A 288358-nucleotide genomic window follows, 5' to 3' on the forward strand; every position below is an offset into this window, starting at 1 on the left:
CCCCAACATTATGATTTTTATCTATAAGTTTAGTTTATGCTTATAGTTTTTTATTTTTGCATACATTCACACATAGAAAATATTCTGGTACATAGTAAAGTCATATATAAACAAATATACATATATTGACAGTGTTATGCCTTAAATGTTTTTACTGTTGGGTCATGTGATCTAAAAGTTTGGAGACAAATTTTTTTTTAAAATATGTATTTCTTAGGTGTAGATGGACTCAACACAATGCCTTTATTTTTATGTGGTGCTGAGGATCGAACCCAGGGCCTCACATGCCAGGCAAGCACTCTACTGCTGAGCCACAATCCCAGCCCTGAGACAAAAAATTTTAAAGATGACTTACTTATTAACTGAAGACTGGAGGCAGGTTGTCAGATAGTAATTAAAAAGCAGCCAGTTCAGTGGTTTCTCCAACGACTCTGAGCAAGCAAAAGTATTCCAACCAACTGAAAAAGTGGCAGCTGCCATCAAAGGAGTTTTGGGCCCAATTTTCCCCAGGTAATTTAGAAGCAGCATTCTAAAATGAGGAGAAACAGGAAACTTGGTGACAAATTTTTATATCTGTCAAAATGCCTAATTTCTTTTTTTAAAACTTTTTTTTTAGTTGTAGATGGATACAATACCTTTATTTATTCATTTATCTTTATGTGGTGCTGAGGATCTAACCCAGTGCCTCACACATGCTAGGCAAGCACTCTAACCCTGAGCTACAACCCCAGCCCAAGATATGTCATTTCCAAGCGTAAACGTCATACTAATTATAGAGGAGAAAAATATAAACCAGTGTTTACATAAGCAAATATCTCTGTTCTTTCTTCACTTCATACACATATGTGTAATGCAGTTAAATATACTGTGGATGGGACACATACAATTATTTCTGTATCTGTTTCCTTCTATGAAGTAAAGCATGAGAACGCAAGAGAAATCCACACAGGGAGTCAATCTCAAATGTGACTGCACATTGGAATCACCTGGGGAGTTTGTAAAACTACCTCTGATGTCCAGGTGGTACCCCAGAGATTGTAAATTGGTCTGGGTGGCCATCCTAGTTGCTGAGACACCCATGTCCCCTACAGCAAGGCTCTAGAGGATTCTCCAGTCTAGAGTTAGACTTTCTGAGTTGTGGCAGAGCAACCGGCGCCTAAAGTAACTTATTTTCTCTTCCTACTCCTTCCTGCTATCTGTGCTTATCTCCAGTCCCATGTTTTCCTTTTATTTGATCAGTTTTCCTAATTCTATACTGGTAAGAAGGACAAGAACTGAATTTAATCTAATAATCTCAAAAATCTAAGCTTAACACTGTCAACTAAAAGAAAGGATGATGTACTAAATTCCATTTCTCTATTTTCTGTACTTAATATTTATTTATTAATTTTTTCAATTGCTCAGGTTATAAAACAGGAAAAATAAGGAGAAATATTCTTCTTCACTCTTTTCCCCTCACCCCAACTGAAGAATGACTTTCAGGGTGAATGTGATGAAATTTTAGAAGGAAAGTGGACATGTTGCTTTAGAAAATTAATTTAATATTTAATATTTAATGATGAAATAGTCTTCTTCACTCTTTTCCCCCCACCTCAACCGAAGAATGACTTTCAGGGCGAATGTGATGAAATTTTAGAAGGAAAGTGGACATGTTGCTTTAGAAAATTAATTTAATATTTAATATTTAAAATTTAATATTCCTCTATTAGCTGGATATAGCATTGTGGTTCACTAAGCCATATAAAGGGTCGTGCTTCCATTCCTGCAAAGGGATTTTTCTAAGGTTCTAGTTTTGGTGGTCCTACTTGTTCGGTTGAAGGTCAGATATTGCTAGGAGGCTTTAAATATATAAACAGCAAGGGCTGGAAGGGAGTAGAAAGACCCAGGAAGAGACATGACCAAACATGTTCGGGTAATCCGTGGTTATTACTCAGGAGCAAAATAATGCCAAGATGTTACCCTCCAAAAGGTTCTTTTACTTTGATAGAAACAAACAACCAACCATTTACTTACCCCATTACCAAAAGAAAAAAGAAAAAAACTACAAGGAAGAAAAAAGAGAGTGAGAAGGAGAAAGAACCCATGGATTAAGAGATTTAAGAGACATACCAATCCCAAGATGTGGGTGAACTTTATCTGGTTCCTGTATCAAATAAACTATAAAATCAAATAAATAAACAGACATTGTAAAAAATATGAGCAATGACTGAGTATTTGATAATACATTAATTTCGTTTAGGTAGGATAAGAATTTTTTTTAAAAAAGAGAGAATCCGCTTTTTAGAGACAACATTAGAAATATTTATGTATTTACTTTTTAAAAATGTTTTTGTGCACCATTCCTGGAGACACTGTGGTTAATGCTTGGGTTAGACAGAGCCAGCCCCTATTCCATCTCCCTGCTCCAAAAATCCATTTACTGTATCATTCTTGGATAGAGGATGTATGAGATTGTAAACTGATGAGAACATAAACTACACAAGAAATTATCCAAGTAAAATATTTATTTCTTAATTTTTGTGGTGCTGGGTATTGAACCCAGGGCCTCCTTCCTGCATACTAAGCAGACACTCTGCCACTGAGTTATATCCCTAGACTCAACTGAAATATGAATAAATGATGTCTGAGATATAGTTAACAATTAGGAGACTTGGGAAGGAGTGGGGAAGGAGAATCCTACTGATGAAACACGAGTATCTGTGGGCTGATAATTAATTGAAGCTGGGTGATGAGTTTATGGGGTGTATTTTTGTCTCCTGTATATATTTGGAATGGCTATACATTTTTAAAGCGTATTTACCATCTCAATGGGAGACTAGAATCTGAGTCTAAAGTAGCAAGGGGTCCCTGACTTGACTCAGCTATAGCTCAAAGCCTACATCTGGCCCCAGGCATCACAGGCTTGGGGATTACCGAGTCCATGGGGGCACTGGGCCTGAGAATCTTCCTCAGACTATGCTTTTGTCAGCTGCATGTCTAAAAGAAAAATGTGTCAAGCTTTAAAACACATCCCCAAGTGTTGTAAGGCCAGTTGGGACTGTGTCACAGTGCTAGGCAACTAGAAAGGATGCTTCTTTCAAGTAATTTACAAGACATTAATATTCAACCAGCTGTAAAGGCTAACGGTCAAGTTCTGCCTTCAAGCACTGAGGCTTCAGTGTGGCATGAATAGGCATTTCCCAGGAGCTTCTGAATAAAGAATGTGGGCCTGTTTATATAAGGTCTGGCCTTAAAAAAAAAAGAAAGAAAAAAAGAAAAAAGTAAGAAAAAGAAAGAAAGTCAAGAATGTATGATTAAGGGGGAAAAGTTCAGCTCTCACCCTGTCCTTTAGGCTTCACATTATGTGGGGGGAAGGAAAGAGAAACTAAATTCTGTCTGTTAAGGAAAATGAAGAAATTCTGCCTTTTTTCTGCATTGATTCAGATTTCTTCCTTTAGTAGGTCAGGGCAGACCTTCCATGCTAATGTAACAGATGTATTCTTGCCTTCTTAGTTTTATGTTTATCAGAATCTAAAAGGCTCTGGTTAAAGCCTATTTTTCAGAGTCTGTCATTAATAAAGGCTGTTAACTTTCAAGCATACATACTCCTAAGATGTTGTGAAAACTGAAATGACAGATAAATCAATTACAAAATGAAGAAAAAGCATTTTTTTAAAAAAATTTCAAGAGTTAACTGATTTAAAAAAGTACCTTTGGGGCTGGGGGAGTATAGCTTAGCGGTAGAATGCTTGCCTAGCATGCATGAGGCCCTGATCCCCAGCATTAGAAGGTAGTTTTTGGACACTGATGTAAGGAATCTAAAACAATAAAAAGCTAGATAAAAAAATTTTGAATTTCCTTAAGCTCTCTCTCACTAGAACAAAAACACATAAATAATTAGTAGAAATAAGCCTAAATATTAAACATGGCAAATAAAAATTCCAAATAAGCTCTAATGTAATGACAAATAGCACGAACCATTATAATAAAGCAGCAGCTGGAATTAGGGGATTAACAACAAAATTTCAGTTTCTAGGAGAACATTCCACATTAGGCCTATTTTCCCAGCAACAAAACAAAACAAAACAAAATGCCACCTATGAAAAAAATAATTTGGAAGGCCACTTGAGAATTTCTGTGACTGGAGTGATGCACATTGTGGAGATCAGGCTCTGCTGAGTTACTACACGGTGTACAGAACAGCAGTTTTCAGACTGTGCCTAAACCTTTGTGACTCCATTTTATAAAGCAGTAGTTTGTCATAAGCTACTCCATTTTGAGTTTAAGTGCTGAAGTGGAACAACACCACACTTTGTTTGTGCAAAAAAACCACCACTGTCTGCCTGGCACAATCATAAGATACAAACTGGTAAATAAATGCTAATATGAATGACCACCGGTGAATGTATCAAATTGACTAGAAGCACAGGGATGCATGGGTGTATCGAACTCATACTGGAAAAGCCAGGCCCACAACTTCGTCAAACACATAAACCACCAAGTGACGCAACCCCCTCACCTGAGACCCATAAAAGGAGGAGCACCCCGAGACTGCGCTCAGCAGAAACTTGACCCGATCGCTGGTCACTCAACATGGGCCTTGCCCAGGAAAATCACCACAGCCTTCCACCTCTGAGTCTCTGTCCCCAGGCTTTAGCAGAATGCAGTTTCTCCTGCCCTCGATGACCATGCAAGCCCCACTCCAAGCCAAGATCTCAAGCCGACACACCACACTGACAATGTGAAACTACTGATGTCCAAACCTTGGCCTAGAATAAATTCCTGTGCTTTGACAGTTCTGTGCCCTGAACTGTCAGTTCTTTGGCTGATTCAGTAATCTTATCTGATCACCTACAGTAATTCTTTGCATTCATATCAGCTTTCTGCTTTTCCTCTCAATTCAGCCTTCTAAACCCCTGTGGCTGCCCTAACTCTTTCTTAGCCTATCTGAAACATATATATATATATGTGTGTATATGTATATATATATATATATACATATACATATATACATATACACACACACCCCCGTGTAAAGTGTGATGTATGACTTGAGTATTACAGATACTAGGAATTAAGGTTGGAATAAAAGAACCTGTGATTGTCCAGCTTATGTCTACCAGGTAACAGACAAGTGTTTAGCAACACTGATAGAAGTGGTATAGCCTGTGAATGTATTATTATTCCATAAATACTGACATTGTGGAAAGACACAATGTGTTTGATCTATGTTTATGACATAGCATGCTCACAGCAAATATCATGCTGCAGGTTCAGCTTCCCCAGTATTCAAGGAGGATGCAGCCACAGCAATGGTGGAGAAGCATGGAGACCAGAAGGCCAATGGGGTAGCAATGTGACACAAATCAGCTTTGTGGGGTTCAGATTCACAAAAGCGGGACTGCCCTGAGGAAAGACTGGTACCCTTTGATCATAGAGATTAACAGTCAAGGAAAATATTAAACTTCACCCAAATTAATTCCTTCCTTCCTTCAAACATGTGATAAGATATGATAAAAAACACTTATGTTAGCATGTCTAGGAGGTAGCTAATAAGAACACTTCCCTCTTAGGTATTTTAGAAAGGGAAAACCTTACCCTCCCATTGAAACCCCAGCTGCCAGAAAAGGAGCAGAAGGGTACAGGCTGTGGACATGGTGAATAACTGTCTCCAAGTCTTCAGTGTTAGCACAACAGTAAGTCCTTGGCGTCTGCAAGCAGTGACAAGTAGAGCAAAAAAATTAAAATGTGAGGTTAATGATTTGTATAAAGTAGAAGTGTTAAAAAATGAGCAAGAAGTCATCAGTATGAAAAAAAATCTTTGCACATTCTCTTAATAATAGTTTAACTTTTCATTTTCTATCTTGCAGTACATATATGTGCCATTTGGAGTGACTGTGAACTGGGTTGGTACTAACAAAAAGACTTTGGACATGCAAGAAGACTTGACGCATATGGAACAAAACCATTACAAACACCTTCTGTTAAACACATACAATTTACTACACTCAAATGTGTCTCTACGTTAAGAAGAAGAGTCAATATAAGAAGAAAAAGTAGAATTATGGATTTTTTTTTTTTTTTTTGTGTGTGTGTGTGTGTGTGGCGGGGATGGTACTATGGATAGAACCCAGGGGCACTTTACCACTGAGCTATCTCTCCAGACCTTTTTATTTTTTTAAATTTATTTATTTATTCTAATTTGTTATGCATGACATTAGAATGCATTTCATTTCATAGTACACATATAGAACACAATGTTTCATGTCTCTGGTTGTACACAAAGTAGAGTCACACCATTCGTGTCTTCATATATGTACTTAGGGTAATGATGTCCATCTCATTCCACTGTCTTTCCTACTTCCATGCTCCCTCCCTCTCCTTTTTCCTATCTAAAGTCAGACCTTTTTATTATTTTATTTTGAGACAGGGTCTAAGTGGCTGAGGCTGTCCTCACAATCCTCCTCCCTCAGCCTTGCTGGGGTTTACAGGTACCTGAAACTGTATGGCAAGGGTAGAATTATTTTTTAGAGAAAAAAAATTTTATATTGTCCCCAAAGCCAAAATAATTAGTTTTTAGAAAATACACAAGTAAGTAAAAAGGCTTTCTTTTTTTAAAAAAATTTTTTAGTTGTAGATGGACATAATACCTTTGTTTTATTTATTTATTTTTTTAATGTGGCGCTGAGGATCAAACCCAGTGCCTCACACATGCTAGGCGAGTGCTCTACCACTGAGCCACAACCTCAGCCCCAGTAAAAAGGCTTTCTAATAGTGCCAACAAGTACTAAATTGTGGCACTACTTTCTCCACCCTGAGTGTTATCTGCCAAAGAGAGAGTAAAGTTCCTGGGACTGCCTTTCCTCCAGATAAGGCAATAATATACAGTCTGACTTACCAAGTAAATATTTTCTTTTATAACAGTATTTATACATAGCCCCAACTGTGCTACACTGCAACAGACACTTAAAAATGTTAAGCTATGTAAAGCTGATTATGCCTAATACATAATGCATCAAAACAAATGGTTTTCATGTGAAATTCTTCAATAAGGGCTTTGTTTATAGCAGGAAAGCTTCACAAATGCTTCGCTTGAGGTCTGGGAGGAGGGAACAATCACCTACATTGAATATATGTGTGGGTATGTGAATAAAATATCTATATGAGAAAAATAACCTGAAATGTAATGACAAGAAGATGAATCTGATAGCATTATTCATTACTAATAAAAACACTGAAATCAGTTATCCTCACCACTCCAACTTTAATATTCCTATAAGCCATAATCATACTAAGAAGATTATACATCACCTACTGTTCAACCACTAATGTGTAGTTGGAGAAAATTACAATTTTCAGCAATCCATCCAATTAACCTCATCCCTGATACACTACCTATTATATACTGCCATCTTTTCAATATGCAAATATGGAATGCTCCAAAAGACAAATATTAACCTAACTGTAACACTTACTGAATAATTAAATTTGTATCTACAAAAAAGTAAAGAAGATGCTATTATATCTATTTTAGAAGTGAGGAAACTGAATTAAGAAGTTAATGACTCCTGTAACTTATTTTTTCTTTTTAGGTACCAAGGGATCAAACTCAGGGGCACTTAACCACTGACACACATCTCCAGCCCTTTTTTATTTTATTTTTTAGTTTTGAGACTGGGTCTCGTTAAGTCCTTAGGGCCTCACTAAGTTGCTAAAGTTGGCTTTGAACTTTCGATCTTCCTGCCTCAGCCTCCCAAGCTGCTGGGATTATAGGTGTGAGACACTGTGCCCAGCACTCCTGTAACATTTTAACAGTAAGTGATTAAATTGAGATAGAAAAGAAAAAGAAAAGAAACAACAATCAAAATAAAACAAACAAAAAAACCCTTTGTGATTAAATGAACTTGAGGGGTACAAATTCAGTAAAAACAAACAACAACAAAAAAACCTAAAATAAAACAATACCTTCCACAATGTTCATTTGTAATGACTGCAGAATTTATCATGATAATTTTAGGTGAAGGAATCATTCTTAGTATTTTTTTTTGTACATGTCTATTGACACTGAATAGCCTTAAAGTTTCTGAATTTTTTATGAACATATACAGGCTGTAAGTAAAGTATGTGTGTATGTCTGGGATTGTGCGTGCGCGCACACACACACACACACACACAGAGTATAAGAAAAATAGACTATGGAAAATTGGGATCACAGAGTCTTAGTGCCAGAATGGACAACAGATGTCATCTGCTTCCTTATTTACATACAAGGAAAATCAGGTCCAGCAAGTTTGAATAATTTGCCAAAGGTCACAAGTTAGCAAAGTCTAGATTATATTGCAATAAGCAAACTAGTTCTTATAAAGTACCATGGTTCCATGAGATATATATCAAATAAATTAATACCTGGAATTCTTGGACATAGGTGCTTGTTTTTCTGTAAACACTTGCTCCAAATAGATAACATTAAGATCAAAATGGATAATACTAGGGCTGGGATTGTAGCTCAGTGGTAGAGTGCTTGCCTAGCATGAGTGAGGCACTGGGTTTGATTCTCATCGCCACATACAAATAAATAAAATAAAGGCCCATCAATTTAAAAAAAAAAGGATAATACTGCCAATGAAGTAGTGTGGCCTCCTGCCACTGGCTTTACACTAGATAAAGCAATACACAGTCTGATTTCTCAATTAAATCTTTTCTTTTACAATAGCATATCATAAGGCTCAAGTGTGTACACTGTAATATATGCCTTTTCCCCCAAAATTTTTAAAAATAATTTTATTTTATTTATGTACTTTTTTAATGTGATGCTGAGGCTCAAACCCAGTGCCTCCCATGTGCCAGGCAAGCACTCTACCAATGAGCCACAATTCCAGCCCTCCAAATATTTTTTAAGCTGTAGGTGGATATAATACCTTTATTTTATTCATTTTTATGTGGTGCTGAGGCTAGAACCCAGTGCCTCACACGTGCTAGGCAAGCACTCTACTACTAAGCCGTAATGCCAGCCCATTTTTTTGTTGTTGTTGTTGTTTTTTTTTTTTTCTTTTTGGCACTGGTGACTGAACCCAGGGGTGCTAACACTGAGGTATATACCTAACCCGGTTTATTTTTTATTTTGAGACAGAATCTTGCTAATTTGCTGAGGCTGGCCTCAAGTTGTAATCCTCCTGTCTCGCCTCTCAAGTCATACTGAGATTACAAATGGGTCGCTACCACACCAGGCTCACAATATACTGTTAACATAAGCTAACCTGATTATGTCTCAACACAGAATGACCCACCACTATGGATCAAAAGTTACCAGAACTGGAAATGCAGCAAACCTAGAACCTTTCCACATAGACTTTCTTTTGCCTGCTCCTCCTGGCATCTTAGATGGCTCCAGCCTATTGGTTCCTACTGTCGCTGGCTGTCCATTCCTCACCCAGTTCCTGTCATTCTTCCTACAACCCCAAATGTGGGCATCCATTCTTAGGTTTGCAACTGCTTACCCTCTAGTCAATACCTAATTCTTTTTTTTTTTTTTAAAGAGAGAGTGAGAGGAGAGAGAGAGAGAGAGAGAGAGAGAGAGAGAGAGAGAGAGAGAGAGAGATTTTTAATATTTATTTTTTAGTTCTCGGCAGACACAACATCTTTGTTGGTATGTGGTGCTGAGGATCGAACCCAGGCCGCACGCATGCCAGGCAAGCGCGCTACCGCTTGAGCCACATCCCCAGCCCCTCAATACCTAATTCTTGAAGGTGTTATCCACCTCTACAGCTTCATCAATGACTTCTATGCAATGATCAAACCAAATCTCCACTCTCACTTTTGTCACAAACTCCAGATCCAAATTTCCAAGTTCTAGCAGGCAGCTAGAACTTCTGGCTCTTGTAATGTTCCACTAGTACTTCAAATGCAAAATGTCCAAAAATAAACCCCCTTCTCTTCATGAAAATTCCCATTACTCCTAAGTGCCCATTTTCCATAGGTGACATCTAGATTTTCATAGTTAAAACTGTAGGTGACATTGCCCTCTCCCCAAGTGGTTGATAAAGGGTCAAGTCCTGCAGGTTCTTCTTCCTCAGGACCTCTTGCAGGACACACAGGAAATTCCTCTTTTCCACTATACTAATGTCTAGTAAACTGGGTTCTGTCAAAAGGGCACTTGAGGCAAGGGTGTAAGTGTGAGCAGCTTCATTTGGAAGGTGATGCCAACAAGTTTCTGCAGGGATATGATGAAATGAGTCAGAAAAGGTAAGATGCCAATAAAGGAAATGTTATCAAGCAGTTTATGGCTATAGGCAACTAAAACTCAATTCCCTTGAGATACTCTGGGAGGGGCTGGGGTTGTAGCTCAGCGGTAGAGCGCTGGCCTAGCACGTGTGAAGCCCTGGGTTCGATCCTCAGCACCACATAAAAATAAATAAATAACATAAAGGTATTGTGTCCAACTACAACTAAAAAATAAATATTAAAAGAGAGAGAGAGAGAGAGAGATACTCTGGGACAATTTGTTGAATGAGACCTAAAATGATTCCAATAAGGAACCGGGGTTGTGGCTCAGTGGTAGAGTGCTTGCCTAGCATGTGTGAGGCACTGGGTTCGACTCTTAGCACCACATAAAAATAAATGAACAAAATAAAAGGCCCATCAATGGCTAAAAAATAAAAAAATGATCCCAACAAGATGGCAAGGGAGGGCTGGGGATATAGCTCCGCTGGTAGAGTGCTTGCCTTGCATGCACAAAGCCCTGAGTTCAATGGGGAGAACCATCCCTCCCCACTGTTGAGAGCCACAGCCAAAGGGGCCCCAGCAAACTTCCAGCTGCCGGCTGATGATTGGTTCACAGCAGCACCAGCAACATCTAGCTGATTGGCTCCTCTGCGGTGATGTTCATTGGGATGTTTCCCTGCCCTTTCAGACCACGGAGCTGCTCATTGGGGGACTTCTTTGGCTCCGCCCATGCGACCCAGCCAATCGGCCTCAAGAACAGGAGGATTGTGGGAGGTGGTGAGGCTTGTGTGGGTGAGAGGCTTGTGGGAAGCCGTGGTGGCAGTTGGGCTCTGAGGGTTTTTTACTGAGGAGCTGTTTTGTTTGGTGTTTGTAGTTCTAAAAATAAAGTTAGTTTCTTTTGACAAGTGGCTCCTGAATTGTGCCCAGCCAGACTGCGGCACCCCACCACCAAAAAAAAGATGGCAAGGGAGTTGGGTTATTTATTCACCAATTCCCTTCAGTATCTGGCTGAAAGCTGCTCCTGGAGGAATTTGATTCCCTGGAACTTCTGGTCTACCCTTGAAACAGGCCTAGGTGGCTCTAGTAGCTAAGGAAACCCCTCAAAGACAGGCAGGTGCTTGCAGTTGGGAGCCCTTAGCAAAGGAATGGTAAGTGCCAAGAAGATAAGGTGTGGCACTGACAGTCTCTGCTACAAGGCCTTTTTACCTCTCACCTAGAATGTAGCAATGACCTGGTAATTGGGTGACAACTAGCATTTCCTCATAGTCACCCATATTTCTATATCCAGTGCACTCTTGGATTAAACTTCTTAAAGGGCACTTCCAGTTCTAGTAATGCAATCTTTTTGCTTCACTGGCTTTCCACTGCCAATGGAATTAAGTATAAACTCCTCAGCTGAGTGTTTGAGGCCTCTACCATAGGATGCTAAGTATTCTTTCCAGCTCTGCATTTTACTATATCTCTACGTGTCCAGATTCAGGTCAATGGGGCACTGCTGTTTTCTTGCTGGCCAGGAAGCTTAATATCTTTGCCACCTGTGTAAACTTCATATGCCAGGTGTCACATACTGTCAACTTTGACTATTGAAACTCTGACTTGAACAAATGCCAGACAACAGGTCAGACATGATCCTGTCGCCTTATAGCTTTTTCCTACTTCTGCCCCTAATTGCCTAGTATTCCATGGGAGTCTATTACTTCCCTATTCACTTCTATCTCTGACAGTCAAACTGAACACTTGGGGCTGGAGATGTGGCTCAAGTGGTGGCACACTCGCTTGGCATGCGTGTGGCCCGGGTTCGATCCTCAGCACCACATACAAACAAAGATGTTGTGTCCACCGAAAACTAAAAAATAAATATTAAAATTCTCTATCTATCTCTCTATCTCTCTCCCTCTCTCTTTAAAAAAAAAAAAAACTGAACACTTGTCAAACACTTCAACACTGGTCAAACTAAACTCAGACAAACAGTACTGCAAGGGAGAAGTCCTGATCATTATGTTTCATATGCAGAACTAGGCCCTTATGTTATACAATCTCTTGCTAGTTGATGGGCTCCAATGGGAATATCACTGGCCTTCTTTTCTTCATGGATCATGAGCCTAGCCGGGCACAGTGGTGCACACCTGTCACCCTAGCAACTCAGGATATTGAGGCAGGAGGATCACAAGTTCAAAGCCAGCATCACCAATTTAGTGAAGCCCAAAGCAATTTAGTGAGACCCTTTCTCAAAATAAAAAACAAAAAGGGCTGGGGATGTGGTTCAGTGGTTATATGCCCCGCTGGGTTCAATCTGGTAAAATGGGTAAAATGCTCCTGGGTTCGAAGAAGAAGAAGGAGAAGGAGAAGGAGAAGGAGAAGGAGAAGGAGAAGGAGAGGGAGGAGGAGGGGGTGGGGGAGGGGGAGGGGGAGGGGGAGGGGAGGAGGAGGAGGAGGAGGAGAAGGAGAACAAAAGAAACAAACAGGACTTAAAGAAAAAACTTGGGTCCTACTAAAAAATAATTCACTATAATTAGAAGCTCTTTAGACCAAAGACTAGTTAATTCTCAGTTACTAGGACTACTAACACAACTAGCAACTATCTTATTGTGGTAATTTCTGTCTTTTGCCATGCTCCCAGGACAGAGGTAAATTAAACCACACCTAATCAGAAAAGGGATAAAGGAAGACCTGGCAAGATTCAGCTGGGTGGTAAAACTTCTAGGGTAAAATGAGGATGGGAAAGGTACTTTGGAAAAAAAAATAAGAGAAAATCTAAAAGGCAGGACACCTTCTAGCAGATGTTTGGGCATAAATTTTCTATAAATTAGTCAAGTGTGGTATTGTACACTTGTAATCCCAGACTTGGGTGACTGAGGCAGGAGGATATCAAGTTCAAGGCCAATCTCAGCAACATATTAAGACCCTGCTTCAAAATGAAAATTTTGAGGACTGGGATGTAGCTGAGTGGTAAAGCAATCCTGGGTTAAATCCCCAGTACCAAATAAATAAAATGAAAAGAAATAAATATTTTATAAAATAGTTTGAATAATTTGATAGTAATTACAAACCAAAATTGTTCTGTTTAGTTTGTTCAACTGCAGCTATGGTCAGAGAACAAGAATAATCACAAACTGTTTAATGGTTTTTAGAGGTTAATTTTTTAAAAAAGTATTGATGGGAATAATGAAGTATAAATAATTCTATGTAATAAGAAAATAATAATGTATGCACTTTGTATTTATCTGTGGTCTATATCTAATTTTCCTTCTTAATCAAGTAAAGGCTTCTAAAAAACAAAATCTGACTTGAAAAAAATATTTCTTATCCTAGGTTTAGATGACCTGTTTCAGAATTTTAAAATTTTTTACTAAAAAAGTTATTTTTTTGGTATTGACAATATTATTATTCTGAGTAATACTCTGACAAAATGCTCTCAATATTCTTATTTGCTGTTTCTTTTGGGATATTATTGATATTTTACCCACTTTGTGTGTATATATATATATATATATATATATATATATATATCATTAATTATCCCTCCAAAATGAAAAAAAAATTTTTTTTTTGGTCTAGAAACAAATTTTAAAATTCACCCTGTTAATCAGGTAGACTGACTCTCCCTAGCTATTCTGGGAGATTAATTTGCTAATCTGCAGTAGAGGACATAACTCAGAATCCTTCTCTTTCTCAGGGGTAGAGTTATCACACATCCTAAATCAGATAGCCTAAATCAGGCTCTGAAGGATTTCAGTTTTCGGGCTAGGGATGTGGCTCAAGCGGTAGCACGCTTGCCTGGCATGCGTGCGGCCCAGGTTCAATCCTCAGCACCACATACAAACAAAGATGTTGTGTCCGCTGATAACTAAAAAAGATAAATATATATATTTTAAAAATTAAAAAAAAATTTCAGTTTTCTGTCTAGTAAAAGGAAAACATAAAAAGACATGTGTCTTTTTAAAAACCATTTAAATTTCATGTGTATTTCATTGTACAAGTCTGATAATCATCAGGACTTTAGGATATTTCATCTTATAGTCTTCTGTCAAGTATTTAAAAATCTGTACTCAAATATTTCATGGCACTATTTAATGAACTCTGTAAACTGAGTGTACATGCCTGTAAGTCCAAAACTAAGGAGGCCAAGGCAGGAGGATCACAAATTTGAGGCCAGCTTTGGCAACTTAGTGAGATCCTGTCCTCAAAATAAAAATGAAAATGGGCTAGGGTGTAGCTCGGTAGTAAAGCACCTGTGGATTAAATCCCTAGTACCCTCCCGTAGACATACACAGAGAACCCTGCAATTCTTGTGTGAATATGGGTTCCCAAAAAGGAATAATGTTTTTATTATAGGACTAATTTTACTCTGTAGTTGATTTGGGGGGGGGGTACTGGGGATTGAACCTAGGTGTGCTTAACCACTGAGCTCCATACCTATCCCTTTTTATTTTGAGATGGGTCTCACTGAGTTGCTTAAGGCCTTACTAAATTGCTGAGGCTAGCTTTGAACTTGTGATCCTCCTGCCTCAGCCTCTCGAGCCGCTGGGATTACAGGCGTGCACCACCATACCTTGCCTCTATAATTGATCTCTACAGTGTGATTTGTTTTGGGTTCATTCTACCCAACTCCTGTCCAGTATCTAGTGAACTGTCCAAATTGTCCCCAGGACAATTGATCTTATTTTTGGGTATGAGTTCATCAAATAGGGAGTTGCAGAAAAGAAAAAGTACATGCCCATAAGGAAATCAGCAACTTTAACGCACAATCATTTTGACTAGTCATTGACAGACATATAAAATGACCAAGTGTATACATTTGTCTGAGAGCTTGTTAATTTTTAAGAAAATAACTAACCACAAAACAAAGGGATCCAAGGGCTATCCTGGTCAACTTGGGCCAAGATGGCCTGTGTGCCACTTTCCTGTTTAATGTTTCAGTTGGCTCTGGCCAATGCTTACACAGTCATGCCGCACAAGCTGCACCACAACATGAACCAGTTCAATAGACAGATGACAGTCCTTTTCAGTTCAGATCACTCAGAGGCAAGTCTCATGTTCTTCCACAGCTGCACTGGGAGCCTGACAAAGCTCACCTGATTCAGGGACGACTCACCACCTCACAGGGATTTTTATCCTTCTGCACATGACCTTCACTGGAGAGTGTTAAAAAAAAATATTACAGAGGAAGGGGTTCATGATTTGGTAATTTTCCAAGTTCCCCAGAGGATTCTAATGTGCAGACAAGGCTGAGAACCAATGCTCGAAGAGTATAGAGTGAGAGCTGAGCCAAGAGAGGAAGGAAACTGCAGTGACAAGAATGATAAAAACCTATCTAGAGTGACTTGGGAGAAGGTAAATCAGCTCATGGGCAGGGGTCTGAATCCCTGGGATTTCTTGCAGTATTTGGAGGAGTGCTCCCAGACATCGAGGACCTGGCACATACAATAAATAGTAGTGAGCTAAGAAATTATTATTATATCTATTATATCTATTTAGTATTATATTTTAACACTTCAATTGTATGTGTGTATGTGCGCGCGCGTGTTACTAAGGATTGAACCTAGGACCTTGTGCATGCTAGGCAAGTGCTTGACTACTGAGCTACATCCCTAGTCCTATTTATTAATTCATTTGGTACTGGGGATTGAAATGAGGCGTGCTCAACCACTGAGCAATATTCATAACATTTTTTTTTAATTTTTAAAATTTTGAGACAGGGTTTCACTAAGCTTCTGAGGGTCTTGCTAAATTAACCAAGGCTGATCTCTAACTTGTGACCCTCCTGCCTCAGCTTCCTGAGTAGCTGGGATTACAGGTATTCATGCCCACTTTAAAATTCTTTAATTATTTAAGCTTTCTCCCACAACACTAGGAATTGAACCCAGGGTGTTGTGTATGCTAGGCAAGCTCTCTACCACAGCTACACCCTCAGCCTCTTTTTATTTTGAGATAAGATCTCCCAAAATTGCTAAGGCTGGCCTTAAACTTGCCATCCCCGTCTTGGCCTACCAGTCTCTGAGATTACAGGCCTGTGCCACTGTGTCCTGAGGCTCCGGCTTCATCATGCCATAAAGGAAGTTTCTTAATCCTTTTTGAAAACTCAGGAGGGGGAAGAGCTTTAAATCCCTCCTAACACCCTCCATGGAAAAGCCAAATAGGCAAGGATCAGATTGCTTCAGATCTGAATCCTTAACTACCCAAAGTGTGTGAAGCTGAAGAGAAAACTCTCTCTGAAAACATTCCTTACATCCCCCTCAGTATTCAGTCCCACTTGACTGAAAGCCAGTACCACCGAAAGGTCTAGATACCACATTGGACAGTCTGAGTTCCTGCTCTACAGCCATTGATCAGTTTTCCTGGTCTCAGATTAGTCACCCAACTTCCCCAGAGGTGTCCTTCATCTGTCAATTAAGTTTCTGGGACAGAGAACCTCTGAAGTAAAGCCATTCAAAGGGCCAGCACAGGATGAGATAAGGGGTTGGCCTTAGGAGTGTGAATTAGAATTTGCTTCAGCTAACAGGAAAACAGAAGTCAGTTTACTTAAACAGTGTGCAGGGAGTTGTTTTACATTATTATCATCATTTTTTTTAAATTAACAATTCACTGGGGCTGGGGATGTGGCTCAAGCGGTAGCGCGCTCGCCTGGCATGCGTGCGGCCCAGGTTCGATCCTCAGCACCACATACCAACAAAGATGTTGTGTCCACCGAGAACTAAAAAATAAATATTAAAAATTTTCTCTCTCTCTCTCCCCTCTCTCACTCTCTCTTTAAAAAAAAAAAAAAAAAAAAAAATTCACTGAAAAATATTTTAGCCAGGTGGCGCATGCCTGTAATTGCAGTGGCTCAGGAGGGGGAGGCAGGAGGATTAAGAGTTTCAAAGCCAGCCTCAGCAATTTAGCAAGGCCCTAAGCAATTTAGTGAGACCCTGTCTCAAAATAAAAAATAAAAGGGCTGGTGCTTGTAATCCCAGCGACTTGGGAGCCTGAGGCAGCAAGATTGCAAGTTCAAGGCCAGCCTGGGCAATTTAGCAAGACCCTGTATCAAAATTAAAAAATTAAAAAGGGCTGGCGATATTATTCAGTGGTAAGTCACCCCTGGGTTTGATCTCCAGTATCACACACATGCACACAAAATAATACATAGAAGGGTCGTCCATCCATGTTATAGCATGTATCAGCACTTCATTCTTTTTCTAAATTTATTTTTATTTTTGGGTACCAGAAATTGAACTCAGAGGAGTTTAACCATTAAACCACATCCCAGCTCTTTTTTTTTCCCCAAACATTTTTTTTTTAGTTGTAGATGGATATCACATCCCTCTTTTATTTATTTTTTTTATGTTGTGCTGAGGATGGAAACCAGTGCCTCACACATGTGAGGCAAATGCTCAACCACTGAGCTACAACCCCAGCCCCCATCCTAGCCCTTTTTATTTTTTATTTTAAAACAGGTCTAAGGTGCTTAGAGTCTTGTTAAGTTGCTGAATCTGGCTTTGAACTTGCGATCCTCCTACCTCAGCCTCCTGAAGTGCTGAAATTACAGATGTGTGCCACCATGCACACCCAGCCTTCATTCCTTTCTGATGAGGACTAATATTCCATGATATGGATATATCCCATTTTATCTATGTCTTCATCCATTATGGATATCTGGGTTGTTTCTACCTTCTGGCTATTATGAATAATACTGTTAAAAATACTTGTGTTCAAGTTTTTGTGAGAACATATCTTTTCATGTCTCTTCCAGTGATGTTTAACTTTGTAGGAACTGCCAAACCTGTTTCCAAAGTGGTGAGGAGACTTTTCTTGCTGGCCCTAGACACATAAAAGTATGTATGACCCGGTAACAACAACAAAAAAAACCAAGGGGCTCATAGGCAGTTTTCAACAAACTCAATTTTGACTAAATTCTTTGTAAATTATCATTCCTAGGCTAAATTCAGAAAGTAATTAGTAATATAAGGAAGTTTGTGGATAAGTTGGATTCTTGGATTCCTATCCTTGAAAACCATCCTACAAGGACAGAAGAAAAGATTCCCATCTACTCCAAGGGCCCCAAGAACCCTGCAGAAATGTGAGGTTCCATGTACTGAGCCTGGGCTGTCTGTTTCCTACAGCAAACAGATGCAGGGAGGTGAGGCACAGGCTTCTTATTTCCTAGTGAGAAAGGCCTCAACCCTCAGTGACTCATTAATGAGGACAAAATGGTACTGGAAATTTTCTGCTTCCTCAGTCGTCTGCAGGAGCCATGATAATCCTTATAAATTCTAAGTATATCTCTGACATATTTCAGCAAAGCCTTTACTCTTGCATTTGTCTATTCCTAGGGAAACTGCTTACCCCAAATTCCATTTCACTCTTGCTAGTTCTTTTGGGTTAATTTCAGTTAGGGACAGTTTCTTCCTGTTTGATATTTGCTGATTCACCTTTTGTTCTTTTTTATGCCTACCTAAGATCTTTCTTACTCTGGGTCTGAGCCAGATTAAATCCTTTCTGGAACAAGAAGAGGTATAAATAAACTTAAGAATTTCTCTAGTCTGAAAGAGTAATTATTCATAGCTGTGAGACAGAAAGAAGAATTACCAAGGAATCTGTCAAAGTGAGCTCTAATAATCAATACTGGCATCTTGTTTTTGTGAACCAATTTAAGACAGAATTAAAGACATTGAATGACCAAAATATAATTTTAACTATATCCTTTTAGAACAACTACTTTAACAAAGAAATTTAAGAGAGAAAATTCATTATAATTAAGTATATGGGGCTGGGGATGTGGCTCAAGCGGTAGTGCGCTCGCCTGGCATGCGTGCGGCCTGGGTTCGATCCTCAGCACCACATACCAACAAAGATGTTGTGTCCGCCGAGAACTAAAAAATAAATATTGAAAATTCTCTCTCTCTCTCTCTCTTTAAAAAAAAATAATTAAGTATATGCTTCTTATACACTGATGAACTAATGAGTTAATACAATAGCAATTATGCCTTAGAGATAAAAAGCTTTATTTTACAAGATATTTTTAGACGTGTTATGCTGTGTGAACTTCAAACATCCTTGTGAAATGGCACGTGTATATTATCATCATTTTCAGGTTAAAAAAAGAGACACAGAGAGGTTATTTAACTTGTACTCTATCACTTAGCTGGATAGTGATGAGAACAGAATTTGAACTTGGGGCTTCTTAGAGTTATATCCCCCAGACCTTTTTCATTTTGAGACAGGGTCTTGCTCCTTCTGCCTCAGCCTTCTGAGTAACAGGGATCACAGGCATTTGCCACCACATTCAGCTATTTGTTGTTTTCTAAGATTCTATCCATAGACCTCTTCCCTTTAACTCTACAAACCCTCCTCAAGCAATCTCAGCCACTCCTAGCCCCAACATGTATCTGCTCACTGAATGTCCCAATCTCCATTTACACCCTTCATCTCTCTCCTGGGAGTCAGTGCATGTATCCAAATGTTTACTAGAAAATTCCACCTGGATAATCTAAAAGCACCCTAACTATCTGCTTTGGTTTTAATGTGTCTCCCAAAAGTTCTTCCAAATTTGTGTTTAGAGGTGGGGCCTTTAGAAAGTAATTTAGATTAGATGAGGTCATAGGTGAAGGACCCTCACGATGGCATTAATGGTTTGATGAGCAGAGAAAGAGAGACCTGAGTTGGCACACTTGCTGTGTCTCACCATGCAATGATCACTGCCATGTTATGATGCAGACAGGAGGCCTTCACCAGATGCCAAGCAGATGCTGGCACCATGCTCTTGGATTTCCCAACCTTCAGAACAGTGAGCCAAATAAATTTCTGTTCTTTATGAATTACTTCATCTCAGGTATTTTGTTATGGCAGAGGAGAACAGAATAACACAACATCTAAAAGAGAATTTATCTTTATCACATCAAGATCTTTTAAACTCTCTTAACTTTTCTATTTCAGCAAATATTAGCACCTTTTATCCACTAGCCAATCTGAAAATGTTACCCTTGACACCCCTCTTTTCACTTCCCACAAGACAATTAATAACTGTTCTTTTGATCTCACAAATTCATTCATTTCTGTTCTCTCCTCTTTATTCCTTCTATGTCTATTTTCAAACTCCAAACTCTAGGTAGGTCTGTAGTGACTGATTCTCATGGTCTTCCAGCCTCCAGCCCCTTCCCCCACATTCTCTTTTCTACACATCACTGCCATAGTTCTTCTAAAACATGAACATGATCAAATTAGGCCCCTGCTTCCAAGTGGCATTGGTTCAATACTGTTTCTTAGGATTCTACACATGATTTTTCAAAATCTGACTCTACTCTTATAGAATAAGTCCTGTTACTTCCTGAACAGTAAAAGGGAGTTTAGCATAATGGTCAAGAACACAAGTACAGGGGCTGGGGATGTGGCTCAAGCGGTAGCGCGCTTGCCTGGCATGCGTGTGGCCCAGGTTCGTCGATCCTCAGCACCACATTCAAACAAAGATGTTGTGTCCACCAATGACTAAAAAATAAATATTAAAAAATTCTCTCTCTCTCTTAAAAAAAAAAAAAAAAAAAAAAAAAAAAAGAACACAAGTACAGCCCGGGCCTTCCATCCCAAACTTGGCTGCTCTGTTAGGTGGTATGTTCTCCAGGCAGTCTCCGGGACCCCTGCGACCCCTGCTGGGACTCCCACGCCAGGCTTTGTTTCTTCAGGCAGTGAGATCTTCTAGCAGCACCTTAGTGGACGAGTTGGAGTCCTCATTTGAGGCTTGCTTTGCTTCTCTCCTGGGTCAGGATTATGTCAATGGCACCGATCAGGAAGAAATTCAAACCAGTATTGATCAGTATATCCAGAAGTTTCTGGATATTGCAAGACAGACAGAATGCTTTTTTTTTTTTTTCCCTACAAAAAAGACTGCAGTTGTCTGTCCAGAAACCAGAGCAAGTTACCAAAACAGGACATCTCAGAACTAAGGAATGAGTTGCAGAAGAAAGATGCACTGGTGCAGAAGCACTTAACACAGCTGAGGCATAGGCAACAGGTGCTGGAGGACATCAATGTGCAGCACAAAAAGCCCCACAAAGTCCCCCAGGGCTCCTTGGCCTAGCTGAAGCAGGTGTCTGTCAATATCCCTGCATCTCTGAAGCATACCTGAGAGAGGTCTGGCCTACAAGGTAGCCTTCTGCAGATAGTTCCTCTAGACCTCTCTGTGTGGACATGGCATTTTAGAAGAACTATTTGCCAGAGAATGAGTTGGTGTTCATTTTATTTCCACCTAAAAATTTCCCCAATTTTTATGAGCTGTTCATTACTTGAGTACTTTCTAAAATGTTTGGTAAACAAAGTGAGGTTTTGTTTTGTTTGTTTTGTCTGTAGCAAAGTTTAGACTATTAGTTTGCCACAGATTTTTTTCTTGATTTTTTGCTTGTTTTTAAAATTTTATATATGTGTGTGTGTGTGTGTGTGTGTGTGTGTGTGTGTGTGTATATACATATATATATATATATATATATATATATATAATTTTCCCCCAGTTGTTAATTTGTTATGATCTGAAGGGGAAAACTAAAGTACTCCTAGAATCGGGGGAGAAGGAATTTGGTTTTAGGCTTTTTACGATTACTACAAATCCATGGTAGTAGAGAAAAATATGTAAATTTGCTGTCTCAAGACTTTGAACTACCTCAAGAAGAGGAATCTAATGCAATGTTGTTTTCCTTAATATTTTTTTAGTTGTAGTTAGACACAATACCTTTATTTCATTTATTTATTTTTATGGGGTGCTGAGGATCAAACCCAGCACCTAACACATGCTAGGCAAGCGCTCTACTATTGAGCCACGACCCCAGCCCTAATGCAACATTTGTAAGGCTTTCATAGCAGTACAGAGTGCAGATATTTTGTAAATAATGTCAGAAAAAAAAAGGTTTAAAGTATGCTAGGTTAGCATAGTAATATTATGGTAGATCCTTAAGTTGATGCTGCCTTTTGTTTGGGTGAGTGTATGTGTTGTGCGGTGTGTGCTGTATTACGAGCACAACATGCTGGAGGCCTGGCAGTAATGAACCAGTGTGAGGAACAGAGCAGACCCAGTCTCCCTAGCGTGACAGCTGGGACACAAGTGATGGACAAGGGGGTCAAAGCTTGGTCTGATTCTTTTTCTTTTGAGTTTTGTTTGCTTGTGTTTTTGTTTTACTTTTTGGAGAAAAGGCAGTTTACATGAAGGACGGTTCTTGCTCAATGGATTTGATTCCAAGAACCTAGAGCCTTGGGGTGGAGGGTGACCTACAGAGTGATCCTCGGCTCCTTCACCTCCACAGAGAACATGGGGATCCTCTGTGGAGAAGGTATTTTGCCCTCTTGTCAGAAGAGGTTTTCTTTTCTGTTTTATGCAACTCTTAGATTATATCCCTTCGGCCAGTACAAACACTCCTCTGTCTTCTTAATAGTCAGTATGTCTGTGGCTGTGTCTCAGTTCATTTTGTCCTTTCCAACCCTGGAGATCCCTCCCCATGCGCCTTGATATCCACTCATGTTCCTGGTGTGGCCTGGATGTCACCTGGTCCACAAAGTGCCCACTCTATTCCAGGGCACAGGACTTTTATTCCTTCCATTGTCTTGTGGGGTAGTGAATGGTACCTTTTTCTGTGCCCCTTGCTGCATTGTATGCTCATGGGAAATAAGCATTACTCCCCTGGGATATACAGGAACATGCATTTTGTACTTCTTTTGTATATACATATTACTCATTTTGTTTGTGAGGATGACACTTGGCTTGTGGACCTACGACCTGTGATGACTAGCCTGAGGCCAGCATATCTCCCCTTGGTTGGATTGTATAGGTCAAAATTTAAAAGTTATTTTTTACTTTTAAATGAGATGATCAGGTTAAAACCCTTATGAATAAAAAGCTCTGATTGGCAGCTTTAAGTTTCTTAATTAAAAATCTAAATAAATGCCCAGTGTTGATGGCACACACCTGTAATCCCAGTGGCTCGGGAGGCTGAGGAAGGATTGTGAGTTCAAAGCCAGCCTCAGCAAAAGCCAGGTGCTAAGCAACTCAATGAGACCCTGTCTCTAAATAAAATACAAAAGAGGACTGGGGATGTGGCTCAGTGGTTGAATGCCCCTGAGTTCAATCCCTGGTATCCCCGCACACACACCCCCTAAAATAAACTAAGTTCGAGGCAGTCTTTCAATGATAAAAGTATTTACATGTGGGTCTGAGTCCTGACTCTACCAGTTCTTGGCTGGGGCAAGTTCTTAACCTTCCTGACTTTCTTTTTCTTCACCTGGAAAATATGAATGATGATGGCTATACTTACCTAAATCACTGAGATGCTTCTATTGCTGAATATTAAGGACGAAAAAAATAACTGCTACATTCTAAAGACTCAGTGAATATTAGATAAAATTATCATTATCCAGCTATAAGTTAAGGAGTTGATCCAACATGTGACATTTTTTTCTTCAGGCAGTTGTTTATACCTTCCCTTTGTGTTCTGTAGTCTTAATAAATCTTCCTATAGTTACACTTGGCATTGAATCACACACATTTTGTGTACTTGACTCCTGCAACTGAAGGGTGGGCTCCTAAGGATTAGAGTTATGTCTCGATGTGAATACAACTCACCCACCTGCTTTGCAGAGTGCCTGATTTAATAGGTATACCCTACAGTTTTGCTGAATGAACAGATAACCTTACTTTATGGACCTAATAGACTCTGCTTGTAGCACATTATTTCAGTGAGAGCCTCAGACCACGTCTTCCCCCTACACAAGCACATACAATAATACATAGCAAGCCAGGCACAGTGGTGCACACCTGTAATCCCAGCAACTAGGGGGGCTGAGACAGGAAGATTGCACAGCCAAGGCCAGCCTCAGCAACTTAGTGAGGCCCTAAGCAACTTAGTGAGACCCTGTCTCAAAAAATAAAAAGGTTGGAGGGGCTGGGGTTGTAGTTCAGTGGTGGAGCGCTTGCCTAGTATGTCTGAGGTACTGAGTTTGAGCCTCAGCACCACATTAAAATAATAATAATAATAATAATAATAATAATAATAATAATAATAATAATAATAAAGTAAAATTATTTTTAAAAAGGATTGGAGATGTAGCCCAGGGGTTAAACATCTCTACAACCACTCCTCAGTACCAAAAACAAACAAACAAATATATAAATAAAAATACACAGCAGACAGGAGTTGCCCAAAATGATTTCCATGGTCCAAGACCACAGTGACAAATTCAGATCTTTTCCTTTAGAGTGCTGCCTGTGTCTACAAGATTCCTAAAGAGCCTGACTAAGTGAGGAAATGTGAAGTTTGACATCAAACTATTAATTAGGAGGCACTGAATAAGACCAGAAATGCTTTACATCTTTTGCTTTTGAATCATATTGATCTCATTTTCCTCCAGGGCCTAAGTCACTGTAAAGCGAAGTATAAGAGCTCTTTCTTTCCAGGTTCTCATAAAGTGCTGACATTTGTAACATGACTATAAATTTTTATGTCCAGCATGACTAAATTATTTATAGTCTTAATATCATTCTGTATCAATGACACAAAACTCTTTCAATTCTGATAGAGTTACCTTTGACCTGCTGAAGTAGTAAGGAACTAAAGGACAAAAAGCTGTAACAAAAGTTCAGCAAGTGTAATGCACAGGTTAAACATTAGATAGTGTGGTGATTTTTTCTTTCTTTCTTTTTAAATATTTATTTTATTTTTTTTTAGTTAGACACAACACCTTTATTTTGTTTATTTATTTTTATGTGGTGCTGAGGATCGAACCAGGGCCTCACAGGTGCTAGGCGAGCATTCTACTGCTGAGCCACAACTCCAGCCCTCTTTCTTTCTTCCTATCTTTTTGTTGTTGTTGTTGTTGGCAGGGGCAGGCACTGAAGATTTAACCCAGGGGTGCTTTACCACTGAGCTATAACCCCAACCATTTTTTTTTGTTTGTTTGTTTTCTATTTTGAGTCAGGGTCTCACTGAGTTGCTTAGGCCTTGCTAAGTTACTGAGGCTGATCTATAACTTATGATCCTCCTGCCTCAGCCTCCCAAGCTGCTAGAATTGCAGATGTGTGCCACCTTATAGGAGTGCACCAATACACCTAGCTAGAGTGATGATTTCCTAAGAGGTGGGAGAAAACCTATCCTGGAAAAAACTAGGAGTTAGAAGGGGGAAAGACCTGATTTAAATAAAAAGGTTTAAATAATGTGGTCTCTAAGAAAAAAAATATGGCTGGCAAATAGGCATATACCATATAATCAATCTCTTTCATGACAAAAATAATCTTTTTCATTAGTGGAAAAAAAGTATCACTGTACTAGTTAATTTGTTTTGTACTGGTTATTTGTTTTTGTGGTGCTGGGAATCTAACTCAGGACTTCATATGTGCTAGGTGAGCATTCTACCACTGAGCAATAACCCTAGCTGGCACTGGGATTTTTATTTTTTTGGTTTTCAGTACTAGGGATTTGAGCACTTCGCTGAGCTACATCCTCAGCCCTTATAATTTATTATTCTCAGACAAAGCCTCACTAAGTTGCTGAGGCTGGCCTTGAACTTGTGATTCTCCTGACTTCAACTTCCCCAAGTTGCTGTATTGCATGCATGGACCACCATGCCCAGCCTGTACTGGTTTATTTTTTGAAGAATATATTTGCATTAAAAATGATGTAGATAGGGCTGGGGATGTGGCTCAAGTGGTAGCGCGCTCGCCTGGCATGCGTGCGGCCCGGGTTCGATCCTCAGCTCCACATACAAAAAAAAAAAAAAAACAAACAAAAAAAGATGTTGTGTCCGCCGAGAACTAAAATATATTAAAACTCACTCTCTCTCTCTTTCTCTCTCTCTCATCTCTCTCTTTAAAAAAAAAAAAAACTTTAAAAAATGATGTAGATAAATATCACTGATCTTAGAATATAGTAAATACAAAGTTGTTATAAAAATAGAATTTCAAGCTGGATGAGGAGGTGCAGCTTGTAAGTCCAGCTCCTCAGGAGGCTAAGGCAGGAGGATGACAAATTCAAGGCCAGCCTGGTCAATTTAGCAAGACTGTCTCAAAACAAAAAACCAAACCAACAACAACAAAAAAGAAGGGATAGGGAGTGGTAGAGTGCCCCTGAGTTCAATACCAAGTACCACAAAATAACCGAATAAATAAAAATTTTAAAAAATACAAATTTGGGGCTGGGGTTGTGGCTCAGTGGTAGAGCACTTGCCTACTATGTGTGAGGCAGTGGGTTCGATCCTCATCACCACATAAAAATAAATAAAATAGAATTATAAAAAATAGAAATTTATTTACAAAAACATAAATAGATTACATATGTATATACATATATATGATCTGAATGAACACAGACCAAGAAGATTTTTCTGGCTGGATAATTATGGGTCTTGGATCTTGTAAATTTCCCTTTTTTGTTTGTTTGTTTCTTACCTATATTTTTCTACTATGCACTTATACTATTTAAGCAAAAAAAAAATGTTTTAAATATAAAATAACATGCTTTTCACCATAAATCTATAAATGATCATTTAAAAAATTAAGACATCATTTAAATTTACTTACCAAGAGATTCTCTCCTGCTACTCCTCTGTTGTTAAAAACCACACATCTAAAAATCAGGAAAGTAATTCTGTTACTTCTATACATGAACCTTATGATAATGTTCAACAACTTCATCTCAATGGTCTAAAGACAATTCCAGTTCTTCCAATTCAACATATATGTTCAAATTAGGAAGCTTTATATTGAAGTGATATTAATTTTTTCTACCAAAAAAGCAGAAAATTTAGAACTTCTCTCTATGCGTATGTATAGGCCTTAGATAAGAATTATTAAAACAATTCTAAAAACAAGTAGAATTTAAGTGTTATTGCTTCAAATATGTCCTCTACCCACTATATTTGTAACGTTATTAAGAATCTATTTATATTCTAAGAAACAGCTCCTGTTCCCTCAAGGCTCAGAAAATACGTAGGCTGGAATTTTACATGAGATGAAAACAGGTAGAACTGCAAGGAGTCTGACACCTGATTGGGGGGATGGGGCCCCCTGTTGTACTACAGACTCTATTATGCCAGTTGAACTGGGGGATTAGAGAAGATCTTATATTTTTCCAATGATTCTGTTTGCATCTCCTGGATAAATGGGTGATGTAAAGGGCCTGGATCAATGTTGGCCCAAAGCAAGTACTCAATGAAAGCTATCTATCCATAGCAATGGTAGCCACAGTGTCATGGTAACTTTTTTAAAAAGTTACCCCCATATTTAACTGTAACCCAGATACATAGGTATTTGCCCTTCTTGGACTGAGTCCTGACTTGTGTCTTTATAGATTCTCATTGACTTAGTGAGTCTATATTCATGTCAATTAAAATTCATTTTGTTTTCAGCTATTTACTTATCCAAATCAATCAAGGCCATTTAAAAGATTCAAATTCTCTTCTTTCAGAGTGCCACTGCTCCTTGTGCAGGTTCTGAGCACCTATGAGCTAAATGCCCTACAGAACATGTGCTCTCCTCTCAGGGAGTTGATTTCAAGGCACACTATGTCCGTTCAATGTGGTGTTCAGGGGAAATGTACTGTGCAAAGCAATTATTTCTTGCATCTGAAAATGCATACAGAAAATTATTACTAGGTCTAACTAAGAGAAATGTTTAAAAGTCTTAGAAATCTGATTTGAGAAAAAATTAGAAATACTACATTTTTTTTTTTACTGATCTAAGAGAAATCTTAAACACACCATAAATACATGCAGAAGTTAAAGTAGGGTCAATTACTCCTTTATCTTTTCTTGCTAAAAAGAATGGCAAGACAGACTAGATATAAATAATATTTAAGTTGGCCGCTTTTCTTCACTTGTGTAAGCACCTAAGTCACACAGGAATTAGTGTTAAAGACAACTGTTGACCTTGAACTGTGAAGCTCCTTGTCATTCAGGTAAGAATTTCTTTTAGAGTGTAAACATTAAGTAAGTATTAAAATGGCTTCTGGAGCAAGATGTCATCATGTGACTGCCACTGAGAGAGGGCAACAGAGGTAGTGAGGGGAAAGAAAAATATGAAATGCAAGCTCATGAAAAAGAAGTCTATGGGCTGGAGTTGTGGCTCAGTGGCAGAGCACTTGCTTAGCATTTGTGAGGCACTGGGTTTGATTCTCAGCACCACATATAACTAGATGAATAAAATAAAGGTCCATCAACAACAACAACAAAAAAAAAAATATTAAAAAAAAAAAGCCTATTTGTCTGGGATTTTCTTCCAAAATTTAGCCTGGGGTATCTGTACTTTCCCTCAGGCAACTTTGGAAACTGGATCATAGCTCTGGTATCTCTTGCTAGAGGAACTCAAATGACCTTTCCCCACATCTTTGTTCTTGACAATGTTCAAAAATCAGCAGCGGTCATCATTATCCACTTTTAGTCTGGGACATGTGGCAGAACCAAGCAGCCATGAAGAATGGAAGAATAAGGGATGCCAATCTGTCCCTTCCTCAGAAACAAGAGCTGGTTGTGAGGCTACTCAGGGTGGACAAGCCTCTGTTAACTTGCCTAACAACTTTCCAACTTTTACAGTTTATCCCAAATGCTTTTAAAATGTGTGTGCATGAGGAAATCAGTTTGTAAAATTTGTTTTTCCTTCATATTTTAATGATTTAAATTTTATTCTCAAAAAAAGGAAAATAGAAATAAAGAGAAGAAATGACAAATAAAGAATAAATCTGACATAAAAACCTTTCTGGCACAACCAGCACCTTGGTTTAGATATGGTTTGAGTATATCCTCCAAGGGTTCATCTGTTGAAACTTAATCCCCTTAGAAGGCATTAGGAGGGTAGAAATTTAATCCATCTATGATGCTTGAAAGTGGAGTCTTTGGGAGGTAATTAGGATTAGATAAATCCATCAGACTGCAGTCCCCATAATTGATTTTGGTAGTTTTATAAGAAGAGGGAGGGAGACCAGGACACATGTGCATGCACTCTCTATCTCTTGCCATATGATAATCTGTATCAGCTCAGGACTTTGCCAGCAAGAAGACCATCACCAGTTGCAGTCCCCTGACCTTGGACCTCTAGAACTGTAAGTCAAAATAAGCCTCTTTTCTCTATAAATATCCAGCCTCAGGTATTTCATTACAGTAATGCAAAATGGTATAATATACCAAGAAAACAGATGAGTCTCTTTATTGAAGGTTTAAAAAAAAAGGTAGAAAGCACAATGATGTGGTGGTGCATACCTACAATGCCAGCTACTCAGGAAGTTGAAGCAGAAGAATTGTGAATCTGAGGGCAGCCTGGGCAACTTAGCAAGACCTTGTCTCAAAATAAAATAAAAAAGGGCAGGAGGCCTGGGCTGTAGCTCAGCAGTAGCACACTTGTCTGGCATGTGTGAGGCACTGGGTTCGATTCTCAGCACCACATATAAATAAATAAATAGAGGAAGGAAGGAAGGAAGGAAGGAAGGAAGGAAGGAAGGAAGGAAGGAAGGAAGGAAGGTCTATCAACAACTTAAAAATATTAAAAAAAAGGGCAGGGGATGTAGCTCAAAGGTAGAGAGCTTGTCAAGCATGTGTGAGGCCCTAGGTTGGACCTCTAGTACCAAAAAACAAACAAACAAACAAACAAAGGCAGAGAGCTACCTCCTTATAACACAGGGTTTCACTCAGTCTTTCGCACTGTAGATATTTAAGATCAAATAATTCTTTATGGTAGGGCTATTCTGTGCACTATATGATGCTCAGTAGTATTCTAGCCTCTACCAACTGGAAGCTAAAATGTCTCCCAAGCATGACAATCAAAAAAATATATCCAAGGCTGGTAGTGAAGCTTAGTGGCAGAATGCCTGCCTAGCACTCATGAGGTTCTTGGTTTGATCCCCAGCAATGAAAAACAAATCAAAATCAACAACTCCCACCAACTCCCAAAAGTTTCCAGATGTTGCAAGATGTTCCCTGGGCAAGAGTATCTTCTGGTTGAGAAACACTGTTCCTGTCAAATGAAATAGAGAGCCTTGAGTCTGTTCAGTCTACCTGAACACATATGGACTTTCCTACCACATACTTAGGAGCAAACTGGGTTTGGACACCAAGAAAAGGCAGTGAGAAGTTCTCAAGAATACAGGACTTCTCCAGGTCTCCTTCCCAAATCTGTAACATTAAGGAATTTTATCAGATAATCTTAAATATATCCCACTTCTAAGATTCAGAAATAATAATAATAATAATAATAATAATTAGTAAGGGGTGGAGTGATAATCAGTAAGGGGTGGAGTGATAAGAACATTTAGGGATTAACTATTCATACTACTCTAATTTCAGCTATAATAAAAACAGATAAAGTTCATTACTTTTAACTACATGTCAGATCACATTCTAAGCACTTCCTGTGAATATTAATATTGGAGTGTCTCATTCATTCATGGGAAACTTCACTAAAAAGAATGTTTCCTAAACAAAAGATGGAGTTATAGCTTGTAACAGAGAAACAAAATAATAATATAAAGTTCCTAGCCTTAAGGAGAGTGCCATCTGGATAGACTGAAAAGCTATAGCCATATTTTCAGTGGAGTGACTACAATAAAAATGGAATCATGGGGCTGGGGTTAAGCGCTTGCCTACCATGTGTGGGGCACTGGGTTCATTCACCAGCACCACATAAAAATAAAATAAAGCTATTGTGTCCACCTACAATTAAAAAATAAATGGTTAAAAAGATGGAATCATAAGGCAGCATTAAATTCAATGTCCAATGAGTGGAATATATAATAAAGCCCTGGGGTGGGGTTGTAGCTCAGTGGTAGAGCGCTTGCCTAGTATGTGTGAGGCACTGAGTTCAATTCTCAGCATTCAATATAAATAAATTTTTTAAAAAGTCCATTGACAACTAAAATGTGTGTGTGTGTGTGTGTGTGTGTGTGTGTGTGTGTGTAAAGACCCATGAGGTCAGGATAGGCTGAGGTGATTAGGAAAGTTTTATGGAAAAAGTAGATAACTCTCATGCTGAGAAACGAAAAATGTAAAGATTGTAGTAGAAGAAAATTAGGACTAATATGAATGGAGCAATGTGAACAAGATATAAAGAATATATAAAATGTTCTCAGGATAAAAAAAAGATATTTGTTGAAATATGGCTATATACAGAATAACAATAGAAAACAAGAATGGAAAAATAGATTAGGAGGTTTCTAAATGCAAGGTTAGGACATGACTAGGAGGTTCTGCTTTCAGGAAGGTCAGGGTAGATCCTATCAGGTCAACCCTTCCATAGAATAATAACTATATATTCCAAACAAAATATCAAGACAACAGAGAATGAAAACAGAAGTTAAAAAAAAAACAGGCAGAAAACACAAGTTAACACTAGAAAGTAGAAACTGACATTGGGTGGGATTTCATATTTTTACAGGTTTTTATTTTTGTTTTGGCTAAGAAGAGGCAGTAGTTGGTATTTTTCAATGATAGATTAAAAAAAAACCCACCCCAATGGGAATGTTCAATCTTACAGGTTTGAAGAATTAGACCACAAAGTTTGGAGTAACTATAATAATTAGACCATGAGGGATACCTTAGAAAGTAACACAGAGGAAGAGTCCTAAATTATGGATAAAAAAACTGGGCCACATCTCTGATTAATCCTTCATTTATATCTGTATCTACATCTATTTCAATATTTATATATGAGGCAGAAATTAGGTGAAATTTAATGTCTGGTTATCACAGATATGGCAGAGTTTGAAGCTTGAATTTAGCCGTATTTTCTTTCTTTAACAATCTACTTATTTTCTTTAAAGAGGATTTTTTAAACCTTTATTTTATTTTTATGTGGTGCTGAGGATCAAACCCAGTGCCTCACACATGCTAGGTGAGCACTCTACCACTGAGCCACAACCCCACCCCACCCCACCCTGCCATATTTTCTTCCTTATTAAAAAAAAAAAAAGAGGGGCTGGGGATGTGGCTCAAGCGGTAGCGCGCTTGCCTGGCATGCGTGCGGCCCGGGTTCGATCCTCAGCACCACATACCAACAAAGATGTTGTGTCTGCCAAGAACTAAAAAATAAATATTTAAAATTCTCTCTCAAAAAAAAAAAAAAAAAGAAACTAAGAAAAATCAATCCTCTTTTGAAAAATATTGCACAATTCGGAGTCTCTACAATGGATAATTCAAACTGTTCACAACACTATTCAAAATTAATAGACCATGAAGGAACAGGAAACATGACCTATACTTCAACAGATAAGATAACTGACCCTAAGATGATCCAGATGCTAGAATTGGCAGATGAGTATTTAAAGCAGCTATTATACCAAAGCTCAAGGACATAAAGGCGTAAAAAATGTTTGTAAAGAATTTGAAAACTTCCAGGTATGGTGATACATACCTATAATCCCAGTGACTTGGGAGGCTGAGAGGGGATGATTGCAAGTTCAAGGGCAGCCTCAGCAACTTAGTGGGGACTTCAGCAACTTAGCAAGACCCTATCTCAAAATGAAATAAACAAGGCTGGGGATGCAGCTCAGTATTAGATCAGTTTGTCTAGCATGTGCGAGCCACTGGATTCAGTCCTCACCATTGAAAGAAAAAAAAAAAAAGAACCCTGGTGATCTATGTAACAATATCAAAAGATATTGTAACTGTGGTTCCTAAAGGAGAGGACAGGAAGAATGGGGAAAAGTATTTAAGAAAAAAAACAAAAACTCCAATTCCAAATCTGATATAAAAAGACATGAACTCAGATTAAAAGGAGGGTAACAGAGAAACAAACAAAAAATTAATAAACAAAACCCTCCAGAAAACAAATAATAAAATGATATACTTTAAATCTACCATATCAATAACTATACTAAATGTAAAAGGACTAAAAATTCTAACTAAAAACTAGAGACTTTCAGACTGAATAAAAAAGAAAGTTCAAAATATATATCTACAACCCATACACTTTAAGTATAAAACGAGATATTTTGAAAGTTACAATATGAAAAAAGACATCATAGCAAAAGAAGGCTGGAGTGGCTACAATAATATCAGATAAAATATACTTCATAACCAGAGATTAAGGACAAATAATAATGATACAAGACTTAATTCACATTAAGACTAAGAATCAGGGCTGGGGTTGTGGCTCAGTGGTAGAGCGCTTGCCTAGTGTGTATGAGGTACTAGGTTTGATTCTCTGCACCACATATAAATAAATAAAATACAGGTCCATTGACAACTAAAAAATATTTTTAAAAAAGATCAAGAATCATAATCATGTGTGTAATGTATGACAGAGTTTCCATATACAAGAAGCAAAAATTTACAGAAATAAGTGGGGAAATAGAAAATTCACAATCATATTGGTTTTAATGCTTTATATCAGTGAAACATTAAAATGTAAACTATATAACTAATAACAAAGTATTAATTTAATTTATATTTATTGAACACTACAATCAGCAATATCAGAAAAATTATTCAAGAAATTGTAATTCCTGGGGATGTGGCTCCATGGTAGAGGGTTCAATCCCCAGCACCAAACATACAAAAAAATTATAATTCCTGAACATTGCCAAACTTATTACATCATAAAAATAGTAAAAGGAAGGATTAGGGATGTAGCTCAGGGGTAAAGCATGTGCTTAGCATGCATGAAGCCATGAATTCAATCCCCAGAACCAAGAAAAAAAAGTAGTAAAATAAATTACCATAGTCCAAGTAAGTTTTTCTAGAGTATAAAGCTTTAGAAATCAAACACAAGCCCAGCATAGTGGCACACACCAGTAATACCAGAAACTCAGGAGGCTAAGGCAGGAAGATCACAAGTTCTGGGCTAGCCTCAGCAATCTAGCAAGGCCTTAAGCAACTTAGTGAGATCCTGTCTCAAAATTTAGAAAAACAGGGCTGGGGTTGTGGCTTAGTGGTAGAGCGCTTGCCTAGCAGATGTGAGGTACTGGGGTACTGGGTTCGATTCCCAGCACCACATATAAACAAATCAAATAAAGGTCCATTCACAACTAAAAATATTTTCAAATTAATAAAAAAGTAAGTAGGGGATTTGGGGATGTGGCTCACTGGTTAAGTGCCCCTGGGTTCAGTTCCTAGTCCCCCCCCCCCACAAACGACATGAAAATTATACATATTAGGTGGTATAGTGTGATAATTTGATGCATGTATACAATATGTAATCATCAATTAGGCTAATCAGAATTTCTATCTCCTTAAACATTTATCATTTCTTTGTGTTAGGAACCCTAGAACTCTTTTCTTCTAGTTCTTTATAAAATACACAGTGAGGGCTGGGGTTGTGGCTTAGTGGCAGAGCACTTGTCTCGCATGCGTGAGGCACTGGGTTCGATCCTCAGCACCACATAAAAATAAATAAAGATATTGTGTTCATCAACAATTAAAAATTATTAAAAAATAAAATACACAATGAATTGTGGACAATATTCACCCTAATGTGCTATAGAATATTAGAACTTATTCCTCCTATCTAACCTTATCTTCGTATCTATTATTCAATTCCCCCCATCCAAAGCTAAATTTAATTGTAGCAAACCAAAGTAGCAATTCTGGTTATCTTTTGCTGATCAAAAGTTCTAAGTGACACTATGAATTTAAAAACCAGAACAGCAAGTCAGCAAGTTAATGTTTAATGAAATCAGCAAATAAATTTTTCGTTCACACAAAAAAATTAATGAATGCTGATTATTTTTAGGCATATTTCAAAACCAGTTGGCCAGAGGGGGAAAAAAGAGTCAAAATTATCCTTAATGTCAGGAAGGTGAAAAACTTATATACAACTAGCATCAAGAATTCTCTTTAAGCCAGGTGTGATGGCGCACACTTATAATCCCAGAGGCTTGGGAGGCTGAAGCAGGAGAATCACGAGTTCAAAGCCTGCTTCAGTAACCATGAGGCACTAAGTAACTCAAATAAAATACAAATAAGGGCTGAGGATGTGGCTCAGTAGTTGAGTGCTCCAGAGTTCAATCCCCTGTACCCCCACCAAAATAAAAAAATTCTCTTTAAACCAGGTGAGGTAGCATATACCTGTAATCCCAGCAGTTTGGGAGGTAGAGGCAGGATCTCAAATTCAAAGCCAGCCTCGGTAAAAGCCAGGTGCTAAACAACTCAGTGAGACTGTCTCTAAATGAAATGTCAAAAAGGGCTAGGTACATGGCTCAGTAGTTAAGTGTCCCTGGGTTTAATCCCTAGTATCAAAAAAAAAAAAAAAAAAGAATTCTCTTTAAGAGGCTGGAGTTATAAGCTCAGTGATAGGGCATTTTCCTAGCATCAGGAAATCTTTTCCAGCCTAGCATGGTGGCATACACCTGTAATCCCAGCAGTTTAGGAGGCTGAGGAAGGAGTTCAAAGCCAGCCTCAGCAACTCAGCAAGACCCTGTCTCTAATTAAAATATAAAAGAGGGGCTGGGGATGTGGTTGAGTCGCCTGGTACAAAAAAAAAAAAAATTCTTTCAGTGCTCTTTTATATTGGAATCTTACCCTCCTATTCCCTTGTCATCTCTGACACTAAAGTTATGGAGCTTCTTTCTGAGGGTCTCAAATTCTATCTTACTCATTTGCATTCTATTCCATGTCTCTGATATTTTTCATAGATTCTGTCAACTAAATACCAAGTTGAATTAGCTCTATGTTTCATGTTCCCAGTGTTCATAACTAACATAAGTCACAAGTCACTGCTGGAAACTTTATTACCAGAGACAAGTATCACAGGATGATGTAGATTCCAGCAGCCACTGTTAGTAAGGTATTTCCTTCCTGCTTCCTGGACTACCCATTGCCTGGCCAGGCACACTGACGTTATTGTCTCTGCACCTTCTTGGAATGCTTTCTTCCTGGTAAATAGGGCCTACACAGTAAGCACCTCATTTCTCTCTGAGACTAGAACAGAATAGTGAGGCTCTTCCATAAGCCAAACAATGGCCCTGATTCACTCTTAGATTTCATAGCCAACACTTTTTAATTGTTTAATTGTTCGTTATGGGCCAGGTGCCAGTTAATATCCTTTATATACATTACAAGCAATCCTCACAATACTAGGAGGTGTAAGATATTGTTACAAAGGAGAAAAGTGGGGTGCAGAGTGGTTAAATAATCTGTTTGTGGGGCTGGGGTCGTGGCTCAGCAGTAGAGCACTCTCCTGGCAATTGCAAGGCCCTGAGTTCAAATCCCCAGAACCACATAAAAATAAATAAATAAAGGCATTGTGTAAAACTATAACTGAAAATAATATTTTTAATAAAATCTGTCCCTGGACATACAAGTTATTTGACGGGAAGACTAGATATTAGAATAAAAAGAATAAATTACTTAAAACATTTAACAAAAATATGATTTAAGAACACTTCAACACCAAGAAATACATTTGATTAATGCCCTAAGCAGACAATGGCAATTTTATCCTATTCAAAAACTTGTAAAGACAAATGAAAAAATGGATACAATTTCATGTGCTAAATTCAGAGCAGAGCCCAGGCAGATCTGACTTAAGAATCCTCTTAACCACCTCACTGTGCTGCCCCATGCACTCTGAGCTAGTAACATTCAAGTCTTTTTCCAAGAAAGATGGGAGTTCTGAACACAGAGTACCCTTATGGGCATACCAACACTGATAAAAAGAGCTTTGTCCCTGAAAGTGTGTTCAATGAGGTATCGTTTTGTAGTAGAATATCTAATGAGTTCTCTAGAGAATGGGACCACTTGTCAGAATCCATCATAACTTTCCCCAGAATATCATTAAATAGGCTAAACTCTTTGGTGTTTTTTAATATGCATTAACTAACATAGCTAGTCTTGTGAATAATCAATTGACAACCTTATTCCAAACTTTAAAAAAAAACAAATTGTTTTAACAACAAAAATGAATTACTGAGCTAAAAAATATCCTCTGGTGTTAATTCACAATCATTTCTTGTTTAGGATACTGCTGTCAGATTGGAAGGAGGCAGTGGGGACCCTTTTTTTTTTTTTTTTCGGTACTGAGGGTTGAACCCAGGGGGACTTAAACACTGAGCCACATTCCCAGCCCTTTTTTTATATTCTTTTTAGAGAAAGGGTCTCGCTGAGTTGCTTAGGGCCTCGCTAAATTGCCGAGGCTGGCTTTGAACTCAAAATTCTCCTGCCTCAGCCTCTCCAGCCACTGAGAATAGAACTCACACTTTTTTCACTGCCTCATTTTTCTTTGTTTAACCCCCTTCATTTTGCCTCCTTCAAAGTCTACAGATGACCCCTAAGGCACCTCTAAAGCTACAAGAAGAGCTAAACATCATAGATAGTCATATATTTATGGCTGCTGCTTCTCCTAAATAAAAAATTTCTCAGGCCCAAACCCCAAACTTGAAGGTAAATGAACATTTAAAAGATTTTAAAGCAGCCAGGCTGGAGTTGCAGCTCAGTGGTTGAATACTTGCCTAGCATGCCTGAGAACCTGGGTTTGATCCCCAGCACTGGCCAAAAAAAAAAAAAAAAAAAAAAAAAAAAAAAGCAGTCAAATTTTTACATTTGAACCACTTTTAAAATCATGTCCCACTTTAAAATCTCAAAAATATAAAGGATGGACAATGGCATCCTTGCTACCAGTAAGTGTGATTTGCAGTGAAAACCAAAAAGACTTTGAACCTGCCAAATCATATAAAGCCAGTGCTCTTTCTAAGTAGCAAAACAAACAACCAACACCCCCCCCCCAAAAAAATCAACTGGCATGAGAATAAGAAATTTCTTGAAACACAAGTCTGCAATGTTTACAATGTTGAAAACCCCAGAATGATCCTTTTCCCTCTTCTAACAACTCCTCCTCTGCCAGACTTATCAAATGTTCTCCTTGCCCTTCCAGCTATATCTGACCTACTCCATCTCTCCACAAAATGTCCCTCTTGGTTCTGATATTCCAGAATCCTACATTCAACTCTCTGACCGCTCAGGGGGAGAGGCTGCTAATCATCTTCCCCTTCTTCCTCAGTATCAGATGTCCAAAATAAAATTTAATTTTTAAGCTTCCCTTGCAGTTAAGAGCAGACCAATGAGAAACAAGCAAAAGTGGTGTGCACAATTGCTGGATTTTTCTTTTTCTTTTGCAGTGCTAGGAATCAAACCCAGGACCTCACATATGCTAGGCAAACCTCTATCACTCAGCTACACCTCCCCACCAGCCCCTTGGGTATGCATCTTTAAAGAAAGATGGCACTTTTGGGGTATCATTTTAATTGCTTTCTTGGGTCCTGGAATGCACTATAACTAGAGTCGAAGCAACATGATAAGAGCCTGGATTCCTGGCAGGGTAGAACACCAGGAAAGCTGTGGTCCACCGTCTTGGATTTTTTTCATGAGAAAGAAATAAATCTGTGTCTCTTTTAAACATTGTTATTTTGTTTTCTGTCACATGCAGCCAATCCTGGTCCTTTCTAATGCATGCTTCCCTACTTCTGGACTCTGTTACTTCAACTAGACTACATGCTCTTTGGGAATATAGATTCTGATACTGTACTTTACAGTCCCAAAATACTTAATGACTGACCTAGATTTCAATGATCCTATTTTTATGTAATTCTGGATGAGACATTCTTTTAATATTAGCTGGGGGTGGAATATAATATTACACGAATAAAAAGGTCAAGGTAAAAGATGATATAGATGTTGTTGTTTACTTTTTTCTCCTAGCTTTTGTTTTAGTATTGAAGACAAATTCAGAGAATGGGAAAACGATTTAAGAAAATGGAATATTATCCAGGAACATAAAATAATACCTATGAAGCTATGTTTCTGCATGGAATTGCTTACTTGTTTTGAGACAGATTTTCACTTATGTTGCAGAGGCTGGTTTTGAACTACTGGGCTCAAGCAATCCTCCTGCCTCCTACTGAGCAGCAGGAGGAACAAGACTACAAGAGTTCATCACCATGCCTGTCTTGCAGATTTTTTAAAAAAGAAATCTAGAAAATATAGATAAGATTTCAACAACTTTTTCAGCTGCACAGGTGTAAATCATTAGAGCAAACTATCTTTTCTCCTGTCCTCTGGGTTTCCATGAGGAGGGTTTCTCTCTAAATATTCCCTTGGCCTTCTGCTTTCTTTATGTTACTCACCCTCCAAGAGGTGGATGACTTAAGTGATTGATGAAATTTGGAAAAATTTGTCTGGTTCAGCACTTTTCTCCTCTCAGGGTTGGGTATGTGCCAGAGAGATGTTCTGCAATCTCCCCGAGGATGGTCAATAAAAGCAGGCCAAATATTCCCTATCCAATTCTATTTACCTTTGACTTACTTTGGAACACCTTTGTTCACACATATCTTACAAGAACTTTAGCCTACTTTCCATCCCATCAATCATTAACTTTGAATTAGTGAAACTTAACAGAAAAATATTTTGTTTTCATTCGTTTTCATAAATTGTTTAGCATCAGCAACAAACTCTTCTGTTTCATTTGTCCATATGGTGAGAATGAGATTCTAATGTCTAACTCATCTCTCACCAGTGAAGCACCAACAATTTCCTGGTGGAAATTCCTAATGGGATTCCTAATGAAATTCACAACCCTTTCTAAACACTCAATTTTAGACCAGATAATAACTGGGGCCAGAAGGCCAAGTGTACCCCTTACTACAGCGATAGTCATACTGTTGAAGAAAAGTCTCTGTATAATAGACGTAACAACACCCAAGCATTCCTGCAAGCAAACTAGACATTTATATTCCCCAAGGTGTATTGGCTTGCACTTGCTCTTCTGAATTATAAAACATTTTTCTACTCGGATCAGGGAATAGAGGACAAGAAGGAAGATTTAAATATTTTCTAAAGACTCACTTTGCACAAGGCACTGCACCATGTACTTTATACATTCCAACTGAAGTAGGTGAGAAAATTGTGATGTGCCAAGTTTTGTTTATCTATCTATCTATCTATCTATCTATCTATCTATCTATCTATTTATTTGGTAAGGGGGGATTGAAACCAGGGGCACTTTACCACTGAGCCGGATCCCCAGCCCTTTACTAAGTTGCTCAGACTGGCTTTGATATTGCAATCCTCCTGCCTCAGCCTCCCAAATTGCTGGGATTACCAATGTACTTCACCCTGCCTGGATGTGAAGTTCAATTATATTGCCCAGGGTCACTCAATAAGTGACAGCTCCAAGATGTCAATTCAGGCCTGATTCCAAAGCCCACATACATGCTGCCATATTGGACAGCCTTCTATACACCCTGTTCCCTGCCAGATCCCCGGCTACAGTATTGATGACTTAGTAACATTTTGTCTCCTAAGGACTCAACTCAGCCTTGTACTAAACTTTCAGATCTATTTTTCACCTCAGTGGTCTTTGAAACTACTTGTTTTTTTTTTTTTTTTTTTTTGTGGTAGACTACAAAAATATCTTGTAGCTCTTTTTTGAAGGGATAGGGGTTACTGGGGATTGAACCTAGGGGCACTTCACCTCTGAGCTACGCTACCATTCCTTTTTTACTTTTTATTTGTGAGATAGGGTGTCTTACCAAGTTTCTGAGGCTGGCCTTGCACTTGAGATTCTCCTGCCTCAGCCTCCTGAGTTGCAGGAATTACAGTTGTGTACTGCCATTCCCAGCTATTTTGTGGCTCTTCCTTGTCAAGAGCAGGAGTCTATTTCCCTTCTCTGGGATGAATATCTGATTTGCTTTGACCAGTAAAATATGGCAGAAGCAATACTGTGGAAATTCTCAGTCTGGGCCTCAAGAAGCCTTGTAGCTTCTACTTTTGGCTCTTGGAATCCTCTGCCACCAAATGAACAAGCTCAGGATGAGCCCAATGGTGAATGAGACCACACAGAGTTGAGAAGAGTCATCTCAGCTGAAGGGCCCCAAGCACAAAGTTGTCCTGCCAGTTGACCATAAACACACAAATCATCCAGGCCAAGACCTGAAGACCTACCCAGCTAGACTCAGCCCAATTTACCGACTCACAGAATTGTGAGCAGAATGGTTGTTGTGTTAAGCCATTAAATTTTGGGTTGACTTGTTATACGGCAATGCTAACTGATACAGCCTCTCTGAACCTAGATTCAGAGACTCTCTGAAGTTAAAAATAAATGAGCATAAGTTCAGAGGCCATTGAAAAGTTTACTGACAACGGCTTATTCATCTATTCTGCACCCTACAAATCCAAATCTTATTCATTGTTAGCACCCTTTAAACTCAAATGGGTTACGTTTTCAAGCAGCTAATGATTAATTGGTCCAGGCTTCCCTATCATGTATTCCTGGAGGCAGGAAAAAACATTTCATAACTCTTTGTATTTCTTCATGGTACCTAGCACAAAGCCCTGTTGTTGTTGTTATTATTATTATACAGGGACTAAACTCAGAGGTGCTTAACCACTAAGCCATATCCTTAGCTCTTTTTATATTTTATTTAGAGACAGGCTCTCCCTAAATTGCTTATAGCCTTGCTAAATTGCTGAGACTGGCTTTGAACTGATCACTTGCTGATGATCCTTAGCCTCCCAAGCCACTAGGATTACAGGCGTGTGCAACCACACCTGGTCACAAAGCCCTCTATCATATATCCTCAATAACTTTTCAGAATCAATAGAGAGACAATTTTAATCTTGAGGGAATTTAGAACTTTACTACTGCTTTGAGGCATAGTGTAGAGGTAGACCTGGGAATAAAATTTGGCAACTTTTTACAAGTGATGGACAAAAACCATATATACTGGCAACACCAGGTGTTATGAAACTTAGTCCTTGAGTTTCAATTACATTATTTGTTTGTTTCTTGGTCTTGGGGATCGACCTCAGGCCTTACTCATGCTAAGTATGCACTCCACCACTGAGCTATATCCCCAGCCCCTTAACTACACTGCTTTGTTTTTGTGGTACTGGGGATTGAACCTAGGGCACTCTACCACTGAGCTACATCCCCAATTTTTTTTATTTTTTATTTTGAGGCAGGGTCTTGCTAAATTATTCAGGTTGGCCTCCAACTCACAATTGTCCTGTCTCAATCTCCTGGGTAGCTGGGATTATAGGCGTGTGCCACCATGCCTGGCCGGATTACATTGTTTTTAAAAGCAGTTTCTAAGTCTTGGGAGACAGTTCAGGCAAACTGTAGAATCAGCAATTTAAATATGTACAAAAAGGCTTTAAGGTCTTCTGTACTTTCTGAGCATGACTAAGTTTTAGCAAAAAAAAAAAAAAAAAAAAAAGTAAGCATGCCTGATATCTAACTGGATGGTGCTTAAACAAGGAATAATGAATTTCTGCTACTGTTCAGAAAATTTGTGGAACACCATAATTCTGGAACACTATATCATAGTTTTGGAATGTCACTTCATAGACTAAATAGGCTTTATCTGTAAAAGATCAGAGTTAACTTGTCAAAATTGAATTCACCACTGTAGTACTTCGTCCTTCACATCAAATTGTTTTTAGTAACATAAACATAACATCAGTTATTCACAAAACAAATGTTCCAAGTTCAACGAGAGATATAACTCTACTTTAAATGCCAATGAAAGAGTGTTCCATTATAATAATTATCATCAGCTAAAAAAGACTGAGGTACCAAAAAACCAGTATCTTTTACAATGACCTTGCTTTAAGATCCTAGAGCTCAGGGCTGGAAGTATATAGAGTGGTAGAGTGCTTACTTAGCACGTAGGAGGCCCTGAATTCAATCCCCGGTATCAATAAACCTGAAACTTAAAAGATGCTAAGTCACTTGCAAAAAATTAAATTGTACCTGGTGACTGAGTTGAATAATGGTTACTCAAAAATGCTGTGGCGTCAACTGGACATTAGCCATGTTCATCTACAAATTTAGGTGGACAAAAGAGATATGGATCACCAATGGAAAAATAAGGAAGACCTACAGATGATTCTGAATATTTTTTACACTTGGGATCTTAGCCAGAGAGACTAAAATTAGTGAATAGAAGGTCCAAATACAGAGTGTGACAGGAACTACTGCATAGTCTCTGGAATTTGTAACTATTGTTGTCCACAACACTCCCTCCATTTGATTCTACTATTTCTCAGATCTTGGGGAGGGGAAGGGTGTTCTCTCTCTCTCTCTTTTAATATTTTCTTAGTTGTAGATGGACACAATACCTTTATTTTATTTGTTTTTATTTTTATGTGATGCTGGGGATCGAACCCAGTGCCTCATGCATGCTAAGCAGGCGCTCTACCACTGAGCCATAACCCCTGGGAGGGGGTGTTCTCTTAATTCTCAGGTGATTCTAACTTCATTCCTTCATTCAACCTAAGTGTGCTGAGCACCTACTATGCCAAGTCCCATTTCTTAGGAGATGATTCAGCTATACATTTTCCCCAAAAAAGGGACAAAAGGAAGCAAAAAATAATAATTGTAACTTAGAGGATTGCTTAATCCATGCAAAAAACAATACATATTTCTGAAACACACATGCAGATATATTTGTAGCTCATTTAGGATGAATTCAGTGAAAAGTGGAAAAAGGTCTTTTACTGGTACCTGTATCCCAATTCTTCACTGAGATGGATCATATGAAGGATATAGGATTCCTTGCTTGTTCCAGTGAGGCCAGGTAACAATAAGATAGTAGGTCTGGTACTGCCATCCGAATAATACACACTGTTATCATTATCAAACCAATCCAATGAAATCTGACCTCCATCAGCAGTTTTAATAAGTTCACTGAAAGGAGCAATTCAAAAGACACTACTCATCAAGTGTTTCCAGTTCTTTTTTAATTTTAGTGTCTTAATGCTATAAATGTACACCGTTATTTGGTCATCACAAAATGACTTTTTTTTCAGCAGTCACATGCACACACACCTATATATGATTTCCTTTCATCACAAAGATGTTATAAAGATTAATACCATAATGTACTTCTACCAGCTCAAGAAAAACTTTGTCTATAAAAATGAACTTGAAAGCACTTCAAATATTTATCTTAATCATTTCCTCATTACTCTAAAATACCTAGCATTTAACCCCTATTTGATTGAGGTCACTCAGATTAACTCAACAGGGAATTCTAAATAAGAAAAATGCTCATCTGATCACTGCTCTAGCTCTTTTGACTCAATAAATCTCCCCACAGAGCATACTACAAATTTGCTTCTTAAACAATTTAAAGTACTTTTCACGTAGTAACAATGAACTTAATAGAATTTTCCCAAATAGTAAAAATTTCAAGCAACAAAAGTAACTCCAGACTAGATGACTCAGGGAAATTAATAGTAGGCACTATTTAAATCCCAGGTTAATGATATTTTCTGGATCATACCTTTAACACCTCAGGGATATTATCACCAAGAACCCATTTTGCTTGTCAACATGAAGACCTTTTACCCTAAAGCAGTCCAGCACACAAACCTGAAATAATTGGCATCTTTCTCACCCCAGTATGTTATGTCAGTATGTTACACATCAATGAGTTGGTGCATATATCATCAAAGGGTCTAAGTCTTCAGGGACCGAGGCACGACAAACTGGAAAACACTAACCCCCAAATACTTCTCTCATTCAGAAATAAGCTATTTGTGTTAGGGCACAACAGCGGGGTGGGAGGGGGAGCAATAAAACAATAATTTCCCACAGCTGGAAGTAGGATGGAAGATATCCCTTCTATTTTCCTTCTTTCTGTCTTATATACTTAGTAAACCTGAGATTCTACTAAGAACTGGAAAACTAAGAGTATGCAAAACAGAAACAAACAAACAACAACAAGCAAAAAAAAAAAAAAAAAGATTTTAGGAAAATGACTGAAAACGGACATTTACTTACTTCCTGTACTGCACCGGCGGCTTGGAAGTGATGAAAGGTCTGAGCAGTGTTTGTCCTCGACTCTCCCAGCACCAGACCGTAGGGTAATACGTTTCTGTCACCACTGGACAGTGGTTCTGCAGGAAGCGGTTGAAACTCTCCCCTCCCGTCACTAACTGGGGTTTCTAAAGGGAAAGACAAATTAATGAAGGGATCCGGCACAAACCAAAGTTTCTGCCAACCCCAAACAAGAAACCAGCAAGCCTTGTGTCCCTCGCACGCGCAACCCCTCCGATTACATTTCCTGGAAGACTGATGCAAAGAATCCACAGTCACAAGAGTGATTTACCAAATCACTGGGGGAAAGTCAAGAGTTAAGGTAAGGGAGTCATTCTCCAAAGTGCTACAACATGCGGAGCAGCATTGGGTAGCGCCAGCGCTTCGAGGTCAGCAGGGTCGGGGCTGATGTCCGAGGACCCCCCTCCTCGGTCCCCAGCTTCAGGCAGGCGGTCAGGGGCTGGCCAGCTTTCCCGCGCGCGTCCAAAGGGCTCCATCAGAAGCCGGGGCAAGGGCAACCACTCGGGAGCAGCACGCTCGCTCGTCCCCGGGGCTGTCCACCCTCCGCTGTCCTAGCGGCCCTGCGCCAGGCGCCCGCGCCGCCCCCGGCTCACCTTGGCAATGCTGCTTAGGTAGTAGCAGGCATACGCGACGCTGAAGCCCAGGATCAGGGATAAACCCACCCCCGAACCGAAAAATCCAACCCGGATTTGGTGCTCCAGGTAGAGGGAGAGCTCCCGGGAGAGCATCCGCAGGTCCATAGCTAAGCGCTGCATGGCCCGGGGAGCGCGGTGCGCCGCTCCTGCGGCGGGAGGAGAGCCAGTCCGCGAGCCGGCGAAAGCCGGTGCCGCTCCGCCGGCGCCCTGGACAAGAGCGTCTCCAGCGGAGGGAGCGCGGCTTCCGCCAACGGGCGCGGCAGAGTGGCCCTGGGAGGCGTCGCCAGGCCCACCGGATGCCGCCGGCTCCGCCCCGGCCTCCCCGAGCCGCCCCCGCCGCCAGCCACTCAGGAACCTTCCAGAGGCGCGGTTCCCAGCCCAGCCCAAGGGCGGGCAGACCGGGGTCTCCCGGCTGAGTCGCTGGCAGCCGGGGCAGCCCCTAGAATGGGGAGAGCGCACGTGAGCCTACTTGCGAGAAAGAAACGGGCTGGCCGCGTTGCTTCAGGTCGGGGGCGGGCACCTGCCCCGGTGACCTTGACCGATGCCGCGCGGGTCTCGGTAAACTAGCGGTTTGCTTTGAACGGGAAGCGTGCAGAAGAGGAGACTGCCCTAGGTAGTGAAGGAAGCCTACATCCGCAGGAGTTAGGTTGCCCTCGAAGACTGTCAAAAGGGAGAAGAAAAAAAAAAAAAAAACACCAATCCTACGAACATTCACCAGGGAGGACGCTCACACTTGACTTTAAATCTCTCTTGTCACTCTTTTTAATAGCTAAATGACTTAAATGAGAAGTGGTTCTTGAACATAAGTGAAAAGGTCAAAAATAGGAAGTAGGATTCAATAATGTCAAAAGCTTATTTGTGGTTCCTTAATGCTTTGCATTTAGAGATGTATGGAAATTCACACCGATTACCTAATGTGCAGACAGGAAACTGAAGTAGGTACTCCTACGGCTAATTTATGGCAAGGCGACAAAGGTCAGAGAATATTTAAAGGCATATGAAAGTGTTCTAAGATTTAACAATCTGTCATTATGAACTCCTCCCTTTCAGAAGTGACAAAGGTGGTGAGATTTCAACAGGCAAATTAAAGAAGGTAAGGGATAGACTATGAAAAATATCACAGAATTGTCAAATAGTTCCTGAGGCTGGCCTGGAACTTGGGAATCCTGCCTCAGCCTCCTGAGTAGCTGGGATTACAAGTCAGCACCCACCAGGCCATGATTGGCATCATGGCGTATAGAAAGTATGCAGACCTGGGAGTCAAAAACAACTCTAGGTTCAATACATATACATAAAATGTAGTGATCAGCTCAGGTTAATTGGCATATCTCTTATCTCAGACGCTTGTCATTTCTTTGTGTACATTCAAAATTGTGTCTAGTATTTCCGAAATATTCAATTGTCAACCATAGTTAGAATAGTAGATTAATGATACACCTTAGTACAGGGAAATAACATGAGCTAGCTAACATTGGCTTTGATTGTTGCCAGTACCCAGGATAATTTAATTATTTCACTGAGCCTATTTTTTTCTTTCTTAAACCTGTAAAATATTAATTTCTACTTTATAGAGTTACTGAGATGACTAAACAAAATAATGTGTGTATTAGTAATTCTCACTCCTTGACTCATGCCTGAGCACACACACCTAACACAAGTGCCACCACACTGGTTGCCATCCCTGACACTTTACATGCAACATTCTTTATATTGCCTGCACTTGATTTCTGCTCTGTGCACCTGATTTCTGCTCTACCTACCAATAAATGCATATTTCTTAAGTTTAAAGTAAAAAAAATCATAAAATTGTCTTGGTTCTGGCTGCTATAACAAAATACTAGACACTGCATGGCTCAAACAGACATTTATTTCTCATTCTTCTAGAGGCTAGAAGTCTGACATTAGGGCACCAGCATGATCCGATTCTCAGGAGAGTCCTCTTGCCTTGCAGATGGCTTCCTTCTCCTTACCATGATGAAGAGAGGAAGTTCTGGTGTCTTTTCCTCTTTATAGGGGCACTAATCCCCCCAGCATAGGGGCTGCATTCCCATGAGCTCATCTAAACTCAATTAACCTGCCAAGGACCTACCTTATAAAACCATCATGTTGGGAGTTAGGACTTCAATATATTAATTTGGGAAGGGGCACAAACATTCCATAGCAATATTTCATAGGCATCATGGTGTGTTGAAAGTGTGCTGACCTGTGCTGACCTGGGAATTAAAAACAATTCCTGACTCATTCACCAAACTTTGGAAAACCATCTACCTTCTTGGGGTCTCAGTTTCTTGTCTATAAGATAAGATGGATGAGATGGAAGATGTCTTTTTTTTTTTTCCTGTTAGAACATTCATAGTCTTAAGACAAAAACTATGACTCCCAAATTATAGATGAAAAAATGAGAACTCAGAGAGTTTCATTCACTCACTCAACTAGTTTCTTTTTAGGTGCTTACAGGGCACTGAGGATCCAATGATGAATAAGATTTTTAGGTGAGTGATAACAGAGGAGTCTGTCATGCAACCAGCGCTGGCTTCATGAAAGAAGGTTCAGGTCATAAGTAATTACTAGGGAGTTTTAAATTAAAGAAACAAGACTCTCATTACCTTTAATACCAGCTCCAAGATGGCTTCTCCTAGCTCCCACCTCCAGCTACCTAATGTGGTGGCAAGATTTAGAGAAGAGACTAGCGAGAGAGAGAACACGCCAGGGAGTGGGCTTTTATTGGGGAACAAAAACTTCCAGGGAAAATTCCATCCAATGAAGGTTAGGGAGTGCAGCATCCTAAGGTCAGGGGCGATGATTGGGTCTTCTGGGCAGTGGCCAGGCACGCCTCTGCACAGACAAGCCCTCAGACCTGGGAAAGGGTGGGGAAAGCTCTAACACAGCTTGTCTAAGGACCTCTCACCCAGCCAGAGAGGTAACTCAAATCACGGGGGAGGATGCCCTCCCACAGAGGAGTAAGCACTTAAATTGAATTAAATGTAATGATTGGAGCTAGGCACCTTAGTGTATGCTTGTAATCCCAGTGGCTCGGGAGGCTGAGACAGGACGATTGCAAGTTTGAGGCCAGCCTCAGCAACTTAGTGAGCCCTAAGCAACTTAGCAAGACCCTGTCTCAAAATAGAAAATCTAAAGATTTGCAATAGTAGCACAGGGGTCTTAGTAACAAGCACCAAAAACCAATTGGGGGCATAAGTAGAAAATAAAATTTATTATAATGGCATTTGGTAGCTGATGGAATCTCTAGAGGGTCCAGAGAACCAGGCTTGGAAGTTAAGAACAATGCCTTAAAAAGTTGTGGACCTGGTCTTATGATGACAATACTCCTGCCTCTTCTGGGCTCCACTCCGTGGTTTTTGGCATCCACACTAGTTACACTAGGCCCTGGACTCTGCTCTGAATCCCTTATATTTATGTTTCTGTTTCTTGCTAAAATGGGTTTCCCTGTGACATCTGCCTCCTTGATTCACATGTGCTTATTCAGTGTGTTGTGTGAGCCAGGTGCAGTGGAGCCTTCCTGTAATTCCAGTGACTCTGGAGACTGAGGCTGGAGGATTGCAAATTCAAGGCAGCCTCAGCAACAAGCCCCTGAGCAACTTAGTGAGACCTGTCTCAAAAAAAATAAAATAAAATAAAAAGGGCTGGGGATGTGGCTCAGTGGTAAAGCACCCCTTGATTAAATCCTCAGTACCCCCCCCAAATTGTATCAAGTTACTATTAATATAGTATTTGCAAAAAATAGTAAACAGAACTTTATTAGTTACTATTGTTTCAAAATTGAAAGCTAAACTAGGCATATGCTTGTAATTCTAGCACTCTGGAGGTTGAAGCAGGAGGATTGAAAGTTCAAGGTCAGCCTTAGCAATTTAGTGAGGCCCTGTCTCAAAAAAAAAAAAAAAAAAAAAGTAGTTTAGGGCTAAAGTGCTCATTGGTTTAATCCCCAGTATCAAAAGAAAAAAAAAAAAAAAGATTGAAAGCTAAGCCACGAAAAGAATCTTAGCTTTAATCTTATAAACCTTTAAGGAATGTGTCCATTTATTGGCTAGGTGTTGCAACAAGATCTGCGCTGGTAAGGGTTCATTAGTGTAATTCTCATGAGCACACTAAACAAAATATATTGTAAGTAATAAGATAGATTAAAGTCTAATACTAGCCACCTATGTGATTTCACTTTCCTAGTAATCCCACAAACATTGTTTTTTGATTATAGAGGAAATTCATGAAGTATCTGGAGATTTTTGTTTATTTATTTTTGATGCTAGGGATTAAATCCTCCTGCTAAGCATGTACTCTCCCAGTGAGCTACATCCCCAGCCTTTGGAGAAACAATTTAAGAGAAGTAAAAACAGAGCTATGATGTAGAATTGTATGTAGCTATGGCCTTGCCCAGGGTAGCAGGATGCTAATAGAACATTCCTTTTTATTCTGGAAAAGATGAATACAGCCCATATCCATGCACAAAGAAGCCAGGTGCCAAAAACTGGGAATCTACACAGCTCTCTGGGGTAAGAAATATCTGAGCTGAGCCATCACAGTGGCACAGGCCATAATTTCAGCTATTCAGGAGGCTGATGCAGGAGGATTATGCGTTTGAGGTCAGCTTGGACAACTTAGCAAGCTCTTTTCTAAAATAAAATTTAAAAAGGCTGGCTATGCAATTTAGTGGAGAATACTTGCCTAGCATGTGCAAGACCCTGGGTCAATTCCCAGTACCACCAAAAGAAAAAAAAAATCATACCATTTCTAACATAGCTTTTTGAAACATGCACTTTGGGGAAATGGGATGCCATGAGAAGTCCTACTACTTTGAGATCATCATGCTGTGGGGAGCCCAAGCTCATCCCAGGGAGAGACTGCATATATTAAGAGAAATACCTGGTCAGCTCCCAGATGTTCCTGCTAACCCAGATGAAGTACCAGACATGTGAGTAAGGAATCCTTCATGGGCCAGGCATGGTGGCACATACCTATAATCCCAATGACTCAGGAAGCTGAGGCAAAAGATTGCAAGTTAGAGGCCAGCTTCAGCAATGTAGCGAGGAGGCCCTAAACAACTGAGAGGGACCCTGTCTCAAAATTAAACAAATTAAAAAGGACTGGGGAAGTAGCTCATTGGTCTCGCCTCTGGGTTCAAACCCCAGTACAAAAAAAAGAAAAGAAAAGCCTCTTGCATGTCCAGTCCAGCCCAAGTTGTAGATGACTGTGACCCTAGATGTCATCTGACTGCAACTGTACAAGGGACTCAAACAAGAACTGCTTGAGTTACCCAGCCAACCTATAAAACTCAGGGGTAATCATGCGATCATGCGTTATTTAAGTCACTAAATTTTGGATGGCTTCTTAGGCATCAATAGTCAACTAAAACTAGGGCCAATTATCTTGGTTAAGGTACTAGTAAGACAGTTCATCTAGTCATCTTCCTTGGTGTTAGTAAACACAAAACTATATGGAATTATGAATCAGTAATTGATTTTTATTAATTAACCCTCAATATTTAATATAATATTAAATATTATATTAATAATATAAATAATATTTAATATAAATATTAAATATTTATATTAAATATTTAAAGCAGACCCTTTAATACAGATAGTTTGAGAAGTTCTGACTTATAATTTCTCATTTCTTTAAAAAATATTTTATTAGTTGTTAATGGCCCTTTATTTATTTATTTATTTATTTATAATTTTTTTAAAAATTTATTTTTTAGTTCTCGGCGGACACAACATCTTTGTTGGTATGTGGTGCTGAGGATCGAACCCGGGCCGCACGCATGCCAGGCGAGCGCGCTACCGCTTAAGCCACATCCCCAGCCCCTTTATTTACTTTTTTATATGTTGCTGAGAATCAAACCCAGTGCCTCACACATGCTAGGCAAGCACTCTACCACTGAGCCATAACTCCAGCCCCTATAATTTCTCATTTCTAATAGATCTCCATTGATATTTTTGTCACTAATGAAGGGTTCAGAGGGAAAACTTCAGGACTATCTCAAATTAAGAATTTATCTTTACACCATTTATAATAGCAGCCCAAATATTATATTTTTCAGAATAAACAGGTCTTTTTTTTTTTTTTTTACAGTATTGGAGATTGAACCCAGGGGTACTCTACCACTGAGCTACATCTCCATCCCTTTTTATTTTTGAGACAGGGTCTTGATAAATTGTTGAGGTTGGCCTTGAACTTGTGATCCTTCTGCCTCAGCCTCCCAAGTCACTGGGATTGCAGATATGTACCACCACACCCAGCATAATAAAACATTTTCTTTCTTTTTTTTTCTAAAGAGAGAGAGAGAGAATTTTTTAATATTTATTTTTTAGTTTTCGGCGGACACAACATCTTTGTTTGTATGTGGTGCTAAGGATCGAACCCGGGCCGCACGCATACCAGGTGAGCGCGCTACTGCTTGAGCCACATCCCCAGCCCAATAAAACATTTTCTTAAAAATAAGGATTTATAGTAGAGAGTGCTCACCTAACACATGTGAGACCCCTGGGTTCAACCCCCAATACTGCACAATAAATTTTAAGATAAATAATTTTAATACAAAGATTTGTAAATTTTGGAGAAAAATTCATTCACTTTTGGAAGATAGCAGGGCACCTATTCATTAGTCTGAGAAGTACTAAGTAAAGGGAAAGAAGCCAGCATTTTTCTGTCTTGTATCAAGCTTTCCTGTGACAGCCATAATCTTAGGATAACCAAATAGCCCTGAGAGAATTCTAGCTAAAAAAATGAAGAAAAAAATAGAAGAAACAGAGTATCATTATTTTTTCAGCCTTTAATAATCAAATTCCTAGACCATAAAAGCAGATAGGAAAATTGATTATGAATGGACCAGGTTGACAATACCATGCTGTTTTTGTCACGATTGCTCTGTAGTATAGTTTAAGGTCTGGAATAGTGATGCCACCTGCTTCACTCTTCTTGCTAAGGATTGCTTTGGCTATTCTGGGTCTCTCATATTTTCAGATGAATTTCATGATAGTTTTTTCTATTTCTATGAGGAATGTCATTGTGATTTTGATTGGAATTGCATTGAATATGTACAATGCTTTTGGTAGTATGGTCATTTTGACAATATTAATTCTGCCTATCCAAGAAACAGGTAGCTCTTTTCATGTTCTAAGGTCTCCTTTAATTTTTTTCTTTAACATTCTGTAGTTTTCATTGTAGAGGTCTTTCACCGTTTCTCTAAGGTTTTGTCACTGATGTACAGAAATGCCTTTGATTTATGGGTGTTGATTTTATATCCAGCTACTTTGCTGAATTCATTTATTAGTTCTAGGATATTTCTGGTGGAATGTTTTGGGTCTTCTAGGTATAGAATCATATTGTCTGCAAATAGTGATAATTTGAGTTCTTCTTTTCCTACCCATATCCCTTTAGTTTCTTTCATCTGTCTGATTGCTCTGGCTAGGACAGTTCTCTTGATCAACTTAAATACCAAAAATTCATGATAGTTAGGTGCAGTGCTTGTAATCCTAGCAGCTCAGGAGACTCAGGCAGGAGGATCTCAAGTTCAAAGGCAGCCTCAGCAAGGCGAGGCGCTAAGCAACTCATTGAGACCTTGTCTCTAAATAAAATACAAAAAAGGGTTTGGGGATGTGGCTTAGAGGTTGAGTTTCCCTGAGTTCAATCCCCAGTACCCCTCCTCCACTAAAAAAATCATAGTCATCCAACTAAGTGTAGTGACACACTCCTATAATCCCAACAATTTGGGAGGCTGAGACAGGAAAATTGTGAGCGCAAGGCCAGCCTCAGCAATTTAGCAAGATCCTCTCAGCAAAGTAGTGAGACCCTGTCACAAAATAAAACATAAAAATGACTGGGGGGCTGGGGATGTGGCTCAAGCGGTAGCGCGCTCGCCTGGCATGCGTGCGGCCCGGGTTGGATCCTCAGCACCACATACCAACAAAGATGTTGTGTCCGCCGAGAACTAAAAAATAAATATTAAAAATTATCTCTCTCTCTCTCTCACTCTCTCTCCTATATCACTCTCTCTTAAAAAAAAAAATGACTGGGAATGTAGCTCAGTGGTAAAGTGCTCCTGGGTTCAATCCTCAGTACCAAAAAAATTTTTTAAAAGAAAAAAGTCATCCAGAAATTAAGTGAACTCCAAGGTGATTAAAATAGGAAATATACATCATAACCTATGTTTGGATTTCATTCCTGAAAAACAAACAAAAAAACTCTGCCAAAAAAAAGTGCTCAAGTCTCTAGATCACATTACCATTTTATAGAAATATTTGAGACAGAGAAATATGTTCAACAACACTCAGAGATGTGATTAGAAAATTCCAGAATAGGGGAAATTCCATGAGTCAAACAATCTGGTTTATTCAATATATTATTTTCAAAGGATTAAAAAAAAAAAAGAGGGAAGAAAAACCCATAAATTGAGAGACCAGTCAACACATTGTGACTCATGTTTGGATTCTGATTCAACACACCAATCTTAAAAAAAAAAAAAAAATGACAATTAGCTGGGCACGGTGGTACATGCCTATAATCCCTGCAGTTCAGGAGGCTGAGTCAGGATTGTGAGTTCAAAGTCAGCCTCAGCAACAGTGAGGTGCTAAGCAACTCAGTGAGACCCTGTCTCTTATAAACTACAAAATTGGGCTGGGGATATGGCTCAGAGGTTGAGTGCCCCTGAGTTTAATCCCTGTTCCCCCGCTACCACCAGAAAAACTGACTTGAGAAAATAAGGAAAATGTGAAGATGGATTGGATATTTGGGATAATATCGTGTAATACTATCATGTTTATGCTTTTTTTTTTAAAGAGTACTTACCTTTTAGAGGGATTATTATAGATTCACTAATGAAATTATCCCTGAGATATGCTTCAAAATAATCCAGTGGGCAGTGGGTGTGGGTTGAGATAAAACAAGACTGTTTCAGCTAAGTGACAGGCACATTTGTTGTACTAGTCTCTGTACATTTGTCTAAGTTACAAATACTGTGTAAGGAACAGCAATGTAGTTCAATGGTAGAGCTCCATGTGTGAGACATTGAGTTCAATCCTCACCCCCACAAATCATGTAATAAAAGAAAAATCTTGGGATGGGGTTGTGGCTCAGCGGTGGGGCGCTTGCCTAGCACACGTGAGGCCCTGGATTCAATCCTCAGCACCACTATAAATAAAATAAAGATATTATGTCTACCTACAATTAAAAAAAACTATATATATATATATATATATATATATATATATATATATATATATATATTAAAAAAAGAAGAAAAAGCTTAAAAATGATTTTACTCATAGTTTCTTTGTGACTGGGATGAGATCCAATAGAATTTTGGGGAAAAGAGAAATGTCTGTGCCAAGGGAAATTTCTTAGGGAAAATGTAAAGCTGTGAAGGGAGAAACTCAGAAATCTGGAGAAGTAACTATGAGTGTATGCCAGTAATCATTGTCCAGTGGACTTTATAATGAAACTGTAGGGTGCTACGCCCTGATTTTGATCCCCAGCACACACACACACACACACACACACACACACACACACACAAAGTGTACATTGTGGGTGGGGCTGGAATTTTTTTTTTTTTTAATTATTTGGTACTGGAAATTGAGCCCAGGGTGCTTTACCACTGGACTATATTCCTAGCCCTTTTTATTTTTTATTTTGATACGGTGTCTTGCTAAGTTCCTGAGGGTCTAAATGGCTGAGGCTGGCCTCAAACTTGTGATCCCCTTGCCTCAGCTTTCCAAGTCACTGGAATTATAGGAATGCACCCCAGTGTACTCAGCTAGAGTATAACTGTTTGTTTTTTCTTGTAATTTTTTAAATTGTCAATAGACCTTTATTTTATTTATTTATATGTGGGTACTGAGAATCAAACCCAGGGCCTCACATGTGCTACCACTGAGCCATAACCCCAACCCTAAAGTATAACTTTTGTTTCTGTTTTTGTTTTTGTGTGTGTGTGTTTGTGTTGCTAGGGATTGAACTCAGGGCCTTATGCATGCAAGGCAAGCACTCTACCACTGAGCCACAACCCCAGACCTAGAGTAAAACTGTTTTTAAAAATATGTTTTAAATAGCTTTTAACCTTGGAATAATTTTAAGTTTATAGAAAATCTGCAAAGATAATACAGAGTTCACCCCTCACCCTCTTATCCTCATTAATATCTTTTTTTTAAAAAAATATTTTTTATAACTTTATTTTACTTATTTATTTAGTTTTTAATGTGGTGCTGAGGATTGAACACCCAGGGCCTCACACGTGTTAGGCAAGCGCTCTACCATTGACCCACAGTTCCCAACCCCAAGTGTGTTACTTTTGATGATTATCAGTTTATCGGTGTGTTCCTTTTTTTTTAAGAATTTTTTTAATATTTATTTTTTAGTTTTCAGCAGACACAACATCTTTGTATGTGGTGCTGAGGATCGAACCGGGGTCGCACGCATGCCAGGCGAGCGCGCTACGTCTTGAGCCACATCCCAGCCCCCTCATTAATATCTTATATTACTATGGTATATTTGTCAAAACTAAGAAGCTAATATTGGCCCATTAATTATTAACTAAACTCCAGATTTGTTTGGATTTCACTAGTTTTTCTATTCATGTCCTCTTTTGATCTTAGGATCCGATCCAGGGTGTCACCTTCCATTTAGAGTAATTTTTCCCTAGTCTCCATGGGTTTGTGACAGTTTCGCTGTCTTCCCTTATTTTTTATAACTTTACACGCTTGAGGAGAACTGGTCAGGTATCCTGTAGAGTGCTTCTCAATTTGGATTTGTCTGATGTTTTTTGTCATGACTTGAGAGGTTATGGGTTTTTGTGAAGAGTACCATAAAGATGAAGTACCCTTCTTATCATGTCATATTAGGGGATACATATTAGCCACATGGTATCACTGGTGATGTTATCCTTCAAAAGTGTTCGCCAGGCTTCTCTACAGCAAAGTTATTATTTGGAAGAATCACAGTCTAGCTCACTTTCCTGAGGAAGGTAGCAGAAATCATATATCACCTCCTAGTGGAGGGAGTGCCTAAATATATTATTTGTAATTTGTAAGAAATGTATTGTGTCCCTACATATTTACTAAATCATTTATTTATATCAATATGAACATGTGTATATTTACTTTATAGTTGGATTATAGTCCAAAACTATATTATTTTATTTCTCAAACTCTTCCAGCTTTGGCCATCAGAAGCTCTTTCATGTTGGTTCCTGGCCCCTTTGACATACCCTCGTCCTTTATTTCTTTGAGTACTTCCTTAGTTTTTGGTATTACAGGTCTCTAGGTTTGTTTTGTATTTCCCCTGTCCTGGGTCTAGAAGTAGTCCTTTCTCTAGAAGCCCTATTCCTTTAATGAGAGATGGCATTAGAAACCAAGATCTGAGGGCTGGGGATGTGGCTCAAGCGGTAGCATGCTAGCCTGGCATGCGTGCAGCCCAGGTTCGATCCTCAGCACCACATACAAACAAAGATGTTGGGTCTGCCGAAAACTAAAAAATAAATATTAAAAATTCTCTCTCTCTCTCTCTCTTAAAAAAAAAAAGAAACCAAGATCTGAGCCAGGTGTGGTGACACATGCTGGTAATCCCAGTGACTGGGGAGCCTGAGGCAGGGGAATTACAAGTTCAAATCCAGCCTCAGCAACTTAACAAGGTTCTAAGCAACTTAGTGAGTCCCTGTGTCAAAAAAATAAAATCCATTATTATCCTATGTGCAAACATGATTACATGACATATAACTCTACATCATGTACAACTGAAAAATGAGAATTATACTTAATTTATGTATGATGTGTCAAAACATATTCTACTGGGGCTGGGTTTGTGGCTCAGTGGTAGAGTGCTTGCCTAGCATCTGTGAGGCACTGGCTTCAATTCTCAGCACCACATATGAATAAATAAATTAAATAAAGGTCTATCAACAACTAAAACATATTTAAAAATGCATTCTACTGTCATGTATAACTAATTAGAACAAATAAAAATATATTTAAAAAGCCAACAATAAATAAATAAATGTAAAAAGGACTTTGGATGTGCCTAATGGTTAAGCACCCCTGGGTTCAATTCCCAGTACCAAATGGATAAAAAAAAAAAAAAAAAGCAAGTCTGAGCACAGGGTATATCCATTGCAGTTAGGGTATCACTGCTGTTAGGCTCTTTCAGTCAACAGAGTTAAGTAACATATGTACATATACTAACTCATGAACATATTCATATCTACAATTATTTCTGTAATTTTCTATCTGTGTATAAATAGTAAGTTAAACTTGAATCCATAGTATAACCCTTTTGTGTGGATTCCTGATTGTTTATAGGAGGAATTAGCAATATTTGAGTTTTTTTAACTTTAATTTTGAATGAAGAAAAATTCTACCTGCAATAGGACACATTCTATATCTTCACCCTCCTCATATCTAGGGCAAATCAGCAGCAGAAATCAGGCAGAGGACAGAGTGGTTTATAGGGAGAATTACAGAAATAGAAATCACAAGGCATTAGCCCAATCCCAAAAAACCAAAGGCTGAGTGTTTTCTCTGATAAGCGGATGCTAATCCATAGTGGGAGTGTGGGTAGGGAAGAATAAAGGAATTTTGGATTGTGCAGAGGGGAGTGAGGGGCTGTGGAGATGGGAAGGACGGTGGAATGAGATGGACATTATTATCCTATATTCATATATGATTACACTACTGGAGTGACTCTGCACCATGTATAGCCAGAGGAATAAGAAGTTGTGCTCCATTTGTGTACAATGTGTCTAAAAGCATTCTACTGTCATGTATAACTAATTAGAACAAATAAAAAATTGTATCAGAAAAAAAACAGAAATCACAAGAAATATAATTAATGACCAAAATAAATTTGGGTAACATTCAATTAAAAATATATTGTAGTTCCAGCTGGGTGTGGTGGCACATGACTGTAATACCAGCAACTTGGGATGCTGAGGCAGGAGGATCACAAGTTTAAAGTCAGCCTCAGCAACTTAGTGAGATCCTGTCTCCAGATAAAAAACTTAAATAAATAAATAAGAGGATCGGGATGTGGCTTAGTGGTTAAGCTCCCTGGGTTCAATCTCTGATCTCTCTCACTACCAAATGAAGGCAAAAAGAAGTCATGTTAGAATGAAGTAATGCACACGGAAGTCCCCCTGAGGAGGCGTAGGAAAGAAGCAAGTTGAATTCCTTAAGGCTTATGGAGTGGTCAATGGCAGATGAGTTTGTGGCCCCAGTCCCCACTCCCTATTCTCAATTTGTATAGTTAGACTCATCCCTGGAGTCTTGAGTAGAAATCTGCTTACAGCTTCCATCAACATCAATTTGTGTTTGTTAGATTCAGGGTATGGGAGTCAAGTCGTATCCATAATAGGGAGATAAATTATCCCTGCTTCCTCCAAGGTAACTGGAGTCATTTGGGAATATCTTCCTGTGAAAGGGATTAATTTACAGATGATAGCCCAATTGGAGGAACATAAAGCTAATGCTGCTTCTTTCTGTTTCTCTAGGAGAAAACCAAAGACATATTTTGTGTAAGATAGACAGGAAGGAAGGGAGAAAGGAAAAAATGATTACATTAGATTCTCAATGCAATGACTGTGAGATCAAAATTATCTTAATAGTACTGCAGTATAATTCTTTTATTTCTTCTTCATGCAGTGATGTAGCTTTCTGATCATACATAGTTGGAAAGAGATATTTTGGGCCACCTTGACATCTGTGAAAACACCCTGTCTTGCTAATTCCTAAATAGCTTGTTTACAAGTAAATGGAACCATAGTAGACAAGTGTGGAGTGGTCATGTGAAACACTGCCAGGATGTGCTGCAATCAGTTCTTAAAAGAAGCCACTCATTTAAGATGGGGAAAAAAAAATAGGAAAGAGAATAGTTGCTTGTGGTCATGTACTTCCAAACACACTTGATATGTATACAGTGTGACAGATAGGGTATGTTCTTTGAAAAGGAAGAGGACAATGAGACCCCAAATGCAGGTGAAGATGATGTCCTTTCTTATCCAAAGCTCACAAACTGTGGTACGAAGAATTCTAAGATGCACCCCCCCACACACATACACCAAGTTTCATCCCCTGATGTACACAACGCCCTGAGTGTGGGCAGTCTATGTGAATATAATGAGCTGTCACTCCTATGGTTGTATTTCGGGGAGGGGTGCCAGGGATTGAACTCGGAGGCATTGTGGGAAGCCACTCCTGAGCTATTTAGCATCTTCACTCAGCCTTGAGCCAAGGAGATTTTGGTCTGGCATTGAACACTCTTTTGTGGCCCCTCCCACTTAATGGATTACACAATGCATGTGACTTCAGTCTTTGCTGGGCTAGGAAGGCAGCTCTTGTAGCTCCGGAATTGGGCATGACCCATTGGGCCTGGACTGCCCACCTCCTACCTTATTTAGTAGAAGAACATTCTATGGAATACCTTTGAAGTTTCTCCCATATATAATAAAGCAAACGTGGGTTAGCTCTCTCTTTCTAGTGTGAAAGCTGGACCCCTAAGGTGGTAGAGCCCTCCTGCCCTGCTTTTCAAAATTACTTCCGTGTCGTGTGGTCATTTCATTGCCTTCTTTTTCTTAGCCTTATTTGGCGGCTAGTTCACTTCACGCAGAGGAACCCCAAATTCCATTGCTCACACAGGACATGGGTGAGAGGGCATTCAACCAGTGATCCACATCTCCAGCTTATTTTGTATTTTATTTAGAGGCAGGATCTCACTGAATTGCTTAGTGCCTTGCTTTTGCTGAGGCTGGCTTTGAACTTGAGATCCTCCTGCCTCAGCCTCCTAAATCCCTGGGATTAGGTGTGCCCCACTGCGCCTGGCTGATTGTATTATTTTACATGGCAAAGGTAAAGGGATTTTTGCAGATGTAATTATGGTCTCTGATCAGTAGACTCTGAGTTACTAAAAGGGAGACTATCTTGGGCAGACCTTATCTCATCAGGTGAACCTTTTAAAAGATTATCCAGAGATCAGAGATAGAAGTCAGAGACTTTGTTTTGTTTTGTTTTTTGATCTGTGGGCCTTGCAAAAATCTAGCTGCCACAAGTTCTACAATGGCAAGAAAAGGATTTTCTGAACAACCACAAGCTCTGAACCTCACACTAGACTACAGTCATGGCCAACCCCTTGACTGAAGCTTTGTGAGATCCTGAGCAGAGGACCCTGCTAAGCTGTTTTTGAAGTCCCAACCCATAGAGACTGAGCCATAACAAACAGTGTTATTTTAAGTCACCATGTTTGTGGTAGTCTGTTAGGAAGAAAAAAAAAACCATCAATATGACCGTCATTCCATTTCCATTCTCTGGTACCTTCATGTATCTGCCTGTCTACTTATCTTTCTCTCTACCTACCCTGGCTTGCTCTTATCAGTAATTAAACAAATTCGAGTCTACCCTATCTTAAAATCTAACCCTAATCACAAGTCTGCTTGTAGTTACTGGTCTATTTGGCCTCCATGTCAAAGCCAAATACCTTTAAAGAGTGGTATGGCAGATAGATATTGCATACAGTTTACACACGGGGCTTAATCAAGATAGGGGCCCTTTATTTTTCTTTCATGTGACAAAAAGTCTGAAGGCAAGTTGTAACAGCAGCTTAAAAAATGCCTTCAGTGTCCCAGGCTGCTGCTTTCTGCTGTGTCATGTGGGGCTCCTGTGAATGTTTTTATGACTTTCCCAGTCATTTCAACTGTTTTTAAGCTGGGTATAAGGCACAAAAGGACAGGGGGAAGAAGAGACTATTTCCCTTTTAAGAAGAAATCTCTGTCTTCTCATTATACAGAATTAAGTCTCGTGGCCACACCACCTCCGTAGGACTTTGACAAAGATAGTTTTTAATAGGAAAGTGGATTCCTTCAACAAAATTAGGGCTTGGTTAGGGAGGGAGATGGCGTCTTACTCCGTATGGACTGCTCTAACAAAATGCCCAAGTCTGGGTAGTTTATAAACAGTAGAAATTTACTCATGTTGTCTGGAAAGTCCAACATGAAGATGCCAATAGATTCATGTCTGATGAAAGACTTGGCAAGATACAAAAGGGCTCCCTCAAACCTCCCTTCTAAGGGCATCAGTTCCATTCATGAGGGTGAAATCCTCATCACCTTATCACCTAAAGGGCCCACCTCTTAGTGCTCTCACTGGGGATTAAGTTTCAATTTGTAAATATTTCAGAAACAAATATTCTGACCATAGCAGTCTATACCCTCACAGGGCACCAAACCCACTAGTATCTTGATCTTGGACTTCCCAGCCTCCAGAACTGTGAGAAATATATTACTGTTGTTTATAAGTTATCAGTGTCATAAAGCTTCATTACAGCCTGTTTGATCTGATGTTTGCCTTGACATCCACAATGAACACTAGTGTGGTGTTGTCTTCAATCTTCTTCGTGGCCAGCTCAGTGGTTAGGGGGAACTTGATGATGGCATAATAGTCAAGATTGTTTCTGCTGGGGGCGTTTTTCCGAGGATATGTGGGCTGCCTTTGGAGCTGCTGTGTCTTGGGCCACCAGAAGTTAGATGACACGTGGATCTTCTTTCTGTGTGTGTGTGTGAACGTTTTTCAACACTGCCTTCTTGGCCTTCAAAGCTTTTGCAGTGGCTGCAACTTCAGGAGGGGGCAGGAGCTTCCTTCTTAGCTTTTGGTGCCATCTTGGTGAAAAAAGCCCATCCACTCTTCAATCTTTTATTATAGTCTGATTTGTGTCACCATAAGGGCTTCTGAAATCATTCTTTCCAAGGTCTCCAGGGACTTCTCTAGCCTATGTCCTCTAGATCTGTTTTGGTTGTCATCTTTTCCTTTCTTCACCTCACATTTCTTTTCCAAGCTTCCAAAACATATTTTTAAAAATACTGGCAGCCAGGCAAAATGGTGTGTGACAACGATAATTCCCAGCTCCTTGGGAACTGGAGGCAGGAGGAATGCTTGAACCCAGGCGTTTGAGGCCAGCCTGGGCAACATAGTGAGACTCCTGTCTCTTAAAACAAATAAACAGGGTGTGGAAGTGCATGTTTGTAATTCTAGCTACTTGAGAGGTTGAGGCAAGAGAACTGTAAGTTCAAGGTCACCCTGACCAACGTAGCCAGAATCTGCCTCAAAATAAAATAAAAAGAGCCAGGGATGTAATTCAGTGGTACATACAACACTTGCCTAAGATGTTGCAAGATACTGGATTCAATTTCCAGTTTAACAAAAAACAAAACAATAAGACAAACAGAAGTCCAAGTCCAGTACAATTTTTTTTTTTAAATTTCAAGATTGGTTAAAAGTTGAATTTTCTCCTCTCCCTCTAGCTTCACCTCGTGAACTGGAAACCTATTGCAGAAAAGATAGCTTAGAGTTCTTGATATTCCATGTAGTGCCTCTATTCCACATCTATCATTCACCAGGCTACTTCTGACTCTTCATGGCTTGAAATGAGGGAGAGAGGAGAGATTAGGAAGCAACAGAATTTTATTTGACTGGTCTTTATCTAGCTTGATTTATTTTGACCATAGTGTATCTAAAGTTGACTGTCTTCTGGACCCTTTTAAGAACTTTTGGGGGGCTGGGGTTGTGGCTCAATGGCAGAGTACTTGCCTAGCACCTGTGGGGCACTAGGTCAAGCCTCAGCACCACATAACAAATAATATAAAGACATTCTGTTCATCTACAACTACAAAAAAAAAAGAACTTTTTGGAAACCTCCTCCACCCACTAATGTTATATTTCATGCAGGCGAGTGCATATCCTTGTCTGGTCATGTTAGTGTACTCTTTGATCTTGATTATTGCCAAAGTGTTTCTAAAGAGGTTTCCTTCCTCCTCAAGCTGCAGTCCTGTGCAGGATCTAAGGCAATAGCTTCTTCCTCTCTCTTTCCCAAGCTCTACTTTTGTTCTCTTTCCTATCTGCCATTTGATTCATGGAAACTTTTAAGAGTGTACCTGCTTCACTCAAAGTTTTGCTGCCATAGGCTGCTTCAGTCAGCACATTGCTCTTTGTATATTTCAGGCATGAGTCACCTGATTTATCCATTGGTTTTCCTAAATTGTGAAAGTCCATATATCTCAGTCTATAAGCTCTTTAAGTGACCTCTCTCTGACCCCGGGATCAGGGGAAATCATCCCTACCTTTTTCTCCTCCTTTCTTATGGGAGTATGCTGTGCCTCAAAGCAAACTCTCCCTACAGAAATCCTCTGATTTTTAACTCTCTGTCTTGTTCCCCCAGTCTTCACTTACCTACAGATCATCCAAGGGTCCTGGCATATTCTTGTTTACCTCCTTGCAAATCTTGCTGTGGTGGACTCAGTTTGGAATGTGGGGGTGGTATTTGTCTTGGCGCATTTGCAAAAACGAAACAGAAATCGTATCATTTTATCATTAAGATACAATAAGTAGTGTGATGTACATCTTCTTCCCCAGTTTCATAAAATTTCAGTAAAACATCCATTTCTTGTCAAGGGTTTCCATCTCTCTCTTTTTGGTACTGGGGATTGGACCATGAGCCACTTAACCACTGAGCCAATGCCCAGCCATTTTTATTTTGAAACCGTTTAAGTTGCTTAGGGCCTTGCTAAGTTGCTGAGGCTGGCCTTGAGCTTGTAATTCTCCTGCTTCAGCCTCCTCACTAGGTTAAGGGGTGTGCCAACCATGCTGGCTTTCATCTATTCTGAAAGAGAGGAAGATACACAGAGTGTGGTCTTTTTTTTTTTTTTCAATAATGTATTCCTCTAAAAAGTATATAAAAGTATATAGCTCTCATCCACAAGGTATATATGAATGGTATTTAAAATGGAGGATTTTTATTATTTTTTAAAGAGTTTTTTAAAAAAAATATCTTTCATTTTTATTTATTTTTTAATGTGGTGCTGAGGATCAAACCCAGGGCCTCAGGCATTCGAGGCAAGACTGTACCACTGAGCCACACCCTGGCACCTTATTGTTTCTTTCTATCAAAGTCTTTTAGTGTACTGTACTAGTGCTATACTGTAGTTTTTTTTTAAATGAACTTCACATATTTTTGTATTCTTTCAAATTATTTGCTATATATAAAAGAAGCTCACCGCAAAATGCTTGAAGGACAAAAGAAAACAAAAGAAATTCAGAACTTCCCAGAAATGTACAGCTTTTACATTTAAAAAGATTCTGAAATATGCATACAAGCATGCTGGACAATCCCAGCCTTCTCCCCTTCCCACTGTCCCTTTTTAGTTCAAACTTTGGTAAGAGTTCTGATTTTTGCAGAATTTCCCAAAAAAATGAAATAAAATAACTTATCATTGAGTGTGGTCTTCATGTGAATGTGGGTCAACTTATAGTTAGATTATCATATCTGGTGCCATAATGACCAGAATATTCAAACTAATATGTATTATCTGTCAACAACCTGGACCAAATGCCACCTTACAAATGAGCCCAATGTGTGCATTCTTTTTTAAAAAATATTTTTTAGTTGTAGATGGACACAAAAACATTTATTTTATTTATCTATTTTTATGTGGTGCTGAGGATCAAACCCAGTGCCTTACACATGCTAAGCAAGTGCTCTACCACTAAGCCACAACCCCAGCCCTGATGTGTGCATTCTTAACAAAGATGCCAAATTGTTGGACTTGTGGTATGAGAGAGGATATCAACCTGGCAAGAGCTGTGATGGTCCTTGGAGTATTTCCTTGAAGTAAACTGTAAGACGAGTGAAGATCAGCATTAGACGTTGGTGAGGGTGTGGTGAAATAGAAATCCAAACAAATTATATAGAAGAAAATCTTTAAAAATATCTTATGAAGTCCCATGCTAGGTGTGCATAATCCAGCCCTAAAGGATGCAGTTTCTTTAGAAAAATATAGTGTTTCTTGGGAGGGGAGAGGAAGAGTGTGGCAGCCCCTACCATACCTCACCAGCTAAGATTCCATAGAGAGTGAATGGTTGTCCTGGGCCTGGCAACCAAGTGAGGATAAGACTACTTATCTATGATACTTGCTGTCATAAACCAGAGAAATCTTTGGAGAATATAGAACCAGAAAGATTTGAATTGTATTACAATATTCTAGTGAAATGTTGTAAGTATGGTAGATCCTGGGGGTAGAGAAGTAACTGAGATGAAGAGAAAGTTTGTACAATTTGGCACTAGGAATTCTAATTGGACTCACTGCCAGTTCACATTTTTTTTTTTTCCGTGATGGAATGCTTGAGAGCACTCAGAAGGATACCTGGTAACCTAAGGAGTCCCTGGAATTTTTGTTGAGTGATCACATGTCAACAGAAGAGAGAAACTCTGCAGTCTGGGAAACAAAACAAATCTACAATGTCATGAGATCTTCACCATCTCTCAAGTTCTTGCTGTTGGTAAATCTAATTTAGGAGGGAAAAGGAAAAGAAGTACTATTTTCTGAGCGAGACCTGAAGTACTAGTATAAATTTATTGGGATGATAAAGTATGCTACATCTCCCAAAGAAACAGATCCTCATAGGTAAGAAGTGTGTGTGTGTGTGTGTGTGTGTGTGTGTGTGTGTGTATACATACATACATAGCACCACTGGAGCCTGTCAGAGATTATTACATGCCCCAAAATATGATTAATTTCTGACAAGTTTGGACACAGAAATGTTTGCTATGACTTTCTCAAGTACCAAACTTTGGTTTTTTTGCAAAATGAGCCAAGAACCAGTATACGTGTAAGTAGTATTCATTCCTTTGTGTTATACATGAGGCAACTGCAGATCAGGTGTTGGCTGAAGGTTACAGAGTTAATAAGCCTCAGTTCTGAGTTAGAACTAAAGTCTCCTGACTTTAATGCTTATTTTATTCACCCACATTGCTTTTATTCAAATGGCTGACACTATCTACAGATGGTTCCCTCTGTTTCAGAATCCAAACATTTCAATGTATGTTTTTTTTTTTTTGTATTAAGGATTGAAAACAGAGGTACTTTTACATTGAGCTACATTGTCAGTCCTTGTTATTTTTAAGACAGGGTCTTTCTAAATTGTTGAGGGTCTTGTTCAGTTGCTGAGGGTGATCTTGAACTTGTGATCCTCCTGCCTCATCTTCCCAGAGTCGCTGGGTTTACAGGCATGTGCCACCATGTCTGGCTTGGTTTAGGTTTTGCATGATGTGTCCTGACATAATCAATAGTATCCATTTATTTTTACTTTTTTATTTTTTGAGTACTGGGGATTGAACTCAGGGACATTCAACCACTGAACTACGTCTCCAGCCCTGTTTTGTATTTTCTTTAGAAACAGGGTTTCACCGAGGCTTTTGCTGAGGCTGGCTTTGAACTTGTGATCCTTCTGCCTCAGCCTCCCGAGCTGCTGGGATTACAGGTATGTACCACCGCACCTGGCTCATTAGTATCCATCTTCTAAAAGCGTGCTTTTCTTGAACGTTTTTAGAAATTCTGCTTTCTTTGGCACTGAAATTCTTGCTTCCACACTAAGACCAAATGCTTCTTGGAAAGCTGATATCATCCAACTTAAGAGTGGATGTGAAATTCAGTCTTACTGTGTCTTCAGAGTTTGATTCATGGATAACTATGTAACCCATTCAGAGTCAATGTATCATAAGAAACCTGTGTGGAGATTGTTGGGAAAGAAGAATTTTCTTTCTGCTGAAATTTATTTTTTCTTTTCTTTTGTCTTTCTTTTTTAAAAATATTTTTAGTTGTAGATGGACACAATGCCTTTATTTTATTTTTATATGGTGCTGAGGATTGAACCCAGTGTCTTCCACATGCAAGGTGAGCGCTCTACCACTGAGCTATAACCCCAGCCCATTCTGCTGAAATTTCTAGCAATAAAGAAGAATGAACATAGGCACTTGATTCCACTTGGTGACTATATTAGAAGGCAAGGGCAATCCCCAGCAGTGGGGAAAGAAAAGGATAATTATTCTCTCATATGGGTTTAGAAGCCAAGAAAAGCAGGAAAGTACCAAGATTGATTAACCCTTCAATGCATGATATCATCCAAGATCCATAATCCCTTCCGTGTAAAATCTGGGGCCTATTTTGAGATTCAGAATGAAGACATCTGAGTAGACTCTGATAAATCTGGAAAATGTGAACTCCTCATCCCTCCAAAAGTCTCCTTCCTTCCTTCCTTCCCTCATTCTCTCCTTCTTACCCTACTAACTTTTTTGAAATAGTTTAAAACTTACAATAAGTTGCAAAAATGGTAGAGCGCTCTTAGGTACCTTTTGCCCAGTTCCATCCAATGATAACTTATAACACCAAAGTTCCTGGTAAAAACAAGGAAACTGACATTGGTATAATTATGATTACTCGGGTACCTTATTCAGATTTTCCCAGTTTTCATATGCACATCTTTATTTTTTTTTTTTGGTGTGTGTATGCTTATAGTTCTATGAAATTTAATCATGTGTTTTTAGCATATGTATTTTATCATAATAACTCTTACCACAATCAGAATATAGAACTGTCCCATTACCACAAAGAAACTCCCCTGTGTTGCCCCTTATTAGTCATCCTTCCCTCAACTCTCACCCCTGGCAACCACTGATATGTTCTCTATCACTGTAATTTTGTCATTTCGAGCATGTTATGTACGTGGAAGCATACACTATATAACTGTTTGAGAAAACACCCTTGAAATCTGTCCAAGTTGTTGCAAGCATTAAATTTGCTGTTTTTTCTTTTTCTTTTTTTTTTTTAAGAGAGAGAGAGAGAGAGAGAGAGAGAGAGAGAGAATTATAATATTTATTTTTTAGCTCTCGGCGGACACAACATCTTTCTTTGTATGTGGTGCTGAGGATCGAACCCGGGCCACACGCATGCCAGGCGAGCGCGCTACCGCTTGAGCCACATCCCCAGCCCTTGCTGTTTTTTCTTTGAGTTTATTTTTTTTTATTATCAAGTAATATTTAATTTCACTAGGCTTTCTTTGTCAACCAAAATACCCCCTTTTCTCAATGTCTGAGGGGACTAGCCTCTCATTATTTAAAAACCCCTGTAGTGATCTCATCTGAAGCAGTTTCTTGTCTGACTTGGGAGAAAATAGTTTGTAAACCAGAAACATAACAACAACAGTAACAATAAAAACACAGTCCTGTGCTACATAACAATGCTGTGGTCAATGACACAGAGCATATATGATGGTGGTTACATCGTATAGCCTAGGAGTGAAGTAGGCCAACACTATCTAGGTTTGTATAAGTACACTCTATGATGTTTGCACAAAGATAAAATAGCCTAACAGTGTATTCCTCAGCCTGTCAAATGACACATGACTACTGTATTGCAAAATTTTGCAAATTGATACTATCAGAGACCTGAGAGTACGTATGGAAATGAATTCTAGAAGTGCCAGGCAGAAAAGAAGAGCATTTAACAATGGACTCAGCTGAACTGATCCACATGAAAGCACTTAATAGTTTTCAAATAAGATGTGTAGCCCAAGAAGTAGGTTAGTTGACTGAAAACTGGACTAAAATGGTCAGCTTTTGGTTACTGTGACCAAAATACCTGGCAAGAACAATTTTGAGGAGAGAATGTTTATTTGCGGATCACAGTTTCACAGGTTCAGTCCATGGTTGGCTAATCTATTGTTCTAGGTTCAAGGTGAGGCAGAACATCTTGATGGAAGAGCGTGGCGGTGGAAAGCTGCTCAGGTCATGGCAGCTAGGAAACAGAGCGAGCAAGGAGCCAGTCACCACTCCATTCCATCAAATAGATTATTTCACTGATTAGATCACAGCTCTCATTACCCAATCATTTCACCTTGGAGCATTCCTGCATCACCTAACATGAGCTTTTCAGGGGACACCTCAAATCCAAACCATCACACTTGCTTTCAGTAGGTTGAGCTGCCAAAACTTCCTTAGTATAATTTAAAAAAATTTCACAGTGCTAGAAATCAAACCAACTACCTTCTGCATTTGAGGCAAGCACTGTACCTCTGAGCTACACCCTCAGATCTTTCCTGATATAATTTCAAGGAGAAAATCCATAAGCTTAGGAAGCAGGAAAAGTTGTCCTTGAGGATAATCTTCTTATTAAGAAATTGAGAGCTGCAATTACCAATTTCTTCTTCCTTTCTTTCTTGTATTGGGGATTGAACTCAGGGGGGCTTTGCCATTGAGCTAAACCCCCAGTCCACTTTTATTTTTCAGGAGAGTCTTGCTGAGTTGCTTAGGTAGGCCTCCAACTTGGGATCTTCCTGCCTCTGTCTCCTGAATTGCTAGAATTACAGGCATGTGCCGATGTGCCCAATTTGCCAGTATCTTTCTTTTTTTCCCCCTCTTTCCACATTTTAAACATTGATGCCTTATAGTTGTATAGAATGATGGGATTCCTTGTTACACATTTGTAAATGCACACAATATAACAATATAATTTGACCAATATCATTCCCCAGCACTCCTTCCCTCTCTCCCTGTCTCCTACTCCCTGATCCTTTTCCTCTAGTGATATCCCTTTGATTTGCATGAGCTCCCAACTCCCTACCTTTCTTTTCCTTCTTCCTCTCTAGATTCTTCTTGAGAGAAAACATACAATGCTTGACCTTCTGAGTTTGGCTTATTTTACTTAACATAATAGTCTCTAGTGCCAGCCATTTTCCTGAAAATGACATAATTTCATGGTTCTTTCTGGTTGAATAAAACTCCATTGTGCATATATATCACACTTTTTTTTTTAATTTTATTTTTTAAAGAGAGAGTGAGGGGGGGGGAGAGAGAGAGAGTGAGAGAGAGAATTTTTAATATTTATTTTTTAGTTCTGGGCGGACACAACATCTTTGTTGGTATGTGGTGCTGAGGATCGAACCCGGGCCGCACGCATGCCAGGCCAGCGCGCTACCGCTTGAGCCACATCCCCAGCCCTATATCACACTTTTTTAAATCCATTCATCTGTTTATGGGCATTTAGACTCATTCCAAGTTTGATTATTATGAACTGTGCCACTATAAACATGGGTATGCATTATCACTATAGTATGATGATTTTAATTCTTTAAGATAAATACAGAGGAGTGGTATAGTTGGGTCCTATGGTGGTTCCTGTCTAGTCTTTTGAGAACCCTGCATACTGATTTCCATAGTGGTTATACTAATTTACAGTCCCACCGATAGTGTAAAAGTGATCCTTTTTGTCCACATCCTCTCCAGCATTTATTGTAATCTTAATAACCGCCATTCTGACTGGTGTGAGATGAAATCTCGGTATAGTTTTGATTTGTTAATGATGTTGAACATTTTTTTCATATATTTGTTGGTATTTGTATTTCTTGAGAATTGTCTATTTAATTCATTTGCCCATTTATTAATCGGGTTATTTGTCTGTTTTGGTGTGAATTTTTTTGACTTCTTTATATATTCTAGATATTAGTCCTCTATCAGAAAAGTAGCTAAGATTTTCTCCCATTCTGTAGGTTCTCTCTTTAACATTCCTAATTGTTTCTTTTGCTGTGCAAGAGCTTTTAAATTTATTTTTCTTTTTTAGTTGTCAGTGGACCTTTATTTATTTATATGCAGTACTAAGAATCAAACTCAATGCCTCACACATGCTAGGCAAGTACCATTGAGCCACAATCCCAGTACCAGTGCAGAAGCTTTTTAATTTGATGCTATCCAATTTATTAACTCTTTAGCCAGTATCTTCCAAAACCTCATTGGTGGCTTTCATATGCTGGCTAGGAATGATGGTGGGGGATTTCACTATTGCAGACTATTGAAATGTTTTCCTTGATTTCAATCCAGGCTAACAGAGGCCAAGTATCAGTATGCAACTGTGAAATACAAAGTAAATGCAATTATAAAAGAGAACTATATGGTAAGAATGGCAATCAGAATGTTTTAATTCACATAGTTCTTTAGTGTTAGCTATTAATTACAATGTGTTAAACAGAAGGAAATCTTAGTTTTTGGTTTATGCAATTTAAAAAACTCTAATTCTGTTAAGCAGAGACCTGACTCCTCACAGTGAGAAGATATGACCTTTAATCCTGTGTCAGTATGTGAGCCTTTCCATAGATCCTCAGGAGGAAAGACCCAGTAACACAGCCAAAAAATTATGGTATAATTCTTCCTCCCACTTTGTTTCTCTCAAAAAGTGATCAGAAGCATTTTTTTTTTTTCCAGAGTGAATGGGCACTAGGGAAAGGGGAAGTTTTCATTTTAGGAATCACTACACAGTAGTCATGAATATACTAATCTCTAGTGACCAGAAAGCTACTGGAGTTCACTAGTAAGAGAGATAGGTTATGGAAGTCACATGGTTAGCCCAGTTTTGGCTCTAGTACATTATAGTGATTACAAGGAATCAACTAGTGGTTACTTCTCTAGTTTATTTTTGTCTGTGCCACTCCCCTGTCTCCCAAACTGCAACTTTGGGCTGAAGTGATTCTTCTGACTCCACCTCACAAATAGCTGGAACTACAGGTGACTTCTCCAGTTACTGAATGCAGAGTTGGAATGATGGACATATTTATAAACTGGAATAATATGCATACTGGATTCCTGACCCATGAAGAGGGACATTATAATAAAGATCACCTAGGAGCCTTGTAGCTACCCTTTCTACCAGAAAGCAAGCCAAAAGCAATAATAGCACATACTTGGGTGAATTCAAAGACTTGAAAAATGCAGGCATACTGATTTCTATCACATTTCTATTTAACTTGCCTAAACCTGCAAAGAAAGATGGGCTCTGTGTATTAGTGTAAGTTTATTTATTTATTTATTTGGGGTGGGATATCACCATGTTGCCCAGGCTGGACTCAAACTCACAATTCTTTGGCCTTTTCAGCTTCCTGAGTAGCTGGGATTACAGGTGAGGGAACCACAGCTGGCTCTTATATTACTGTAAATTTAATCAGGTGGTGATTCAATTCCAGCTGTTCTTCTAGATGTGGCCTCTTTACTGGAGCAAATCTATATATTCTTGTGGCTATTGTAAATGTAGATTTGAAAATACTTTCTCAGTTATCACTTGACAGGTTATCACAAGCATATTGCTTTCATTGAGCAGAGACAGGAGCATATAGCTTCAAGGTCTTTCCTCAGAGTCTATTGCTATGTCAAGTCTATTGCTTTCTGTCATTATCTGGTTTGCAGGGACTTTGACTGTCTTATCATCTCTTGGATTGTCACATTGGTCCATTATAGTGATGTCCTCTATTAATTTGATTTTGTGAGCCAAAGAGTAAGGCCTATGCACTTTAGGGAGAGCAATCTGCTTTACCTAGTCTACCAATTCAAATGTTAATCTCATGCAAAAACACTCCCACAGACCCCAAGAACAGTGAACAATTGTTATAGCTCTAGTCAAGGTGACACCTAAAATTAACCACAACTCTTTGCAATCCACTGGAGGCTGAGATTTTAAGTCCCTCAGGAATAAAGATTTGGATCACTCACCAGTTATGGGGACTCTGATCATTTGATGTACTAGCAGAAGGAAAAGGGAATATGGGCTGTGTAGTGGAAGGAGGCAGATATTTCAACTATGGCCTTATGAGTAATAATAGAAATAAGGACAGTGACAGCTATGCTTACTTTCTTCTGTTCTTTATTGTATTAGTTTCCTTAGGGCTGCTATAACAAATTACCATCCATATGTAGTAATCTCATAGATGCAGGAATTGCAGGTTTGATGGCAGATTAAAACAACAGAAATTTATACTTTTACAATTCTGGAGGATAGAAATCTGAAATTAAGGTGTCACTAGGTCTATGTTCTCTCTTTGAAGTGTTAGGGGAAGAATTCTTCTTTGACTTTCCCTATTTTCTCATGATTGTTGGCAATCCTTGGCAATATCTTATCTGATACCTGTCATTCCAATCTCTGCCTCTGTCATCACATGGCCTTCTTCCTGGTGTGTCTGTGTCCAAATCTCCTTTTCCCAATGATTAGGGGACTAATCATTGGGTTTAAGGACCACTCTATTCCAATATGATCTCATCTTAACTCATTTCATCTACAGATATTTCCAGTAGAGGCATTCCACACTACTAGCTGCTTGGGAGGCTGAGGCAAGAGGATCCCAAGTTCAAGGTCAGCCCCAGGCTTAATGAGGTCCTAAGCAACTTAGCAAAACCCTGTCTCAAAATAAAACATAAAAAGGGCTACGGATGTTGCTCAGTGGCTAAATTATCCTGGGTTCGTTCCCTTGTACCAAAACCGCGTGCTCGCCTGGCATGCGAGGGGCATTGGGTTCGATCCTCAGCACAAAATAAAAATAAAATAAAGATGTTGTGTCCACCGAAAGCTAAAAAATAAATAAATAAATATTTTAAAAATTCTCTCTTTAAAAAAAAACAAAAAACCTATTTCCAGATAAGTCACATTTACAGGTACTGGGTGTTAGGACTTCAACACATCTTTTGGGAGGGACATGATTCAATTTGAAACACTTGTTACATATATAAAACCAATTACTTTCCTTCTCTTTTCTCCTATTTATATATGGAGTGTTGGTGGTTGTTTGACACCTCTCTTTTTTCTCAGTCTTGCCAATCTTTGTTGATGGTGTTAATTTTACAATATAGGTTACATAATATCCAGGTAGGATTGTGGCTGAACTGGAAGAGGAATTTGTATCTCCTAGATAGGACATGGTAGTGGATATGACTTTGTGCCTTCTTTTTTTGAGGGAAGGAGGGTGAAGCTATATTTAAGTGGAATAACTGCATTTTGCTAAGCACTTGGGTGATGTTATTATTTCCATCTTATATGTAAGTTTAGGTATGTTAGAAAATGGTGAAAATGGTGATGAAACCTTGAAAGAGTAGACTCTTCTTATATGTGAGAGACTGAATAAAGGATTTATTTATTTTTTTCCTGCTTCTGATAGAGCTTTGGCAGCTTCTGGTTCCTATACGGGCAGGACAGTTCCAGCAGCAGAAGCATCAGGGCATGCCCTGCACTCATGCAGCTCTGACTTTGAAAGTGGTAGGTCACTTTGGGCTCTAAGTCTCTGAAAAAATGTATGATCAAAACATTTGGAGAAGGCCAGACACAGTTGGTTAGGGCCTCCCAGAGGCTCAGAAGGCTGATGTAGGAAGATTGCAAGCTCAAAGCCAGCCTCAGCAAAAGAGAGGTGCTAAGCAACTCAGTGAGACCTTGTCTCTAAATAAAATACAAAATAGGGCTGGGGATGCGGCTCAGTGGTCAAGTGCCCCTGAGTTCAATCCCTAGTTACCCCCTCTCCCACAGTTCAATCCCTGGTTACCCTCTTCCCCACAGTTCAATCCCTGGTATCCCCCAAAAATAAAAATTTGAGACTTTTGTCAAACTGGTCCATTTAAAAGGCCTTGAAATAGTCTCAGCAACACAAGGATTAGAAATTCACAAGACATTTATCAAGGGGATGGATAGATAAGAGAGTTGTTAAACTAGCATACAGTGAGAAATAGGTCTAGCATTAGATGTTATAATTTTAGCTATTCACTTTTTCTGTATTCTTGAACAAGTTACTTAATCAGTACTAGCCTCATTTTCTTCATCTCAAATGTGGGGACTGGGATACTTTGAGGTTTTCATACTTGTGTCAATGGTACTTCAGAGAGTTTCCTTTTTTCCTATTACAAAGTTTATTTAACAAAAAGTTTAATATAAAAATGTACATGACCTGATTTTTATGTCATAGTTAAACAGGACCTTTGGAGAGGGGATATAGATTTCTCTGCTGAATAGTCATTATTTATACTCCTTCCAAGGTTTCTAACATGATGATGCTATTTCCTCATATTACCAACATTCCAATACTGTCTTGTTGCCCACTAGTTGTCATCTCTACATATTCATCTATCACAAGATTCATAAAGGGGTCAAATCCCTGCAATATTCCTTGGACATGTCTGCCAGCATTTAATTTCAATGATAACTTCTTGTCCATAATTTTTTTTTTTTTTTTTAGCTAGGAGGGTTAACTTTGCTCATGTGTCTACTTGGCAGGCTCAGAGATGCTTTAAAATGGTGTTGGTGGTCTCCTTCAGACTTCTGAGGTAGAATTTTTCACTCTGGAGGTTTTGAGGAGATCCTTCGAGCCCTGCAAAGGCAGGCAGAAGGGAGGACTGCGTGTGAGTGGGCTCCAGCCTTCCCATCTTCCTTTATTTGGACTATGGCTACTGGTATAGTTCAAATGTATGGGGAAGGATCAAAGGCTTTGGCTAGGGAAAGAGAAAGGGAGGATGAAAGCAAGTAAGCAAGGAACCATTGGTTTAAATCCCATATTAGGATTCCTTTTCAGTTTAAGGAATTACAGATCTTCATTTAAGGGAAAATGAAATTCTGGTATTAAAAACAAAAACCCTGGGGTCTGGAGTGTAGCTTAGCAGTAGAGCTGTGCTTAGCATGCATGAGGCCCTGGGTTCAATGCACTCAGTGCTCCCCTCAAGGCCCTATTTAGTATTAGATTATGTCATAGTCAATGTAAAACTCCTGGGTAAGTCAAACACAATTAAATATGGAGAAAGCCATTATTGTTATATTTGATGTACAATGTAAGACACTATTAAATATCTGACATCTCAGCTGGCTTTTCCTTCAATGAACTTACATTACAAAGTCAACCAAAGTATAACTCTTAACAGTGGCCATATTTTATTTAAAATTTTTTTTTTGAAAAATCAGTTTAGGGGTCAGGGTTGTGGCTCAGTGGTACAGCACTTGCCTAGCATGAGTGAGGCACTAGGTTCGATCCTCGGCACCACATAAAAATAAACAAATAAAATAAATGTATTGTGTCCATCTACAACTAAAAAAAATTAAAAAAAATCAATTTGGTAATTTAAATGATCAATTTAGCTGGTTGGCAAGGAAAGAAGGAAACCAGACAAGATACCAAAGACAGTAGGAAGAGTTGGTCAAGCAGAAATACTTAAGAGCACCCTTGGCTAAATACAGTTGAATAGCTCTAGCAATAAACACACATTTAAAATTTCCAGAGTGAAACTATTTTGAAACACAAATTAGAAATTTGGATCCTCTATTCCAAGCAAACATTTTTATTGCTTAATCTATATAATTAGCTTGATTTGGCATTTGGGACCCATAATTAGTATTTCCTGGTAGTTTTATTAACATGAAAAAATTAAGACCATTTCATTTATTTCACTACATAATAATTCACTGAGTCCATTTTACACCCTCTTTTGCATCCTCGTTTGCCCTGCTGGAGCTTTCCTCCTCCCTTGCATGCTGGGCTTTATTTAAGACAGTGGTCTTACACCATACACACCATAATCTCATTTAAGTAACAGCACCAGCAACCACTCTCAGGGTCATCTTCCTTTCAAGGTTGTATTTTGCCACTGGGGATGGATTATGTCATTACTATTTTAATTTGGGCTATAATCTCTCTTATTCCTGCCCTTATTCAAAAAGAAAACCAAACATTTATTTTTATTTTTTGGTACTGGAAATTGAACCCAGGAATGCTTTACTTCAGAGCTACATCCCCAGTTCCTTTCTTTCTTTCTGGTGCTGGTGATTGGACCCGGGAGCCCTTGACCACTGATTTACATCCCCAGCCCTTTTTTCGCATTTTATTTAGATACAGAGAGACAGAGAATCGCTAAGTTGCTTAAGGCTTCGCTAAATTGCTGAGTCTGGCTTTGATCTTCCTGCATCCGGAGCCTCCTGAATTACAGGTGTGAGCCACCATTTTTTATTTTGACACAGGGTCTTGCTAAGTTGTCGAGAATCTCGCTAAATTGCCAAGGCTAGCATCGAACTTGAGATTCTCCCGCCTCAGGAGTTGCTGGGATTGCAGGTGAGGGCCAATGAGCCCCGTAGGGGAACAGTTACTAATAGGCAAAGTTTGGAGTCTACTTTTTATCTTGACTCTACATAAAGACAAGGCACATTTTCCAAAAGGCTTTTATACTAGCTCATAATAGTCCACGCCATTGAAGTTCATAAATAATCATCCACTCTGGTTTGAAATGCTTTCAATTTACACAAACAAAACTACGGTCGCTTTTAATCTGTGCTATAATCTCTCTTATTCCAGTCCTCATTCAAAAAGAAAACTAAAACAATATGGAATCCCAAATTCACTTAGTGCGCCTAAGAACACTAGAATTTACAGACTGATCTCACCACCTATGCAGGTTCAGCGCCAGGGTGGTATCCCCATCCTCACTTCCTGCAGCCCCCACCTCTAGGATGGCTCCGCCCCTTCCCTCTTAACCAATGGGGCTCGCCGCATCACGGGGAGTCAACTCCAGCAACCCGCCCCTTCACCACTCCAGGCTGGAGCTGGGCTTTCGACCCCTTTTTACCAGACCTTGCGCATGCGCATTCTCATTGGACCGAGAAGAGCCGCTTAGAGATCAGTTTTCGTCGCTTTTCTTTCCCCAATCTCGCGACTCTCCTAAACCCTTCCCACCCTTTTATTGCTGAGGATCCCCTTCCCAGTTACTCAGAGAAGGTGCTGCTCAGGCCTTGAGTGCGGCAGTACCCGGATGTGGAGCCGCTCTCGCCCAGCGGGGACTCTGTGGCGGGGCGGAGCGCGGCGGCGTGCGCGGGGGCAGAGAGAAGGGGGCCCCTGGGCCCGGGTGCTCGCCGGACGCCGGGAGGTACCACCGCTGCCTACGGGGGAGGAGGCGGCGCCGGTGCTCGGGCGCCCACCCCGGAGCGAGGGGTCGGGGGAGAGTAAAGGCCAGCATTTCGGCTTGCCCCCCGCCGCCCTCGCCGTCCCCTCCGGGCGAGCCTCCCCCGGCCCTCTGCGCTCCCCGCGCTCCCGGCCGGGGGAGAGCGAGGTTTCCTGGCGGCCGTCGCTGTAGCCCGGCCGGGGAGCCCGGAGGAAGCGGGAGAGTCCCGGCCCACGGCCCCCTCCCCTCTGCCCGCTCGCCGCCGCCGCCGCCGCCTCCGACCCACAGCGGGCCGGACTCCAGTCCGAGCGGGGGGCGCGGCGGCGACGGCTGGGCAGCGGCTGTGGACTCCGTGGGGACCGCGCCGCCGCCCCCGTGAGTTATTCCCACGCCCCCCGGGGCTCGCTGCCGCCCCCGCCGGCGCCGAGAGTCCGGCCCGGGCCCAACTCACTCACGGGCCCTCCGGCGGCGGCGGCGGCAGCGGCGGAGCCCACCGCCCGTGTCCCGATGAGTAACTCCCGCAATAACCGGGTGATGGTGGAAGGGGTCGGGGCCCGGGTAGTGCGCGGCCCAGATTGGAAGTGGGGGAAGCAGGACGGCGGAGAGGGCCATGTGGGCACCGTCCGGAGCTTCGAGAGTCCCGAGGAGGTGGTGGTGGTGTGGGACAACGGCACCGCCGCCAACTACCGCTGCTCTGGGGCCTACGACCTGCGCATCCTGGACAGCGCGCCCACCGGTAAGTCACTGCCACCTGGCTGGGTCTGCGCGCTTTAGGGAGGGGACTCTGCTGCGTTGGGCTTCGGGGCCGCCTCGCGTGCAGTGCCCGGCTGGAGTGAACAGAAAGGGGAGGGCCACATGGAATTTTAGATTCTGTGCCGGGTACACAAAAACTTGCAGAAACGACCTCCTTCTTCCCAAGGGAATTAATGGCAGTTCCATTACCTGGATGCTTTCCGGCCTGCAAGACACAAAGCACTGAGAATACAACAGACACAGTTCCCCTCCCCTCCTCCTCCTCCTGTAGGCACGGGGTTTGGAGAGGCCTGTCTAATAAGCCATTGAAATTAATCAGCCATCAAGTGATAACTGCCTGAAAGGGAGGCTTGCCTTGCCATATGGTGCTTAGTTGCCAAGGGGCCGTTCATGCTTCCAGTTTGCGGTGATAGCTTTTTTTTTTGTTGTTGTTGCCTACTGTGACACCGTGACTTGGAGTTCAGTCGTCGAATGATTGCTATTTAGAACTCTCTGAAATTATTTTTTATCTAAATTGTTTAATTTTATATGTTTCTATCAATAGAGGAAAAAATAGTGTGAGCTCTTGTCCCACTTGTTTGGAAACACCTAATTTTTTTTTTTTTTTTTTTGGAAACACTTGATTTCTTAGTTTGTTAGCATTCTGTCTCAGTAGGGTGATGTCACGTTCCTACCCATTCAGTTGTTGTTCTTGATTCACTACATTATAGGGCTCTTGTTATAGACTCTAATTTTTTAAAATATGATAAACTGAAGGCTTGCTTTTATTCTGAAGTATCCCTGTGTTCAGTCCCCAGTATTAGCCCTCCCCAAAAAACCCCAAAACACAATACCCCAAAACATGCCCTGAACTACAGTTACCCTTTTTGATATCCTGCTTTATTTAATCTAATTCATTTTCACAGATTTATCCTAGGTAATTGTATTCAGTAGAAAATTTTAAATTGGATACTTTTCAGAATTTCTAAACGAGATGCTTCTAAGATATTATAATTGAATTTGACAAAGCCTAACAAAATTATTTATTTATTTATTTATTTATTTTATATGGTGCTGGGGATTGAACCCAGAGCCTTACACATTCTAGGTAAGCATTTTACCACTGAGCTATATCCCCATCCCCACTTGACAAATCTTGAAATGTACTCATAGTTTTTGCTAGCATCAATAAAAAAGAAATTAACAACAAGCCAATTCAGTTTTTGCACAAGTAATTTATAAAATTGTGTTTGTTAAACAGTTTTTTATTCACCACAAAGGGATCTATGTGCATGACCAAAATAATTGTTTTCTGTTTGTTTATTCTTACAGAATATGCCATGCATTGTAAGCATAGATATGAATATACTGAAAATATAAATCTATTCCCCCTTTTAAGTATAAATGGTATTAAACTATTTTATTCTTGACCTTTGTTTTTTCACGTAGTACTTTATTGATAATTGTGCCATGTTAGCATCTTTTGTGGCTGCATAGTATTCCAGTGACTGGATGCAGAAATTTGTTTAATCAGTACTTTATTTATAGGCATTTATATTAGGTCTTCTTACTTACAATGATGCCCTGAATAAAATCCTTGTATATGTATCTTTGCATATGTGCTAAGTACTTCAGAAGTGGAATTGTTGCATCAAAGCATGCACATATTTAAACATTTTGATAGATGTTGACTAATTTCATTGTGAAAACATTTTACGCTTTACACTCCCAGCAACATATGCCTGTTCTGCTCACTTAAATTTTGCATGCTAGCTCATGCTGAAGCCTGACCACAAGTCAATAATTAGGAGGAATTCTTGGGATCAGTAATTGTAGATTTTGGGGAAATTTGAATATCTTTCTAAGGTAAATGTAAAGTTTAACAGACCCTGAACAGGGCACAATACCTGTGATCCCAGCTGAAGCAGGATTGCAAGTTTGAAGCGAGTCTCAGAAACTTAGGCCTTGTCTCAGTAAAAATAAAAAGGGCTGGGAATGTAGCTCAGTGGTAAAGTGTCCCAGTGTTCAGTCCCCAGTATGACCTCCCCCAAAAAACAAAAACACAATACCCTAAAACATGCCCTGAACTACAGTTATCCTTTTTTGTCATCTGTGGTGAAAATATTCAAAATTCTTTTTTTCTAGTTTTATAAAAATATGTAGCATATTACTATTGTTGAAAATCATACTCCCAATGCAATAGAATACCAGAACTTATTTTATTACCTTCTATAGTGATTTTGTGTGTGTGTGTGTGTGTGTGTGTGAGTACTGGGGACTGAATCCAGGGATCCTACCACTGAGCCACATCCTTATTTATTAATTTTTAATTTTGAGACAGGGTCTCACTAAATTGCTGAAGCAGGCTGATCTTGAACTTATGATTTTCATGCCTCAGCCTTTTGGTTACTAGGATTGTAAGCATGGGCCCATGCCTGGCTTATAGTGATTTTTTTTCCTCCCACTTTTTTTATTAGTGCATTATAATTGTACTTAATGGTGGGATTTGTTGTTACATATTTGTATGTGCACATGTTATAATGTAATTTGACCAATATCTGTAGTGATTTTTGAAGGGATGTTAATGTTGTCTATATGTTTTGTAGTAGAAAGTATATCATATTAATGATTTCATTATCCTAATATAAAAATAGGTGTTTTTCAGAGGTAACTGTTTTAGACTCTCAGTTTAATTTACAAGGTAATTTAACACATTGTTAATATATAGTGGTTCATCTTGTCTGATTACTTTAGCAGACACCTTATTTTTTTGGTGCTGGGTATTGAACCCAGGACCTTGCATATGTTCTACCACTGAAGTATGTCCCAGCCTTTAGCAAACATTTTAAAAATGCTCCTAGATGCAGGAGGGGTAGCCTTCATGTGAAATGTATTTTAGTTTTTATGGTTTCATTTCATCAGGTCTTTTATTATTAAAGGATTGAACAAATCATAAGTTCTTGGCTCTGGTTTTGCCCCAGGACTATAATATTACTTTCAGAGTTTTATTTTTTCTCCTTCAAAATATTTAATAATTAATGTCCATTGGCATTTCATTACGTTTTGCAAGATTTACTCTACTTATTATATTCAATACTTGATATTTATATAATAGTTGAAGTTAAAACTTCATAATGTTAGGGTCTTGCTAACTATAATTATTGAAACCATGAAATTGGCAGTAATACAATAGTACTGACCTACATGCCTTATGCTAGCTTTATCAGTTGTTCCACTAACGTTCTTTTTGTGGTCCAGGATTATACATTGTATTTAGTAGTCTACTTGAGTCTGGACCAGTTTCTTGTTCTTTTGTGTTTTATGATCTCGATGTTGGACAATGACCACGTAGACTGTCTCTCAAATTAGATTTGACTCATGTTTCCTCATGATTACATTCAGATTATGTATTTTGGACAAGAGTACCATAGAAATGGTATTTTGTTCTTCTTAGTGAACCTGACCAGGAGGTATATATTATTCATTTGACTCATTAATAAGAGTGTTAACTTGCCTCTCATCAGCAGGTTTATTCACAGTTGGCTTTTGCACTTTTCAGTTCATTGTCAATGTGAAGGAGGTAAATAATCTTATATATTATCATATAATACTTTTTTTTTTTGGTACTGGGAATTTAACCCAGGGGTACTTTTAAAAAATTCTGTTTTATTTATTTTCTTCAGATAGATCTCCCTAAGTTGCTGAGGGTCTTGCTGAGTTGCCAAGGCTGGTCTCAAACTTGTTATCCTCCTGCTTCAGCCTCCCATGTTGCTAGGATTACAGACGTGTGCCACTGCTGACATATTTGAACTAGATAGGATAATAATGTTGTCTTTTGGTGGTGCTGGGGATTGAATCTAGGGCCTTGTGCTTGCGGGGCAAGTACTCTACCATTTGAACTATATCCCCAACCCTAGATAGGATAATTCTTTATTGTAGGTATGTCCTGTATTTTGTAGTGGGCCAACGTTCCTGGTCTCTACCTATTAGATGCAGTAGTATCCACCCCTTATGATAATCTACAATATCTCCAGACATTTCCAAAAATCCCTTGGAGGGAGCAAAATTGGTTTAGGGATATGTAAGAGTGTGGTAAACGTAGGTGGTAAAACATTAATATCATATTCAGGGGAATAGATATCTTTTTGTGAAGGGAGTGGAGTACAATTGGTGGAAGTAAAGGAGGGACTTTAACTGTTTTGGTTATGCTTTGTCTTAAAGTGGATGGTGGGTCATTGGTGGTTAAATTTTTATATTTTTTGGGGCTGGGGATGTGGCTCAAGCGGTAGCGTGCTGGCCTGGCATGCGTGCGGCCCGGGTTCGATCCTCAGCACCACATACAAACAAAGATGTTGTGTCCGCCGAGAACTAAAAAATAAATATTAAAAAATTCTCTCTCGGGGCTGGGGATGTGGCTCAAGCGGTAGCGCGCTCGCCTGGCATGCGTGCAGCCCGGGTTCGATCCTCAGCACCACATACCAACAAAGATGTTGTGTCCGCCGAGAACTAAAAAATAAATATTAAAAAAAAATTTTCTCTCTCTCTCTCTCTCCTCTCTCCTCTCTCACTCTCTCTTTAAAAAAAAATAAATTTTTATATTTTTTATGCGTTTGACATATGTTATAGTTAATTACAAAAAAAAAAAAAACAACCCAAAAAAGGACTTGGTGTTATGGTGTTTACCAGAATAACTGTGGTTGCCTTTGTATTTATTTTTATTCTTTGTTTGAGGTACTGGGAATTGAAATCATGGGCGCTCTACCACTGAGCTACATCCTCGGCCCTTTTCATTTTATTTTATTTATTTTGAGACAGTATCTCACTAAATTGCTGAGGTTGAGTTAAAACTGTTGGACTCAAGTGATCCTCCTGCCTCAGCTTCCTGAGTAGCTGCAATTATAGTCATGCCACTGCACCCAGTGATTATTCATTATTTGTGCTCTACTTATACCCACATTGAATGGACAGAAAATTTATCACAGTATGTTTGGGAATTAAGAAATGGTTGACCGGGGCTGGGGATGTGGCTCAAGCGGTAGCGCGCTCGCCTGGCATGCGTGCGGCCCGGGTTCGATCCTCAGCACCACATACCAACAAAGATGTTGTGTCCGCCGAAAACTAAAAAATAAATATTAAAATTCTCAAAAAAAAAAAAAGGTTGACCTTTAATATAAAATTTGTTGAAACTTTTCTGAGGGTTAAAGATTCTGGAGTGATCGTGTCATTTAGGATCTTTCTCTTAGACTCTTATCACATATTGGAGATTTTTAACTGGGGGTTGTATGTGGGTCTGAAATATTTTGGTATATATGTTTTTTTCTTTCAGGAAATATGTGTTTGAATTTATGTTCTGGATAGTTAAACCTTACAAAGAGGAACATTTGGTATATATTTGAGTGATAAAACTTGAATCTTGTATCCATATACTTTTGGCTAAATTGTAGTCAGCAAGAAGGTTGTGGAAATATGTTATTATTTAGTTAATTGATGTTAATTTTGTGAAGTCTATAATCAAGTAGGTATAGTTGACATTGTATCATGTAGATACTAATTTATAGGATTTGGGGGAAAATATGTTTTACTTGTACTGGTTTTGTGATCACTTGACTACAGTGTTGTTACCAAAGAGAATGAAGACTATTTGGATTTCCTATAGAGGTTCTTTTTTTTTTTCCTGTTATTCTTGGTATGAATAATAAAAACTTAGAGGTAAAGAAAATCAAGTTTATTGTAGCAAATACTGTACCAATGAGCTACATCTGTAGTCCTTAAAATAAGTTTATTCTTTTTTTTTTGCCATTAAGTACCAAGAATCTTTATTTATTCTCAGTTCTGAAAGAGTCCGTGACTCAGATAATATGCCACTATTTGAAAATAAAAGGTCCCACCAGCCCCAGTCTTCCCAAATCTTTAGTTACAAGATCACACTTCATTCACCCCACAAGACAATCAAGCTGAAGAATTAAGGAGGTACACTGAAGATAAAAGCAAAAAAAGGAATCATCTTACAAGCAGATCATCCCAGTTACTTAAAAGGTTAAGTTTCAGATTAATTTACACAGTAGTGACAAAACTATTTAGTCTCAGTGAAAACGAAGACAGTCATACCATTTAGAAGATCAATTCAGAAATACTAATTCAGGCAAGCATGCAAAATTCAGAATATTAAAAAAAAATGCACAAATACACTCAGGTGAATTGCAAACTAAAGGGACCCTTGAGGGATCAGCAGACCAGTCTCTCCTTCTATGAATGAGGAAAGTGAGCAGACATGTACCGGCAAAGCTCATGTGGTGACACCAGGTGCACACAGATCTAACTCCTGGTGCCATTTGCAACCCCCATATTCTTAAAATAAGGATATAATACCCAGAACACAGAAGCCCACTGATTTAAATAAAAGATTTTAGGACCGATACACAGGGAAGAGGTAAAGTTAACACAGCACGGTAGCACACCTCATGTTTCAGAGATGAAATGATCTCTCAAAGATTTAATGCTCCATTTTCACAAACAATGAAGTTTCTATCCAGTTTTCTGATTTATAGTAAAAGGTACTAGCTTAAAAAATGTGCACTCTTCACACTTTTTTGCCTAACTTTTAAAACTGAGAACTGGCTGTTTTTTAGCCCAAGAAACCTATGCCATGCATACACTTTAACTGCATGTCTTAGGAATACATAAAATCTGTGATATTTTGGTAACTTATAGTGTATTTATAAAATGAAAAGCTCTATCAAAATACACTTTTCACTGGGAAAAATAAATAAAACAAATGAATGGATCTACACAAAGCAAACAATAACTTTGGTAGATTTCAGTGTAGGACAGTCTATAACAAACACATTTGCCCTTATTCCCCCAGAGCTGTTCATCTTCCAAGTTAACAATTTTTAACATTTTTTTATCTGAGATTTTGTTATGTTGACGTTTCTCATTCCACATCATCTTCAGCCAAGCTCTGAGCACTCACAATTCTCTGACTAATTCCACTGGTGGTGGAAGAGTTTGCTGTAACACTTGCAGCAACTGCTGTGGTTGTCCACAAACAGCAATTGCGTTTGTCACATGGTCCACACCTTTCTCATATTCACCTTGAGCTAGCAGCTCTTCACCGAGTTGTATTCCTTCAAGGAAGAACTTCTGAACAGCTTCAGCATCTTTAAGGTCCGGTAACTTGGAAAGCCCAGCTCTCTCCTTGGCAAGCTTCTGTTTCTTTCTTCGTTCCCGAAGCCTGTTCTTGAAGTTGGGGTCACTCCGCCTTTTGCGGTCGAAGTAGATGCAGTAGCCCATGAAGAGCGCCCCACACACGCCGGCGGCGATGGCGCTGTTCCGGCCCACCATCTTTCCTCAGTGCAGCGAAGCCGCTGCCAAAATAAGTTTATTCAAAATTAGCTTTCCAGTCATAGTTGGTCCAAACTGTTTTAGGGGTAGCTCTTAATCTTTTATTTCCATCCCTAGTAAAGACCATTTCTCAGGTCACATGTGGAGAAACTATTCAGATGTTTGTTTTCATTTAAAAATTTAAAAGTGCTGACTCTGTTTGACAGGGATGGGGGTGGGAAAGGAAACGGATTAATAATCCTCATGTTTTCCTTTTCTAATTTGTTTCTAGAACTGTAGTAGAAAAGGGTATTGTCAGAGAATAGAGCATTAGGATAAAACAGGATTTGGGGGAACAATGGGGAATAGGATGCCAGATCTGTGAATATTGTGAGATATTTCTTCCTAATGGCATCTGCAAGGAAATCTTGATTTTTCTAAGGATCCTGCTTATTTTAAAGATGTCTACAAAATGACTTTTCTTATTTACTTCTGTCAGAAAATACTATGTTTTAAATGATGATTTATTTATCTGTTTATTTATTTATTTTTAGTGGGGATTGAACCCAGGGCCTCAAGCATGCCTAACTACCACTAGATTACATTTTGGTTGAGCACTTCATTAAATCAAGTAATAGACCTGTATGTCAGTACTTCTCAAACTTTATGTTACGGGATAGTTAAACTTTACAAAGAGGAAACACAGATATCCTGGGGACCTTTTAAAATGCAGCTTCTGATTCAGTAGCTCTGTGATTCTGCAGGAGTATTTTTAATAAGTTCCTAGGTAATGGACATATTACTCAAGGACACACTTTGATTAGCAGGAAATTAAGTGACTTATCTTTCTAGTTGAGATGCACAGACTTTCTGTTTTCACTTCTCCCCTCAGCAGATTTCAAACCTTGATTTATTGTTAGAGTAATATATGTTTCTAAAAGTAGACTGGTAGTCTGGGAGAAGAGTGTACACAAAGAAATAAAGTTAGGCAGGTGTGATGGCACATGGTATAATCCCACCTACCAGAGAGGCTAAGGCAGGAGGCTTACAAATTCCAGGCTGGCCTCAGCAACTTAGTGAGACCCTAAAAAGTAAAAGGGACTGGGGATGTAGTTCAGTGGCAGAGTGTGAGGCCTTGAGTTCAATCTCCAATATCCCTGTCCCCCTCACAAAAGGAACATGTAATAGCTTTCTGATATACATGTTTTTTTGCAAGTGTAATGCTACCTTAATATATGTTTCTAGTACTGTACTTAATAGCCATATTCCTCTGATTAGATTAGATATTTCCTTTTTAATGTGTTCTCAGGTAGCTAACCCACCAGGAATTCTTCTCACTCTTTTTGATTGCTAGCCATTGTGATCAGTGCACTTGTGCTTCTGTTACAGTAAGTATGCTGTGATGTAATTGCCTTTTGCACTAAATTAGTAGTTTGATAGAAAGGTGTATGTGTTATATTTTTATCTTTTAGAAACTTGATCTATGGCTATAAATAAATATTTTCTGTACAAAATGTGTTTTTCAAAGGGTTTTTTGACTTATTTGATCTGAGGTTAGAGAGGTAATATCCTAAAATAGATAAAAGGTAACTCAGGCTCACCCGGATTAAAAAATTTGTTTCATCACAAAGTTAGTGAATGGCAGATAGTAGGGATGAACATCTAGCTTATTGCTTTTCTTCTAGTTTATTGCTTTTCTCCTTTGTCATTCTTTCAAGTACAGTTCAGTAGTTCAGAAATGATCACTATCTATAATACTTTTCCTGTGTGAAAATTGTTTATAAACTTTAAATATCTAGTTTAGAAATGAAATGTCCAGTGCTTGTGATTTCCTTATTTTTGTACAGCTGAGATTTTACTGTATAGTTGTGCCTTGGTATCTTCAGGGGATTGATTCCAGGAACCCCTGAAGATACTGAAATCCAAGGATACTCAAGTCCCTCATATAAAATGGGGCAATATTTGCATATAACCTATGCATATTCTCCGGTATATATTAATCTCTAGATTGCTTACAGTATTTAATTACAAAGAAAATTCTGTATAAATAGTTGTTATACTTTGTTGTTTAGGGAATAATGACAAGGAAAAAGTCTGTACAAATTCAGTACAGACATGGCTTTGCCTGTATAAAATTTTCAGTCTATGGTTGGGTGAGTACATAAGGTGACACTATAGTTTTGTGCTTATTCCTACTTGATATGTTTTGTTTTTCTTACAAATAATTTAATAGGTATTCCTTATATAGTAAAGTGACAATTATTTTTATGCCTTAAACTTATCTACTTATAAAGAAATATATATGTATACTCATCTCTTCTTTGACTAAATGTGTTGTTCTTCAGGATTCTTTTTTTTTTTTTTGCATATTTTTGTCTTGGGTATCTTTCTGTGACAGAACATAATCTGTATTACTTTTTTTAGTAGGTACATAGTATATAGTAGTTAAAAACAGTTTTATTTAATCATTCTTTTATATTGTTTTCTTTTTTTGTCATTTTATTTTATTTTTTTTGTGATACTGGGGATTGAATGAAGGACCTCACATGTTCTATGGGGCAAGCACTCTACCACTGAACTACATCACCAGCACCTTTCTGACATTTTAAACAATGCTGCAACAAACATCCTTGTGTACAGAAGATTTTATATATATATATATAATCTTCTGTACACTTTTTTCCTTTTGTTTTTGCTGTACTGGGGATTGAACCTGGGCTTCTTTACCCAGCTACATCCTCAGCCCTTTTTATTTTTTATTCTGAGACTGCGTCTCACTAAATTGATGAGGCTAGCCTTGAACTTGTGATCCTCCTGCCTCAGCCTCCCAACTCACTGGAATTCCATGAATGTGAGGATCACAGATGCATGTCTACTCTGCCTGGCTTGTGTTTAACTTATTTGTTAATTTATTATAGGAAATTCTCTTGTAAATGACATGATTAAATATTGTGTACACTGATTTTGAGATTCATTGCTTTTAATAGAATTTACCTTGTTTGTATTTATTATAACTGGTATATATTTTTTAGTTTACTGCTTTTTAAATTTTAATGTATATTTTTCTCAGTGAGTTGGAAATATCATTTTTTTTCTGTTCTCATAGTGGTTACTGTTTAATATTTAACAAACTGAAAAATTTGTGTTCTATACATGTAGAAAATGAAGTAGTCTCTTTAATTTCCTATGCTCCACATTTCTTACCTATTCCATTTGCCTTGGTTTTATGGAAATTATCAAGAAAATTAGTCCCAAATAGTTTGCATTGTTTTTGCTCTCTCTCTTCCCCATAAATATATGATCTTTCATTATATTTTAGAACTTGCTCTGAAAACTGCATTAAATTTCAAGGGCTAGTGGTATAACATGTAAAAGGCCCTGTAACTCCCAAAAGGCCATTAAACTTCACAGTTATATTATTAGTAATTTACTGGACTTAAAATTTAAGCATTGAGTTGGGCATGGTGGTTTGCACCTGCAGTTGCTGCTAGTCAGGATACTGAGATAGAGGAATCATTTGAGTCCAAGAGTTTGAGACCAACCTCGGCAATGTAGTAAGACCTTGTCTCTTAACAACAACAGTAGCAACAAATACAAAAACAGTACTTTCTTATTACTGTCTCTCATATCTTATATCTCATGTCTTTCCCTTTGTCCTCTCTCTTTTTTAAAAAAAGTTTCTTTTCTTTCTTTTTTTTTTTTTTTAAGAAATAGTTAAGAGTCCTTGGAGGCCTGAAAATTACTTAATTTTACTACACTTTCCCTCCCACTCCCGAACAACCTGAGTAATAATTTGTGTATTTATTTCTAAGTTCAAAATACTTCTCTCAAAACTAGCTCTCTGGTCCATTTAGTGTTGAAGATGAGAAGTCTTACGGTAGTGCGTAGTATGATTATCTGCTTAACTTAATGTAACACTATTGTTAGACATTTATGATTTTTCTGTGTGTGTGTATGTAATACGTAACAGGTAGTTTCTTATTTATAGTTATATTTAGCGTTTTATAAGAGGGGCTGGGGATGTGGCTTAAGTGGTAACGCGCTCGCCTGGCATCTGCGGGTCGCTGGGTTCGATCCTCAGCACCACATAAAATAAAGATGTTGTGTCCACCGAAAACTAAAAAATAAATATTAAAAAAAAAGAAAAGAAAAAGTATCATTCCTGTGAGAAACTTGTTTGCTGTTAAAGCAGTTTATTGAGCTACATATGAGGCATTAGGTTCTCCAGGTTGAGGTGGTTAGCCTTTACTATCAAAGTAGTACTAGGGTCCTTAATCTTTTAGCTTTTCTTTGTTCCATACAGATTAGCTCAAAATCCCAGTCATTTTAAACTCTTGCAGCCAAGCTCTTCCTTGGCAGATATGACGTAATATCTGCCATCATATCATATCTACTCAACTATCAGATGGTAGATAGTATTTCCTTTGCTTTTATGAGAAAAGTTTTACATTTAATGTTTGTGTGTATGTGGTCAGGGACAGTAGGGACTATTGTAGGATCTGGAACCCATAGATACAGAGGGCAGACTACTTTTTTTTTCATTCTATTTACTAGTTAAGTAAAAACGGACTGAAATTTAGCTCTTAGTGTCCTATCTTTTGTGTTGCTAGTAATTTCTTACAAATTAATTGGAAGGTCTTTCATTTATATATTTTGAACAAATGATTAAAAATCCACTAAATTTAAAATTAAGTAAAAATTATTTTCTTTTAAGGACGCAAACATGAGAATTTATTAGCAATATACCTCATTTCCAGTGTTGTAAACTATATAATGAAGGAAATGTATTATTATTAAAAGTTTATTTTTTTGGGTACTGGAAATTGAATCTCCAGGGGTGCTTTATCACTGAACTGTATCTCCAGCTCTTTTTGAGACAGGGTCTTGCTAAGTTGCTGAGGGTCTCACGAAGATGCCAAGGATGTTCTTGAACTTGTAATTCTCCTGTCTCTCAGCCTCTTGAGTCAATGGGATTACAGGCGTGCACCACTGTACTCTGCTTGGAAACATCTTTAAACATAAGTTTTCTTATTAGTTTCTTTGGGACAGTATTTTTTCATTTTTTTAAGACAATACCTGGGATAGATTAAATGGAGATATATATATATATATATATATATATATATATATATATATATATCCATATTTATCCATATTTGTTTATTTTTTAGTTATAGGTGGACACAATATCTTTATTTTATTTTTATGTGGTGCTGAGGATTGAACCCTGTGCCTCACACATGGTAGGCGAACACTCTACCTCTGAACCACAACCCAGTCCCTAAATGGATATAATTTAAAAAAATATCTTCCAAGGAGCATTTCATTTACAAATACTTTTCATCCCAGAAAAGTTGTGCAAATTTAGAATACTATTATTGTTATTTTAAAATATTTACTTTTTAGTTATATGTGGGCACAATATTTTTATTTTATTATTTTATTTTTATGTAGTGCTGAGGATCAAACCCAGTGCCTAATGCATGCTAGGTGAGCACTCTTCCACTGGGCCCCAGCTCCAGCCCAGAATACTATTATAAAAAAAAAAATTAAAATTTTGACTCTTTAAGTTCTTATCTCAAGATAATCAGTGATTTGTGTATCATTAGGACACACTACACAAGTCAGCCTAAGTGCCCCAAAGCTGCAGCATATGTTAATATGCTGGAGGTGCTTGAGGGCAGTTGTTAGCACCTCATGTTCTCAAATTTCTACTCACTTTCACTGTATCTTGGGTTTCAAATGTGATGTATGATTATTTATAGTGACCCAGTGAAGGTGCTATGACAGTCGGTTAATTTACAGTAAGTAAAACTCAGTTTTATTCTTGTATTTTTACGGAAAAAAATGAAAGTAGGTTTTTTGTTGTTGTTGTTGGTTCTGGGATTGAATCTAAGGCCACTTAACCACAGAGCCACATCCCTAACCATTTTTATTTTTTATTCTGAGACAGGATCTCACTCAGTTGCTTAGGGTCTTGCTAAATTGTTGAGGCTGGCTTTGAACTTTGATCCTCCTGCTTTAGCCTTCTGAACTTCTGGGATTACAGGCATGTGCTACAGTGCCAGCAAAAGTAGAAGTTTTTTATATATTTTTTAAAAGTCTTCTTGATCTTCTTTTTTTTTTTTTTTTTTAAAGAGAGAGTGAGAGTGAGAGAGTGAGAGAGAGAGAGGGAGAGAGAGAGAGAGAGAGAGAGGGAGAGAGAGAGGGAGAATTTTTAATATTTATTTTTTAGTTCTCGGCAGACACAACATCTTTGTTGGTATGTGGTGCTGAGGATCGAACCCGGGCCGCACGCATGCCAGGCAAGCGCGCTACCGCTTGAGCCACATCCCCAGCCCTTGATTTCCTTTTTTTAATATTTATTTTCTAGTTGTAGTTGGGCACAATACCTTTATTTTATTTATTTATTTTAATGTGGTGCTGAGGATCGAACCCAGAGCCTCGCTTGCACGTGGTAGGAGAGTGCTCTACTGCTGAGCCACAACCCCAGCCCAAAAATAGAAGTTTTAATGGAAGTTTAAACTCCTTATTCAGGATGCTTGGGACTGAGTTTATAAGTTTTTGAATTTTAGAATTATTTTATGGTATCTTTATCACATAACACACAGAGGCCTACAGCAATACCCGGAAATCAAGTACATTAATATTTCTGCAATGAAGCATATGAATAACTCTAAGGGGAAAAAGACTATATACTGTATGTAGCCCCTTGTTTGATCAGGTTAGATTTTATCACTAAGTGAGTTTGTGGTTAACTTAAAAATTAGAATTTAAATAACTTTTTTTTTGGTTGAGACAGGGTCTTGCTATATTGCTCAGACTCATCTTAAACTAATGATGGGCTCAAGTGATCCTCCTGGATCAGCCTCTTAAGTAGTTGGGATTATAGGAGTGTACTATCATGCCCTGTTTAGATTGTTTGTTTCTTTTTTAATTTTTGTTTTGAGACAGTGTCTTGCTAAGTTGTTGAGACTGGTCTTGAATTTGGAATCCTGCCTCACTCTCCCAAGTTGCTGGGATTATAGGTATGTGCCTCCATGCCTGGTGAATTTATCCTCTTGATGATAATCTTGTTCCTTTTAAAACAAGAAATGACTGGGCATGGGGTGCATGCCTGTAATTCCAGTGACTCTGGAGGCTAAGGCAGGAGGAGTCCAAGTTTGAGGCCAGCCTCATTAATTTAGTGAGACTGTATGAAAATAAGAAGAGCTCGGGATGTATCTAAGTGGTAAATTGCATCTGAGTTCAATCCTCAGCCTGTCCCTGCCCCCAGAAAACAGAAGAAAACAAAAAACCAGCAACAAATGGGGTGGTATGTGGGAACTTTTTTTGTGTGTGTGATAGTATTAGTAGTAGTCTTCTTTTTTCTCCCCCTAATTTGAACCTCAATTCTTTACCCATAAAATGAAATTCTTATGTTTCACTCGATTAATTTCTTACTCTTGTGTAACAAATGCTAAAAATGCAAATATATTACTAAAATTTCCAATTGTACACCTATTTTGACTACTTGTTTCTTTTGTTTGGACTGAATGTGGCCTGGTTATAATTTTATTGTGTGTACTTACAATAGAGTAGCTGAGATTACAAAAATAGAAAAGATATGATGGGAGGGTTGTAGATTTTGGGGCGATACTGTCAAAGAAATTTTCTTAATGCATATTAAAAATTGGTTGGTAGCCAGGTCTGGTGGCACATGCCTGTAATCCCAGTGGCTCAGGATTATAGTCCTCCTGCTGAGGCAGGAGGATTGCAAGTTCGAGGACAGCCTCAGCAATTTAGTTAGGCCCTAAGCAATTCAGTGAGAACCTGTCTTAAAATAAAAAAAATAAAAAGGATTGGAGATGTGGCTCAGTGGTAAAGTGCCTCTGGGTTCAATGCCCAGTACCCCCCATCATGAAAAAAAATATTGGCTGGAAGTAGATGGTGTATTTCTCTTTTATATTGTTGAAATTTATTTTAAAAGGAATCTTTTTGATTAAAATGTATTTCTTTGAAATTAAATATTAGAGTAGGATTTAATAAATTATATTAACAGGATGCCCTAGATATGTTATCATTCTTTAGACGATTTAAGTTGGCAGAGGGGTACCCATGATAGACTGAAGCACTCTAAAATTTGTAAGATCCACCTTGAATTTACTAATCTGTAACTTTAGGCAAGGGCTTCATTTTCTTCACCTATAAAACAGGAATGATAATGCCTATTTAAGTAGTGTCCAAAGGGTTAAATAAAAATATAGCTGGGTTTGGTGGCCACACGGCTTCCGAGGCTGAGGAGCCAGCCTCAACAATTTAGTGAAACCCTAAGCAATTTGGTGAGACCCTGCCTTTAAATAAAAATACAAAAAGGGCTGGGGATGTGTTTCTGTGGTTTAGCGCCCCTGGGTTCAATCCCTAGTACCAAAAAAAAAAAAAAAAAAAAAAAAAAGTATAGCACCAAACTTGGTAGTAGTAAATAGTGGCTGGTATTGTTAATCACAACAATCTTATTTTCTTTAATTTAGTATTTCTCAAGAGTCAGGAATGTGGAATATACCAACCAGCTGGTAGGTCACAAAGGCCTTGCCCTCATTAAGAGTTTTAATTATAGTTGAGACTATTTCTAAAGGAATTAGTAATTTGATAGTTCAGGAGAATAAAGATGGATACTGGAGTTTGGTTAACCTACATTAATCTGTAATAATTTTTTGTCACGTGATTTGGGGTTAAAGTTTGTGTGTGTGTGTGTGTGTGTGTGTGTGTGTGTGTGTGCGCCCCTCCCCACCCCCAGTGCTAAGCAAGTGCTTTGTCACTGAGCTAAATCCCCAGCCCTATGGTTAAAGTCGATGAATCTATAAATCAGAAATAGAATTTCTTTGTTGGTTGAATGACATAAAATTATGCCACAGTAACTAATTACATTTGATAATTGTTAAAGAATTGTAAATTCTTTTAATAGTGTAGGTGGACACAATACCTTTATTTTGTTTTTATGTGGTGCTGAGGCTCGAACCCAGTGTCTCACATGTGCTAGGCAAGTACTCTACCACTGAGCTACAGCCCCAGCCCAAATTCTATTTGTTTTTTTGGTACCAGGGATTGGCTCTAGGAGCACTTAGCCATTGAGTCATTCTTAGCCCTTTTTATTTATTTTTTTTATTTATTTATTTTTTTAAAGAGAGAGTGAGAGAGGAGAGAGAGAGAGAGAATTTTTAATATTTATTTTTTAGTTCTCGGCGGACACAACATCTTTGTTGGTATGTGGTGCTGAAGATCCAAGCCGGGCCGCACGCTTGCCAGGCGAGCGCGCTACCGATTGAGCCACATCCCCAGCCCCCCCTTTTTATTTTTTATTTTGTGACAGGGTTTCACTAAGTTGCTGAGGCTGGCTTTGAACTTGTGATCTTCCTGCCTCAGCCTTTCGAGCCGTTGGGATTACAGGTGTATGCCATCGTGACTGGTATAAATTCTTTTTAATGTTAGATGAAATCTTTTAATTTGGGCAAGAATTTTAGTGGATTAGCTAGGCACCATACTAGTCTACTGAAGATTTTTTACTTTATTTTTTTTGTGATACCAGGGATTAGACCCTGAGCAATCTATTACTCAGCCTTATTCCAGACCCTTTTTTATCTTATTTTTGAGATGGGCTTTTGCTAAATTGCCCAGGCTGGCCTTGAGCTTGTGGTTTACTGGCATAGCCTCCCCAGCTGGGATTATAGGTGTGCTCAGCTGTTGTTGTTGTTTTTTTAATTTTTTAGTTTTAATTTTCATTTGTTGATAGACCTTTATTTATTTATATGTGGTGCTGAGAATTGAACCCAGTGCCTCACACATGCCAGGCAAGTGCACTACTGCTGAGCCCCAGCCCCTGCTCAGCTGTTTTTATTTTTAGAAAGCTTTAAAATTTATCATATAATATTTTAAATAGCCAAGTAGATAAGTCAGTAATATTAGCAAATATACTGTTGTAGAAACTAAGTACTACTAATATATTTGAACACTGTATGTGTATTGCTCTCCAGTTACATTGTCTTTCTTCCTGTCCTATGTTAACTATCAGGTTAGTTTTTTGTTATTCCTGAGTTATGTTTTATATTATTTAAATGTCATGTCTTTCTATGTAAACAGTACGTAGTACTATATTTGTTACACTGTATTCTTCTGTAATTTAAAAATACTCAGCATTATGATTGAAGGATTCTTTTTGAATTTTGTGGCTGTTCAAAAATCTATTTTAGGTATTTTATTGTATACCTAATATATGTAGCCATTTTCTTGTTAATGAACAATTAGGTTGTTTTCTTTCTTATTTTTGCTATTAAATAATTGCTAATTTAGATAGTCTTTTTCCCTATTGAAGTGCTTAATAGACTGAACTGTTTGTATTGAAAACTCTAGTTTACTGTCATCTTTTCTATGGGGAAATGTTTTGAAAGGTTAAATGGTTTTATTATTTACATGTATAAAGTGAGAATATAAATTGATATGGGGTCTATAGGGAAATTTAATATTTTCCTTGGTCTATAGGGAAATTTAATATTTACCTTTAATCACTACTTTGTGAATCTGAGCTTTTTTTGGTTTTCTCAAGAGCTTATGGTTATTGATATTAACTAGCATGCTTTACTGTTTTCACAAAAGTTTGCAAGAAAGACTTCAGCTGTGTAAATTCTCTAAGTTATTGAACTTCGGAGAGATGCCATTAAAACTTAGAGCAGATGGTCATTTGAGTTTTAAAAGAATGAGTCAAAAGTTATTATCAGGTGGTTCATTTATTGGTGGCAGATGTCTTCACAAGAAAAGAGTATTAATTATCTCTCTAGGGTAATATATTAGGTAATATGGCATTCTGTAGCAAGAAGAAATGTGTTTTGAAATGAAAATTTGTTTTTCTTTTTTTGGGGGGAGGGGGTACAGAGATGTAACTCAGGGGCACTTAACCATTGAGTCATATCCCCAGCCCTCCCCCCCCCTTTTTTTTTTTTGAGAGAGAGAGATCTCTGAGAGAGAGAGAGAGAGAGAGAGAGAAAGAGAGAATTTTTTTTAATATTTATTTTTTAGTTTTCGGTGGACACAACATCTTTATTTTATTTTTAACTGGTGCTGAGGATGGAACCCAGCGCCCCGCCGTGCCAGGTGAGCGAGCTACCGCTTGAGCCACATCCCCAGCCCCCCCAGCTCTTTTTATTTTTTATTTTGAGACAGGGTCTTGCTAAGTTGCTGAGGCTGGTATCACACTTTTGATTCTTTTCTCTGAGCCTCCTGAGTTGCTGGGATTTCAGATGTGTGCCACCACACCTGAAATGAAAATTTCAAGGAATAAATCTTGTCGGGTTATTGGTTTTATGAGAATGAATTTGGTGAATGTAGTATCAGGAAGATACTTACTACCTACCATAAGAGGTCAGTAAAATTTTGACCTTGTATTTAATGCCATTTTTCTGTTTAATGTTTTCTTTAAACATCAACTTTTAAAGTCAGTTGCATTCTCATTAAAAATTCTATAGTGCTCATATTGATAGTGGAGTGGGTTGCTTTGTTTACTCTTCCAATTCTCAGGGATAGTCTGTTTCACAGCTGTTCAGTGGTTTTGTTGGCATTTGAACTGTGGGAACCAAGAAAGGATTTGGATGTGTTTTTGTGTGCATTAATGGTTTTCCTGAAGTATTCTTTAAAACCATGAATTGTAGATTTTTTTTAACTAGTTGTTGTCATTGTGTGTTTAAATGATTCCTTTTAAAGAAATCTGCACATCAGTTATGAGCTCATGAATGTTAATGTTATTGTACTTTGTAGAAAATGAACTTAGAGATACAAAATATGTAAATTAGGACAGTAGTTGCAAACAGAGTTTTTATTTATTTCTGTCAATATATTTTCCCTATGCCCTTTCCTTAGCCAAGTCTCACCTTAAGAGCTGCATGGTTAGTTCAGGATACACCTTTAAGTGCGTAATAGATACTTTGTTAGTGCATTTTACTTTTTTTTTTTTTTTTTTTTGTGATGACATGTTGGAGACATACTTTAGATCTTGTTCAGGAACTGAACCATTGTGTGGACATTTACTATTAGCTATGGTTGATATTCTGATACTTTTGGTCACCTTCCTGTGGTAAGGCAGATGATGTAGATTAGATGCTACTAATATCAGGCATGTGGCATGAAGAGTACACCTGGGTAAAAGTATGTTTTCATAAGCATAATATAACCCAGTGTAAGGATTTTAAAAAGTAAGACTGTAAAAAAGTAAGTAGTAGCCGTATACACTATTAGCAAAATAATTTGAAAGTTGATTTCTGTAGACACTTGCTTAGGTCCCTCATGTTTTTGTTTTTCAGTTTTAATTTTAAGTGATATGTACATTATCTCTAGTGCTTATATTTTATTTTAAGTGCTCCTATTCACCTAGCTGCTCCTTAGAATTAATACATAGTGCAAAAAATTTGGACAACTACAAGGTGCTATCTTGTTTTGGAAATTATCTTTCTAGTGTTCCTGTAATATGTCTTATTTATTTATTATTTTTTGGCAAAAATGTTATACTTCAATTCCTTGCAAATTACTTGATAAAATGATGATATATTTACCATGTTAGCAGTATGTTTTCTACATGTTTAAACTACATGTATTTTCCACTAAGAATTAACATAGCCTGTATTTTCAACATCATTAAGTTACATTTTTGTTTTTACTACATACAATTGAGTATTTTGGGGCATACTTTAAAAATTTTTTTGGAGGCAAGCCAAAGACTTTAAGTCATTTGAAACATTTTGCCAAGTGTTTTCTATAGAATTTGTGTCAATTTTTATATATTATTCAGGGATCTCTGACTGGCTTTCTTGACATATCTACAATATGCACTGAAGATAGTATATTTAGTTGGTGTTCTGTTTGTGGTGCTGGGGATCCAACTAGGGACTCATTTGTGCTAGGAAAGTGCTCTATGAATGAGCTGCATCTCCAGCCTTCTTGTTTAAAGTGTAAAATTAACAGCATGGTTGTAATACACATTTAACAATTCAAAAGCGTGAAGAACAAAATGTGAAATTGTGCACTCCAGCCATTGTTAGCAATTTGTCATGGGTTTTCATATTGATCTCTCATTATCTACTATGTATATATGTGCCCACTTGGCATTTGTGTGACTTCTGAGGTTTGTTTCACGCTTATAAAGACTTTGTTTAAAATTGTAAAATATGCTGTTTAACTTTTTATGAGCACTTCTGTGTCTTTTTTTTTAAAAAATGTATTGAGCTCTGTTTTATCTTGAGTTTATTTTTGGTACATTGTACTGTAGGGAACTATAATTTAACAAACATCAAAAAATGTTTTCAACTTGCTTTGTTCTGATTACTATGGTTACAGTACTATGGTTACCCCAAAATCGAGTGGTGTAAAACAGTTTATATGCTCTTGGCTCCTGTGGGTCAGCAATTTTGGTAATGGCGTGGTGAGGAATGGCTTTTTGATACTGCACAATGTCTGGAGCCTCAGCTGGAAGACCCAAACAGCTAGGGGACTGGTGCAGCCAGAGTTCCTTAGGCATTTTAACTCTGGGTCCTCTCCACGTGATCTTTCTGTAGTGACTTTTCAGGGTGGCTAGACTTACTATGTATTGGCTCAGAGCTTCTAGTGCATACTGGGTGTGAATCTTGAGGGGGAGAGAGTGACAGGCAGATAGGACAAGTAAATGGCATCTGCATTAGTTTTCATGACCTAACTTAAGAAGTCATATACTGTCACTTCCTCTGCACTCTGTTGATTGAAGTAATTAGGAATGTTTATTTAGGTCCAATGGAGAGAGAAGTGACCCACCTCTTTTAAAATTTTTTTTAAATTGTCAGTTTACCTTTATTTATATGTGGTGCTGAGAATTGAACCCAGTGCCTCACACATGCTAGGCAAGTACTCTACCACTGTGATACAACCTCAGCCCTGTATCCACCTCTTGATGGTGGAGTGTCATTTGGGGTCTCCTAAAAAAGCACGTAGGATGAGTCATAAATTAGCATGGCCATCTGTGGAACATACAACCAGTTATACCTTTCTTCCCTTTTAAAAATACACTCAGTTTTCTAGGAATATAATTTATATATAATACATATATAAAAAAGCCAGGGGTATGTTTATTTTACTATTCAATTCCGTGAATTTTAAAACATAAAATCTGTTGTGATTCTTGGTATTTCTCTTTAAAAATTGCAGTTTTATGAAAATTCAAATAATAATTCTGCTCAAATAGTTATGATAGTTTTAATTTGTCAGTAGGTTTCAGAATTTACCTAAAAATTATCTTTTGTGAACTAGAGCAATTTTTTACTTAATTTTGTATTTCTATTGGAAGTAATAGTTATAGAAATAATTACAGAATTATTATTCAAAATGTACATTCTATGGAATTGATAATGATTTAAAGCAAAATATAGTAATTTTTTAATGACCTAAGGGATGGATATGGATGTGGATGTCCAGTGTGGACTATTTATATACTTTGATTTTATTTTTTAATCCTTTTGTGATTAAAGGAGAAAAAGTCAAGGGCTGGGGTTGTGACTCAGTGGTAAAATGCTTGCCTAGCATGAAAAAAGCCCTGGGTTCAATCCCTAGCACCGCAGAAAAAAAAGTCAAGCTCTTTTCTGTGTATTCATTTTATATCCCTAGAAGGAAATCTAGGGATTGAACCCAGGGGTGCTTAACCACTGAGTCACATACCCAGCCCTTTTTACTTTTTTTCTTTTTGAGACAGGGTCCCTCTAAATTGTTGAGGATGGCCTCAAACTTGTCATTCTCTTGCCTCAGCCTCCCGGCTTGTGCGCTACTTGGCCCTTTGATCCATATTCTAAAAGACTGAAACATGTAATACTGGTGAATATTGATAGCTATGAGTTGTGTAGCTGTAATTCTCTGGTTTTTAAATTTTAGTTCACATTTCATTTAGGCTTCAATATAGTTTCTTTTGGGCCTATAACTGATAATAATTTCATGATTGATACAGTCAGATTTAATTTGCACAATATAAAAGGAAGACATCGTTATTAACTGATAAAAAGTGGTGCATAATCTGCTGGCATGCATCGCTATTTTGTGTGGTAGCTCTGGATCAAAAATAATCGAAAGGAATTGAGAAGATTAGTACAACCCCTAGGAAGCCACAGGATGTGGGGAAGAATGTGAGATAAAATAGTAATAAGAGAATAGCCATGGAGAAGGTGGGTAATTTGCTAAAATGGGGTTAATTTCACATGAATAATTGCTTCCTGTGTGCAGTTTCTAAGAAATTGAGACCCTATTAAGTTCTTTGATTTCTGTATAAAGATTGTGGAATTCTGATGATTTTTTTATTACCAAATTATTTAAGCAGATGAATAGTAAATTTCATAAATTCTTACTAAAATTAAATACAGTATAACTGCTTGCATTTACATTTTACTTTAAATTCCTTCAAAGTGTGTTCACCTCTGTGTCACTATAGCCTTCATGTGAAAGGAAGTGTTTTCTCAATTTGTACTTCACAATATTGGTCCTAGAGTAGTGTAAGTCGATTTTAAATATTATGTACCTAGCAAGTTACAGAGCTAGGGTCTTAAATAACATGGCTTTGCATTTATGTATGTGTATATATTTATGTAATATTTGAGATGGAATCTTGCTATGACACCCTCCTTAGTAGCTGGGACTACAGATGTGTGCCTGTAATAGTTTTGTGTAGTAATATGAATATACAGGTTAGAAATCGTATTTTATTTTGTTATTTCCTAGCCAAGTCTGATTATATTGCACTTTTCTGCTAAAATATGAGACTACTTGGTTCATTGAACACGCTCTGCTCTTCTGTGAGTTCCTTTCTTTGAAAGGGTTTGCTCATCATTTCTGTGAAACTCTTCTCATTCTTTTTTCTGATTTAGTTTTTTGGGTGTCTGTTTCTATCAATGGAGGACCTGGATTTATTTGTTTGTTTTGGTGCTGGGGATCAGATCCAGGACCTTACACTTGCTGAGCTGCACCCATAGCCCTAATTAGTATATTCTTATTTATTTTTTTCTTGATACTTCCCTTCTTGTTTTTAAGCAGAACAGTTCCTAGATTTCAGTTTAATGTGCTGCTTAATTGCCTATTCCTAAATAGATATTTTTATATCTTTTTAAATATATATTTTATTTCATTTGTTGATTTTTATGTGGTGCTGAGGATCGAACCCAGTGCCTCACCTGTATGAGGCAAGTGCTCTGCCACTGAGCCACAATCCCAGCCCCCTAAATATCTCTTAATATTTTTATTTATCTTGAATGATCTTATTTATGCTTTATGATTCATACTTTCTATATCTTTTATCTTCTGACCCAGTCACTAAGTCTTGACTTCAGCTCTCCATTTCTGTTGTCCCCATTCTAACTCAAACCACTATGGATTTACCTGGTATGCTTCAGACTTCCTATAACTTGACTCTTTTGCTAGTCATTTTTACTTTCTTGATTTCTCTTTACTGCACTACAGAAAGAGTGATATTTGAAAATACCAGAGGGCCTGCTCCCAATTGGAGTGGGAGTAAAGAACACCCCCTGTCCCTACAGTCAGGCATTTGTGTGGTAGGAGACTGCAGGGGATTTTTCATAAAACGTGGGGTATTATGCTCTTTTATTGTCCAATAGGCATTGCTCTTTCTTTCTTTCCTTCCTTTGGGCCTTGTCCATGCTAGGCAAGTGCTCTATCTCTGAGGATAGAGCTCTTAAAATTTTTAAAGAGTCTCACTAAGTTGCCCAGGCTGGCCTTGAACTTTTGATCCTCCATGTAATCCCGAGTGATTTGAGATTATAGGTTTGTGCCATTGGGCCTGGCTCCAGTTTCCTTTCAGTCATTTTGGAGTTTGTTCTATCCTTCCTCCTTTCTTTCTACTCCTACCTTCATCCTCTTAACCTTCTCAGCTCAGACACAGGCTTACACTCAGGTTGCCCCTTGGTTTAATTCTGGTTATATAAAATGAATAATAGAGGTTCCCCCTTCTTTGTAGGAAATAGCAATAGTGTATTAATTCCTGTAGAATTTAGTAATAATATTACTATTTTTGTACTGTAGTTCTTGCAAGTATACCACATTTTTATTTGATTTTTAGAACACATTGCTTCACTACCAAAGAGTATATTACCTTCTCCAAAGGGGACCAAGGTTCTAGGAATGAAAATGGCTTCTTTTATTTATTGAAAGTACCTCAACTTAGACATAATAGAGAAGAATATAATGACTCTCTATATACCCATTACCCAATTTAGCATGGTTAATCTTTCATCTGAATCTCACCTTAGTTTCCCACTATCCATCTCCAATTATTTTGAAATAAATACCTTTATTTTTTATGTAGAAACTTCGGTTACAATGTTTTCTTCAAGGATACCAAATAATTATTGACAGAACCAGAACTTTAATCCAGGAGAGTGTCACTGTTATACATCCTTAAGCTTGATTATCTAGGATATGTTTATAATGTTCAGAAGCCACAAAATGTTTCAAAAAATTCTAGCATTGACCTGGGATTGTGGCTCAGCAGTAGAGTGCTCGCCTAGCACGTGTGAGGCCCTGGGTTGGATCCTCAGCACTACATTAAAAAAAAAAAAAAAGAATAAAATAAAGGTATTGTGTCCAACTACAACTAAAAAATAAATATTTTTAAAAAATTCTAGTTTTAATTTATGAACAAATGGTATTAATATCACAGAATAGTAAAGGAATATTACCCCCAATCCTATTGCTCTAAAATGAAAGTTATTTTCATTACTTTATAGGGGTATCTTATTTTTTTGGTGGTTGTAGTTGGCCAGCATGACTTTATTTGTTTATTTTTATGTGGTGCTAAGGATTGAACCCAGTGCCTCACACATGCTAGGCAAGTGCTCTGCCACTGAGCTAGAGCCTCAGCCCCAAGGGTATCTTTTAATAGTTTCAACATCTGTCTCATCCATCTGTGTGAACAGTTTTAGTAGAAGTCATTTTACCAAGTGCTTTTTTTCCTTTGGGGGAAGACCCCGTTGATCATGGTGTATTGTTTTCCCTTAAGTAGGGAAACTTGCTTGCTAATCATTTTCTAGAATTTGTTTTCTGGCGGGAAAAAAATCCCCTATAGGTAAACGCTTAAATTGATAGTTTGTTTCCATATCATGAGAATGAAATTGTCTTTTCTTTTTTGGTATTTGCTTATCTGGAGAGTAGTTTGAGATTCTAAAGATTTTTTAGTATTGTAGTCTGTAATATCTATATGGTGGTAAAGGATTCTTCCTTCTTTCTCTGAATTGAATCTCAGTTTCAGTTTATGGATCAAAGGGTAAGTTTTACTGTAGAAAAACTGGAATTCTTATTGTTTTTTGCAGTCTTGGGGATTGAACCCTGAATTGTGTTCTTCCTAATGAATGGGAAAGAAACATATTTAGTTTGTAATTTGTACCAATTAACATATTTTAGATCTCTCTTAAAAATATTTATTTTTTAGTTGTAGTTGGACACAATACATTTATTTATTTATTTATTTACTTACTTACTTATATGTGGTGCTGAGGATCGAACCCAGGGTCTCGCAAATGTGAGACAAGTGCTGTACCACTGAGCCACAAGCCCATCCCAAATATTTTAGTTCTCTTATCTTGAAACTATGTGGTATAAGTGATGTTTCTCCTTACTTGATTAAAATACCTTGTAAAATGATGTATTAATTTTTCTACTTGGGAATAATATGCAAATAAGTATTTGTAAGTAATATAAGTATGTATCTTTGTTTTAATAGGCATCAAGCATGATGGAACTATGTGTGACACCTGTCGCCAACAACCAATCATTGGCATTCGATGGAAATGTGCAGAGTGTACAAATTATGATTTGTGCACAGTTTGTTATCATGGAGATAAACACCATTTAAGGCATCGCTTTTACAGAATTACTACACCAGGAAGTGAACGGTAGGGGAAACAATTTTTTTTTTCCATTGTGGCTCCTTATTGTGACTATTAGTTAGCCTTAAAAACAGGATTAGGAAATAACTTCTGACGGCTGATTTAGTATAAGTAGGTAGCAAATAACAGGGTAAACATGACTGGGTTTGCTGAAACGTGAGAGGAAAACTCTATGAAGGTGGAACTGTATGTTTTTCTGAGATAGTCCGAGTTATTAATTCTCTAACATAGAGATTTGACATCACTTATTATTTGGAAATTCAAAGGCAATCCAAAGAGACTGATTATTTTTTTCTCACTATGCTTTCTATTCCAATTGTTATGAGCCCTAAGGCCCATTGATTGAGTTATTAGGCATATATTAAGACCATATGACTACTATTTTTGTGAAGATTTGAATGTAAATAAGATGCAGTATTTTTAAGGAGTTTACAATTTAAAGGAAATAATAGATCAACAATAATTATCACATGTTATTTTAGACTATGGTAGAGATGCGTATTAGATATCTTAGAAGCAATGCCTAGGGTATTAATAGTGATGGAATTTTCTTATGTAGTTATAGATAATGACTAGGAGCAAGAATACAGCCAATGATAGAAAGACAGCTAGAAGGAGGAATAGATAAATTGATCCTTTTTTTTGGGCGGGGGTACTGGGGATTGAACCCAGGGGTGCTTTACCCCTAAGTTACATCTCTAAGGCCCTGCCCCCCGACTTTTTTAGATTTTAAGGCAGGATCTGTCTAAGTTGCTTAGTGTCTCACTAATTTGCTGAGGTTGACTTTAAACTTTTGATTCTTCTGCCTCAGCCTCCTGAGTTGCTGGAATTATAGGTATATGCCATTGGGCCTGGCAGTAAATTAGTTTTTCAGTCAAATCTTCCCAGTGCAAATTGTGATTCTGTCCTTTATTAACTGAGTAATTCTGAACAAGTTGTTTTTGTCTTTTGCTTATAATTAAAATAAAGATATTCCAAAAATGAATAGAAAATAATAAAAAAAATCCCCAAACTTTTCTGAGTATATGAATGAGAAGGGTATAGAAGAATAAGAGATAGATAGCCTTGGAGAAACAAGCTGATCCACGTAGTGCAAAATTTTTTCAAGGTCCATAATTTTCTATAAGTATACACCATTTTGGAGACAGTTTAGCATAGGTCAAATCCAGGTCACAGATGTTTTTTACTGGCATATACTAAAATTTTTTTAAATTATTACTGTAAATTTTTAAATTATTGCTAATCTTTTATGGATTCTTAAAACACACACACACCCCAAAGACTGTCAACACTAGGCTTATATTTGTTCTTGGCAACAATGACTGAAGCAGATGTGTACCCTTTAGACGGTGGGTTGACCAAAAGTTGACGGACGAGTTGACCAAAGTTCTACCACCAGCTGTTGTCTTCTGAAGTCTGAGGCAAAGAACTGTTTGCCATTTGTCATTGTAGTGCTGCCTATTTTAGGCCCTTATTTATTTGTATGGCTGCTATAGAGGAATTTATTTGTCACCTTTAAAACAGTGAAGAGTATAGTGTTACTCTAAAGTGATTATACTGGATTCATATTTTGATTCCATTTCCTTTTTAACTTTTGTATACTTGGGCAAATTATTTAGCTTCTTTTTGGGAGGGAGGGGCTACCGGGGATTGAACTCAGGGGCACTCAGTCACTGAGCCACATCCTCACCCCTGTTTTGTATTTTATTTAGAGACAGGGTCTCATGGAGTTGCTTAGCACCTCGCTTTTGCTGAGGCTGGCTTTGAACTCATGATCGGTGCCTCAGCCTCTTGAATTGCCAGGATTATAGGTGTGTGCCACAGTGCCCTGCTATTTAGCTTTTTTGAGATTCACATTTCTACATTTGTAAAATGGATAATGTAGCTTTATCTTAAGGAGTATAATACATTTTATACCTGTGTAAGTCCTTTTATGTATAAATTATTACCCATTTTTATATAAATTTAAATAAATACCTTTATTTTTAGGGTTTTGTTAGAGTCTCGTAGAAAATCTAAGAAGATTACAGCCAGAGGAATCTTTGCAGGTGCCAGAGTGGTACGAGGAGTGGACTGGCAGTGGGAAGATCAAGATGGAGGAAATGGGCGTAGGGGAAAGGTACAGCATTTTTCTGAATTTGTTATGCATTTCTAGATTATTCAGTAACAACTTTTAAAATTATTTCTTGTTTTTTTTGGAGGAGAACAGATTGTTCCTGCTCTTTTGTAAGTATTGGTATTCCTTGAGAAGGTTGTTATATAGCTTTTGCCTTTTATTTTTACTATTTTTTTATAGCAGACCAGTGTTTTTTTATTATTATTATTATTATTATTATTATTATTAATATTATTGTTATTATTTTGGTACTGGGAATTGAACCCAGAGATACTTTACCACTATGCCACCTCCTTAGCCTTTTTTATTTTTTTATTTTGAGACAGGGTCTCACAAAGTTGCTTAGGGTATTTCAAAGTTGCTGAAGCTGGCCTATAACTTATAATCCTCCCCTTTCAGCTTTCTGAGTTGTTGGGATTCTGCCTAACTAGGTTTTACCTTTTTCTTTGAGGCTTCATATCCCTATTTTGTTGCCCAGAATGCCTTTCTGAACATTCCATTTTGGGCCATTCTCCCTAAGGGGATCTCATGTTCTTGACTTTCTATTGTTAAAACTTCATTTGAGGGGCTGGATGTGGGGAGCTCAATGCTAGAGTGTTTGTCTAGCATGTGTGAGGCCCTGGATTTGATCCCTAGTACTGGAAAGAGAGAGGGACAGGCGGAAGGGGAGAGAATGAATAAATGAAAGAATGGAAGGGAGGGAGGGAGAGACAGGGAAAGAAAGAAAGAAGTGTTTTATATTCCATTCCCTCAAAGGCCTACTCCTTAGGGGCAATAGGCAGCTCCTTTTTCTTTCTTTTTTTTAAAATAAATTTTTTAGTTGTAGATAGACATAATACCTTTATTTATTTTTATGTGGTGCTGAGTATCGAACCTAGTGCCTAACACATGGTAAGCAAGCGCTCTACTACTGAGCTACAGCCCCAGCTCCTCCTTTTTTCTTTAAAAAATAAAAAAGAAAGTGGCTAGGCATTGAAGGCCTCGCCATGCTAGGCAGGCACTTTACCACTGAGCTACATACCAGACAGTAGGCAGCTACTTGGTTATCCCCTCTATTGGCTTCTGTTACTCCTTTCAGGGCCACAGAGCGGGGGCTGCCTGGGGTCAGTCATGGCAGTTATTTTGAAGGGAGTTTTGTATAGCCTGGTCAGCTGGGGTGGAATACTAGGGATGTTTGGGTAAGTGAGTTGTTGGTTGTATATATTTTGGATTTCATGTTCCTTTGTCTGATATTCATTCATTGGTTCCATTTAGTCAGCAAATATTATTGAGTATGTTCTGTGTTGTGCTAGATGTATTAAAATGAGTAGCATTTCACATTTGAGACTTACGTGTCAACCACATCAGTTGCATTGTTACGTTTTTGAAAAAATTGTCTATAGCATTGAAGAATGATTTTAAAAACTTTCTGAGAAACTTCACAGGAATTTGGAAGCCTCTTTTGAACAGACTTGGTGCTTTGTACATGCTTTTGAGTTTCAGATTTTTAAACATTTTTTTCATATAATTTTCTAAATTCAGAGTAGTTTTATTATTTTCATTTAAAATAATATGTCTCTTTAATACTTGGACATCAGACATGTATTTTATTAAAATAAAAAAGGAAACACTTTTTAATTCAAGAAACTATTGAATACTTATTATGGACAGGTTTCTGTTGCAGGCATTGGGGCTGCAGTAATAAGCAGACAATGTTCCTACCTGCCTTAAGTTTATATTCTAGTTTGGATGGAGAGAGAACAAAACAATCTGAATTCTTGTAAATGTAGTATGGTATGTAGATAGCAGCATGAGTATTGCCTGACAGCTTGTTAGAAATATGATAGGTAATTGTAATTCATCTTTTTCCCAGACTTTCTAAACTAGGGTTTGCATTTTAACAAGATCCCTAGGTAATTTGTATACATACTCAAGTTTGAGAAGTATTGCTTTTAAAAGAAAATAGAGCAATGTGAATTTGGAAAAGTCTTGACTTTTGGATGGTTGGATTGCCAAGGGGACATGCTTGGTAAATCAGTGGTAGAGGTAGGGCAACCCTTTGGGGTGGGGACAGGAACAACCCTGCCCCAATGCATTGGTCATAGCAAATCAGTTTCTGGCTAGACATGAGCCTCTATCTGTGCTCTTCCTCATCAAGGCACCTTGGTGCTGAACAGCCTCTATAACATTTATAACAGTCCTGCATCACATATACCAAAGAATATATCAGTGTACATGAAAACTTAAGGAGTAGTGGTAAAATGAACACTTTTGCCCTCAATATACAGATTAAGAAGTAGAATAAATACCTTTAAAAGCCTTATCCCATTTACAACACCCCTCTCCTAGGGTAACCAATATACTTAATTTGTGTTCATCATTCTCTTGTGTTTTTTTCCCTTTTTCATTTTGTGTTGTACCCTACAATAATTTATATTTGAGTTTTGAAAAACCATGTAGCAAGCATAAATCTAGCTGTTGTAAGGACAGGGCAGGACTACTCCTTTTAGATGTAGGCTCCCAGGAGAATATGAACTGAATAGTCTGCATAACCTGTTGTGCCCCAGTGTCATGAGAGTTATAAGAGATTTATAAGAGAGTCCTTTTGGGGCAGTCGGTGAGCAAAGTCATTCATAAATCCTGGGAACATAGTGCTCAACATAGTCAGAACATCAGGCGGCAAAGAAGGGCTAGGTGCTGGGCATCAGGCAGGAATATTTTCAAAGAAAATGGGTTGCTATGTATTTTTTTTCCCTAAGCCATACTATAGCCCACCTGAGTTTTAGGAGTAGGTAAAAGCAGAATATTCACTGGAGAGCAGAGAGGGATGTAGGTGAGAGATTTTATTGCTTAGGGAATGGTGGCAAGTGGAAATGTCATTATATAGTCCAAATAAGCCAAGTGCACTTGAGATGTGGATAAGGCTCACTTGGGCAGTATGTTCTTAGGTCAATAAATAGTATGGTGGCATGGGACTCTTGATAGTAAAAACCTTCAATTTGTCTGGACATGGCTACAATCTGGATGGATGTGTTACCTTTATGCCTGGTGCCCAGCAGTCATCTTTGACACTCCCTTTGATATCCCTTTTCCTGACTGTATCTCATGGTTTTTTTTTTTTTTGTGTGTGTGGGAGGGGGTAGGGGGTGGGGGTACTATGGATTGAACTCAGGGGCACTCAACTGCTGAGCCACATCCACAGTCCTATTTTGTATTTTTATGTAGAGACAGGGTCTCAATGAGTTGCTTAGCACCTTGCTTTTGCTGCGCCGGGCTTTGTGATCCTCCTGTCTCAGCCTCCAGAGCTGCTGGGATTACAGATGTGTGCCATTGCGCTTGGCTCTTTTTTTTTTTTTAATTAGTTATACATGACAGTAGAATGCACTTATATACTTTGATGTATCTACATAGATGGGATATAATTTTTCACTTTTCTGAATATACATATTGTAGAATCACATTGGTCATACAGTCACATACATACATATAGTAATAATGTCTGTTTCATTATACTATTTTTCTTATCCCCATTGTGCTTGGCTCTTATGGATTTTTTTTTTTTAAGACAGGAGAGAGAGAGAGAGAGAATTTTAATATTTATTTTTTTAGGTTTTTTTTTTTTTAATTTTTGCAGACACAACATCTTTGTTTTGTATGTGGTGCTGAGGATCGAACCCGGGCCGCACACATGCCAGGCGAGCGCACTTGAGCCACATCTCCAGCCCTTTTTTTTTTAAATACCCCTATTATATCATCTTATTATTTAGCTTGCTGTTTTGTTTTGGTAGAGCACACATCCTAGTAACTTCTTTGGGAAAGACTGCCCGAGAAGTAAATTTTTAATGCTTTTTTTTTTTTTTTCCTTCTGAAAAGTGACTTTGTATTCTTCACCACACTTAATTGTATGGTTAGGGACTTGGAAATCTTTTTTTAAAATTTTTTAATTGGCTTTTGAAGGCAGTTACTGTTAACGTTTGAAACCACATAAACTTTTTGGGGTTTTGCTATGTTGGCACTCTTTGGGTAGGGGATGAAAAGTAAATCATTTTTGAGGTTTTTGAGTCATCAATATTACATTTTTGGTTTGTTATGATTCAACACTTGTTGCATTTTAAAAACAAAATAAAGAATAATAAGTGAAACCATCTTGTACATGTGACCCTGAGTGGGAACTTCATATAATAAAAAAATCTTCTGGGTATCATTATTTAGGTATATGTTTGAAGACCAGTTTTAATTTTTATGGTTTGACTTTTCTTGCCTGTGTGTGAATGAAAATTGTTAACAGCCGACTTTCTCTTCAGTGCTGATTGTTTTATCCCTATTGCCTGCTATACCTCACATTAATTGTGTGTTTTTGTTTTTATAGTGTTAGAAATTGAATCTAGATCCTCATGTATGTTAGTCAAACATTCTGCTACTGCCCTAAATCCTGAACCTCTGTTGACTGTTCTTTAAAGGTGTTTTTTTAAAATTTTTTATTTTTATTTTTTTAGTTTTCGGTGAACACAACGTCTTTATTTTATTTTTATGTGGTGCTGAGGATCGAACACAGCGCCCCGCGCATGCCAGGTGAGCGCGCCACCGCTTGAGCCACATCCCCAGCCCCTTAAAGGTGTTCTTAAATACTACTACCCATGTTAATACTGTAAGGCAATTTTTGTTTTATAAGTCTTTTTTTTTAATACCTTTATTTTATTTATTTGTACGTGGCGATGAGGATTGAACCCAGGGCCTCACCCATGCTAGGTGAGTGCTCTACCACTGAGCCACAACCCCAGTCCATTATAAATCTTTTATTTTTATTATTTTTTTCTTTTTTAGTTGTAGATGGACACAATGCCTTCATTTTACTTATTTTTATGTAGTGCTAAGGATTAAACCCAGTGCCTCACAGGTGCTAGGCAAGCACTGTACCGCTGAGTCATGACTCCAGCCCCTGTTTTGTAGATCTTTTTGGATATATATATCTTTTTTAAAATTTTTTAATTTATTTTTTTATTGGTTGTTCAAAACATTACAAAGCTCTTGACATATCATATTTCATACATTTGATTCAGGTGGGTTGTGAACTACCGTTTTTACCCTGTATACAGATTGCAGAATCACATCGGTTACACATCCACATTTTTACATACTGTCATACTAGTGTCTGTTGTATTCTGTTGCCTTTCCTATCCTCTACTATCCCCCCTCCCCTCCCCTCCCATCTTCTGTCTCTACCCCATCTACTATAATTCATTTCTCTTCCTTGTTTTTTTTTCCCTTTCCCCTCACTTCCTCTTATATGTAATTTTGTATAACCCTGAGGGTCTCCTTCCATTTCCATGCAATTTCCCTTCTCTCTCCCTTTCCCTCCCACCTCTCGTCCCTGTTTAATGTTAATCTTTTTCTCATGCTCTTCCTCCCTGCTCTGTTCTTAGTTGCTCTCCTTGTATCAACGAAGATATTTGGCATTTGTTTTTTAGGGATTGGCTAGTTTCACTTAGCATAATCTGCTCTAATACCATCCATTTCCCTGCAAATTCCATGATTTTGTCATTTTTTTAGTGCTGAGTAATACTCCATTGTGTATAAATACCACATTTTTTTATCCATTCATCTATTGAAGGGCATCTAGGTTGGTTCCACAGTCTAGCTATTGTGAATTGTGCTGCTATGAACATTGATGTAGCAGTATCCCTCTAGTACGCTCTTTTAAGGTCTTCAGGGAATAGTCCGAGAAGGGCACTAGCTGGGTCAAATGGTGGTTCCATTCCCAGCTTTCCCAGGAATCTCCATACTGCTTTCCAAATTGGCCGCACCAATTTGCAGTCCCACCAGCAATGAACAAGTGTACCCTTTTCCCCACATCCTCGCCAGCACTTGTTGTTGTTTGACTTCATAATGGCTGCCAATCTTACTGGAGTGAGATGGTATCTTAGAGTGGTTTTGATTTGCATTTCTCTGACTGCTAGAGATGGTGAGCATTTTTTCATGTACTTGTTGATTGATTGATTGTCCTCCTCTGAGAAGTGTCTGTTCAGGTCCTTGGCCCATTTGTTGATTGGGTTATTTGTTTTCTTATTGTTTAATTTTTTGAGTTCTTTGTATACTCTGGATATTAGGGCTCTATCTGAAGTGTGAGGAGTAAAGAATTGTTCTCAGGATGTAGGCTCCCTATTTACCTCTCTTATTTTTTCTCTTGCTGAGAAAAACTTTTTAGTTTGAGTAAGTCCCATTTGTTGATTCTCGTTTTTAACTCTTGTGCTATGGGTGTCCTATTAAGGAATTTGGAGCCCGACCCCACAATATGTAGATCAGAGCCAATTTTTTCTTCTATCAGACGCAGAGTCTCTGATTTGATATCAAGCTCTTTTGTTGCATATGGATTTCCAGTTTTCCCAGCACCATTTGTTGAAGATGCTATCCTTCCTCCATTGCATGCTTTTAGACCCTTTATCAAATATAAGAAAGTTGTAATTTTGTGGATTGGTCTCTGTGTCCTCTATTCTGTACCATTGGTCCACTGCCTGTTTTGGTACCAGTACTATGCTGTTTTTGTTACTATTGCTCTGTAGTACAGTTTGAAATCTGGTGTCGCTATACCTCCAGATTCACACTTCCTGCTTAGAATTGCTTTTGCTATTCTGGGTCTTTTGTTTCTCCATATGAATTTCATGATTGCTTTATCTATTTCTACAAGAAATGCCGTTGGGATTTTGATTGGCATTGCATTGAACCTGTAGAGAACTTTGGGTAATATCACCATTTTTTTTTTTTTTAAAGAGAGAGTGAGAGAGGAGAGAGAGAGAGAGAGAGAGAGAGAGAGAGAATTTTTTTTTTAATATTTATTTATTTTTTTTTAGTTCTCGGCGGACACAACATCTTTGTTGGTATGTGGTGCTGAGGATCGAACCCGGGCCGCACGCATGCGAGGCGAGCGCGCTACCGCTTGAGCCACATCCCCAGCCCCTAATATCACCATTTTGATGATGTTAGTTCTGCCTATCCATGAACAGGGTATATTTTTCCATCTTCTAAGATCTTCTTCTATTTCTCTCTTTAGGGTTCTGTAGTTTTCATTGTATAAATCTTTCACCTCTTTTGTTAGGTTGATTCCCAAGTATTTTATTTTTTTTGAGGATATTGTGAATAGAGTGGTTTTCCTCATTTCCATTTCAGAAGTTTTGTTGCTGATATACAGAAATGCCTTTGATTTATGTGTGTTGACTTTATATCCTGCCACTTTGCTTAATTCATTTATTAGTTCTAGTAGTTTCTTTGTAGACCTTTTTGGATCTTCTAGGTACAGAATCATGTCGTCAGCAAATAGTGATAATTTAAGTTCTTCTTTTCCTATTTTTATGCCTTTAATTTCTTTTGTCTGTCTAATTGCACTGGCTAGTATTTCAAGAACTAAATTGAATAGAAGTGGTGAAAGAGGGCATCCCTGTCTTGTTCCAGATCTTAGAGGGAATGCCTTCAGTTTTTCTCCATTTAGGATGATGCTAGCCTGAGGCTTAGCATATATAGCTTTTACAATGTTGAGGTAAGTTCCTGTTATCCCTAGTTTTTCTAGTGTTTTGAACATAAAGGGATGCTGTACTTTGTGGAATGCTTTTTCTGCATCTATCGAGATGATCATATGGTTCTTATCTTTAAGTCTATTGGTGTGGTGAATAATGTTTATTGATTTCTGTATATTGAACCAGCCTTGCATCCCAGGGATGAATCCTACTTGATCATGGTGCACAATCTTTTTGATATGTTTTTGCCAAGGATGTTTTGAAGAGCTGGTTTTCTAGCTGCAAATTCTTTTAACTTTTGTTTATCGTGGAAGATTTTTATTACATCTTCAATCCTGAAGCTTAATTTCACTGGATACATGACTCTTGGTTGGAACCCTTTTTCTTTCAGTGTTTGAAGTATGTTGTTCCAGGATCTTCTAGCTTTCAGAGTCTGTGTTGAAAGATCAGCAGTTATCCTGATTGGTTTACTCCTAAATGTAATCTGTTTCCTCTGTCTTGTGGCTTTTAAGATTCTCTCCTTTTTCTGTATGTTGGGCATCTTCATTATTATGTGTCTTAGTGTGGATCTCTTATGATTTTATACATTCGGTGTCTTGTAGGCTTCTGATATTTGGATTTCTTTTTCATTCTTTAAGTCTGGGAAGTTTTCTAGTATTATTTCATTGAATAGATTGCTCATTCCCTTGGTTTGGACCTCTATACCCTCTTGTATCCCAATAACTCTTAAGTTTGGTTTCTTTATGTTATCCCATAATTCTTGGATGTTCTGTTCATGATTTCTTAACATTCTCACTGAGCTGTCTATGTTCTTTTCAAGCTGAAAAACTTTTTCTTCGTTGTCTGAAGTTCTATCTTCTAAGTGTTGTACTCTTGGTAATACTCTCATTTGAGTTTTTAATTTGGTTTATTGTTTCCTGCATTTCCAGGATTTCTGTTTGTTTGTTTTTTATATCCTCTATCTCCTTATAGAGTTGATCTTTTGCTTCTTGGATTTGTTTATGTAATTCATTGTCAAAGTGATCTTTCATTGTCTGAATTTGCTGTATATAATGTCTTCCTTGAGACTCCAGATCATCTGAAGCATGTATATCCTGAACTCTTTGTCTGACATTCCATCAGCTGCAGATATTACCTTATCTAATGTTGAATCTAATGTTGACCTGTATTGTTTGTGGTCCTTTCTTTCCTTGTCTTTTCCTACTGCTCATGATTCTTTCTAGCTTTGTGAAACTGTTGTGTTAACGGGTTTCCCCTTATATATTTGTATTGTTCTTGTATAGCTCCAAAATCCCTTTTTTGCGGAGAAAGACAATGTTAACAGTTCCCAATATCAACAGTACATCATCTAAGCACAAGTTTTCATTATTAATACATTTATAGTTAGATTCTAAGTCTATAGATATTGGTTTTAATTATTATTTAAGAATATAGTTATTAGTTTCATAAAAGGCATACCATATCTGGTGGCATATAGAAAACTTAATTTCAGACGAAGGATGTTATACTTAGCGGGAAAGGAGTGAGGGTATGAGGTTAAACTAACTTAGCATCTTTGGAGAACTCTAAGCAATAGACTGGCAATTTATGGAAGAATGTATAGACTCAACCTCCTATCTGTATTTAGATAGTTACCCTATGTATAGATAGAAAAAGTTAGGAGATTGAAAGTGGGATAGAGGGAATATGAATGAAGAAAAGAAAAAAATAACAAGGAAGAAAAGAGAAATAAGAGAGAAGGAAAAGGAAGGTAAGATAGAAATAAAGAAAAAAAATGGGGGGAAGGTGGGGTATATGCAATTCCTCTATATTATATTACTTTGGTAATTTGGTTGTTCATGCACAGTTCTTGGTTTCACTTGTGTTGAAGTTGTGGAAGAGAGAGAAGAAAAGAGAAAAAGAGAAAAAAAAAAGTCTCTCAGAACACTGTTTTCCTTGCTTCCAGTAGGTGGCATTGTCTGTTCCTAGCTTGAGCCTCTGTGTTTAGGGTGGTGGGTATAGCCAGTGTGAAAGGACATGAGTTTCCACCTGTATCTTCCCTACTCTAGTCTCTGAGGTAGAAAGCAGGTGCCTGTACAGTTGTTGTTTTGCGTTGATAGCTACAACCCCCAAAAGCTTGTGGGAAATATTTTGAGTTGTCGTAGCTAAGGGTGGGGGAGTTGGAAACCGTGTACCTGGATCAGCCGCAGAACCGTGCTGGTAGCCACACCCCCTTTGATGGGTTATAAGGGTTGATGGGCTTCCTCCGGACTAGCAGGCGGGTTGGGGCCCGGCTTCCTCCTTTCGTCTGGGCTGGGCTGGTGCCGGGCTCGATATATATCTATTAAGTGTTTCATATAGATACATAAGATCATATTTCTTTCTTTTTAAAACACTTTACCAGAGTAGAAAGAATAATATAACAAATTCCCATGCACTCAACACCCAACAGTTATTAGTTTTTTTTTTTTTAAAGAAAAAGTGCTATTTATTTGTTTTAAGAAACAGGGTTTTTTATATTTGATTGGTTGATTATTTATATTATGATCTTTAAATCCTTGTATTTCCTATAAATTAATTGTTAGGTCTCGAGGCTTAACTAAATTCAGGTTCAGTTTTATTTGGCATGTGTAACTCACAATGATATTATGTATTTTCTGTTGCATCATATTGGGGGCATATAAAGTCTGATTATGTATTATTAATGGGTATAGTAGTAATGTTGATCCTTATTATAGAGTTTCTCAGCAACTTAAAATGATTTTAGCAGCCATTTCTGAATTATTTTTTTAATCAGAATAGGAAGTTAAAAAATAGCTAATTTTTTTATGCCTTCAGCTTTGTTTCTGTCAATAATAAGTCACATCATCTATTAACTAATGTAAGAATTTCATTTAATGATTCAGAATTGACTAACGAACTTGTTTATACACCAACTAATTTGAAATTTAATGTGAATTTGATTAAAATAAAAAATGTCTTTTTTTAAGGTAGTCAAATAGTTTTTGTACCTTCTATAAAAAATTCAGACTTATTTAAGAAAGTACATTTTTTTTAAACAATGAAGTAGAATCGGAGTATATTAGAAGGAATTTTGTTGTGCTAAAGATTACATATTTCATGAAACATTGTTATGAAAGATTATATAATGGTTAATTGAGCAAAATGATAATGCACAATCATGAAGCAAAGCAAATGGACTCTAAGGATATTGGGAAGCAGGAGAATAGAATTGATGAAATGTCCAAAGAAGATGTGAAAAGTACTGGTAAGGGCTCTGGTTGTGACTCAGTAGTAGAATGCTTGCCTAGCATGTGGGAGGCACTGGTTTGGATCCTTGGCACCACATAAAAAAATAAACAAAATAAAGGTATTGTGTTTATAACTAAAAATTTTAAAAAATTCTAAAAAAAAAGAAAAGTACTGGTCATGTTCCCCCTCCCCCTTAGACTGAGTAATAATTGTGTGGGTATCAATTTCTTGTTTTTATTCTTTAAAGTTTACATTACACACGTGTTGAACCTCGGCCTCAAGCATTTGCTCTACCACTGAACTACATCCTAGCCCCTATGTATGTTACATTTTTATAATCTATAATATATTTTAAACTTTAAAGGAATAAATGGTTTCACTAACAATTTAAAGGGTTTCTCAAATGACTCATTAGATCTTAAACATAAAACATTTTATTTCTACAAAAGTATTATTAAATACCTAGTTTACAAAATAACTTTGTTTTTCTCTTTTTCATCCCTTCCCTTTTTCCTTTTCTTATAGTATTGGTAATTGAACTCAGGGGTGCTCTACCACTATACTACATCCTCAGATCTTATTATTTTTTATTTTGAGACTGGGTTTCATTAAGTTGCCCAAGCTGGCCTTGAACTTGTGATTCTCAACTGCTGGGATTAACAGGCATGGCCAGCCAATGTGCCTAGCCCAAACTATATCTTTAGTACTAAGCAACAAAGAAAGGTCATTATATATTTTATTTAAAATAATAATATGCCTTGGATGGTAACTCAGTGGTTGGACACTTGCCTAGCATGTGAGAAGCTCTGGGTTTGATTCCCAGCATGTAGAAAAAAAGTAATGGTTTGTTTTTAAGTTTAGGCAAGGTTGCTGTTTATGTCAAAATGGAGAAAAGTAGCCTGAATTGTGTGTATACATACAGCCACCTACTGATATTATGTATTTTAGACTGATATACTTGAGAATGCCCAAGTTTGGTGCTTGCTGTATATCATTTTTTGTGTACTAGATTCTAGGGCCATAAGTAATGGCAACTCCTGTGTGTTTGTGTTTGTATTTTAATTAAGTAAGTTTAAGAATCAGTTTGTTTGGATGGGGAGCATGTAGATGGTGTCTGGGTTTCCATTGTAGGGACCCTGTTTTACTTTTGCTGGCCTGCTTATTTGTGTCAGATGAGGGACACTGCTGCAGAAGAAAGCAGCTCAAGTTCTTTTTTAACATTGCTACTGAGGTTCTTTTAGAACTTTGTGTTTGTCAGCTAACCAGAGAGCAGGTTCATCATAAATCACTTTGGATGTTTTGTCAAAGATTTAAGTTTTCATATTGAGAGGCTTAAAAGAATATACTGTTCTTGGGCTGAGGTTGTGACTCAGTGGTAGAGAGCTTGCCTAGCATGTGGGAGGCCTTGGGTTTGGTTCTCAGCATCACATATAAATAAATAAAAGAAGAGGAATATACTGTTCTTAAAAGAAGCCTTTTAAGAAGGTAAAAATCTTGAATTTTTTATCAGATTATTTTCTGATAATCTATTACTGTAATCACTAAGCCTCCGACTTAAAATTTCTACATCAGTTAGGGAATTATTTTCTAATTACGGAAAAATGTTTTTAATAATTATCTTGATAGAAGTGACATATTTAGAAAATAAGTATTTTTTATGATCATGTTACACAGTTGATAGGGGAAACAATTTTCAAGATTTAAATATAACAACTAAAAGAATTAATGTCTTTTCACCCCTTTTAAAAAGTTCTTTTCTCCAAAACTTTGGTTAGGTAACGGAAATCCAAGACTGGAGTGCATCAAGCCCACATAGTGCAGCGTATGTTCTCTGGGATAATGGTGCTAAGAACCTCTACAGAGTTGGCTTTGAGGGCATGGTAAGTAGTAAAGTTACACAACAGATTAAATTTAGAAGAGTGAAAGAAGGGAAATAGTAGTCCTTGTGCTTCTTTCTCATTCCCTTCTGTTGTAATATGGTCAGGTGATTCATGAATACACAGTAAGAAGGAATTCTGTAAAGTGAGAATTTAATAAATTTGCAAGACCTTTGCATTTTTACTGTGTTTGTCTAAACTATTGAATAGTAAATATGATGTTTGCCCTTAGTTTGGGTACCTGACTATATATTGATCATGTAGATTGATCCCTTTTTAATGTAAATTTATGGGTATTTACTAAAATTTATCAAAAAGATATTTTTCTTGCATTTTGGAGATTGATATAAAAATGATTTAAAATAATCTGTAAAACTAATCCTTGGCATAGACCTGGAAAATAGTATTAGAATGAAGTTTTATAGTATATTTGTATTCTGTGATCTGGTAGCTGATAAAAATATTAATTACGGTAAGTGTTGAAATTATTTTTAAGAATTTTTTCCTGTATTTTTAGAAAGTATAGAGTTGACAATTAAAAACAACTGAGAAACACCTAGAATTACCTAAATGCTCAGGAGAATAAGGGAGATTTATTCAGTGTATTGTCCTGTAGTTCTGTAATTCATGGACCTTTGTTCATACATTGACTTAGATATTTAATTTTAAAGTGTTTAATTAATGCTGGATTTTAATATTTTTCATAGTTTTTTTTTTCTCTTTTCTTTTTGGTAGTGGGGATTGAACCCAGGGGCATGTTACCACCGAGCTACAACTTGGCTATTTATTTTTTATTTTGAGGCAGGGCCTTACTAAGTTGCCCAGTCTGGCCTTGAATATGCAATCTTCCTGCCTGCCTCAGCCTATTGAGTAGTTAAGATTACAGGCATGTGCCACCAGGCCTGGCTTTTCATATCCTTTTTAATTTTGAATGCATTTCCCTTCAAAGAATTTTTTTTTTTTTTTTTTTTTTGTGGTGCTGGGGATCAAACCTAGAGTCTTGTATATGCTAAGCAAGAGCATTACTACTAAGTTATATGCCTAGCACCAAAGAATTTTTTAAATTTTATTTTTACTGCCTTGGGTTTCTCATTAGGAAATGAGAAAAATATCCATTATTCCCTTAGTATATTTTATTTGTATATAAAAGTCAGCTATGTAAATTTACACAAATACTGTATTTGCCAAGTTATATCATTGAATATATCATCCATTTCTAGTTTTTCGTTATCTTTATGCTTCTCCCAGTTTTTAAACTGTGAATTTTTGTAGGAGTCTTATTATTAATTAGCTTCAGATGAAAACTTTTGTGCTATTTGTGCTCAGGTACTAAATAAGTAGTATTGGTTGAGGACTGAGTAGAGTAGTTCCTTTAAAAATTATACCATTATTTATTTAATGATATTTCTATTGTTGGGTATCTTCCTCCTGCTATTGCTTTAGCAGGGTGTCAGTAAACATCCTTGTATACTTATTTGAACGTTTTGCATATGTTCCCTTAGGATAGATTCCTAGAAGTGGAATTGCTGTGTTAAAATATCTCTATGTCACTTTAGCCAGGATTGAGTGACATTTAATGATCTGGTGTAAAAGAAGCTATAAGAGAGTTGGGTTGTGTGTGTGTGGGGGGGGCACAGTAGGGGGTGATACATATATAAAGGAGCTTCCGTTCTTTAATGGAATAAGATACTTATCACCTTTTCTATATGCTAGTACTATTAGGCATAAATTTGCTTCTAAATTTTCACAGTAACGCCCAGGATTGCTCTTCTAAGTCCACATTTTCTATACTTATTAAATTTGCATTATAATTATACATAATAATTGAATTTATTATGCTGTATCTATTCATGCACAGTGTACTTTTTATTGTACCTCAGGTGCATGCCCATTCAGATTGCTTAATATTTTTTTCCTTATAAAAGATAAGTGGTGAGCTGGGGCTGTAGCTCAGTGGCAGAGCGCTTGCCTAGCATGCATGAAACACTGGGTTCAATCCTCAGTACCACATAAAAATAAACAAATAAAATCAAGGCATTCTGTCCCATCTACAACAACAACAACAACAACAACAACAAAATATTAAAAAAAAAGTAAGTGGTAAGGAACTTAATTCAGCTAACCAAGTTATGGTGAAGTAAGGATTAACATTGAAGTAAATAGGAAAATTAAGAAGACGAGGAATCAAAGAAATGGATTTGGTATCATCTTTTCCTACTTTGTACTGCTATGTAGTTAATTGCTTCTACTTCTTGTCCTCACTTTCCTTATTTACTACATAAGTAATTGGCAGTGTCAAATGAGATACAAATTTTGGTTTGTTTTTGGTAAAAGTATCTTTAAAGTTGAACGTGTTACGCACATTTCAAATACCAGGTATTTGTTAATAATTCTTATTTGGGTGTGTATTTTTGAAATACAGTGTTGATGATTCAGTTTTCACTTTGATCTTTCAAATTAGAAAGCTAAAAGTTAATAAAGTATCTTGAAAGTATCTGAAGATCAAGTTTATAATTTTTGATAGGTGTTTTTGAAAGCAGCGTTCAGTGTGCTTGTTAACCAACCTAGAGCTACTCTTCTGTGGTACCTGTGGACTGAAATTTTTGTCTGTTTCAGGTATGCCATATTTTGTCTGTTTCAGGTATCACATATTTTCATACGTGATTTTCTGTTTTTTCTTTTCCTTCTTAGTCTGATCTGAAGTGTGTTCAAGATGCCAAAGGAGGTTCTTTCTACAGAGATCATTGCCCTGTGCTAGGTGAGTTAGCAGATTAGAGAAGATTTCAAAATAATTTTTCAGAGTTCATAAAATCAGAAGTTAGACTTTAAGAAAATTAATTTCCATTACTGATACTTAGAAAAACACTTCTTTAGTTTTATTTTAGTTTTAAAGCATTTGTTCATTTTTTAAATGATTTCTGTAGGCCCAGAAAAAGTTGTCGTGTCTTGAGAATTGATATTCTGTTTATGTCATAATTTATATTTGAAAAATTTATCTTTTAATTATAAATTTATATCATTAAATCTTTGCATTAGATTGCATCAATGTTGTATCTTGTGCTCTGTTGAGAATAGAATTTGACGAATAGAATAGAATTTAGTGATTATAAATTCCTTACACAGTTTCTGTAAAAGTCTTATATTAAGAGTTGCTCCATGGGCTGGGGTTGTAGCTCAGTGGTGGAATGCTTGCCTTACATGTGTGAGGCATTGGGTTCAATTCTCAGCATCAAATAAAAATAAATAAAATAAAGGTATTGTGTCCATCTACAACTAAAAAAAAAAAAGGAATTGCTCCAAGATTAATACAGTAAATATAATGTCATGTGTCACTAAAATTTGAAAACCCAAACTACTTTTCATTTTATAGATTCTTTAGTGTTACCAGAATTGACATTTACAGTTCTCTTCTTATTAAATATTTAGTCTCTGAATGCTTTCCTTTCTCATTTGAACTATATTTTCCTCTTTCCAAACCATTGACTTGCCTTTTTGTGAAAAAGTGCCATTTTCTTGTAGCACACCTTACATTTTTAAAAAAGGGAAATGTAGACAAATACTTATATTTTTGATGAGCTCATTAATTTCTTTTATTTTCAGAAACTTTTTTCTTGCCTTCAAAATAAAAAGGCAGAATCAATGCACATTTTGGTTCCCTTAAGCGTAGTATTTTATGATCAAAATGTCTTTGAGAACTTCGAAAATCCAGGGAATGAGTTTTGAAATGTAAAAAAAAAAAAAAAAAAAAAAAAAAAAAGTTCTTTAGACAAAAATCACAAGATCTCCTTGTTCAAAAAATAATACTAAGCATTTCAGAGGAATAAAACAAGAACAAACCCAGGTTTTTTTTTTTTTTTTTTTTTTTTTTTAAATTTTCTGGGTACTTTTGCTTTGGTGCAGTGATAGTCAATAAGTCATCCAGGCAGAAAAGTGAATATTTTCAACACCCAGAATGTTGTGTTCTGATATAGGTGATATAGCCCTTTATAGAGTCTACTCTTGCTCGTTTACCTGTTAGTAAGCCATCACGTTACAATTTTTTGTTTGTTCATTTTTATGGTGCTGGGACTGTGCATGCTAGGCAAGTGCTCTGCCTTTGGAGTTACTTTCCTTTCCTAAATTATTAGTTTTTGAAGTCTGATGTTTGTTTCTTTTCTTTCTGTTTTTAAAACTCCCGGTTCTAGAATCTTATACTTAAAGTGAATTTTTAAAACATTTTAAGATTAGATGAAATCTAGAACTAAAATATCTAGATGTTTTTCTTGTTTAAAAGTAATGCAGTTGTGGCTGGGCACAGTTACACCTGTAATTCCAGTGTCTTGGGAGGCTGAGGCAGGAGGATTGCGAGTTCAAAGCCAGCCTCAGCAAAATCAAGGCATTAACCAACTCAGCGAGACCCTGTCTCTAAATAAAATATGGCTGGGGATGTGGCTCAGTGGTTAAGTGCCCCTGAGTTCAATCCCTGGTACTCCCTACCCCCTAAAAAAACGTAATGCAGTTGTGAGGGAGGTTGGCTATGGGTATAAAATTAGAGTTAGGAATAAGTTCTAGTGTTCTGTAGCACAGTAGGGTGATTATAGTTGATAATTTGTTGTATATTTCAAAATAGCTAGAAGAGAGAATTTTGAATCATCTTACCACAGAAAAAGGATAAATGTTTAGGTTGATGTGTATGTTGATTACCCTGATTTGATCATCACACATCATATATATGTACAGTTACTTTTTTTTTTTTAAATTTTTTTTTATTCGATGTTCACAACATTACAAAGCTCTTGACAAATCATATTTCATACATTAGAATCAAGTGGGTTATGAACTCCCATTTTTACCCCAAATACAGATTGCAGAATCACATCGGTTACACATCACATTTTTACATACTGCCATATTAGTGACTGTTGTATTCTGCTACCTTTCCTATCCTCTACTATCCCCCCTCCCCTCCCCTCCCATCTTCTCTCTCTACCCCATCTACTGTAATTCATTTCCCTCCATGTTTGTTATCCCATTCCCCTCATAACCTCTTATATATAATTTTGTAAAACAATGAGGGTTGTACAGTTACTTTGTATCAGAAATAAAATACTTATTCCATAAAATAAAAGATTGTAAGGAAATAATAAGACTAATATGTTGGCCAACAAATGGATAAAGTAGTTCAAATGGACAGATTCCTAGAAAGAAAAAAACTACCAAATGATTAAAGAAAAAAAAAGTTGGAATAGAGCTATAGCAAGAGATTGAATTAGTAATCACAATACATACAAAATGCTGTTGCATGGTGTTGAATTTCTTTTCCCCTTTTCTTTTTTAAATTACCTCTGAAATTATAGGTGAGCAGAATGGCAACAGGAATCCTGGGGGATTGCAGATTGGTGACCTGGTGAATATAGATCTTGACCTAGAAATTGTACAGTCTTTGCAACATGGTCATGGAGGATGGACTGATGGAATGTTTGAGACTTTAACTACAACTGGAACTGTTTGTGGCATTGATGAAGACCATGACATTGTAGTACAGTATCCAAGTGGCAATAGGTTAGTAATATTTCTCAATTTTTGATAATGACAAAGTTAGTATGTAGAGAAAAAGAAGAAAGCAAATAATGTGCTGTAGTCAAAGACTTGTTAACAACTAGCTCTTAGGTGGGAGATTAAAATGCAGAGTATGTTGGTGAGGCAGAGAGAAACAAGCAAGAGGTCTGTGTAAAGTATGTGAATTTACATATTTATGATATAAAATTCTATATATTTTTTATTTTTCCTTCAGGAGTAGAATATATTATATCAGCAACAGGTCCCAGTTCATAATGGACTGTATCATCTACAATGAATGAGAGAAGTAACATCACAAATCCTTTGGCCCTCTAGTGTCATCTCTTGCTAGTGCAGCCCTTCCTTGTTTTAGACGTGGACGCATGCACTGTCTTATCAGCAATGTAAAGTCGCATGTATTTCCTCACTTTTGCACCTTTTTATGTGCTGCTTCATCTATGTGGATTTAATTCTCCTGCAGCCTATGACTATTGAGTTAATATGTTTTTATTACCTCTCCTCTTCCACCCTCCCTGATATTTATATTTCCTATTGTCTATTTAATTTTTTTTCTTTAAAATTTGATTTCCTGGAGTTTCTTTGAGTCTGGGCCTATGCCTTTTATTTTGGCCTTGGGGGCCAAAATCTATCCCGTTTACTAGTATATTGTATTTTAAAGTAAAAGCAGTAGTTGCATTGAATAATTGTCTTTGACAGAATAAAACAAATTAACATTAAGTTGCTTAAGTATGGAATTAGCTCTAATTGTGTCAAAATCTTAAAGGCATGTGGAATCATATCAATAGATGCAGAAAACTTGTATGACAAAACTCTTTAATAGTCTTTGTTACTAAAAACACTAAACATATTAGGGACAAAATGGAATTTCTTTGGCTATATTAAAGGGCCTGATAAAGGGCATCTAGAAAAAAATCCATGGATAAAATCATACTTAATGGTGAAAGATTGAATACTCCCCCCCCTTTTCCTCTTATATTTAACATTATACTTGAGGTTCTAATGAGGGCAGTTAGAGGGGAACAGAACTAAAAGGATGAAGCTAGAGACAGGAAGATGTAAAACTGTTTACAGGTGATGAAATCTTGTTTATAGAAAAATCTAAAGAATTTGGGTGTGATGGCACATACCAGTAATCCCAGGGAGCTGAAGGCTGAGTTGGGAGGATCACAAATTAAAGACCAACCTTGGCAATTTTGCCCTTACCTTAAAAAGGGCTGGAGATGTAGCTCAGCAGGAACAAGCATCCCAGGGTTCAATCCCCAGTACAACAAAACCAAACAACAAAAACAACAAACTAAGGAAATTACAGTAACAAAAAAAAAAAAAAAAAGAAGAAGCAACAAAAAAATATTGATAAGCAGCTGCTGGGCCTGGGACCTCCAGCACCATGGTGTTGGAGAAGACCTTTAAGCAGCGCCACACCTTCTAACAAAGAGCAGAAGACATGCAACTCATCTGAGAGCAGCATCCCACCAAGATACAATGGTGAGAAGCAGCTGCCTGGCCTGGACAAGACCAAGTTCCTTGTGCCCGACCAGGTCAACATGAGCGAGCTCATCAAGATAATCAGAAGGCGCTTGCAGCTAAACACAAACCAGATCTTCTTCCTCTTGGTGATGTTGAGTTTCTTGGGAGTGTGGACATGTGCCAAATCCAGTATTACTCCATCTTAACTTGATTTCATCTGCAAAAGACCCTACTTACAAATAAGGTCACATCAATAGTTACTAGGATTAGGATTTCAATATATATTTTGGGGGCAGGAGGAATAATTCAAGCCACAACCGATGGTAGTATTTCCATAAGTAATATTCAAATTTAAAATAATCTCTATCAAGATTCTGTTGCCTTTTTTTCTTGCAGAGATTTGACAGACGGATACTAAAGTTAATGAGAAAATTCAAGGAATCCAGAATAACCAAAAAACTAAGTTGGAGATCTCATGTGTCCCAGTTTTAAAAATTGAAAACATATCTAAGATAGTGTGTTAGTGATAAATGTTGAATATACAGATTGATGGAATAGAGAATCCAGAAATAACCCCTTGCAGTTAAGTTAGTTGATTTTTTTTTTTTTTTAGGTGGTACTGAAGATCAAACCTTAGGGCCTCATGCCAGTGAGGCAAGTGCTGTACCATTGAGCTGCATCTCCAGCAGGTCTCTTGATTTTGGGCCAGTGTTAAGATAATTCAGTGGAGGGGGTGTGTGTGTGTGGTTGTGGTTCAGAGGTAGAGAGCTCATCTCTCACATGTGAGGCTCTGGTAAGATCCTCAGCACCACATTAAAAAAAAATAAATAAAGGTATTGTGTTCAACTACAACTAAAAAATAAATATTTTTTTAAATGAGTTCAGTGGGGGAAAGAATTTTTTTTTTCAACAAATGGTGCTAGAACAAATGGATGTCTGCATGGCGAAAGAATGACACTGGACCCCAGCCACATACCGTATACAAGTTATTAAGTAAAAATTAATCATAGAGGGCTCGAGACGTAGTTCAATGGTAGGGTACCTTCCTGGCATGCATGAAACCCTGGATTTGATCCCCATCACTGAAAAATAAATTTGATTGTATATCTTAGTGTAATGCTAAATCTATAAAAGTCTTTTATAGTCCATTATAGGTGTGAATCTTCATGACTTTGGATTAGACAATAGTTTTATAACTATGACCCAAAAAGCAGAAGCAACCAAAGAAAAAGTAGATATATTGGGCTTTAAAATTGAAAACTTTGATGTTTCAAAGGAGACTATCAGAAATAAAAACGGTTGAGATATATAGCTCAGGGGTAGAGTGCTTGCCTAGCATGCATGATCCTCAGCACTAGAAAAAAAAAGTGTAAAAACTCATGAAATGGGAGAAAATGTTTATATATTATGACTATTAAGGGGCTTGTATATAGAATATAAAAAGAATTCTTAAAATTCAACAATAGGGGCTGGGGATGTGGCTCAAGCGATAGCGCGCTCGCCTGGCATGCGTGCCGCCCAGGTTCGATCCTCAGCACCACATACAAACAAAGATGTTGTGTCCACCGAAAACTAAAAAATAAATATTAAAATTCTCTTTCTCTCTCTCTCTCTCCCTCTCTTAAAAAAAAATTCAACAATAAAAGACAACCCAGTTGAAAAGTGGGCAGAGAAAGGATTTGAATAGCCATTTTTTTCCAAAGAAGCTATAGAAGATGACCAGTAAATTCATTGTATTAGTTGACTAGGGCTACCATAAAAAAATACTTCAGACTAGTGTCTTTATCAACAGAGATTTATTTTCTTAAACTTCTGGAGGCTAGAAGTCAAGAGATAAGAGTGTTTTCAAGGTTGGTTTCTGGTGAGTTCTTGTCCCTGGCTTGTAGGTGACTACCTTCTTACTGTGTCCTCATTGGTCTTTCCTCTCTGTGTGATTAAAGAGAGATTTCTGGTGTCTCTTAATTTTATAAGGATACCAGTTCTATCAGATTAGGGTTTTACCCATATTACTTCGTTTAACCTTTATTACCTCCCTCATGGCCCTTTCTCCAAATAGTTATATCAGGGGTGACACGCCTTACTATATTAATTATGTAGGAACATAGATCTGCCCAGAGTACTCATGAAAAGATACTTGTTATTAGGGAAATACAAATAGAAAACCACAGTGAGATACTGCTTCACGTACTAGGATATTATTAGGGAAGTACAGCTCAACACCACAAAGAGGGGGTTTGATCTGCAGCCACCTGGGAGAAGGAAGGATGCCCCAGAAGCGTCCTGGCTCTCGCAGCAGGTACAATGTTTCAGTACATCTGTGGTCAGACCATTTACCAAACTTGTGAAGGCCACCTGTTCAGATACATGGCATTGAAGGTCACTATGCCACTGCTTTTATTCTGCTGCATCTAAACAGAATTAACTGGAACAAGTAGAAAAGCAGTTGTTGAGAGTAGCACAACTCCTGAAGGAACCCAAAGTGGCTGCTTCTATTCTGAATCCTTATAGTAAGCATTCCATCAAAATGAAAAGTCTAAATGACATGACAGCAAAAAAGTTTTTTTTTCGCATTATATCTAACCTGTAAACTTGCTTGCTGAAAATGGTCTCCTAAACAATGCCCTTGGCATCATTTCTGCCTTTTCTATAATTATGAGTGTGCACCGTGGAGAAGTACCTTCTACAGTGACCACCATGTCTCCTTTAGTGGAAGCTAATCCTTCTGAGTTAAAGACAGTCCTGAAGAGCTTCCTAAGTCAAGGCCAAGTATTGAAATTGGAGGTTAAGATTAATCCAGCATTTATGAGTGGGATGATTGTCCATATTGGAGAGAAATATGTTGATATGTCTGTAAAAACCAAGATTCAGGAGCTGATCTGCGCTTTGTGGGAGAGTATCTAAAAGTGTTAATTTCCTGTCATCAGTGAAAATTCTTAAACATGGAACAACAATGTTTTAATACTCTCTTCCTGAAGAGAGTATTAAAAACAAAAAATCAACTAAACCACAATGAGTTACCACTTCATATACTATGATGGCTAGAATAAAAAAAAAATTGACAAAAACAAATGTTACTGAGGGTATGGAGAAAATGGAACCATCATATATGGCTGGTGGTATTGTAAAATGATGGAATCACTTTAGAAGAGAGTTTGTTACTTTCTCAAAATTTGAATATAGGATTATTGTATGAGTCGGAAGTTCTATTCTCCTATGTATCCAAAAGAACTATAAACATGTACACACAAAAATCTATAGATGACTGTTGATAGAATTATTATTCATAAAATTATTACTCATAAAATTATTTTTCATAAAATTATTATTCATAAAAGTAGAAACAACTCAGATGCTTATTAACTGATGAATGGGTAAACAAAAGTGTGATATAGCTGTACAGTGGAATATTGTTTGTTCATAAACTGGAATAAAATACAGGGATACTGCAATATAGATGAATATTGAAAATGTGCTAGGGGAAGAAGTCAGCCAGAAAAATAATTCACATAGTGTGATTTTATTTCTATTAAATGTCCAAAATAAGCAAAACCAAAAAAACAAAGTAAATTACTAGTTTTTTAAGGGCTGGTTGAAGGATAATTGCAGAGTGACTGCTAATAGTTATGGGATATCTTTATGAGGTGATGAAAATGAAATTTGATAGTGGTAATGGTTGTACAACTTTTATACTAAAAATAACTGCATGACACTTTAAATGAATGAATTGTTTGCTATATGAATTATATCTCAATAATTTTTTTAAAAAAGAAAGAAAAATCTTAAGGACACAATGTAAGTTCCATTTAGTATTCACTCATACTTTTTGTGTTAAATATTCTCTTGTTTGGAAATATTACACAAATTAGTATTAGTTGCAGAATTCATTCTTGTTCAAAATTCTTTCTTGGACAGTACAATATTAACAGTAATTTGGCATGTGAGTTCCAGAAAAATAATCATTTTGTTCCTTTTTCAGTGAAATTGAGTACTTATTCTGTATTAGACCCTATGATTAGTAGGATTACAAAGACAGTTAAGACATGGTTTTCTGCTTTGAAGGTTTTCCCCTTCGAAGTGTTCAAATAGACAAACTGGAAATAACTATAATAAAATGATACAAATAATATAGGTAGGTAAGCAGGGTATCCTGATGGCACAAAAGAAGAGAGAGAAAACTTTAGAGAGAAAACTATAGATAATTTATTTTTTTAAAAAAATTTAATATATTATTTTTAGTTGTCAGTGGACCTTTATTTATTTATATGTGGTGCTGAGAATCAAACCCAGTGCCTCACACATGCTAGGCAAGTGCTCTACCATTGAGCCACAGCTCCAGCCCAACTATAGTTAATTTAAAAGATGGACTAGATTCCACTAGGACAGGGAAACACTTCAGGCAGAGAGAGCAAGTTGAATCAGTACCATTTTGGAGTGTTGAGAATGAGGTGAAGAGCACTGTGGTTAAGACAAAATAAACATTTGTTTATTTCATTCTTAACTATGTGAAGGCATTTTCTCTTTGGGATTGCTTTAGTAAAAAAAGTTTACTTGTGTGATTATAGGAACTTAGTAACTAACAGACTTTTATGTTGTGATCTCAGAATCTTTTGTATGCTAATAAACAGTTGAATTAAGAAGAAATGAGATGATATCAATACTGTAGAAGCTTTTCTGATAAGGGATCTTTTTTCCTTTGGAGTTCAGTGTGGAATTAGGGAAAGAGTTTTGTTATACATTGTGGCACTTCTGTTTGATGGAATATTTAATAGTCATTAAAATGATGGTTATGAAGATGGTAGCAACCTCAAAAAATGCTTATGTATGCGAAATAAGTCAAACTCAGAAGGTTAAGAGTTGTATGTTTTCTCTGATGTGGAAGCTAGAGAGGAAAAGGAAAAGAAAGATTGGGGCAGATCTCATGAAAATCAAAGGGAAATCAGTAGAGGAAGGGGAGCAAGAGGTAGAAGGTAGGGAGTGAGGGGAAGTGCTGGGGAGTGATACTGGCCAAATTATATTGTTACATTATATATTGTGTGCATGTACCAATAGGTAACAACAATCCCCTGGTGCATTACAATTATATTTACAATTATAATTGTAATGCACCAGTTTAAAAAATATATATCTTTTCAGTACATTATAATTTTATATTTCAAAAATGCATTTTTCTGAATGTTATTCAAAGTTATATTTTATGGTCAATAAATTTGTAAATAATAAATAAATAAATAAATTTGTAATTGATGACCAAAAATGCTTGTAAAGAAGTCAGAATCCAAATTTGTTTTAATACAGTGATTACAATTATGGAAAATACCCATGCGTGGCAAATTAAAACAAGATAGTATTTTTATGAGATTGGCAATGTTTTGGGGAAATGGTGCACTCTTTTGTAGTTTGGGTCTATTTTTGGTAAATGGGGGTCCAGCGGGGAGTGGTGGCTGGAGTTCCTGTGGGTGGGTAGCAGCTGAGTGTCCTGCGTGGGAGCCAAGCGGCGTCTGGGAGTTCTGTCTAGGAGTTCTGCGCTGGTGCTGATGCGTCCTGCTAAGGCACTAATGAGCCCTGCGTGGGCTAGTAGTTGGGAGTTGGGAGTCCTGCTCTAACGTTGAGGCCCAGAGCCCTGCGCAGGGCATAGCATTGGTGATTTCTGTGTGAGAGAAGCTGTGTAGAGGTACTTTATCACTCTAAGAGAAGCAGTATTCCCACTAGTTGAGACCTGGAGTGACACAGAATGCTGCCTCCCTCTGGCCCACCATCTTGGATCCTCCTATCTTTTGGAATTATAAAGAAATATATTTTTTAAATCAGGAAGGGTTTTTTTTTTAGCATTATAGGTGTACATTGTAGTTGGATTCACATTGTAAAGTAAATATTCTAAGATGCACTAAGAAAAAAATAATAGAATGATATGTTTATGTATGTCTACAATGATCCTATTTATGGAAAATAACAGCTCTCTAGCTTTATGAATATCATTCAGCATAGTGATAGAAGATCTGTAAGGATACATAATAGAGAATTAGTAATGGTTTCTAGTGGGGTAGTAATGATGATCCAGGTATGTTTGTGTGATATGGAACTTTCACTTTACATGGTTCTGAAATGTTTGAGTTTAACAATGGTCATGTATTTTATAGCAGTGTTTTAAAAAAAAATATTTATTTTTTAGGTATAGATGGACACAACACAATGTCTTTAATTTTATGTGGTGCTAAGGATTGAACCTGGATCCTGCACATGCTAAGCGAGCGCTCTACTACTGAGCCACAATCCCAGCCCCACTAGCAGTTTTTAAAAATATCCAGAGGGTGGTGAGATCACATATGACTCTGTTTCCAAATTTGTATAATAAAATTATAACATGAAGAAAAATTATAAAAAAGATACAGATCATTCAGAAGGTAGTTGCAAAGGCTCTCTTTACTCTTTTTTTTTTTTTTTTTTTTTAAAGAGCTAGTGAGAGAGGGGGACAGAGAGAGAGAGAATTTTAACATTTATTTATTCTTAGTTCTCGGCGGACACAACATCTTAGTTTGTATGTGGTGCTGAGGATCGAACCTGGGCCACACGCACGCTAGGCGAGCGCGCTACCGCTTGAGCCACATCGCCAGCCCCATCTCTTTACTCTTGATGTGTATAAGATCTTTCTCCCTGTAGTGTTGAAGAATGTATTAAAATTAAGTAAACTTACTGGGCTGGGGCTGTAGCTAAGTGGCAGAGTGCTTTCTTAGCATGTGTGAGGCAGTGGGTTCGATCCTTAGCACCATATCAGAAATAAAGTCATTCTGTCTATCTACAACTACAAAAAAAAAATTAAAAATAAGTAAGTTTACTTATTTTGAGTTTTGGCTTTGCTTTTATAGATGGACCTTCAATCCTGCTGTTCTCACTAAAGCAAACATTGTCCGAAGTGGGGATGCTGCGCAGGGTGCAGAAGGAGGGACTTCACAGTTTCAAGTGGGTGATCTTGTGCAAGTTTGCTATGATCTGGAAAGAATTAAACTTCTACAAAGAGGACATGGTGAATGGGCTGAAGCAATGCTTCCAGTAAGTATATAAGATAGTTTGGGGCTAGAGATTACACTTTATTTATGTAGCTTTTTAAAGTAAATTGATTTTGGAAACAAAAGAGGCATAAACCTTCTTAGAATTGTACCTCCGTTGGCACTTAGAAATTAGAAATAGCACTGAGTGTGGTGGCTCATGCCTTTGATCCCAGTGACTCAGGAGGCTGAGGCAAGAGGATTGCAAGTTCAAAGCCAGCCTTAGTAACTTAGCGAGCAACTTATGAGACCCTGTCTTAAAAACTAAGGGCTGATTATGTGGCTCAGTGGTTAAGGGTTAAGTGCCCCTAGGTTTAATACTCAGTACCAAAAAAAAAAAAAAAAAAGGAGAAAACAAATTAGAAATTGTTTTCTAATTTATTTCTCTTAAATTAGCCTGAGAAGGTCCAGAAAGGGATGTGGTTGATCTTTTTTTAAATTTATATTTTGTGGTATTGAGGATTGAACCAAGGGATGCTCTTCTACCGAGCCTCATCTTCTACCTTATTATTTCATATTTGAGAGAGTATTTCATTAAGTTGCCAAGATTGGCCTTGAATTTATGATCCTCCTGTCTCAGCCTCCTGAGGAGCTAATTTTACAGGAATGTACCATCACACCTGTCTTGTGTTAATATTTTTGATATAGTACAATGGGGAATGTGATATGGTGTTAGGCAGTAGAGGCTCTCATGATACCAAGACCCTGAATGAGATAGGAATATGCTCGTTCAGTTTCCAGCAGTTCCACCGCAGCTTTCCTGCTTTTGGGACCTGTGTCTATAAGGGTCTCAAAATCTGAATCATCTGAGGTTAGCTTTCCTCTCATACAGTACAGTTTAATTTTATTATTCATTCAATACATTTTCACCAAATGCTCATTAACAACAGACAAAGGAGTGAGTAGGTCCACATAGAATGTGGCAGGGATCATGGTTGAATCCTAGTACACAATTATTATGGAGAAAAGAGAATAATTCTAAATACAATGAAAATATACTAGAAAAATGTGCACAGAAAACTGAATGTAACCAAAATCTGGTAATTCCAAATGAACTAAGAGAAATTAAGAAAATGACAGGATATAAAAAAAAGAAATAACAATTAGAAGTAATGTGCTAAAATGAGAAAAGGTCACTTTAGTTTTTATTTTTAAATATATATATATATATATATATATATATATATATATATATATAAAATCTTTTAGTTGTAGGTGGACAAAATATCTTTATTTTATTTATTTTTATGTGGTGCTGAGGCTCAAACTCAGTGCCTCATATATGTTAGGTGAGCACTCTACCACTGAACCACAACCCCAGCCCCAAAAAGGTCATTTTAGAAATGGAGACTAATTTATTGGCAGGAACACAGAGCAAATAAGTATAACAGATAATGTCTTAAGAGCAGGAGAAGGAGGGCTGAGGCTGTAGCTGTAGCTCAGTGGCAGGCTCTTGCCTAGCACGTGTGAGGCACTGAATTCGATCCTTAGCACCATATTAAAAAAAAAAAATATGTGTATATATATATATATATATATATATATATATATATATATATATATAAGCAAAATAAAGGTATGCTGTCCATCTACAACTACAAAAATATTTAAAGAAAAATAGAGCAAAAGAAGGAAATAAGTAGGAAATTAAAAAAAAATTTAAAGTTGTTGATGGACTTTATTTTATTTATTTATACTTGGTGCTGAGAATCGAACCCAGTGCCTCACATATGTGAAGCAAGCACTCTACCACTGAGCCACAACCCCCGGCCAAGAAGTAGGAAATTTTAACAATAAAAAAGATAAAAAAAAAAAAATTCCACAGAAGTGCAAACATGGAATACCCAATATAGCTATATTAATAAGCTTTTCCAAAAGGAAAACCAAAACTCAAATGGAATGAAACAAATGCTACATTTTTTCATTTTGTTTGTTTTACTTTTTGCAATGGTAGGGATTGAATGTAGGGCCTAGAGCAGGCCAAGAAAGCACTCTACTACCAAGATACATCCTCAGCCTTAAAATCTATGATTCTAGAAGAATACTTTTGAAATTAAGAATTTGAAACTAAACATTAGAGGGAGGGTACATTGCATACTTGGGAAAACTGATCCAGAACAATAGGATAATGAACCATATTCTGGGAAAGTCTTTAAGAAAAGAAAAAAATTTCTTGGACTTCTAGGCTAAAAACCAAAGTATTTGTCTTGAAGGAAAATCGTTTTGCTATTAAGAAAAAATCTGATCTTGCTGGGTGCCGTGGCACATGTCTTTAATCTCAGCTACTTTGGAGGCCAAGGCAGAAAGAGAGAACCTGTTTCACAATAAAAACAAGAAAAGGGCTGTGGATGTAGCTCAGTGGTAAAGTGCTAGTCTGGCATGTGTGAGGCCCTGGGTTCAATCCTCAGTAAAAACATATGCACACATACACACACACACAAAAAAAAAAAGAAAAAAGAAAAGAAAAAAATCTGATCTTAGTATATTATGTCAGAAAACAATGAAAATAACATTTATTTAAGATACTTAGGAAAGAAAATTTTAAACTGAAGATTTTATATTTAACCAAAGTAACTTTATAGTGTAATAGCTGCAGATTGCTATCAAGATGTAAAAATTCACAGAATTTTATTTCCATCAGTCCTTTCTGAGTAATCTTAGGAATGAGTCTTAAGACAACCAAAATGACTAAGGTTAAATGACAATTTTGATGGAAAGGGGAGAGAACATAATGACTGTATGTTTTAACAAAGTAAAGTATAACTATCCAAAACTGGAGTGGTAATGAAGAGAGCTTATGGAAAGATCAATAAACTGTTTGGTTGTATTTTAGTTTAGTTTAGTTTTGAACTGGGATGAAATCAAAATATTAAAAGAGATAGGGTAAGAGATATGTATCTATACATACATCTATACATCTATAAATGTATATGTTTTTTAAAAGAAGGAATAAGGAGATATATATGTACACATATGTGTATTTATGTAAATGAATTAGTGTAAATAACTGTTACTACAATAGAAATTTTATATAAGAAAAGTAATGAAGCTGGGTGTGGTAGCACATGCCTGTAATCCCAGTGATTCAGAAGGCTGAGGCAGGAGGATTGTGAGTTCAAACCCAGCCTCAGCAACTTAGTGAAGCCCCAAGCAACTTGGGGAGACTCTATCTTTGATGAAAAAAAAAAGAGCTTGGGATATGGCTCAGTGGTTAAGTGTCCCAATACCCCCACCTCTACCCCCAAAATTACCTATATTAAAAGAGGCTAGGATATGGGGCACCAAGGTTAGAAGGGATACATCTTTGAATATGTCTTATTTTATGTATTTGATTTAAAAGCATTCACATTTTATATAATAGTAAAACAAAATTGAATTTAAAAAGAAGACTCTTTCCTACATGTAGAAAATACATGAATCTAAATATATTTCCTCGGTTGGCATAACCATGGAGAAGGGAAAATTCTAAGTGATTTTGTGTGTGTGTGTGTGTGTGTGTGTGTGTGTGTGTGTGTGTTGCAGATGGAACCCAGGGCGTAAACATATCAGGCAAGTGCTTTACCACTGAACTATAAACTCCCAGCCCCTCCATGTGATTTTTAAAAAATATTTATTTTTTAGTTGTAGTTTTACATAATACCTTTATTTTATTTATTTACTTTTATGTGGTGCTGAGGATCGAACCCAGGGCCTCACATGTGCTAAGCGAGCATTCTACTCCTGAGCTACAACCCCAGCCCCCATTCCATGTGATTTTAAAACACAGTAATTTGTGTTTATATCCTTACAGAAGGAATATATATAAACTGCATGAAAAAGAAATACATAATTTTCAGAACTCTTCTTCTATATAGTAGTTTTGATGCTGTTATTCTGAGATTGTTGTATGTGACAAAAAATCAAATGAATACTTACATCATAATATTTTTATCCCCAGTGAATTATCAAAGTGGAGAAGGGCAATACGTATATGATATAGAAGAGATAAAATAAAAACTCTGTCTCTTTGATTCAAATTGGAAGAATGTTTAATCTCATGATTTGTCTTTCAAAATATAACAAAACAAAGAAGGAAAAAAAACAAAACCTTTTTGCTCAGTTCTGTCAATGAAAAGACCTAGAAAACAGTGAGCATTCTAGTAGTAATAATCAACCTCAGTGCCCATGTTGTGGTTTTGAAATATCCTTGTGCTTTAGTTAAGAATCTCTTTGAAGAAATGGTTAGTGGTAGCCCATTGGAAGGAATTGAAGATGAGCCTTATATTAGATAGCAAGGAAGCCATCAAAGATTTCTTCTGTTTTTTTTTGGTGCTGAGGATCGAACCCAGGGCCTTGTACATGCAAGGTAAGCACTCTACCAACTGAGCTATATCCCCAGACTGCCATCAAAGATTTCTAAGGTTATATTAAAAGGATCAGCAGTAGTTGGATGTAGTGGCGCGTGCCTATAATTCCAGGAACTCTGGAGGCTGAAGCAGGAGGATTGTAAATTCAAGGCCACCCTCAGCAATTTAGTGAGGCCCTAAGCAACTTAGTGAGACCTGCTTCAAAATAAAAAATAGAAACTAAGGGCTGGGAATATAATGCTCAGTGGTTAAGTACTCTTGGGTTCAATCCCCAGTCCCCCGCCCTCCCCCCCCCAAAAAAAAAAAAAATAAGAAGACCAGCAGTTAACTTGAATGGATTCTCACTGACCAAACACAGGATCATAAGAAACCTCATAAATCAAATAATCCTGTTTCTTTTTCTTTTTTTCCTGTGGTACTTGGCATTGAACCCAGGGTCTGCTTTACTACTGACCCATACCCCAATTCTTTTTATTTTTTATTTTGAAATAGGGTCTCACTAAGTTGCTTAGGGCCTTGCTAAGTTGCTGAGTCTGGCCTTGAACATAGGATTCTCCTGCCTCAGCCTCCATAGCCTCTGGGATTAGAGGTTGTGTGCTACTATGCCTGGGTTACATCTATGTTTGAATCATCTGATTCCAAAACATGAATATAGAAAATAGCAAGTTTACTTCCTGGTGAGTTGACTCACATTGGTAATCCCATTGACTAGGGACGCTGAGGCAGGAGGTTCACAAGTTAAAGTCCAGCCTCTGCAAGTGAGACCATCTCAAAAATTAACAAGGGTTGGGCATGTGGGCAGTGATAAAGCACCCTTGGCTTCAATCCTCAGAACCAAAACATGAACAAACAAAAAGAAAAACATAGATGTAAACTATTTTACTTCTATGAGTTTTGGGGGATTAAGTCGTGGTTTTTTTGTTTTTAAGAAATCCTATTTCCTCTTCTAAGCTATATTGATCATGATTTTGGACTACCTGATTTGCAAGTTCTCAAGATATAGGGTTAAAAAAGGGTTAAATATAAAAACAAGTTTTTATGAACAAGTTAGACTTTATCATGACCTTTTATATACTTGTGGAAGTGTAATGGTATTTACTAAAATATTTTTATATAGGTTGTATTAATGTATTAAGTAATACTTTTAAAAATATCTTTTAAAGATATTTTTTCAGGTTTGTAACTAATACATAACCCATTTGAAAATGGATATCCTTTAAAATATTTGAAATTAGGAACAAGTAAAATTAATACTTTTTTTTGTGTGTGTGTGGTACTGGGGATAGAAACCAGGGGCGCACTTTACCACTCAGCTATATCCCCAGTCTTTTTATTTCTGTTTTGAGACAGGGCTTCATTAAGCTTCCCAGGCTAACCTCAAATTTGTAATTCTCTTGCCATAGCCTCCCAAATTGCTGGGTTTATAGGTGTGTGCCACCACTCCTGGCAGGTAAAGTCAATACTTTAAAATGTAAAAACTAACTTTTTGTGTTGGCATATGCTTATGATCACAAGTACTTGGAAAGCTGAGGTGGAAGATCACAAATTTTAGGCCAGCCTGGACAACTTAGTGAGACCCATTCTTAAAACAAAATAGAAGGGGTTGGGGATGTAATTCAGTGGTAGAATGCTTTCCTAGTATGCATGATGAAGCCTTGGGTTCAATTCTCAGTACTGGGCGCGCGTGTGTGTGTGTGTGTGTGTGTGTGTGTGCACGCACACTGATTTATTTTATGATATGTATTTGGAAACATGAATCTTATCTGTTTTTTGAAAAGACTTTAGGTAAAGTTGGCCGCGTACAACAGATTTATTCAGACAGTGATTTAAAAGTGGAAGTTTGTGGAACATCTTGGACTTATAATCCAGCAGCAGTTTCCAAGGTAGCATCTGCAGGATCAGCCATTAGCAATGCATCTGGTGGTACGTTTTGCACTGTTTCTTTAAAAGTATGATTTACTTTCTGAGTGGCTTATTTTGTTTAATATAATGTTCTATCCATCCATTTTCCTGCAAATGGTACAATTTCATTCTTCTTTGTATCTGTAAGCCATGGAGGAAAATGAAAAGAAAGGTGGGGGATCTCATGAAAATTGAAGGGAGATTAGTAGAGTAAAGAAAAGGGACCGGGTGGAGGGAAGGGAAAGGGAAATACTGGGAGTGATATTGGCCAGATTATATTATATTGTGTGCATGTATAAATATGTAATAATGAATCTTACCATCATGTATGACTAATAATATTGTATGCATGGACAACTAATAATATTATATAATATGTACCAGTACAAAATATGGTTAAAACAAAGTAATATGGTTTACATTAGAACCTTTGCTAATTTCCTCAGTTCTCATATATAGATGATGATGTATGTGTGCTTGGCTTTCTCCCAGATTACATAGGCTCAGTTGAATTCTGACCATCTTTTAAAGTTTCACTAAAGGTTTTTCTTTTTCTCTTTTGTGATAAGCAAACTTTATTCTGGCTGAAGTACTCTCTGGAAAAGTTCCATAAATAATGTGCTTTTTCTTGAGTTTATCAGGGGCTTCTTAACCTGAAATTCAATATTCTACACTGTAGTCAGAACTTTTCTGTCAAAGAACTATCACTTCTTAAACTGCTTCATTTTTTTTCTTTATTTACGACATTATTGCTAGCAACTGGCTTTCTTCCTGGATATTTTAAAATATTAGCATATTTTTCTCTTTATCACTTAATAAGAGTTATTAATACATGCCATAATAAGTAGAAAACCATGTTAAAATGTGAACTTGCTGGATACTTGGAGAGACTTGTTTCCAAAGTCTTTTCTTCTTGTATTCTAGCTTTATGTACACAAACTCAGTTCATTTTACAACATGTTACATGTACATTGTTGTCATTTAGGTAAAAAGATAAAGCCATAATTGTAAATGGAGAAATATAAAATGAAAATGTTAGGGGACCTCCACTTTTATTTTTGTGCTGTTTTCTCCTTTCTCTTCTTTTGTTTTATTTCCTGTTGTAATTTGCTAGTGTACTTAAAGTTTAAATCAAATAATGTTTGTTTTTACCTTGAGGTTGGGTGGCATCTCATGCTGACCATGTGCAAAGTAAAAGAGTGAAGGGTAGCTCCAGTTTGTGATTCCTCTGTTTTCCAGTAGCTACTTCAAGAGTTAAGGAGTAGAACTTGTTGGTAGTTCCTTTATTAATTTATTATATTTAGAAAAAAAGTCGTATGAAAAAGTTGTACATTTATCCCTGAGTTCTTGTTTTCCTCAAAAAATTGACAGTTAATGAAGTGTGTTGTTAGCATTTAGATGTCCTTTTTCAGCTGAAAATTGCTTTGCCCCTAAAGCATATCACAGTATACTACAGAGATCACATTACTTTTGTACCATAATCATTGATATTTTGATTAATTCTAAAGTCTGTAATATTGAGCTTCGAGAGGCACTGTGGTTTACTTAAAATCTAAAAGGAAGTTTGTATCATTGTCATATTCCCATCCTAGAGTTCATTCATAGTATCTTCAGTATGACTTCTAAATCTTGAATTATTGTTAGTATGTAACTCTATTTTTCTACAATTATAACTTGAAACACATGAATTGTAGAAAACTTAGAATGCTTATGGGCATGAATTTAATGTAGCTTCATATATTAGTAATTATATAACTTGCGTGGGTAGTTGTCTATAGCTCAGTACAAAAAATAACATTAATGATAGAAATAAAAAATAGGAAAAGATTATAGGAATATGGATAATAGTTATCTTTTAGTAGTTAAGGTTCGAGATCCTCCTATATTAGCAGCTTTATTTGATGCTTTGCAGAAAGACTCTCACAACTCCTGAAGAAATTATTTGAAACTCAAGAATCTGGTGACCTCAATGAAGAATTAGTTAAGGCTGCTGCCAATGGAGATGTTGCTAAAGTGGAAGATTTGCTAAAAAGACCAGATGTGGATGTGAGCATTTTAAAAATTATTTTGAAGCATACACAAAAAATAGCATAGTTATAATGAATCTTATATTCAACAGTTATTAAGATTTTTCCTTGTTAGATAATTAAGATTTTGCTACATGTGTTTTATCTATTCCCCTTTTCTTGTTTCTCTAAGGTATTTTAAAGTAGGCACCAGGCATTCTTCAGTGTGCACTTAAAAAAAAATTGACATTTTCTTTTGTATTTTATGACTGACAAAACTTATAGATTTTTTTTAAGTGATAATTGTTTTGGGAAATGTTAATGAATTTTCTCCATGTAAATGTGATTATATGACATCTTTTAAATATCTTTTAGTTAATTTTATAAATAGTTTCTTTAATCTCTTTTTAAAACATTTAATCTAAACTTGTACCCTTCTGTAAAAGTTGACTATTTCACAATTTGTAATGTAGATGAATTAGAGGTTATATGTTTGTAACTTTTCATAGGTGATGCTATAGTTTTTTCATTCACGCAAGCCATGTTTTACTTATTTTTTACGAGACACACATATATTTTTTACCCACCTCCCCGCAAGCCCTGTTCCTTGTCAACCTTCTGAGCCTGTGGAGTGAACCCAAAGGAGTGGAGCTCAAGCCATATTTTAAATGGGCTGTTTTCATTCTAGCATAGTTATTGTACTTTTGTTTTGTTATTGGTTACATGCTGGTACCAGTATTATGTTCAGTGCCAGAGGTTGTAGTTGATGTGGCAATTTGAATCATCCTCACTGTGTTATAAGGGCTGTTTTGCCACCTCTTTGTATTTTTGTTTGATTTTAAGTATGCTAGAGTTAGAAGATGAGAGCTATAATTTAAAAGTATTACTTTCTTTTCCAAAACTCTTGTGACATCTTAGCTTTATTGGATAGATATCAATTACAGCAAAACAATAATTTTTCAGATTTGTAATAAGTCACAAATAATTTTTTGATGTTGAAATTTCAAAATTTTTTTAAAGATAGAGTCAGATTTCCTTTATATTCTGTCAAGCACATTTACATTTGTTATACTTAATTTTGTCTTCATTTAATTATTAACGTTCTTGTAAAAATATTTTAGGGCATGCTTTCATATATATTCTTTATTTGATCAGTAAATCTAACTTGTTTTTTTCTTTTATTTAAATTGTTTTTTTTAACTAATACTAAAATCACAAAAATCACACATTTTAGTTGGGTACCATGTAAAATTTTTATTAATGTATGCATTTTATAATGTTTAAATTAGGGTAAGCAGGGCTGGGAATATGTGTAAAGCCCTGGGTTTGATTCCCCAGTACCACCAAAAAAGAATATAAACACCTGTCTCCTAAATAGTTATCATTTCTTTGTAGAGGAAACATTCCAAAATCCTTTTCTCTAGCTTATTGAAATATCCAGTTATGTTATTTTTTTCTGTAGTCATGCTATGGTGTAATAGCATATTAGAACTACTTCTGTCTGTAATTTAATAACCATTGATTAGCCTTTCCTCACTCCTTTCTCCCCGTTACTCTCCCATCCTCTGGTAACCATCATTCTATTCTCACATGAAATCATGTGGTATGTCTTTTGGTATTTTGATAGGACTTGCATTTGTAGATTGCTTTGGGTGTTGTGTTAGTTAGTTTGTACAGTGACCAAAATACCTGAGAAAAAGAAAGGAGAAAATATTTATTTTAATTTATAGTTTGAGAGGTTTTAGTGTATGGTTGTCTGACTCCATTTCTACTAAGGCAACGTAGAAATGGTGGTGGAGGAAAGCTGTGGAGAGAGGAAGGGGATAGGGACAAAGGTATGCCTCCAAGGACCCGTTTCTTCAGCTATGTCCCATCTCCCAGTAATTCCATCAAATTATTAATTCAATGATGAGGTCAGAGCCCTCATGATCCAGTCATTTCACAAAAGCTTCAGCCTCTGAACATTGTTGCATCGGGACTAAGCCTTCAACACATGAGGTGTTCTGGACATTTCATATCAAATCTTACATGTAGTATGGATACTTTAAGAGTGTTGATTCGTCCCATCTATGAATATAAAATGTCTTTCTATACTTTTGTATCCTCTTCAATTTCTGTCATCAAATTTAACTTCTTTGGTTAAATTTATTCTAACTGTAACACTAACCCTAATCCTAAACCTAACCCTAAATCTATTTTATTTATTTATTCAGTTAGTTAGTAACTGGGGATTGAACCTAGGGGCATTTAATCCTCAGCCCTTTTTATGTTACTTAACAGTAACCCTAACCCTAATCCTAACCCTAACACTAAACCTATCTTTATACTTAACACTATCCCTAACCCTCACACTAACCCTAACCCTAACCCTAACACTAACCCTAACTGTAACAAGAACCGTAACCTTCACCATAACACTAACCCTAATCCTAACCCTAATCCTAAACCTAACCCTAAATCTATTTTATTTATTTATTCAGTTAGTTAGTAACTGGGGATTGAACCTAGGGGCATTTAATCCTCAGCCCTTTTTATGTTTTATGTTGAGACAGGGTCTCGCTAAGTTGCTCAGATCCTCGCTAACTTGCTGAGACTGGCTTTGAACTTGTGATTTTCCTGCCTCAGCCTCCTGAGCTGTTGGGATTGATTACCGTCATGTGCCACTGTGCCCTGCTTATTTATTTTTGTAGCTATTATAAATAGAATTACTTTCATGATTTCTATATCAGATAATTTACTATTGATGTATAACAATGCCATTGATGTTTGTATGTTCATTTTGTACCCTCTAACTTTACTGAATATATTTATAAGTTCTAATAGTTTTTTGGTGGAGTCTTTGGAGTTTTCTATATAAAAGATTATGTCTTGTGCAAAGAGCTACAATTTAGTTTCCTCTTTTCCAATTTGGAGGCCCTTTACATCTTTCTCTTGTTTGATTGCTTTGGCTATAACTTAAAGTACAATGTAGAATAAAATTAAGGAAAGGACTGAAATTTCATTCATTTGCCTAGTATGTGCAAGTGCCTGAATTCAGTCACCAGCACGTAGGGGGAAAAAAAGTGGCAGAAGTGAGCATCTTTATCTTGTTCCAAATCTTAGAAATCTTTCAGCTTTTCTCCATTCAATATAATGTAAACTGTTGACTTATGGTATACAGCCTTTGTTATGTTGAGGTATGTTCCTTCTATACCTAATACGTTCAGAATTTTCATCATGAATATGTTGAATCTTAACAAATGCTTTTTTCTGCAACTGTTACAATTATTATACAGTTTTTGTTCTTCATTTGTTGATGTGGTACGTCAGAATTGTGTATTTTGAACCATCCTTGCATCCCTAAGATGAATTCGAATTGATTATCATTTTATTGCTGTTGGATTTAATTTATGGGTATTTTGCTGAGGATTTTTTGCACATATGTTCAGCAAAGATAATGGCTTGTAGCTTTCTTGTCTTTTGTTGTCCTTGTCTAGTTTTTATATCAGGGTGTTTTCCTCATAGAGTGAGGTAAGATGAATTCCTCCTCTTTAATTTTTTAGAGTAGTTTAATAATTTAAGAAGACTTGCTGATGTTGGTAGAATTCAGTACTGAAGCAAGTCATCTGGTTTTGGTTTTTCTTTGTTGGGAGATGTTATTACTGATTCAGTCTTGTTACATGTTACTGGTCTGTTTAGATGTATTATTTCATCATGACTCAATCTTGGGTGAATGTGTCATCAAATTTGTGAACATATAGTTGTTCATGATAACCTGTCAAGATCTTTTGTATTTCTATGGTATCAGTTGTAATGTCTCCTTTTTCATCTCTGACTTTATTTGAATGTTCTCTTTTCCTTAGAAGTCTTGATAAGTCTGTCTATTTTATCTTTCTGAAGAACTACCTCTTGATCCTTTGTATTGTTTTAAGTCTCATGTTTAATTTATTTTGCTCTTATCCCTATTATTTCATTCTTTCTATTCATTTTGCATTTGGTTCCTTGAGGTACAGTGATAGGTAGTTTATTTGAATTCTTTCTTCTTTTTTGATATTAAGTTTTTATTGTCATAAACATTTCTAATAATGCATTTGTCCTATCCTATAAATTTTGATATAGTGTATTTCCATTTTCATTTGTTTCAAGAATTTTAAAATTTGCTTAATTTCTTCCTTGATCCATACGTTGTTCAAGAGTAAATTGTTGAATTTTCACATTTTGTATAGACTTCTTGTTGTTGATTTCTAGTTTTGTTGTGCTGTGTTTGGAAAAAAACTCAATATGATTTCACTCTTAAAAATTTGTTGAAACTCTTGTAGGTCTATCAAATGATCTATTCTGGAGAATGTTCCATGCGTTGTTAAGAAGAATGTATATTATTTTGTAGTTGAATGAAATGTTCTGTCGATGTCTGTTGGGTCCATTTGCTCTGGGATGTAGTTTAACTCTGTTTCTTTATTTATTCTTCTGTGTGTTGCTGAAAGTGGGATGTTAAATTCTCCTATTACTATTGTCAATATTCTGTTCTTTTTTATTTGGTGAACTGTGGTTTGACCCCAGTGTCTTGTGCCTTCTAGGCACATGCCTCACCACTGAGCTACCTTCTCAGCACCCTGCCCCGCACTATTGTATCAGTGTTTATCTCCCATCAGGTCTGTTAATATTTGCTCTAGCTGGGTGCAGTGGCAGACCTGTAATTCCAGCGACTCGGGAGACTGAGGTAGGAGGATTATGAACCCAAACTCAGCCTCAGCAATTTATTGAGGCCCTAGGCATTTCAGTGAGACCCTGTCTCTAATAAAATAATAAAAAAGGGCTGGGGATGTGGCTCAGCAGTTAATCGTCCCTAGGTTCAATCCTTGGTATTCCCCCCACCCCACAATTTGCTTTATATAGTTAGATTCTCTTCTTTTGAGTGCATATGTAATTATAATTGTTATTTTCTTTTTTTTGAATTGACCCCTTAATGTTATATAATGACCTTCCTTGTTTCTCTTTATTGCTTTTGATTTAGTCTATTTTATTTGATAAAAGTGTGGTTATTTCTTCTTTCTTTTGGATTCTGTTTGTGTGGAATATCTTACTTCATCTGTTCACTTTGAGTCTGTGTATGTCTTTAGAGGTAAAGTGAATTTCTTATAAGCAACATGTAGTTGTGTCTTTTTATCTATTTAATCACTCTTTGTCTCATAATTAGAGGCTTTAGACCATTTCGATTATTTTAAAGTAATGTTTTAACAATGTCATAATACCAAAAAATAGTTCTATAAGGTTTATTATGAAAAACAATATGCCTTCCTTCACACCCTTGTTTTCTCATTATTTAGAGGCAACTATTTTGAACTTGTAACTGATATTCTTCATATTTACCTCCTTGTCTTCTAATATCATGCTTTATTATTATTTCTTGATTTTCTTTCCTTTTTTTTTTTTTTTTTGATTTTGTGCTATAAATTCTCTTTTCTGCTGTAGAACCTGAGGATTCTGTTTCCTTTCACCACCTCCAGTCTACCCCCACCACAACCATACACACACTTTCCAGCTTCTTCTTATGGTTATAGTATATTATAATTTTGTATATTCTGTAAATGGTATTTGTATTTGAGCTGTGGAGTATGCTAGAATGTATTTTTCTACACAACCTTTTTTTTCATTATAGTTCTTACTAGTCCTTTTTAAGAAATAAAGATATAAATTTTTTTTTTAATATTTATTTTTTTAGTATTTGGCGGACACAACATCTTTGTTTGTATGTGGTGCTGAGGATCGAACCCGGGCCGCACGCATGCCAGATGAGCGCTCTACCGCTTGAGCCACATCTCCAGTCCCAAGATATAAATTTTAATGCAGTGAAATCAAGTTGAGTTTTGACAAATGCATACAGCCACTTAATCTATAACTGTATTAAGATGGAGAATGTTTCCTTTATTCTAAAGTTTCACTGTGATCTGTCCCAGATCCTGTTAACCCCATACATAATTTAAAAAGTTTTTCATTTTTATCTATATTTTTATTATTAATTCCTCCCCAAATTTCTAATTGTTCATTTTCATATTATGACATCAGGTATATCAGATATTTGTTTCATATTCTGAGAGAAATTTCTTTTAGTGCCTTCTCACATTCTCTACCTATAAGTTGTCCTCTTTATGTAGTCTCTGATGGCTTCCCTTCCCCTCTTTCTTGTGTTATATGTCTTGTTTTGTGTGTTTCTTGTCTTTCCATGTTTACTGTATCTTTTCTAAGGTATAGATTTTAGTGGCTTTTGAGAAAGAATATGTGGGAAATACATCTTTCATGTCTTGATTTTTTTTCCCCCAACCTCACAGTTATGTTTTATATGGGGATAGAATTCTGAGTTAGAGATGATTTTCCTTCAGCATAATTTCAGAATTGCTATTGAGAAGAATGAAGCCATCCTAACTCCTAATTTTTCAATATTCTGTTAGTTTTAAATTTCAAGGCTTTTCCCTCTCTTGGTTCTCTTTATGTTCTCATTCATGCCATCATGTTGGTATTTAAAGTGTATATTATACTTTCTCTTCTTATTGAGTAGACTGTTGGTAAGGTCCTTTATATATTTTTTTGTCCCTGCTAAGTTTTTAATCTCTTCTAAGTTATTCTTTTCTGTTTTGGGCCTAGTTTTTTCATGTCAGAGCCCCTCCTTGGTTGTCTGGTGATCTTTGGTTGTCCCTTCTTCTCTAAGAGTGGGCATGTAAAGCCTTATTTGAAAGGGTTTGTCAACCCTTGACCTAACGTTGCTCTGGGCGACTCCTGGTGTAGTTGTTAGGGTTTTTCTGTGGAGCTGATCTGAATCCCCAGAAAATTGTCTTCATTCTCTGGCATAGAGGGTATAGACCTAGCTTTCAGACTTGAGAAGTGGTCCTGGTTTCTCTGCTTTCAGCTTGTAAATACTTACATAAAACTTATAAAGTTTTAAGTGCCAGGTTTCTAAAGGATAGAGCCTCTATCCTTTTCATGGGACAAATATTCAGGTTTCTGTCCAGTAAGGGAGGAGTAGTAACTAAGCTGTCTGGTATGGGGAAATCCAGGAATAGAAGTACCTTTTTCTTTTGGTACTGGGGATTGAACTCAGGGGCATTTGACCACTGAGCCACATCTCCAGCTGTTTTATATTTTATTTAGCGATAGGGTCACACTGAGTTGCTTAGTACCTTGGCATTGCTAAGGCTAGCTTTGAACTTGCCATACTACTGTCTTAGCCACCCGATCCAACCGCTGGAATTAAGGCATGCACCACTGAGCCCGTCATAAGTTTGTTCGTTTGTTCTTTCTTTCTTTCTCTCTCTCTCTCTCCCTCCCTCCCTCCCTCCCTCCCTCCCCCTCTCCCTCCCTCCCCTCTCTCTCTCCCTCCCCTCCCTCTCCCTCCCTCCCTCCCTCCCTCCCCCTCTCCCTCCCTCCCTCCCTCCCTCCCTCCCTCCCTCCCCCTCTCCCTCCCTCCCTCCCTCCCTCCCCTCTCTCTCTCCCTCCCCTCCCTCTCCCTCCCTTCCCCCTCCCCCTCCCTTCCCCTCCCTCCCTCCCCTAGGGCCTTGTGCATGAGAGGCAGGCACTCTACCAACTGAGTTATTTCCCCAACCCCATAAGTGCTTTTATATATATAAATGTTATAGATGGACACAATATCTTTATTTTTTATTTTTATGTGGGGCTGAGGATTGAATCCCAGGCATGCAAGGCAAACGCTTTACCACTGAGCTACAATCCCAGTTCCCCCATAAGTGCTTTTTAAACAGACTCTTGACCAGTGCTTTTGTGCTTGGTGTCTACCACATTTATTCCCAAAGCCAGAAGTATTTTGCCATCAGTTTTGAGCCTTTTGGAGTTCATTGTTCAAAGAATTGCCTTTAGGTTTTTCTCCAGGCAGGTTTTTTTGTTCTGCTAAAGTTAGTTCTATTTGTTCATTGTCTTTCAAGATTTCAGTGTAGATAGTGCATATGTCTATGTGTGAGCATGTCTTTGTGCATGTGTATGCATTTCCTGTTGAGTTTATCTTGGTTGAGGCTTAAAAGAAAAAAGTCTTCAGTAAGATGTTAGTGAATAACGTAAAATGTGACTCATCTTTTAACTTAATATAAGAAGAATATATTTTTAAAAAGTCTCATGATATTTAAAAAAAAAAAAACATGTTGTCTTGCCTCATATCCACCAGTGTTTCACCTCTTGTAGTGGATTTTTTTTTTTAAACTTTGTTTTCTTATTTGTTCTTAGCATCTTCCTTTTGATTTTAAAATGAATTCTTGAAAATCTTTTACGTGAATTTTTTCCTAGAGTTTTTTTTCTCCTTTAATTTGTTCTTCCGGAGTTATGTTTTCTTAAATTTGAATTAATTATTCTGTTTTGTTCATTTTATGTTTTTGAGTCTTTCTCAGCCCTCTCTCTGATCATTGGTTTTTTATTTGTATCTGAATAAGACATTAAAAAACTGATGGATAACTCTCCTTACCTCATGGGACTGACTGACTGACTTTGCATTATGATGATTGGAGGTTTGGGGATCTCCAAATGCCATCATTTAGGGGTCTATTCTCTATGGCTATTTAGTATAGAGCTAAGAAACCTTTTTTTCTGTCAGGGCTGGGCCTAGAGTATGACTGTTGTACATCAGACTTAGGTCCAGTGTCCCTCTTATGAGCCCTCTGATGTGCTTGTATTTGTAGGTTTTCATTTTGTCTAGAGGGTCTTGTGTTTTTTATGCTTAGCTTTCTCTTCCCTATAAAGTCAATTATTGTTCCTCTTTCTGTTTTCTTTGTTTTTTTTCCCCCCTGATGTTAATTCTACCTTTCCCTTTGTCTTTATGGACTTTACATTTTAAATTATTAACTGCCATTTTAGTGTGGTCTCAGGAGAGATAGGATATAAATGTGTGGCCAGGCTACCATCCTTAGCCATCTTTTGTTGTCAGATGGATGAGAATGAAAGAGGTAGAAAAAAGAATTGCACTTGGCTTGGGGAATGTTCATGGGTAAGTTTTGCATGTACATAGCATCTGAAGATAAGGATAGGTTGGAAATTGCGGCTTTATAATACAATAGTTATATATAGTCACCTTGCCAACTCATTTATGTTTGTCTACAATGGTATGTGGTATATTTGTTGAATTGAATTTATTTATTTTTTAGTGGCTAGTAACTTTTCTAAAAGTTTTTCATTCACCTTGCTGATTTTTCCATTTAACCACAGTCTGAGATTTAATAATACAAAAAGAAGTGTACTCTATATACAAATCTAACTTAACTTTCCTCCCCCTTACCTCTTTTCTTTCTTCTTTACAGTCTGGCTAAACAATTCTTTCATGAGCTCTTAGAATAATGAAACTTTAATTTAAAAAAAATGCTTGCTTTCCTTCTCTAAATTAAAGAGTGAGTTTCTGTTGGGCTGGGGACATGTCTCAGTGATAGAGCGTTTGCCTGACATACATGAGGCCCTGGGTTCAACTCCCCAATACCACAAAAAGAAAAGAAATAAAGAGTTTCTGGTGATTTCTCTTATAATACATGGAACATCAAATTATTCTTATGGAATTGTACAATAAACAAGTTTTAAACCTATACTATATGTATATGTTGGTTCTTTCTTTCTGGTTTGTGACATTTGTTCATCTTTTTTTTTTTTTTTTTAAGGTAAATGGGCAATGTGCTGGCCATACAGCTATGCAAGCGGCTAGTCAAAATGGACATGTTGATATTTTGAAGTTACTTCTGAAGCAAAATGTGGATGTAGAAGCAGAGGTAATTAAACTAAGCTTGAAAATATTTTAAGTAAAAATTATCTTAGAAATAACTCTATATGAGATGGATTTTCATTCTCAAAATTTAATACTTACCTAATACTTTTCTGATTGAAAATTAAATTTTAACAAAAGCTAGCTTAAAGTATTTTTTGGTTTTCTAAGATTCTTCCAATATTTTAGGAATAGCCCTAGCATTTCCTGCTAATCTGGTGGAACCATTGTGCTATTGGGAGCCCAGCTGGGTTCACCTAAGAATCATACTAGGAATGTTGAGGGAAGGGGAACACAGACATTCTTGAATCAGAGTCTTTCCTGATCTCTGTAATACTCAGAGATAATTCTTTGTTTTTTGTCATAACTGAATTTGTGTTTGTGTAGACTTCTGGTTTCTTGACCTTAATGTGAATCTTTGAAAGTTACAGTGCATGCTTATCACTGTACATATATACATACATTTAACTTAGAGTTAAAAAAATATATATATATATAAATAAAATCTATTTATTTATTTGGTATCGGGGATTGAATTCAGGGGCACTTGACAACTGAGTCACATCTCCAGCCCCATTTTGTATTTTATTTAGAGATAGGGTTTCACTGAGTTGTTTAGTACCTTGATTTTGCTGAGGCTGGCATTGAACCTCCTTCTGCCTTAGCCTCCCAAGCCACTGGGATTACAGGCATGTGCTACCATGCCTGGCGAGAATATTCTTATAAGAGGAAAATAAATATATCTTATTATCTTTGGAATTTCAGTTGAGAATCTGTATGTATGTATTGGATAAAGGGTAGCTTGCTTTGTTAATTATAACCTCATATTAAATATATACTAGGATTATATTTGTTTCAGTGTCATGCAAAATTATGTAGAGTAAGTCAGAAGCTAGCAAATTTAGCTTAGGCAGGATATTACAGTTCTGTCCAAAAGCTTCTCCCAATCTGGTGGACCAATCTATTTTTATGAATTAAAAAACCTTAAGACACACATTTGAAAAGACACACATTTCTAGTCATATGTTCCTTTTGCTTTTTTTTTTTTTCCCCTTCTCTAATTGTATGTATTTTTGAATTGTTGACAGCTCAAAAAGAGCCTATGGTGTTTCAGAGGTAAACAATTCATCTTTCTTGGAATTATCTGTTGCCCAAAAAGACCTGAATTTTAAATTAGCACATTAGAAATCTATGAACTACATAATAGTAGTTTTTTTAGTTGCATATTTCTTGGATGTAAATTTAGGAATTTAGAACCTAAATGTGTGTTCTAAGAGTTTCTTTTGATGGTGCAGTAAAGGCTTAGTTAATTTTAGCATTTTGTAAGTGGAAGGCAATTAAATTTTTTGTTGTTGTTTTACTTTGATTTGGGAAAATGGAGTGACGTTTGCTGACTGAATATCTCATTTTTAAAAATTTAATGAATCCAAAAACTGCACTAACAAAAACTACTAAAATACCAAGCCCTTCTGATTATAGACAGTAAAGCAAGAGGTTAACAAAATTACATTCCTTTTTGCCTTATTTTTTAAAAAGTATGTTTTCTGATTCAGAAGTTAATTATTACAACCACCCATTGATTTATAAATCTAGAGGTTTCTGTTCACATGAGAGCCTCTGCAGAATGAGGTGCACCTATAGAGTTGGAATGAAATTGGCCTTGTTTTTCAAGAGTAGATTTTCTTTCCTACGTAATTGAATTCATATATAGAACAAATGGTTAGTTAATGCTGTGAACATGTAAGATTGATGTTGACATGAGGATTAGTAGCCAGATGTTTGTAAATAATTTGCACCATACTCCTCATTTAGATTTCCATTCTGTACATTTTCTGTTTAAAAAACCATTGTAGACCTAATTTGTAGAAATAGAATGGAAAAGGGATATTTACCTGTCAGGTTAAATTTAATGACACTTTTTTTTAATTGATTTTTTAAATACACGACAGCAGAATGCATTACAATTCTTATTACACATAGAGCACAATTTTTCATATCTTTGTATATAAAGTATGTTCACGCCAATTCATGTCTGCATACATGTACTTTGTTTTATTTTTTTTGAATTACAATTTTTATTATACATATATACCACAGTTTTTCATATCTCTGTTTATATATAAAGTTTGTTGACACCCAATTCATGTCTTCATATAAGTACTTTGGATAATGATGTCCATCACATTCCACCATCCTTGCTAATCCCCTGCCCCCCTCCTTTTCCCTCCCACCTCTCTTCCCTATCTAGAATTCATCTGTTTCTCCCATGCTCGCTCTCCCTACTCCACTATGAGTCAGCCTCCTTATATCACAGAAAACATTCGGCATTTGTTTTTTGGGGAATTCGCTAACTTCATTTAGCATTATCTTCTCCAACGCCATCCATTTACCTGCAAATGCCATGATTTTATTCTCTTTTATTGCTGAGTAAAATTCCATTGTGTATATATGCCCCCCCCTTTTTTATGCATTCATCCACTGAAGGGCATCTAGGTTGGCTCCACAGTTTAGCTATTGTGAATTGTGCTGCTGTAAACATTGATGTGGCAATTAAACACCTATCTCTCACCATGCACAAAACTTAACTCAAAATGGATCAAGGACCTAGGAATTAAACCAGAGACTGCGTCTAATAGAAGAAAAAGTAGGCCCTAATCTTCATCATGTGGGGTTAGGCCCCAACTTCCTTAAGAAGACTCCTATAGTGCAAGAATTAAAACCAAGAATCAATAAATGGGATGGAATCAAACTAAAAAGTTTCTTCTCAGCAAAAGAAAACAATCTGTGAGGTGAACAGAGAGCCTGCATCCTGGGAGCAAATTTTTACCCCCACACATCAGATAGAGCATTAATCTCTAGGGTATATAAAGAACTCAGAAAGCTAAGCACCAAAAAAATCAAATAACCCAATCAACAAATGGACCAAGGACCTGAACAGACACTTCTCAGAAGAGGATATACAATTAACAAATATATGAAAAAATGCTCAGTATCTCTATCAATTAGAGAAATGCAAATCAAAACTACTCTAAGATATCATCTTACTCCAGTTATAATTGCAGTTATGAAGACAAACAACAATAAGTGTTGGCGAGGATGTGGGGAAAAAGATACATTCATACACTGCTGGTGGGATTGCAAATTGGTGCAGCCAATATGGAAAGCAATATGGAGATTCCTTGGAAATCTGGAAATGGAACCACCATTTGACCCAGCTATTCCTCTCCTTGGACTATACCCGAAGGGCTTAATGACACTTTTTAATGACACTAACTCAAAGAGGAAAAACTGCATTTCAAAATTGAATTAAAATGTAAATACAACTGATGGCCCAAGATTAGAACAAAAATTCATTAAAGTCTCATTTTTTTCTAGGATATAAGAATTAACATAGTCTATTAGACAGCACTATAGTTTGTTTTAAGAAGTAGTTCTCACTCGGGTATTTTTTTCCTACAGGGTAACTTTTGGAAATGTCTGGAGACATGTTTGATTGTTACACTGGGTGGGAGTAGGGGATTTACTACTTAAATCTATTGGTTGCAAGGTAAGATTGATACTGAATATCCTACAGTGTGCAGGATAGCTCTCACAGCAACAAATTATGGCCTAATATTTTGATAGACATAAAGTTAAGAAAATAGCTAATTTTGCAAGTGCACTTAAATTTGTGATTCACTTGCCAAGTTTAAAAAGTAATTTGTTTTTATTAGTCTTTTTATTATTGGAAATTTTAAGCACTTGGAAAAATAGAATAGTACAGTGAACCCTGTGTACCCATTACCCCATTACTCTACTTTAATTGTTATTATTTTTTTGAAAACCTTAACTTTTTTTTTGTTGTTGTTGCCAATGGACCTTTATTTTATTTATTTATATGCGGTGCTGAGAATGGAACCTAGTACCTCACACATGCTAGGCAAGCACTCTACCAATGAGCTACAACTCCAGCCCCCACTTCAGTTGTTATTAATGACAGGTTTTATTTTATCTATATCTTTTACTTTATTTCCTGCACTGAATTATTTTGAAACACATCCAAATATCATTATTTCATCTAGTAAATATTTTAGTATGTATTCTAAAATATAAGGAGTCGGAGATCCAACATGGCGGCGGGCGGAGAGGCAGTGCTTTCAATACCCCCTCAGTGATGGGGTCAGAGAGACGCATAGATACGCTTGCTTAGATTCTACCTGCTGAGAATCTCCTAGCAAAATTCCACTGAAGAGAGACGGGCTGGTAGTTACTAGGATTTTTTGAGGTGACATTTTGCCCCAGACGAGTGAATCCCCGCCACCAGACGCAGAGGTCCAGACCCGCCAGCCGCTCTGTGCGGCCGCCTGCCCGCAGCCACCATGACTGGGCGGCTAGCCTCCCGAGACGCAGCTTGGCACAGGAAGAGGTCTCTAGCCAAGCCGTCATGAAATAGCGAGCCGGGAGCTGAGGCCAACCGGGGATGGACCAGTCCCACCCCTCCCTTCCGATACTCCGGCAAGCAGCCTGGGGCCTGCCATAGCAGAGAGGTGATGTCATTGGAGTTCGGCCAACGGAATTCCTTCCCAGCGGAATCCACTTTAGCAGGTGTGTGACTCCCACCCCATCCAGATACAAGCATCCAGGAAACCTCAGGGATCTCTCCGGGGGCGTGTCTGTAGGGAAGCAGAGGGGATTCCCGATCCCCAACCCCCCATATCACCAGCGGCGACTCCCAAGGTCTTAGCCGCTAGTTTACCACAGCACTGGGGCTTAAATGGGACCCGCGGTGGGGCTGCAAGTGTAACTAGATCTCTGGGGAACCGCTTCCGGTGAACAGGACCTGGCTGGCCGGCTGACAGGAGGAAGGGGGGAGGGGCCGGAGAAGTGAAACTGCTCTGGACTGACAAGATTGAGAGACTCCCAGGAGCTGCCTTACAGGGATTGCTATCAGCACATAGAGGGCAGAAGCCTGGCTCGGAGGGCACAGCTCCGCCTACTGGAAGAGAAGAAAATGGATCTCTAAGACTTCAATTTTTTCTTTCTTTTTTTTCCTTCTCTCTCTGTTCTTTTCTCCCCTTTTCCTTCTTTCTTTCCCGTTTCAAGTTTTATTGTTCTTTTCATTCTCCTCTAATCTATCTCTCTCTCTCTTCTTCTTTCTTTTTAAGAGCACCTTCCTTCCCCTACCCCCCAACCTTCATCCCAAGCATTACGTCTTCCATTACGTGTAATTGTCTAAATGCAAATAGATGAATGTTTGGAGGCTGTCTATAGGGCTCCTAAATACCTAGCTACTACCAACACCCTGATCCAATCGTCTGTTAGTATCCCCCTTCAGTAGAGCAATCTTCTAAAGTAGCCAAGACATACTAACCCTCATACCATCATAGCACCTAACCTAAACATAAAGTCCTAAGAACAAACAACAAATCACTATATGCATACAGAATCCGGAAGCCTTTTATGAATTGAATGAATCAGCTTTAAAGTACAATAAAGCCCAACATTTCTAGGCATAGTCTACCACCACAAAGGAGAGACAACAGAGATATACAAAACCAAAACAAGTTTATAGGAGAAAGCAAAAACACAGCAGTCAAACAGAGCTGGAAAGTAACGTGAACAACATGAAAAAACAAGGGAAAAAAGGATTACAAACAATGCAGGACAACTTAAATCTACAGGAGGACCTAGAAGCATCAGAAACATGGACAGGGAAAGAACTCAAGGCATACCTAACTCAGATGGCACGGAATATTAGAGAAGACATGAGACAGCAAGTCCAAGCAATGAAAGTATATTTTGAAAACGAATTAAACAAACAAATTCAAATGGCAAAGAACGAGCTTTACCAGGAGATAGAGATTTAAAAAAAAAATCAAACAGTAATCCTAGAAATGCAGGAAACCATAAACCAAATTAAAAACTCAAACGACAATATTACAAATAGACTAGAACAAGTAGAACTCAGAACATCAGATAATGAATACAAAGTTTATCAGAAAGGATGCTTAAATCTCATGAGCAATCTATCCAAGAGATATGGGATGTCATAAAAAAAACTAAATTTGAGGGTCATCGGGATAGAAGAAGGCACAGAGACTCAAACCAAAGGAATGGACAGCATATTAAATGAAATAATCCTAGAAAATTTCCCAGAGATGGAAGATGGAATGGATTGCCAAATCCTGTAAGCCTACAGGACCCCAAACATTCAAAACCGTAATAGACAAACTCCAAGACATATAATTATGAAGATAGCCAACATACAGAACAAGGAGAGACTATTAAAAGCTACGAGATAAAGGAGGCAGATTACATTCAGGGGTAAACCAATTAGGTTAACGACTGATTTTTTATCACAGACTTTGAAAGTGAGAAGATCCTGGAACAACATATTTCAAATGCTGAAAAATAATGGATTCCAACCAAGAATACTGTATCCAGCAAAATTAAGCTTCAGATTTGACAATGAAATTAAAATATTTCATGATAAACAAAAGCTAAAAGAATTCGCAGCCAGAAAACCAGCACTGCAAAGCATTTTGAGCAAAATACTACAAGAAGAGGAACTGAAAAATAGCGCCCAAAACTAACAGTGGGGGGTATCTCAGTAAAGGGGGAGAAAAATAACCAAAGAGGAAAAATTAGCCAAACTAAAATAAATAAATAAATGAACATGACTGGAAGTACAAATCATATTTCAATTGTAACCTTAAATGTTAATGGCTTAAATTCACCAATCAACAGACATAGGCTAGTAACCTGGATTAAAAAACCAAATCCAACAATATGCTGCCTTCAGGAGACTCTCATGATAGGAAAAGACATACACAGGCTGAAGGTGAAAGGTTGGGAAAAATCATACCACTCACATGGCCCTCGGAAGCAAGCAGGAGTGGCCATACTCATATCGAATAAAATCAACTTCAAACCTAAGTTAATCAAAAGGGATAAAGAAGGACACTATATACTGTTAAAAGGAACCATCCATCAAGAAGACATAACAATTATCAATTTGTATGCACCAAACAATGGTGCTGCAACGTTCATAAAACAAACTCTCCTCAAGTTCAAGAGTCAAATAGACCACAACACAATAATTATGGGTGACTTCAACACACTGCTCTCGCCATTAGACACATCCTCTAGACAAAAGCTGAATAAAGAAACTATAGAACTCAATAACACAATCAATAACCTAGACTTAACCGACATATATAGAATATATCAACCATCATCAAGTGGATACACGTTCTTCTCAGCAGCACATGGATCCTACTCAAAGATAGACCATATATTATGCCATAGGGCAACTCTTAGTAAATATAAAGGTGTGGAGATAATACCATGCATCATATCTGATCATAATGGAATGAATCTGGAAATCAGTGATAAAAGAAGGAAGGAAAAATCCTGCATCACCTGGAAAATGAACAATATGTTACTGAAATATCAATGGGTTACAGAAGACATAAAGGAGGAAATAAACAAATTCTTAGAGATAAATGATAATACAGACACAACATACCGGAATCTATGGGACACAATGAAAGCAGTTTTAAGAGGGAAATTCATTTCCTGGAGTTCATTCCTCAAAAAAAGAAAAAACCAACAAATAAATGAACTCACACTACATCTCAAAACCCTAGAAAAGGAGGAGCAAAAGAACAGCAAATATAACAGAAGACAAGAAATAATTAAAATCAGAGCTGAAATCAACAAAATTGAAACAAAAAAAAACCATTGAAAAAATTGATAAAACTAAAAGTTGGTTCTTTGAAAAAATAAATAAGATCGACAGACCCTTAGCCATGCTAACGAAGAGAAGAAGAGAGAAATCTCAAATTACTAACATACGGGATGAAAAAGTCAATATCACAACAGACACTACAGAAATACAGAAGATAATTAGAAAGTATTTTGAATCCCTATATTCCAATAAAATAGAAGATAGTGAAGATATCGATAAATTTCTTAAGTCATATGACCTGCCCAGATTGAGTCAGGAAGACACACACAATTTAAACAGACCAATAACAAAGGAAGAAATAGAAGCCATCAATAATCTACCAACCAAGGAAAGCCCTGGACTGGATGGGTATACAGCGGAGTTTTACAAAACCTTCAAAGAAGAATTAATACCAATACTTTTCAAGCTATTCCAAGAAATAAAAAGAAGCAGCTCTTCCAAATTCATTCTATGAGGCCAACATCACCCTGATCCCGAAACCAGACAAAGACACTTCAAAGAAAGAATGCTACAGACCAATATCTCTAATGAACTTAGATGCAAAAATTCTCAATAAAACCTGGCAAATCGAATACAAAAGCATATCAAAAAATTGTGCACCATGATCAAGTAGGATTCATCCCTGGGATGCATGACTGGTTCAATATTCGGAAATCAATAAATGTTATTCACCACATCAATGGACTTAAAGATGAGAACCATATGATCATCTCGATAGATGCAGAAAAAGCATTCCACAAAGTACAGCATCCCTTTATGTTCAAAACACTAGAAAAACTAGGGATAACAGGAACTTACCTCAACATTGTAAAAGCTATATATGCTAAGCCTCAGGCTAGCATCATCCTAAACGGAGAAAAACTGAAGGCATTCCCTCTAAGATCTGGAACAAGACAGGGATGCCCTCTTTCACCACTTCTATTCAATTTAGTTCTTGAAATACTAGCCAGTGCAATTAGACAGACAAAAGAAATTAAAGGCATAAAAATAGGAAAAGAAGAACTTAAATTATCACTATTTGCTGACGACATGATTCTGTACCTAGAAGATCCAAAAAGGTCTACAAAGAAACTACTAGAACTAATAAATGAATTAAGCAAAGTGGCAGGATATAAAGTCAACACACATAAATCAAAGGCATTTCTGTATATCAGCAACAAAACTTCTGAAATGGAAATGAGGAAAACCATTCTATTCACAATATCCTCAAAAAAAATAAAATACTTGGGAATCAACCTAACAAAAGAGGTGAAAGATTTATACAATGAAAACTACAGAACCCTAAAGAGAGAAATAGAAGAAGATCTTAGAAGATGGAAAAATATACCCTGTTCATGGATAGGCAGAACTAACATCATCAAAATGGTGATATTACCCAAAGTTCTCTACAGGTTCAATGCAATGCCAATCAAAATCCCAACGGCATTTCTTGTAGAAATAGATAAAGCAATCATGAAATTCATATGGAGAAACAAAAGACCCAGAATAGCAAAAGCAATTCTAAGCAGGAAGTGTGAATCTGGAGGTATAGCGACACCAGATTTCAAACTGTACTACAGAGCAATAGTAACAAAAACAGCATAGTACTGGTACCAAAACAGGCAGTGGACCAATGGTACAGAATAGAGGACACAGAGACCAATCCACAAAATTACAACTTTCTTATATTTGATAAAGGGTCTAAAAGCATGCAATGGAGGAAGGATAGCATCTTCAACAAATGGTGCTGGGAAAACTGGAAATCCACATGCAACAAAATGAAGCTGAATTCCTCTCTCTTGCCATGCACAAAAGTTAACTCAAAATGGATCAAAGAGCTTGATATCAAATCAGAGACTCTGCATCTGATAGAAGAAAAAGTTGGCTCTGATCTACATATTGTGGGGCCGGGCTCCAAATTCCTTAATAGGACGCCCATAGCCTAAGAGTTAATAACAAGTATAAACAAATGGCACTTACTTAAACTAAAAAGTTTTTCTCAGCAAGAGAAACAATAAGAGAAGTAAATAGGGAGCCTACATCCTGGGAACAAATCTTTACTCCTCACACTTCAGATAGAGCCCTAATTTCCAGAATAAAGAAAGAACTCAAAAAATTAAACAATAAGATAACAAATAACCCTATCAACAAAGGGGCCAACGACCTGAACAGACACTTCTCAGAGGAGGACATACAATCAATAAGTACATGAAAAAATGCTCACCATCTCTAGCAGTCAGAGAAATGCAAATCAAAACCACCCTAAGATACCATCTCACTCCAGTAAGATTGGCAGCCATTATGAAGTCAAACAACAAGTGCTGGCGAGGATGTGGGGAAAAGGGTGCACTTGTACATTGCTGGTGGGACTGCAAATTGGTGTGGCCAATTTGGAAATCAGTATGGAGATTCCTGGGAAAGCTGGGAATGGAACCACCGTTTGACCCAGCTAGTGCCCTTCTCGGACTATTCCCTGAAGACCTTAAAAGAGCATACTATAGGGATATTGCCACATCAATGATCATAGCAGCACAATTCACAATAGCTAGACTGTGGAACCAACCTAGATGCCCTTCAATGGATGAATGGATAAAAAAAATGTGGCATTTATACACAATGGAGTATTACTCAGCACTAAAAAATGACAAAATCATGGAATTTGCAGGGAAATGGATGGCATTAGAGCAGATTATGCTAAGTGAAGCTAGCCAATCCTTAAAAAACAAATGCCAAATGTCTTCTTTGATTTAAGGAGAGCAACTAAGAACTGAGCTGGGAGGAAGAGCATGAGGAAAAGATTAACATTAAACTGAGACGAGTGGTGGGAGGGAAAGGGAGAGAGAAGGGAAATTGCATGGAAACAGAAGGAAACCCTCAGTGTTATACAAAATCACATACAAGAGGTTGTGAGGGGAAAGGGGGGGAAAACAAGGGAGAGAACTGAGCAACAGCAGATGAGGTAGAGAGGGAAGATGGGAGGTGAGGCGAGGGGGTATAGTAGGGGATAGGAAAGGCAGCAGAATACAACAGTCACTAATATGGCATTATGTAAAAATGTGAATGTGTAACTGATGTGATTCTGCAATTTGTATTTGGGGTAAAAATGGGAGTTCATAACTCACTTGAATCAAATGTATGAAAGATGATATGTCCTGAGCTTTGTAATGTTTTGAACAACCAATTAAAAAAAAAGAAAAAAATATAAGGAGTCTTTTGTAAACATTAGCATACCTTTTATCACACCTAAAAATGATAATTAATGTTTATTTATAAAAATACAATTTTATTCAATTTTTTTGGAATACAGTTTTATAATGTAAAACAAGAAGGAAAAGGAAATGGCCTTTCATCTTTGGTTAGCTCATTCTGTAACCTTTCATTTTTTTTACTTCTTTAGGAAGTGCGCTCAACATGCTATACATTGGGGTCTATAATCTATAGACAACAGGCGTAATCCAAAAATACATTGTAAATGTATTTTTAAAAATATATATTACCTTTATCTATTTATTTATTTATTATGTGGTGTTGAGGATCAAACCCAGTGCCTCACACATGGTAGGCAAGTGCTCTACCCCTGAGCCACAACCCCAGTCCCTAAAAATGTACTTTTGAAAAACAGTACAACCATTCACTAATGTATTGTGTATGACTGCTTTTTGCAGCAGTTGCTGAGTTAAGTAACTACTTAACAACAAAACCTAAACCATACATACTTTCCAGCCTTTTGTAGAAAACTTTGCTAGCACTCTTATTTAGATGACTGTTGCACTTTTTCAGTTAATTTAAGCTGTTATCAAACTAAATTATGTAGGATATATAGGATTACATTTTTTCCCTATTTTTTTTCCTTAGGGAAAACTCAGAGCTATTAAGGAAAGTTGATTGTCTCCAGGTATGACCTACTGAGTACCGTAGGATTGTATTCTGTGTCCTCCTTAATGTATAGGTAAAGGCATCAAGGACTGTGAGAGATTAGGGATGTTGATAATAGGTGAGCTAATTTTGGATCTGCCAGGGACTCAGTTTTTTTCTTTTTTTTTTTTAATAATAGCAATGGTGTGGAGGTTTGGATGGATGACCACTTTAAAAACGTGCCTTTTTTTATGTTTTCACATGATACAAAAATATGCTTAGGGAATAATAATAGACTTTGTCATATAACCTGAATTTTAACTGTGTTTTTGCAGCTAGAAAAGTACTGGGCAAAAAGTTAATTGGTAAAAGATTGATTTTCCTCATTTGTGATAAAGAGTTGCGATGTAGATGAAGAGACATACTTATGATATCATTTATACAACAACGTAGGAATTTAATGTGTTAGCATTACCTGTGTTTGACTGTTCTTAGTAAACACTTCTTTCTAGCTGTCATAAGTAGTGCAGTTTTTCAAGAAACAGATGCTTCTGTTTGATTTTTCTCATCTCATTAATGAAAACAAAATGGCAAAAACAGGTTTGTTTTTTTTTTTTTTTAAGTGTAAAACTGAGAAGGAAAGGGCAGTTGGGGCTTCAAGATTGGCCAGTTTTAAATTCTTTTTTTAAAAACACAAATCAGGATTCAAAATAATAACCAGTGAAATTACTTTAGGTGTACATAGTTTCCAGATATACATGTTCATTCAGGTTGCTATTAGAGACCTCCCCAAACCTAAGAAAGCCAGTGCTGGTGAAAATATGGAATGTTAAAACATAGATGAGAGGAGAAGGGAAGTGTATCACAGGGCCAGACAGAGACAGAGGTAGATCAGATGTTGAGAGAGGAATCAAAAGAGCCTAGAGAAACCAGACTTCCTCTTTTATAACAACATGATCTCTTGGGAACTAATTCACTTCACTGAGGCCTGCATTAATCCCTTTCATGAGGGTAGCACCCCTGGCTGAATCACCTTCCCATCTCTTAAAGCTCATTTACTTGTTAATAAGGTATCAAGGAGCAAGCTTTCAGCACATGAACCTTTGGGGGACAAATCATATGCAAACCACAGTAGTCTCAGGAGATTAAAAAAAGATAAACATCATGCATAGTATCTTTTCTGACCATAATGGAATAAAGTTAGAAATCAGTAACGGTAGGAAACCATAAGTAAACCTAGTAAGATTTTGTTTTTAATTTTTATTTATTTTTTTAGTAGTAGAGAGACTTAAAGATTTTTAAATATCAGATTTGTGTTTTACAGAGGATTTTGCCTTGGATGTGAAAAATAGTTTGGGGTAAGAATGCAGTGGATGCAAGGTGAGATTAGTTCAGATAAGTAAGAGTGAAGGTCTGAATTTGTGATAGAGTTGGAGAAGAAAATAGTTTGAGCATCATTTGAGGAATAAAAGCTACAGATTGTGGTGAATGAATATAGACACTCAGAAGTAGTAGATGGATATGATTTATGGATGTTGATTTTGTTGATCATATGGTCTGTGGTTCTGTCAGCCAAGATAGCAAGGACTGGTGCAAGAGTAGAATTTTGAGGGTTGAGAGGAGAAGGGAGCAGAAGAGTAGAAATCAGTTTTATTTAATTTGTGGCTGTTTTACAAACTTTTGGATATAGCCTTGTGGAGGTCACTTTTACCTTTGTCCCGTGTAATTCTCATTTGGTATCACTTAATAGTCACACTGTGGTAGGTTTATTTGGAGTACTTAAGATGGATTCAGAAGAAAGCAAAAAGCCTTACAAATTAAGACCGCAGTACAACTCTAGTTTTCTAACATAGAAGAGAGACATGAAAATTAATTCAGTTGGATTATCCTATTGTATATATGCATATTCCATAATCTTTAAATTTTTTTACTGTATTTCTCTTTGACATACATATATATCAAGGTTTTAAACTTCTTAGTTTAGATTTTACATATATAAACTGTTGATAGGAATTACAAAAAGTGTATCAGTAATGGTTTTCTAACAACCATAAATATATTATAGCTTCATAAATAGTTACAATTTTTAGTCTATCAGTGTTAGTAGATTGATATTCTTTTTTGTTGTTTTGTTTCACATTATTGGGGATTGAACCAAGGGCCTCATATATGCTAGCCAAGTGTCTACCACTGAGTCACATTCACAGTCAACATATATATTTTTTTAATATTTATTTTTTAGGTGTAGATGGACACAACACAACGCCTTTATTTTTATGTGGTCCCGCCTGTGCTAGGCAAGCGCTCTACTGCTGAGCCACAATCCTAGCCCAACAGTCAATATTTTTATTTTGAGCCAGCGTCTTAAGTTGTTCAGGCCGGTTTGAAACTTGTGGATCCTCCTACTTCAGCATCTTGAGTAGCTGGGATTCTAGTCATGTTCTACCTTGCCAGGCTGTATGTTATGTTTCTGTTTTTAATGGAAGGGTAATCATATGATAAACTTAAAATTTTTAACAGGAAAAAAAACACCATCCATCTACACCTAAAAAAAAATTTTTTTTAAAAGTCTTCATAAAATGTTTTAAATGGCCAAAAAATCATGTAGTTTAACAGTTTCCTAATGATTTAGTATCATGGCTGATAAATTAGAAGCAGTGAAGGATTAGTGACTTAATTACTGGTCAAGTGTTTATGTATGAGATATTGGTCTATGTTTATCATTTATCTTTGGAGATAACCACTGTTCAAGACAGTTTCTAATTATTTTGTTGACTCCACTCTATTATTTCATTTTCCCAAATTAATCTGGTTCTTGATATGTTACTAAGCTTCAAGGTTTGTCTCTCTTTGTTAAATATCACTAATTCAGATTTGAACGTTAACATTTAGGATAAAGATGGAGATAGAGCAGTTCACCATGCAGCCTTTGGAGATGAAGGTGCTGTTATAGAAGTACTACACCGGGGTAGTGCTGATTTGAATGCTCGCAACAAGCGTCGACAGACACCACTTCACATTGCTGTCAATAAAGGTCATCTTCAAGTTGTAAAGACTTTATTGGACTTTGGTTGTCATCCTAGTCTCCAGGTAAGACTTTTAAAGAAATAATATTTCCAGGTATTGCCAGCATCCTATTAAAAGAAAGCACTGAGTTCTGTGGTAAGCACTCCTTTGTTACCTTTCTGTTTTTGTATAGCCAGTCATGATAAAGGATACTGGAGGCATAGAATGTCATAAAATTGGCAGCCATTCCTTCCTAGAAAAACTTTTTAAATAAGATGTCTCCCAAAGATTGGGTTTAGGTTGAGGGGTGCAGGTGAGAACTTCTTGAAAAATATCAACTTAGATACATTGATTTAACTTTATTGATCATGACAGTGAATTTCAGCAGCACAAAATAAGCTATATTGTGCAATAGTTACTTCATAAACTTAAATAATCTTCATTGTAACTTAATTTATCTTAGGGTCTTGGTCTAGGTATTAGTCTAGTCTTTGGAGATTTTCTGATTTGGAAAATAGTGTTTCAAGGTTGATTGACAGAAATGAACCTAGAAGTTGGCAAATTATTATCATGTACTATTTTATTTTACTATTAAATTATTAAGCATTCATACCTATTTTTTTTTGTGACAGTGGGGAATTTTAGGTTTAAAGCAAAAATCACCTAAGAAATAATTCTTTCCAGCCACAGTTTAGCATCTAGATGAACTAAACCATATATATAAGGGAAATATAGTCTGTCTTTATGAAGTACTTAGTTTGGTTGTTAAAATTGCCCATCTTATGCATGCCTGTCAGGTTGAAATTTGGTATGAATGCTTAATAATTTAATAGTAAAATAAAAAAGTACATAATAATGATTTGCCAACTTCTAGGTTCATTTCTAGATTGTTTTCTGTCATACCTTTAACAGCACAGGCTTGAAATAGTGTGTTATTTTCCAATAAAGAATGGTATTTAAAACACTATTTGAATGTGTACAAATTACTTTGTGTAAATTGGAAACTCATTGATTAAAACAAAAGGGGGAGAATCATTGAGATCTTAATCTGTTTGTAATTTAGATAATTCACAGCAGCCAGAGAATTTATAGATCTCAGAGAGGTAATAAAGAACAGAAATTGTGGGAGTGAGAACCATTTTGATACTGACAGGTTCTAGGGTATAGGCTTAGTGGTTGACAGGATTGGAAGATGGAGAAGGAACTGAGGTGTTGTGTTAATATGTTAAAGAAGAGGGAATTTATATCTATTGAACATTTTTGTCAGAAATTGGAGGCAAGGTTATGTAATGAGAGTGTGAGTTGGGGTTGAGGTAGAGAATTGAGAAGAACAGTGCTACAGGTTTGGAATAGCTGTTGTGGACATCAGAAGGCGGTACAGAACAGGGACCTGTAGAAGCATATTTGATCATGTAAAGAGCTCATATCAAATTGAAGACTGCAAATTTTCAGTGTTAGTAGATTCAGGAAGACAGACAGTAGATGGTTGGGTTGAACTTGGTGTTAGGAATCCCTGTGTAGGTGGATAAATATATTGCCTGTATTGACAAACTTTTTCTGTAAAGAACCAGACAGTATTATAGATTTTCATATCTTTTATATCTCTACTATATAGGTCAATCATTGTAGAATGAGGCAGCCAATTCTAGAAAAACTTAATTTACTGTTAAATTTTCCTTTATACTCGTGTCTGCTTTGACCTACGTACTCCGTGATGTGTGTTAACCATTTATCTTTGGAGATAATCACTTCCCTGCCCTTTGAAAATACTTTGGTTAATGTTTCTCACATATCAGTCCGTTATATATTTGTCTCTGGAGCTCTGAAAAACTACTAATGTTTGGCTCTCACCCCCAGAGATTTAGTTGGTCTGGATAGCAGCCTGGTGGGCCTCAGGAGTTTTAAGAACTCCAAGCAGATTCTAATGTGCAGCCAACATTGAAAAACATTGATTTTAAACTCATTTTTATGGGGCCTGAAACTAGTGTAGGTTCAGTATAGAATTTTGGGGGTACAACAGTGAATGGTGTGACTTTATTTTAATGTATCTGTTTCTTACCTGCATTTACATGTTTAATATAGAGGATGATCACTTATTAATAATTGTTGGATATGGCCTCCATTTCTTTGTTTTGTTTTATATGTTACTGTTAGGCATAATGATTAATTGAAGGAGAACTAATGAAAGTCTTTTTAAACTTAAAATAAAAAGGATTCTGAAGGTGATACCCCTCTTCATGATGCCATAAGTAAGAAACGTGATGATATCCTGGCAGTTCTTTTGGAAGCTGGAGCGGATGTTACCATCACAAACAATAATGGATTTAATGCTCTACATCATGCTGCACTAAGAGGAAATCCCAGGTAAAAATGGCACCTTTTACTATTTTAGGTGTCACATAGAAATATTTCCCTGTGCTTGGTTCTCTTTTCCTGAGACTGATAAGAAAATAATTTCTGCTAATTTTAGTATTTTATGTCATTTTAAAGATCTGTATAGAGTATGCCATAGATTAGTTTTATATTATTTATTTGGTTTTTAAAACTAATACAAATATCATGAAGTGACTAAATATATATTAAATGTAGATATAAAATATCAGTAATACTGGCTTATGTCTAAAGGTTTAAAATGCATTTCATTTTGAGATTTTTGTTTCTTCAAAATCATTCTCAGGGTGTTCTCTCATCCAGTGTTATCCATTTGCATGGTAATTATTTTTTTAACTTGCAGCTAAATAAATATAAAATTATCTGATTTTTTATTAACAATATAATCAGTTATATATACTTGTAGTGTAGGTGAACGCTAGTCACTGTTAAAGTACTAGGTGTTGTACTGAAGAAAGGGTTTGCTGGTTAATATTTGAGAAAGTCTGCTTTTGGACAGTCATATTATTTATAAAGGATCTGCAAAGTCCCCAGAAAAGGATCACGCTTTGCGTTGCTTAATGTTGAGATTTTTATGAATGTATTTTTAAGAACAAATTTACCTTAAGATACATTTTAGGAAATTCTGCCTTATTCTCCTTATATTTGAATCAAGCCTACATAGTATTACTGAGGAAAATGTTCACTTTGATAATTCTATCTATCCTGAATTTTTATTCTTTGGTTCCTGTTTTTACATGTTTCCTTCTAAGTTTTTGCCTTTTTTTTTTCTTTTAAAGCTTCTTAGGATCACCACTAGAGGGTGATCACAGAAAACAGAAGGATTTTATTGCTGTTGCTTGTTGATGTTCATAAGAGTGGGTATATAATATAGGATGAAATGAGTGACCATATTTTAGATATTGTCTTGAATTTTTTTATATTACAAATATTTTAACACTTCATACTTTTTCATGTGAAGGAGATAGAATACTATTATATGTTCTGTGCCCTTCAATTAAAATTGGTGATGATGATAATAATAGCACCTGCCTCTAAGAAGTACTTTACATGTATTATCTTACTTAACCCTTGATCCTTTCAGCAACACCCCTCCTCAGCCCTTTCAGTAGCATTTTGGGAAGAGATTAATATCCTTTTTTCATAGATGAAGATTGTAAGGATTATGAGGCTTATAGCAATGAATTTACTTATCCAAGATTATGTAGCTGATTAGAAGAACAGCTAGAATTCTAGCAGAGTGTGATTTTAGAAACATAGCTCTTAAAGCACTTTACTATTTATGATTCATGGTCTACATATAGAGAGGAGGACAAAAGGACAACGAATGATTTAACCACAAATGGTGTATAGTGCATCATTCCTCTTGCTACCTCATTACTAAGGGTTCTTTGACTGCTCTCACTAATTTCAGTATCCAGTTCAAAAATTGTTTATTCTATGAATCTTTCCAATCCATTCCAGTCTTTCTATTCCCACTGTTGTTTACCTAATAAATTACTTATAATTTTTATTTAGACTATTACAGTATCTTTCTAAATATTCTTCTGGATTTAACTTTTCATACAGTTATCATTTTAAAAGCATAGATCCAATGACATCCCTTTCTTGTTCTCAGTTAGTAGTTTCCTATTATACATAGTAAAATATGTATACCTTAGCTTGGCATTTATATCCATCTCTGATATGTCTTGACCTGGACAGAATTTCTAACTTTTATCTGCCATTAGTTTAAGTTCTTCTGCCTACCTTGCCGTTTAGCTATTTTATATTTCACACTGTTTTCCTTTACTAAAATATGCTAGTTGCTTTTTTCCTTTTTTAAAAAGCATTTCTATCATTGGAATGCACTTGCGCTCTCACTCTCTCTCTCTCTCTCCCTTTTATTGTGGCCATCTTTTCTCCAGCACCTCCTCGGTTTCATCATTGGCATTATTTTCTGTGTGTTCTTTATTTCCTTTCTCTGTATTGCATGTGCTATAATCTGCCTAATGCTATCTGTTACTATTGCATTTCTGTGTTTTCTTTTAAAATTGTGGGTGCTCATAGGCATCTGTATATCTTCCACAATGCTTGGAGTAAAATAAGCACTTAATAAATGTTACTCTTAATTTGACAGTAAGGACAGTATAAGATTTCACAAGATATTGTATGATTAATTACAGAATGCATTTTGTGTGGAAACTGTTGAATTCAAGTAGAGCAGTCACTTCAAATAAGAATAGTTAGAGTGCTGGGGTTGTGGCACAGTGGTAGAACTCTTACCTAGCATGCATGAGGCACTGGGTTCTGTCCTAGGCACCACATTAAAAAAATAATAAGAAAGAATGGTTAGAAAGATATTTTATTGGGAGAATTTAGATTATAGTATTAAATCGTATTTTTTAAAAAAATTTTAGTTGTAATTGATGCAATATCTTTATTTATTTATTTATTTATTTATTTATTTATTTATTTATTTATATGTCGTGCTGAGGATGGAACCCGGGTTGCCACACGTGTTAGGTGAGCGTTCTTCTGCTGAGCCACAACCCCAGCCCCTAAACCATAAAGTATCAAACCACAAATTTTAACTAGAAATAAAAATGTTTTGGGAAACAAACATTTTTAAATATTTTGAGTTGTTACCTTTTTTTTTTTTTTTTTTTAAAGGTGCTGGGGATTAAACCCAGGGCCTTGTGCATTTGAGCCAAGCACTCTATCAACTGAACCCTCCAGTTGTTTCATTTTGATGGGGAGTAGGCATGGTATATTCAATAATGCTAGGCCTATGCAGAAGAAATATGTTTTCTTCTATTTCTTCAAGTATTCCCTAGAAAATAATTCTTGTCAGGTGACATTTCTTAAAAAAGGAAAAATGCTTTCATTCTATAACCAAGTGGTGTTTCAGTTAAAGCTTTGTGCCTTGTTTAATCCTCTGTAAAACATTTTAGGTAATTATGACTATAGGTTGATAGAGTGTGATTTTAGTTGAACACCAAGGAGCATCAGAAAATGGTACAGTTTATGTATCAGTTGTAATTGCAAGTTGGGATGTTTTGAGTTCTGTTTCATATCATATTTTCTTTTCTGTAATGACCAGTAATGTCAAAAGAAAGAAGGAACCATTTTTAGTGGACTCAGAATAAAAAACAATAATATTGAACTTCTTTGGCCTTTACTGTTATTTTAGAAAAGCAGATATAGTACTTTATTATTTCCAGAATTTAACCTGCCATTTTTTGATAAAATATTAAATATAAATATGATTAATAAATGTACAAACTTTTTCCTTACTTATGAGCATTTTATAGTTTTTTAAATATTAATCTAATACCTTCAATTTTTAATGTTTCAGTTTTGTCCTTGTGATTTCTGTTTTAGTCTGAAGTTATGCTTATTTAATATAAATGGCTTAACTTTTGGATTTCACATATAGTTCATTTTAATTGCAATTGATTTACTTTAGTTAGTGTAATTTTTAGCTACTTTTGTGATTTTTTTTATTTATTAGAATGTATTTTTTCTATAGTATATTAGTTACAACACTGTGAGTGTAACAGTACCAGCAGAAGAATTTGTTTATAATTATTTCCATTTATTATGATTAAAATGTAAGAAAAGTTCACAAAATTTACATGTGGATGTGTATATATGTGGAATTTAAGTACAATTCTATCCCCTGGCTTTGCTTTTAGTTAGTAGTGTTAATTTTTCAGTAATGATCAATAACACAGTATTAGTTACTAGATGTGCTTTTTTAAAGAAAAAATCATTATCCCAGTCTTTAAAATGTGTATAGATATCCTATATTTTTGAAGGATGTACTTTGAAATCTAGATTTCAAAGTTCAGATTAATATAGATGTTAAAATTTCAAAACTGATCTTGATGTTTCCTCATCGTATGATGGCAAATGAATAAAGACATTAAAGTTTTATTTATATATTTATTTATCTGTTTATCTATTTATAGTTCACTTGACCACTGAGCCACTATTTTGTATTTTATTTGGAAAAAGGGTCTCACTGAGTTGCTTAGCACCTTGCTTTTGCTGAGGCTGGCTTTCAACTCCTGATCTTCCTACCTCAGCCTCCCAAGCCACGGGGATTACAGGCATGCACCATTGTGCCCAGCAAAAGTTATTTATTTATAATAAGGCCATCTGCTTCTTCTTTTTCTTTCTTTTTTTTTTTTTTTTTTGATACCAGGGATTGCATCCAGGGGTTTTTAACCAGTGAGCCACATCTTCAGCTCTTTTTATTTTTTATTGAGACAGGGTCTCACTAAATTGCCGAGGCTGGCCTTGAACTTGTGATACTCCTAACTCGGCCTCCCAAATTGCTGGGATTACAGGTGTGTGCCATCACGTGTGGCAGCCATTAGTTTCTTTTAGAATATAAGTTTCACTATGAAACACAGTATGCTTTTGGTCATTTATAAATTTGGTCATTTGCTCCATTTTAGAATAGCAGTTATATGTTTTAATATAGTTTTTTAGAAATTTTAACTATCAACAATACTGTTTATGAATTTTGATATGTGGCATTTATTTATTTAAAAACATTTTTTTGGTGGTGTTAGGGATTGAACTCAGGGCCTCCTGCTTGCCAGGCATGTGCTCTATTGCTGACTTATATCCCCAGCCCCATATTTGATATTTATAGAGACGTTTTCCCCTGCAGTTCAGTTGTCTTATCTTCTGTTTCTGTTGTTTTTATTTTTCCATACATTTCTGATTTAAATCAAGAGCAGAAATTATTTCTGCTGACAGCAATGAAAACTAAATTTCTTTGAATTATGAATCAGCATGTTACTTAGGTATTCTCTGTTAGGATACTGTATTTTAGCTGCCTTTAAGTTTGCAGAGTTCCCTTACAGGCATGAAAATAGTAGTTTTCTCTGCAGAGCTGGCAAAAATAATAAGTATTTGGGGGGAACTGATACCATTATACAGATATTTTATATATAATTTTTAAAATATAAATTGAATGTTAAAAATAACAATACATGTTACTGTGTAATATGATATACTTGTTTTCAGTTTTGTTCTATGATACCTTCATAGACAGTTTTCATTTGCTCATTTATTTATACCCACAAAGAGGCATGATAAATCATATTGAGTATGTGAGTTTTCCCTCTAGAACATTATGGTAGCTTTATTTAAGTTTATCAGTTTCAAAATACAGTCTTAATGGTAAATGAGACTATATTGAATATAGGAAGATTTGATAATCTGAAGAAGACCTGTCTTGGTGTTTAATGCTTTTCTTTTCTTTATAATTCTAAATTCTAAACAGCTGAGGGCTGTACAAAAAATAGCTGAAAATCTATTGCATAATTGAATACTTATAGTGTGTCCCTTTTCTCTAATGTGTTATCATGCATCTACTCTCAAACAGATTTCTTTTAATAAATGCTTATAAATAATGTGACTGAGATATAATTAATGTAAGCATGAAGTTCTATTAGCTTGAACACAGTGATTATATATATTTACATATACCTTTCTTTGCCCACTTTCTTTTAGGGACAAGTTTTCACTTTGAAATAGAGTAGGGGTCAGGATTTGAGGATTATGTGAACATTTGGGTTTTCTAATTACTGTTGCTTGCCTTTAGTAATATCCATTAGTTGTTGAAATGTTTCTTTCTTTATTAAAGAACATTAAATTAACTGAAGCTATTAAGAAAATTAGGTGGATGTTGGATCACTTGTCATTTTTCCCTTTAGTTTTTCTCCACTGAGACATAGATATGTGTGTGTGTGTGTGTGTGTGTGTGTGTGTGTGTGTAATTTTTTTTTTTTTTTTATAAAGGACAAAGAAGACTGAAAAGTAACAGAGTGTTTTATTAGGGCTGGGGTTGTGGCTTAGTGGTAGAGTGCTCACCTAGCACTTATGAGGCACTGGGTTCAATCCTCAGCACCACATGAAAATAAACAAAATAAGGTATTGTGTCCATGTACAACTAAAAAAATACTTAAAAATGTTTTATTAGTAGAGAACTTCATTTTACAACTGAGGAAACAATTATGGAGAATTGAAATAACTTTATGAGTTAAAAGTAGCAATACTTAGCATTTTCTTTTTTGAACATCACAGATCTTTATGATTCAGGGTCAGAAGAACTATATGCTTATTTGCTTAAGTCTCCTTAAAATATCCTACGTTTTCTCTCCCTTTCACTTTCTGCTAACATTCATATAAAATGGTGAAATTAAAGGCTAATCCTATGAAAGATAGTGACTCAACATTCTAGGGTGTTACTTTATTTATAGTTTTCTTTAATTTAAAATATATCCGTGTCCATGTGAATCATGGGTCAGTAATATGTATTGGCATCCTAATGATATTTTCAGGTGAACTTCCCAGATATTTCCTTCCTTTAAAAGAAGTTTTTAGTTTTTATAATGAAGCATAGTTTGCATTTCATTATTATATCTTGTCTGAAGAATAAGAAATTTAATACCAAGAGACCATAATTAAGTAAAATTATTTTATTTGAATCCAAGTCATTTGCACATTTTTCATAAAGCTTTTTATAAACATCTTTACTATAGTCTTTTCAAGTAGAATTAACAGTTAACAATTTATTTTATTTTATCCACAGTATGATTAGCTTAAAGTGAAATTAGTTGACAGGTAACTGATATTCATGAGTGAACCGACGTCTCTCCTGTAGTAATCAATGCATAGCTACAGCTGGTTGAAGGGGACCAAATCCATTGAAGAGGCGATTTGGTTCCATTTTACCAGCTTTAGCAAAGCATTGTAGTGCTGCCAGTTTGGGATCCAAAACAGTTAAATACTTTTCATTTATAAAAATAATAGTTATGGGCCATCTACAAGTGTTAAAAGTTTCCTGTCAATGCTTTAGTCATTGAAAATAAAGTTTTCTATTTTGAAGGCAATGTTTCCTACTATATCCTATTCTTAAAATTTGGAAGTTTCTTCCTTTTAACACATTTTTAATGCATTAAGGAATTATCATTGTACATCTTTGTTTTAACAGCTTTGCTTAATTCTTAACTGTAAGCAGTAACTTTCTTCAAAACCAGCAACATTTAAAAGAACAAATAGACCTGGATATACTTTAGAGTAATGTTTTCTACTTATCTCTAGGCATTTAACCACATTCTTTGGTTAAACTAAAAGTTGGGGAAGAGTAATGTTAGTCAAACATTTCTACTGCCACTGCTTTTTTTAGTAGTATAGTTGAGGATTAGTAGCAAGTTGGTGATGGGGTGGAGGAATATGAGTGGCCTTAGGAAAATCCGTGCCCTTTGGTTTATAAATAGATCACACATGAATTCAGTGTATTGCTTGGTCTTGGTGGTGGGAGGAACTGCTGCGCATGCCAACTCATTTTACTTTGGTTTTGCTTATGTAGGGTTGCTAATAATGGGTCGCTAACTTAACTCTTTTAATGATTATTTCCTTGACTAAATTCTTCATCATTTTGAGTAGATTGCCTAGTTAACTTCTTATTATCAACATTGATTGTAGCTACAATCCATGAATTTTGAGTATTAAAATGTACCATGTATTCTGTTGAACACATGCTGCTGTGCTGCTGTCTGGGGCTTTAGTGTACCAAATTTATTCACTCATTAAACTGTTTATAGAACTTGAAATAAAAAAAATCTACGATGTAAACTTTGAAATCAGTACATTAAATTTGTTATAACATGGTTTTAGTGTTGAAACTTGCATAAAATACAACTCTGGTAAATTATAAAATAATGTCTATAAAATAAGACTCAATGAAATATAGAGTAAAAATTTTTTATAGTTACTGTTTTGAACTGAAGTGGGAGAAGGTCAACACTATCTTGGGCAACATTCAAACAATTCTGAAGGGTATTCTGCATCTGTTGGTTCTTAAGTATCATGCTGCTGGTGAAATTAATGTCACTACAGTTCTTTCTATCATTTATTTGTGAAACAGGTGTTAAATGGCCTGAACTTAAGTGCTGAAGATAGCAATAACACTGGCTTCTAATTTTAGTAGTTATATGGGAGCCATTTAGCAGATCCAGTTGCTCAAGTGTGCTTTTGGATGGCAGTTCAGTTTCATATACTGGCCATATCGGGGCAAGGAGAGACCATGGGAAAAAAATAGTACAGCATTTGATAATGTCAGCATCTGTTATCCCTGTCAGGGAGACAGTTGAAATGTTTGAGTTACACCAGTGTCAGCAGATGCCCAAAGTTTAACATGTACTCAGTTAAAAATGAACAGCTGATCTAAGTGATGGATGTGACATTTTAGAGTGATTGAAAATATTCTGATATGTTAAGCTAAATTTGTAAGCACCAGAATCAGTTTATAATTTTTCTTCATAAATAAATATCCTATCATTTTATTTTCTAAGGATTATATCTACTCAGTATTATAGAAAAGAAATTCTTAGTTGCTGGAATGTTTAAAAAGAATTATTGAAACCTTTTATACTTGAAGAATAAGTTCATTACAAAACATGAGTAGAATAATATCCGTTGAGTAGTTTATAGAACAAACTCTACTTCTGAGGCATATATTTTTATTTGGTATTTAGGATATGTACAGTAGTAAACTTAGTGGAATATGAAGCATTGGCATTTTTCTTGGTGGATGTCCAGAAGGGCTATGTTTAAATGAGTTAAGATTTGAATTAATTTCTTTGAAAATGAATAATTTCAAAACATGCTTTTTATAATTTCCAATAAATGTGCAATTGTATACATGATACAATATTTAATAAAATAATTCATTTTTAATAATTGGATGAAATGAAAATCACCTTTCTATTGACTAAGTATCTTATTAAATAGAGAAAATTAACTGTAATATAACCTATGGTCATTTCTTTTCAATTTCTGACACACAAAAATTTAAAATAATATTATACTTTTTTATATGTATTAATATTTCAGTTGAAATAACTTTTAATAAGAAATAAGAATCATGAATACTAGTATCTTTTCTTTTTTCTAACTTTATAGTAGCTTAAAATTATCAATTATTGCTAAGTACTTTATTTATAATTTTTATAACTATACAAAATAGACTACATAAAATACAAAAAAGTATTTTGATATCTATAACATGCTAAATATAGTAGATATATTCTGTCTGTAAAAATGGAAATATAACTAATAAAAATGGTTATTCTGTCTGTATAAGTTGGCTCTTGATTATAGTATTTTCATTTTATATGCCCCTCTTGGAGAAAGCTGATTCAAAGGTAATACTATCTTTTAAAAGTTTGGCAGTCTGTTACCAGTATACCCTCTTGACTTATTTTGGTGGCCCAGCATCTTGTCATTTTTTTTATCTTTTATTCTTATGTTTTAATTATTTTAACATAGCATTTAATGAGATTAGGTTAAAAACTTGATAAACTTGCAAAGGATAAGGGCCACTTCTTTTTGTACAGAGTTTTACTTAAATGGTAATCTTTTAGAATTATGACTTTCTATAGCTATCAACAAAGAAAACAAAACAATGAAAACTTTAGCTCAGAAATTTTTCTAATATTAATAATTATAAACTTACCCAAAGTGAAAAATAGCCATTAAAGCCTTAGTGAAGTCAGCTTTTGTCATTGTCTTATTTTTCTTACTAAATCTGTTGGCTCTACTAATGTGGTATACTTAAATCAAAATCAAATTGTGGAGGCAGAAAATAGATCATGTTTATTTATTAGTCTTTTGTGCTAGTAATCTGTTTTTCCTGTTATGGTCATTTAAATCATGTGAGTACTCAAAAAATGTAAAATGTACTGTTTTAAACTTTAATGTTTAAAAATGAGTTTCATTATAATTTGAATTCTACTTCAGTAGAACTTTTACTTTACAAAGTATAAATCATAGGGATGTTTAGTTTCCATCTATAAGTAGTAGGTATTTTTTCTTTGGTGTTAATATCGCTAAAGGTCATCTACTTGAAAATAGGTTAATTTACCATATGAAGGTCATTCATGTAGAAAGAAGCCAGGGCTTCTTTTAGCATTTAGTTATCTCTTGGTGGCTTATTACCTACCAAAAATACATACTTCTTTACATTCCATAGCATTGTATGTTCATATGGGTACATAAAGAAGTATGTGCTCTGAGTAGGTATTACTAAGTTGTTAGCTGTAAAAACACAAAATATCTTATTTTTCCTTTTGTTAGTAAAACATTGAGCTTATTCATGTATTATAGTGGTAGATTATTTGCAGGCATTAACTTATCAAAGACTAAACTTTATAACAAATTTACCTGATCATGTCATTAATGCCACTTGTGGTTCCTTGTTCTTGATGGATATAAACATTTCTAAACATTTTGAGCAGTTAGCTGTTGAATTTTTTTCTGGTTTGGTTCTTTTTTGCAAGACATTGATAAAATCGGTGGAGTTTTATAGTGTATTTCAGAAGTTGGTAAGATCAGCCTAATCTTTCTTCTTTATAGACTTCAGAGAGTTTCTTCTTCTTCTTCTTCTTCTTCTTCTTCTTCTTCTTCTTTCTTTCTTTCTTTTTTTTTTTTTTTTTTTTGATAATTTGCTTCTAGATCCTGGAAGTAGATAGTAATTAATTTGGCTCATTCTTTTTAAAACCAGATACCTTATTTAAAAACTTAACTAATTAACCAATTAGCACTTCTAGAATTGACTCAACAGTTGAAATAAGGAGAAAAACCAGGTCTTTTGAGCATGTGTGTGAAGTGAACCTTTAAAAATGGTGAATTTTTTTTTTAGTTTTTTTAAGGTGGTAGATGAGAACTTTCACTCATTTGAAAACTTCTTTGTCATTTCTTTGTCTGTTAGTTTTTTTTTTTTAACCAGAATTCTGTGCTTCTATGCTTTTGTTTGGGTGGAATACAAATCCAGATAATTGTATAAGTGTCTAATTTTGTTGAGTTTATTCTTTTCAGTAGAAAGGAAACTACCAAAACAGTTAACTTTTTCAAAGTCTTACATAAAAGAACTGAAAGGCTTTAACTTCTGAATACCTGGGTTTTAGGTGCTTGATTATTTAGCATGAGAAAAAATTATAAAGTTGGTGAGTAGCCTTTAATTATTAATTACATTCAAATGTTAATTTAGAAGAAAAACCTCAAAAAAATTTAGATTTGGCAAAGGAGGAGGGAGGATAGGGATGGTAGGATTTCTGCAGCCTGTGATAGAAAACTAGTGCAGCTCATAGGGAGCAAATCCGAACAGCAATAGATAGCCCAGAACTACAGCAGTCAGCATTGCAGCATTAGAATTACACCATGCACTTTCTGATTTATTTTTGTGGCCAATTAATAGTAAGTATTAAAAAATATTTTGTAAACTGCTAAGTTTTTTGGTTGACTAAATTTTAAATAGACACTAGTTTTTAAAAGATAGCATACCTTGGAAATACGGATGCAGAGTTACTTCATTTAAAACCATCATTTAATCTGAAACAATAAAGGCTAAATCTTTAATAATTTAGGCAACAGAGATAGCCATTCTTTTAATATTGCACATTTTTGAGATTAAGAGTTATTTGCTGTGATATTTATACAACATTTCTTTTCACACTACCTAATCTCTCAATTTGAACTGTGAAATTAGCTGTGCCCAGGTAGCGTTTAATAATAAAGGCATATATCCAGTCAATGATAGGTAAACATGCAGAAAGTCATAAATGTCCTTAAAAGTACAGGCCTTGTATTGTTTTACCTGGAAGCTTACTGTCATGCAGCATTTGCAGCAAGAAGAGAGGTAATGACCTAGAGAGTCACATCAGCTGCAGCCATCTCATCTTGATTGTTCCTTCACTCTATTTGCTGATTCAGCACTTCTTTTTATGAGCCGGATGAAGTAAGGGGATTGTATCAGTGAACAGAGAACGTCACCTTTTAAGATAAATTTGAAAACAAATGAATAAACAGCATATAACTTACTTTTCTCTTTCCCCTTAAAAGACAAAAGCTAAAATAAAATTGAATCTATGTTGGCCATTTGCTTTGGAATGTTATATACTACTTATTACACAGATATATAGAGAAAGTTAAGTAACCAAGGAAGTTTTTGCTACAATGGCCAAGAAAATGTACTTAGTTTATTTGTTAGATGAAATGCTTCAGAATGGGGAAAAACTTGCAAAGGAAGTTAATTTTATAATATAAAAATACAAAAAACCCAAAACCGAAGCACACCTCACTCCCCCCAAGTAACTATAAACATTCATCCTGTTTTCCTTTGCCCACCAGAGTACATTGGGTTCTTCTGACTCCTCAGGAAGTATTCTGCATCTTTCTTGCTTTGAGATTATTTTTGGTTTTGATTTTCCAGGATTAAATGGTAGATCTGTAGTGAAGCTACCTTGTCATATCCAGAGGTCAAGTCTGCAAGCGAGGTCAGGACTTCCACATGGTCACTACAGAGGCTAACTTATATTCTTCCCTCAGTGACCACAGGCTAAACTGTTACAGCTTTATAGGCAGCTAAGCATTTGAAACATGCACTCCAGGCAAACAGGCTCCCCTGTGCCTCTCTCTTCCCTGACCATATTTAGTCAACCATAGCAAAAAATAGTCTCTCAGCTGTCGATTGTCGATCCAAAAGCTGAGGAAGCCTCTATCTTGCTTTCTGCCTATTGATTGTTCATCCTGCAGTCCAAACACTGCTTTGCCATTTGTCCTGCCCTTTTTTTTTTTTTTTTTTAAGTACTGCCAAATAAAGCGGTCTCTCATGTTTCCACTTGCATTTCCCAGATTTTTACTGAGCTTGCGCTGAGGCTAGGAAAGCCTCATGCGGCTGTCACTATACTTAGAAGCACTGCAGAGCAAAAAGGAAAAAAATTACCCCGGCTACTAGCAAGACAGTCTTTAGACAGAAAATCCCTCTGCTGCCAAAATACATTTTCTAACCTAAATTTTCTTTGTAAAAATGTTATGGATGGTAACATTTTATATTGGCTGAAGGCCTGAAGGGATTTTTTTAGAGTTTTCTTCTGGGCTAGTTATTGCTGTACATGCTTTTTAAATTTATTGAATAATATTTGAATGGGAAATATGTGAAAATGGTAAGCAGAGTCTGTATATTGATGGTAGAGATCATTAAGTGAGAGTAGTATATAAGTGAAATCTTGGAAATGCTATTTAAAATTTTGAGTACAGTGTCAACTAATTTTAGGTAACTGTTGGTAGTGTTTAGTGAAAAATGGCCCAGGCAGCTTTCGAGTAATATTTTTATATTGAAACTAAATATACACATAGAAGTGTTAAAATGCAGTTTATTATGAATTAAATTCTGTTTTATATTCAAATGTGAAGGTTCCCCCCCCTCCTTTTACAGTGTGATGGTTACTTAATTTTCTGAAATAACACTTAGGTAGGATCATTGCATGTTTTATCATAATACATATGAACTTGTCTATAACTTTGGTATATTTGGTATATTGTATGTCTCAAAAAAAACCCCAACAAACTTCTGTTTTAAATTATAATAGCATAATACCAATAAATTTTAACATAGAAGCTTATTTTTAATCAAAAGCAAAAACTATATTAAAATATCAAATCCAGTAAACCTATGGAGATATACTTTAAAATCTCACAAGCCTAAAAATGCCCAAGAAAAATTAGTCATACCTGGTTCTTAATTACATTCTTTTACATATTAAGAATTGTCACAAAGCTCATTCTCCTGAAAGGGAAATATGTCCTTGACATTCTTTTTGTCTTTAGCACTTAATACCTTAGCAGTTTAATTATTTTGCATGGCTGTTTTAAAATAGTGACATAAGGAAAATGCTTCTGTAAATATCTGGCAATTTTAAAGAACTGGCTTTCCTCGATGTTGAAATAATTTTACACATATTATGAGATGATAGGCCTCAATGTGTATAGTAGGTTAATTTTGGGGGCTCCTAGAGAATCCCATTTTTGCTATTTCATAGCAGTGAAAGTATTTTTTTTAAGCAAACATATATTATGTGCCAGGCACTCTCATTTTTTATATATATTAATTCATTTAATTTCCATAACAACTCTATGGAGGTATGTTTTATGATTCTTCTAATATTTTACAGATGAAGAAATGGGGTCATAGAAATTAAATAATCTGCTTGAGTCTTTAGCCATTCTGATGAGAACTAGAATTTGAGCTCAGGTAGTTTGGCTTCAGTCTGGGAGCTCTTCACTTTATGCCATGCAGCTGCTCATCCGTAGTAATGAAATGAATTTGAGAATTACTTTTCTTGGGGACTTAACAGTCAACCAGAAGTATAATATGTTACTAATGTCCTTTTTGTAGCATATTCAGAAAGATGAGTGTTCATTTGCTTGCTTTTTCATTTGTTCTATCCAACAAAATTTGAACTTCACATACTAGGTATGCAGAGTGTACTTTTTTGAATGAAATGCATTCTAGTTTTATAGAAACCTGCTTTTAGAAGAGCTAAAAGAACCATTTGTGATTTTTCAACTTTCTTAATAAATTCCTTTGTAAATTCTGGACTAACCTGCTTTACCTATTATTCGAGAAATTGTTCATTAACTTAGCAAGCATTTGTTGAACACCTAATGTGTGCCACAGTACTGTTCTAATGTGTTTTTACATTAAGTAATAATAATTTGTAAGGCTTTCACAATTTAGTTGCTGTTGTGTTTGTTTTGTTTTGTTTTTTTAAATGTTGCTTGTATTTGAAGAAAGACTTTAGAGACAGCATGGCAAGCCCTAAAAATTGACCCAGTGCCATTTGAATGCTACATACCAATGTAGACAGCTGCTTGTCCTCTCTACTTCTTAGAACTCATTTGTTCATCATTCAGCAAACGTTTGAATACTACCATGTGCCAGGGATTATGCTAGGCACCACTGTTAGTTGTTCCGGAACTTAATGCTTCTTTGGCACTATTCACAAATGCCTGCTTAACTGGTAGTAAGATCTTATCTTTAAAACATCCATGTCCTTAACCTTTTGGAAAACATCCAATTGGGAAATAAAGAAGAGTGAGCATTTAGAAAACTATTATCAAATCTCATATATTTCACTCCACAGGTGAGAGTCTGTTGGCTTAATAAGATCATTGATTTATTGAGCTAGTAATACCTTTATCCCAGTAATTTTGTGGACCTAAGCTTGCAGCATAATAGTCTGTCCTGTTAAGTAACTGAAGTTCTACGGTGAACAACCTGCAGTTGCCTTCTTTTTTTTTTTTTTTAAAGAGAGAGAGAGAATTATTTTTTAATATTTATTTTTTAGTTTTTGGTGGACACAACATTTTTGTTTGTATGTGGTGCTGAGGATTGAACCCGGGCTGCACGCATGCCAGGCGAGCGTGCTACCGCTTGAGCCACATCCCCAGCCCCCCCGCCCTTTTTTTAATATTTTGTTTTTTAGTTGTAGTTGGACACAATACTTGTATTTTTATGTGGTGCTGAGGATTGAACCCAGTGCCCCGCACGTGCTATGTGAGTGCTCTACCGCTGAGCCACAACCCCAAACCCTGACCTTCTTCATACACACATATTGTGTGTTCCCAAAATGCCTGACCTATGGAAAGAAAGGAGGCAGGTTGCTCTGAACTGCTGACATTACATAAGGGTTAGGGAACCAGGGGCTGTTTTGCTTCCCTTTCTCTTAGCTCAGTTTGCAAGATGGGTCCAAAGATAAGCTGGGTTTTTTTTTTTTTAGGTTCTGTATTATTTGTTTTGTTTATTTTTTGAGGTGTCATCAATTTCTAATTAAGATGAGGGGACAGTATACAATATATATTGTGTCCAACTACAACTAAAAATGAAATATTAAAAAAGCGAGCTGCAGGTTGTTCACAGTAGAACTTCAATTACTTAACAGGACAGGCTATTAAAGGTCTCTTAATGGAGACAGAAACTAATGTACCCCAAATCTCCAGTGTAGAAAAATTTTAAATAATTTATGTTGACACTCCACTCTCAAGGAGGTGGAACATAACTTCCCATTCCATCATTGTGGCCTGGGCAAAATGACTTCCTGTCAAGAGCATGGTATAGGAATAGGGACGAAAGTAGCTTTATAGTTGAGAAACCTGACAAACAGTGCTTCAGCCATGTGATCAAGGTCAACATCAAAAGTGATAAGTTCATAGCAACACAATTCACAATTGCTAGACTGTGGAACCAACCCAGATGCCCTTCAATAGATGAATGGATAAAAAAAAATGGCATTTATACACCATGGAATATTACGCAGCACTAAAAAATGACAAAATCATGGAATTTGCAGGGAAATGGATGGCACTAGAGCAGATTATGCTTAGTGAAGCTAGCCAATCCCTAAAAAACAAATACCAAATGTCTTCTTTGATATAATGAGAACAACTAAGAACAGAGCAGGGAGGAAGAGCAGGAAGAAAAGATCAACATCAAACAGATACATTAGGTGGGAGGGAAAGGGAGAGAAAAGGGAAATTGCATGGTAATGGAGGGAGACCCTCATTGTTATACAAAATTACACATAAGAGGTTGTGAGGGGAACGGGAAAATAAACAAGGAGGGAAATGAATTACAGTAGATGGGGTAGAGAGAGAAGATGGGAGGGTAGGGGAGGGGGGATAGTAGAGGATAGGAAAGGTAGCAGAATACAACAGTTACTAATAGGGCATTATGTAAAAATGTGTATGTGTAACCGATGTGATTCTGCAATCTGTATATGGGGTAAAATTGGGAGTTCATAACCAACTTGAATCAAATGTATGAAATATGATATGTCAAGAGCTTTGTAATGTTTTGAACAACCAATAAAAAAAAACATGTGGGTAGTATGTACCTTGTTATGATAAACAGGCACTTTATGTGACCTTCCTCCCAAGAACCCAGACCCCCAGTGTAATCAAAAAGCTATCAAATTCCAGCTGAGGAACATTCTAAGGAAAAGACCCAGTTATTACTCCTCACACTTCTCAGAGTCATCAAAAACGAGGAAAGTCTGAATAACTGTCAGAGCTAAAGGAAGCCTGAAGAGATACAATTGTAATATGTTGTAGTCTAGTGCAGAGAAAAAATTAAATACAGTGAATTTTCTATAAATCTAAAATTTGTTCTGAAAAAGTTTATTTAAAGCACAGAGGGCTAGAGGTATGGTTTAGTGGTAGAGTAGTAGCCTAGCATTAGTGAGGTCCTGGGTTTGATTTGTAGCACCACAAAAATGAACTAATGAAAGACTGAATGAATGAATAACAACAGAAATTAACCCATCTACTCTTTTTTTATTTCTTATACATGACAGTAAAATGCATTTTGATATATCATACATAAATATAGTATAACTTGTCATTCTTTTAGTTGTACATGATATAGAATCACACTGGTCATGTAATCATATATACACATAGGGTAATAATGTTTGATTCATTGTACTATCCCCTCTCCTACTTTTATTCCCTTTTAATCCAAAGTATCTCTATTATTCCCTATCTTCACCCTCCTTATTGTGAATTAGCATCCACATATCAGAGAAAACTTCGGCTTTTGGTTCTTTGGGATGGGCTTATTTTGCTTAGCATGATATTCTCTAGCTCTGTCCACTTACCAGAAAATGCCATAATTTCATTCTTCCTTATGACTGAGTAATATTCCCTTATGTATATATATATATATATATATATACCACATTTCTTTATCCATTCATCTGTTGAAGGGCACCTGGATTGGTTCCATAACTTAACTGTTGTGAATTGAGCTGCTATGAACATCAATGGTTGCGTTACTGTAGTATGCTGATTTTAAGTCCTTTGGGTATAAACCAAGGAATGGGATAACTGGGCCAAATAGTGGTTCCATTCCAAGTTTTCTGAGGAATCTCCATACTGCTTTCCATAGTAGAACAAATTTGCAGTCCCACCAGCAGTGTATGAGTGTATGTTTTTCCCCTCAACCTTTCCAACATTTATTGTTGCTTGTATTCTTGATAATTACCATTCTAACTGGAGTGAGATGAAATCTCAATGTAATTTTAATTTGTATTTCTCTAATTGCTAGAGATAATGAACGTTTTTTTATGTATTTGTTGACTGATTGTATTTCTTATTCTGTGAAGTGTCTGTTTAGTTCCTCATCCCGTTTATTGATTGGGTTTTTTTTTTCTTGTTGGTGTTAGGATTTTTGAGTTCCTTATATATCCTGGAATCCATCTACTCTTGACTATTTATAGTACCATCACATTAGTTTTGCTTGGGGACTGTCTGCAACATTTCTCCACAACTTATACCAGTAAACCAAAAATTGATTTTACTATAATTGTTTTCAAAAACAAACATTCCACATTAAAATAAATAAATAAATAAATTATATAAATATATAAATATAAATATGTCTCTCTCTCTCTCTCTCTCTCTCTCTCTCTCTCTCTCTCACATATATATATATATATTTAAACTGGGCAGGGTGGTGCATGCCTGAAACTCCAGCTACTCATTAGGCTGAGGCAGGAGGATCGAAAGTTCAAGGACAGCCTGGGCACCTTAACAAGACCATGTCTCAAAGTAAGATAAAAATAAAAAGACCAGGAGTATAACTTAGTGGTAGAGTGCCCCTGGGTTTAATCCCCACTACCACACACACAAAAATATATTAAGGCAGAAAAGCATATTTTAGAGTAAATTTTTATCAGTGTCAGTCATATTTTAAAAAGATTTACTTTTTAAGAAGCCTTTTTTTTTTTTTTGCAAAAATTGAGAAATGGTAACATTTGTGTGGGGATGGTATAGAGGATAAGTGTCCAGAGGAAGGACAAGGATGGCCTATATTACAGTAAAACCCCATGAAAATTCAGATATAATTCATGTTCTGTCTTCTCCTGATACCAGTTTTTAAATGTAGGGATGGGGATGTGTGTGTGTATGTGTGAAGGTTAGTTTCCACCATTCCATCTACACAGCCTTCTGGATTGGTCTGATGAAATGAGCTTCCGTTAACAAGGATTTACTATCCTTGTCCAGAGGAAGGATAAGATGGCCTGTCTAAAGAATGTCGGCCACATACAGGGATCTGTAACCCCAGCTAGTTGGAAGGCTGAGGCAGGAGGATTGCAAATTTGAGGCCTATTGGGGCAACTGAGTGAGAACTTGTCTTAAAATGAAAAGGAAAAAAAAGTGGGGGGGCTTGTGTGGCTGAGAAAGTACCTCAGTATTAAAATACCATGGTTCAATCCCTAAGTACCAAAAAATTGATAAATAAAAAATGTCAGTGGCCTTGGGGAAGAATACTTTTAGTTTAAACTGGAAAATCATCAGGGCAAATTGTGGAAGTAAGAAGGGAGAAAAGTGTCTAGGATGATTCCCAAGTTTGTGACTAGGGTGGCTGATTAAATGGCTTAAAAAAAGTGGGGAGGGTGTAAATCAATATCAAAAATATAGAGAGAACATTGGAAGGAAGAGTGGGGGGAAAGGAGTTTATGTTGTACAGGTTGTACGTCTATAAACATAGAATTGTAATACTATTATACAGATATATAGTTTATATTATATAGATTATAGATTATACAGTTGCAGACCCTGCAACTGAAACATTGTCACCTACATTAACTTATTTAATTCTTAAAACAATCTTACAGTATTTTTTCTTTTTTGCTATTTTTCCCACATTTTTTTATTTCACTTATTTATTTTTATGTGGTGCTGAGGATCGAACCCCGAGTCCCACGTATGTGAAGTGAGCGCTCTATCACTAAGCCACAACGCCAGCCCCTTTTCCCACATTTTTATTGGTGCATTATAGTTGTACATCATGATGAAATTTGTAGTTAACATATTTGTATGTGCACACAATATATAGCAATATAATTTGACCAGTATCACTCTCCAACCCTCCCTTCCTCCCTCCCTCTCCAAACTTATGGTATATTATAGAGATTTCTGTAGAAGTTTTTGGTATTAGATATGAGTTGTGAAATTTGCAGTTAGAAATATAAGCTAGAAATGTATGGGTGAGACTATATATATAATGTATATGCATATATAAAAAAATATATATATATATACACACAAAAAAAACTATACACACACACACACAGTGAGGGCTTCAATAGGGCCAAGTTTTTGGCATCAGCTCTATAGGTCCAGAATTGGAATTCAGATGACTGACTGACAGTAATTAAACTTGTAAGAGGTGAATGTGTAAGTCACAAAAGAAATGTTATTGCCAAGTAGATTACTACTCAATACCTGATTATTAGGTCCCCCGCCCCCGTCATCCTTGCTGGTAGGACAAACATCTGTGAGAAGCTAAATTAAAATTGATAATTGACTGGTGAGCAAGATAGTTATATGATTTTAATATAGTACTATTAAACTTTGGTAATTTTACATATGCTGGTAAACTTTCTGCTACAAGGTAAATAGGGCTTGTCAGGAGACATTCTCTGAATAATTCTGGGGATACACTTTTCTCATTCTTAAGGCTTTGCACAAACTATTTTCTTTTTTCTTTCTTAACCAATTATTGTTTTCCAGAGAAAGATGTATTTTTCATCTGTTCAATTGTAATTCCATTTTGGTGACCTGATTTTTAAAAAATATTTTTAGTTGTAGATGGACACAATACCTTTATTTATTTATTTATTTTTATTTTTTATGTGGTGCTGGGGATTGAACCCAGTGCACTATACCACTGAGCTACAATCCCAGCCCCTGGTGACTTGATTTTTAGCCAAATTAGACTTCTGGATCTTTCCTACAAGTATCTTTTCTCTAGTTGTTATCTGCATGTTTTATTTACTTAATTGTTGTCTGATTTATGCATCCCATTTGCCAGTATAACACTTTTTTTTTCTTTTGTGGTACTTGGAGGGTTGAACCCAGGGGCACTTTACTACTAAGCTACATCCCTAGTTCTTTTTAATTTTTTGAGACAGCGTTTCATTAAGTTGTTGAGGATGGTCTTGAATTTGTGATCTTTCTGCCTCGCGTCCTGAGTTGCTGGAATTGTGGGTATGTGCCACCACAAAGATGGTACAGTCATCCTCTGTGGACTTCATTGGGTACCAAAATCTGTGGATGCTCAAGTTCCTTATATAAAAGGGCATAGTATTTGCATACAACCTAAGTTACTGTATACTTTAATCATCTCTAGATTACTAGTTGCTATACAGTATTCCTTAGTGAATAATGACCCAAAATGTTGTATATGTTCAGGATAGATCCAGTGTATTTTCTCCCAGTACTTTTGATCTGGAGATTGGATAAACTCTCAGATGTGGAACCCATGGATATGGAGGGTTGACTATATTTTAATTATGGTTACTTTTTAACGTAATTTTCAACATTTGACTGAGATTAGTTAGTACAATATATTTATTATGAAATGAAAATTTGCCCTCTGAAAATGTGAACTTTGAGTTTTAATATTAAGATTTTATTTATTTTATAGAATGTGATCTAGAAGGGAGTAGGTTAATTTTCATCACTTCCAGTCATAACCTGCAATTACTGTTTTCCCATTGTTCTGACAATTCAAGATACACACTAAGAAGAAAGTAGAGAGGCAGTAGGTTTCTGGGAGAACATCTTTATAACTGGCTGACTGCCTTGGTAATTTTCTGAGCCATTTGCTCTTCTTTCTGAGGGATGCAACTTTACTATGAAATGCAAGACCAGAAGAACAAGTCGCAGCAGACAGCTTGTGTCCAGAGGAGAAATTCTTCCCCTTTCCTTCCTTTGAGTAGGTAGTGCAATAAGAGGATATACACTGTAAAACTAAAGTGGAAGACAATGTGAAATGTGATTTCATAAACCATCTTCTCCGGAATACCTATTCAGGTTATGTCATTCAAAGAAAAAAAACTTGATGAAGTTGGCAGGAACCACATACTTTTATCATTTATAACTTCTTACATAACATTTGTGCATTTGGCTTAAAGGAATATACAAATTTAAAATATTTTAATATAGTAGGGCCAAATTTTATCTTAGTATTTTGATTACCAAACATTTCCTTTTCTCCTTCCCTCCGTTTCTCTGTCTCTTGCCTCCCTCTCCACCTCTCCCCTCTGTCTTCCTCCCCTCCCCTTCTTCCCCTCCCCTCTTTTCCCTCCCTCCCTCCCTCCCTTCTTTCCTTCCTTCCCATAAAAAAGTAGGATTTATTCAAGTAAAAAGAAAGGAGACAGAACTCCTGCAGGGTGAGAGGGGAGCCAACAGATGTTGCCCCCAAAAGTTTTTCATTTAACTAAAATATGTGCATGGTTAAATCATAGAACTATAAGGCTTATAATGAAAGAGAACTGTATTCTGTTTCATCCCTCTTATGCCTGTCCTCACCAATAACTTGTAGCTCATCCTGCAGTTTCTTAATTTATCAAATACAGACATTATCTAGTGATTTCTTTTTTTTTTTTAAAGAGAGAGTGAGAGAGGAGAGAGAGAGAGAGAGAGAGAGAGAGAGAGAGAGAGAGAGAGAGAGAGAGAGAGAATTTTTAATATTTATTTTTTAGTTCTCGGCGGACACAGCATCTTTGTTGGTATGTGGTGCTGAGGATCGAACCCGGGTCGCACGCATGCCAGACGAGCGCGCTACAGCTTGAGCCACATCCCCAGCCCATCTAGTGATTTCTTGTTGTGGAAAAGATTTAAAATTATTAACACCCTCCATTACTACCTTTCCTCTCAACATAGTTATATCACAGTTTTTGTTTAAATCAATAGCAAGCATTTACATTATTTTTTAATGATCACATTGTGTTTTGGGTTGGTAGGTACCATACCAGGGATTGAATTCAGGGACACTTGACCACTGAGCCACATCCCTAGCTCTGTTTGTATTTTATTTAGAGACAGGGTCTCCCTGAGTTGCTTAGCGCCTTGTTTTTGCTGAGACTGGCTTTGAACTCAGGACTCTCTTGCCTCAGCCTCCCAAGCCACTGGAATTACAGGGGTGTGCCACCACGCCCAGCTTCACATTGTGTTTTTTTAAAAAAACTTTTTTTTCACCTGATTTAAACCCCTATATATTCTGTTTCTTGAATGGTCAGATATGTAGGGTAATAGATAATGTGTGGAATTAGCATCATGATTATTCAGACATTCAATAGTAAAATGTGCTATCACTAATTTTTCCCCATTCAGAATCTGAGTCAGAGTAAAGGAATTTAAGGGTTTTTTGACTCACTCAAAATTGTAGGTAAAAATTTTGATGTGTATTTCTCTGGAGGAGAGTACATAGCTTTCCAAAAGTCTAACAGTGGGTTATAACTTAGTAATAGCCACAGAAGGGGGTCTTTAAACTATTATACTCAATATACTTTGGGTCACAAACTTGCTTAAAAATCTGATAAAGCTCTTTGAGTTGAACCTGTTTGAGTTCAACTTTAGAGGTTCTTGGATCCATCAAAGCCTATACTTAAGACTTTTTGAATTTCCTACATGGGATTCATAGACTACTGCCATTAAAGAAACATATCTTGAACCATTTGAGATTCTCATCTCATTATTTTAGAGGCTTATAGTTTCTTCTCTAAGTCTTTTCCTGATAACTAGTTTTTAAATGTAGGGGTGGGGATGTGTGTGTATGTGTGACGGTAGATCCCTTAATTCTCACCATTCCATCTACACAGCCTTGTGGATTGATCTGTGTATACATGATTGTTCTGCATCTTCATCCTGTTTGTATGTAACATCCTTCTGCCTTGGCACCCCCACCCAAGTAGGTGGCATTATAGACATGCACCACTATGTCTGGCCTCCCTGTTCTTTATTAACTTTTTCATTAGTAGATGCTATTGAAATTGGCTTCCAATTTGTAGCACTTCCATTCTATTTTAATTGTGTTCCTCAAATGATGATAGATTATTTGCCTCTCAAAATAACAAAAAGTTACTGTATACTGTATACATTGGAGGATTAGAATACTTGGATTTATATTTATTTCTAAGGATAAAATTTTCTTTAAAAAGGATCTATTTGATTTCAAAAGCTTTTTTGTAAAGAAAGTAAAAATATCAAATTATGTAAATATAAAAATGTGCATTTGACTTTCAGTGCAATGCGTGTTTTACTCTCAAAATTACCAAGACCATGGATTGTGGATGAGAAGAAAGATGATGGTTATACTGCCTTGCATCTGGCTGCCCTTAATAATCACGTAGAAGTGGCTGAGCTGTTGGTACATCAGGTAGGGAAAGCAGTTCAGTAATATTTTTTACAATTTTGGAACATTCCTGTTCATTGATGAATTACTTCATTAAATTCTTATTAGTAGGTTATAGTCAAACCCCATGAAAATTCGGGTATAATTCATGTTTTGTCTTCTCCTGATACCAGTTCTTAAATGTAGGGATGGGGATGTGTGTGTATGTGTGAAGGTAGATCCATTAGTTTCCACCATTCCATCTACACAGCCTTCTGGATTGGTCTGATGAAATGAGCTTCTGTTAACAAGGATCTACCAAAATTGCTGCTCTGTTGGTGAAGTGTCAGCCAACCATAACATCAAGAACCATCCATGTTGATACTTAAGTAGTGTGGCCAGTTGCTATCAGGCTGCAGCCTGTAGCCAAGGTCAAGGAATTCAGTTCACAACTGCTTGTGAACCTCTAGAATTTGTGGTTGGATAGTAGCATAAACTCATCTTAGTCATTCATTTATCTCTGAAATAAGATAATTCTATATTTTTATGAGATTGAATTTTTGGGGGAACTGATTTATTATAAATGTTTCAGTATATTTAGCACAGTCTTTAAGTGCCCGAAGAAAACATGCCATATAGACACACTAAAGTTACCAAAGCATTATCTATGGTTCCGGACCTCAAGGAACTTACCGTCTACTTAAATGAAATAGTACAACTTCATAAATAGTATGTTATGTGTAATTAAGTATCAGATTATAAAATAAACATCCCCAAACTACAGAAATTTAAATAGTTCAAAAGTTATTACTTTTACCCCCTGCCATTTTAAGCCTTTACTATTAAAATTACTGTTATCTTTGTTAATTATGATAATTCCTTTTTATTGAGGTCTAAATGACTGTCCTTATGCCAGTATCACACTGCCTTGGTTATTGTTACTTTATACTAAGTTTTGAAGTCAAGTAGACTAAATCCTGCCAACTTTTTTCTTCTTTCTTAGAATTTCTTGAAAACATCTTCTGTCTTTCGCATTTTCATACAAATTTTAGAATCAACTTATTAGTTTCCCATCAAAGTATTAACAAAGCCCAGGCCTGATTAGCTTATGAGATAAGACAAGATTGGGCATATTTAGGGCAGTAAGGCTATACACAGCTTATTAATCTCTATTAAAAATATCTGTTGGTCCCAGCAGCTAAGGAGGCTGAGGCAGGAGGGTCATGTTCAAAAGCTAGCCTCAGCAAAAATCAAGGCACTAAGCAACTCAGTGAGATTCTGTCTGTAAATTAAAAAAAAAACAAAGTAGGGTTGGGGATGTGGCTTAATGGTCAAGTGCCCCTGAGTTCAATCCCAAGTACACCCCCCCTCCCAAAATCTGTTGGGAGTTTATTCTTGCACAATTAGATTTGTTTTTAGATCGATTTTTTGAATGTTGTTGTAAATTGAATTTTTTTTATTTGCTGGTTTTGTTTTTATTTTTTATTTTTAAATTTTATTTATTTTTTAATTGGTTTTATTTTTTAAATACATGACAGCGGAATGCATCACAATTCTTATTACACATATAGAACAATTTTTCATACCTCTGTTTATTGAATTTTTTAATATTTATTTTTTAAATATATGTAATTTTTAAGTATATATTTTTAAATATATGTAGTTGGACACAGTATATTATATTTATTTATTTTTATGTGGTGCTGAGGATCAAACCCAGGGCCTTGCACAAGCAAGGCAAGCGCTCTGCTGCTGAGCCACAACCCCAGCCCTTGAATTGGTTTTACATTTCAGTTTTTAATTATATATTGCTAGTGTTTTGGTTAGCTTTTTTGCTGCCATGACCAAAAGACCTGACAAGAACAAAGAGGAGGAAAAGTTCAATTTGGGGCTGATGGTTTCAGAGGTCTCAGTCCATTTGATAACTGACTCCATTCCTCAGGACCTTAGATGAGGCAGAACATCGTGGCAGAAGTGTGTGGCCGAGGAAAGCAGCTGGGAACATGACACCAGGAAGTAGAAATAAAGAGACTCCACTTACCAGGGACAAAATATATATCCCAAAGTCATGCCCTCAGTGACCTACCACCTCCAGCCACACCCTATCTGCCTTCAGTTACCACTCAATTAATCCCTATCAGGGGATTAAATCACTTATTGAGTTAAGGCTCTCATAACCAGTCATTTCACCTCTAAACCTTCTTGCGTAATGTCACTCAAGAGTTTTTGGAGGACATCTAGTATCTAAAGCATAACAAGATATATATAAACACCTTTTATATTTTACTTACGTATTGTGTGACTTTGGTTAAATTTATTTATTAGTTTTAGTAGATTATTCTTTATAGATTCCTTAGTATTTTCTAAAGATAGTTCTGTAGATCAAAAGAACAGGAGATTACATAAGTAAAATCACATATATGGTCAGTTAATTTTTGATGGAAGTGCCAACGTAATGGAAAAAATAGATTCTCAAAAGTGATATTAGGGGAAAATAGGTATCTCTAGACCAACAGAAACAAAAAACCACCCCCCCAAAAAAAATCTTTGATTTTTTTTTTACCTTATGCCTTATACAAAAATTAAGTGGGTCATACACCTGACTATAAAAGCTTAAAGCATAAAAACTTTGTGGGAGAACATAGGACAATATCTTCTGATTTGGAGGTACACAGAATTCTTAAGGAGTCAGGAAGACATAATCCTAAAGGCAAAAAAAAAAAAAAAGAAGAAGAAGAATGAATTGGACCTCATTAAAAAAAATAAACTTGTCTCTCATTAAGATAATATCAGGAAAGTACACTAGGGAAAACTATTTACAAAGTATATGTCTGATGAAGGACCAGTATTCTGGTTATATAAAGAACTTTTACAATTTAAGTATAAAAGGATGAATATCTGTGTAAAATAGACAAAAGATGTAAACACTTTACCAAAGGAGATTTCAGTTAGCACACAAACATATGAAAGTGTGATTGGTCATTAGAGAGACAGAAATTACAACCACTAGAATGGCTAAAATTAGAAAGTTCAGCTAAACCAAGTGTTGATTAGAATGTGGAGTAATTAGAATTCATATATATCGCTGGTGTTTTTTAAAGCAACCACTTTGAAAAACAACTTGGTGAATTCTTACAAAGATAATGTGTATTCACTATATGACCTAGCATCCGCACTACTAGGGTTGTACCCAAGAAGAAACATTTCCACACAAATACTTGTATTAAATGTACATAGCAGCTTTATTCAGAATAGCTCCATCCTATCAGAATAGCAAAATCTAAATGATAGAGAAGCTCAGGAAACTTCAAAAGAAAATCCCCCGTTGTTCACATTTATATGAGAACAGACATGATAAGATCAAGTACCTCAGGACCATACTCCAAGAAACAAATATTATAATAAGAACAAAGAAGGAACTCCCATCTTTCAAAATATGATGCAGTGTTACTGGAGTATCAACTCTACTTGATACTGCAAGCAAAGGCATAGGTGGCTATTAAAATTGTCATCAGAGGGCATGAATAGTTTTAAGACTGAAACAAAACAATATCTTCTGAATATTTTACTCTTTTTATTTATGTGGTGTCAAGAGTCAAACCTAGGACTTTGCATTTGCCAAGCAAGTGTTCTACCACTGACTTATATCGACTTATATCCCAAACCTCTAGCTCTTTTCTTAATTTTACTTAATTTTTTTATTATACTAGATATTGTGTTTAGGCAGTTTTACATGTTAACTTTCTTAATCTTTACATAAACGCCATGAAATAATTGTGGTTGCCACCTTAGAACTGAGAAATAGGTATGAAATGGTGTAATGCTTGCTGAAGTTCACATAAATGACAGAGCTTGAACCACATAAATGACAGAGCTTGAACCAAGGCCCCCTGACTCACAAGTTCAGTTGCTTTGCTCCTCAGGTCCTTTTCCCTATGCTTAGGCTTCAGCTGTTCTTTATATAGTCCTTTGTTCTCATTAATCAATACCTGTTCTCATAAAAGTCCTGTAGGATACTGGATAGGACTTCCTGCTCTCTGTTTAGTACTTTTTTTTTTTTTAATGTACTAATTAAATATCATCTTCTTCTCATCTCAAGCAAAGTTTCTTTTCATAGAATGTGGAAGAGCTTAGTTATGTAACAAGAACAATTGAACTTATCAGGTCATTAGAGTAAATCTAAAGCCACTATCAAAACTCAGTAGCTTCAGAAGTCTTTACAGTTCAGAGGAGTTGATTGTTTCTGTCACTGTATAATGGAGATTGAAAGAGAGTTTTGTTTGACCTCTACTATTCTTTGCCCTTTGTTCTTGGATGGAATCACTATAATAGAAAAAAGAATGTTTTAAACCTGTTCTTCTACTTTAGAAATTTACTGCCCCATCCATTTTCCCTATAGTAACAGGACCTGTTATCCTATAAGAATGATATCATTTTAGCTTTGAAGGAGAAGATGGTCAACAGTATCCAGTGTTGTTTATTTCTTATGAATAATTAATTAACTGTTCTTTACTGTTGTCAAAATATAACCGCCTAAAATTTTTTGTTGTTCTTCAGGGTAATGCAAACCTAGATATCCAGAATGTGAACCAACAAACTGCCCTACACCTTGCTGTTGAGCGACAACACACCCAAATTGTTAGGGTAAAGTATTTATTGACATAAATATAGGCTTACAGATTTTTAAAAAATGAATAACTTTATTTTATTTATTTTTGTATGTAATGCTGAGGATCAAACCCAGTGCCTCCTACATGCTAGGCAACCTGCTTTACCACTGAGCCACAATCCCAGCCGCTTACCGTTGTATTTTTATCCAGAGTTTTAGAACTTCTTGAAAATTGAAATGATATAGTGTTAAACTTCTCAAAAATGGGCTGGGTGTGGTGGCACACACCTGTAATCCCAGTGGCTTGGGAGGATGAGACAGAAGGATCACGAGTTCAAAGCCAGCTGTAGCAAAAGTGAGGCACTAATCAACTCAGTGAGACGCTGTCTCTAAATAAAATACAAAATAGGACTGGGGATGTGGTTCGTGGTTGACTGCCCTAGAGTGTTCCCCCCACATCCCAAAATGCATAGTCTGTCACAAAATTTTAGGGTAATATTTTGCATAATTTGGGTAATTTCTAGCAAAATTCTAAGTTCAAAGTCTATCATTCTATTACATTTCTGAATTCGCAGAATATTAAATGAGAAAATTTCAGTGTAACATGTAAATTAGTTTTAAAAAGCATATTCCCTTTTAATGTGTATAACAGAGTAAAATACAAATGAATAGCTTCAGCTGGACATTTGCTGCTATAAATTCCAAAACAGCTGAGATGTATTTTTATTTTACTAATCTGATGATCCAAAAAAAAAAAAAAAAAAAGAGTTGGAAGAGTATTGGTTTAAATATTTTTGTAGCGCAGTGGTTCTTCAAGTTTGGAGGCTGAAGCAGCAGCATCAGTATCACCTGGGAACTTGATGGTAGGAAATTTTATTATTTTTAGTACTGGGGATTAAACCCAGAGTTGCTCTACTGCTGAGGCACACCCCCAGCCCTTTTTATTTAGTTACTTGTTTTGAGGCTGGGTCTCAGGCTGGTCTTGAACCTGTGATCCTCCTGCCTCAGCCCCCTGAGTTGCTGGGATTATAGGTGTGTGCCACCCTGACTGGCTCTAGAAAAGTAATTCTTGGGCCTTACCTCAGAACAAACAAATCAGAACCTTTAGGATTCTGATGGAAAAAATCCCTAGTTTAAAAATTACACAGGTACTTCTGATGATTTTTCAAATTTGAAAAATATTGGAACATAGAAAAAAATAACATAATTTGCCAAGACAAGTAAGACGTATGCTTGAGATTGATTTCTACAGATGGTATTTTTCTAAATATCTCATTGATGTTATTTGTAGAAAGGATAGGAAAATTATTAGAGTACCATAAGCAGAATCTTAAATAAATGTATCTACTGCTTAAGTCATTTATTGAAATATGTCTGCTATGCATTTTATCAAAAAGGTTGTATTTTAGCAAACACTGTTTCACATTTATTTTTTGAAATCCTTTTGCCAAAATATCTTCATTTATCTTCCATGATATTTGGACTTGCCTCATGAGGATACATTTGAAGAAAACTGACCAAAGAGAATACTTCTTTGTTTAAATAATAGAAGAATTTTGAACAGTATGATTTTTTCCCCTAAGAGCTTAAAAAACTTAATCTAAAATTAAAAGTAGAAAACAAAGTCCCCAATTTACCCCAGTTTTCATTTTCAGAGTAGATAAATTGAGCTGCATATTGATTCTCATTTCTTTCTGTTTTCTCCACTTTAATCTCTTTGAGTAACCAGAGCACATCATTCTTTGTAAGGAACCACAACACTGTAGAATAGTAGAAAGCAAAGACATCAAAATCATTAGCTTAATAGTAACTCCTTCAAGTAGGTACAGGGTGCTCTCACTGTTACTTTAAACACATAGAAGTTTCTTATGGGTGTGAACACGTTATTAACTTGAGATATCTCTTTCTCTTTTAGCTTTTGGTTCGTGCAGGTGCCAAACTAGATATTCAGGATAAGGATGGAGATACTCCTTTGCATGAAGCTCTGAGGCATCACACTTTGTCTCAGCTACGTCAGCTGCAGGATATGCAGGATGTGGGGAAGGTAGATGCAGCCTGGGAGCCGTCAAAAAACACAGTGAGTAAAGAGTCTTTCATTTAGTATCAATAGAAGCATATTCTAATGCAAGATCTTTTATTTACTACTCATCTAATCTGTATCTTATACAATATTTTATCAGATCTACATATTTAGAACTTTAGTTTATGATTGGGTACGGTGGTGCATGCCTGTAATCCTAGCTACTCAGGAAGCTAAGATGAGAGAATTTCAATTTCAAGGCCAGCCTGGGCAATTAAGCAAGACCCTGTTTCAAAAAAACCAAAACAAACAAACAACAAAAAAAAAAATGGATATGTAGCTTGGTGGTAAAGCTTCCCTAGGTTCAATCCCCAGTGCAGACAAGTAAACTACAGGAATTTTAGTTTATGAACGAAATGCTAGTCAGTACTACCTAAGTTGCCTCGACATTCTTAGGAAAAGTTGTTCAGTTCTTCTTTTTCAGTTTACAGCCTTTCAAATAGGCATGGAATGGTGTCGTCTTTTTTTAAATATTTATTTTTTAATTGTAGTTGGACACAATATCTTTATTTTTATGTGGTGCTAAGGATTGAACCCAGGGCCTGCATGTGCTAAGCAAGCGCTCTCCCGCTGAGCCACAACCCCAGCCCTCATCTTATGGTTTTGATTTGCATCTCCCTAATGATTACTGGTACTGAGTATCCTTCATATGCTTGTCACCACATATATTTGGTGAAATGTCTCCTCAAATCTCTTTTTTGTTATTTTGTTGAGCTCTTTTTGTTGTTTTGTTTGTGGTGTTGAGACTCAAACCCAGGACCTCTTTTATGTTAGCCAAGTTTTTTTTTTTTTTTTTTAACCATTGCGTCTGTTTAGTTGTTAATGTTTCAAGAGTTCTTTATATAATCTGAATACAAATTCTTTATCATATATGTGATGAGTAAATATTTTCTCCCTGTCAATGGCTTCTTCCCTCCCTCCCTCCCTCCCTTCCTTCTCTCTGTCATAACAATTGACACGATACTTTTGTAATTTTTTTGTATAGAAATGATAGCTTAGTCAGTAATGTTCAGAAATACTTGTTAAGGACTGGGGATATAGCTCAGTAGTGGAACACTTGTCTCCCATGTGTGAGGCCCTGGGTTCAATCCCCAGGACCACCAAAGGAAAATAGAAAAAAACTCTTCAAGAATTATGCATATAATTAGCGTATTCAGAAGTTGTCAGCCATTGAAGAGTGCAGTTATAAAAAGTGTAGCTAAACCACGGGTGGAAGTGCATCAGTTGAATATATAATTACTTCTGATGAATCCATAACTATTTTCTTCTCAAACAGAGGGCAACCAAGGTGAATGTTTAATTTTTTCCACCTTTTCACAAACTTAGGTTATTCCATTCTTCTTAGCTCTAAGAAGTAAGGCTCCATTTAATCCATGGTTTTCTCAAGATCCTTATCTGGATCTAAATGGTTTGGATTCAAGGTCAAGGGGCCACATCTGTTAATGGCCTTCTTGCCAAGTTGAGTCTTGGGATAGTGCAGGGTATGACATGCAAGAAACAAGGAGTGTGTGTGTGTGTGTGTGTGTGTGTGTGTGTGTGTCTTGTCTTTTCCTTCTTTTAATAGGGTTTTGATTTTTTTTTTTTTTTTTTTGAGATGGTGTCTCAGTAGTTGCCCATGTTGAATTTGTGATTATCTATCTGTCTCAGCCACCTGAGAAGCTGGGATTACAGGCAGGCTTAATACTGAGCCTGGCTTTAAACAGTCTTTATGGCAGAGCACAGGTTCTTAATTTGGGTGAAATCTAGTTTTATCCTCTTCTTTTATTTGTGCTTTTATGTCCTTTCTGAGAAATCTTTGCTGAACCCAAGATCACTAAGGTTTTCTCTTGTTTCATAGAACTTTATAAAGTTTTAGCTATTATATAGTTCAGTCTGTGGTTCATTTGAGTTAATTTTTTTTTAAACAGAGAGAGAGAAAATTTTTTAATATTTATTTTTTATTTTTCAGTGGACACAACATCTTTATTTTATTTTTATGTGGTGCTGAGGATCGAATCCAGCACCCAGCGCATGCCAGGCGAGCGCCCTATTGCTTGATCCACAAGCTAATTTTTTTAAAAATACTTTTTTAAGATTTGATGGACCTTTATTTTATTCACTTATTTATATGGGTGCTAAGAATCGAACCCAATGCCTCACACTTGCTGGACAAGTGCCCTACCACTGAGCTACAACTCCAGCCCTTGAGTTAATTTTTACATATAGTATGACATATGGGTCAGAGTTAGTTTTCTTTTTTTATATATATAGAAAATTTTAATGACAAATAACAAGCTTGATGGAGTGAACATGTACAATTCTGCACCTATTACAGAATAATCATTCTTTTTTTAATGTTTATTTTTTAGTTTTAGGTGGATACAATATCTTATTTTTATGTGGTGCTGAGGATTGAACCCAGTGCCCCACGCATACCAGGCGAGCATGCTACCACTTGAGCCATATCCCTAGCCCCAGAATAATCATTCTTAAGCACTCATGAATCATTTATAAAAGTTGGACTGTGTTTTAGGCACTAAATCAAGAATCTGTAAATACCAAATAATTTCTTTTAATGAGGTCAGTTTCTTTTACCACCATGCAATTAAGTCAAAGAAATATAGTAAAAATATGATTTTAAATATCTTCACATTTGAGATTTTAAAAGCATTTCATAGTCTTTTGTTCAGAACAATGTTAATTAAAGTGCAAATTAAGAGTCTCAAAGTTGACTCAAGTATTCACACCTAATGTTAACAGAGAATCAGCAAGGGGTTATCAGCTAAAGTAAGATAGAAGTCGGGCTGGAGTTATGGCTCAGTGGTAGAGCGCTTGCCTACCATGTGTGAGGCACTGGGTTCAAACCTCAGCACCACATAAAAATAAACAAACAAAATAAAGGCATTGTGTCCATGTACAACAACAAAAAAATAGAAGTAGCATTTTATTATTTATCAAGGTAGAAGACATTTTGTCTCATATTTAAATGTAGACACTTAGGACTTATTTCTTCACTTCTTTCCATTTCAGTTTATTTACTAGTAATGTTATTTACACTGTCCTATAATATCATCTCATTCACAATAAAATTTCTTTTGGTTTTGGGAAAAAAAAAGTATTTAATACTAATTTTAAACATTTACTTTTAGTGTTTAAAGTTTTTTTATTGGTATTTATTAATTATAAGTAACATTAGCTTTCATTTTCTGGGTCTTCTTTTTTTTTTTTTTTTCACTGTACACAATTGTAGCACAACTTTTCATTTCTCTGGTTGTACATGACGACATAGCTGTCACCCATTATGTGCAGTCATACATGTACCTAGAGTAACGACTCCATCTCATTTCTACCATCTTTCCTGCCCCCATGCTCCCTCTCCACCTCTCCCTCCCCTTTGCCCAGAGTTCATTTTCTTGCTTGTGGAAATTCAGTTCCTGTGCCATTTGTTGAAGACTGTTTATTCCTACTGAACTGTCTGTGTACGTTTATCCAAAGTCAATTAACGATGCATTTGAAGGTCTCTTTGGATTTTGTTCTTTTCATCTGTTTTTAGCTAGGAGATGCCAGCTCAACTGTCTTGATTATTGTAGCTTTATAATGTAGAAATAAAATAGTGTAAGTTGTCCAATTTTCTTCTCCTCCCTCAAAGTGTAGCTATTCTAAGTCCTTTAGATTTTCACATAAGCGTTTGAATAGTTTTTTTAAAATATAAAGCATTCTGAGACCAAAATGTTTCAGAATTGCTGTCTTATTGTATGGCTGTGGGTGTATTTTCTAACTCCTTTGTGCCTCCCCTTTTTCTCATTTTAAAATGGAGAGAGGGAAGTATCTGCCTACAGAATCTGCTATAAAGATCATGGAAAGTATTTGATGTAGTATAGTACTGAATACATTATAGATGCTCAGTAAATTTATAGTTAGTTTCTTTTCTCAGCTGTCTTTCTCTTCATTATTTCAAGTTGGTTTCTAGCCATCTCCAGAGCCAAATTGAAGAGAAAAGAGAACTATTTCTTCAGTATCTCAACCAGAAGTCTTGTTGTTGAGTTTTATTGGCCTTAATTGACCTGATTGGGATTGTGTATTTGTCCCTGAACTACTTACATAGGTGGGGTGGATATCTGATTGGACTGAGCCACTTTTTCCACTGTTACAACTGGAGGATAAGTCAATTTTCAAATTATATGCCTATGAAAATTGAGGGATATAGGGGAAAGAGGACTGAATGATAGAAAGGAAACTCATAGATATTCACCACTTGTGCTCCTGTGCAAGCACACATATATGTATATAATATACTATAGTAATAATTGATAGCAGACTCCTAATGAAAAAATCATGGTTCTTTTCATCTGATTTCAGTTAATAATGGGACTTGGTACCCAGGGGGCAGAGAAGAAGAGTGCAGCATCTATTGCCTGTTTCTTGGCAGCCAATGGCGCTGACCTTAGCATTCGAAATAAGAAGGGTCAATCTCCACTTGATCTCTGTCCTGATCCAAGTCTCTGCAAAGCGTTGGCAAAGTGTCATAAAGAAAAAGTCAGGTGTGTATTATTTATTATCATAAACTTTAATATTCCATAAAGTATTATGTGGTTATATAATAGAGGAATTGAAAGTGTCTTTGTACAATTCCTGTATCCTTTTGTTGCTCCTTTCTTTCCTGAAAAGTATCTGTTATTTCATGTTGTTTTCCATGTTGTTAAGTGTACTGCTTTATGCACAGTATGTTCAAGATACTTTTCTAAAACTACTGATTTTCTAGGAATGTATGTGTTAGAAGAATTTATCTGTAAGAAAAGGTGTTCAAAGCCAGCCTCAGCAAAAAGGAGTCACTTAGCAACTCAGTGAGAACCCTGTCTTTAAATAAAATACAAAATAAGGCTGGGGATGTGACTCAGTGGTGGAGTGCCCGAGTTCAATCTCTGGTACCAAAAAAATGAAAGAAAGAAAGGAAGGAAGGAAGGAAGGAAGGAAGGGAGGGAGGGAGGGAGGGAGGGAGGGAGGAAACATGTTACTAGTAAATTTTCTGTGACATTAGATATATTTAAAATTTTAATATTTTTCTAAAAGGGACAATTTATATTTTATGAACAAAATACATCTCATACTAAACTTGGTAACAATTCTAGCATACTGAATAGAGCCTGACAGGCACTCAATGAAGTATCAATGAAGGATTGAAACGGTGAACAAATAAGGGAAACCAATTCCTTGTGGAGTTTTCTCTAAAGATGATTATTTCACATTTGCCTTTTTTTCTGAAAGTAAAATATGTCAGTGATATTTTTATGATTTAAATATTTTTCTCATGAGCTGTTGTAGATATACAAAAAGGAACACATCTCTACTGTTTTATCATAATATTGCTATGCAATATTATCGCCCTTTATGTCCATTTCTTGTTGCTAAACATTTCAGTGGATATCCCTTGACCTTTGTGTTCTCTTCTCATAATTTATGTGTAGTGATAAAATGGCATCTCTTTGGAACCCATGCATAGAGCTGTGTTATTGGCGAATGTGATATAATGAGATATGTGTATTTAAGTGTATACTTAAGGAATATTAAATTCTATTAAGAAAGATGCATCTATAGATAGATACAAGGTACTATAATAATAGTGTTTACATAAACCTAGAAACACTGTAATAACTTTTTAACAGTGGAGCCAAGGATAGAACCTGTGTGTTTTCATGAGTTTCTGAAGCTTATAGTAGAAACAGTACTTTTTCTGTAGGTGTAATTAGTCACACATATGTATTTCTGTGTTTTGTATCTATATTTTTATAGATATATTTTGTCTTTCTGTAACATAATTTTATACTCCTTAAGGATAAACTTAATGAAATGTCCAAAAAGCAGCTGGAGTGTCATAGTTTTTGAAGTGTTCTATAAGTTGTGGACTCTGGTAATGCCTCATCTTGTCTTTAGTTAGTATAACTAACATAGTTGCTAGTTAGAATTTTTGTTTTATTCCTAGTCCTCCTTCTGCTTTTATATGTGTGTATGTATGTATACACACAACAGATTCTGAGTATTGTTTATGTTAAAATGTTTTTTATTTCTTTGTTAGAAGATTCATCCTTTTCTATTGAGGAGGATTCATGTAGTTCGAAGTTTGAAATAGTAGTAGAAGCAGATAGAGATGTATATATAGATAAATAGATAGCAAAATACAATATACAGGATTTCGTATGAACACTTGATTTTTTTTAACATAAACAATTGTTTTTGCATATACTAATAGTGCTGTGGATTTTTTTTTTCCGAGAGAGAGAGAGAATTTTTTAATATTTATTTTTAGTTTTCGGTGGACACAACATCTTTATTTTTTTTATATGGTGTGGAGGATCGAACCCAGCGCCCTGTGCATGCCAGGCGAGTGCATTACCGCTTGAGCCACATCCCCAGCCCTACTGTGGATGTTTTAAAGACAATTAGTGAATTTGTTTCTGAAATTTAAAAAAAATAGTTATAGATGGACACCATACCTTCATTTTGTTTATTTATTTTTATGTGGTGCTAAGTATCCAACCTAGTGCCTCACATGTGGTAGGCAAGCACTTTACTATTGAGCTACAACCCCACCCTGTTACTGAAATATTTCGATGGGCTTAATTTGGAATATTTTCCTTTATTAGTGGTCAAGTGGGTTCTCGGAGTCCTTCTATGATCAGTAATGATTCTGAAACCTTAGAAGAATGTATGGTGTGCTCAGATATGAAGAGAGATACTCTTTTTGGCCCTTGTGGACATATTGCAACCTGTTCTTTATGTTCTCCACGAGTCAAAAAATGCCTCATCTGTAAAGAACAAGTTCAGTCCAGGACAAAGGTAATTTTTTTTATATAGTAGTTTATCATTTTATGAAGTTCTTTGAGACTATAAATAATGATAGAAGAGACTATCTAATATGATTTGTTCTTCCAAGTAACATTTTCAAATATAAGAATGTATAATTTATACATTTATTAGGAATAAGAATTTCTGAATTTATTGCTGGTTTACAGTTTTATCTTAGTTTGCCAACATAATTTATTATTTGAATGTAACTTTTACTCTCAGAAAAAATTTTTAGTTCAATGTTTTTCCTTTTTTATACCTGAAGTTTTACAGTTAAAAAATATTATCTACTGTTTTTCTTCCAAAGCCCTCTGTAACCTAAAGATTTGTGTAAATCTACTTTATATTGTATACTGTGAAATTTTCAAACCTGTAGAAAAGTACGAGAACTAAAATGCCCACCCAGCAGTTTTGCTGGGTTGATTTTAGAGTGTTTGACTATAAAGAAATAGTGACCCCAAGTGGTTAAAAGGCAATGAACATATTCATGAAAGTAAAACAAATAATAAAACTGGTATTTTGTTGGATTTGGAAGCATGGATTTTATAGCAATTAGAGAATTACAAACACATAAAAAATTAACATGGATCATTTCTGTTGAAATTGCAAAAATAAGTTTCCAAAAAATGCTAACAAGAAAAGTATGAAATAGTCATTTTCTAAACACTGCTGGAGGCTGGGAGGCCATTCTGACATATCACATGCTTTCACTTAATAATTCCACTCCTGGGAGGAAAATTATGCTTTCAAAGATTTTTTTTTAATGGGAGAATGAGTAAATATATGGTTGTTAAATCAATTTACTATATTAAACTCTTTAAAAACAATGTTAGATGATTCAGTGTTGGGGCTAGATTTAGAATCCAGCAATAATAGGTTCCTAACTAACCATGTTTTACTGAATTCTGTTATTACTTCAACTATGTAAATTCTGTGTACATATTTAAGCGTAAGTTGAGAAAGTTGGGGAGGGGGCGTGTGCAAGAGTACACTTGCACATGGGTATGTGAGAATGCATGTGAGCATATGCTTGGAATTTTGGGAAGTTATAGGTGGGTGGTGGTTATCATTTTTGGAGAGTAGTTTTAAATGACACAAGAAAGAGCTAAATATGACCTTGTGTTAGAAAAAGAATGGATAGTAGACCAATGTGAAGCCAAGGGCACTAGAGATTGGGTGAGGGGAAAAAAGAAACCAGAGCCAAGGTCGTTAATAGTCACACATCAAAATTGAATTCATCTAGTAGATATGAAGAGAGGAGCTAACATTGAGAGAAATTATAGAAAGATTGGAAGACTTGTAGTTTAGGGAGAAAGAATAATCCAAAGCTTTGGGCCTCAGGCAGTATGGGAATTGACCAACTTCCAAAATAGTGTGCTTTTAGAGTTCCTTATATGTACGTAATAGAAAAATCCCTCTTGAACTTTAACAATCTGATTCATCTGGCTAGATTTTTATTAATGTTAGATATCTATCTTCTCTTATTTATTTTTATACTCTGATTTGTTCATTATCCTATCAGTTCCCTTTCAAATGTAGTTTCTGGAAAAAAATTGAAGTCCAGCCCTTTCTTCTTGACTTCAGAGGAAATGAAGTTTTTCTACATGATTTTTTAGGTTGGGAAGGGAGACTAATGCAGAAATAGCTCCTGTTAAGGTAGAGTGCATAAATATGTGAAAATGAGCAACTAGGAAAGTAGAAGATAGAGGGGATGTGTGTATTAAGGACAGAGAAATGTAATACACATTTATATCCTGTATTTGGATATAAAAGGAGTTGTTAGAGTTATTAGATTTATCTATAGTTTTTTACTCTGTGCTTTTGCTTCTTCACTGTAGATTGAAGAATGTGTGGTATGCTCTGACAAGAAAGCAGCTGTTCTTTTTCAGCCTTGTGGACACATGTGTGCTTGTGAGAGTAAGTAGCCTGTATGAAACTTCCTCAGTTATAATTACAATAATATGAAGTGAAACAAAATTTATAGAATATATATAGAGATATATATATTCAATCTCTCTATATATTCTATCAGACTGATAGAATATCAGACTATCAGCTATTTTCCTTTGCTTGGAGTAGTAGATGAGGCTGAATATACTCTGTTGTATCAGTTTGGATTTTTTAAAATAAATTTAAATTTATTTATTCTAAATTGTTATTTATGCATTTCAATTCATAGTACACATACAGAGCATAATTTTTCATGTCTCTGGTTGTATACAAGGTAGAGTCACACCATTCATGTCTTCATACATGTACTTAGGGTAATGATGTCCATCGCATTCTACTGTATTTCCTACCCCCATGCCCCCTCCTTTCCCTCCCCTTTGCCCTATCTAAATTTCTTCTATCCCTCCCATGCTCCCTGCTGCCCTCATTATGGATCAGCATCCACATATCAGAGAAAACATTTGGCATTTGGGTTTTTGGAATTGGCTTAATTCATTTAGCATAATATTCTCCAGCTCTATCCATTTACCTGCAAATGCCATGATTTTATTCTCTTTTAATGCTGAATAATATTCCATTGTTTATATGTACCACAGTTTCTTTATCCAATTCATCTAGTGAAGAGCATCTAGGTTGATTCCACATTTTAGCTATTGTGAATTGTGCTGTTATAAACATTGATGTGGCTGTGTTCCTATAGTATGCTATTTTTAAGTCCTTTGAGTATAAACCAAAGAGCGGGATAGCTGGGTCAAATGGTGGTTCCAATCCCAGTTTTCCAAGGAATCTCCATAAATGGGATGAATTCAAACTTTCCATATTGGTTGCACCAATTTGCAATCCCACCAGCAATGTATGCGTATGCCTTTTCCCCCACGTCCTCAACAAAACTTGTTTATATTCTTAATAGCTGCCATTCTGACTGGAGTAAGATGAAATCGCAGAATAGTTTTAATTTGCATTTCTCTAATTGCTAGAGATGTTGAACATTTTTTCATAGATTTGTTGATTAATTGAATATCATCTTCTGAGAATTGTGTGTTCAGTTCCTTGGCCATTTACTAATGGGGTTATTTGTTTTTTTCGGAGTTAAGTTTTTTGAGTTCTTTATATATCCTAGAGATTAGTGCTCTATCTGATGTGCGTATGGTAAAAATTTGCTACCAAAATGTTTGTTCACCTCACTGATTGTTTCTTTTGCTGAGAAGAAGCTTTTTAGTTTGAATTCATCCCATTTATTGATTCCTGATTTTATTTCTTCTGCTATAGGAGTCTTTTTAAGGAAGTCGGAGCCTAATCTGACATGATGAAGATTTGGGCCTACTTTTTCTTCTGTTAGGCACAGGGTCTCTAGTTTAATTCTTAGGTCCTTGATCCACTTTGAGTTGAGTTTTGTGCATGGTGAGAGATAGGGACTTAATTTTATTTTGCTGCATATGGATTTCCAGTTTTCCCAGCACCATTTGTTGAAGAGACAATCTTCTCCAATAAATGTGTTTGGCGCCTTTGTCTAATATGAGATAACTATATTTATGTGGGTTTGTCTCTGTGTCTTTACTATTGTCTTTACTATGTGTCTTTACTATTTGTCTCTGTTCTTTACTGTTGGTCTACAAGTCTATTTTGGTGTCAATACCAAGTCGTTTTGTTACTGTTGCTCTGTAGTATAATTTAAGGTCTGGTATTGTGATGCTGAGGATCGAACCCAGTGTCTTGTGCATGCTAGGTGAGCACTTTACCACTGAACCACAATCCCAGCCCCTTATTAATGTTTTAAGTGTAAAATTTAATAGAAATAAGTAGCAAAAGTAATATTTTAATTGATGCTTTTCCTTGTAAGACATGTTTGTGTTACTAATTTGCAGATTGTGCTAGCCTAATGAAAAAGTGTGTACAGTGTCGGGCAGTAGTTGAACGGAGAGTGCCTTTTATTATGTGCTGTGGAGGAAAAAGTTCAGAAGATGCCGCTGATGATATCTGTAAGTGAATTTTCTTAAAGCATTTTCTTATTTGCTTTCTTGTTGGGATTTGCTTGAATATCTCTCCCCATTTATTTATTTTATTTATTTTTTAACAATTTTTAAAAAATATTTTCTAGTTGTTGACGTACCTTTATTTTTCATTTATTTATATGTGGTGCTGAGGATCGAACCCGGTGCCTCACACATGCTAGACAAGTGCTCTGCCACTGAGCCACAACCCCAGTCCCACTCTTCCCATTTTTAATACATTGTTGCTTTATGAAAAATAAGCTAAGTGAGTTGGATCCACACAGCGGGACCAGTATAGTTTTCTGGTGCTTTCGTTATAATTTTGAGATTATAGATTATAGACCTTAAAGTATATGTCTTTTGATGATCCTCATGTGTGGTATAAAGAATATTGTATTCTTGCTTAAAGAATATCAGCAGTAGAGCGTTTGCCTGGCACATGAGAGATCCTGGGTTCCATCCTCAGCACCACATAAAAATAAATAAATAAAATAAAGGTATTGTGCCCTACTACAATGAAAAAACTAAATATTTTTTTAAAAAAATGAATATTTGCTCTCTATTTTTAAGATAAAATTTTGGATGATGCTGGAGGGCGGGAAATCCAGGGCTTTGTGCATGCTAACTACATGCTGCTCCATTGAGGTACACATGAACCCAATTTAGTGTATCTTGAGGGGGAACATCATATTACAAGTTATTTTTTCAGTTTGCAAAAATATAAACCTGGTTTCTTTATGTTGAAGGTCTCCAAGTTTATTTAAGTTGTTTGTATTTTATGGAATAGTAGGAATGCTAAACTGTAACATAGCAAACAAGTAGAAAGATGAAAAATAATTACTTTTTAAATTTGATTTTGTCATACTAGGATTGAACCCAGCCAGGGCCTTATGCATGTGGGGCAAGTATTCTACCACTGAACTACGTCCCCAATCATTACCTTCAGCCTTTTAAATAATACAGCTGTTTAAAATTATTTTTTGTCTTTTAGCCAGATGGTTTCTTTGTTATATAAATGTGTTTTTGAACAGATGAGAAAAAACATTATTGTACTCACTTCTGTCCAAAGCTTTTGTCTTTTTTCACAAATAGAGCAGAATAAAAATCCCAGGGATGACCAGGAGCAAAAGACCAAGAATATAGAGAATAGGAAACATGAAATTAAGGATTTCCCTTTATTTTTGCAGTCTACTGATAAAGGCCTTTCTTGAGTTCCTCATTTCAGATCAGTAACAAGAAGCAAATTTGGACATAAAGAAAGGAGTTTTTTGTGTGTCTTCATAAAAATAATCTGAGAGACTTTAATTAGGACTGCCAAAACTGCTACCTGCTTTTTTGAGTTCTGTGGTATAGGAGCAGAGAAAATAAGCATGAAGTATATTTGTGAACTTCTAAACAAAGCAGGAAGAGCCTTGGAAAACCTAGAAGTCTGTGGATTGTTGTCTAACAGTGTTAAATAAAATTAGAAATTAATGTGCAAGCCAGTATTTTTGAAGCTTAAAGAATGTGACTATTATATCTATTGTCCAAGCATGAAAAAATTTTTAAAGATTCTTATATATAGTCTTGTTTTTAAATAAACAAAATAGTAATAATTTTAGAAATATCATTTTATGTTAAAACAGGAATAACTAAAATTTTTTTATCTCTGTTATAGCAAGCGGGAATATTCCAGTGTTACAAAAGGACAAGGATAATACCAATGTCAATGCAGATGTGCAAAAGTTGCAGCAACAGTTACAGGACATTAAGGAGCAGGTAATGATTTTGTTATGTTGAACAGTAGTTCTCAGATGCTATGGGATATTTTTTGGTAAAAGTAGTTGAATTTTCTCTAGGTAGCATAGTTTAAAGTATTGTATTACTTGTAGCATTTGAATATTTGTAATGAATAGTGTCAGAGCAGGAGATTTAGCCAGGTATTTTTCCAAAGTAGAAAACATGTAAATGACTAATAAATATGGGAAAAAATGCTCAACCACATTACTAACTAGGAAAACCACAGTAAGGGACCTTTTCAAATCTGTTAGAGTGGGGAAAGTCCAATCTAACAAAGAATGTATAGTAGCCATAACTCTTACACTGCTGGTGGAATATGAATTAATAAAAACACTTTGGAAGATAGTTTGTCATTGCCTAACAAAACTGAACAGGGTATTGTTTAGGAAGAAAAACTTGGAAAAAATCATATATGAGGCATTTAAAGTTAAGGGTAGTGGTTTTTCTTGACTGGAGGCACAAGGGAAGTTTCTAGAGCCAGTTACCTGAGTTTTATCACTTTGTGAGCTTTTATGATTTATATATATATTTGTGTATATGTGATACTTTGATAGAAAGGAAAGAGAGAGAGAGTGAGTATTTGCATAGTAAAGCAAATGCAAAATTCAGAATGGTGGTTATCAATAAATGGTGGATGGAAGGGATTGAGGAAGTTGTTGAAGGGGTTTCAAAAGTGAGAATAGCATTCCATACTTTTGGTTATGTTGTTTTTAATATCTTATACATATCAACAAAGGAGTATATCTACTCAATATTTAACCAAATCAACAAGAGAAAGAAACTGGCTAAAATTTGGAGGTATGAGGTACATAAGAAAGCAAGTCCTTTTTTGTTTTTTTTGGCCCGGCCTTAACTGTTCATTCAGTTTTTTGCTGCTGTGACTAAAAGGTCTGACCAGAAAAATTTTAGAGAAGAAAAGTTTATTTGAGGGCCCACAGTTTCAGAGGTCTTAGTCCATAGAAGGCTGACTCCATTCCTAGGGGCTTAAGGTGAGGCTGAACATCATGGCAGAAGAGTGTGGTGGGAGGGAAGCATCTCACATGGTAATCAGAAAGCAGAGACTCCACTCTCCAGAGACAAAATATATATCCCATAGCCACACTCCCAGTGAACCACTCCCTCCTGCTATACCCCACCTGTTTCCAGGTACCACTCAGTTAATCCCATTAGGAATTAATTCACTGGTTAGGTTAATTAATTCACTGAATTAATTAATTCGATGAGAAAGTTATAACCCAATCATTTCTCCTCTAAACCTTCTTGCATTGTCTTCACACATGAGCTTTTGGAGGACACCACATCTAAACCATAATGCTTACCATTTGACCCAACAGCTTATTCTGATTCAAAGGTTTGAGCAGCAAAAAATGTTCTTTCTGTGATTTAGCATTACATCAGTATAACCATGCAGTTATAACTCAGTGAGTTCACTTTCTGAATTTATAAGAAAGTAACGTAGTCATAGATAGTAACCCAAGATAATGAATCACCACTGGTAACTAGTTTAGAATTGACTATAATGTATTTATTAGGCATTTAAATACCCATATGAAAAGATGAAAACTTTGATTGTGTTCATTTTCTTTTTTTAAATCCCATACTTAGCAATTGTTATATAGTAAGTAAGTAAGTAAGTAAGTAAGTAAAGATAAATGGGGTTTTAAAGGTTCTTAAGTAGATCAAAACATATCTGACTCATTTTGATACAAAATAAAACATTTTAAAGAATTCTGAATCTTCTAACATCTCCGTTTTTTCTCATTTCACTTAAAGTTGATCTTTTTCTTCTATGAAAAGCATTTTATCTTAGTATGAATTTAAATTTTGTGGATTTTTTGTTTGTTTGTTTGTTTTATTTTGCAGTGCTAGGGATTGAGACTATGATCTAGCATATGCTAGGCAAGTTCTCTACCACTGAGCTACATCCCTAGCCTTTTACGTTGAATAATGAAACTTTTTTTTCCTTTTACTAATTTATACATTTTATTGGAATAAAAGGTGAAAGATTTATGTTGTCTGAAGAGAAACCAGAGTATTATATGCACTGATGAGACTTAACTGAATTCTCTTATGGATCCTAAAAGAATAAATTCAGCTCTACTCTTTTTAGTGGTGCTGGGGATGAAACCGGGCATTGCACATTGCTAAGTAAGCGCTCTTCCATTGAGCTATAGCCCCAGCCTTCAGTACTACTTACATCCAAAGTTTAGCACCCCAAAACAAGTTTATTCTTTCTTAAAAATCCATATGATCATATTTTATCACCTTAGTATTTAGGTAGTTTTAATCAAACTAATTTTCTGAGAAATGTTGGGATTTCTTAGAGGAACACCTATTAAGGTTAATTAAGAAAACATCTGAGTAACTCTCTTCACTTAAATATCTCATCTTTCTATTACCACCTTGTCTCTTTAACAGACAAAAACTAATTTCAGTTGTAATTAAGAAAGTATTCATATTAGCTAGGCATGGTGGCACATGCCTATAACTCCAGCAACTTGGAAAGCTGAGGCAGGAGGATCCCAAGTTTGAGGCTAGCTTCAGCAATTTAGTGAAATCCTCTCTCAGAATAAAAATATAAAAAAGGACTTGGGATGTCTGATAACATAGCTCAGTAATCAGGTACTCCTAGTTTAATCCCAGTACCAAAAAGAAAAAGGATATTAATATTAAAGCAATAGGCACAGGCTACATAGATATATTTACTTTTAGAAATAAGAGGAGTTATTAATTATTTAGAATTCTAGAAAATTTAATGAAAATGAAACTGTTTTAATGATGTGAAAAAGGTGGTTTGGCTTTTTCAAAATCCAAAAGGATGTGATTTTTCTCTAGCTTTGCTTTTAGATGTAACAGTTTGCCTTGGAGGATCGGGGTAAACAATTTAAACCACAAGTCTTTTTTTTTTTTTTTTTTTAAACATTAATCTCTGGTATTGTCAAAGTTGGTAACTACATTGCCGTATAAGCTTCAAACCTATATGTCTTTTTTTTTTAATAGTTATTTTTTGTTGTAGTTGGGCACAATACCTTTATTTTAATGTGGTGCTGAGGATAGAACTCAGGGCCTCACACGTGGTAGGTGAGTGCTCTACTGCTGAGCCACAACCCCAGCCCCTTATATGTCTTTTAATCTAGACATTTTGCTTATGTATTTTTTTTCTGTTATTAGGGAAAAGATATAATTCAGAATGAAGTGTAGTATTAAGGTAAAATTTGTTATAAGATTAAATATGTTTTTGTGTATAAATATGACTTCCTAGAATATTTTCACATAAGTATACCTAACAAACTAAATTCTTCAAGTATGAAGTTTATTAATATGTAGCTAAGGGTAATTATTTTTAACTTAAGGAATTTGCATTGCTAGTAGAACAGTATAGCACATTTTAAGAGTAAGAGCTCTGGTGCTATGTAATCTGAATTTACATTCTGGCATACTGCTTGCCTTGAGGAAGGTTTGAACCCCATTAAGCTTTAGTTTCCTTGTTTTTTTTTTTTTTTTTTTTTTTTTTTTTTTTTTTTTTTTTAAACACAGGAGTGATGATAGTACTGAGATTGTATGGTATCTAGCCTCATTCTGGCAAGTGTTCATCTCTACACTGCTCCCACCCTCCAATACACCTGATATGTGGTAGTGTTTTCGTGCAAGAGCAGCTGAGTAGGACTGTTTTCATCCATTTCCTTTGTATTTTGTTTTATATTTAGTATTTACTTTATGTAGTACTTTGTATATTATCTCAATAGAACAACCAGTATTTATATTTTATAGGGATAACATTTTAAATTTTTAAAAAGCAACAAAATTATTTGAAACAACAACAAAAAAATTAATGACATAATGGAGTTGTCACATAGTACATTTTAAAATACAAAATGTCTCAGCATTTATTACTTTATTATCTCACATTATAGACAATGTGCCCTGTGTGTTTGGATCGTCTGAAGAATATGATTTTCCTCTGTGGCCACGGAACATGCCAGCTCTGTGGAGACCGAATGAGTGAATGTCCAATTTGTCGCAAGGCTATTGAACGAAGGATTCTTTTGTACTGACTAAGAAACACAGAGTGTTTTGTTAGCTGAAGTATGTGGTCATGGGATCTTTGTAAGCTTTTAAGCTAGTTGGAAGTTCTAATGAATTAATTTTTAATATCATAATTTCTTTACTAGAGTACAATTTGACTATCAATGTACTAGAAGAACAAAACTCTTCAGTTTTGATATCATGACTTTTGTTTATTTTTGTTTTCTTCTTCTTTTAAACTGGAAACATTAAATCCATGGTAATTCATAGGTAATTTCCTTTTAAGTTCTAAGGGGAAAATCCTTTAAGGATCTCCTTTTATTTTTCTTTTTATTGCATTTTCTCTTTATAAATTTGTTAAACTCAAAAAATGTACTTCCATGTACATTTGTATCTTTCAGTTTATTATGATTTTATACAATGAAATGGCATGGGTACTCTGAGATGTAATGCATCAAGTGAAAACAGCAAGTCAAATTATTATGTCACATGTTAAATGATAAAATTATACTACAAATTCCACATGATTAAGGGACTATTGAAGAGAAGATTCTGTTTTTAAGATAATGAGAAGTTATCCAAATGTTTGTTTCTGAAATCTTAGTATCATTGGAAGCATAGATTAAAAGGAAAACTGAATCAGATTACAGTTTTAAACAATCATAGTGAAGAACTGAAGAGGGGGGCAATAAAAAAGTACCTATTAACTGACCATTAACAGTTGCATTTCTAATATAAATTTATGCAGCCAGCCATTTAAAAATACCTGTGAAAAGTGTACTTCAGTTTTCCCTGTGATTACTTATCTGGGCTTGATCTAAACAGTGCAATGATATAGCCCCATTTGGGCCTCTGAGGTTCTATTCAGCTTGAATTCCTTGTCCAAAGGCAGCAATTTTTTCCTCTCTGTATCTATTAATTCTGACAGTATTACTGATTTTACCTTCATCAAAGGCCTTACTTCCATTATTCTCTCTCAAATAGTAACTCCTTCTATAATGAAAACAGTTTCTTTATATCTACAGATGAAGATATTATTTAAACTGCCAACAATATCCAAGATACAGTAAATAACTTAATAACTGATACTTGTTTAGAAAGAGTACCCAGACATTTATAGAAATATGTCTGATTGCCTGTATAATATTGGGGGGGGGGGTGCACACTTGACTCCAGAGCTTCTAATTGTTTTCTCTCCTTTGAATGAGTGATCTTTTGTATCTAGGGTAAATATATACACAAATGTTTTGAGGTTCCTTGCTGCTAGATTATTTTAAAAAATCAGCTGTTTACAATAATACCTACTATGTACTGTGTATAAGCATACTTCTAAGTATAGTGGATTTTTTTTTTGTAGTTTTTTTCGCCCTTTAAATCTGGCTAGCTTTTCTTATTTCTGTTTTTCTTCTGTAACACCTGAATGTGAAAATATGAAGTGTCTAGCCCTCATAGCACTGTTACTGGCTGTTTAATTATTAGCTGGCTGCTTGTGTAGTCTTAGCAATCCCATATCTGTGTTTAGCTGAGTAATCTTTATTATTTTGAATAGTAAAGTTTTTATAAATTTCAAATTTGAAACTTTATGTTGACTATTCAGTTATCTAGAAAGGGGCCACTGAGACTATTTTTAAAGTATATTTTGAATTTCGTTTTTTAAAAAGATGATGTTCACCTAGGGAGACAGACTTATTGCAAATTTGAAAAAAGCAGCAGTAGAGATTTTTCTTTTCTTCCAATCCATAGACTACACCCATATTTCCACTAGGTCAGCAGGTAAGAAGGGAGCACCTGGCTGACTCTTGTAATTTGGCCAATCTGAGAACTGTGGAAAGGCTTAGTTGTTTTTCATTGAAGTCTCCTTTGTCTTCTGAAGCTGCAGTGCTAAAATTTATATCCCTAAAAGGCAATATCATCTTCCAAGCTAATTTAATTATTTCCATCATATGAGAAATTGTTTTCTATTATAGAAGTTATAAAGTGACTATAAACTTCAGTGCTAAATACTTGCAGACTTTATTTGTATCACTTTGAAGTTTGTTTAATAAATAGAAAATGTTTTTCTTCATGTTTTCAAGCACCTAAAAATCAATGTTTTTTGAGTTTGTGAGAGAGAATAAGATTAAGAATTTAATCATTTAAGTGACTTTTCTCCAACTCACTGAAACTGCTACCTCTTATATGTCTTTTAGCAGTACTTTGCCAATTAGATGTTTCCTTCTCATTATGTAAACCTTTTTTATCCTGTGTTTAAAAGAACTGTTTTCCTAGAATCATTTAAAAAAAAACCATGCATTTATTTAAAAACTGTATTTATTGAGCTTCAGGGGCTAGATACACAACCTTGGGAAAAAAAGGGAGGGGTCAGCCTCTGAGTACTCTCAGAATTTATTGTGTGGCAGTTGTATATTTGAAGTCCTATCTGTAGAGGAAAGAAAGAAATCCAAAGGCACTGATAGCATTGCTTCCTAATGTTTTAGAAAACTTGTCAGTGAGTAATATTTGGATTCCCTTTCTATGCCCCCTCACCCTCCCACATTTTCTTCTTTATTCTTCTAAGACTGTCAGCTCTGTTACTCCAGACACACACAACTTACCAGATGGTGCTATCCTAATTGTATGTATTCACATCATTTAACATTTTTACTTATACTGTATACATATTTAATTTTGTCAGGAGCAAGATGTTCAAGAAAAGATAATTTTGTATTAGTGAAGGAACTTTATTAGACAAGTGTTTAGCTGGACAAATTATGCTTGAAATATTTTTAATTTTAAACATTGCGAATTAACCAGTTAGCTATTTGAAGCATAAAATTAATTGGTAGATAATATTGCAAATAACTTTGTCATATTTTTTAATGGCTTTAGCCATTAAGAGCATGCTAGCATATTGAAATGTTTGTTGCTTAAGATTTGTCCAGTTCAAATTTCAAAGCTTGCTGGGTCATTTTTAATGCACTAGAAACATCCTGCCTAGTTATGTGTTGCTTAATTGCTGTTCTTTGTTTATTCTGAATTCTGGACCCTTTTTGGACTAGGAATTAATTAAACTTAAAAAAACGAAGAGAACAGAAATGAGTCAGGGCATTGGGGTTGGAAAATGTGGGAAACAGAAAAGTCAATGTTTGAGTGTAGAAGAAAAAAAGAGGATCATGTAGATTTCATCAAAGCATTAGTGAAGAGAATATGCTTAATTGAAGAACAAAACGGGTCTCTTAACCAATCATTTAGTTTAGTTTAATAGACAATTGTTTTGTATATTATAGACTTTAACAGCTTGCTTTTTTTAATTCAAAAGGAAAAGCACTTATCCTCTCAGTGTCTAAAAGTGTTTTATAGTAATAATTTGTAAAAAATTGAATTTTGGAATAGATTTTTTTGCATTTTTTTATTGTGGTAAAAACATAAAATTTGCCATCTTAACTATTTCTAAGTGTACAGTTCAGTACTGTTAAATACATTCACATTGTTGTGAAACAGATCTCTAGAATTTTATCTTTGTAAAACTGAAATGTTTTACCCAGTAAACAACTCCTCTTTTCTTTCACTCCACTGTGGAATGGAATTTTGACCACGTATAAATTCAACACCTGATTTATTTAGTAGTTAGTGTTTGCACACTCTGAAGTCATGGTAAACGTCAAGTCTCTAAAATTTGGGGCAATAGCATTTCTCTCCCTCTGCCCCAATTGTTGTTAATAATAATTAGGTAGGTTTTAAATGCTTGTTTATTGAAAGAGTTTGTTGTTTCATTTTGAGTCAAAGGGGAGAAACATACAATAAGTATCACAACTAGGTAAACTTGGAATTTGTAGCAAATTGGGGGGAGGTAATAGACTTTCACAAATTATGTGTGCCTTGTTGAAAATGTCCATTGTCTTTAAATTTACCATCAAAGTTTCAGAATATGTTTTTCTCTCAAAAACGTAACCTAATTTTACTTGCTTGAATATTATGATAGGAATGCTTACTGATATTACTTGATAATATATATCCTTGGAACTTTAACACACACATATATATCAATGGCAGTATTAATGATTCCACTTGTACTTTAAAACATTAAATTTGAGGAAACTTTAATGTCTTGTGTATAGTGCTTTACTACAGTGAGGGGAGAAATTCTTTAGATTGAGCTTCAATGTACTGATAAATGGTTAGTAGTGGGTTAAACTGTAGTATAAATGTAAACTAGATGGTGGAGCTGATGCATTAAAATTGTAAGTTGCATTTTCTACCTCCTTTTCTGTCAGAGTATTACTTTTTCCATCATTTTTTCTTATGTGTGGTAAAGAGGAAATGAGAACCTGAGATTAAAATTGAGATTTTTATTTTGTTGGGAACTTAAGTGGTAGGTACAGGAGAAGTGACTTGTCACATTAATTTGGTGCCTGAATCCATAACTATAAGATAATTGGTGTGTACAAAATGTCTTAAGATAATATTGCTGAATATTTTAATTTTCCTGTATAGTCTCTTGATTTGTTTCATAAACATGACTTCTTTCCTCCAAAAAAAGATCTTATAATTTTTATAAAATAAATAAGTGTGCCATTTTGTTTGAGATATAATTTCAGGAAGCTATTGAAAGTTCTGACTCAGGGCTTTTTAACAGTTTAAGCAATTGTTAGTTTTTTGGAAACTCCATCTACATAATTCTTCAGTGCCTTGAAAGAATTATTAACTTGGCAACACTATTAAACTTTATAGAAGATGGTCTCTAGTACACGTGTGACATTATATACACGTTTAAAAGTCATACTACTTAATCTTGTGTCATAGCGATACCGCACATGTACTGGGTTTGCATAATTCTTTAAAGGAAGTTTTCTAGATTTGCACTTGATATTTGTTTTTTTTTTTAATATACTGATAATTTATGGCCATGACACTGTTACCAGAAAAATGTTTCTATGTTGTCATTATGCAAAGTGATCTACAAGCAATTTCTGGGAAGAGAGTGAGAGAGAAAGCTTACACAGTTTGCTGTTTAGTATTAATGGAGGATAAGTTTGGGAAACACAGATTGTGTTCCCCTCAAACGAAACAAAAAAAATGATACCATTTAAAAATATTTTTTAAGGAAATTATGAATTGCATGTCATTCTTCATTATAGTCTTAGAGACTAAATCCACAAAATTGTTTTTCTATGTTCAGTATGCTTGTGTCTTTCTAAATGCATTCTAATCAGTGATAGAAAACGGTTTTAGTAGTGTTTTGCTTTGTATTCATTATTTAGCTTTCAATATTGGATTAGGTTAAAAATCTTATTTGTGGATGTAGTTATGTATGGCAAAGGATTCTTGCTTACTATCTTTTGTTAAAAAATGCTAATAATAAGAGCTAAGCTTTTAAAAACAAATGCAGACATTTACCATGAATAAAACCTGTGGTGTAATATCATATAATGCTTTTCTCTGATTTTTTAAAACTATTCTTTATAGTAATATACATGAATTTTTATTTTTAAGGCATTTGAAAACAAATCTCAATACATCAAAAAAATCTATTATTGTTGGAAAGGAAATTACCATATCTTTGAGAGACAAGGACATTCATCTCCAACTCAATATAAGAAGTAAGCATCCACATCTAGAAGGCTCCCATTGCAATTGTTTACATTTCAGGTACCTCTATCTAAGGGCCAAAGAAGCTTTCATACTTAAACACCTCCACACTCTTTCAGGATAAAAGTGTGTTGTGAAAATAGTCTGAATAGGATAAACTTCATAAAAAGTAAATCAGTCAGGAAGACTCAGCTTTTCTTTTTAAAAAAAAACATCTTATTCCTCTTCATAACTCAGATGTAGATTTCATTTTCAAGGTAGACATTTTAGAGCAATGATTTCTTTGACTTTTATAGTGTTTTGTGACTGTATAAGTCATTGAATGGTTTAGGGGGTTATTTTTGCAAGTTAATATAAGCACTTATTTGTAGGTTGAGAGGTTGTCTAGTTCTAGTTCAAAAGATGTCCATCTCAGATGTTTAAGAGAAAAACCATCTAAACAAAATATTTTGTTTATTTGAAAAAAACATCTGTATTTCACCTTTAAAATTGTGAATTTATTTTGGATAACCTTTAAGTGTATTTTTTGTTTATTCTGTTGCTGTATAATTAGATATTTCATGCTGATATGTCTTTTAAATTGAAACTGTATAATAGCTTTTTGAAATAAAGAAATTTTAGAAAATCTGCTCTATATTTATCATTGACAATTATTCATCCTTCACAGAGGTTAAAATTACTTGATAGTTGTATAGTATGGTATTTTCCAAACTTAATGTTTAAATAATGTATTGTGGAGCAAGAATAAGTAGGAATTTATAATAAGGAATAAATGGATTAAAATAGAATACCAAAATTGATCTCTCAGGTAAATTTCTGAAGAATGGTCATTTCCTAACAGTTTCTCCCTTTATTTAAAAAAAAACAACTAGTTGATAAAATTCATTTTTCTTTTATTAAAGACAAAAATTATAGGCATAATATAAAAATACAAGACTAGATCTGTAACACAGATCATCAGTTGCTGAGTGGATGACACGCCAAGGGGACCATTAGGCAATGCTGCTTCTGCATGATGCTCTAGTCAGATGTAACGAATTGATACTTTAGATACCCCTTCGTGCTAGGTTCTTCATTCATGGCTATGACAGCTTTCTCAAAGAGTTTTCAAAACAATATAAATTATTTTTATTTTTTATATATTTTAGAGTATGGCCCTCCTTTCCTTGCTCTCGTCTTTCTTTCCACAAAACACTAATTAATCATGAGTACAACATTGACAAACAGTTGTAACTAACCCTAATTTGATAAAGAGAAACAACAAGTAAGAGTCTTTGCCTGTTTACAGACTCAATATGGACAAATTTGAAAGGTTCTAAGGAGGGCCTCACATACTTGAACAGAACTCACCATCAATCAACTGGATCTAATTGGCATCTACAAAATAATTCATCCAGTGACATCAAAATACACACAACTCTCAAGTTCACATAGAACCTTCACCACAAATTTTAGTGAATTTTAAAAGATTAGAAATCATAATATTCTCACAGACTACAATGGAATTAAATTAGAAATCAACAACAGAAGGAAAGGACAGCTGGAAAACCCCCAAGTACTTGGAGAAGTTTTACAATACTTGGGCCAAAGAAAAGATAAATTTTAAAATACTTTGAGTTAAATGAATATACAAACTATCAAAATTCGTGGGAGGTGCCCGTAATGCCAGCTGTTTGGGAAGCTGAGGCAGGAGGACTGCAAGTTGGAGGCTAGCCACTGCAACTTAGTAAGATCCTGTCTTAAAAAATAAATAGGTCTGGGATGTAGCTCAGTGCAACAGCTCCCCTGTCCCCTGGGTTCTATCCCCAGTATCACCCAAAAAAAAAAAAAAAAAAAAACCTAAAAGCTAAATTGCAGGATGCAGCAAAAATTCAGCCCCTTGGAGACAAATTTGTAACATTAATTATTTTACATCTTTTCTAAAATAAACAATCTGAACTTCCACTTCAAAAAGAACAAACTTCAGTCCAAGTAGTCAGAAGAAAAGAAATAAAATCAGAGCAGAAATCAATAAAATTGAAAACAGGAAATACAGAAAATCAAAGAGCTGAAAGCTTGTTCTTTGAAAAAAATCAAAATTTTAAACTTCTAACTAGCTTAACTAAGAAAAACAGGCATAAATTATTGAAATCAGAAGTGAAACATGCTCATTATAGGTTATATAATGATTATATAATTATATGGATATCATTTTTCTTTTATTAAGGACAAAAAAATTATAGGCATAATATAAAAATACAGGACTGGATCTATAACAGAGATTCCATCCCTACATATTAGACAACTTAGATGAAATGGACCAATTTTTTGAAAGATGTGTTACACACAAGGAGAAATAGATAATCTGAATATCAAAGAAATTGAATCCATAATAACTGTGTGCATGTGTGTGAGACAGAGACTGGAGATTTAACCAAAGAAGACTTTGTTAGGCAGGTTATGTAGGTGCTCTATCTACCATTGAGCTTTATGTCTAGCCCAATGATGAATCTTACAAAACAGGAAGCAGCAGGACCAGATGAGTTTATTGTTGAATTCTATGAAACATTGAAGGAAGAAATTATACCAATTATCTACAATATGTCTTCCAGAAAATAGAAGCAGAAGGAATACTTCATGAGTTGTTCTATGAAGCCAGTATCTCCCTAAACCAGATAAAGACCTTACAAGAGTGGAAAATTATAAGTCAATGCCTCTCATGAGTATAAATGTAAAACTTCTCAATGATATTGGCAAACTAAACCAGCAATGTATAAACAGGTATATATAAAACCCACAACCAAGAAATTCATTTCAGGCATGCCAGACTGGATCAACATTTGAAAGTTAATGTGTTTCATCACAATAAGAGGCTGAAGAAGAAAAAAATATGACCATATTAATAGAATAAGAAAAAAACCTTTGACAAAATCCCCCATCATAAATTCTCAGCAAACTAGAAATAGAGGGGAACCTCTTCAATTTGATAATTCACAAAAACCCTATGTAGTTAACATTATACTTGCTTTTTCCCTAAGATTGGGAATAAGGTAAGAATGTCGTCTTTCACCATTCTTATTCAGCATTGCACTAAAGTCCTAGCAATGTGATAAGAAAAGGAAATAAAAGGTATACATATTGGGAAGGAAGAAATAAAATTATCTTTTTCTACATGGGTTTCTATGTAGAAAATCTTGAAGAATCAAAAAAAGGGGGGGGGTCCTAAAACTAATAGTAAGTTTGCAAGATGCAAGGTTAATAAACAAAAGTCAACTGCTGTACTATATACCAGAAGTGAAAGATTTTGAAATTAAAGACAATAACATTTATGCTAGCACCAAAAAAAATCTAAAACCCTAGGGTATAAATCTAACAAGATGTAGAGGATCTAGAAGAGGAAAACTATAAAACTGATGGGGAAAAAAAAGATTTTATGTTACTAGGTAGGAAGACTCAGTATTGTAAAATGTCAGTTTTCCCCAACTTGGTCTATGAATTCTTGCAATCTTAATAAAATTCCCAGCAAATTGTTTTGTAGAGATTGACGAACTGATACAAAAGTTTATATGGAAAAGGAAAGATCTCATAATCTCATAATAGTCAACACAATGCCAAAGAACAAAATTGGAGGACTGACACTACCTGACTTAAGGACTTAAAATATAAAGCAGTCGAAACAGTTTGATATTGATTAAAGTATGGACAATTCAGTGGAATAAAATAGCCCAAAATCAGAGCTACACAAATAGAATAAACAGGTCTTTGATAAAGGAATGAAGGCATTGAAATGAAGGAAGAACAGTCTTTGAGAAATGGTGCTAGAACAATGGGGTATTCAAATGAAAAAAACAAGACCAATACAGGCCTTATACTTTCCAAAACAAGTCAAAATGGATCATAGATTTAAAAGTGAAATTATAAGCTATAAAACTTCTTGAAGATAACAGAGGAGAACAGCTAGGAGAATTTGGGTCTGGTTATGTGTTTTTTAGATAAAATACTGAAAGCATGATCCAGGAAAGAAAAGACTAATAAGGTAGACTTCATTAAAACTAAAAGTTCTGTTTGTGAAAGACATCATTAAGAAAGTGAAAAGGGGGGGCTGGGGATGTGGCTCAAGCAGTAGCGCGCTCGCCTGGCATGCGTGCAGCCCGGGTTCGATCCTCAGCACCACATACCAACAAAGATGTTGTGTCCGCTGAGAACTAAAAAATAAATATTAAAAAAAAAAATTCTCTCTCTCTCTCTCTCTCTCTCTCTCTCTCTTTCTCTCTCCTCTCTCACTCTCTCTTTAAAAAAAAAAAAAAAGAAAGTGAAAAGGGGCCATTTGGTGGAACCCCGCCGGCCAAGCCCGCACTAACCCCCGGGCTGAGTATGGGATCTCAGACGGGGAAGGAAGCGATACAGTCCCATCCCCCACAACGGAGATCCGGGCTGACTGATTCGCCCGGCCTGCCCTGCGGCTACAGAAGGCGGGACGCTGCAGAGAAGCGATTAATTAGCAAGCAGGGAGGAAAGTGGCTGCCATTCGGTGGAACCCCGCTGGCCAAGCACGCACTGACCCCCGGGCTGAGTATGGGATTTCAGACGGGGAAGGAAGCGATACAGTCCCGTCCCCCACAACGGAAACCCCTCCAAGGCAATCAGCGGCCACCATCTTGGAGAGCTGAAGTATCCACCACCACTCTCCGACAGACTGCAACAATAAAACAGGTCTGTGTCTCCTAGGCTCTCCTAGGCTTTCCGGGGGAGGGAGTATCAGAGTGAGCCCGCATAAAGACTAGGGGAAAACTAGAGACACCTGACCTTCAACTCTCCCTCCCATCAGCAGCCAAAACGAAACCTGTCTAGCCAGCGCTGGGGGAGGGGCAAGCAGAAAAAATCAAAACGATAGAGTGCCAGGGATCCCGATAGCCAATTGTGCGACCCCGGGGATCCGGGCTGACTGATTCGCCCGGCCTTCCCCACAGCTACAGAAGGCGGGGCGCCGCAGAGAAGTAATTAATTAGCAAGCAGGGAGAAAAGTGGCTGCAATTCTGTGGAATCCTGCTGGATGAGCCCGCACTGACCGCTGGGCTGAGTACGGGATTTCAGAGGGGGAAGGAAGCGGTACAGTTCTATCCCCCACAACGGGAACAAAACAATAGAGTGCCGGGGTCCCCAATAGACACCCTCCACACCCAACAAACGGCAGGTCCAGAGTACAGTTTGAACTGCTGAGAGCCATCACTCAGGGGAAATCTGGTCTAGCAGGAGAAACCAAGACTAGCAGGAGAAACTAGGGGACTAGAGGCCAGGCCCTCGCGACTGGGCAGCTGGAAACTGCAGGCCCGCCGGCGACAGTTCACCCACTGTCCGCGTAACTGGGCGGTAGGAGAATGCCCGCCCGCCGGCTACCGACCGCAGGACGGGGTGCCTAGAGATCGCCCGCCCACCGGCGACAGCCGGCCCGCTGCCCGCGCGACTGGTTGGCTGAAGTCCACTCCCCCGCCGGCGACCGTTCACCCGCCCACTGCCTGAGATACTGGGCGGCTAGAGACTGCCCGCCTGCCTCGACGGGGAGCTGAAACCAAACAGAGACAGTCCAGTGACACAGCCCCATTAGGACACCCCAGCAAGGAGCCTGGGGCCCGTCATAGCAGAGTAGTGACGTCCCTGGAGCTCGGCCGTCGGAATTCCTTCCCAGCAGAATCCACGTTAGCAGGCACAGTTTAACAACACAAAGAAGAAACAACAGAGTAATACAGAACCAAAACAAACCTATAGAAGAGAGCAGAAACACGGCAATCAAATAGAGCTGGAAAGTAATGTGGACAACATGAGAAAACAAGGGAAAAAAGGAGTACAAACAATACAGGACAACTTAATTCTACAGGAGGACATAGAAACATCAGAAGCAGGGATAGGGAATGAACTCAAGGCCTACCTAACTCGAATGGAAAGGAATATTAGGGAAGACATGAGACAGCAAGTCCAAGCAATAAAAGTATATTTTGAAAATGAATTAAACAAACAAATTCAAATGGCAAAGAACAAGCTCTACCAGGAGATAGAGATCTTAAAAAAAATCAAACAATAATCCTAGAATTGCAGGAAAATATAAACCAAATTAAAAACTCAAACGAGAATATTACAAACAGACTTGATCAAGTAGAAGTCAGAACATCAGATAATGAAGACAAGGTTTATCAACTTGAAAAGAATATAGTCAACACAGAAAAGATGCTTAAATCCCATGAGCAATCTATTCAAGAGATATGGGATGTCATAAAAAAACTAAATTTGAGGGTCATCGGGATAGAAGAAGGCACAGAGACTCAAACCAAAGGAATGGACAGCATATTAAATGAAATAATTCTAGAAAACTTCCCAGAGATGAAAGATGAAATGGATTGCCAAATCCTGGAAGCCTACAGGACCCCAAATATTCAAAACCATAATAGACCAATTCCAAGACATATAATTATGAAGATAGCCAATGCACAGAACAAGGAGAGAATATTAAAAGCTACGAGAGAAAAGAGGCAGATTACATTCAGGGGTAAACCAATTAGGTTAACGACTGATTTCTCATCACAGACTTTGAAAGCGAGAAGATCCTGGAACAATGTATTTCAAACGCTGAAAAATAATGGATTCCAACCAAGAATACTGTATCCAGCAAAATTAAGCTTCAGATTTGACAATGAAATTAAAATCTTTCACGATAAACAAAAGCTAAAAGAATTCGCAGCAAGAAAACCAGCACTGCAAAGCATTTTGAGCAAAATACTACAAGAAGAGGAATTGAAAAATAGTGCCCAAAACTAACAGCAGGAGGTGTCTCAATAAAGGGGGAGGAAAATAACCAAAAAGTAAAACCAGCCAAACTAAAATAAATAAATAAAGAAGCATGACTGGAAGTACAAATCATATCTCAATTGTAACCTTAAATGTTAATGGCCTAAACTCACCAATCAAGAGACATAGGCTAGTAACCTGGATCAAAAAAACAAATCCAACAAAATGCTGCCTTCCAGAGACTCATATGTTAGTAAAAGACATACACAGGCTGAAGGTAAAAGGTTGGGAAAATCATACCACTCACATGGCCCTCAGAAGCAAGCAGGAGTGGCCATACTCATATCGAACAAAATCAACTTTAAACCTAAGTTAATCAAGAAGGATAAAGAAGGACACTATATCCTGTTAAAAGGAACCATCCACCAACATGACATAACAATTATCAATTTGTATGCACCAAACAATGGAGCTGCAACGTTCATAAAACAAACTCTCCTCAAGTTCAAGAGTCAAATAGACCACAACACAATAATTATGGGTGACTTCAACACACCGCTCTCACCATTAGACAGATCCTCTAGACAAAAACTGAATAAAGAAACTATAGAACTCAACAGCACAATCAATAACCTAGACTTAACTGACACATATAGAATATATCAACCATCATCAAGTGGATACACGTTCTTCTCAGCAGCACATGGATCCTACTCAAAGATAGACCATATATTATGCCATAAGGCAACGCTTAGTAAATATAAAGGCGTGGAGATAATACCATGCACCATATCTGATCACAATGGAATGAAATTGGAAATCAATGATAAAAGAAAGAAGGGAAAATCCTACATCACATGGAAAATGAACAATATGTTACTGAATGATCAATGGGTTACAGAAGACATAAAGGAGGAGATGAAAAAATTCTTAGAGACAAATGATAATACAGACACAACATACCGGAATCTATGGGACACAATGAAAGCAGTTTTAAGAGGGAAATTCATTGCTTGGAGTTCTTTCCTCAAAAAAAGAAATAACCAACAAATAAATGAACTCACACTACACCTCAAAAACCTAGAAAAGGAAGAGCAAAACAACAGCAAATGTAGTAGAAGACAAGAAATAATTAAAATTAGAGCAGAAATCAACGAAATTGAAACAAAAAAAAACATTGAAAAAATTGATAAAACTAAAAGTTGGTTCTTTGAAAAAATAAATAAGATAGACAGGCCCTTAGCCATGCTAACGAAGAGAAGAAGAGAGAGAACTCAAATTACCAACATACGGGATGAAAAAGGCAATATCACAACAGACACTACAGAAATACAGAAGATAATTAGAAAGTATTTTGAAACCCTATATTCCAATAAAATAGAAGATAGTGAAGATATCGATAAATTTCTTAAGGCATATGATCTGCCCAGATTGAGACAGGAAGACACACACAATTTAAACAGACCAATAACAAAGGAAGAAATAGAAGAAGCCATCAAAAGACTACCAACCAAGAAAAGCCCTGGACCGGATGGGTATAGAGCGGAGTTCTACAAAACCTTCAAAGAAGAATTAATACCAATACTTTTCAAGCTATTTCAAGAAATAGAAAAAGAAGGAGCTCTTCCAAATTCATTCTATGAGGCCAACATCACTCTGATCCCAAAACCAGACAAAGACACTTCAAAGAAAGAAAACTACAGACCAATATCTCTAATGAACTTGGATGCAAAAATTCTCAATAAAATTCTGGCGAATCGAATACAAAAACATATCAAAAAACTTGTGCACCATGATCAAGTAGGATTCATCCCTGGGATGCAAGGCTGGTTCAATATACGGAAATCAATAAATGCTATTCACCACATCAACAGACTTAAAGACAAGAACCATATGATCATCTCGATAGATGCAGAAAAAGCATTCCACAAAGTACAGCATCCCTTTATGTTCAAAACACTAGAAAAACTAGGGATAACAGGAACTTACCTCAACATTGTAAAAGCTATATAAGCTAAACCTCAGGCTAGCATCATCCTAAACGGAGAAAAACTGAAGGCATTCCCTCTAAAATCTGGAACAAGACAGGGATGCCCTCTATCACCACTTCTATTCAATTTAGTTCTCGAAGTACTAGCCAGAGCAATTAGACAGACAAAAGAAATTAAAGGCATAAAAATAGGAAAAGAAGAAATTAAATTATCGCTATTTGCGGATGACATGATAATATATCTAACAGACCCAAAAGGGTCTACAAAGAAGCTGCTAGAGTTAATAAATGAATTCAGCAAAGTAGCAGGTTATAAAATCAACATGCATAAATCAAAGGCATTCCTGTATATCAGGAACAAAACCTCTGAAATGGAAATAAGGAAAACCACTCCATTCACAATATCCTCAAAGAAAATAAGATACTTGGGAATCAACCTAACAAAAGAGGTGAAAGATCTATACAATGAAAACTACAGAACCCTAAAGAGAGAGATAGAAGAAGATCTCAGAAGATGGAAAAATGTACCCTGTTCATGGATAGGCAGAACTAACATCATCAAAATGGCGATATTACCAAAAGTTCTCTACAGGTTTAATGCGATGCCAATCAAAATCCCAATGGCATTTCTTGTTGAAATAGATAAAGCAATCATGAAATTCATATGGAAAGACAAAAGACCCAGAATTGCAAAAGCAATTCTAAGCAGGAAGAGTGAATCTGGAGGTATAGTGATACCAGAGTTCAAACTGTACTACAAAGCAATAGTAACAAAAACAGCATGGTACTGGTACCAAAACAGGCAGGTGGACCAATGGTACAGAATAGAGGACACAGAGACTAATCCACAAAGTTACAACTATCTTATATTTGATAAAGGAGCTAAAAACATGCAATGGAGGAAGGATAGCATCTTCAACAAATGGTGCTGGGAAAATTGGAAATCCATATTCAACAAAATGAAATTGAATCCCTTTCTCTCGCCATCCACAAAAGTTAACTCAAAATAGATCAAGGAGCTAGATATCAAATCAGAGACGGTGCATCTGATAGAAGAAAAAGTTGGCTCCGATCTACATATAGTGGGGTCAGGCTCCAAATTCCTTAATAGGACGCCCATAGCCCAAGAGTTAATAACAAGAATAAACAAATGGGACTTACTTAAACTAAAAAGTTTTGTCTCAGCAAGAGAAACAATAAAAGAGGTAAATAGAGAGCCTACATCATGGGAACAAATTTTTACCCCTCACACCTCAGATAGAGCCCTAATATCCAGAATGTACAAAGAACTCAAAAAATTAAACAACAAGATAACAAACAACCCAATCAACAAATGGGCCAAGGACCTGAACAGACACTTCTCAGAGGAGGACATACAATCAATCAACAAGTACATGAAAAAATGCTCACCATCTCTAGCAATCAGAGAAATGCAAATCAAAACCACCCTAAGATACCATCTCACTCCAGTAAGATTGGCAACCATTATGAAGTCAAACAACAATAAGTGTTGGCGGGGATGTGGGGAAAAGGGTACACTTGTACACTGCTGGTGGGACTGCAAAATGGTGAGGCCAATTTGGAAAGCAGTATGGAGATTCCTGGGTAAGCTGGGAATGGATCCACCATTCGACCCAGCTATCGCCCTTCTCGGACTATTCCGTGAGGACCTTAAAAGAGCGCACTATAGGGATACGGCCACATCAATGATTATAGCGGCACAATTCACAATAGCTAGACTGTGGAACCAACCTAGATGCCCTTCAATAGATGAATGGATAAAAAAAAATGTGGCATCTATACACAATGGAGTATTATGCAGTACTAAGAAATGACAAAATCATAGAATTTTCAGGGAAATGGATGGCATTAGAGCAGATTATGCTAAGTGAAGCTAGCCAAGCCCTAAAAAACAAATGCCAAATGTCTTCTTTGATATAAAGAGAGCAACTAAGAACAGAACAGGAAGGAAGAGCATGAGGAAAAGACTAATAGTAAACAAAGACGAATGGGGGGAGAGAAAGGGAGAGAGAAGGGAAAGCATATGGAAATGGTAGGAGACCTTCAATGATACACAAAATTATAAGAGGTTATGAGGGGCAAGGGGGAGGGGGGGGAAAGGGGAGAGAATTTAACAACAGCAGAGGAGGTAGAGAGGGAAGTTGGGAGGGGAGGGGAGGGGAGGGGGGATAGTAGGGGATAGGAAACGTAGCAGAATACAACAGTCACTAATATGCGATTATGTAATATTGTGAGTATGTAACAGTTGTGATTCTGCAATCTGTATCTGGGGGTAAAAATGGGAGTTCAAAACCCAGTTGAGTCTAATGTGTGAAAGACGATATATCATGAGCTCTGTAATGTTTTGAACAATCAATAAAAAACAAAAAAGAAAGTGAAAAGGTAAGCGACAGACTTGGAGAAGATGTTTGCAAAACAAACTTGCTGAAGAACTTGTATCCAAAATAAACAAAGAAAACAATCCAATTTACAAATGAGCAAAAGATCTGGACTCTTTACTAGAAAAGATATGAATATGAATATGACAAACATGAAAAGATGCTCAGCATCATATATAATTAGAGATTGCTATTTAAAACAACATTGAGGTGGTACCATTCATTAGAATGGCTAAAATTAAACAACAACAATAACAACAACAAAAACCCTGACAATACCACATGGTGAAAAGGAAGTAGAGCAACAGGAACTCTTAATTTGTTGTTAATGGAGTACAAACTGGTGCTGCCACTTTGGGAAATAAAAATTTGACAGTTTCTTATAAAAGTAATTATTATCATATGATCCAGGAATTATTTGCCCAAATAGGTTGAAAACTTATGTCCACACATAGAACCAGCACATGAATGTTTAAAGCAGTTTTATTTATAATTGCTAAAACCTGAAAGTAACATGATCCTCAATAGGTGAATGGGTTAAACCAGACTGTGGTAAATCTACATAATGGAACATGATTGGAAATAAAAAGAAGTGAGCTATCAGGTCATAAAAAGACACGGAAGAACACTAAATATATATTGTTAAAGACACCAGGCTAAAAGGTTATAAACTGTATGATTCTGACTAACGAAATACTGGAAAAGGCTTAACAGTGAAAAAAGACCAGTGGTTGCCAAAAGTTCGGGTAGAAAGAGGAAGAGATAAATAGAGCTCAGGATTTTTAGGACTGTGGAACTATTTTGAATGATACCATGATAGTGGACACATCATGTTATGCATTTGTTAAAACCCATAGAACTGTACAGCATAGAATGAACCCTCATTCAAACTGTGAACTTCAATTAATGATAGTGTATTAATATTTTTCTCATCAGTTGTTACACATGTACCATACTAATGCAAGATGTTAATAACAAGAAAAGCTGCATGTGGGAAAATTGAGAACTCTAGTATCTACTCAATATTTTAGTAAAACTAATAGTGTTCTAAAAAAAAAGTCAAGAGTAGTTTGGAGAGTGCTTGCCTTTCTTTTCTATAACTTTTATGTGGATCAAGCATCTTTTCTATGCCTTGGCAAGTTTTGTTATTTATTAATTGATGATAATGGAGATTGAACCTATGGCCTTGTGCATGCTACGTGAGCTCTCTAACACTGAGGCACTGAGCTATGCTTCATCCTCATAATTCCTTTCTCAGTTTGATATAGTTCCAACATTTCATCTTCATGCTTTCAATGTCATAAAGTATCTCCTCGAGCCATGTGTGGTGGTGCACACCTGTAAGCCCAGTATTTGGGAGGCTGAGGCAGGAGGATCAGAAGTTCAAGGCCAGCCTCTGCCTCTTAACAAGGCCCCAAGCAACTCAGAGAGACCCTGTCTCAAACAGGGTTCAGTATGGGCTCATTGGTAAAGCATCTGTGGGCTTAATATATATAAACACACACATACACACACAATTTATTTATTTATTTATGCAATTACTATGTTCCTTTTTTGGGGATTGAACTCAGGAGCACTCAATCACTAGGCCACATCCCAGCCCTATGTTGTTGTATTTTATTTAGAGGCAGGATCTCACTGGGTTCTTAGCACCTTGCAGTTGCTGAGGCTGGCTTGGTACTGGCTATCCTCCTGCCTCAGTCTCCCAACCCACTGGGATTACAGGCATGCGCCACCGTGCCCAGCACTTATGTTCCTTTAATGTGACATTTCTTTCCTGCATCACTTTTGTTAGGTTATCATCCTCTTTTTTGTCACACTACTTTTCTGCCATGCTAGGGATTGAACTTAGGGCCTTATGCATGCTAGACCCTCTCTACCACTGAGCCACGTCCGTAGCCCCCTACTTTGCTTATTTCTGTTGGTAAGTTCACCTTACTGAGTTCTGGCTAAGTATCTGTAGTCTCTTTACTGGTGGCAGTGTCTGAGTTCCCAGGGTCAACTATTTCTTCTATAATTCTATATTTTATCCAATTTTTACTTCCAGCATTATCAGTTTTTGTTGCTTTGGTGCATTTTTATGTTAGATGGCCGAACTCTCTTTCAATTACCCATTTTCATAAAACATCAGTTGTGTTTATAATGGGGAGTCAAGGAAGCAACACAACGGCATGTCTGTGTGTGAGCTGAATAACAGAACAGAATTTCTGTGGCCAGTCACTGATAGATTTGAAAGAAAGGATCTGGATGGTTACTGATTATGACTAAGTTATTTATTTGATGACCTGTGGTCAAGAGAGCTAGCTGCAAAGTTTGAAATTTATACATTACTTATAGCTAATATAGTAGCAGAAATTTGAACCATGTAGTGATGTTACTATGCTTATGAAACTGAAACATACTTATTGTCCAGTTGGACAGTCTTTTACTTGGAATACCTAGTTGATTCCCATTTTGGATTTATATCTATCAACTTATACTTTGTTTCCACTTAGTCTATCTGTATAATATTCCTTTTTTTTTAAACTTCTTTTGGATTGGTCCAATGTTTTGAATCTCATTTTTCCCTTCAGTTAACTTGGTATTCATTATTTAGTATTTTATTTATTTAATGATCACCATAATTATTATAATATGTATTTCTGAACTTTTAAAGTCTAATATGAATTATGACTTCATTTTCTTGAAGTACCTATAAACTTAAAATTCTATTTTCTTAATTTTTTGTTACTATCACAAAATACCTGAGGCAGACTGCTTTTGAAGGAAAAAGGGCTATTTTGGTTTACAGTTTGGAAGCTGCAAGGTCTAGGGACCTTGTCTGTCCTTCTTGCAGGCAGTCTTAAGGTGGCATAGAGCGTCACATGGCAAGAGACAAGGAAGACATGTTTGTATCTGTGCATATGCCTGTTCTCTCTTCCTCTTCTTCTTCTTTTTCCTTTTTTTTGTACTGGGGATTGAACTCGGGGACGCTCGACTGCTGGGCCACATCCCCAGCCCTATTTTATATTTTATTTAGAGACAGGGTCTCACTGAGTTGCTTAGGGCCTTGCTAAGTTGCTGAGGCTGGCTTTGAAGTCGTCATCCTCCTGCTGGGGTTACAGGTGTGTGCCACCATGCCTGGCTTCTCTTCCTTTTCTTAAGAAGCCACCAGGATTCAATCATGGGGACCACCCCCTAATGACTTCATCTAATCCTAATTACTTCCCAAAGTCTCTACCCTAAACACCATAATTGAATTAAATTTTCATCTTCTCAGTACTTTATAATGGGGATTAAATTTCAATACATGAAGCCTGAGGGGCACTCAAATCATATCCAAACCGTAGCACCCTCCGCCCATCTTTTACATTATTGTTGTTATACATTTAATTTCACATATAAGTTAAATACCAAAAAATAAATTAAATACCATATGATAATACTTTCATTGTTCTTTGTGGTTAATACTCATATTTAGTTGCAGATTTACTTTTCTGTTGTGTGCTGTTATTTTTGCATTTTTATTTTTCCTTTTGAGATCATTTTCATTCTGAAAAATATAAGGGATTTTTAATTTTTACTTTAAATGTAAGAGAATTTGTTAGTAACAATCACATAATCTGATTGTGTCACTGGTAATGGACAATGGCAATAACATAATCTTATTACTATTTTAAAAGATTGTGTTGGTTGCCATGTTGAAAATGAGTTGTAGGTCAGTGATGAAAGCGGAAACCAGGAGACTAGTTGGAAGGCTAATTGAATCAATTGAGGTAAGAAAGTCCAGCAGCAGAGATAGTGCAATTGGAGAGAAGGGATGATTCAGCAATGGAGTAGATAAGACTTGCTAGGAAAGTGGACAGAGAGTTAATCACTTCCTTACAAGGAAGAACTGATGATTTCAGCAAATGCTGCTGTCACTTACTAAAATGGTGAATGCAGCAAGAGGAGCCTTTTGGGAAGTGGTGAAAAAGGATTGGGGGAAAAAGGGTCATGAATTCTATTTTTGTTTATATTTGGTTTGAGATGACTCTTAATATCCAAATGATCCAAGTATTAGTTGGATTTACGATCTCAAAGTTCAAGGGAGATATCTGGATTGGAGAAAGGTATTTAGAAATCACTTGGATATTACTAAGAAGGCTCCAAGTTTGGAGGAATCTGAAACATATCATTTTGAGAGCCATCTTGAAAAGAATTATAAACATAAATGTAATGCAAAAGAATATTTAGAATGAGAAAACAAACCATAAAATAATTACAGAAGCTTTAGAAATTCAGTTTTCTTTTTTAGAAATCTCTTTAGGGAATGTACCAGAAATGCCCTCTGATGCCACTTGGCAACCCATTCATCCCTGTACATTCTTCCAATAGCTCCTACCACACACACCGGAGTCTAGGAGGGTAGGGAGCTTAATATTCATTAATGTCATGGTCATCATGTAAACCTTCCTCTTCTCTACAACCATTTTTGGAAAACTGTTTGGTATATATATATTAAAGTTGAAGATATGACTATCCTAAGACCCAGAAAATTTATTTCTAGATAAGTAATCCAATAGAAATGTGCATACATGTGTACCAGGATACATGTATGAGAAATTTATAGCAGCAATATTTTTTAGACTTTTAAAATTAGAGCTTCATAGTTAGTTATATATAGTAGTTGGGTTCCTCCTGACAATTCTCATGCATGGGATTCAATTTCAGTTCATAATCCCCACTTTTCCCTCCTGTCTTTCTTCCCCTCTCCCATTCTCCTTCCTCTACTCTACTAAATTTCCTTTTGCTCATCTGTTAATTTATATTTGACTGGTTCTTTCTACCTATGCATAAAGGGGAGGCTCCCTGTCATATACTTATATATGCACATAACATGATTTTCTAAGAATTCATTTTGCATTGCCTCCCCCTTACCCGTCCCTCCATTCTGCCTCTTGATCTCCTCCTACATTACTGATCTTCCCTTTATCTTGTCTTTTTTGGATGTGTGTGTGTGAAGGGGTACTGGGGATTGAATTCAGGGCCACTCGACCATTGAGCCACATCCTCAGCCCTATTTTGTATTTTATTTAGAGACAAGGTCTCACTAAGTTGCTTAGCGCCTCACAGTTGCTGAGGCTGGCTTTGAACTTGCAGTCCTCCTGCCTCAGCCTGTCAAGCTGCTGGGATTTCAGGTGTGCACCACCGTGCCCGGCTTCCCTTTATCTTTGTTATCCTATTCTTTCTTCTTCCTTTCCTTTATTTTATTTTAGCTTCTGCATATGAAAGAAACATCCAACCTTTAATTTTTCTGAATATGGCTTACTTAACATGATATTCTTCATTTTCATCCATTTACTGGCAAATGCCATGATTTAATTCTTTTTTAAGGCTGTGTAGAACTTCATTGTGTGTGTGTGTGTGTGTATATATATATATATATATATATATATATATATATATATATATATATATACCACAGTTTCTTAATCTGTCTATTGATGGGTCTCTGGGTTGGTGCCATAATTTAGCTATTGTGAATTTTGCTGTTATAAACATAAAGGTGGCTGTATCTCTGTGGTATGCTGGTATGCCAATTTTAGATCTTTTGAGAAAATACCACAAAGTGATATAGCTGGATCGTATGGTGGTTCCACCCTTAGTTTTTTGAATAATCTCCATATGCTTTCTTGAATGGTTATACTAGTCTGCAGTCCCACTAACAATGTACAGGTGTACCTTTTTCCCCACGACCTTGCCAGCACTTTTTGTTGTTTATATTCTTGATTGTTGCCATTTTGACTGAAGCGAGATGAAATCTTAATGTAGTTTTTATTTGTATTTTCCTGGTTGCCAGACATATTAAATATTTTTTCACATATTTGTGTTTCTTCTTTTTTAATTTGTTTTTTTTAGATATACATGACAGTAGAGTACATTTAGACATATTATACATACATGGAGTATAACTTCCTATCCTTGTGGTTGTACATGATGTGGAGTTATGTCTGATTCATCTTACTGTCTTTCCTATTCCCATCCTCCCTCTCTTCCCTTCATTCCCCTTTGTTTAATCCACTGAACTTCTCGTCTCTTCCCACCTTATTGTGTGTTAGCATCCGAACGCATGTCAGAGAGAATATTTGACCTTGGTTTTGGGGGATTGGCTTATTCCACTTAGCATGATACTCTCTAGCTCTGTCCATTTACTGGAAAATACCATAATCTCATTCTTCTTTATGGCTGAGTAATATATACCACATTTTCGTGTATGTATACCACATTTTCTTTATCCATTCATCTGTTGAAGGGCTCCTAGGTTGGTTTCATAGCTTAACTATTGTGAATTGAGATGCTATAAACATTGATGTGCCTATGTCACTGTAGTATACTGATTTTAAGTCCTTTGGGTGTATGCTGAGGTGTGGGAAAACTGGGTCAAAATGGTGGTTTCCTCCCAAGGTTTTTGAGGGATGTTTGTACTGCTCTCCAGAGTGGTTCCTCCAATTTACAGTCCCACCAGCAAATGAGTGAGGGTACAGGTTTTCTTTTGGGAGTGATGAAAATATTTTGGAACTAGATAGTGATAATGGTTACACAACTCTGTGAAATTTACTAAAAAACCACTGAGCTGTACTTTTTTAAATGGTGTATTTTTATGCTGGGTGCAGTGGTCCATGTCTGTAATCCCAGTGACTCCAGAGGTTGAGGCAGGATGATCACAAGTTCAAGGCCAGCCTGAGCAATTTAGTGAGACTCTAAGCAACTTAGCAAGACCCTGTCTAAAAGAAAACAACAACAACAAAAGGCTGGGGGTGTAGCTCAGTGGTAAAGTGCCCCTGGGTTCAATGCCTAGTATGGGGTGGGAGGTAAATGAAGGAGAAGAAGAAGATGGTGGAAGTAAAGAGAAGTTCCCACCCAGAGTTCAGACCTTCGAGGCTTTGGGAGTGAGACTATTGTGCTGCTTTGGTTATGAAGTGTCCCCCAAAGACTCGTGTGGTCCCCAACGCAGCAATGTTAGGAGGTGGAACTTTTGGGAAGTGATTGGACCACAAGAGCTCTGACCTCATCAGTGGATTAATCCATTAACAGCTGAATGGATTATTGGGGGGCAGTGGAAACTGTAGGAGGTGGGACCTGGTTGAAAGAAGTAGGTTACTTGTATTTCTTGTCCCCAGCTTCTCCCTCTCCCTCTCTCTGCTTCCTGGCCACCACGAGATTAGCCATACTGCTCCACCATGCCCTTTCCACTATGGTGCTCTGCCTCACCACAGGCATGCAGCAAGGGAGCCAGCCAACCATGACTGAAACCTGTGAGCCAAAATAGACCTTTCCTCCTCTAAGTTGTTCATGTCAGGTATTTTGATCACAGCCACAAAAATCTGACTAACATAGAGGCATAGGAAGTTGTGATCCTGGACTGCCCTGATTTGGTGAGTTGGGAAGTCAGGAGAACAAAGTCGTGGGCCTTAGCCCAAGGGCCCAAGTCAGACAATCTGGTTTCCCTTACCCACTTTCTCCAGTTTAACACAGTTTCTGTTACCCTTCAGCCCACATCTCCCCTTCTCTAAGAAGAAGGGGAAGGAGGAGTGAGAAGGCATTGCCCAACTCTTTGCACCTGCTGTTGGGGGAATTCATTTAGGCCTGTGTGCCAACAGAGTTTCTCTATTTTGTTCTCTTTTCCTGGACAACTGAGGGCTTCTCATGCCAAAGCATGAGGAGCCTCAAACCTTAGGTTGGGAAAGTGGAAGTTGTCTCCTCCCAATTGCAGAAAAGATCCTATTTCTAGGTAAAATCCTAGGCATCCCCTCTGGGAAGATAAGTGTAAGACACCCACAATAGCCTGGTATGGTATTGCTGGCTCTACTGGGAGGGGCTGGTGCTCGCTGGACCTCCTCCCCCCAAACCCACATGGAATTCTGCTTGCTCAAGGGAAACCAGACTTCCTGGGCAAGAAGTGTTCCCACCTACGTATATTGTCAGACCCTGTCAAACCAGGTCTCAAGTGGAGAAATTATTCATTTAAAGAAAGTTCTCTCTTTTATTCTTCCAGTTTAATGATGTTCTATATGAGTGTGGATTAATGAATCTCATGATACCTAGCAAGTATGAAATCATGATTAATGAAAGCAATAAAGACATCTATTTAGTACCTAACATGTGCCGTACACACATTAAAAGATTCAATCATCAACACCATGAGTTTTATTTACCTATTAGGATAGGAAGGCTCAGAAAAATTTAAAAAATTACCCACAATCTTTCATTTATCAGTGTCTGTGCTAATATTCCAAATTAGTTTTCTCCTTCTCTTTTCTCCCCCTCTTTCCTTTTTTTTTTAAACATCTGAAGTCTATGCTCCTGACATCTACACACCTGCTGCCTTTGATGAGATCTCTGAAAGGTGTTAGGAAAAAAGTTGACCTGGGAAGTAATTGTAAATAAAAGTCTCAAGTTGAATGGGAAGAGCCAGGGCAGTTAGTAACCCACCCTCACTTTTTTGCTCCTTGGATTTTGCTGGTGAAGGGACTATCAGGGAATGTTTCCTGAACTGGGATTTTTATTAGCTGCAGCAACCTCTTAGTACCACTAGGGGTCAGTAAAACTCTCTTATTGATTTTAAGTCATGCTCCTGCCCTGACTCCCCAACTGAGGCCTAAGTATCATTCAGTGGGTGAACTGAGCTCAGCTTTTATCCTGTCTCCTCTCCATCACACTGCTGTACCCTCATCTGTGCTCCATCTCACACTACCATATATGGTGGGAAACACATGTAAGGAGCAGAGAATTCCAATTCATATTTTTGCTTTTAAAGTGGAGTTTTGGTTAAAAGCTGCTGTACATGAAATACGGTTACAACCGATTTCTTAAAATTTCATATCTTGTAATTATTTTAACAAGTTGGGATTTAGAACAAGAGATGATTTGTGTAAGGCAATAATAACATAGTGAGCATGTATGAAGTGCCTTCTGAGTGACAGGCACCATAGTTCATGTTTTATGTGGTCTTTGAACTCTGGCAGTTTGGCCCCAGAAATCTCTGCTCCTAGGATTGTAAAAAACTGCCTCTCTGCCAGAGAAACAAAAATCAGTGTCTTCCATGGTGCTGGCAAGGATGATTTTCAGTTACAAAAGCCAATATAGACATTCAGGTGATAAAGATTTTGTGGGGCCAGGAGCACATATAATTTGAGTACCTTCTTTAGAAAAATAATAGAAAATCACCAACATATTCTGTTTCCAGGATTAAAGTTTCAAATTTTATTATTCTTAAAAATGTAAATATTAAATTAAGTATATTATTACGCTTATGTATATTAAGTATAATTATGTATGTATAATTATGTAAGCATAATTATGTATATACATGTACATACATAAATATGTGTATATTAAGTCTTTCATAAAAAGAGACAATGACCAATACAAACATCAATACAAAACTAAATTTTTATTTGGAATGAGAAAATAAATCATAACAAATCACAATTAGAAAAAAAAGACTATACACATCTTCAAATCCAGAAAAAAAGCATATTTTTTATTAATAAACTATATTTTTTGTTTTATACTCTTTTCAGTAGAAGGGAGACCAATGGAATGGAGGAAGGGGACCAGAGGGAGGGAGCAGGGGAAGAAAAGGAGAGATACTGTGGAACAAAATTCTAACCAAATTCATATTGTAATATACTGTGCATACACAAATATGTATCAACTAGTTCCATTATTATGTATAATAAAATGCACCAATTAAAAAAAATAAGAGATTTAATAAATAAAAATGGAGACTTTTAAGTTAAAAATAAAAGCCTTTTTATTTTTAACTGTGTCCAAAATTTGGAAAATGTTTTTTTTAAAAAACACAAAATAGGAAGATGGTTTAGTTAATTCCTTAGCATGGTTAATTGAGAATTTATTATTGGGATGCATAATGTGGGATTCCATATGCAGACATAAATTGCTCTTTGTAATGCTGCTGTATTTTTATTCCATACAAATATAGGAATTCTGAAAATTGTATTTCATGCACTCCCCTTTAAAAAGAAAAAATAAAGTGTATTCATAATTGTCTATACTGCATTATCAAGTATACTCTTGGCAGGAGAGGACTTCCATTTGACTAGCTGTTAGTGGCATCTCTTGTGATTTTTCACATCTGATGGTTGAAAGAATTTTCCAACCAGCTTCTGGCTGCATTCATTTCGAACCTTCTTTATCCTCCACAACTTGCCTATTTCTGATGCTAGATGCCATGGACACAGCATATTGGGGTACCCACCCACCCCCATCCATCATACCAGGCAGGAAAGATTTCTAGGAATCTAGAAGCCAGTTCTATACCAGGGTTGCTTAGAAATAACTTAGGTGTGCATAGAAATAACGGGGAGCCACATTAATGTACCCAACTAAACTCCAAATAAATGTATCCTTAATGTCGTTTCCTCTGCCCCATCTCAAAAATTTCTCTGGCTAGTCCACTGACTCCTGGCGTAGGTAAAGGGTAATGAAAGGAAAAGGAAGCAGAAAGAGAAAGGTTTTAACTGACTGCAGTTAAAATATACTGCTTTTGCTCTTTTGCCTGATTCACAAAGTGTCACCATGTGAACACTGCTGGGAGAACACAAGCCTTGGAGGGACCTGTGTAAATGAGGGATCCTGAAGTTTAAGCTTCTTTAGCTTTAGGATGAATCCCCTGTGTAGAACCTTAGAGGGCTAAGACACCCGCCAAGCTTGGAGAGAGTGTCAGAGGACATGGAGACTCACATACCTGAGGAGCTCTCTGACTCTAGGCAGGCAAATCACAAAGATTTCCTGATATCCTCTAATATATATTGCAGTTTCTGCTTTGGATAAAATCCATCATTTTTGCCATGGGTCACCGTCATGAGAAAGGTCAGAAGACAATTCATTGCGCAAAAGTGAGTGTTTAACTGGGACCTAAGAATAGACAACCTCTTTGGGTCACAACTATCCACTCATCTATGATAAACATTTTTTTTTAAATTTAATTCATATGATACAAATTCCCAGGGTACAGTGTGATATTTTGACACATGTATAAAAGATACAATAATCAACTCAGGGTAATTAGTATATCCATCACCTCACACACTTAACACCTCTTTGTGTTAAAAATATCAAAAATACTTTTTTAGTTTTTTTTTTGTGCTAGATATTGAATCAGAGGTGCTTTACCACTGAGCCACATCCTCAGCCCTTTTTTGCTAAACTTGAGATCCTCCTCCTTCAGCCTCCTGAGTCACTGGGATTACAGGTCTACATGTCTCTTTAGTCTTTTTGATAATCGTCATTCTTACTGGGGTGAAGTGATTGTGGTTTTGATTTACATTTCCCTGATGGTTAGTGATTGGAGCATTTTTTGATACATTCGTTCGTTTGAATATCTTTCTTTGAAAACTGTCTATTCAAATCATTTTCTCATTTTCTAACTGGATTATTTGGGTTTTTAAAATTTATTTATCTATTTATTTTTTGCTTTTGAGTTGTTTGAGTTCCTTATATACTTTAGATATTAATCCCTTGTTGGAAGAATAGTTTGCAAATATTTTTTTCCCAAGGGATGATAAAAGCTTTGCTTATACTTCTCCCTTGGCCTACAGTCTACCCCAGACAGTGCACACCCCACATTCCGACCCCCAGCTGGGAAGCCTTCCCAGCAACTTCAGGGCCCACAGATCTCTCCTCTGTCTAAACTCCTACAAGTTTTAAAAAAACAATTTCTGTAACAAATATTTATTCAGCACCCATTCTGGGTTATCCTGCAGTTAGGTTAAATCTTAGTGACTTGCTTACAAAGCATTTTCTACGGGTAGATCTCTGTGTAGTCAGATTATAAACAAATTGGTGACAGGGACCAGAATTTCTCACTGGCCTGTCAGAGTTCTGGGCATGTCAGCACTGAATAAATACTTGTTTGATTGATGTCGTTCTGTCTCCTCTCTGAGGACCAAACCTTTTGGCAGCTTCTTCCCAAGTAGACTGGAGACTCCCTCACTGGGTGGAGATGGTAGAGTTATCTCCTGCAGAAATTCTCATGGAGTCCCCCCTAAACCTTGCTGATGGGCTCTTGGCCACTGTACAGCCCATATTTGAAGCAACTTTTCTTCTTTAGTGAGCTGCTTAGAAGTCTTGAATTTTAGCAAGATGATAATCCAAAGTTAGTCACTGACCCCTTCCCACCCCAAATTCATTGCTTCTGAAGTAGTAAAGTTCGAGGGTACCCTGAGTGAGGTCAAAGTCAGCATCCCATAATACTAGCAGGCATGCTGCGTGCCCGGTTCCTCCAATTTTTACTGGTCCTGCTGCTGTGTGGCCAATGTGTGTAGCAGGCTGGACTCTGTCCAGAGCTGGACCCAGTGGTGACCCTGTCCTCTCAAGCTGTGTGAGACCCTGGCCAGTCACATGACCTCCCCCAAATTTGCTTCTTCCACTAGAAACTGGGGGCATTAATAGAACCCACCATGTCAGGCGGCTGTGGGATTATAATTCTACAAGTTGATGAGTTTGGTCCCTATTTTGCAGATTCCCTTCTCTAGCTCCCTAGTTCCATAGGCTTCCTCATCCCAGCAGATTCCACAGCAGATGCAGACATTGCTCATACCCCAAGCTTCAAAGCTGCAAAACATTCTTCTTTCTCATTCTAACTGGGGGAGGGCATGTGTCTCAGTAGCCTGGGGTGGTGTCCTGATCCAGGAGTGAGCTTGGCATTTTTAGGAAGGCGCTCTGGGAATTCCTTTCTTGAGCATCTGGCGGTGCTGAAACCTTCAGGAAGTGACTGTTCTTCCTGGAGCTCAGGTGGATCTCTGGCAGCAACCGGTAGGCTTCAGACCAAAAGTAGCATTTTCTGATTTTTCTAAAATTAAAAAAATATATATCTTTTTTTTTTTTTTTACTATGCTAATTTAACTTTAAGGCTAAGCTCATGAGGCCCTGCTATTTGCCTCACTTTGGGGGAGTTTCCTCTGGAAGTTTTTGTGGATTTTTATTCATGTCGTAAGCCTGCGAGTATCTTTTTATCTGAGGCTTGCCAGGCAACCTCTGTGTCTCAGTTTGCTTTTCTGTAAAATGGGCCTATGAGTGACACCCGTCTGTCACGGGAGTTTTGAGTAAATGGTTTCCCATCTCAGTAAATGGAAACTCTGCCTTTCCCATGGCTAAGTCCTAAAGCTTGGTGTCCAACCTTACTTCTCTCTTTTTCTCCTTCTCTCAATCCAACTCATCAGCAAATCCTGTTGACTCTGCCTGGAAGATCTATCTGGAACCTGGTGCCTTCTCTCTGCTTCCACTACTAACCTGGACCATGCCTGGATTATGGTAATGACTCCCAGGAGTGATGCTTTTATTGTGTGAGTCAGAGTAAATCTCCTGTCTACCCTCCAAGAGAAGAACAAATCCTTGCATGACCCAACTTCACAGCATCCTCCCTCCTAGCATCTCTCTGTTCCCTGCTTGGCTCAACCCACAGGACTCCTTTCCCTTTCTTGAACATACCAATCAGCTTTCTACCTCAGGGTCTTTGCACTTACTATTCCTCCTCTCTAGAATGCCCTTCTCATGAATATCCATCCACAGGACTCATGCCCTCATTACTTTTAAATATCTGCTCAAATACCACCTGATCACTCCACATGAAGTAGCAAATTCCTTCCCTACCTACTAGCTCCCCTCTATCAAAGTTTCTTATTACTTTATCTTTCCCCCAATAAATTCTGTGAAGACAGGGACTATGTCTCTCGTGTTCACTATTGTATCCCAGTGCTCAGAATAGTGTCTGGCATATCATGGTGGGCATTCATTTGATATGTGTTGAGAGACCAGAGTAAGTGCAACATGTGAACTGTGAGAACTTTCTTTCATTTATTAAAGGGAAAATAAGAAGGTGGGCTATCATGGCTAGGGATGTAACTCAGTTGGTAGAGTGCTTCCCTAGCATGCACAAGGCCCTGGGTTCAAACCTCTCTCTCTCTCTCTCTCACACACACACACACACACACACACACACCACAGTCATCAGCAATGCACAATAGCTAGCTAACATTTATTGTCCACTGTGGCTAATCACTGTGTGACATTACTAACTATCCCATTGAATCCTCACACCAGAAATGTGAGAGATACTTAGAGTGATTTATTATTTTACCTCATTATTATTAATTATTTTTAGTAAAAAAAAAAATTTCTTAGTAACTGAGGTCCCAATGAGGAAGAGGGAACATAGCTATGGGTTGGTTCAAATGTTACAAGTGACTGGTCATTTTTTAAAAAGTATGGCATGGCAGTGTTCACCTCGGACTTGTTTCCCCAAACCCTCTTCTGTGGACTAGGTCACATGAGACGCTGTGTGAAAGGAACGGTCCCCTCAAAAATACACTAGCCTGGCATTTACATGTCCTTTCCCCTTCCTAATCTCCTGCTAACTTTGTTGCTGGGAAACAGACCAAATGAGGAGACTCTACTGGCAGCCTGAGAATTCTTGATCTGAAAGAGCCTTAGAGATCACCCAGCCTCCCCCTTCTTTTAACAGGTGGAAACAGAGCCCTCAGCAAGGCAGTCACGGATGAGATGGCTTCCTCTTCCTCCCTCCCTCCCTTCCGTCCTTCCTTCCTTGATAAGGGGTCATGTTATGTTGCCCAGACTGGCCTCCAGCTCCTGGGCCCAATCTTCCTGCCTCAGACTCTGAGGAGAAGGGACTCAGACATACCCCACTGCCCCTGGCTCATGTCTGTATCTTGAACTTTGTACAATTACAAAGTTCTAGTTGAGAATTTTAAGGGACAAATGGCCATGCTTGCTCTGTCCCCTCCTCCCCTGACTTTTCCCTACGGAGCTGACCCCAGGTATTTAACATGAATTCTTTTTTTTTTTCTGGGGAGGGGGTGGTACCAGGGATTGAACTCAGGGGCACTCAACCACTGAGCCACATCCCCACCCTATTTTGTATTTTATCTAGAGACAGGGTCTCACTGAGTTGCTTAGTGCCTCGCTTTTGCTGAGGCTGGCTTTGAACTCATGATCCTCCTGCCTCAGCCTCCCCAGCCACTGGGATTATAGACATGCACCGCCATGCCTGGCTAACATGCATTCTTTAAAAAAAAAAATATTTGGGATCTTATTCTCTTGAGTGAAACATGGGCATCTGTTCTATTGACAACAAAGTAATGTCATACTTGGTTCCATGAGTGCTGGAGTTTCACTGCACCATATACTGACATCTCTTCCAAAAGCCTGCCACCAGAATCTACTATCACAAACCAGAAATCCCAATCTGGTGTGCAAAATATTCTCAAAAAGATTCGCAAGCATCAGGCTGGACAGCTTTGTGCAGAAGAGTGGTGACGAATTTTCTTCTTCCTCATTTGCAAATTATCCAAGAAAGCAAGAAAGGCAAAGAGGAGGGAAAAAGTCACGATTTTCTTCCTTCTTCGTGTTATTAGCCCATGAAATACGGTTTCATTTCAAAATATGTGCTGGCTATTGTTTTCACTGGAGAAGTGAAAACAATTATAAAATGTTATTTCTTTCCAGAATTCTTTCGGATTGTCAGAAACAGGAAAATATCCTAATTTCCCATGAAAAGCCAGTATCAGCAGAACTCATGAGTACCAGGCAGTGCCATTCGGTTATGCATTTCCTGGGCCTCTTGCTAAAATATTATTTTAAAAAAGACATTCAGAAGGCTTCTGGTGCCAAGTAGGTGCTGCCTGGATGCTTCGTGATGATGATGAACAGCCTCCTAAGTGCATGTACTGAGCTTAAGAAACACAACACCACAGCACGTAGAATCCCGTGCCAGGCCTCACACAGCTGCCAAATCACATCCGCCCCTATCTCTCTGGATGATCCTTCCCCAAAATCGAGGCCTGGCACCTTGCCCTGAACGTCAGCCAACTGGACATTAGCAGACCAGGACAGAGAGGGAAATTCAGATATGTTCTCCTATAAATCTCCACTGAAGCCAAACCTTGATTGTCTGGCATTTGTGTGTCCAGGGGAAGAGGATGTCAGTGGATGTCAGTGGAATTCTCAGACAACCAGAGGAGAAAATCACCCCCAAATTCAGTTCTTTTGAAGATACTGATGAACGGGGTGAAGGGCTAACAACCATTGTACTTGGAGTTCTTTCTGTCTTACCAGTTTACTTTGTGGGTGAGGAGCTCACCACTCAAATATGGCTACCCAAGTACATCTGGAAAAGAAGAAAGGGCTGAAGAGTTCCCAGACTGCAAAAAGAATCCCCATCTAATTGAAAGTTAACCATACAATGCTGACTTCTTTCTTATGACCCCAAGCTAGCTTCTGTGTAAAGGGCACAGGCCAGCTGCAGACGAAGTTTTTATCCAGAGGTTCAAGTTAACATATAAGTGCTTCAGGTTAAATAACTTCATCCTTAAGTAAAGACGTTGTATATTTAAGAATTAGATACTGTATACATCCATGTAAGTAAGTGCTCAGATCTTGGGCTGGCAGGCCACACACCAGATAGCTAACAGGAGTTACACCGAGTAGTGATGGTGGAAGAAGAGGGGGGGAGGAAAAAGGGTGGTGGGGGGCTTTAAACAACATTTTTGTTTAAACACTAAATGAGAGCCAGGCACGGTGGTGCATGCCTGTAATCCCAGCGACTTGGGAGGCTGAGGCAGGAGGACTGCAAATTTGAGACCAACCTTAGCAACTTCTGAGGCCCTAAGGACTTAGCAAGATCCTGTCTCAAAATAAAAATAAACAAACATAAAAAAATAATTAAAAAAGAAAAGGGGGCTAGGAATGTGGCTCAGTAGTTACGTGACCCTGGGTTCAATCCTTGATGCCCAAAGTGGGACGGCGGGGCAGGGGAATGAGTATACATACACTCCTTAATTACATTCCAATAAACCCATTGTGATTTGGAAATATCATACATTAAACAATGCATGGCATACTCCCCACTTACGGGGCATCGTAGCTTAGCCACATAGTATACTGCAGAGTGTCGGTTGTTGGCCCTCCTGTTCGAGGGGCTGACTGGGAGCTGCGGTTCATCACCACTGTCCAGCATCCAGAGAGCATCAGACCACTTATCACTGGCCCAGAAAGAGATCAAAATTCAAAATTCCAAGCACAGTGTAAACTGAATGCTTTTGCTTTCACACCATGATAAAGCTAAAAGATTGTAAATGGAATCACTGTAAGTTAGGTGCTGTCAGTAAACTGATGTGAGAACCATAAAAAAATTCCTTATGAAGGTGAGGTATCTCAAGGTGAAACTTCTAGAGGGCAGGATGTCTCCTGCCTCCCTATATCCCTGGCACACCTCTACCCAGGTGCTGACCTAACCTGAAAATGCTATAGAAATTCCCTTTGTAATTATATTTATCTAGCTGGGGAAATTGTATTTGCTAAGGAATAAATCTTTTGCAGGATCTTTTGTGATTTGAACTTTATGTGATTTTTTTTTTCCCCTCCAGAGCTGGGAACGGAACCCAGGGCCTCACCTTTGATAGGCAAGAGCTCTGCTCCTGAGCTCTACCTACAGCCCTACATGATTCTTAAATGAGAGTGTTTTAAATTACTTCCTGTTACAGTGAACCTGAAAGGTATATAGGCTTTCCTCCTTTTGGCAAATGAAGAACTGTAACAGAAAGATGAAAAGTGTCTTTTCAAGATCTTAGGACAGCACATAACAAAGGGTAGAAACTGTTGTTATGATATTAACATCCTAACTGCATATTCCTTTCTGATCCAACTCATGATTGTTTTAGTGTCTGACTGGATCTCTGTAAATTTTTTGTTTCCTAAATATTCTGGAATCTTAAAGTAATATCTATTCGCTAGTCAGGACTGGGAACAGATGAGTAGGGCTATGGGTTCTTCCTGTCTTCCAGGGCCTTCTGAGAAGGTTCTCCTCTGGGTTCTTCAAGGTTCATCCACCCAAGGCTTAGTTATGCTACCTATCCAAACAGCTTCGGGGATAATGTTTGGGACTGAGGTGAGTGTTCTCAGTCACTGATGGTGGCTAATAGAGGGTGGGAACACACAGGGAAATGACCCACGTGGGAAATCCTAGAGAAAATCTGTTGATCCAGGTGCAGTGGGCCCTGACTGTAATCCCAGCAGCTTGGGAGGCTAAGGCAGGAGGATCGCAAGTTCAAGGTTAGCTTCTGCAATTTAGTAGGGCCCAAAAAAACTTAGCAAGACCCTGTCTCAAGACAAAAAAAAAATTGAAAAGGGCTGGGGATGATGTAACTCAGTGGTATAGAATCCTTGGGTTCAATCCCCAGTACCAGAGAGAGAGAGAGAGAGAGAGAAAGGAAATAAGGAAGAAAGGAAGGAAGGAAGGAAGGAAAGAAAACCTGTTGACTTATTTTTAGGCTTGCAAATTGATACACCTCATTTTTTGACTATGTGGACATTGCTTCTCCTTCTTACCCAGCTCAAACCTCATAAATTCAGAGAGAAGCCAACAACACTTAGAAAGTTGGAGGATATTAAATTGTTTCCCCATCAACAAAGCAGTCTATCTTTTCTTTTTCTTACAAAATAGAATGTAGGACAATATAACTAATTCTAATATGCAGAAGAAATTATGCCAGTCAAATGGAAAAGATACATTATCATTTTTCTCCCCCCACCCTCCATTGGAGAAGGAGAGAAAATCTCAGCAGAGAGAGGCCTTGACAGGTACAGTATAACTTATCAGGCCTTAAAGTGACTCGCGGAGGTTAGCCTTAGTTCAGATATGTCAGAGCTGTCAGAGGCCAGCCCTGAAATCTGTAAGGCATTACAGACTGAATACCCAGGGAGGATGGGGGACGGTCTCCGTGGGAATTCAACACACACGTGACCCTGGACTGTCTCCATGTTTTGGCCGACCTTTGGTAATACTTGGAGTTTCTTTTCTGTTGTTGTTGCAGGATTACTTTTGTTCTTTGGCTCCTGAAATTGGCCCATCACCCTTCTGGGGACAATTCTTTAATATATGGGGAGAGGCGTGGACCGCCTCTGTGGACCGTCCACCCCTGAGGCTGCTGGGGTATTTGAGCTTAGCAGGCGTGTTAGCAGGGCGAGTGTGACCGTGCCCAAGAGGGTGTTTTCAATCCTTTATCTTCTCAGGGCTGCTGTGAGGCTGTTGTGTGAGCAAGCTAAAGGGGACTAAGGAACTTTCTGGAATGTGGCTTCCTTCTTTATTCTGCTCACCACAAGGTGAGAGAGAATATGGCCTCCCCACTCCAAGAGGCAAAATAAAGTACCATAGTGGAAAGAACTGGAATTTTGGAACGTGGAGCCAAATTGACCAGTGGCCTTCTGTAATTGGCTTAGCCTCTTTGACCCTCGGTTTTCCTCTATGTAAAATGTTGACAATGGCGATAGTTAACTTGTAAGGATGCTGTGAGGATCAAGTGAGATCACTTGGAGACACTGTCGCCGATAAAGTGAAATTCCAGTGTTATTAATAGAAGCTTCAGGGTGATCTCCAAATTGGTATAGACTGAGCGATAACTTAGGGTTTGTATTGCTAATGGGTTACCCTGGGGACTTCAGTCAAGGTTGAAATGATAGAAAAAAAATTCAGACTGCTACAGAAGACAGCAGAAGAAGTCGGCTCCCTAACTGGAAGAGGGTCTCCCAGGGGGCAGGTGTGGGTCTCCTCCCCCGAACCCCCTTGCCTCGCGTAGGTTGTACACGCTGTGGGAGCCTGAAAAACAGTTGTCTAACAAATCAAGAAATGCTTACCTGGGTAATCCAGCCTTCTGTGTGGGATGAGGCAGGAGAAGGGGGTTTTCCTGGAATAAGGCTCAACGAAGAATTTTTATCTTAAAAAAAAAGAAAGAAAGTAAAAGAAAATCCTCTGGTGTGGCATGATGGGTTTATTTCCTGCCTGGGTTAGCTTGGCTTTCTCACAGTTGTTCCATTTCTAACTAACACCCAAGTAAGTTCATGTCGTTTCTCTTAACGAGGATGCCTGCATTGCATGAGGCTGTATTTTTTGTTTTAAATTTAAAATCTAATTATCTCTCTGTGTTTCTGTTCATTTTCTCTTTCTCAGTCTCTGTTTCTCTCTCTCTCTCTCTCTCTCTCTCTCTCTCTTTCCTTCTCTCTTATGTTTGGCCTTTTATGCTTATTTCTCCAAAAGTCAAATTTAAGATTCTACAGTGCTGCTTCCAGGCTGAGGTCTGAGGACTTGGTGCTGGTTTTTTGGAGAAGACAGCACAGGTAAAAGACAGGAAGGGAAAATTGGAAAGAATTTGCTGGGATCGACTCTTGGTTTATTTTCCGTGGAGTTCCCCTGTGGCTTGTGTTATGAATATCATCAGTGACACAAAGTCTCACTTCTCCCGCAAAGTGAGAAAATAGGTTAGCTTACTTGTTCAAGCCCAGGAAGATGTACCTTTTGCAGTTTCAGATAAAAATTCTCTCCTTTTTGGATGAATGTATTCTTTCAGTAATAGCTAGAGGCTACGGAGGACATGTTTCATGACTACACATGAATAAAATCACTTTGCTTTACTTTTTTCTTTTGTTTTCTTTCTTTCTTTCTTTCTTTTTTTTTTTTTTTTTTGGTACTAAGGATTGAACCCAGGGGCACTTAACCACTGAGCCACATCCCCAGCCCTTTTTAGTATTTTATTTAGAGACAGGGTCTTACTATTGCTTAGTGCCTCTCTAAATTGCTGAGGCTGGCTTTGAACTCATGATCCTCCTGCCTCAGCCTCCCAAGTCACTGGGATTATAGGCTTGTGCGGTACCACACCCGGCTGCTTTACTTTTAAAAGTAAATGTGTTCATCATTGTGTTTGTCCCTAATTCAAAAATCCACACTCTACCTCCACTACAGACATTTTCACCTTTGTGTCATGAAAGGCCTTGCTTCTTTCTCTTTGAATCTCACCATCCTTCATGGGTGAATTGTGAATGTCTTCCCTCTTCCACGTCTATCAAACCTCCAAGAGTCAGGGATTACAATGTTTATACTTCTGCTGTGATTTGGATCTTGCTAAGTGTTGCCACCAAGCACGGTGGCACACACCTGTAATTGTAGTGGCTCAGGAGGCTGAGGCAGGAGGATCACAAGTTCAAAGCCAGCCTCAGCAACTTAGCAAGGATCTAAGCAACTTAACAAGACTCTGTCTCTAAGTAAAAAGTACAAAGGGCTGGGGATGTGGCTCTGCAGTTAAGTTTCCTGGGTTAAATCCACAGGAACCCCCAAAAAATGTTTCCCAAAGGCCCTACTCCCCAGGGTAGTGCTACTGGGAGGTGGTGGAACCTTCAAGAGGCAGTCTTAAGTGGAGAGTCTTTAGGTCGTTGGAGTCAAGCCCTTAAAAGAGATTGTATTCTCTTCCTCTTTTTTCCTCCTTTGCCATGAGGTGAGTGGTTTTGCTCTGCTGTGCACTCCAATTTTGCTGTCCTGACCACAATTTGCTACCTTGTCACAGGCCCTAAAGCAAAAGGGTCAATTGATCATAGACTTAAACCCCCAAAACCATGAGCCAAAGCAAACCTTGACTTTCTGTAAGTTTATTATCTCAGGTATTTTGTTACAGTAATGGAAAACTGACAGTTTCCTTGTCTCTTCCCCAGTGTCCTGTATCTGTGGCCACTTCACTGAATGAATGAGGTGAGTGTGTTGGGAACTGATCTTCATCTACATGGAGACAAAACACTAATAATGCTATGATTAAGTCAGAAATGGGTGGCTCTTGTTGATTACAGTAATAGCACTTCTGCAGTAGGTACTTTACATACATTGACTCATTTAATACAGAAATCTGATGTGGTAGGTATTTTATTATCCCCCTTTGGATTAAAGAAAATCAAAGCTCAGAAAAGCTAAGTGCTGTACTCAGGTTGAAGCCAGAATTCTAATCCCGATCTCTGCATCACTGTATTTACTACCAGCTCCTGGAAGGGACCTATAGACACCACAGTGTCCACCATGAGTGGTACTCAGTAAATATTTGCTGAAGGAAAGAATGACTATATATGATAGTAGTCCAAGAACTGGACATGATGAATTTTTATAGGGCAAAGAAAAACCTGGAAAGAGAACACAGGTTGAGTGCTGTGGGGTGTGGCTGCTAAGGGATTGGAATGAATGTTACAGGTGCTTCAGATGCATCGATAGGGTGACCAGAAGTCCTTTTTGCCTGGGTCAGTCCAGTTGATATCTATTGTAAGTACAAAGAGTCCTCTTTTCATGTTCGCTGTTTGAATGATAAATTGCGTGGTCATACCATGTCTAGAAATGGTGTGGAAAGAGGCAGGCTCTCTGAGTACAAAGGGCAGTACCAGGAAATTTTTTTTAAAAATTTATTTTAATACCATTTATTGAACCTAGGGGCACTGGACCACTGAGCCACACCCCAGCCCTATTTTGTCTTTTATTTAGAGATAGGGTCTTACCAAGTTGCTTAGCGCCTCGCCATTGCTGAGGCTGGTTTTTAACTTGCTATCCTCCTGTCTCAGCCTCCTGAGCTGCTGGGATTGCAGGTGTGCACCATTGTGCCCGGCCCCCAGCCCTTTCTTATATTATATTTAGAGACAGGTCTTGCTGATTTGCGTAGGGCCTCACTAAAGTGCTGAGGCTGGCTTTGAACTTACAATCCTCCTGCTTCAGGCTCCTGAGCCGCTGGGATTACAGATGTGCTCCACCGCACCTGGCAAGAAATATTTTAGATGAATTGATCCTTCTTTGAGGTCTTCATCTTTCCCTTATACTGCATGAATATTATGATGGCTCCATGCTGGGTGAAGACACAGCCCTGCTCTTCAGAAAGGATCCCAGGGATCTTCTGTATTCTGGGAGCTCCCCACGAACTCTTCCAGGTTTGGTGAGTGCATGAGATTGACAAGGCAGCGGGGTTTGGGCTTCCTCTCCCTCCAAAGTACATCATAGTCATAACATCTCAGGTGCTGGTTTGGGGTTTGGAAAATACACACGGTGTATGGATGTGTGTAAAGTGGTCACCCACAAAACCAGAATCCTTGTCTCACTACTTATTAGTTGGGACACTTTATCTGCTTTCTCTGTGTGTACAAGATTCCCTCTTTATTTTAAAAAAATTGCAAATAATATTAATCATAGTGCTGTGTAGTGGTAAAGTGAGAGGAAACTACCTTATAAACATAAAATTCCACGTGAATGTTAAGAGAAACTGCTGGCATGGGGCTTGTGCCAGGTAGAGCTCAAAAGTCAGGTTATTATTCTGGAGCCTCGTTCCCTTACCAATGAACTTGCTTCCTATTTAACTCCTGGGTCAAAAGAGCTTGAATTCTTTTGCAAACTCAGCTGAAGGTCCAAGTCCCTGAGCGCACAGTGGCCAGGTGTTTTCCATACAACAGTGGAATTTCCCAGCTGAGAAACTTCCTTCCACTCCTGTTCTGCCAAAGCTCTAGGTGAGCGGCCTGCAGGAAGGCATCCCAGGGCTTTGGTTTTGCCCTCACTGGCATGTCCCATGCAGGGACGAAAGAAGAGAGGAAATTTAGTTGTCATCCATGTGTCAAAGGTTATGGTAAAAACCCTATATCTTATTGAGGTAGGAAATGACATACTGTATTCTTTGTCCTAACCTATAAGACAGCCTATGGTAGTGACCAAATTTTATTAAACAACAACAATAACAACAATAACAACAGGGAGACAGGGAGTCTTAGGGAAATATGGAAAATGCTTTTAATGGAATCATTTTGAATTGATCTATTTAAGTCAAATGTTTGCTGTACATCCACAGAGTTTAATGGTTACTACCGTCAAGCCAAAGAAAATATCCACCATCATGCTAAGTTACCTTTATAAAATATCTAATTTTAGATCTGAAAGACCCTCTGAATCCAAGTCTCTTTTTGTCATTTGAAGAAGCTGAGGCCCCACAAGTCCTGCCTCTGAGAGTTGCCAGTTAATCAGGGAAGACTGGAACCTAGATACAGCAGCCTCAAATCCCAACTCAGAGCCGTCCACCACAGCATGTGTAGTAGGCCTGTGGTGACCTCTGTTGACCTTTTCTTGCTTGTGGCTGCTGAGAGCCCCTGGCATGACACACCTCGGATAGGCTTCCAGTCTCCCCTGGACAGAGGCACTGGCTCCTGTGGTCTGTGGGGGATGTTGAGGGCTCAAGACTGGGGGAGCAAGTAGTCACTGGAAACTTGGGGTGCGTCAGAGCCAAAAAGAACCAGGGCTGGCCGAGTGGAGCCTGCCTGCCTGCCTGCCATCCCCGAAACTCAGGAGGCTGAGTCAGGAGGATCACAAGTTCCAGGCCAGTTTGGGCCACTTAGCTAGACCCTCTCTCAAAAGAAAAAAAAGAAGAAGAAGAAAGGAACAAGAACTAGAAGAAACTGACAAGCTTTTGGAAAATCTTCTGCCTCTCCTTTCTTTCTAGGTATCTGTACCCTCACTCCTTTATGATGCTGGTAGAAAGGAAACCCTTTCCAAGGGCCCCTTCTAACTTCTCTGTGTTTGTAGATGTAAATGCTAAAGGTCACCAGCGTTTAACACACCAGCCACTACCTCAATTCCAAGAACCCAAGGTGATTCTGAGAAAAGTGTTTCCAGAGGCCTCTAGAAAACCAGGTGAGGAGCCCGTACCCTACCCCCACCCACCTTCCACCAGCTGCCCAGAGCTTTGGAGTGGCTTATAGCTCCCCGTGCCTCACGGGCTGCACTTTGGGGTTTGGAGAGGCCTCTTTTCCCGCAGGTTGCTAAGGCCAGCGCTGTCTCCAGGCCTGTTATCTGGAGGAGGACAGTTTAAACAGGCCTTATCGCTGTGTATTCAATCAAGGTTTATGAGGACTGATAAAGATGTCACCTAGCTGCTTCGTGTGTTCATTAAAACTCTATTCCCTGGTGGGATGGAAATGCAAAGGTGTTTGTCTTAATTTTTTTAAATGAAATTTTTCAGATAAATACATGTCGTTCTTTTGTTAAGGGCGGTGCTTGCAATAAGCCATCCGTAGGGTCAAGCCCATTTGTGAGGCAGAAAGGGAGAGGACAGAGCTCCCAGGTAGTAGGACACTAGGTCTTGGGTTCTGCTGGCAACACAACTGTCTTTAATATCGTAGGTTATCATAATCGTTGATTTAATAATTCAATGAACATCACTACCCTTGGCTTAGGTGCAGCAATAAGCCATTGTGTGCTTTTAATTTTGTGTCCTTTTATATTTCTAGTCATTATAACACATATTTGCTTTGGTCTTTAATTTTAATAAGAGATTTCTAACTCAATGTGGTTGGATATCATCCCTCTTTCTACGTGTTTCTTCTATTAGAGAGGAACAAAGGCAAAATCACCCATATTGCCTTTATTAACCCATATGTGTGTGGGTGTAATTAGAGCTTCAGGGAACATAAACAAACTCTGCTCTGAGGGCTTTTGTGTCCTGCAAGCCTCATTAGTGCTTCATAATGAGAGCCAAAGGTGGCCCAGAGCTTGCCTATAGACCATCTCCGTGGCTCATTTAATAGATATTATGTTTATTATCACTAAGGCACAACTCAGAATTCAGGGTAAGAAATGTTTTGGCTTTATAGGGTTTCCCCTGTCTCCAGTTCAAAGGTACCATTGCTTGCCACTTTATCTCCATTCCTGCTAGTGATGCTATTTGACCAGAGGAGACTGGTTGGCTAGCAGGAGACACAGACTTTCCTTGCATCCTGAGACATTCTGAATATCTCTGATGTCTGTTGGCTATTAAGTATGAGTCTTAGGGGATCTGATTACTTGTTTGCTTAATATTATTTAATTAAATTTAATGTTTTTGTTTTTCCCCCCTCTTAACTGGTGAACACACTTCCTCTCCACCACTGGGGTCAGGCTCAGAATAGAGAATCTTCTGCTCATGGGGTTCCCCTGTGCTATTCTGGGAGAAACAGGGAAAGGGAACAAAACAGTGTGGGAAAGCAGACAAGGGAAGGTGGAGGTGGTGGAAGCAGGAGGTGGGTGGAGGGTTAAAGGGAAGACTGGACACGGACTGTAGGGAGTTAGGACAAGGTGACCTTGGGGTTCATATGGCAGGAAAGGAAGCCTTGATGTGGAGAGGAGTCGCATCTCTGGTTCCCAAATGATGGCCCAATGCTACAAGGTCCTTGGATGAAATTTGCTCTCTGTGTGAGGTTGCATCTCCTCAGGAGCAGATACGGGAACAAGGACTTGAGTTGCAAAGAGTTTCTGTAGAAGGAGGTGAAGAAACATCAGTAAGAGAGCCGAGAAAGGATGTGGGGGAGAGAAGGAAGTTGATCAAGGATGTGTTTTTGAGCGGGCTACTGCTGTGGGCCCTTGGGCCTCCAATTGACCAGGGCACTCTCAAGAGACAGCCAAGAACCAGTCTCAGAACTGTGATCCTTTGAAGGTTGAGGAAGCTGAGGTGATTGTCATAATTGCCTATTAAATTAAATTCTAAAATGCAATAACCCCTTGTTTAACATTTCTAAAATCAAGTTGGATTTGGTGGTGCATGCACACCTGTAATTCCAGCAACTTGGGAGGCTAAGGCAGGATGATTGCAAGTTCAAAGCCAGCCTCAGCAACTTAGTGAGACCCTGTCTCAAAATAAAAAATAAAAAAAGGCTGCAGATGTGGCTCAGTGGTTAAGAACCCTGCATTCAATCTCCAGTATTGCCGCCCCCCACCCCCCAAAAAAAGCCATCTGAAAGGGTAATATCCTGGTCATTGTCTTAAAAAGGCCTTCCATTGATATCTTCTGGGAAGAACAAGAAAGCATCAGTATCAAAACTTGCAGAATGGCTGAGCACAGTAACACACGCCTGTAATCCCAGCAGCTTGGGAGGCTGAGGCAAGAGGATCCAGAGTTCAAAGCCAGCCTCAGCCAAAGCAAGGCACTAAGCAACTCAGTGAGACCCTGTCTCTAAATAAAATACAAAATAGGGCTGGGGATGTGGCTCAGTGGTCGAGGGCCTCTGGGTTCAATCCCCAGTCCAAAAAAGAGAGAGGAAAACTTGCAGAATGAGTATTGGCACTTGGAAAAAAATTCTGGAGATAATGAAAGTGCAACCTCCTCCTTCTCCTCCTCCTCCTCCTCCTCCTTCTTCTTCTTTTAGGGTGAATCATATCACACTGCCATTCTAATCAGGTGTATGCCTGTAGTTCTAGTGACTAGGAAAACTGAGGCAGGAGAATGATTGCTTGAGGCCAGGAGTTTGAAGCCAGCCTGGGTAACATAGTGAGAAGCCACCTTAAAAAAAAAAAAAAAAAAAAAAAAGGAGGAAAAAGAAAATAAAATGAAGTTACTGCTTTGTCAAAAACAATCAAATGAGCCATTTCATTTGTTTCCACTTACAAGAAAAGCTGCATCAAAGCTTTGTTGATGAAGATTGCAGAAACTTGGACATGGATATGTCTATATCAAAATATAATTCAGAAGAGCACGATTCTGCATGCAAAAATATTTTAGAAATGTCTTCATCAGTTTATTTTACTTCTGTTTTCCATCTTTTTATATATCACAGGAGTAGAAAGGCAAAGTTAAAATCTATAATTTTAAATGATAATAAAGCACATATCATTAAATTGGTAGTTTCAGTATCTTTTTTGGATATTTCTTCCATATAGATTTTAAGAACAAGCTTATTGAATTCCTTTAAAAGTCCAGTTGAAACAGTACTGAAGTTTTAAATTAATTTGGGAGATTATTCAGGCAGTCCATGTAAGAACATAGACTATCTCTCCTTTAATTCGTCTCATTTTGTATATCCTTGTCCTTGCTTTGTGTTCAAATTTTTTTTTACAGAGAATTCATGAATTCTTCATTTACTTACTTCTTACACACTTTTGATACTATTGTGAATAGTGTTATATATAATATGTATATAATATATTATATATATATCATATATATTATATATAATATTACATACACACACACACACATACCTTTTGAGGCAGGGTCTCGCTAAATTGTGGAGGCTGATCTCCAACTTGCTATCATTCTGCTTCAGCCTCCTGAGGCACTGGGATTACAGGCGTGGGCTCTGGTACTCAGCATTTTTTTTTTTTGGAATCGGAGCCTGAACCCTGGGGCACTTAATCAATCACTGAGCTACATCCCCAGCCCTTTTTGGTTTTTGTTTTGAGACAGGGTCTTGCTAAGTTATTTAGGGTCTTTATAGGTTGCTGAGGCTGGCCTCAAACTTGATCCTCCTACGTCAGCCTCCTGAGTTGCTGGAATGACAGGCATGCACCACCAACACCTGGCTATTTTTGAAAATTATGTTTTCCAGGTGGTTATTGTTGGTTTAGAGATGAGATGGCACACTTCCTTCTGTAAAGGGCCAGATAGTAAATATTTTAAGCTTTGTAGCCATTTAAGTTCTTTTGCATGTTCTTCTTTGCTTGTTTGTGTTTTATAATCCTTTAATGAATGTAAAAACCATGCTTATCTGGTGCGACTCACAAAAACAAGCCTTACAGGGGATTTGCCCACAGTGTCTTAGTTTCCTAGTTCCTGGTAGAAAAATGCTGTTGATTATATTAGTTGCTCTTTTTTTCCCCTATAAATTCGCTGACGGATTTTATAAGTTCTTAGGGTTTGTCTGATTGTCCTGTTACTTTTTCTACCTAGATGACCAAATCATCTTCAAATAATAAAGATTTTCTCTTCTCTTTTAATTCTTACCACTCTTTCTTCCTTTTTTTCTTGTAAGGTTGACTGGGATCTCCACTGTAATGTGCCACAGACGTAGTAATAGTGGGAATCCTTATCTTGTTATGCCTTAAAGGTAACACATCTAAAGTTTATTTAAGTATAACAGGTATTAAAGGCTTTGGTATATTACCTTTACCAAGTTAAGAAATTTTTCTTCCATTGCTTGTTTGCTAGAGGTTTTTTTTTTTTTTTTTTTTTTTTTTTTTTTTTTTTTGGTACTGGGTATTAAACAAGGGTTGCTTTACCACCAAGCTACATCCCCAGCCCTTTTTTATTTTTATATTCTGAGAAAGGGTCTTGCAAAATTGCTGAGGGTGTCACGAAGGCTGCTAAGGCTGGCATTGAACTTTTGATCCTTCTGCCTCAGTCTCCTGAACCACTGGGATGATAGTTATGTGCCACTGCTCACATCTCTGCTAGAGTTGGAAAAAAATAAGTAGTGGATTTTATCTAAAGCTTTCTCTTCATCTTTTGAGATGATGCAGTTTACCTCTTGTTGCCTTCAGGGAGGTGAACTAATTTAATAGAGGATTACACATTGAGCCATCCTTGAATTTTTGAGATATTTTATTTGATTGGGATCCAGTTAGCTATTGTCTTAAGATTTTTACATTGACACTCATAAACGAAAGTGACCTATACTTTTCTTTTCTTATCATGTTCTTATCTGATATTGGAGTCAAGATTACACAGGTCTTGTAATCTTGAACTGGCAATTAAAGTGAACTGGCAAAACTCACTCTTTCTATTTTCTGGTACATCTTGTATGAGAATTGACTAGAAGGGAGACCAGTAGAATAGAAGAAGGGACCCAGGGTGAGGGAGGAGGAGAGGGAAAGGGAAGGTACTGGGGAAAGATGTCAACCAACCAAATTGTCATATTGTGCACATGTGTAGAATGTGTAACAACGAATCCCAATATTATGTATAATTATAATGTACCAAATAAAAAATATGAAAAAATTAAGTGAAAAAATAATGCTTTAAAAGTTTGGTAGACTTTATCTGTAATCATTTAAAGTCCTTTTTTGGGGGGGAGGGAGCAGCATTTGTTGACTATCTTTTCAACTTTTTTGGGGGGGGGTACTGGGGATTGAACCCAGGGGCACTTGGCCGCTGAGTCCCATCCCCAGCCCCATTTTGTATTTTATTTATTTAGAGACAGGGTCTCACTGAGTGCCTCGCCATTGCTGAGGCTGGATTTGAACTCACCATCTTCCTGCCTCAGCCTCCCAAACCACTGGGATTACAGTTGTGAGCCACCATGCCTGATCAACTTCTTTAATGCTTATTGGCTTATTCAAATGTTCTTTTTTTCTTGCATTAATTTTATAATTTTTTCTAGGAATTAATCCATTTCATTTTGGTCATAAAATTTATTAGTGTTTTAATAATGTTCCTATTATTATTTCCTAATTATTATGTCTATAGTTATCTATTTCCAGTTTTTTATTTTATTCACTTGAATATTTTCTCCATCAATCTTGTCAAAGATCTGAAAGTCTTAAAATAGTTTGACGGGCATGGTGGTGCATGCCTGTAATCCCAGTGGGTAGGGAGTCTAAGGGCAGAAGGATCTCAAGTTCAAAGCCAGTCTCAGCAACTTAGTGAGGCCCTAAGCAACTGAGAGACTCTGTCTCTATAAAAAAGGGCCAGGGATGTGGCTCAGTGATTAAGCACCCCTGGATTCAATCACTGGTATACACACACACACACACACACACACACACACACACACACACACCCCTTTAGGATTCTCTTATTTTTTGCCTTATACCACATCGATTTATTTTCTTATATTTATAGTATTTCATTTCTTCTTGCTTTTTAAAATTGCCCTCTCTATTTTCCCAAGGTTTTTGGAGTTGAATTCTTATCTCTCTTGTGTTACCTTTTTGTTATTTCTTAATATATTTGTTTTAAAATATGATTTTTCTTCTAACACTGCTGTAGTAGTTTCTTCTTCTTTTTCCTCTTCCTTCTCCTCCTCTCCCCCTCTCCCTCTTTTTCTCTTCTTTCTTCTTCTGGTACTGGGGATTGATCCCAGGGGCACTTTATCACTGAGCTACATCTTCAATCCTTTTTTTATTTTAAAATTTGTTTTAATTAGTTATACATGACAGTAGAATGCATTTATGCACTTTGATATGTCCTACATAGATGGGATATAATTTCTCATTTTTCTGAGTGTATATGTTGCAAAATCATATTGGTCATGCAGTCACATATATACATATAGTAATAATGTCTGATTCATTCTACTATCTTTTCTATCCCTACATCCCCTCCCATCTAATCTAAGGTAACCCTATTCTTCCCTAGTGCCCCCCCCCCGCCTTATTGTGAATCAGCATCTGCATATTAGAGAAAACATTCGACCTTTGGTTTTGTGGGATTATTGGCTTATTTCGCTTAGCATGATATAGGCCAGAGTCATTCTAAATGGAGAATAATTGAAAGCTTTCCCACTAAAAACTGGAACAAGACAAGGATGTCCTCTTTCACCACTTCTATTCAACTTCGTCCTTGAAACTCTAGCCAGAGCAATTAGACAGAAGAAAGAAATTAAAGGGATACAAATAGGTAAAAAAGAACTCAGACTACCACTATTTGCTGATGACATGATTCTACATCTAGAAGATCCAAAAAATTCCACCAGAAAACTCCTAGAACTAATGAATAAATTCAGCAAAGTGGCAGGATATAAAATCAACACCCATAAATCAAATGCATTCCTATACATCAGCGATGAATCCACTGAAAGAGAAATAGAGAAATTAGGAAAACTACTCCATTCACAATAGCCCCAAACAAACAAACAAACAAGCAAAAAAAAAAAAACAAAAAAAAAACAAAAAACACACACACACAAAACCCTGAGAATCAATCTAACAAAAGAGGTGAATGACCTCTACAATGAAAACTACAGAACACTAAATAAAGAAATTAAAGAAAACTTCAATCCTTTCTATTGTTTATTTTGAGACAGGGTCCCTCTATGTTGCTGAAGCTGGCCTTGAACTTGTGGTCCTCCCACCTCAGCCTCTGGAGTCTCTGGAATTATAAGCATGTGCCACCGTGCCTGGCACTTTTGTCTGATTTTGACATGTAGTGCTTCATCATCATTTATTAATTTTATTAATAAACATTTATTAATTTTCTTTTAAATCAGGTTAAAATGTTTAGTTCCAAAATAATGTACTATTTTTGGTTTCAAAATACTGCAATATTTTATAATACAACTTTTTAGCTTCAACACATGTAGTAATTTTAAGTAACTACTGTGTTTTTAACTTCTAATTTTATGATGTTTGGAGACAGGATTTATTGAGACTACCTTTCTAGTCTCATAAAGGGTCTTTATTAATGTCCCATGAGCCCAGAAAAGAATGCATTTTTGCCTGGATATGATAGCGCATACTTGTAATACTAGTGACTCAGGAGGCTGAGGCATGAGGAGCAAGGCCAAGTTCAAGGCCAGCCTCAGCAACTTAGTGAGACTCTGTCTCAAAATGAAAAATGAAAAGGGCTGGGAATGTAGCTGAGTGGTAGAGCCCCTGGGTTTAATTCCCAGTACCACAAGGAAGAAAGAGAGAGAGAGAAAAAATGTGTTTTTGTTTGTTGAATACAGAATTTTATACCTTTCTAATGATTGAGTTGTGTTATTCTGATTGTCAATATTTTTTATTATCTTTTTGCCCCATCTATTGGTTCTAGAGAATGGATTCTTTCCAACTATACTTGTTAATTTATCTACTTTCCCCTAGAGTTTGGTCCATTATTGCTCTATTTGTCTTGACCCTATATTTTTAATGCACAGTTTTGGTGGTAATATCTTCTTTTCATTTCCCCTTTTTTCATTATATACCATTCTTTTTCTCTTCTGATATTTTCCCCATAAATTGATTTTCTTGTCATAAAAATAGCTACATCAGTCTTCTCTTGATTTATATTTACTTAATATATGTTTATGTTCATCTTTTCTTCACTTTTCAACATTATTGAAAAAAGTAATTAATAAATGTTAGAAAATTAATAAATGTTTAGAATGAAATGACGATGGAGCACTACATGTCAAAATCAGACACAAGTGCCATTTTTTTTTTTTTTTTTGGTGCTGGGGATTAAAGTACATGGCCTTATGCATGAGAGGCAAGCACTCTACCAACTGATATATATATATATATATATATGTATATATATACATATATATATATATGTGTATATATATGTATATATATACATATATATATATATATATATATATATATATATACATATATATATATATATATATATATTCCTGTGTCTTTTTAAGTACCTTTCTTTGTGGCCCCAATATTTTTTTTCTTACTTTTAGAAATCAATCTTTTGGCTGGATGCCGCAGCACACTCCTGTTATCCCAATGGCTTGGGAGGCTGAGGCAGGAGGATGGTGAGTTTAAATCCAGCCTCAACAATGGCGAGGCGCTAAGCAACTCAGTGAGGCCCTGTCTCTCAATAAGATACAAAATAGGGCCGGGGATGTGGCTCAGTGGTCGAGTGCCCTTGACTTCAATCCTGGACATCCCACCTCGGCTCCAAAATCAATCTTGTTTTGGGTACCAGGAATTGAACTCAGGGACATTTAACCACTGAGCCACATCCCCAGCCCTTTTTTTTATATATTTTATTTAGAGACAGGGTCTTTCTGAGTTGCTTAGAACCTCACTAAGTTGCTGAGGCTGGCTTTGAACCTGAGATCCTCCTGCCTCAATCTCCCGAGCTGCTGGGATTACATGCGTGCACTACTGTGCCTGGCTTAAAAATCAATCTTAGAGTCTGTCTTTTAATTAGTGACTTAATTTAAAAAAAAATCTAAGCTTTTTATCATCATCACGTGTTCACATAGTTCTTGCTTTTCACTAAAAAACATATCTTCTTTTGGAGCTTTGATTGGATAGTGACACATTTTCTGGCCTTCAATTCTTTTAACTTCTAGACACTGTTTTATGCTTTCATTTGTGCCTTATAGTTTTACATGAGTGGGGCTCAGCTTGACATCCATGGATGGTATTTAATTCGCTCCATTTCAGTCCCCACTAACAACTTTTAGACACTTTTAGTATGGTTTTGCCCTTTCCTGTGGCCTACTGGAGGGTTTATCTAAACTTTTTTGTTTTTTTTTTAATCTGTTGTGTGCCTTCTTTAAATTTTTATATATTTCATATTCAACTTTTCTACTTTTTGTTATAATTTTTTTATTTTATTTTTTTATTCCAATGTAACCCCTTGTTTCATTATGTATATGTCAATGTTTATTTAAAATTTTTGGTCCGTCTGTTTCAGTTTTGCTTTAGACAATGTGTGTTGGTTAGCTTGCTGTTGGTCTGTTAGGAAGTTATCAGGTATCTAGTTATTTGTGCCTGTAAGCGACTGTCCACTTGGAAGAGCAGCTGCTCTTTCTGGTCATGTGTTTGGGGCAGGGATGAAGGTCAGACCCTGGGCCAAGTCCTTCTAAGTGAGTATTAGGGAGAGGGGAGCAGAAAGCCTCAGTCAGAGCCATCTAGGCACCGTAGAAGGATTGTTAATATCCCCTTTCCAGGTATGATCTCCACCCGAAACTCTTCTCCAGGAATTCTTTACACTCTTAGAAATAAGCAGTGGTGGCCATGTGTGGTGGCACATACCTATAATCCTAGCGGCTTTGGAGGCTGAGGCAAGACGATCATGAGTTCAAAGCCAGCCTCAGCAAAAGTGAGGTGCTAAGCAACTCAGTGAGACCCTGTCTCTAAATAAAATACAAAATTGGGCTGGGGATGTGGCTCAGTGGTCAGGTGCCCCTGAGTTCAATCCCCAAAATCCCTCCCCCAAGAAAAAGAAATAAGCAGCACTGAAAAAATCCAGTTTCCTTAGCTAGTTGTGCTCTAACCTGGGGAGATTGGTGTATATAGGGGTCAGGTGTTGATAAGCACCTCTCTTCAAGATGGGGGACAAGACAGACGCTAAAGTCCAATGAGCTAATGAATCTTAACCACCAGTCCAAGAATCTGTTTAAAATTCATATTTTTAAAATTTATTTATATTTTTTAGTTGTAGGTGAACACAATACCTTTATTTTATTTATTTAATTTTATTTGGTGTTGAGGATTGAACCCAGTGCCTCAGGAGACTAGCACTGAGCTACAACCTCAGCCCCTAAAATTTGGATTTTCTTATTTATTTATTTATTTATTTATTTATTTATTTATTTGGGGTACAGGGGATTGAACTCAGGGCCACTCGACCATTGAGCCACATCCCCAGCCCTATTTTGTATTTTATTTAGAGACAGGGCCTCACTGAGTTGCTTAGTGCCTCGCTTTTGCTGAGGCTGGCTTTGAACTCCTGATCCTCCTGCCTCAGCTTCTCAAGCCTCTGGAATTACCGGCATATGCCCCTGCACACAGCCAGATTTTCTTTTATATTTTCAGATTTGTAATAGTGACAAAAATGTTATTTGTAAAAAACAAACAAATAAATGTATTTTTTAAAAACAGACATTGGATTTTCCCCCCTTTTGTTCTGAATGATGAGTTGTAAATGGATCAAGAAAAGTATTATACTATTTGCCTCACTGACCCAATAAAATGCATTCACTCTTTTTAAATCTTTAGAGAGACATTTATTGCCCTAATCACTAAAATCAATAGTTATAAATTAGGATGTTTCCTCCAAAGTTAGGTTTATTGCCAGATTCTTGTTTCATCAGGAACTTTAAAGACAATCTAGTTTAGTCTATTCTGGGGACAGGGAGTTAAGTGACTTCTTAGAGTTTATGAAGAGCAAACCTGGATCTAGAACCTTCCTGCTGGTGGTAAGTATTCCTTTTTTTAAAAATATTTTTTTAGTTGTAGATGGACACAATATCTTTGTTTTATTTATTTATTTTTTATGTGGTGCTGAGGATGGAGCCCAGTGTCACGCATGTGAGGCAAGCGTTCAACCACTGAGCCACAACCCTGCGCATGTGAGGCAAGCGTTCAACCACTGAGCCACAACCCTGGAGGCGGTAAGTGTTCTTGATAGTGAATCAGTTGCCAACAATAGGTGGCAGAAAAAGACCAGTTTACAGGCCGTTTTCTCAAAGGCACTCAAGCTGGGAATATAATGTTCTCCTAAAGATGTCCTACTGCATTTTAATAGTTAGAACCCACTTTTTCTCTTTCTTCCTCTCCCCTCTTTTTCCCCTCCCCCTCCTCCTCTTCCTTCTCTTTCTGGGGATTAATCCCAGGGGTGCTTAACCATTGAGCCACATCCCCAGTCCTTTTTATTTATATATTTTTATTTTAAGACAAGTTCTCACTAAATTGCCGAGACTGACCTCAGGCTTGTGATCCTCTGGCCTCAGCCTCCCAAGTCGCTGGGATCATAGGCATGCTCCATGGTGCCTGGCAGAACCCACTTCTGGACACTTTTTGTTCTTTTCTTGGAGAGTCCCCTGACAGCAGATGTCTGTAAGAAAACATCCTGACTGCCTCTGATGAGGCCTGGCTCTGAACATTCCTGTGTGCTTGTATCTGGACACTCATTGAGTGAACAGATAAAGACAGGGAGAAGTGACTGGCAAGATTTTATGGGGCAGCATAAAAAGAAGTGATTGCTTGTTCATAGTTCATCCCGTCATGTTGCAGCCATCTTTACCAGATCACTAAACCACCTCCTCAATTACATTAACACAATCATCTTAGTAGAATATTCTTGGGTTTTTGACTCAAAAAAATGATAATTTAGTCACATATAAATTCAAAAGAAATAAAAGGAAGGTGAGAAAATGGGAAATTTTATAAGAGTCTTGGTTGTGAAGTCTAGTGGAGCAATGATTAGGGAGAGGTGTGAGTATGTTTGCCTGGAAGCCGGGAGGGAGGATTTTATCACGCACAGTGGGTCCCCACAAATTGCTCCGTTTGTGCACAGTAGGTCCTCACAAAAACTTTGCATTTGTCAGAAGTTGAAACTTTGCATGAAGTTGGGACAAAATGACATCCTGTGGCCTCATGAACATCTCTGGTGTCTGTCTCTTGGTTGCTGACACTGCTGCTGTATCAGGCACTCATCTCAAGTCCCTTCATGTTTGGTGGCCTCCCCATTGGTCTCAGTACAGCGTCACTTCTCTTCCTACCCACTTTCTATAGTACTTCCAGTGTGATCATCTATCTATTGTCTATTTTCCTTCCTTCCTTCCTTCCTTCCTTCCTTCCTTCCTTCCTTCCTTCCTTCCTTCCTTCCTTTTTGGTACCAAGGATCGATCTGAGGGGCACTTGGCCACTGAGCCACATCCCCAGCCCTATTTTGTATTTTATTTAGAGACAGGGTCTCCCTGAGTTGCTTAGTGCCTCACCATGGCTGAGGCTGGCTTTGAACTCACCATCCTCCTGCCTCAGTCTCCTGAGCCGTTGAGATTACTGGCGTGCACCACCACGCCCAGCTTTCTTTTCTTTCTTTCTGGCATAGACAGAGGTTTATTTAGGAAGGTAAATACACATTTGAGGAAGAATGTGGACTATCTCAAGATTGAGAAGCCCCAGTGTGATCTTTCAAAAATTGCCTTACTTTCTTGCTTGAACCCCTCCCCCCCCCCCCAGGCCTCCCAGTTGCCTGTAGGATGAAGTTTATGAGTCTTAGCCTGGTCTTCGAGGCCCAGCCGCTGCCTCCTTCTCTACCTGTATTTCCCACTGCATGCCTTCTCCTGCTCCCGGATCACATTCAGTAATTTATTCAATAACCCTTTATTGAACTCCACTGTGTACCAGAGACTGGGCTGCATGCTAGGATACAATGACAATCTGACATGTCCCCAGAGGAGGGCCTCCTCTGCCCTGGCCATTTGTGCTGATCACCTCTTCTGGTCTCTGTCATGAATTTAGTAAACTCAAACCACACACTCTCATATCATAACTCAATGTAATTTGAAATACAAAGACTCTTGTTTAACACAATTAGAGAATAAATACGCAAACCACAAACCAGGAAAAATTACAGTTGGCTTTTTGTCTCCATGAGTTCCAGTTCCATGGATTCAACTAAGTATGGGTTAAAATCCTTGAAAACAAAATTACATCTGTACTGAACTTGTACACACCTTTTTTCTTGTTATCATTCCCCAAATAATAAACAGTATAACAAGTATTTTTACCAGCGTTTGCATTGTATTAAACATTGTAAGTTATCTAGAGACAACTGAAAATTTATGGAAGGATGTAATAGTTTATATGAAAATTTCACATGATTTTATATGAGAGATTTGGGCATATACAGATTTGGGTATCTTGGTGGCATCGAGGGAGTCCTGGACTTAATCCTTCATGATGGTTGAGGGACAACTGTATTTGCAAATCACCTGTCTGATAAAGAACTAGGCACAATGAAGCAGGTGAGTCTCAGTGACCTCAGGAGGCTGAAGCAGGAGGATCAAAAGTTTGAGGCCAGTCTGGGCCAACTGAGCAAGACCCTGTCTCAAAATAAAAAATAAAAAGGCCCAGGGATGTAGTTTAGTGGTTGAGTGTCCATGTATTTGATCCTAGTAATGAGGGGGTGAAAATAAAAAGCTAAAAACAAGAAAGCAGAACATAAAACCCTGACAGCCAATTGCTGGTGAGTTTGCAAAGCAACCGGAACTTTCATGCATTGCTGGGGGAAATGCAAAACAGCACAAACCTGGCCACCACCACTGTGGAAAAGAGTTCTGCAGTTTCTTATGAAATAAAACATATTTACCAGACAACCCAGCAATCACCCATCTAGGTATTCACTCAAGTGAAGCAAAAACTTACATCCACAAAATAACCCGTATGCAGATGACTGATACGTGATCACCCAAACTGGAGACAACTCAAATGTGGTCATACAAACTGTGGCACACCCACACCACGGAGCACTACTGGGCACCGACAGTAACGTGAGTATCAGATACAGTATGATGAGTGGAAGAAGCTAAGCTCTATGAGCCATGGACCATATGAGTTCACTCCTATGACTTTCTGGGAAAGGTAAAAATACAGTGACAGAAAAGGGACCAGCAGCTGCCAGGGGCAGTGTGGGGTCAGAGAAATAGTTGGGGATAAATCTTGGGGATGAATCCTCATTAAAAATAGATCCCCATCTAGATGCAAGGACAAATGAGATGTGTATAAGAACAAACGAGATGTAGCTATGGAATTTCAGTTTTCTGTCTGTCTCTGCCTGACTCTGCATTGAACTGTGTTATGGAGTTGGGACAACCTTAGGCAGTGGGGTACAGTGGCTTCCTGCTCTCTGCTTCCCTGGGGGAGCAGCACATTTAGCCCATTGAGGGGGTCTTTCAAAGGGTGCCCACTTATTCCTACCTGACTTCTATCTGCTGAACCCTGCCTCCTTTGGGCTCAGGAATGTGTGGGGTAATTTGATGGGTCATTTATTAAATTTGAATGGTAAATTAATTTTTTTCCTTTAGTTTCATGGAGTTAGTAATTCAGATGCATTTTAGGAATTACATGTTCTATCTTTTGCATGCAAACTTTTCCTCCAAGGGAAATTAGCTTCTCTAACCTTTAGCCAGCACATCCTGCATTGTTCTTGTTGGGGTACCTTTCTTCTCTTCTTTCTCCTCCTCCACCCCCCCCCAGGCTGGCCTCAAACTTGGGGTTCTCCTGCCTCAGCCTCCCCAGGAGCTGGGATTGCAGGTGTGTACCACCATGCCCAGCAAGCAGATTGCCTTTCTCTTTGTGGTTTCTGGTCCCTACTAACTATTCGAGGGAAAAGACCTCACTTGGAGGAGAATCACTCATATTGTCAGATGGTGGCTCAAATATTTGCTTCAGGAAAAGCGATCTTTCCACCATAGCCTCCTGAGGCTGTGGGGCTTAGCAATGGTTCCTAGGACATCTTGATTCCAGACTAAGCAGCTGATTTGCTTTTCCCTTGACTATGCTTCCTGTTTTCTGGTGACAGGTTTGAATATACAAGTTATTAGGAATCCAGTAATAAATGAACAAAAACATAATTATAATACAGAGAAGCCCATTGGCTAAACATTAACACTTCCAAAGTTTTCTGGGCTCTTTCTTGATGAAGATGAAAAGAGAAGGGGCCTACTTTAAAACTCTAATTATTATTAGTTTTAATTTTTTATTGCTTTCATCAAGTATGCTACCCCGCCTATGAATTTTAGAATTTCCCAGTATGCATCTGGGTTCTGTTCTACTGAAATGAAGTAGTTCCAATCTTCTTTCTACATTAAAGTAGGACCAAGATTGCGCTGTGACAGTAAACCAGTGTGTTCACTGTCCTGAGCAGCACAGAAGAGAAAGCAGAGGGGCCTCCTTCCCGCCCCCTCCGGTTTAATGACATGGCAGAGGGGGGTGGGCCAGAGGCCAAGACGCAGCATTTCCTGCAGCCCCAACCCCTCATTGAAGCTGCCTGCAAACACTTTCCCTTCCTGCAAGGAAGGCCGGATTCTTTCACAATTCCACAGCTGACCCTGCAGCACCCATTAATTTTTTTTTTCCTGACTCCATCTTGTCAAAAAAATCCAGGGCCAAGACCCTCACTATTTCTAAGCCAACCTTTCACCTTAGTGTTTCCCAGTGATGTTCTTAAGGAAGTGAGAAATTTGGTTTATTTCACACGAGCTGATTCAACTGACGGGTTGCCTATCATCTCCTACAGCCTTGATGGTTCTCTGGGAGGCTAATTTTTTTTAAAAAAATATGTTTGTAGTTGTGGATAGACACAATATCATTATTTTATTTGTTTATTGTATGTGATGTCAGGAATTGAACCTAGTGCCTTAGGCATGCTAGGCAAGTGCTCTACCACTGAGCCACAGCCCCCCGCCCCATGGGAGGCTATGTTTTTAAGTTGTTCTACTGAGATGACAGCAAATACATTTACACACAAATACTTGGGACTGTATTTGTAGTCTGCCTGAGGCTTAGACCCTAGAGCCTGTTTCGATTTTTATTTTTATTTTTTTTATACCAGGGATTGAATCCAAGGGTGCTTAACTACGGAGCCACATCCCCAGCCCTATTTTATTTTATTTTATTTAGAGACAGGGTCTCATTGAGTTGCTTAGGGCCTCACTAAGTTGCTGAGGCTGGATTTGAACTTGTGATCCTCCTGCCTCAGCCTCCTCAGCCTCTGGGATTACAGGCATGCGCCACCATGCCTGGCTTTACTTGTTGAACTTTAAAGGCTAAAGTGGTCTGAAGTGGGTGACAGTGGACAAGCCCACATTCTTAGTGTAACAAAGACAGTGAGTTAGGACTTTACGGGTCCTGCTTATGGTTGGTGAGTGGTTAAGACTAGCTGGAGGTAAGAGTGGAAGTTTTGCTTAGGGGTTAGTGAGGGATAAAACTGAAACATTCAATTGAAGCCTAGTTGTGAAGGACTTTGTTGAAGTCTAGAGAAGTGACTTGTTGAAAGTTTTGAAACAAGTCTTTCAAAAATGTCTGCTGATGATTAGAATATGCAACATAGGAGTGAAGAAGCAAGACTAGGGTCAGAGCCTAAGCTGAAGAGGAGTATGTGGATCTCCTTGCTTAATCCAGGAGTTTTGAATTGTATCCTACAGAACCAGCACATCCCTCTGAGATGCGCCACCCTGACAGCCAATATGACAGATTATTGCTTATTTCACATAAGCTTTCATTCGAAAAAATATTTTTTGCAGCTTTGAAAAAATAGAAAAGCATTAAATTTTTTAAAAAAATATATTGTTTTTAAAAAGTAGTTTTAGGTTCACAGCAAAATTGAGAGGAGGCCACAGAGAGTTCCTGTATACCCCTGTCCCTTACATGGGAGTCTTCCTCATGATCAGTACCCTGGCTAGATGGGTCCATTTGTTACAATCAATGAAGCTACATTAAATTTTGTCTTTGTGTTATTTATTTTTGTGATGCTGGGGATCAAACCCAAGACCTTGTGCATGCTAGGCAAGCACTTTAATGCTGAGCTAAAGAGTTCTCTGTGTAAAGAATCGTGTATAATTAAGAGCTGAACATATAATGTTTTTTTTAGAAAAAATATTCGTTTTAGATATTGATGGGCCTTTATTTTATTCATTTGTTCATATGTGGTGCTGAGAATCAAACCCAGTGCGTCACTCATGCTAGGCCAGCACTCTACCACTGAGCCACAACCCCAGACCATAATGTTTTCTGGGGAGGAAGTGATAACCACTGGTCAGCGCCTCTGGAGAATCCTGTTTAATACATTGTCAGCTTCAAGAGGTCATCTTTACCCCCTCCAAGCCACACAACCATGCCAAAATCTAAAGGAAACTCTTGGGCTTGCAGAGACCTGTCCAACCACCCGAGGGCAGAAGGGCATCAAAACCAGGACTCTATTGATTCCATAAATACCATGAGTGCAGATTTTTGTGTGAGAAATGGCACATGTGCAGGTGAGAAAGGGTCCCTGTGGATGAACCATCTCTTCTCCCTTGCTGGGCCTGTCAATTCTGCTCTGCAGCCAGGTGTAGGCCACATAACTTGAACCCCAGCTGAAGAAAAGCTAAGGGAGATTTGCATGAGTTTCCTGGCGGCATGCTCCAATCCAGCTTTGTGTTAGGTCTTTGGCACAGGAGGTAAAATGAGCAGCCCCGGTTTATAAATTAGGGATGTGGGGGAATCGGGCCTGGAGTTGGGTTGAAACTGCTAGAAGATGCAAATTGATAAATAAACATTAAAACAATGAGGCTCTGCTAATCCTCTGACAAAGGACAAAATGCTAATCTAACCTGGCTGCCGGGAGGGCTGCTTCAGTTGAACAAAGGCAGCATTTATAGCTTATGTTTTATTTGTAAACTGGCAGCCACTGGTCAGTTAAATGGATTTAGTCTCACCTGCCTTCAGGGGGGAGGGGAGAGGCAGGTAATCCTTTCTTTCTCTAAACGTTGCAGGGAAACAGTCACCTGATCCGACCAAGAAAGGCCTTGGAGGATGTGCCAAATTTTAGCCACTTCAGAGAAACTGCCAAGTTGCTCGTCAACAATAGGGCCAGTGTCTGAAGGGGCAAGAGCAGGGAATGGCCAATCTTTCCAAAGAAAGATTCATGAAAGGCTCTGGATTTCCCTGCCTCTCTCTCTGCTTTCCTCCTACCAGGGTTGGAGGCCTTCTCTAGGGAAAGGGGATTGTCAGCACTCATTGGTGCTAGGAATTCTCTGACAAGGCGTCTGTCACCCAAGCTCCTTGCTATGGGCTGTCGCCTGCCTTCCCTGTGGACTCTGCTCCCCGACCCCTGTGGACTGTCGCCCCAGAAGAGGGTGTCAACTCATTCATTATTCCAAATGACCCGGGAGAGGAGAGAGTCTGGCACTGGTGTGACACCTACACAAACAGTGTTGGCCCAGAGCTGATCACCCGGGGCAATCACAGATAAGTCCCAATCTCCAGTGGCCTCTCGCCTCCTTTACCTTTCCTTGCATGGGCCTACTTCCTCCACCTCAAATGTTAAGGTGTGCAAGTCAGTTGAGGGGTGGCTCTGCAGGAGAGGAAATGGCTATTTTTTCTAGAGTAACTGGCTCTCTGAAGATACACTCTGATGCTCTATCCCACCCAGTGCAGAACCAGCGTCTCTTGAAGTCCCAACCCCATGACCATAAAGAAGGAATGATTTCTTTTTTCTTTTTTGGTACCGGAGATTGAACCCAGGGGCACTTAACTACTGAACCACACCCCCAGCCCTTTTTGGTAATTTATTTAGAGGCTAGATCTCATTGAGTTGCTTAGGGCCTCGCTAAGTTGCTGAGGCTGGCTTTGAATTTGCAATCCTCCTGCTTCAGCCTCCTGAGTTGCTGGGATTACAGGTGTGCGCCACCTTATTGGGCCAAAAAAGGGGTGATTTCAAATACAGACTGGGAATTAGCTGTGAATGAGTGGGACTCAGCCCAGATATGTCCTTTGGGAAGGGAAGCAGGTGCTGGATGGAGCTCCCCACTCAGCTGATGCTGCAGCTGGCTTAAAGAAGTGTGGAGAGCAAGACCTTCTGCTATACCCTGTAGACGTGAGACACAGGACACACACAGTTGGCTCTGTGACCATCTAACTGATGTGATGAGGCTCCTGAAGAATTTTTTGTGTAAACTCAGATGCTTATGTCAAGGCTCCAGCTCTGAGGCCACAGATTAGAACTTGATCTCCAGGGGACAGTCACAGGGGTTGAGCTCATGTTAATCTTACATGGCCTGGATCTGACCTCTTGCCTTTGACCCTTTTCTCTCTGGTTTCCCTAACCTTTCACTCTGCTGGTTCTCAGGCTTCTTTGCTGGCTCCGGCTCTGGGAAATCCTCCCTCAGCTCTTTTCCTATGCAACCTTCAGAGTCTAAATGGAGCTTCCTCAGAGAAGAGTGGCCCAAAACCTCTGCCTCTGCACCTGACCCCAAATATGTTCTGTTTTTTTATTCTCTCATTGTACCCTGTCCTGTCTCTTCACAATATCCCATTTTTTAAATTAGCTTATATGTGTCTAGATTCACGGATTTCCCTTCCAGACTCAACTCCATGATGGAGACTGTGTCTTTGTTAATTGGAAGCCATACCCGTGCCTACCAGTGCGAGGCACACAGTAGGTGCTCAATAAATATTTGTTGACTGAGTGAAAGGATGAAGGAATCCGTACTAAAAATATACTAGTAGGCATGATGCTAAGCCATTCTATACATTATCTTATTTCATTCTTGTATCAATTCTATGAGGCAAATACTACGATCATTTTACAAGATGAGGAAAGTGAGGCTTAGTTTCACGGAATTGCTTAAGGTCACACTTGGTGTCATTGCTGAGATTAGAACTCAGATCTATCTGACCCCAAGCCCAGGACTCTGTCATCTCTCCCAGGTGGGGCTGCATTCCTCAGACATTGTTTTCATCATATCAGTTTCTTATTCAAGAACTTGGGTGGGTCCCTACTCTCAAGGCATCTACATTCAACTGTTCACCTGACCTTCAGGGCTGGAAACTGGGTTGCTTCTGATGTACCGTTACTATTTAACGCAGAATTCAAGCTTCAGATAAGCAAATTTAAGACAGTTTCAGTACAGGCGAGTTTCTATTGTCTTCTGTTTGCTGAGCAGCTAAGTCAGTCAGTTCTAGATCCTCAATCTGGTCTTGAATTCTGGTTTTGCCAAGCCTAGGATCCTCCCTCTTTTGTCTGAATTTGAGATGCTCTCTAAAATTGTACCATTACTTTATCATCTCATGCAAAAATTAACTTACTTAGGAATGAAATGCAAATGTTCGTCTTCAAGGGAGGCAGGTAAATAACTGGCATTTCTTAAACCCTTCTCCTGTCTGAATTCTCTGTTTCAGAGGCTAATTTTACTCTTTTAAATTGTTATGTAATTATACTTAGGAACTGATGTAGGATCCCTAGGGAAGGGTAAATCAAGATCAAAATAGATGTCACTTCACATCCATTAAGATAACTATTTTCAACAGCAACAACAGAAAATAGCAAGCGTTGACAAGCAAGAGGAGAAAAGGGAACCCTCGTGAGCTGCTTTGGGAATGTAAACTGGTGCAGCCACTGTGAAAAACAGTATGGCGGCTGGATTCAGTGGTGCCTGCCAGTAGTCCCAGTCACCCCAGTAACCCAGGAGGCTGAGGCAGGAGGATAGCAAATCTGAGGCCAGCCTGGGCAATTTAGAGAGTCCCTATCTCAAAAATAAGATTAAAACAAATAATAATAAAAAGGGCGGGGATGTAGCTCAGTGGTATAGTGCCCCTAGAGTCAATACCCAGTACTGCAACAAAACAAACAATGGGGAAACAGAGACCCTGTCTCAAAATAAAAAATTGAAAGGACTATGGATGTGGCTCAGTGGTTGAGTTCATTCCCTGGTCTGAAAAAAAAAAAAAAAAGACTTGTCTTTATCTGAAAAGTGTCCTTTCCCCCCACATCTTGCAAAATATCCTGCTCATCCTTCAAGTTTTACGCAAAGGTCCCCACTTTCACCTGACCTTCTTATCCTCCCCAGCAAAGCTCCCTCATTCCCTCTCTCTGTCTTTTTAACATCCCAATGGCAACACTGATCACATTGCATGCAGATTCTCTACTTTCAGGTCTTTCCCATCCATTTACCCTATCTCTTCCAAACCAGCAGAATTCATGGTGTTGGGGAGGGGATCGGTGGGTGGAACAAAGAAATATCAAGACTTCTGTCTTTTCTATGCTTTGTTTATATAACTATTTACTACTTATGTAATTATTTATTTAGTTTTTTAAAGAAGCATGTTTTAGCCAGGCGTGGTGGCACATGCCTATAATGACTCAGGAGGCTGAGGCAGAAGGATCACATGTTCAAAGCCAGCCTTAGCAACTTAGTGAAGCCCTAAGCAATTTAGTGAGACCCTGTTTCAAAATGAAAAATAAGAAGGGCAGGGGATGTGGCTCAATGGTAAAGTGCCTCTGGGTTCAATCCCGGGTACCCCAAACAAACAAATAAATAAAATATGATTTAGGGCTGGGGTTGTAGCTCAGTGATAGAGCACTTGCCTAGAATGTGTGAGGTACTGGGTTTAATCCTCAGCACCACCTAAAAATAAGTAAATAAAATAAAGGTACTTTGTGCATCTACAACAAAAAAATTAAAAAAATATATTTTATTATATGCATATTATATACACACATATATACTGGTCATTATTATATGTATGATAGGATACATATGATTCATATATAAATTTATGTGTACTGGAGTATCTGTTCAATTTCTTTTTTTTACTCACATGACAAATAATAAAAAGTTGTTGGAGACCATTGCACAGACAATGAAATTCTTGAAGTGGGGTCCTGTTTTTACTGCAGCTGAGACACACACAAAAAAATATGCTCAATATAGATCTGAAAGTTTGAATGAAAAGATCTGGAACAAGTAGACACTTGATATATTTTTGAGTTACAACTTCTTTCATATGAGGGTGATAGTAAGTCATATAGTGATCCATGTCAAGTGTTAGTTATCAAGGTTGATTTGTTTTTTTTTTTTTTTTTTTTTTAGAAGAATAGGAATCTCCAAAGGAGGTGGAAATGAACCATTGTGGCTGGGTGTTTATTTAAGCTACTTTGACAATGGGTACTCCTATGCAAGTGTCTCCACTTGATTTGTGAAGTTGCCACCATATTCCTGGTTCTTTGATATTCTTTCTGCTGTGCCCTTATCATTTATTTTCCCACTACAGATTGAGCATCCCTAATCTGAAAATCTGAAATCTGAAAATGCTCTGGAATATAAAATTTTGGGGGCAGCAATGTGATGCCACAAGTGCAAAATGCCAAACCTGACCTCATGTGACAAGTCACAGTCAAAATGCAGACACACTGAAAATATTGTATACCATTACCTTCAGTCTATGTGTGAAAGTTGCATGTGAAATATAAAATAATTTCATGTTTAGACTTGGATCCTATCCCCCCAGATATCTCATTATGAATGCACACATATTTTAAAATCAAAATAAATCCCAAATTCCAAGTATTTCCTAAAAGGGATCCTCAATCTGTTTCCCATCCTTGTTTCAACTTTGATGGTCCCATTGCACAAATAGAAGGTTTGCCAGATAAAATGTAGGAGGAAGCTCAGGGAAATTTGAATTTGAACAATAATATTTTAGTATAATTATGTCCCAAATATTGCATGGGCCATACTTATACTAAAAAAAAAAGTATTATCTGAAATTTAAATTTCTTTCTTTTTTTTAAAGAGAGAGAGAGAGAGAGAGAGAGAGAGAGAGAGAGAGAGAGAAGAGAGAATTTTAATATTTATTTTTCAGTTTTTGGCAGACTGAAATTTAAATTTCAATGGGCTTTCTTTTCTTTTCTTTTTTTTTTTTTTTTTTTTTTTTTTTGCATTGCTGGATATGGAAAGCAGGGCCTGATTTCCCTTATTTTCATTAGCGAAATCTGGCAACCCTATTTAACAGCCTCAGGGAGGTGTCCTGTAAGAGACCTAATAATATCTATCATGTGTCCAGGCTTACTCTCTGTGCCAGGTAAAGGTGCTATGCACCTTATACACAGTATCTCTTTCTTTTAGTAATGGGGATTGAATCCAGGGCCTTGAACTTGCTAGGCAAGGGCTCTACCACATAGCTAAACTCCCCAACCCTTTTCTAATTCATTATTTTGAGACAGGATTTTGCTAAGTTGCCCAGGCTGCCCTCAAAGTTGCAATCCTCCTGCCTCAGCCTCCTGGGTAGCTGGGATTGTAGGCGTGAACCACCACGCCTTGCACACAGTATCTCTTTTAAACCAGACGTTAATGATGGAAGGTAGGTATTATCTCTATTTTTTAAAGATGAGGGATCCTGTGTTTGGAAGGGTGAAGCAGCAGCCTAAGATTACCAGGTAGGAACTTGGAGAACAATCTTTTGAACTCAGGTCTCCCTCACTCCAAATCCTGTTTCTTGGAGAGAGACAGATTTGGGTTCAAAACACAGGATACTTTGGGCCAGATAAAAATGTCTGAAGTAGATTCTTCAGCCCCTGCTATCAGGTGTGGATCCATGTCTTCGAAAGATTTTTTTTTCTGTTCAGGCTGGAAAAACTCCTTGAATATTAAGGAATCATGCACACGTGTATGTTTTACAATAAATTTTTTTTGTTTGCTAATTGAGAACTCTAGCTAGACAATGTGGGGACAAAATCAGCACACTGGAAGTAGTGATCACATCATTAATGTGGGATTATTTCATTGTCTGGTATTACCGGGGGAAAAAACCCACCCCTTAGCATCTTTTTAGATTTTTTTTCAGTCTGATTCCATTCATAAACAGTAGATTCATGTTGTTAACTCCCAATTTTATTTTCCTATTATTATTATTTGGTATTGGTGCTTAACCACTGAGCCACATACCCAGCACTTTTTATTTTTCATTTTGAGACAGGGTTACTGTAAGTTGTTTAGAGCCTCACTAAGTTGCTGAGGCTGGCCTTGAACTTGGTATCCTCCTGCTTTAGCCTCCTGAGTGGCCGGAATTACAGGCATGCACCCACCACACCCATTAACTCCCAATTTTCAAGAAGACAATTTTAAGTGACTTATATAACAGATTGATATTTGAGGTTAGATAAGTTTATACTAGACCAAAGATTACTTTTGGGATATTGGAGTTAAGTTCTGCTGCCTAACATGCCAAAGAGTTCTTTCAGAACTTTGTGCAGTCTCCTGCATTGAGGAATTTTTTTCTATCTTTTAAAATTCATCAACATTTGCAAGAAATACCCAACCACTGGAACAGGATGCCACATGTCAAATATAGCAGCTCCTATGACAATAGGAACGATCTTTCTTGGGAGTTATCTGTAGAATTATTTATTGCAGAGAGTGATGTGGGGGCATCTCCTCCAAGGACTGAATCCCCAAGTATTCCAACAAGAGCCCCTTAGAACGTGGTGGAAGGCAGAGGCTGTAGGTCTGAACACACCTGAGACCATATTCTGGGTCCATCGCTGACTAGCAGTTTGAACTTGTATAGAACACCTGACGTCTCTTACCTCAGTTTCTTTGTTGTCAAAAGGAGACAATAAAATTTCCTTCGATGGATTGTGGCAGAAAAATTCATTGAGACAGAATGTGTGGAAATGCCCCAGACACAGTATATCAGTGAATGTGCCATCAGTTGAGTTGTTAGCAACAGAAAGCTTAACACACACAAATGAATTCATTGCTTCACATCATTGAAAATCCAGAGAGCAGGCTTCACGGTTGTTTTAATCTAGTTGCCCAATTACATTATCACAACCCTTCAAGATGTTGGCCACATCCCAGATGGTCTCCCTTCCTCCTTGCAAGATGAATAGTCCAGCTGCGCAGAATTGCATGCTTCGTCAATGTCAGAAAGAGAAGAGAGAAGGTCTCTTCCTTCACCCTGGGTCAGAAGTCCAGGTCGTCTTTGGATCAAACTACCTTGGCCATGTGCTTCCGTCTCTGGAGCCAGAGGCTTATGAAATGCCAGGCGTTGATTGGCTCATTGTGCATTGGGTGTCTATTTTTGGCCAAAGAGATGGAATATTTGACTTGGACTGAACAGGGTTCACAGAGTGAGCCAGTTGGGGGTGGGGTAAATATAACACAAATTTTATGTCTAGAAGTGTGTGGGTGTTAGCAAGACAACCTCAGGCTGACTGTTGAAGGTGCCCAGTAAATATCATTATTGTTCTCATCAGTGACAAAAATTTCACACTCAGAAGAGTTTCCCTAGGACAGATACTCTCCCCTTTCATTATGGCCTGAATGTTGATACGCTTCCCAAATCATCTGTTAGAAGCTAACACCCAGTGTATCAAGAGGTAGAACTAAGGAAGTAATTGAGTCATGAAGTCTCCACCCTCAGACATGGATTAGTGCCCTTATGAAAGGCTAGGTTGAGCACCCTTGCACCCTCTGCATGAGAACACACTTTCTGTGTTCAGAAAGCAGAGAGCCAGCCTTCACCAGGCATGGAGTCTGCTAGAAACTTGATCTTGCACTCCCCAGCTTCCTAATGGTAAGCAGCAACTTCTGCTGCTTATAAAGTATCCACTCTAAGGTATCTTTTATGTAATTTTTGGTACCAGGGGTTGAATCCAGCGGTGCTTAACCACTGAGCTACACCTTTGGCCCTTTTTAGTTTTTGAGACAAGGTCTTGCTAAGTTGCTGAGGCTGGCTTTGAACTTGCCATCCTCCTACCTCAGTCTCATGAGCTGCTGAGATTACAGGCGTGTGCCACCATGTCTGGCCTACGGTGTCGTTTACAGTAACCCAAAGGGACTAAGGCATTCCCCTTAAATATAACCTTTTTTTTTTTTTTGGTGGGGGGATTCTAAGAAATAGCCCTTTGTTTTGTTCAGGACTATTCCCTAGCTATAGTTCCCTGTTTTTCAAATGTTTCTTCAATAAGTTTTAGGTGCATTTTTTAGGTCACAGATGGCCTAGATCCAAAGTTTTCTTGTTTGTGAAGGTGGTGATAGGGTGGTATTCTCATCCATCTAAAGCTGGAAAAAATTTGCAGGCCATCAGCTCTTTGGACCTGCCACCCCGCCCACTATTGGGTCTTTCATCATTGCAGACTGATTCCATGATGTGAACCTATCACACGCATCAGACGAGAAACATATTTGGGGGTTTGAAAGAGGATGGACGTGAAACAAAACCACATGCAGACATTTCAGCTGATGAAGGACCTGCAGATGGACAGGTGTTGCCTGTTACAGCTGAGCTCTGGGTACAGTCCAGAGGAGAAGGGAATGGAGGGCAACTCTTAAAGTCTTCCCTGCTGAAGGGGACCACACTAGAGGTGGGAATAAAGAAGTCCATTGGCTTTGGATTCTGCAGTGCTGGCTCACTGTCTGTGAAGGATGATGATCTCTCACATTTTCACAAGACTCTCAGTCCTCTCTGTATTTGTCGAATAAGACGCAGAGCCCGGCATTCCCTCTGGAGATGTGTCTGAGACAGACTGCGGGTTGCTTTGCCACTGACATCTTTCACACCTCAGGGGACAACAAGCTTTGTGCTCTATGGCCCATGGTTTTTCCTTTCAGAGATTTAGGCCACCTGTGGGACTTAGTTGTGTTTCCTGAGAGTGAAACATTGATGAGGAGGTGATTATAAAACATCTGTGTTTGTATTAGTTTCCGGTTGCTGCTGTAACAAATTTGAAGTCACAAACTCAATAGCTTGAAATAATACAGATCTATGGTCTTGCAATTCTGGAAGGTAGGACTTCTAAAATCAAGGTGTGGGAAGGGATCTATTTCCTTGCCTTTTCTATTTTTAGAGGCACTCTGCATTCCTCAAGTCTTTCTACCTACATCCCACAATGTCACATCTCATATCTTTCTCTCTTTCTCCTCCTCTCTGTCATCTGCTTCCCAGTATCATTTCTCCTTTTCTGACTCTGACTTCCGGCTTCCTAAGTATCCTTGTGATTATATTGGTCCCACCCATAAAATCCAGCAGGACTTCTCCATTTTAGGCTCCATAATCAAATCTGGAAAGTTCTTTTAGTGGGAAAAGTAACGAATTCACAGGTTTTAGGAATTAGAATGTTGGCATCATGGAAGACTGTTAATCTACTATGATAATCTAGTTTCTCTTCATGTACCTACTCTTTATTTTTTCTTTTCTGTTCTTTTTTTCTTTCTTCCTTTCTTTCTCTCCCCCCCCTCTTTCTTTCTACCAGGGGTGGAACCCTGAGACACTCATCCACAGAGCCACATCCCCAGCCATCCCCCACTTTTATTTTTTTATTTAGAGACAGGGTCTCACTGAGTTGCTTAGGGCCTCACTAAATTGCTGAAGTTGGCTTTGAACTCATGATCCTCCTGCCTCAGCCTCCAGAGCTGCTAGGATAACAGGCATGTGCCACCAAGCCAGGCCTTTTTTTTTTCCTTTTAAAACTTATTTACTTTTTATTTAAAAGAATGTGTTCATAGGGTTCACAAAGAAAAACAACACCAAAAGAGAAACAAAAATGGCCGGGTACCTGTAATCCCAGCAGCTTGGGAGGCTTAGGCAGGAGGATCATGAGTTCAAGGCCAGCCTCAACAACTTGTTGAGATTCTGTCTCAAAATATAATATTTTTAAAAAATTGACTCGGCATGTGGCTCAATTCTTAAGCATCCCTGAGTTTGATCCCTGGTATTAATAAATAAATAAGACAGAGGTGCACAAATGGTCACAAAGCCCAAGAAAAGATGTCCAAAATATTAGTCCTTAAGGAAATGTAAATCAAAACCACAATGAGTGCTATGGTTTGGACGTGTTCTTCAAAAAGTATGTGTTGGAGACTTAATTGCCGTTGTAGCAGTATTAAGAAGTGAGTCCTTCAAGAGAAGATCAGGCCACGAAGGCTGTGCTCTCATGAATTGATTAATGCTGTTGTTGTGGGAGTGCATTCATTATTGCAAGAGTGGGTTCCTAGTGAAAGAATGAGTTCAGCTGTCTTCTCCTTTTGTCCCTCTCTGCTCTTCTACCATGAGATGATACAACAAGAAGGCCCTTGCCAAGTAAAGACCCCTTGATTTTGGACTTCCCAGCCTCCAAGACAGTGAGAAGTGTATTTCTGTTCATAATAAGTTATCAGGTCTCAGGTATTCTGTTATAGTAGCACAAAATGGACTAAGACAAAACAGACTGGTAGTTCCTACAAAAGGTAAACACAGAATTACCATATGACCCAGCAATTACCCTCCTAACTATATAACCAAAAGAACAGAAAAATAGGATTCAAATGGATACTTGGAAAACATGGCTCACAGCAGCACTATTCATGATAGCCAAGAGGTGAAAATAACGAATATGTCCCTAAACAGGTGAATGAATAAACAAAGTGAGATAGATTCCCTACATTGAAATTATTACTTCACCATACAAAGGAATGAATGTGGATACATGTTATGACATGGATCAACCTTGAAAATATCGTGCTCCGTGAAATAAACCAGATATAAAAGAACAAATATCATATGATTCCATTTATATGGAATCTCCAGACTAGGTAAATTCATACAGACAGAAAACAAATTAATGATTGCCAGGGACATAAGCAAGGCGGGGGGGGGGGGGGGGATGAGGAATAGCCACTACGCCTGGTGGGCGTAGGATGTTCTCTTGTGACTCAGTGTTTTGGAACTCGATAAAGATGGTGGTTGCATGACGTTGTGAACGTACTAAATACCACTGCGTTTTACCCTTTAAAATGGTTAATTTTATGTTATTCAAACTTCACCTCAATATTTAAAAGAAAGGAAAACATTGGACAAGGTATGCATTGGAAAAAAAAATCATGTTCCTACCTCTGTCTCTATCTGCCCATTTCCTCCATCCATATATCTTTGGGCTGGGGATATTCAGTGGTGAAAAGCTTGTGTAGCATGTGTGACACTCTGGCTCAATCCCCAGGACCCAGGAGGGGGGCAAATCAGTGTGTATTCTTTTAGTCTTTTTTTTTTCTTCCTTTGACTGGTGGTATTGGCTTGAACCCAGGGCCTCACACAGCTAGATAAGTGCTCTACCACTGAGGTATATCTCCAGCCAAATTTATGTTATTTTGAGACAGGGACTCACTAATATACCTGAGCCTGGAACTTTCAATCCTCCTACCTCAGCCTCCTATCATCGTACCCCTTTAAGGAATATGTAATATGTCCTTCCTTCCTTCCTTCCTCTTTCTCTCTCTCTCTCTCTCTCTCTCTCTCTCTCTCTCTCTCTCTCTATCTCTATCTCTATCTCTATCTCTATCTCTATCTCTTTCTCTCTTTCTTTCTACCAGGGATTGAACCCAGGGGCACTTAATCACTGAGCCACACCCCCAGCCCTTTTTATGTTTTTTTTTTTTTTTTGAGACAGAGTCTTACCAAGTTGCTCAGGCCCTCACTAAGTTGTTGAGGCTGGCTTTGAACTGAGAATTCTGCTGCCTCAGCCTCTCCAGCTGTTGAGATTCCAGATATGTGTCACCACACCCAGCTGTTGTTTCTTTCTTGTTGCTTTTGAGACTTTTATTTTTGTCTTTGGTTTAAAGTAGTTTGGTTACATTTTTCTGGGAATGGATTTTTTTTTTTTTTTTTACAATTATCCTCCTTGGGGTTTGTTGAACTTCTTAAATCTGTAGGGTTTTTTTTTTTTTCCACCAAAACTAGGACATTTTCAGTCATTACTTCTTCTGTTTTGTTTTTGCCCTGCACCCTTCCTCTCCACTTCTGGCACTCGGTTGGGAAATGTTAAGCCCTTTGGTGCTGTTCCACAGTTCCCTAAACTGTTCACCATCCCACATCCATCTTTATTCTTTCTTCTGTTTGGGTTGGAGACATTGTATTGCTTCATCTTCAAGCTCACTGACTCTTTTCTGTTATCTCCATTCTGCCCATCAGTGAGTTTTAACTTAATATTATTTATTTACTTAGCTTTGCAATTCTGATGATCAAACCCAGAGCCTTATGCATACTAGGTGAGTGCACTACCACTGAGCTATATCCCCAGCTCCAGTGAGTTTTTAAATATCAAGTTTTGTATTTTTTAGTTCTAAAATTTCCACTTGGATTTTCTTTACATTTTCTATTTCTTAGCTGGGAGGTCAATCTTTAGAAATAGAACATTTGCCTTTTCTTGTTGAAGCATTCTTATAATAGCTTTTTTAAAGCCTTTTTTTGAATACTTTTTTTTAGTTGTAGATGGATGGCACAATATAAATAATATGTGGTGCTGAAGATCGAACCCAGTGCCTCACACATGCTCGGCAAGTGCTCCGCCACTGAGCCACAGCCCAGCCTAGCTTCTCAAAAATCTTTTTCAGGTAATTCCAACATTGGTGTCACCTTGGAATGCAAATTTTAATTTCCTGACTCTTCATATGGCAAATAATTTTGTATCTGGACATTTTGAATATCATTAGTCTGGGTCTTGTTTAAAATTCTATGTACAATATAGTTTTTTTTAATTTTTTTTTTTTAATGTTTACAGGTAATAGACCCAGGCTGCGACTTTTAAGCAGCCCCTTCTGTGGGTTCCAGTTTCAAGCTCACTGACTTTTTCCTGTTATCTCCATTCTGCCCATCAGTGAGTTTTAATTTAATATTATTTATTTACTTAGTTTTTCAATGCTGAGGATCAAATCCAGTTCCATTTTCAGGCTTTGAAATGCTATTCACATCTGTCCTGCATGTGCGCCACCTGGTGGTTAGTATGGGAAGTGAATGATGGTTCGTTTCATAGTTTATGATTCTAAGTTTTTGGTTCGCTGTTTAGATAGACAAATGTGCCACTTGTGAATGAGTCCAAGGATTAATAAACAAGATTATAAGGTCATTCCCTGGATACCTTCCTCAACAATATCCATATTACTTTCTGTTCTTGGGCTCCTCTTTTACAAAAAAGAAAGCAGGGTATTTCTCCCATTCTTTGAGCCTTAGAAGTTCTCTTTCCTGCTCCTTGAGT

The 288358-nt window shown here is 37.3% G+C and overlaps 3 protein-coding genes, 1 long non-coding RNA gene and 3 pseudogenes across 20 annotated transcripts in view; 3 read left to right on the top strand and 4 right to left on the bottom strand.

Annotated features, from left to right (window-relative positions):
• Positions 1-45859, bottom strand: part of ABHD3 (abhydrolase domain containing 3, phospholipase) — a 61269-nt gene extending 15410 nt beyond the window's left edge. For 2 of the 10 annotated variants that reach the window (XM_081263595.1, XM_081263594.1), the window contains exons 1-6: positions 45556-45845; positions 44906-45069; positions 43625-43807; positions 26726-26771; positions 5578-5690; positions 356-529 (exon numbers count right to left, since the gene is read on the bottom strand). In XM_081263595.1, the coding sequence (XP_081119721.1) occupies positions 356-529; positions 5578-5690; positions 26726-26771; positions 43625-43807; positions 44906-45069; positions 45556-45717 (842 nt within the window). In that variant the 5' untranslated portion in view covers positions 45718-45845. Of the gene's footprint in view, positions 1-355; positions 530-5577; positions 5691-23358; positions 23436-26725; positions 26772-43624; positions 43808-44905; positions 45070-45555 lie in introns of all 10 variants that reach the window. The other 8 variants (XM_081263593.1, XM_081263592.1, XM_081263590.1 and 5 more) reach the window with 8 other exon arrangements.
• Positions 1-62248, bottom strand: part of LOC308631989 (large ribosomal subunit protein uL23-like) — a 491218-nt pseudogene extending 428970 nt beyond the window's left edge. Inside the window, exon 1 of the transcript in view lies at positions 61900-62248. The product of the transcript in view is annotated as a large ribosomal subunit protein uL23-like (transcript). The remainder of the gene's footprint in view (positions 1-61899) is intronic.
• On the top strand, positions 20685-21298 carry LOC308632057 (mediator of RNA polymerase II transcription subunit 28-like; annotated as a pseudogene). Its single transcript has one exon. The product of its transcript is annotated as a mediator of RNA polymerase II transcription subunit 28-like (transcript).
• Positions 62249-78637: 16389 nt separating the features above from the next.
• On the top strand, positions 78638-222300 carry MIB1 (MIB E3 ubiquitin protein ligase 1). Of its 2 annotated transcripts, XM_081262806.1 has the most exons (22): positions 78638-78868; positions 104948-105119; positions 107103-107232; positions 119723-119827; positions 122516-122582; positions 125161-125365; positions 133714-133897; positions 140018-140162; positions 142054-142187; positions 151768-151875; positions 166324-166521; positions 168650-168801; positions 192766-192898; positions 197411-197497; positions 199378-199539; positions 203881-204062; positions 206163-206355; positions 208203-208281; positions 210180-210293; positions 211963-212063; positions 215999-216170; positions 221583-222300. In XM_081262806.1, exons 1-21 carry the CDS (start codon positions 78640-78642, stop codon positions 216137-216139), a joined length of 3021 nt encoding a protein of 1006 aa, XP_081118932.1. In that variant the 5' UTR covers positions 78638-78639; the 3' UTR covers positions 216140-216170; positions 221583-222300. The 2 variants fall into 2 exon arrangements, with proteins under 2 accessions (XP_081118932.1, XP_081118931.1); XM_081262805.1 differs by lacking the exon at positions 221583-222300 and having other exon boundaries at positions 215999-216733.
• Positions 85324-86229, bottom strand: LOC308631441 (mitochondrial import receptor subunit TOM20 homolog). The gene has a single exon (XM_081262661.1). The coding sequence runs from the start codon at positions 86206-86208 to the stop codon at positions 85834-85836; it is 375 nt and encodes a 124-aa protein (XP_081118787.1). The 5' UTR covers positions 86209-86229; the 3' UTR covers positions 85324-85833.
• LOC308632058 (ATP synthase subunit O, mitochondrial-like) lies at positions 126928-129751 on the top strand (annotated as a pseudogene). Its single transcript has 2 exons — positions 126928-126996; positions 129042-129751. The product of its transcript is annotated as an ATP synthase subunit O, mitochondrial-like (transcript).
• Positions 175293-181323, bottom strand: LOC308631514. 4 transcript variants are annotated; one of them, XR_014018234.1, is made up of 4 exons: positions 181018-181323; positions 180488-180663; positions 180175-180222; positions 175293-179349 (listed from the first exon to the last, which is right to left on the bottom strand). It is a non-coding gene; the product is annotated as an uncharacterized lncRNA (long non-coding RNA). The 4 variants fall into 4 exon arrangements; XR_014018235.1 differs by having other exon boundaries at positions 180175-180663; XR_014018236.1 differs by having other exon boundaries at positions 180175-180663; positions 181133-181322.
• Positions 222301-288358: the final 66058 nt, after the last annotated feature.

Source organism: Spermophilus citellus (assembly GCF_964194105.1).
Source record: "Spermophilus citellus genome assembly, chromosome: 12".
In the NCBI taxonomy this organism is placed as follows: Eukaryota; Metazoa; Chordata; class Mammalia; order Rodentia; family Sciuridae; genus Spermophilus; species Spermophilus citellus.

What these genes read in the sequence shown, in the direction of transcription:
- LOC308631441 (XM_081262661.1), bottom strand. Translation starts at nt 86,208, where the DNA reads ATGGTGGGCCGGAACAGCGCCATCGCCGCCGGCGTGTGTGGGGCGCTC.
- MIB1 (XM_081262806.1), top strand. Translation starts at nt 78,640, where the DNA reads ATGAGTAACTCCCGCAATAACCGGGTGATGGTGGAAGGGGTCGGGGCC. An exon ending in ACTACACCAGGAAGTGAACG is followed by an intron (nt 105,120 to 107,102) that starts GTAGGGGAAACA and finishes CTTTATTTTTAG; the next exon opens with GGTTTTGTTAGAGTCTCGTA. An exon ending in AAGTTCAGTCCAGGACAAAG is followed by an intron (nt 206,356 to 208,202) that starts GTAATTTTTTTT and finishes TCTTCACTGTAG; the next exon opens with ATTGAAGAATGTGTGGTATG.